At 39.1% G+C, this 235,469-nt stretch overlaps 1 protein-coding gene across 4 annotated transcripts; it reads left to right on the forward strand.

Moving 5' to 3' along the window:
- Positions 1–3,485: 3,485 nt before the first annotated feature.
- Positions 3,486–213,792, forward strand: arhgap42 (Rho GTPase activating protein 42). 4 transcript variants are annotated; one of them, XM_062977124.1, is made up of 24 exons: positions 3,486–3,705; positions 65,660–65,755; positions 95,160–95,221; positions 119,036–119,107; positions 137,075–137,176; positions 144,935–145,045; positions 153,824–153,928; positions 157,314–157,443; positions 159,890–159,990; positions 160,522–160,631; positions 175,572–175,650; positions 177,513–177,552; positions 179,930–179,992; positions 181,317–181,391; positions 183,717–183,801; positions 185,189–185,247; positions 188,645–188,750; positions 195,270–195,429; positions 197,267–197,411; positions 199,466–199,840; positions 204,784–204,940; positions 205,031–205,093; positions 211,485–211,564; positions 213,080–213,792. In XM_062977124.1, exons 2-24 carry the CDS (start codon positions 65,668–65,670, stop codon positions 213,169–213,171), a joined length of 2,460 nt encoding a protein of 819 aa, XP_062833194.1. In that variant the 5' UTR covers positions 3,486–3,705; positions 65,660–65,667; the 3' UTR covers positions 213,172–213,792. The 4 variants fall into 4 exon arrangements, with proteins under 4 accessions (XP_062833194.1, XP_003219353.1, XP_062833193.1 ...); XM_003219305.4 differs by lacking the exon at positions 3,486–3,705 and adding an exon at positions 16,515–17,059; XM_062977123.1 differs by lacking the exon at positions 3,486–3,705 and adding an exon at positions 59,330–59,348.
- Positions 213,793–235,469: the final 21,677 nt, after the last annotated feature.

Genomic DNA, 235,469 nt, shown 5'->3' on the forward strand with positions numbered 1-235,469 from the left:
AGGGCCCTTAGAGGTCTCTCATTCATAGTGTCACCATCGCACAAAAGATGATAAATGTAGCTGTAGTAGTATCTCCCCATCCTTTCCCCAATACTGGGATTTAATTAAAATCTGATATAGTTAAAATATTACAATCCACATTAAACCTCAGACACTAATCAACATCAAAATCAAGCTAAATTATCAATGACACTTAAAAAGTATTTTAAACACATAATTAAAATGAAAACAACAACAACAAAGTACAGCATTCTTAAAAACAGTTTATTTTATAAACTCTCATTTTTGAAAACCTGTTGGAATAAAAAAGCCTTTGCCTATGATGGTCTTTTATTTATTTTTCCTGTCACTACTACCACAAGCAATAGGTCGAATGTGGAAAGGTTTCTTTTTTCTGGCAACAAACGCCCTAGCCACTTATCATTATGAGTATCATTTTAAACTTTGAAACAAAAAATATTTTGAAGCACTAGCAGTTTTTGAACCCCATGTTAGGCTAGCCTTTTTCATCATGATCCTAGGCTTTTGTGTCTCCGGAGCAACAGAGGGGGAGAGTTCACTTTGGTCACGATTGCTCTATAATGAAGTCCAGGGTCACAGTGGCAACTCCAAAAAGGGGGCCAGAAGCCACTGTCAAAGCAAAAGTGTGAATAGAAAGGGCATGGTAAAATACAAAAATCAGAAAAACCAAGCAAAAACTGGTCAAAGGCTTAGATTTCAATGATCTGAGCATTTATAAAGAGAAATTAGAGGGACTCAATGGAGCATAATTTGCCTATACATACAAGGAGAACTGGAGAAATGCCATCTATGTCAGATGAAAATGTAACTCATCTGTCTGTTGGCCTCAGCAGGGAAATCTACAAGAGCTACAAAGGACCAGTAGCATCACTAGGGTTGGTGCCATCCAAGGTATCACCCCCATAGACTTCCTTCTATACCAGTTAAGGTTACAGCATTGTAGATAAAATACCAGAAAAACTAACAAATCAGTGACTATAAAACGCCAGCAGCAGCAGCAAAAAACAAACAAACAACGGTGTGTGCTTATAGAAGTGTTTAGGCAAAAACATGATTCAAAATATCATTGTTATAATCAATAATGACAGCTGTGACCAGAGTGCATGTACATCAGAAGGTTATAAATTGCCTAGTCTTCTAGGCATATTGCGCCAGTACATATACACTTTTTCATATTAAAAAAAGTTTATGTGGTTATAATAACCGCAACAGGGATTTTTTTTTACTAAAAATTATGCTGAAATACTGCACAATAATTTTATAGGCAGTCATTTTGATGTCACTCCCTCTGATGGTGATGCGATTTGCAACCTCTGCACTGCCCTAGTGATGCCACAGGGAACACATATGACTGAAGCAGGCTTCCTTAGAAAGCCTAACCAGGAAGATGAGTTAAAGAGATTGAGAAATACACAGGGTAGAAGAGAGGAATCAGTTCAGCTTTGTGAGCAATCTTTCTGGGGTAACTGAGCTAGATGCTGCTGCAGGAAGCTTGACAGACAGCCCAGCCAACAAAAGAGGTTCTAGAGTCATTACTGAAACCAGAGGCAAGAAGCCTAAACAATAGCCACTGATAGGAGATGGCTCTGAGCAACTGAAAGCAGAATCCTTAAAGGAAGACTTATGATGGGTACTGTTTACTTTTTAAAAAGCTCCAAAACTGTGATGTAACCATGCTTCTGGAGAGATCCTGTGTAGACAGGACCTACTGTTGGAAACCTACAAAATAAACACCCTTGCTGAAAGCAACAATAGAAGTAAATCAAAGAACCTGTTGACAGACCATGGAATTCCAAGATCAAGGGTGGGTTCATAATCCTCCTTCAAAGGAGGACACCATATAACTGCTTTGACTTGTTTTAGAGAAGAAATCGGAGTATTATAATAATAATAATATGTCTAGATTAAGAAAGTAATTTTAAAAAGGTAAACGTTTCCTCTGACGTTAAGTCCAGTCATGTCTGACTCTGGGGGTTGGTGCTCATCTCCATTTCTAAGACAAAGAGCCGGCGTTGTCCATAGACACCTCCAAGGTCATGTAGCCAGCATGACGGCATGGAGCGCCATTACCTTCCCACCGGAGCAGTACCTATTGATCTACTCACATTGGCATGTTTTTGAACTGCTAGGTTGGCAGAAGCTAGAGCTAACAGTGGGCGCTCACTCCGCTCCTGGGATTTGAATCTGGGATTTTTCGGTCTGCAAGTTCAGCAGCTCAGTGCTTTAACACACTTTGCCACCGGGGCTCCAAGAAAGTAATAATGGTACTCTAATCAGCTTTTAGTCAGACCTCACGTGAAATACTGAGTCCACCTCTGGGCACCACAATACAAGAAGGAATCTGACAAGTTTGGAAATCTGGAAGCCAAGCCCTATGAGAAGAACTGGGTACGTTTAGCCTAGAAAAGAGATGAATAAGATATTAACCTTGTTTCACCAAAAATAAGACATACCCATAAAATAATCCGTAGCAGGATTTCTAAGCATTTGCACAATATAAGCCATACCCTGAAAATAAGACATAGTGATAGGCATGGCTATGCAGCATGCAAGGTCGGCTCCCCATGTCAGGTCCTGGTTGTTCTGTGCGTGCTGCAGCTGAGGCATAGAGGGAGACATAGAAAGTGAAAGTCTCCTCAGTGAAGTAAGGAGCAGGACACTCAGCTTTAGATATTGTGTGTCCTCAGGGGAAAGAAGTAAAGCTGTGGATGCCGTTTTACTCAGCACTGTGGGTCTCTCTCCCCCAGCACCAGCCAACAACAGTCTGTGGGTCTTTCTCAACCCCCGTAAACACCAGTAAAGCTACTGCTCCCAGGACTGACCAGTATCAGTCTGTGGGTCTCTCTCACCCCACACAAACACCACGGGATAGGGGAAAAGCTTCAGCAAGCAATCTGCTACTGAGCCCAGAGAGATCATTCCATAAATGCAGATTGTTGTACCATATTTAATAAAAATAGGACATCCCCTGAAAATAAGCCATAGTGTGTCTTCTTGAGGAAAATTAATATAAGACAGTGTCTTATTTTCGTGGAAACACGGTATGTTTACACATCTGAAAGGATGTCTTATGAAGGTGAAGCTGGCTTGTTTTCTGCTGCATCAGGAAGTAGGACATAGAGAAATGGATTCGAACTACAGGAAAAGAGAATCCACTTAAAACTTTGGAAGAATGTATTCACAGTAAGAGTTGTTTGACAGTGGAATAAGCAGTGACGGTTCAACCGAGAGGCAAACTAGTCATTTGCCTGTGGCGCCATCCTGTAGGGGGCGCCATCAAGGCAACTCCTGCCTCCGCTGCTGTGCCTCTGCTCTGCAGAGCCCAGTGCCTTCCTCCCCAGAAGGAAGACGTCGGGCCGTTTGCAGACGTGAAACAGCACTTCTCCAGTCTGCAAAGCACCCAGCAGCTCCCTCTGGAGAAGGAGGATGTTGGGCAGTTTGCAGACTGAGAAGCCCAGCACCTCCCCCCCCCCCCCCCCCTTGGCTGCAACTTGCCTTGCAGCAGCCAAACAGAAGGAATCAAGCTCCACGTGGAGCTGGCTTGGGTCCCTTTGATCCTTTTGCCTCCCCTGTAAAGCAAGCAGTGGGATTGGGGGGAAAGGAAGAAGGGAGAAGGGGGAAAGGAGCGAGGGAGTGTGGGGAGAAGCCAAGCCACTGTGACCCACTCACTGCCTTCCCATTTTAGTAAGTATTTTTCTATTTGTGAGTCCATTTAAGGGGCTTGTTTTGCTTGGGGCGGGGGGGCGGGGGGGGCCTTTGCTAATGGGGTTTATTGTTGTTGGAAGAGGGACCAGGCCTTGGGGCCTTGGATCCTTTTTCCTTTGGGCCCTCTCTCTGTTCTCTTTCCTCCCAACCATTCCTACTACCTGCTGCTCTTTCTCTTTTCCCTTTGCAACATAAATGAGGGGGATCCTTTTGTTTGCAATGTGTGTGTGTGTGTGTGTGTATACATACATACATATACACACATATATACATAATATTGGGATTTACTATGGGAAGAGAGATGGAGATTCCCCCATTTTTGAATGTAAACAATCCCAAAAAGACTCCAAAGGCTTTGCATTAGCTCCTGAAAGTATCTTAGATTGGAGAGGGGGAACCCCAAAGGACATCTAGTCCAACCCCATGAAGAAAACCACAAAATCCAGCCCTGGTTAAAGAGATTGAGATAGATAGATAGATAGATAGATAGATAGATAGATAGATAATAAACACACTACTGTGCATATTAATATACATATTAATGTAATAAACACAATACTGTGCATATTAATATATATATTAATGTAATAAACACTATAATGGGAGTTTATTACATATTGATATACCTATTAATGTAATAAACACAATACTCTGCATACTGACATACATATTAATGTAATAAACACTATAATGGGAGTTTATTACATATTGATATACCTGTTAATGTGATAAACACAATACTATGCATATTGACATACATATTAATGTAATAAACACAATAATGAGAGTGTATTCGTTATTTATTTATTTTATTTTATTTACTACATTTATATCCCGCCCTTCTCACCCCAAAGGGGACTCAGAGCGGTTTACGAATAATATTGTCATATTTACGTACAATGTATTATATTATCAGCATCGCACAATATTAGCAGAGCATAATGATACCGTAATAATAATACAGATTTTCAGAACATAACACAGTAATCATATTCTATATTATATTCTGATTCTGCCAACTTTGCAGTTCAAAGATGTGCAAAATGTGAGTAGATCAATAGGTACCGCTCCAGCCAACCAGGAAGCCGCCCTGAGTTCCCTTTGAGGTTGAGATAGGGCGGGGTAAAAATGCAATAAATATATATATTTTACCCTCAGAGGTTGTGAGATCTGTTGGAAACTAGGCAAGTGGCGTTTATGTATCTGTAGAATTTCAACAGAAAGGAAAAAACCATGAAAATGAACAAAATCTGAGTATTAAAAAAGCTAAAATTGGGACAGTAAAAAAAGAACAACACTCAGAAGACAAGAAACAATCAGGGCCAGTTAACCCTTCCAAACAAGGGATTCCCCCAGGCAGGAAGCAGCCAGTTCTTGAAGCTGAAAGGCTTTTCCATGCAAATCAAGGTGGCCAATTCAAATATCCACACCTGCCTCAAACAGAAAAGAGTTATTCCTCCCACCCTGAACATTCCACAGATATAGAAACCCCACTTGCCTATTTTCTAACAAACCTCACAACCTCTGAAGATGCTTGCCATAGATGTGGGTGAAACGTCAGGAGAGAATGCTTCTGGAACATGACCAGACAGCCTGGAAAACTCACAGCAACCCAATGATTCCGACCATTAAAATATTTCATAACACATATCCGTGGAATGTTCAGGGTGGGAGAAAGAACTCTTGTCTGTTTGTTGGAGGCCAGTGTGACTGTTGCCATTAATCACCTTGATTAGCATTGAAAAGCCTTGCAGCTTCAAAGCCTGGCTGTTTCCTGCTTGAGGGAATCCTTTGTTGGGAGGTGTTAATCAATCAGGAGAGAATACTTCTGGAACCTGTTGTCAAAAGCTTTCATGGCCAGAAACACTGGTTTGCTGTGGGTTTCCCAGTCTGTATTGCCATGTTTCAGAAGCAATCTCTCCTGATGTTTCGCCCACATCTATGGCAAGCATCCTCAGAGGTTGTGAGGTCTGTTCGAAACTAGGGAAGTGGGGCTTAATCATTTGTTGAAAGTCCAGGTTGGAAGAGAAAGAACTCTTGTCTGCTGGAGGCAAGTGTGAATGTTGCAATAGGCACCTTGATTAGCACTGAATAGCCTTGCAGCTTCAAAGCCTGGCTGCTTCCTATTTGAGGGAATCCTTTGTTGGGAGGTGTGAGCTGCCCCTGATTGATTCATGTCTGGAATTCCTCTGTTTTTGTGTGTGTTGTTCTTTATTTACTGTCCTGAGTTTTTAATTACTGGTAGCCAGATACTCTTCATTGTCATGGGTTCCTCCTTTCTGTTGGAATTGTTCACATGCTTGTGGATTTCAATGACTTCTCTGTTGTCTGACATGGTGGTTGTGAGAGTGGTCCAGCATTTCTATGTTCTCAAATAATATACTGTGTCCAGGTTTTACCCCTTAGCTTAAATGGCTAAGGGGGGAAAGCAAGGGGCTTTAGGCTGTTAGGAATTGTGGGAGTTGTAGTCCAAAACACCTGGGGGGCCAATGTTTGCCCATGCCTGGTAGGTAAGTGCACTTGCTGTTGCATCTTTGCTGGAAAATAATTCTGTGTACATTTAGAAAAGCATAAATACTACATATTTCAAGTAATGCATCATCATTTGATCATTTCATAGAATTCCAGCAGATTCTCAGAATGTGTAGGACGCATGGGGGTGGGAATTTATGAGTAGCTGTCACACAGCCATATAACCCAGAATATCAAGGCAGAATAACCCAAAATATCTGCTTTGAACTGGGTTATCTAAGTCCACACTGCCCTATATCCCAGTTCAATGTTTGGTGTTAAATTCGCAAATATAGTAATTCCTACATAACATTACCATGTATTGAACTGCTTTTTCTGTTAATTTGTTGTATAACATGATGTTTTGGTGCTTAATTTGTAAAATCATAACGTAATTTGATGTTTAATAGGCTTTTCCTTAATCCCTCCTTATTATCCAACATTTTTGCTTATCCAACGCTTTTGTTTTTCAGTGATTGGTTTGGGGGGGGGGGATGCCAAAATTCTGTTCGCCTGTACTTGAAAATTTCCTAGGGCCGGCTCTGGGAATAAGATGCCTCGCAATGTAGTAGAGTCACTTTCTTAGGAGGTTATTGAAGAGAGGCTGGATGGCCATATGCTAGAAATGCTTTTAATGAGTATTATTGCATTGCGAGAGATTAGATGGCCCTTGTGATCTCTTTGAGCACTGTGATTCTATATTTACTATCAAGTTAGTTTTGATGCACGGCAACACTGTGGCTGGATCAACATTGCCATATAATCCTGTTTCAGAATGCTGATAAACAGTATTGAACTGGCTTTTATGGCAGTGTAGACTCATATAATCCAGTTAAATGCAGGTAATCTGAATTCTGAAACTGGATTATATGGCAGTGTAGCTCCACTGTTACTTACATCTCTACTGAGATCATGTACATTCAGGGCTCCAACTTCCTTTATTGATTCTCATGGCAGTTCTACATAAACAATATAATCCAGTTTGGAGGTGGATTAAATCAAATTGGTTTTCAATGTGCATACAGATTGATATAAGATCACCATATTAACAAAACTACATTGTCTTGAAATGGATGTCTATAAAGTTCAGACACAGCTGATAGATTTCAATGCAGTTGTAGTAAGACAGCAACAGTGCAACTCCACCTTTTCATACCTACTGATATATCCGTGCATTAATAACTACTGGGTAGGTACTAAGCTGCATTATTTATTGAAAAGGTTTATAAGATGTATTTTAGGATAAGCCCTCTCGGGGTTGTATACAAGAAAACTGGAAGATCAATAATTAACAGCTCAAATCTAATAGCACAACATACACAATAGCCCCAGCAGAATTCTAAATCAATTACAGACCTAAATAAATAGGAGACTCCTTTGGGTCCACTTGAAAGGACCCGGGAAGAAATCTCTTGAAAGAGAACAGAGCTTGAAAAATTACCTTTTTTTACTACAACTTCCAGAATCTACTTATGAATTTTAGACATTTTGTGAATCTTTATGGCTTGGAGTACAAACTTTGCAATTAATTCAGTTACAGAAAAGCGTTGTTGTGTTACTTGAAGTCATTTCCAATTTAAGGCAACACTATCAACACAATCAGTGAGAGCGTGAAACTTGCCCAAGAAGAAAAGAGAGTCAGCGTGATATATACTTGACTCTCTGTATTTATGGATTCTGTATTCACTGATTCAACTATCCACAGCCTGAAAATAATTTTAAACCCTCGATTTTTACATAGTAAAGGTTTCCCCTGACGTTAAGTCCAGTCGTGTCTGACTCTGGGGGTTGGTGCTCATCTCCATTTCTAAGCCAAAGAGCCGGCGTTGTCCGTAGACACCTCCAAGGTTATGTGGCTGGCATGACTGCATGGAACGCCATTACCTTTCCGCCAGAGCGGTACCTATTGATCTACTCACAATGGCATGTTTTTGAACTGCTAGGTTGGCAGAAGCTGGAGCTAACAGCGGGCGCTCACTCCGCTCCCCGGATTTGAACCTGGGACCTTTCGGTCTGCAAGTTCAGCAGCTCAGCGCTTTAACACACTTCGCCACCGGAGGCTCCCAATTTTTACATAGAGAAGACCATTTTACTTTGCTGTTGTATATATAATAGGTTCTGTGGTTCCATACATTTTAGTCTTTTTACTCAGGTAAAAAAGAACAGCATTTGAAAGTTCATAAATATTCACATCCATGGGGACCTGGTGCCCATAGCCCCAATAAATGAGGAGAGCTTTTTTTTATGTGAAGAGCGACCTGAGAAACTGCAAGACTCTGGGGGTTGGTGCTCATCTCCATTTCTAAGCCAAAGAGCCGGCGTTGTCCGTAGACACCTCCAAGGTTATGTGGCTGGCATGACTGCATGGAACGCCATTACCTTTCCGCCAGAGCGGTACCTATTGATCTACTCACAATGGCATGTTTTTGAACTGCTAGGTTGGCAGAAGCTGGAGCTAACAGCGGGCGCTCACTCCGCTCCCCGGATTTGAACCTGGGACCTTTCGGTCTGCAAGTTCAGCAGCTCAGCGCTTTAACACACTTCGCCACCGGAGGCTCCCAATTTTTACATAGAGAAGACCATTTTACTTTGCTGTTGTATATATAATAGGTTCTGTGGTTCCATACATTTTAGTCTTTTTACTCAGGTAAAAAAGAACAGCATTTGAAAGTTCATAAATATTCACATCCATGGGGACCTGGTGCCCATAGCCCCAATAAATGAGGAGAGCTTTTTTTTATGTGAAGAGCGACCTGAGAAACTGCAAGTCGCTTCTGGTGTGAGAGAATTGGCCGTCTGTAAGGACGTTGCCCAAGGGATGCTCAGATGTTTGATGTTTTACCATTCTTGTGGGAGGCTTCTCTCATGTCCCTGCATGGGGAGCTGGAGCTAACAGAGGAAGCTCACCCACTCTCCCCAGATTTGAAATGCTGAATATGCTCTACTCACAACTCTCCCCACTAAAATGAGGAAAAGCACATTTCTGTTGACGTCCCGGTATTTATTTTTGGGGATGCCATCTCTACATATATATTAACATATGCACATGCTAGGCAAATCTGTATGTAGTCTTATCTGATAATCATTTTCTCTAGTGAGGCATTGGTAGTAACCTTACTATAACATCAGCCCACCCAAGTGAAGGAGACTACGCCTCAGGGCTAGATCGCAGAGTACTGTTTATTTTCCCACAGATTCGCAGTATGTTCTTCCTTACATTTTGAACCTTAAGGAAAAGTCTGACCTAAAGAATTAATCATCTATTTTCACAAGGTTGGACTGGATAGATTCTTGGTTTAGACAAGGTAATTTATAATAAAAGTGATATGCATGTATGTATCCATAGCAGTCAAAGCTCCTAGGGATATACTTATGTGCTGCAACTTAAAACACTGTTCGGAGAGTGGGGAAAAGGAATAGTCTGAATATCATTACAAAGAACAACACTAACTGAACTGAATGGGTGAAAGCCATTCTCCATTGGCCCGAAAAATACGGAAAGGGATCATCATTAAACTGTCTACAAGAGGACTCACCCGTTGCTCCCAGAACTCAACAAAAATAGTATAATCGTTTAGAAATAATAAAGCATTGCAAAAGGTGACAGAGATTCAGGAAGTTCAAGCAAAGTTCATTTTCCACATTCTTCAATAAAGCAGTGTTCTTTTTTTTTTTTTTTTAAACTAATTAACTGTAAAAGGTAATGCCATCATACTATCTGAATGGGGTCTTTATCGCAAACTAGAAGCCACCGCAGTGGTGCAATGGGTTAAACCCTTGTGCCAGCTGGACTGCTGACCTGAAGGTTGGGTTGCTGACCTGAAGGTTGCCAGTTTGAATCAGCAAGACGAAGGTGAGCACCGGTCTGTCAGCTCTAGTTTTCAGGGACATGAGAGAAGCCTTCCAGCAGGATGATAACACATCCGGGCTTCCCCTGGGCAATGTATCTGTAGACGGACAATTATCTCATACCAGAAGCGACTTACAGTATGTTCTCAATTCGCTTCTGATATGATAAAAATTTTTTTTGCAAACTAGCATTGAAGTAGGACCTCACCAAAACATCCCTACTGCATGTTTCTTTCCTTGTTATTGAATGGAAAAGTCATCAAAACCACTCAATAAGCTGCCAATTCCACCACATTACTGTAACCTACATAATGTAATACGGACATTCTGCTTCTGTGTTAGCATGCCAGCTCTGAAGTGAAATAGGATTGCCATCCTAACCTACCTTCCCACTTTCCCCCTTACTACTTCAGACTGTTTTTTTTTTACTTTAGAGCAATTCATTTTTTAAATAATCACCAAGTCATTTCTTTAAAAACAACAACAACAACAATTACAGAACAGTGGAAGCGTGGGAAGGCACGGTTATGAGTGTATAGCAGAAATACAGCTATGAGACCATGGATTGGCAAACTGGCACTATTGCATGAATGGAGAGAGGTGAGGTTATGAGGGTGTTCTTGCCACTATGTATCCATGGAATAGCAGCATCGTGCAATAAAGTCTTGAGTCTAATAAACAAAGCGAGGAATAGATACTATTATACATAGTATAATAGTATCTGTTTTTCACTGTAAAGTTTCATTGCTTTCAGCAGTTGCTGGCATCAAACAGAAAGAGCTTTTTGTCATCACGGCATCACAGAAGAAAGCAACATGTCATTATAGGTGACGTATCCTCTATGCATTCTGCTTTGAAGGTAAATGTTGATTAGAATAGCCCCTCAGGCCCCTTCTACACTGCCATATAATCCAGTTCAAAACAGATAATCTGGATTTTATATGGCAGTGTAGACGGGGCCTCAGTTAACCAGAACTCAAGCAACTGAAACTCTCAAACAACTAGCAAAAAATGAAGATATAATAGGGTTGTTGCATGTTTTCCTGGCTGTATGGCCATGTTCTAGAAGTATTCTCTCCTAACGTTTCGCCCACATCTATGGCAGGCTTGCCATAGATGTGGGCGAAACGTCAGGAGAGAATACTTCTAGAACATGGCCATACAGCCCGGAAAACATACAACAACCCTGTGATCCCGGCCATGAAAGCATTTGACAACATGAAGAAATAATACTTTAAAAATTAAAATATATGTACAGTATAATATAGTGAAACTGTGTTAAGTTTGGTTTTATTTGTCTTAATTTGTTTTTAATTACTGTATTTAAATATTAATATCAAGTCAAAACAACATGTGTGGTTAGACCTATTTTTAATAGTAACTCTCAAGCAACTAGAAAATACATTTATCCAGCATATACTAATCCCCATCAGTACCAGCTAACTGAGGACTCATCTACGCTGCCATATAATGAAGTTTCAGAATTCAGATTAACTTATTATATGGCAGTGTAGACTCATAAGCCAGTTCAATGCTGTTCAAGCTTCATTATATGGCAGTGTAGATGAAGCCTCAGAGTGTACTGTATATTTATTGCATTTGCTACTTATATTTCAAGATACCCAAATTGTTCTCTCTTTTCTCTCATTTTATTCCCATAATAACTCTGTGACCATCAAAGTTCTTTGATTATGAACAATTTACAAAGTAGATGCAAATATCCTTCCTCTGGTATTTGCCATCTCATTTTTCCCCCTGCTCATCCCCATATTTTGTTAACCAGCAACAACAAAGCATACAACGGCATTTTACTTAAAAGGAAGAAGGGAGTTCCTTAGAAGAAAATACAGTCTTCAACTGAAATCCTGTGTACTTTCAGTTGCAAAGACAAAAACATTATTGCCTCACCACAATATTGTTTCAACAACCACATCCTGATACAGCATGGCTTCAGATGAACTGCATCCAGAGTACTGAAGAAACTTGCTGATGTACTCACAGAATCTTGTAAAACTACAACTCCCATGACTCCATAGCACTGAATCATGGCAGTTAAAGTGATGTCAAATTACATTAACTCTACAATGTAACTGTAGATAAGCCCTCAATTGATGGCTGTTGTAAAGAGATTACTGGCAGAAGCTATGAATTGGAACTTGTCACAACAAATGTTACCCCAGCCGTACATTTCTGTGTCTGTATTTCTACCACCCAGATCTATATTGAGAACTTACTGTATGCAATTGTTGTATAAAGATTATTCAAACAGTCCATTTCTTTTTGGCCCTTCAAAGCCAATCTAGAAGCATTAACAATCATTGCTTAATATTTGAAAAACCTAAATCCAGAATGGGGTGTGTTTGTGTCCTCACTCTTCGAAAGAGCAAGTTATTGGTCTCCCAACATAGCTATGCTTATACAGGCCTCAGAGTTTAGAAGTCATAGTTATGTGAATTGTGTACTGTATTGTGAAGCAGAAGGGGCACACATACATACTGTGCAAACATCCCCGGCCCCTTCCACACAGCTGAATCTAATCCCACATTTTCTGCTTTGAACTGGAATATATGACAGTGTGGACTCAGATAACCCAGTTCAAAGCAGCTATTATGGGATTTTCCGCCTTGATATTCTGGCTGTGTAGAAGGGCCCCCAGAGATCTGCAAAGCAGAAAGGAAAGAACACTTTTCATCCATACAGGCAATCCCCAAGTTATGAACATTATTTAGGTTCTGTAGATTTGTTCTTAAGTTGAATTTGTTTGGAAGTTGGAACAGATGAAACTCCAGTCAAAAATATATCCTTTTTAAAAGCTTTGGATAGCACACTGCTGTGGGGTTTGTTGTACTGTCTGTGCCCGTTCAGAACATTTCCGGTCACTTTCTGTCCCTGTGGTAACTGGATTTGAAATAAAATTGGCTTGTTGTGGAAACAAGGATTGGGGATAAGGCTTCAGTGGAGACATCTTTTCCCCAGGAATGAATTTCCCTTCCAAGGGGTAGATTTCTTACTTCCTGTTGTCTCACCTGTTATGATTGAGCCTCATGGCTCTGCTTCTGGCAGACGTGGACGTAAGACTCCTCGAGAGTCAGATACTCTTGAGGAGCGAGAAAGAAAGAGGCTGCGAGATATCTTTGCAGAACCGTCTGACGAAGAGTCTTTTAAGGGGTTCACGGAGAGAATGGAGGAAGAGCTGGTTAGCTCGGAAGAGGATGAGATGGATTGGACTCGGGTAAGGGAGGAGTTGGGTGCCACTGGCAATAATGGGATGGAAGATGAATGGGGACCTTCAGGATTAGACCCATGGACAAGCTGGAGGGATGGGACGGGATCCACAGCTGGGGATGCTGTGGGGCGTAGTCAGAGGTGTTCCAGCTCTGATGAGGAAAGTGATGAGGAAACGCCCGGGTTAAGGAGGGCAGCTGATAGTGATGAGGATTTGTAACTGGCATAAAATGAGGCTTGGGAGCAATTGCAAATTGCGTTGGGCAAGGTAATCTGGACGAACGCTTGGGATCTGTGTGGGACGCTTTCCTGAAGACTGGTGTGTTTTCGTGTGCTGATACGTAAGTTGTTTTGGAATTTGGGTTCAGACGGCGGGAGGAATTGTGTGGGCTTTTGTTTGTGCAAAACCTCTGCTTAATCTCAATAGCTTTGACCTTCCGTCGTCTTCTTGACGGACGCCATCTGCTACTCTGGATTTACGGACTGAAAACTGACTACGGGCTCGCTTTCTCCTATTGGACTTGGAAAACTGCAAACGTCTGATTCTACCTCTCGACCTTCGGAACGAATTGGGACTACGCTACTGCTTCAATCCTTGGCTGTTGAGTTTGTATTGGAAATTTGCCTTGCTGTGTGAAGGAGTGACTCCTAGTTACTCAAAACATAGTGCTGGCAGCAGAGTGTTATCTGCTGCCAATTAGTTGCATTCTTTTGAACTCCTTGTTTCCCAGCTTCTGTTTGTTTTTTCCCCAGGCTGAAGCAAGCTGTTTTGATTTTACCCGGATTAAACTCCGGTTTAATCCGGTTTATCTTTTGAACGTTTTTTCTTGCCCCTTTTTGTTTTTAAAGGCTAAGTTGCCTTGCCCTTGTCTTTTACGGGCATTTTGAGTTCTGTAAATCCAATAAACTCTGTTATCTTTGATCTTGTGGCGTTCTGTCCTTGACATCACCACTATGAGTTGTTTGTAAGTCATATGTTTGTAACTTGGGTACTGCTTATATAACCCCTTACCACCACTTAATGCTATGAAATCCTAGGACTTCTAGTTTGGCACTCTTTGTCAGATAAAGTTGATAAACCTTGCAAAACTGCAGTTCCCAAGATTTCATGGACTGAGCCATGGCAGTTAAAATAGTGTCAAACTGAATTCATTCTGTTGTTGAAAGCTTTCATGGCCTGAATCACTGGGTTGCTGTGAGTTTTCTGGGCCATGCTCCAGAAACATTCTCTCCTGACATTTCACCCACATCTATGGCAGGCATCCTCAGAGGTTGTGAGGTCTGTTGGAGACTAGGCAAGTGGGGTTAATATATCTCTGGAATGTCCAGGGTGGGAGAAAGAACTCTTGTCTGTTGGAGTCAACTGCGAGTGTTGCAATTGGCCAGCTTGATTAGCATTTGATGGCTTTGCAGCTTCAAAGCCTAGCTGCTTCCCGCCTAAGGGACTCGGGATGGCCAACAAAACACAGCAAAGTGCCACATACAGACAATACATAAATCTGAAATGACAAAAACTACAGAATTACAACCACACACATACATAATTACAATGTAAGGCATTAAAATTCATAAAATGCAGTCATAGCTGCGGATAAAAAAGAATTGTTTCAATTGACATAGTCCAGTAATGAACAACACGCAGAAAACCGAGTAATTTCAGACATGAAACAATCAGGGCCAGCTAACAACTCCCAACAAAAGATTCCCTCAGGTAGGAAGCCTAGAATCGTAGAATTATAGAATTGTAGAGTTGGAAGAGACCTCATGGGCCATCCAGTCCAGCCCCCTGCAAAGAAGCAGGAAAATCTCATTCAAAGCACCCCTGACAGATAGCCATGCAGCCTCTGCTTAAAAGCTTCCAAAGAAGGAGCCTCCACCACTGTCCGGGGCAGAGAGTTCCACTGCCGAACAACCCTCACAGTGAGGAAGTTCTTCATGATGTTCGGGTGGAATCTCCTTTCCTGTAATTTGAAGCAGCCAGGCTTTGAAGCTGCAAGGCTATTCAATGCTGATCAAGCAGTCCAACTGTAACATTCACACTTGTCTCTAACAGACAGGAGTTCTTTCTCCCACCCTGGACATCATTCCACAGATATATCAACCCCACTTGCCTAGTTTCCAACAGATCTCACAACCTCTGAGGATGCCTGCCATAGTGCCTCATCACACTAGAGCATGAATCCACTTTAAATCCGGTTTCTGCCTCCTGCAGAATTATGGGGCTTGTAGTCTGGTGAGGCCCAGGACCTGTCTGGCTGAGCTGTTTCAAGCCCTCTCCTTAAAGTGGATCTAATGTGGATCCAAGGTCGAGTGTGATGAGGTCCATAGATGTGGACAAAACGTCAAGAGAGACTGCTTCTGGAACATGGCCATACAGCAACCCAGTGAATTGGGTTGTTGTATGTCTTTCGGGCTGTGTGGCCATGTTCCAGAAGTATTCTCTCCTGACGTTTCGCCCACATCTATGGCAGGCATCCTCAGAGGTTGTGAGGCATGGAGAAACTAGGCAAGAAAGGAAAAAAAATATATATCTGTGGAGAGTCCAGGGTGTGACAAGAGTCCTTTGTCAGTTGGAAGCCAGTGTTAATGTTTCAGTTAATCACCCTAATTAGGATTGGAAAGGTTTGTCTCTTGCCTGGGGGGCATCCTTTGTTCAGCGTCATTAGCCATCCTTGGGGCTCCTCTGCCCTCAGAGTGTTGCTTCCCATCTACTGTTTTGATTTTTGAGTTTTTTAAATACTGGTAGCCAGATTTTGTTCATTTTCATGGTTTCTTCCTTTCTGTTGAAGTTGTCCACATGCTTGTGGATTTCAATGGCTTCTCTGTGTAGTCTGACATGATAGTTGTTGGAGTGTCACACCCTTGTCACACCCTGGACTCTCCACAGATATATATATATATATATATATATATATATATATATATATATTCCTTGTCTAGTTTCTCCATGCCTCACAACCTCTGAGGATGCCTGCCATAGATGTGGGCGAACGTCAGGAGAGAATACTTCTGGAACATGGCCACACAGCCCGAAAGACATGCAACAACCCTGTGATCCCGGCCATGAAAGCCTTGGACAACCCAGTGAATTCATTCTACAGCACAGATGCACCTAGGAATAAGAGGAGGGGGTCTAGTTTGGGGCGAGTGGGTGGCCCCTTTTAAAGCCTGGAGGAGGCGTGGCAAGAGGGGGGGGGGAGAAACTGGCTCGGGGGCAAAACCTGGGAAGAAAGCGAGCGCCGGGAGTGCGCCTTGTTTCTTCTCTCTTCCCTTCTTTTCCTCCTCCTCCTTTTCCTCCCGCCGCGTGTCTGCCTCTTGACCCGAGCCAGGGAGGGAGGAAGGAGAGGCTGAAGTTTAGTTTTCTTTATTTTTTCCTTCGGGCCAGTGAGGAGAAACTCCAAGGGACAGCCCAGCCGGAAGAAAACTCCGCGATGCGCTCTCGGCGCCACCATGTAACCAGCTGACAACTTTCCTTGCTCGTTTGAGAGAGGCGGAAGCTGCGCCTTTACGCGCGACTCACACCGAAATCGGTTTGGGTTTTTTGGCGTCCTTCTTGGATTATCCCCTCCGAGCCCTGCTTCCTCCTGGGCCGCAATGGGGCTGCCCACGCTGGAGTTCAGCGATTCCTATCTGGATAGCCCCGACTTCAGGGAGAGGCTGAAATGTCACGAGGTGGAGCTGGAGAGGACCAACAAGTTCATTAAGGAGCTCATTAAGGACGGCAGCCTCCTCATCGGGGCGCTCCGGAGTGAGTAGGGGAGTCGGTCCGGATTGGGTTTGGGGAAGGAAGAAAAGGAAGGCAGGCTGCTCTTTTGTTTGAATGGATCCCATGGAAGGGCTCCCCTGCTGGAAGCAGACAAAGTTCTTCCTTCCCGAGCAAACATTCCTCTGCTTTGCCTTGTTCTGGGACGGGGAGCCAGGCACATGGGAAGCAGCAAAAAAAGTACTTGTATATGTGTGTAGTTGCATAGACATGGTAGTTAATTTGGTGTCCAGCTGGCAAAGCAGGGTTGCATACACACAATGGATTGAATGCACTTTCACAACACTTGATATCACTTAGACCAGGGGTCCCCAAACTTTTTAAAACAGGGGGCCAGTTCACGGTCCCTCAGACCCTTGGAGGGCCAGACTATAGTTTTAAAAAACTATGAACAAATTCATATGCACACTGCACAGCTCTTATTTTGAAGTAAAAAAACAAAACGGGAACAAATACAGCCGCAATGTTAATAATCATAATCGTCATCATAATAAAAATAATAAAGAGGGTTGGAAGAAACCCCTTGGGCCATGTTATCCAACCCCCTTCTGCCTATGTGCACCAAAAGCACAAGTAAAGCGGCAGCCCTGTTATTAGCCTCAGCGTTAATAATAATACAGTAGAGTCTCGCATATCCAACGTTCTGGGTTATCCAACGCATTTTTGTAGTCAATGTTTTCAATACATCGTGATATTTTGGTGCTAAATTTGTAAATACAGTAATTACTACATAGCATTACTGCACATTGAACTATTTTTTCTGTCAAATTTGTTGTGTAACATGATGTTTAATAGGCTTTTCCTTAATCCCTCCTTATTCGCCAACATATTCGCTTATCCAATGTTCTGCCGGCCCGTTTATGTTGGATAAGTGAGACTCTACTGTAATAACAACAACAACAACAACACATCACACAGTCCTAAATGCTTGAGAAGTGTTTTACTTGTGATTTTGTGATACGAAAACCAGCATATATATCTCGTTTGCTGTGTCATACTGTGTCTTTGTGTTAATAATAATAATAATAATAGTAATAATAATAATAATAATAATAATAATAATAATAAAGAGGGTTGGAAGAGACCCCTTGGGCCATTTAGTCCAACCTCCTTCTGCCTTTGTGCACCAAAAGCACTAGCAAAAGACCCCTTAATAATTAATTCTTAATTAAATAATAATTAAAATACCATTATAAACAAGCAAAGCTTTGGAAGGCGCACACCAGGTGAGGGAGGATAAATGGCTTCCATGGGCCGCATGTGGCCCCCAGGCCTTAGTTTGGGGACCCCTGACTTAGACTACTATTACTCCCATTAACCTCCCCCCACCCCAAAACATGCCATTGGGTTGTTGTGAGTTTTTTGGGCTGTATGGCCATGTTCCCGAACTGTTGTCAAAGGCTTTCATGGCCAGAATCACTGGGTTGTTGTGCATTTTCCGGGCTGTATAGCCATGTTCCAGAAGCATTCATTAAGGCAGGAATGAAGCTTGCAAGGCCATTAATGCTAATCAAAGTGATTTATTACAACATTCACACTGGCCTCCAACAGACAACGCACACGGGGCACTTCCCTAAACCAGCTTGCTGGGAGGGATAATAGGGCCTCCCTATTATCCGTCAGTTCCATTTATTCGATATTCGGCCTGCCCATTTATGTCGAATAACTGGAACTCTACTGTGTGTGTGTGTGTGTGTGTGTGTGTGTGTGTGTACAGTATGTGTGTGTGGAAAGTCCAGGTTGGGAGAAAGAACTCTTCTCTGTTTGAGACAAGTGTGAATGTTGCAGTTGGCCACCTTGATTAGCATTTAATGGCCTTGCTGAGTCAAAGCCTGGCTGCTTCCTGCATGAGGGGATCCTTTGTTGGGAAGTGTTAGCTGACCCTGATTGTTTCTTGTAAAGACAAAGATCCACCCAAAGGAAAAAGTGTTCTTACCATGTATCAAGGGAACTACTGACTGCATAGGGAAGCTGATGAAGAAACTATCTACAGACCCACTAAGAAAATCCAACAAATGTTACGTTCAGCAAAGGACGTTCAGCAAAGGGAACCTCTCACCTCTGCAGGAGTCTACCATATATCATGCAGCCGTGGACAAGGCTACATAGGGACCACCACATGCAGCGCTGCTCAAATACGAATCAAATTGCAATTGGCCAGCTTGATTAGCATTTAATGGCCTTGTAGATTCAAAGTCTGGCTGCTTCTTGCCTGAGGGAATCTTTAAGGGAAGACAAGCCATCTAAGACCCCAACTCGGATCTAGAAATTGTCTCTCTCCCAGCAGACAAGTGGAATGGCAAAGCAATCATGGAAACAGAACAACACAAAGATCAGACAACCTCAGGAGAGAATGGTTCTGGAACATAGCCATACAGCCCAGAAAACTCACAGCAGTGCAGGGATTCCAGCCATGAAAGCCTTCAACAACACATTAAACATCCAATTCCTTTTCCTAGGACAGGAATTTAGACACATGCTCTCGGTACGCAGCATAAAGATAATTTGTGTGTATGGGTGCATGCACACACTTTAGAATGAACTGCCGTCTGACACCACTTGAACTGCCAAGGCTCAAGTCTGTGGAATCCTAGGGTTTGCAGTTGGGATTTCAGACACATGTTTTGGCTAGACAGCATAAAGAAGATTGGTTTGTGTGTCTTTACACTGTAGAATTGATGCACTTTATTTATTTATTTCCAACATTTATATCCCGCCCTTCTCACCCGAAGGGACTCAGGGCGGTGTACACAATTGGCAACAATTTGATACCGACACATAATTAAAACATAACAATGAATAAAATTCTTTACAAACAAATAATACAGTATAAAATATAAAACATATGATTGAAATCTGTTCATCACTTTCACATCCCTTGAACTGCCCTGGCTCAGTGCTGTGGAATTCTGGGATTTGTAGCTTGGAACTTAGGCAATATGCTCCTAATAAATAGTATTTGTATTTGTGTGGCTGCATTCTACCCTGTGGAATGAATACAGAACACAGAAATGCTGGACCATTCTAACAACTACCATGTCAGACTGCACATGGTAACCCACAAGCATGTGGGCAATTTCAACAGAAAGGAGGAAACCATGAAAATGAACAAAATCTGGCTACCAGTATTTAAAAGAAAAACTCTAGAATCAGGACAGTAAATAAAGAACATCACTTAGAAAACAGAGGAATTCCAGACATGAATCAATCAGGGCCAGCTAACACCTCTGAACAAAGGATTCCTCCAGACAGGAAGCAACCAGACCTTGAACCTGATAGGCTATTCAGTGCTAATCAAGCTGACCAATTGCAGCATTCACACCTGCCTCCAACACACAAGAGTTCTTTCTCTAAAGTGAACATTCCACAGATATATAAACTCCAATTGACTAGTTTCCAACAGACCTCACAACCTCAGAGGATTCATGCCATAGATGCAGGAGAAATGTCAGGAAGAATGTTCCTGCAACATGGCCATACAGCCTGTAAAACTCACAGCAACCCACTTTCATATGCTTTTAACAATACATCACTTATACTACCAGTGCACACATTAATTTTCAGTATGGGATGAAGGAATGCTGGAGAATGAATGCAGCTTGACACCACTATAAGTGCCTCATCACACTAGAGCGTGAATCCACTTTAAATCCGGTTTCTGCCTCCTGCAGAATTCTGGGGTTTGTAGTTTGATAAGGCCCAGGACTGTCTGGCTGAGCTGTTTAAAGCCCCCTCCCTAAAGTGGATTTAAAGTGGATCCAAGCTCTGTGTGCTTTGAATGTGATTTTCCTGCTTCTCGGCAGGGGGTTGGACTGGATGGCCCGTGAGGTCTCTTCCAACTCTATGATTCTAGTGCAATGAGCTCCTAACTGCCATGGCCCAATGCTAAGGAATCCTGGGATGTGTAGTTTGGTGATGTAACCTGCATTCTTTGGAACAGAAGGTTAAGCATCTTCTGAAACTACAACTTGCATGATTCCAGAACATTGAGCCATGCTAGTTAAAGTGGTGTCAAACTTCATTCATTGTACTGGGTGGATGCACCCTTATTTGGTTTCCTCAGGTGCCAGTTTATGGAATTCTTATACTACCAACTTTGTTCTCTCAGTCTCTTAAAGTGCTAAAGATCTCTTTACATACTGATATTCCAGACTAATATGGCTATGTCTTTGAATTCTTATTGCTATTATTATTATGATTATTACCCTGCCTTTTTTTCAGGACAGAGAAACTGATAGATAAGTCCCTTTGTGGTTTATATTCCTTTCCTTCATTACATACATGGTGCTCAGTGGTATGGCATATCAAAAGACAGGGGCCTCCCCCCCCAAAATAGGAGCTTATTGTCACAAATGATAACATTATAATTGGGTACCATATTTGATTGGGCCAGAAGAAGAGTGTGATCTGTGGTTTATAGGTCATGCTTCTTGGGATACCTAGGTTTGGCTTGCAGACCTAGGTCGTTTCTCAAAGCAAGAGAATTAATGCTGAATTACAGCTATGGCAAGGCTAAAATGGGACCTTTGCCCCTCCAAGTAAGACTTCTGGCCCCCAATGAAATTGTCCTTTTCTTCCCTATTTTCTAACATTGTAGATGGTGAGGGCCTGAAAATCTAGATCTTTTTTACTTAATGTTCACCTTCCCTTGTTAATTTTGCCTGCCTTTTTTCTTTGCTAACTAAACTCAATTTCTGTATGCTCAAATGTGATGCTAGAAATTTGGGAAATAAAGGAATTTTTAATTGGGTTCAGAACCTTTCGTTGAGAAGGCAAGGTACTAATTTTGCCAGAAAATCAGCTGCAGAATACAGGCTTCCAAAACATAGAAGTGTATCCTGTTGAGTTCACGTGCGACCAGGCACTTCTAGGTGTTACATGAAGGATTTTAAGTGTCCATAATGTAAATATGTAACAAACTCATGTCGGTTTAGGCATGTGGCCAACAGCTAAATCTGTTTGCAAGAAAGACTCTACTATGTTCATAGGTTAGAGCACACATATTTGATGAGGCTATAGACATACCATATATACTCATCTATAAGTCTACCTCTTGTATAAGTCAAGTGCAGGTTTCTGAGGCCAAAGCTATGGATTTTTATATGAAACATGGATAAGTTGTGGCTTATTCTGTAGACCAGTGGTTCTCTACCTGTGGATTTCTAGCTGTTTTGGCCTTCAACTCCCAGAAATCCTAACAGCTAGTAAACTGGCTGGGATTTCTGGGAGTTGTAGGCCAAAACACTTGGGGACCCACAGGTTGAGAACCACTGGTGTAGACAGTGGAAAGCATCAATGACAACTTGGGAACAGCCACTTTGGCCACCAGTGCCATTTTCCCAACCAGGCATTCAAAAAGTTCAGAAGCAGCATCATGGGCAGAGAGCGTTGCTTCTTTTAGTACTTCTGGGAAGAATTAACCACTTCCCTTTTGTTATTATACTAGGAGAAGGAGGTGGTTTCTTTTTTGATCTTGACTCTTAAGATAGTCACATTTACTCTTGGATCACTTGACCTTGGTTATTTATATTGAGTTTTTGACTAAACTTTCTACTTATACATGAGTAAATAAGGTACTTAAGAAGAAGTTGAGTTACCCTCTATAAGCCTGTTCATTTCTGGAATCTTGTAGCTATCGTTTTATGTTATGGTCTTAACTTGCCATGTCTACCATATCACCCGGGACTTTGATTTTACAAAAACTGTCCAGACCCTCTTAGAAAACCGCAGCTTCTATGTGGAGTTTCAGGGCCAGAAAAGCAGATGGAGGAGGCAAAAGAATGGTTTGCCCCAAGGCAGCGTTCTTGCACCAACCTTATTTAATATCTTCACGAACGATCAGCCACAACCACCACTCACAAAGAGCTTTATATATGCTGATGACCTTGGCCTTACAACACAAGCGAAAGATTTTGAAACAGTTGAAAAGCAACTCACCAATGCCTTGAAAGATCTCTCCAGTTACTACAAAGAGAACCACTTGAAGCCTAACCCTGCCAAGACACAAGTGTGTGCTTTCCACCTACGTAACCGGGAAGCCAACAGGAAACTGAAAGTTACTTGGGAAGGCCAAGAGCTCGAACACTGTTTCCATCCTAAATACCTTGGTGTCACCTTAGACCGAACACTAACATATAGGAAACACTGCATGAACACCAAGCACAAAGTAGCTGCACGCAATAACATCCTGCGGAAACTGACTGGCAGCGCATGGGGAGCAGACCCGCAAGTAGTAAGAACATCAGCCCTGGCCTTGTCTTTCTCAACTGCAGAGTATGCCTGTCCTGTTTGGCACAAGTCTGCCCATGCAAAGCAGGTGGACATAGCACTGAATGAAACATGCAGAATCATCACGGGATGCCTTAAACCTACACCTGTTGATAAACTCTACAAGTTAGCTGGCATTGCCCCTCCTGACGTGCAACGGGAAGTTGCTGCTAACGGTGAGAGAAAAAAGGTTGAACATTGTGAAAGCCACCCACTGCATGGCTATCAGCCTCCTCCCACCAGACTCAAATCAAGGAAGGGCTTCATGAGAACCACCACTCCTCTTGATGTTCCTCCAGCAGCAGCAAGGGTGTCTCTCTGGGCAGCTAAACCTGGCAATTCTAACTGGATGGCCCCCCAAGAGGGTCTTTCTCCAGGGGCAAACCAAGAATGGGCAACTTGGAAGTCCCTGAACAGACTCAGAAGCGGAGTGGGCAGATGAAAAGACAACTTGGCAAGGTGGCACTACCTGGAGGAATCCTCCACCTTGTGTGACTGTGGAGCAGAACAAACAACTCAGCATATGTATGCTTGCCCACAATGCCCTGCCTCATGTACGGAGGAGGAGTTGTTTAAAGCTACAGACAATGCAGTTGCTTTGTGGGCGAAACGTCAGGAGAGAATGCTTCTGGAACATGGCCACACAGCCCGAAAGACATACAACAACCCAATGCAGTTGCTGTTGCCCGTTTTTGGTCCAAAACTATTTAGTTGCTTGTGATTTCTTTCTTTTTTTTAATTTCCATTATTTGAAATGTATTTGTTTTACAATGCTTTTGACACGAAATAAATAAAACTTGGCATGTGGAAAACACGTGGGCTGTTGAGTTTTTTTTCCTGATGATGACTATCATAGGAAGCTATTGAAGCACAGATGTTTGTGCTGTTGTGTGGTATAGTCGTTTTCAACTGGCAGGAACAGTTACTCATTGACCTACAACCTGGAGAAGCTCTAGACGATTTGTGTCTGCAAAACATGTAAACTTGCCATGGACTTACAGGCCCGCACCAAAGCAGATATAATTTAATATATTTTATTTAAAGTCAGTGTTTTCAGTGATTTGAGATTAGCATTTATGAATTTTTTGACTGGGGAAGACGGTTCTAAGTTCTCATGTTGTGGTGGTTCAGAGGTCATTTTGGCCAGAAAGCAAGGCTCAAGTTAGAGCCATTGTCTGGTTTGCCACCATTATATAGGATGCAGACAGCAAAATGGTATAATACTTACGTTTTTAGAGTTCATATTAAGATTTAACAATTGTGTTTGGCAGTGGAATACCAGTGAACTGATAGAAAGCAGACCCAGAAGACTTAGCTAGCTTACTACGTGTAAATGTGATACTGTGGCTGAAATCCTGTTTGTGCCATATATCTGTATAAATTCCCTCACACATGTGGTTAGCCTTTCTTGGCTGTTGTGCAGTAAACGTATTCAGTTCATGGTGGCAAAACCAGATATAATACCACAACTGTGGCTGTTTCAGATGAACCTAAACTTTATTGTTAATGCCACCTAGAATTGATTTCGATGGATTTACTTACTGGCCATTCCACGGTTATGTTAATAGGTCTACTCTTTGTTGTTCTTTCATTTCTGGCTTATGGCAACCCTATCATAGGGTTGTATCAGCAAGATCTGTTTAGAGGGTGTTGCCTTTACCTTTCTCCGAGGTTACCCAAAGTCACTCAGTGGGTATCAATAGCTGAGTGGGGATTTGAAACTTGAAATGGTGTCAAACTGCATTAATTCTACAGTTTTAATTCCCAATGTTGGCTCTAATGGGTACAAAGTTTTTCTGTTATCTGTCTGTCTTCGGGGACATACCAGCTTCAAGCGGATAAAAATCTAATTCTGGTGCTTTTTCTCTTTCTCTTCTTCAGAAGAGACATTTTCCTGAGAACAAATGTAAAGAAGGTAAAGGTGAATTTCCCCATTTATGGCTTCTGCCATGAGTAATTTTCATTTGGCATATGTTTTGTATCAGAAACTAGAACTGATGTGGTCTATCCAATGCAATTTTTTGAATCAGCACCCCAGGTAACCAAACCAAATCTAAAGTTGACCAAAATCTGACTCGTAACCTTTTTGGAACTAATGTTGGAAAGTGGTCCCTGGTCAAAGTGGGCTCTGATCAAGTAGGCCCTGGTCAAAGAAAGGTTGGAATCCACTGCTGTATTGCCTTCAACTTTACTGAGCACTATTGTCTTTTCTAGTAAGCCATGCCTTGTCACCTTCAATTTAGTCATCATGGCATTTTGGATAGTTTAGGCTTATTTGCTTTAGGATCCATTTCTTTGTCTTTTAGCAATCCTCAGCATGAGCCGAACTCTTCTCTACCACCATGATGTGACTCTCTTCCTATTCTCTTCGTTTCCTATCCAATTTGCACAACCATATGCAAGTGACTATTCAGTATAATTTATGGAACAAATTGGGTTTGAACCAGAGCCTCCCTGTTTCCCAGTGTTTTAAACATGTTTTGGAATTTTGGAAATCCCATGGGATAATGCTGCTCCCCCTTCCTTCCTTTCCCATAATAACTCCCATCGCCTCCAATCTCTTTTCAGTGCTGCGTTTGGTGTAGCTGACTTCTGCTCTAAATAAAGTGGAGGATTCCACTTTATTTAAACTTTAGTTCATATCTGGACATTACGCACTTGTTACTGTTAAAAATACCCTGAAATGTAAGCTCAAAAGAAGTGCATTTTTCTCACGGTTCTTTGGAATTTGTTTACTTGGACAGCTGTTTGCATAAGGGAAGTTTCACTGGGTTTCTTTTGTTTCTCATCCAGGCCCGAGAAATTCCATCAAATTAAGTGGAAACCACCTTGTAGAGACAAACTTTTTGGCCACATTCTCAGATTCTGGGCTGTGGGCAGAATCCTTTCAAGTGCGGGTTGCATGGGGCATATTATTAGTACGCTACCCAACTGTACTTTAAAGGGAATTAAAAGCAGCTTTTTGTTCTACACAAGGGGCTCTTGTGCAAAAGGCAGGAATGCAATCTTGAAATTCCTTAAAGCCAATTTGCAATCTGAGGTCCAGTTCAAACACTCCCTGGACTGATGAGAGGCATGCTCCCTTCCTTTCCCCCTCCAGCAAAGATAATGTGATGTGAATGTGAGTTTCTCCTTGCACAGTTATTTTCCTTCCAGCTTTTTTTAGAGCAAACGTGCTATTTGTTTAATGGAAACATTCTGAAACATCAAGGCTATAGGTCATGCTTCCTCAGCCCAGTACTGTTATGATAATTTGTGCAAGTCTCATCACATGGCCAATGGGACTTGTAGTCCAAAACATCTGGAGAGTTCCAGATTGGTGAAGGCTTCTACAGTGTATCAATTTTTGTTAAAATGTCTTGTTCATCTTAATCTGTACAACTGGGCAAATGGTCTCTAGATCAGAGTTTATCTGAGAATATGATCATAGAATCATAGAATCATAGAATAGTAGAGTTGGAAGAGACCACATGGGCCATCCAGTCCAACCCCCTGCTAAGAAGCAGGAAATCGCATTCAAAGCACCCCCGACAGATGGCCATCCATCCTCTGCTTAAAAGCCTCCAAAGAAGGAGCCTCCACCACGGCCCCGGGGAGAGAGTTCCACTGTCGAACAGCTCTCACAGTGAGGAAGTTCTTCCTGATGTTCAGGTGGAATCTCCTTTCCTGTAGTTTGAAGCCATTGTTCCGTGTCCTAGTCTGCAGGGCAGCAGAAAACAATCTTGCTCCCTCCTCCCTATGACTTCCCTTCACGTATTTGTACATGGCTATCATGTCTCCTCTCAGCCTTCTCTTCTGCAGGCTAAACATGCCCAGCTCTTTAAGCCGCTCCTCATAGGGCTTGTTCTCCAGACCCTTGATCATTTTAGTCGCCCTCCTCTGGACGCTTTCCAGCTTGTCAACATCTCCCTTCAACTGGGATGCCCAAAATTGGACACAGTATTCCAGGTGTGGTCTGACCAAGGCAGAATAGAGGGGGAGCATAACTTCCCTGGATCTAGACACTATTCCCCTATTGATGCAGGCCAGAATCCCATTGGCTTTTTTAGCAGACGCATCACATTGTTGGCTCATGTTTAACTTGTTGTCCACGAGGACTCCAAGGCCTTTTTCGCACACACTGCTGTCAAGCCAGGCGTCCCCCATTCTGTATCTTTGATTTCCATTTTTTCTGCCGAAGTGAAGTATCTTGCATTTGTCCCTGTTGAACTTCATTTTGTTAGTTTTGGCCCATCTCTCTAGTCTGTCAAGATCGTTTTGAATTCTGCTCCTGTCTTCTGGAGTGTTAGCTATCCCTCCCAGTTTGGTGTCGTCTGCAAACTTGATGATCGTGCCTTCTAACCCTTCGTCTAAGTCGTTAATAAAGATGTTGAACAGAACTGGGCCCAGGACAGAGCCCTGCGGCACTCCACTTGTCACTTCTTTCCATGATGAAGACGACGCATTGGTGAGCACCCTTTGGGTTCGTTCGCTTAGCCAATTACAGATCCACCTAACCGTAGTTTTGTCTAGCCCACATTTTACTAGTTTGTTTGCCAGAAGGTCGTGGGGGACTTTGTCGAAGGCCTTACTGAAATCCAGGTACGCTACATCCACAGCATTCCCTGTATCGACCCAACTCGTAACTCTATCGAAAAAAGAGATCAGATTAGTCTGGCATGACTTGTTTTTGGTAAATCCGTGTTGACTATTAGCAATGACCGCATTTGTTTCTAAGTGTTCGCAGACCCCTTCCTTAATGATCTTTTCCAGAATTTTGCCTGGTATTGGTGTGAGGCTGACCGGACGGTAATTGTTTGGGTCGTTCTTTTTTCCCTTCTTGAAGATAGGGACCACATTCGCCCTCCTCCAATCTGCTGGGACTTCTCCCGTTCTCCAAGAACTCTCGAAGATAATTGCCAGTGGTTCTGAAATAACTTCCGCTAGTTCCTTCAGTACTCTTGGATGTAGCTGATCTGGCCCTGGGGACTTGAATTCGTTTAGAGTGGCCAGGTGTTCCTGGACAACTTGTTTCCCTATTTGGGGTTGGATTTCCCCCAATCCTTCGTCCATTCCATGTTGCTGAGGTTGAAGATGGCTTTCTTTTTGTGAGAAGACCGAGGCAAAGAAGGCATTAAGTAGTTCTGCCTTTTCCCTGTCCCCTGTCGCCATCACCCCATCTTCTCCTTGCAATGGCCCTATCGCCTCCTTTTTCTTCCTTTTTCTACCAACGTAAGCAAAAAAGCCTTTTTTGTTGTTTTTTATGTCCCTGGCAAGCCTGAGCTCATTTTGCGCTTTAGCCTTGCGAACCTTTTCCCTACAGGTGTTGGCTATACGTTTGAATTCTTCTTTGGTGATTTCTCCCCTTTTCCACTTCTTGTGCATGTCACTTTTGAGCTTTAGCTCAGTTAGAAGTTCTTTGGACATCCATTCTGGCTTCTTTGCACTTGTCTTATTTTTCTTCTTTGTTGGCACTGTTTGCATTTGCGCCTTGAGTATTTCACTTTTGAAAAACTCCCATCCATCCTTAACTCCCTTGTTTTTTTATATCGGCGTCCATGGAATGCCGCTCAGTAATTCCTTCATTTTTTGGAAGTCAGCTCTCTTAAAGTCCAGAATGCGTGTTTGACTTGTCTTAGTTTCAGCATTCCTTTGTATTGCAAACTGCAGGAGCACATGGTCACTTGCCCCTTGTGATGTCTCATGGGCCTTGTAGTCCCGTTCCTAGTACTATTGTGGCAGATGAGGAGGAAAACATGGGATTTCCACCGGTTCAGCCAGAATCGGAGCCTCTGCACCTGGAGGATGTTTGCCCTCAAGAAGTCAGCCAAACAAGCCTTGGGCAGAATTCTCCCCCGTTTTCTCGTCGGGACAATTATAATAGAGATAGAGGAACTAGGGAGGCGAATCGCCGGAGCGCCAGAATCGCAGCCAAACAATTAGCTGATTAGGTCTGCTTCCCTTGGGAAATTCTAAGGAGTCATGCATCTGGACACAGTTTGGGTTTCACTTCTTGTTCTCCAGGGAAAGTGTTCCTTGGCAGGAAAACAAGATCCTATATAGGTGTTTTGCCGCAAGGGGAACCTTGCGGAGTCAATTCGTCAGCTCGAGGAGTGAGATCGTGTGTGGACTCCAGTTCCTTGTTTCCCGGATCAAGTTCAAGTCTGCCTTGTTTCGCGTTTGCCACGGACCTTGTTTTTGCTCTTGTTGCCTTGTTTCAAGTCTTGTTCTAGCCAAGTATCAAGTTTGCCTTCCAGCCTAGTTGCCAAGTTTCGATGGACTAAAGGACCTTGTCTTCTCCCGTTTCGGTTATTGGATTATAACTTTGGACGCTAATATCACATATTGGACATTATTTTCCTGGACTATATTTGACCTTTCCTGAAAGGTCTACTTCTGAACTATATTCTTCACCTGTTTTTATTGACTTTATATATTCCTTTAATAAAGATATTAGATAGAATCTGGCCTCTGCGCATGGTTATTGGTGCTCTGTAGCCTGGGTCCTGACACCCCTAAGGATCCAACCACTTCAACTGTATTGATCAGGTCTTCCACATTTGTTAAGATTAGATCAAGAGTTGCTGATCCCCTTGTTGCCTCTTCTACCTTCTGGACCATAAAATTATCTGCAAGGCAAGTGAGGAATTTGTTGGACTTTGTACTCTTGGCTGAGTTTGTTTTCCAGCAGATATCGGGATAATTGAAATCGCCCATGACTACTATATCTCTTCTTTGTGCCTGTTTGGTCAGCTGTTGACAGAAGGCTTCATCAAGTCCTTCATCCTGACTCGGAGGTCTGTAGTAGACACCCACGACAAGATCTTTTTGAGTCCCGGTTCCCTTGATTCTTATGTTGTTTTAAAGCAAATAATTAAACACAAGACATTTAAAAGTAAATAATTAAATGTCTTGGGGGAGGTATGGTTCAGAATCCAGGTGACAGCGGGACATATTTTTTGTGAAATGAGACAGTTCCTTGTATTTTTCCTGACTTCAGTAACAAGCTTCAAGCAAAAAGCCTTTTCCAAAGCTAAAACACAATCTGGGTAAACTGTTCCTAATTGCTGGCTCTCTTTTCCTTTGGCAAATATTTGATTGAATGCTTGTTATGCTATTTAGATGTAGTAATTTAAGGAAGACCTGCTATTCTGGTGCTTGAAAAATATTCGGGTATTTGAGGTCAGATGTGCGTTTACTCAAAAACTAACATTAAAATAGTTGCAATGAAACGTCACATTTTATTAATCTCTTTATATGACTGACATCAGAAAGCTGTAAAGAAATTGTTTCCAATCTTCTCAGACTCTACATTAGTCCAAGCATGCATTTAGGGTGTTGATGTTGTTTTTATCATGGATAGCCCTTGTGGCTTTTCCCAACTCTATGCATCTATAATACTATGTATTTGCATGATGGAATTATAGCTGTTGGGATCTCTCTAAGGTCAAGCTGTGGCCATGTAATTCTGGTTTAGACCCAACTGTTGAAGGGTAGTGCTGGAAAGGAAGCAGATAATGAAGCACAATGGATTTTTGAAACATAACATCAACCCTATACCAGATAATATTTGAACCGTTGGGCCAGCAGAAAAATGACTGACATGCTAGTGGATGAAATCTTAGGACAAATTTGACCAAATGCAGCAAGCATCACATATCCATGGGGGATATGTTCCTTGACTTCAGATGCATATGTGAAACCACTGGATTCTGGGACCAGAGGCATAAGGGTTTCAAGCAGGCAGGTTGAGCCGCATTCCTCAAAGGAGTCAAGGTTGGACCTTCTTTTGCCAGATGGACATTCTAGTTCAGATTCTGGAAGAGCTTGAAAGAAAGAAAGTGATAAATCAGCAAAGGAGAGAAAAAGAGTGTTTCAGGCACAACAAACAATTGTTATTGAAATGGAATAATGAGCAGGCTTCTCACAGGAAGAGATCTTGAGTTTCCCTTAAGAAGGGCTGCTTTCTCTGAGAGATTCAGAGATGGTAACTTTGCTCATTCAAGAGAGAGAAATCTCGGCTTCGTGTTCTATGTTCCTGTGAATTCCATGTTATTTCCTGCAGCTTTGTACCTTGATTCTTGTTCCAGTCTTGTCCTTGCTTCCGGGGATTTTGGTGTATCTAGTTGATGCTCCAGTAATTTTGCAGTTTGGATTTCTGCCTCAGCTAAGACCCTTGCCTTATGTTCCAGCATTGATCTTGTACCTTGGACTAATCTTGGAGTGTGATCTCTTGTGTTCTAGTTTTGCCTCCTGTGTTCCAGTTTGATTCTGTGCCTTGGATTAATCCTTGATATCTTGTTTGCACTAATCTTGATACCTTTATTGGGACTCACTTTGATATCCTGTTTGGACACTGTTCTTTGAGTGACTTTTATAGACTCGTGCTTCAAGATTTTCAAGTACTTTGTTCTTGTGGATTTAAACCCATTTTATTGACTTTGAACTTTGATATGCTGTTGCTTGCATATACTCTTCAATGAACAGCTTGCTTGCTTATGTTCTGGGGCTCCAGTGTGGTTTTGAGGTGCCTTCGCAGCCTAGGGGTGCAACAGTTCTTAGGTGTTGCCTATGTAGAGACCGTTTCTTTGCTAATCAGGCAGAGCTGGGGGCCACATCATACTCTTGTCTGTATTCTAAAAGGTAGAGTGCATTTAACCCTTCATCAGTCTGCCCTGATGTACTGGGAAATGGTGTCTACTGCTGAAGGGTCCTCTTTTGCTGGGAGGGCTGCTGGGAGCTGCACTGCCAGCCCTTCTAGCATCCCCTTGTCCTCAATCTCAGAGCTAACCACGACAGTCATTCAGTGGAGAATGGAAAATGCCAACAGCACCTCAGGGGGCCAACAGACGCTAGCCACTCCTACAATTTTTCTGCTCATGCATTCAAAAGAGCTTTTGCATTGCTTACCTTGCCTTATGGATATGTCAAGCCATGTTTTTATGGTCAGTTCTTGGCTTAAAATTCCTAGACATATACATGAATATATACAGTATAGTACTTCATGTATCTAAGTGCAAAACATAGTGATTATAAACTATGGGTTCAGCATTTGCAATATCTAGTAATGTGCTCCCAGGTGGAGTTCCCCCTAACAATAGTCTGCTATTCCCCTCAGTTGGGTGACTTGTCCTGGGAGGCTGATCACAAGTCTTATTTTCTACAGTCCTGGGAGCAAAGTTCTGGCAAACACTCCATTATGGGAAATTTAACATAATCTGGAATTTCCAAGAGCCTGTCACTGTTGTTCTAGGCTGGGGGTGGAGATGGAGCAGGCAGATATTAATGGAATTAGTAGTGAAATACTTGGCATTTGGCAGCATCCACAAGTTGGTTTCTATTTCCAAACTGATTTATACTGTTCCTATGTTGGATGTAAATCCCAAAGAGCCACTTACGTTTCATCAATTTTCATTTAAAAATTTAAACTACTAATATTTTTAAATGAATCTTTTCAGGGTGTACTTTAAAAATATTTTTTAACAAATGGAATTAAATGCACCTTTTCCCTGGGCATGTTTGTCGACGAATAGCAGCTTTCTTCTCTTTTGTTCAATATTTGACTTTCCTTGGAAGAAATAAGATAAATAGCTTCAGTTCATAAGAAACTGATTGTTGTTCTCATTAGAGTAGGACAAAATAACTTTTACTGAGTCTGTATAGATTCTCTTGTGGTTTTATGGGGTGGGAACTGTTTTGTCAACCTGGCCGTTTCCTGTTCCAATTAATTCAAAATGATTTTCTGCTTTATGTGTTCTGCTCAGCCTGAAGGTTTATTTTCATCAACTGTACCAAGGACAAAATTTTTATTTTTCTTCTGATTTGAAGGGTTTTTGCATTTTCTTTCTCTTTGTGGAAGAACAGCATGCTGAGAGGTTAGTAGAATAAACACTTTCAGGACTTAAATATTCAGACTTATGAAACAGAATGGTCCTTTGTTTTTCACAGCAACCTGGGGACCATTCGTTATTTCTTATCCATCTGGTGGATCAGAAGCAGATGAGACTGTTTATTTGGTTTGATTGATATAAACACACATATAAAGAGATCACCTTTCTGCAGCTTGTATCAATACAGCAGATATCCATGTCTACCTTGTATCTTATGCAAATCTATTCAGAATCCAAAAACCCATGTATTTGCTGTAAGCCAACAGGGAACTTGAAGACATTGTGATCAGTAGGATGTACTCCCATGCGTGTATAAAAGATTGTGGCATAAAGTACATTTGTTAAATTTAAATACTGATGTCAATACAATAGCATATTTTATATTTTATTTTGTGCTTCCTTCTCATGCTGATGCACTCTTCAATAGCTTGAATAAGCTTTTGTTATATTATTGGAGTATGAAAAGAAACCAGAGTATATTTTATTTATTTCGTGTCAAAAGCATTGTACAACAAATACATTTCAAATAATGGAAATAAAAAAAAGAAATCACAAGCAACTAAATAGTTTTGGACCAAAAGCGGGCAACAGCAACCGCATTGTCTGTAGCTTTAAACAACTCCTCCTCCGTGCATGAGGCAGGGCATTGTGGGCAAGCATACATATGCTGAGTTGTTTGTTCAGCTCCACAGTCACACAAGGTGGAGGATTCCTCCAGGTAGTGCCACCTTGCCAAGTTGTCTTTTGATCTGCCCACTCCACTTCTGAGTCTGTTCAGGGACTTCCAAGTTGCCCATTCTTGGTTTGCCCCTGGAGGAAGACCCTCATTGTTGGGGGCCATCCAGTTAGAATTGCCAGGTTTAGCTGCCCAGAGAGACACCCTTGCTGCTGCTGGAGGAACATCAAGAGGAGTGGTGGTTCTCATGAAGCCCTTCCTTGATTTAAGTCTGGTGGGAGGAGGGTGATAGCCATGCAGTGGGTGGCTTTCAAATGTTCGACCTTTTTTCTCTCACCGTTAGCAGCAACTTCCCATCGCACGTCAGGAGGGGCAGTGCTAGCTAACTTGTAGAGTTTATCAACAGGTGTACGTTTAAGGCATCCCGTGATGATTCTGCATGTTTCATTCAGTGCTATGTCTACCTGCTTTGCATGGGCAGACTTGTGCCAAACAGGACAGGCATACTCTGCAGTTGAGAAAGACAAGGCCAGGGCTGATGTTCTTATTACTTGTGGGTCTGCTCCCCATGCGCTGCCAGTCAGTTTCCACAGGATGTTATTGCGTGCAGCTACTTTGTGCTTGGTGTTCATGCAGTGTTTCCTATATGTTAGTGTTCAGTCTAAGGTGACACCAAGGTATTTAAGATGGAAACAGTGTTCGAGCTCTTGGCCTTCCCAAGTAACTTTCAGTTTCCTGTTGGCTTCATGGTTACGTAGGTGGAAAGCACACACTTGTGTCTTGGCAGGGTTAGGCTTCAGGTGGTTCTCTTTGTAGTAGCTGGAGAGATCTTTCAAGGCATTAGTGAGTTGCTTTTCAACTGTTTCAAAATCTTTTGCTTGTGTTGTAAGGCCAAGGTCATCAGCATATATAAAGCTCTTTGTGAGTGGTGGTTGTGGCTGATCGTTCGTGAAGATATTAAATAAGGTTGGTGCAAGAACGCTGCCTTGGGGCAAACCATTCTTTTGCCTCCTCCATCTGCTTTTCTGGCCCTGAAACTCCACATAGAAGCTGCGGTTTTCTAAGAGGGTCTGGACAGTTTTTGTAAAGTCAAAGTCCTGGGTGATATGGTAGACTTTATGCAGCATTTTTCTATGTTGCACCGTGTCATAGGCTGCCGTAAGGTTCACAAAGACTGTTCCCGTAATGCAGCCTTTCTCATAGCCTTCCTCGATATGTTCAGTCAGATGAAGAATTTGACCTGTACAGTTTTTCCCTGGTCTGAAACCTGCTTGTTGTGCAATAAGCTTTGGACCAGAGTATATGTTATGCTATCATAATTTAGTGCTTTCAAAAACCCAATTCTGCATGTGATCTATAGTTGTCATTGCCACCCATTCCATGGCTTCCAAATTACCCCAGTACCCCTGATACTTGCAGATTAAAAAGTAGAACCTGTGTCACAAATGCTTTCAACACTTATGCTAGAAAATAGCATGGTAGATACCTAAGGGTCTTTGCCTGTATTCACAGTTGGGTGTCTAACTGAATTGATTTTATGGTTGTAACTCAATATATGGCCCTGAACAACTTTCCTGGATCAGAAAAAAGGCCTACCTAGTCCACCATTCTTTACACATAGTGGTCAATTGGTTGGGTATGGGAAACCTACCAGGAAGAACATGAATGCTTGCCAAGATGGACATAGCTGCTTCCTCTGACTTGTGCACTTTGGCAATGGATATATAGATGCATGCTGCCTCTCATACTCAAAATGACATACAGCCATACTAACCAGTCATGACCATAACCCAATTTATCTAATCAATTTTTAAAGCCCCTAGTTAGCAGTCATCATCACATCTTGGGGCAGTGAATTCCATAATTTTAACTATGGGATGTGTGAAAGTACTTTTATTGGTCTTGACTCTTCCATGATCTACTTTAAGTGAATGACCCTGAAGCCTAATACAGTAGAGTCTCACTTATCCAAGCTAAACGGGCCGGCAGAAGCTTGGATAAGCGAATATCTTGTCTTGGATAATAAGGAGGGAATAAGGAAAAGCCTATTAAACATCAAAGTAGGTTATGATTTTACAAATTAAGCACCAAAACATCATGTTAGACAACAAATTTGACAGAAAAAGTAGTTCAATACGCAGTAATGTTATGTTGTAATTAATGTATTTACGAATTTAGCACCAAAATATCACGATATATTGAAAACATTGACTACAAAAATGGCTTGGATTATCCAGAGGTTTGGATGAGCGAGGCTTGGATGAGACTCTACTGTACTATTAAAATCACAAGAAAATGTATCCATATACTCTATGTTTTAACAATGTATCTCTTTCTTCACTTTGTTTTCTCAGTGAAATAATTCCAAGTATTTAACTTTTATGGGAGATCATCCAGTCCCTTGAAAATTTTCTTTGCTGCTTATTGGGGCTCTTTTTTATGTGAGTGAGCAGAACATTATACAACACTTCAGGTGTCATCACACCATGGATTTGTATAAGGGCATTATGCTATTGGAATCTTTAATATTTTTGTTTGTCCAGTGTGTATTTTGTTTTGAAACAACAACAAACACGCACTCAGAAATTTAATTAAATTTAAGCAGTAATTAGAAAAGGAAATGTAGGTGGTCCTCAGGGGCTCAGTACTGACTACTAATCTTCAAGAAGCAGTATGATATAGCATTTAGAGTTTTGGGCTAAGATTCAAGGAGGCCAGGGTTCAGATTTCCACTCAGCCATGGAAACCCATTAAGAAAGTGGTTCTCAAGCTGTGGGTCCCCAGATGTTTTGGCCTTCAGCTATCAGAAACCCTAACAGCTGGTAAACTGGCTGGGATTTCTGGGAGTTGTAGGCCAAAACACCTGGGGACCCACAGCTTGAGAACCACTGGCTTAGAAGAAGGCAGTGGCAATCCTTCTCGAAGAAATCCTTCCAAGAAAGAAATAGAATATCTCATAGTCAAAGTTGACTCAAAGGAGGAACATACCAATGGAAATGTTATTTTCAGTAGACTTGAGACTGTAACCTAAGAGGAACCCCATTAAACTCAATAGAACCTCTAAGCAGACATGTACAGGAAGCCCTGATTTGAGTTTACTGTTTCAGTTTAAATTTAATGTGCTTCAAGGGCTCAGAGGTTATTAAACATCTAGTATTTATTTCATTTTTAAAAAAATCATTGAGTCTGGATCTTAAATGCACTATTGCTTTTTAATTTACTATGGAACTTTCACCACTGGAAAAATATCTGAAATATTTCAGCAATTGTTATTTTTTCCTAGGAAGTCTGTCCTTTCATGTTGCAATTTACTGTTTTCCCTGATGTCTGCTTGCTTTTTACTCTGCAGCAAAATAGATGGGTTGAAATAAAAGCTGAAAATGTTCCATTTGCTCATGAAGGTACTCTCCTGCTTGTCGTTTCCTGTTTACATGGCTTGGACTGTTTGTGGTAGTTAATGTGAGGGTTTCCCCGTCGGCCTTGTTATCTTAAAGTTTCGTAAACCTCTGATTTTAAGATGAGATTAAATGTTTCATCTCTATTTCTGTTTGTGTGACTCTTCTGAAATAATGCTGCAACTTTATAACCAGAGTGCTAAATACGTATTTAAGGGGAAAAAATCATTGTAAACTCCAGCAGTGGACAAGTTCAGTTTGCTTTAACTTCATTGCTGTGAGATAGAACATTAACAAAATTTTGTTAGGAATCTTTTATCATATCAACTTACATGGCAAAATGGGTCAAACCTTTGTGCTGGCAGGACTGCTGACTGAAAAATCGGTGGTTCGAAGACAGGGAGTGGGATGAGCTCCCATATGTCAGCTCTAGCTCCCTATGCGGGGACATGAGAGAAGCCTGCCACAGGGTGGCAAAATATCAAACATTCGGGCATCTCCTGGGCAACGTCCTTGCAAATGGCCAATTCTCTCACACCAGAAGTGACTTGCAGTTTCTCAAGTCGCTCCTAACACGAATGAAAACCCCAAAACCTATATAGCCATTTCATATATGTATATATAAGTCTACTAGCTGTGCCTGGCCACGCGTTGCTGTGGCGAAGTATGGTGGTATGGGAAATAAAGTATTGAGAAATTGGTGGTAGTTAAGGTCAAGGGTAAAGGTTTTCCCCAGACATTAAGTCCAGTCGTGTCTTACTCTGGAGGTTGGTGCTCATCTCCATTTCTAAGCCGAAGAGCCGGCGTTGTCCGTAGACTCCTCCAAGGTCATGTGGGATGACTACATGGAGCGGCGTTACCTTCCCGCCGGAGCAGTACCTATTGATGCACTCACATTTGCATGTTTTCGAACTTCTGGGTTGGCAGAAGCTGGAGCTAACAGTGGGGGCTCTCTCCGCTCCCCCAATTCAAACCTGTGGCCTTTCAGTCCAGAAATTCAGCAGCTCAGCGCTTTAACACGCTGCGCCATCAGGGGATATTATTTCCTAAATGTTGTGAATATACAATATTTCTGATTGGTTTTTTTTTGTTTGTTGGAGGCAAGTATGAATGCTGCAATTAGGAAAAATGATTAGGATGTAATGGCCTTGCAGCTTTAAAGCCTGGCTGTTTCCTCCCTGAGTGAATTTTTTGTTGGGAGGTGTTAGCTGGCCCTGATTGTTTCCTGTCTGGAATTCCCTTGTTTTCAGAGTGGTGTTGTTTGCGATATTTTATGTGCTTCTACTGTCTGTGGCCCTAAGAAAACAGAGGATTTTCCAGACTTTGATGATGGGAATACTTTGTTGGGAGGTGTTAGCTGGCCCTGATTGTTTCCTATCTGGAATACCCTTGTTTTCAGAGTGATGTTGTTTGCGATATTTTATGTGCTTCTACTGGCTGTGGCCCTGAGAAAACAGGATTTGCCAGACTTTGATGAATACGTTGTTGGGAGGTGTTAGCTGGCCCTGATTGTTTCCTGTGTGGAATTCCCCTGTTTATTTACTGTCCTGGTTTTAGAGATTATATTGTTCTGCATTATTCTATCCCAGTAATTATTTCATATTAAAGAAGAATCTCACTTATCCAACATTCGCTTATACAATGTTCTGGATTATCCAACGCAGTCTGCCTTTTCATAATCAATGTTTTTGTAGTCAGTGTTTTAAATTCATTGTGATATTTTAGTGGTAAATTTGTAAATACAGTACAGTAGAGTCTCACTTATCCAACATAAACGGGCCGGCAGAACGTTGGATAAGCGAATATGTTGGATAATGAGGAATTAAGGATAACCCTATTAAACATCAAATTAAGTTATGATTTTACAAATTAAGCACGAAAACATCATGTTAGACAACAAATTTGTCAGAAAAAGTAGTTCAGTACACAGTAATGCTATATAGTAATTACTGTATTTATGAATTTAGCACCAAAATATCACGATATATTGAAAGCATTGACTACAAAAATGCGTTGGATAATCCAGAACGTTGGATAAGCGAGTGTTGGATAAGTGAGACTCTACTGTAAATACTACATAGCATTACTGCGCATGGAACTACTTTTTCTGTCAAATTTGTTGTATAATATGATGTTTTGGTGCTTAATTTGTATAACGATTACCTAATTTGATGTTTAATTGGCTTTTCCTGAATCCCTTCTTATTATCCAACATATTCACTTATCCTGCCGGCCTGTTTACGTTGGATAAGTGAGACTCTACTGTATATTTCTAATCTTATATTATCTGCTCAGAACTGGATTATCTGAGGCCCCTTCTTCACAGCTGTATAAAATGCACACTGAAGTGGATTATATGGTAGTGCGGAGTCAAGATAATCCAGTGCAAAGCAGATAATATAAGATTATAAATGGGTTATATAGCTGTGTGGAAGGGCCTTGAGTCTACACTGCCATATAATCCAGTGCAAATTAGATAATCTGTGGAAGAAGTCTAAGTGAGGCCTAAATCTGCCTGTCCCCTAACTGAAACCTGGCTGTCCCTTGGTTGCTAGGCAACCAAGTGGGCAGAGATTAGCCCTCTAAACTGGCAGCAATTGGATAAAAAAATTTATTGCTCTCCCTCAAATTAGGGCTTTATTTTTCTTTTCTTTTTGTTGTATCAACCTTGAGGCGTGGATGATGGGTTGTGTTGTCAAATTTTGAGGTTGGGGGGCCTGTACTTTTGTTGTTTTGTGAATTGCCGTGATGCCATCACTCTTTTATATATATAGATATCTCAGAGAGTAAGATGGCATGCTTTGTACCTATGATTCTTATATCACTTAGTATAGCAGACTCAAAAGCTGGAAATGTTACTTCAAAAGCTTCCTTGCTAGCATGTTCAATGACTGTTTTGGTTGTGCTTTTTAGGAGATATGATGAGAAAAATAACTTTTTGAGTTCTGAGAAGGCATCCTTGAACAGCCTCAGTAGAAGAGTGTAATAAAGAGAAAGCAAGAGATTTAGTGCCACCGAACTAGTAATGTGCATCTTTAAGCCACTGCTGCAAATCTGATCCAATCTGCTCTTCCATGGTTGTATATGAGTGAAAAAGGAAGCCATTACATGAGCATTGTCCATAGAAGTTGTGATGCTTTTTTGCAGCAGTGATATTATATGGCTTCATGTTTTCCTACAGGGCTTATTCCCTTACAATTGGCTTCTATTTATTTATTTTTATTTATTTTACTTCTGCCTTCTTCCCATTCTGTGGTCTGAGACTGGTGTTCTGGAAAAGGAAATCTCCCCATATTGGCAACTAAAGACCTGAATGCCATAGTCACCCATTGAGATGTACAGTTTGGTCCCTCAGTTTCTAACCCGGAGCAAGTGACTCCCAGGGAATTAATGGTTTTGGGCATGGGTCTCTCTGGCAGTCCTTGAGAGAGATTGTTTCATGCTGTCTAGTTCATTTCTCAGCATGATGAAGACCCTCAATTCTAGATGAGTGGTCCATGTTTGCTACAGACATCAGTCTCTATGGCAATGTTTGCAGAACATCTTTTTAGCTGTCTTACTATGGGATATTTTTTAAAGAGAAGGGCAGAATTTCTTTTCAACACTCTGGACCTGGATAATGTCATTGCCTATCTAGGTATCTGGCAGGATTACTTTATCAGTATAGAGCTGGGGATAACTAAGATTGAGTTTACTTCCTCAAGAAATAACAACTATTGTTCTTCATGATAAAAGCACTGTACTGTAGAAGCTACTTTTATAGCTTGTGATAATCTTGTCCGCTATTCTTGTTTGTGTTTTTAATTGAAAAATGCTAGATACTCTGTCCTATATTATAGTGAAAAGTTTGAAATACATTGAAAATTAATAAGCTATGACCATTTCTCTGGAAATCTATTCATGTTGGGATTGTGTTGATCTCTTAAACATTTTTTGGTTATATAAACAAAGCTATTTTTATAAAAAAGAAACACATATTGAGATTCTGAGAAACTTGGTTGATATTCAGCATTGCACAGTGTCTTTGTCCTAGTAACCCTATTTGTGGGTCTGAGGATATCAAGAAAAGGGGTTTGATCCAAATAATTAATGCCAACATATTGAGGAGAAGGCTTTTACATAGATTTAATAAGCAGAAATGCCAACCGATCAAGAAAAGGGGTTTCAAGTGGGTGCTGTATTGATTACATTTTTATTGTTTTTAACTTTGTTTCCTTTTTAATTATATTCTTTACATTCTTTTGATATTGTTAAAATACTTGTTTTAATGTGACTTCTTGTATATATTTAATTGTATTGCTATCATTTAGTTTGTAACCCATCTTGACTCCCCACTTTGAGAAACAGTCTAACCATAAACAGAATTAATAATAGTCAAGATAAGACTAAAATATACAGTCTAAAGCACACATGGGAAAACTTTTCAGCCTTTGTGCTGCATTGTGAGGTGGCAGGCTGGACCCATGGGCAGGAGGGGCCAGGCCCAGGGACAGGTCATCCTCAGGCCATACTCCTACCACAAGGAGGTGGCTGCTCACCCCATCCTTATGCCCGGAGGAGGATGTGAGGAAGGCCAAGGCAGTTGATGGCACTCTGGAGGGCTCCCAGCCGCCATGTGCCTTCCTCCCCTGTCCTTTTGGCATAAGGACATGTCAAGGCATAAGGACAGGGAAAATTAGGAAGGCTGGACATAAGCGCCCAGAGGGCCTTAGTTTGCCCATGCCTGGTCTAAAGGTTGTGTTTTGGTTTGCTATTTCAACATGCATATGTAGACGTATAGCTTTTAGTTAGGTAAAGGTTTCCCCTGATGTTAAGTCCAGTCGTGACCGACTCTGTGGGTTGGTGCTCATCTCCATTTCTAAGCCGAAGAGCCGGCATTGTCCATAGACATCTCCAGGTCATGTGGCTGGCATGACTGCATGGAGTGCCGTTACCTTCCTGCTGGAGCGGTACCTATTGATCTACTCACATTTGCATGTTTTCAAACTGCTAGGTTGGCAGGAGCTGGGGCTAACAGCGGGCGCTCATTCTGCTCCTGGGATTTGAACCTGGGACCTTTTGGTCCGCAAGTTCAGCAGATCAGCGCTTTAACACACTGCGCCACCACAGTATCATAGTTACTGATAGGTTAATGTGATCAGGGTATTGCAAACATTGTGGATATTAAATAGTTCACTTTGGCTGGCAAAACAGCAAGAGTCCAGCAGAGCCATCAGGTGAAATATCCCCAGCTTAGAAAGTTGGTTTTCTCGTAATGGGAGAGACGAATAACACATTACAGAAGAACATGGGAGTTAGCTAGCTCATTGATTTCTTGAAAGTTTCTTGGATAAATCTCTTTGTGGCTGCAATTGAAGAGCTGTCTAGGAAGGCTGAGGTTTGCCTTTGTCCCATGGATGGTATCATGTCCAAAGAATGGACTGTGACCAAATCCGCAAGCTTGAAGCTCTGCTGAAAGCCACAGGCTTGATTGGTTGTAACAATACTAAAAATCTGTTGCTCCTTGGCAGTTAATGAGTTACAGATGGTAGATAAAGTTAGGCATTGTGATGTAAGCAGACGCTTAATTCTACACCAGGCAGGAGCAGTTTTCATGAAACCATTGTGGCTTTTGCGTAGTTTCCCTCCCCCTACTCAACTTAAATGACTTCATGGATTTCAGAAGTTTTTCTTACTTTGCTGACATGTTAGATAGGTTTATAGACTCCAGTTTAAAGCCAGATAGGATTTGCTGAAGGACATGATTTTTTAGGTCTGCCTGTTCACATAGCTATCACATTGTGTGTTATTTCTCACATGGAGCCCTGTATGTGTAGGTATTTAGTTTTGTGAATATGCTGCACAAAATCATAAAGAAGAGGGGCAGAAATGAAGGAAATCTAACACTATAAGCTGTACTCTGGGTTGCTGCTGTTGTGTGCCTTCAAGTTGTTTCCAACATTTTTGACTTTTGGTGGATGTCTATTACAAAGGAGTGGGATATACTTGTACATCCTGGTCTTCCAGAACTCTAATCCACCATTCAAACCACCATGCCATTTTACCATTGCTGGCTACAGAGACTATCTGAAGCCAGTCTAAATTGGTGATTTCACACACAATGTGACCTTGAATGTGAGAAAAAGTGCTTGAAAACTTACTTAATGATATGATTTCAGACACAAAGTTGGTAAATTGAAATTGCAGTATTATAATAGTGTCTGTTGGAGCCCCCGGTGTTGTAGTGGGTTAAACTACTGAATTTGCTGACTGAAAGGTCAGCAGTTCCGGGGAGTGGGGTTAGCTCCTGCTGTTAGCCCCAACTTCTGCCAAGTTAACAGTTTGAAAACATGCAAATGTGAGTAGATCAATAGGTACTGCTCTGGCAGGAAGGTAACAGTGCTCCATGCAGTTATGCCAGCCCATGATCTTGCAGGTGTCTATGGACAACGCTGGCTCTTTGGCTTAGAAATGGAGATGAGCACCAATCCCCAGAGTCGGACATGACTAGACTTAATGTCAGGGTAAAATCTTAATAGTGCCTGTTACCAATAGTTATCACACAATGTTGTTTTTAGCCTGCTACTTCTTTGCGTTTCTTCTGTTAAGGTAATGCTTCTTTTCATTGACAGATAAAAGCCATTTCACTGTCTTCGCATTCCTTTCTGCTTCTAGTCTGATATTCTCCCATTCATGCCAGATGAGTGGGCAGGGCACAGTATAGAAAAGTGGAGCTATGGGGTCAATGCAGAAGACAGATTTCACTGTTTGCCATAGAAGCCCCATTCTACTAAAATGTTTCCATTTCCTACACTAACAAAATCGTAGTGAGACAGCAGGCTGGTATTGTAAAGTCCATAGCCAGGAAAGCCAGGATTGGTTGCAGCTTCTTTTTTGAAAATATATGTTTATGTGTAAGGATATTACTGAAGAAGATATTGCTCATTCAATAGTATAGTATTTTCAAAGAAGATTTAAGCCTTAACTTCAGTCAATAAATGCCAGGCCAGCATTTCAACTGTGATTGATGTGGGAGGAAGTGGTCACTTCTGTAATGCAAACGCTTGTGAATGAGTGTGCTGTTCCTCTGTTTCCTCCTGATCTTCCATGTTGGGGATTTATTTGATATTCCCATGTCTTCTGATCATGTTGGAAGGGATAATCAGTCCTGGCCTTAAACACAGTTCAAGAGTGAGCTGGAACAGTGCTACATATGCGGCCCTGGAATGGCTATATTCCAGGACACAGCAATGAGGTTCATAACTGGTGCATTACTAGATGACAAATAGGTAGTCTTTCATTTCTTACTAATTGGGGGTATCTTTTGATCTTTAGTAATACAAGAGCAACTCTGAACCATGTTCTTTGGAGACATATGGCTGGCTTAATTCCAGGTGATGTCTGCATTAAGGATTTAAACGTACGCAACGATTGATTCTTTTGAACACTTTCCCCCAAGCATGGCATGTTAATGGGGGTAAGTCACTGTTATGATTGAGATTTTGATCTGCCGTACAATTGAGTTTAGGATTTGTGGGGTCGCATGTGTTTTCTGTGTGTATGAGAAATTGTTGAGCACATCCGTTTCCTTTCATATGTGTGCGTAAAAGAAACCAACTGGGATTTTAATCCAGAAAATCATGTGACAGATTCAGACTTTTGTGATCAAAGACATCTGACCAGTGGCTGTGTGTCACTGACTTCTTAGCACTCCAAAAAATTCATCAGAGAATGTGTTTCATTTCTTTTAAAGTAAAAGGGTGCTTTCTTTCTTATTTATTTATTTAAGAGGCCAAATATGCAGATGCCTCTTAATTCTGCATAACCCCCCCTCTCTCCTTTTCTCCCATTTCAAAACATAGATTTCTATCCACCCAAGTGCAGAAATCCTGCCAGGAAAAAGGGTGAGGGAAGCTTCTCTTTCCCATGACCCTCGCTCTGGATGATGTTGTTTTTCCAAGGGCTCATTACTTGAAATGCCTAGATAACGTATTTAGTTCCATATGTCCTCCTAACCATGCCCCCCTCCATGGTAAAATCAGCTTGGTCTAAGTCAGATGGCTTTGTTTTTTCTTATACTGGGAGTTGTTGCCTAACTAAGTACTTGCAAGATGAATATTTTTCAAAAGAACTCATCACTAATCTATGGTGTTGATTTGTTTGTCTTCATGTCCTGCCTTGAATCCCACTTTTGGTAAAAAGGGGAGGGGGTGTAAGCATGATGATAACAGCAGCAACAACAACAATATCAGTTCCCCTCCCCCATGATTATCTGCTGATGTTTGGGTGTTTGGTTTCAGGACACCTCTCCCCCCAAAGATACCAACAAATAGACATTCAAGTATCATTATATTACAAAATGGCAAAATCAAGGGATCTAGGAGCCCTAGTTGACCACAGGCAGAACATGAGTCAACAGTGTGATGCAACAGCTAAACAAGTTGATGTGATTCTAGACTGCATCAATCAGAGTATAGTGTCTAAACCAGTGGTTCTCAACCTGTGAGTCTCCAGGTGTTTTAGCCTACAACTCCCAGAAATACCAGACAATTTACCAGCTGTTAGGATTTCTGGGAATTGAAGGCTAAAACATCTGGGGACTCACAGATTGATAACCACTGGTCTAGACCAAGGGAAGACATAGTCCCACTTTATTCTGCTTTGGTCAAACCACATCTGGAATATTTTGTCCAGTTCTGGGCATCACAATTCAAGAAGGTTATGGACAAGCTAGAACAGGTCCACTAAAGGGCGACCAAAACTATCAAAGGTTTGGAAACCAAGCCATATGAGGAACAGCTTAGGGAGCTGGATATTTTTAGCATGAGAAAAGAAGGCTGAAAGATTCGACCTGAACATTTGGAAGAACTTGCTGATGGTAAGAGCTGGTCAACACTGAAACTTGATGCCTTGGATCATGGCAAAGTCTCCTACTCAGAAGGTTTTTAAACATAGGCTGGATGGACATTTGTTGGGAGTACTTTCATTGCATGTTCCTGCATGCTAGGTGATTGGACTGGATGGCCCTTGTTGGCTCTTCTAACTCCATGATTCTAGGTTTGCTTTTTGGAATTTTTGAGAGGCTGAATCTGTGCAAACATATGAATATCGAAGTCCAACTGTAAAAAATGTATTACTTTGAGCATTTGAATTGCAAAAATGAGCATGAATTTATCACATATTCCCTGAATCAGGCAGTTCACAGATAAATGAGGAGGTGGAAAAGTGCGTTCTGTTGTTTAGTAGGCATAAGAGAGCAACAGTAAAGAACCACGTAGGTTTTAAGGCAAACTCTGTCTGATTGTTTCTCAAGCCGCATTCTCCTTTCCCCTACATTTGAAACCACTTTTGTAACTGCAGGGAACTTCAAGAGAAGTTTAAGGTATGGAATTAATGGTGATGGTATATGGTGTTGAGTTGTCTGCAGTTAATACAGTTAAGAAGGGTTTTTAAAAATCCCACTGGGTGTGTGCAAATTCCTGGGTGTGCCAGAGTTGCTTTTTTGTATCCTGGCCTATAAATTGTAGCTGTACAACAACTTATTAACCTCAGAAACCACCCATGAATTTCCAGTTACACCTGCAATTTGTTCTTTTGCAGACCATACTTGACACAGGCTAAAGCAACCCCAAGGCCTGTAATATACTGTATTTGTCAAGTATGAAAAGCTTGTTTTTTAAAAAGAGAGAGGCAAAATGCTGAATTTTGCATCTTTGATCTCAGGATCAAGTTGGTTGTTTGGATTTTATTTTTGTCTCTTTGGAAAGGACTTGTTCCCCCCATGTATACATAATAGATAAATACATAGGGATTGAGATGTTTTTATTTGTATATTTACTTATCTTATTAAAGGCTTGATTTAATGTTTTCAGGTGTCATGCTGAGTCTTCAAATTATAATAAGATTTTTAAAAAACGTTTTAAAATTTTGAACTATATGTTATTAATGATACTTTGGAGAGCAGGGGAGTGGGAGGCAAAAAGGTTTTAGTTAAGTAATAAATATATTTTATTAGCATATTCCAGTTTTGTAGCTACAGTAGTCTCACTTATCCAACACTCGCTTATCCAACGTTCTGGATTATCCAACGCACTTTTGTAGTCAATGTTTTCAATACATCGTGATATTTTGGTGCTAAATTCGTAAATACAGTAATTACTACATGGCATTGCTGTGTATTGAACTACTTTTTCTTTCAAATTTGTTGTACAACATGATGTTTTGGTGCTTAATTTGTAAAATCATAACGTAATTTGATGTTTAATAGGCTTTTCCTTAATCTCTCCTTATTATCCAACATATTCAGTTATCCAATGTTCTGCCGGCCCGTTTACGTTGGATAAGCGAGACTCTGCTGTATTGGTTTTGTGCTGTGCCGGACAGAGTCACACTCACTCTAAAGACACAGGTTCGCAGTCTGGGAGTGATCCTGGACTCATCATTGACCCTGGAAACCCAGGTGTTGGCAGTGGCCATGAGTGCCTTCGCACAATTAAAACTTGTGCGCCAGCTGTGACCATACCTTGAGACGTCAGATCTAGCTATGGTAGTCCACACCTTGCTTATTTCCTATTTGGACTACTGCAATGCTCTCTACATGTGGCTGCCTGTGAAGCTAGTTAAGAAGCTACAACTGGTACAGAGATCAGCAGCCAGATAGCTAACTGAAGCATCATACAGGGAGCGGACAACTCCATTGCTATGGCAGCTCCACTTGTTGCCGTTTTGCTTCCAGGCTAAATACAAAGTGCAGGTTATTACCTATAAAGCCTTAAACCAGGGGTCCTCAAACTTTTAAAGCAGAGGGCCGGTCCACAATCCTTCAGACTGTTGAGGGGCCGAATTATCATTTGAAAAAAAACGAACAAATTCCTATGCACACTGCACATGTCTTATTTATAATGCAAAACAACAACAATGAAAGAACAATACAATATTTTAAAATGAAGACAATTTTAACCAACATAAACCTATCAGGATTTCAATGGGAAGTGTGGGCCTGCTTCTGACCAATGAGATAGTCAAGTTAATTAGGATTGTTGTTGTTGTGTTCCTTCAAGTCATTTCAGACTTTGGGTGAGCCTAAGTCTAAAATTATTTATTTATTCATTTACTACATTTATTTATTACATTTATATCCCACCCTTCTCACCCTGAAGGGGACTCAGAGCAACTGTACATACATACAATATATTATATTATTAGCATAGTACAATATTAGCATTATATATTACTATACTGAACTATACCACTATACTGTAATATTATATGTAATATATAACATATAATTAATATTATTATATGATATTATTATTAGTATTATATTGTATAACGTGATAATATTATCAATATAATATGTCTATAAAAAGGTAAAGGTTTCCCCTGAAGTTAAGTCCAGTCATGACCGACTCTGGGGGTTGGTGCTCATCTCCATTTCTAAGCCGAAGAGCCTGTGTTGTCCATAGACACCTCCAAGTTCATGTGGCCGGCATGACTGCATGGAGCGCTGTTACCTTCCCGCCAGAGCAGTACCTATTGATCTACTCACATTTGCATGTTTTCGAACTGCTAGGTTGGCAGGAGCTGGGGCTAACAGTTGGAGCTCACTCTGCTCCCAGGATTTGAACCTGGGACCTTTTGGTCCGCAAGTTCAGCAGCTCAGTGCCTTAACACACTGTGCCACCAGTGTGTTAAATATATTATTAATATGTTATATTATTAAAACTGATATAAAAATATAATATTATAAAACTGAGGGCGGGGGCCAGGTAAATGACCTTGAAGGGCCGCATCCGGCCCCCGGGCCTTAGTTTGGGGACCCCTGCCTTAAACGGTTCAGGCCCTGAATATTTGAAAAACCACATCTCCGTATACTGACTACAATGAACACTACGCAAAGGAGGCCCTGCTCTCGGTCCCACTCCCATCTCAAGCGGGGTTGGTGGGAACAAGAGAGGGTAGGCTTCTCTGTGATTGCTCCCCGCCTCTGGAACTACCTCCCCAAAGAATTACCTCCTCCTCTTCTCCTTTAAAAAGCTCCTGAAAACATACCTGTGCACCTTAGCCTATGGAGAGGAGGATGACTGATCACATCTCGATGTACACCTCAGCCAGAGTGTTGAATACCTACTTCATCTACTAGCTTATACCATCTTAGCTTTAATAATCACCAGTCAAACATTTTAAAGGGCTTTTAAGAACTTAAGTTATTTTAAGTGACCGTATTATGCCAAGTCCATGTATGCTGTTACATTAATTTTTATTGAATTTGTTTTTGTTATGTTTATATGTTGTTCTTGGTTTATGGCACTGAATGTTTGCCACATTTTTTTTTTACTGTAAACCACCCTGAATCTCCTTGGGGAGATAGGGCAGGTTAAAAATAAAGTTGTTTTTTTATTATTATTATTATTATTATTATTATTATTATTATTATTTTGGGATGAAAGATATTTGTTATGACTTTTGTTCTGATAAAAAAGTGATCAGTGGACCACTATGCCACATTGGTTCTCATGTAAATTGAACATCCATTTGTAAACACAGATGCTTAGAAATCATTTTAGAAGCTTGATATTAATTTTCTAGGGATGGCCAAATTTGTTAGTTTACTAGTTTTACTTTCACATATGTTTTTATGAATTCTGTTAAACTCTGATAAAATAGCCAAATTGAAAGGAAATGATTTTTTCATCCAAATGTATCACTCCTAGTTAAGGCACCTTTCCTTAACTGAGAAAGCTGGCTATAGTCCTGATTATTCTTGGAATGTGTACAGAAATTGCAATTGCTTTGTATCAACATGCAGACTTTGCTGTTCCATTGGCAAATAGGGTATAATGTCGATGATGCCAGGTAATTTATAAAGTATATACTTTAGTGTTCCTTGTTTATATAGATCTAAAATGCTTCTTCTTTTTTAAAGCCTCTGAATTTATAAAAACAAAGCAAGCCTGATGTTGATTATTATACTACGGTATATGGATGTAGGGGCCCCTGGTGGCACAGTGTGTTAAAACGCTGAGCTGCTGAACTTGCGACCAAAAGGTCCCAGGTTCACATCCCGGGAGCGGAATGAGTGCCTGCTGTTAGCCCCAGCTCCTGCCAGCCTAGCAGTTCAAAAACATGCAAATGTGAGTAGATCAGTAGGTACTGCTCCGGCGGTAAGGTAACGGCGCTCCATGCAGTCATGCCGGCCACATGACGTTGGAGTTGTCTACGGACAACGCTGGCTCTTCGGCTTAGAAATGGAGATGAGCACCAACCCCCAGAGTCAGACATGACTGGACTTAACGTCAGGGGAATACCTTTACCTTTACCTTTACCTATATGGATGTACCATAATGGTATGCAAAACTAAAATGTATTGAACTATGCTATGCATTTGGGCTTGTGGTGCATGATATAAATGTACAGCTGGCTCTCCACGCTTGTGGGTTTGACTTTTGCAGATGTGATTTGTAGAATTAATTACTATATTATCTCTAAGAATGCTTAGATCCTCGTCCGTGACCTGTGGTCACTTTGGAACTAGAGACTCCTAGAGAGACACACATCTCAATGCTTTTGAAGGTCTTCTAGTGGGATTCTGTCGTCAACATCAGGTGACAGCTGACTATAAGACTTGTGCTGGAGAATTTAGGTTTCTTAGAGAGATGTAAAAAAAAATAGTGTCTTCTTGACTTGTGTTTTGCCCACTGTATGGGGGCTCTGTGCCCCTAACTCCAGAGAATATGAAACGTTGACTATACTTTCATGGTGACCATATGTGATCTTTCTATAGCAGGTGAAGGAAGGTCTTTGATATTCAGCAGTTTTTTGAAATGGTTATTGCATTTTATTTTATTGATTTATTATTTTCACTTACGTTTTTAAATTAGTTTTTCATAGTTTTAACCAGGTTTTAAAAATATTTAATATTTTTAACTTTGGTAAAATATATAATTTTAATTTTAGTTTGTGGAAGCCATCTTTGATTCCATGTCCAGTAAAGCCCATTCCAGTTGGGACAAGCTTATTTGAAAGACTGCCACCATATGATCTTATCTTCAACCTATTGAGATCTTCAACAGATGCGCCACTGTTCTATAGATTCATGTATAAACCTTGAAATTTCAACCCCAAAAAAACTTGGGTCACCTTTCCCACAGGTCATTATGATTGGTGCACCTGAACTCTTATAAAAATTTGAACCATCGCCTTCTTGAGTTGAGTGGTGAAAGGCAAGACCTTAGTTTGTCTCAGGAGAACCTAAAAGAACCACCAACCCTCTCTGCTCCCTCTGCCTAGGCGCCTTTTTTGACCTTTTTTGAATACCTCAGTTGGAAAATTATGGCAGCAGCCAGGAACGTCTGTTCTCCCCATCTGAGTAGAATTACCCTTGACTCATTCACATGTCATTTCAAAATCCACAATTTTGGTCTGGAAATCTGCCCTCAACTTGAAATTGACTTGTACATAAGTACATAAAGTCAATGGAGCAAATTTACTTAGCATCTTTGAGTGACTACTTCTATATTCTGGAGATCTGCTCACTGTCGTCCTGGGGTAATAACATAAAACAAACCATGCCGGAACATCCCAATTCTATTTCATAATTTTTTCACATAGTGGTTTCCAGTTGCCGGTGGAAAGCTCACAAATCCAACTGAAGTGAAATAGTCTACTTGTGAACCTCAGCAAGTAGCATTTAAAGGCATGCTACCTGTTACTGAAGGAGACACATATTTGTCATGACTAGCAATGATAGCTTCAGTGCAATCCAAAGGAGATAGGAAGTGAACAGAAAGGAGCAAGACATGGAAACTCTGTAATGGACTGGTGATGTTTAGTATATTCTTTTTAAAGAAGGTTACCTGTAGGCCATGAGTGATTAACGTTTCCACTGAATGTTAATCTGCTACATGTTTTCTGCTTTTAAAAATGCCAATTTCTTAATTGTTTAACCTGACATAGTTTAATAATAATAACAATAACAACAACAACAACACTATATTTCTAGACCATGCTCTCTCCCCAGAGGGACTCATTTTACATTCTTATTTATTGAAGCTGTGTTTCTGTGGTTATAATAGTTAAACTTAGGTAATAGAATTTAGAGTTTTCTTGAACTCTGCTGAATAGTACATTTTAATTGTTGAGGGTTTTTTTTTATTCCAAGTGCTGGCTTTAGCCTATAAAAAGCCCTAAATGGTTCCGACCCAGCTTACCTGTCTGAATGTATCTCCCTCTATGAACCATCTTGGAGTTTAAGATCATCTGGGGAGGCCCTGCTCTCGGTCCTGCCCCCCTCGCAAACGTGACTGGTCGGGATGAGAGACAGGGTCTTCTCAGTGGTGGCTCTTTGGCTATGGAACTCTCTCCCCAATGAAATTAGATCAGCCTCCTCCCTCCTGGCCTTTAGAGAAAAAGTAAAAACCTGGTTATGGGACCAAGCCTTTGGGGCAGTAAGCAATACAATTAATGATCAAGGATGTGCGATAGATAGGACACTCGGAACGGCCTGGACCATGATTGCTGGATCATGTGATTTTAATGTTATATTGATATGTTTTTAATTCTACGTATTAATGTGAAATTGTGTTGTTGTTTTATGATTTAATCCATTCTTGGATGTTACTATTATTGTGTTAGGTCTTTGTATGTAAGGCATTTAATTTTGCCGTAATTATGTTGGAAACCACTTTGAGCCCCCGTTGGGGGAGAAAAGCAGCATACAAATGAAGTAAATAAATAAATGAACCTTTGGTCATCCCAGAGCTTCAGGAAACTTTGGGATTCTTGACTGTTCTACCTCACATCAGCTGCATATCTCTATGTTTGTGGATCACTATTCTAATTCTTTTCAGTGTTGTAGACAAGGTGTAGTGGTTTCAGTATTAGGCTACCGTTCTTCAGATCAAGGTGAAATTCTTTGTTTGACCATAGAAACCCATGGGCGACCATTGGTGAGTCACACAACTCGACCCCAGAAAACCCCATACCTCAGAGTCACCATAAGTCAGAAAAGACTTGAAAACACACCACAACGACGACAAATGGAACTCTGCATGCTACTTTAAGATAGAATAAAAATTTCTGAAGCCAGTGTAGCCTAATACAGTTGTTTAATTTTTTAACATTGAAGAAAAATATGAATCACTGCAATCAAAAGCCAGCTATTGAGCATACTGAGTCTCCATTGTGCCCAGACACACTGCACATGAACCAGTTTTATGTAGAATGATGTAATGAAAATTATTAATTATATTTAGATTTCACAAACAGTGTGTTACAGGGCATGAAAGAGGAAGAGAGAATAGTGTATGCATGGGCATCTTTTTTCCTTTCTTCCTTCTGAGAAAATTTGAATTAACGGAAGATGACGATTTGACGAGTTAAGTCACTTCTCTTCTCACCCACGTGCAGTCTAGTTCTTTATTGTGAGCAGTCTTGGCATGGACTGCTAATGTGACAAGAAAAGTCAATGTGCACAAATGCCACATTGTGCCTCAGTATTGTTGCATGGCAGAAAGACTATGTATTCAGCAAAATTGTAAGAGAGCATTCATTGAAGATGATAACAAATGCTCTGTCAGCATAGGCTAGCTGGCCTTTTGCCTTTATATTCCCCTGGCTCTTATCTCAGCAGGGCACATTGAGGTCTACATCAGTGTAGGCTTTTCCCTTTGCTATGAGCAAAAGCCATACAGTATTCTTTAGGGGCCTCCACATATGTAACCTGTTCTTTGCTACTAAAAGGCTTATTCTTTATTCACTCAGAACATATAGTTAATACAAGATATGTTTAAAAACTGGGGTTGGATAGTGGGGGGACAGGTTGGAGAAACTGCATACTATGTAGTTACTTTTCAACTTTGAAAAAGCAATTGCTTGTGTTCAAAACAAGGTCATGCTTAAGTTCTGCACAGAGAAAGCTGGATGCAATGTGAAGAAAGTCATGCTCCATAAAATAATATAGCTTTTTCTAAATCACTTCAGAAGCAAGGACTTTCAAATAAGAATCGAAGAATGGATTTGACACAGCCCATTGAATTCACCATTCTATTTGTTACAGTAGCCAGCAATATGTCCTGTCTGGGAAATTTCCAGGGCTGTAAAGGTGATATCGATTCACTGGTTGTTCCTACCTTTACTGCTTGTTCCCACCTTACCATTATTAGAAAGATATTGCTTTTGAACATAGAGACACATATAGCTATTATAGTTGATAACTGTTAATCCTCTTTTTCAAAAGTTCAGATAGAGTTGGCTCAACATTGTGGGTTTATTTTGTGATGTCTGCAACATTATAGATTGTGTTCTTTTTTTTAAAAAAATGGGAGCCTTTCACACTTTCTATATGGATGATTATGATGCTATGATTCCACTTGAACTGCCATATAGAAGTCTAGGACTTTGGTAAGACACGAACTTTCTAGCAGAGAATTCTCAATATCCCTCCCTTAAATTGCAAATTCCAAGATTCCATGGTGGTTAAAGTGGAACCATAGTGCTATAATTGTTCTTTTATTGTTTATTTTGTTTAGTTGCTTCTGATTCTTCATGACCTCATGGACCAGCCCAGGCCAGAGCTTCCTGTTGGCTGTCGCCACCTTCAACTCCTTCAAGGTCAAACTAGTCCCTTAAAGGATAACATCCATGCATCTTGCCCTTGGTCAAATCCTTTTCCTTTTTCCTTCATTTTCCCCAGCATCATTATCTTCAAGCTTCATATTTATGTAGTGTGACTGATCTCTGGATGGTGTTTTACTTTGTTGTATGGTCTCTGTTTGGCAATTGAATGTTTTGCCTTGTTGGAAACCACCCTGAGTCCTCTAAGGGAGATAGGGCGGTATATAAATAATGATGATGATGATTATTATTATTATTATGTAAAACGGGATTTCTCATTAACCATTTGTAAGTTTTGTTTAATTATGTTTTGCATTTGTACAACATAGTTCCATTAAATCCTGACCTGAGGTGGTATTTGCAGGAAAGTATTGATATTAACAAAGGAGGAGGGAATTGGAAGTTTGAAAGAAAAGGACCACCTTATAATCAGTTACAATGCATGGTTAATGAGGAAAAACTGTTGTTTTCAGTGGTAGAGGGCTTCTTTATTTAAAGAATATATGTGTTTATTGCCAGAGCAGGGACTGCTGGAAGCATACCATACGATTGCACTGGAGGACCTAGAGAGGCCCACAAACATTTCTGGAAAAGAATATTTTTTGAAACGTGGATAAGTGAAATCATGCATATCAAATCTGTGCACAAGGAAGTTGTACTGTATTGAGGTGCATTTTTTGAGAGAGAAAGAACATGTGAGAATGTGCAAGGTAACATGTCCTTGTTAGATAATGAAAAAAGATGGTATCAAAGTTTTTACTCCTAACAAAAATGATAGGATGAAAGAAATAAAATAATGCCCTTTCATGGCATTAACAACATTATTGAGAGGTTTTTGTGTTGGTGACAGGGTGGCGGGAACCAAACACAAGCCTCCAAGAAAGCTGAATATGGGGAAAAGCCTCTGCCTCCCCCCCTCTCTCTGTGTATGTGTATACACACACACACACACACACCTCTATGTTCAATTGTCTGTCTTGTCTGTCTATAAAAATGGCTCTGAATGTTGCTGTATATGTATGTTCTGTGATCCGCCCTGAGTCCCCTTCGGGGTGAGAAGGGCGGAATATAAATATTGTAAATAAATAAATGTCTCAGATATTTGAAGAAGGTCAGACACTCAAACCTGGGTTGACTTGAATACACTTTTCTCAATATTGACAAAAAAATCCTGCAAAATAGAGAAGTGGTATGACCAAGCACAAGTGCTCTAGGTTGCCCTTTTCCTTGGCATTTAGTTTTCTATGGGGATGATCTTGCCTTCTTGGTTCGGTAGAAAATCCAGTTGTGTGAGATCAGATGCAGATTCTCACTGTACTGGTAGAATATGCCTGACGGAGTTCCGGTTCTTCTAGGAAAATATACAGTAATACATTTGGCCCCATCTTTTTCTTCTGCTTTGCTCCCTTTAACTTAGTGCATTTTTCTCAATGCGGTCTTACCAGCACTTTTGAATTGGGAGCTAAAATGAAAAATATAAGCTACTCTTTAAATTTCTTACCCCCTGTTTTCCACCATTGCAGTCAACAGAAAGAAACACATTTTGGATGAAAAAACTCGACCAGATGGATACCAGTACTGTGGATGCTTTTCCAATTTGCCAGCACTCAAAATGTCCTCACCATTTCCATTCACCATCTAATTTGTTGGCTTCTGCCAACATTTTCTGTCTTATTGACGATGTAAAATTGGCTAAGAAATATTGATTTATAAGATATGTTTGATTAGTATGCTTAATGCTGTGTAATTCTTCCAGGCATCGCTAAGCGTAATCACTTTACCAGTTGGCGTATTTACAATGTTGTCTGTGGAAAAAAAGATGTCCCGCTGTGGCATGTTCTATTTAGAATGAAATTGAGTGTATCAGGCACAGCAGCTGTTGGCATGCAGTAGTTCTCAGTGGGGTGCTCTTGTTCCTTCAGCTATTTTTGATTATTGATGGAGTTTTCTGGTATGCAGTTCTTTGAAAGCATAAAATTGAAGTTTTATTACCTATTTGTTTTGCAGCTAAAGCTGTGTTACTTTGCATTACTGAGAAGAGGCAGAGGTGCCAGGACTAAAAATGCAGTAACCCCACACCCATTGGCAGCTTACTCTTCTTTCATAAATAATGTGATTTTTAAAATGTCTTTATTCCCTGTGAGAGGACAACTAAATGATCAGTGTCACGTTTCTACCATGCTGAGGCTGCAAATAGAAGGAAAGGTTTCTTTTGCCCTCAGCCCATTTTCTTGCCAATTAATCCCCTCCTAAAGCTGCTCATACCCACTAAGAAAAAGTTACAATCAAGTTTTCCTGAACAGTAGTCGCTCTGTATTTGTGGGGGTTAGGAGTGCAGAGTCTCTATGAAAGTGGGCAAACCTCTAATATAAATCAAAATAATACACACACCAGATAGACCATTTCGCTCACTACTTCAGTGCAATTCTGTGATCAACCTTTGCTGGAAATCGACCATAGAATCAAACTGAAGGACCCATCAGTGCCTAGAGAACACTTCTTCGGGTATCTCTAGATTCCCACAAGTGATTTTATGGTTAATACCTGCTGGAGATTGACCCTAGACTCAAACAGGACGAACCTTGAGATAACATTTTTCTAGACATACATAGGTTCTCCAGCGTAATTTCTATAGCCAGCTTTTGGCAGACATTCACCATAGAATCTCACTGGAGACTGATCTCTAGAAAATGCTGAGAGAACGTATTTTTTTCAGTCATATTTAGCCGCAGAGGCAGTGGCAAATTCAGCAATCTCAAATAAAGCTTTGAGTGCTTAACCTGCAGACATGGGGGGACAACTGTATTGTCAAAGTCAAAATACTGCTTCTATTGTCTTTACATTATTGGGGTTTAACTCCCACCATCCTTCTTATTAGAATGCTTTTTATTTGTTTGGAATAGGTCTCTTCGAGTTTCCTTAAGCTCCTTGAGAAAAGTGATTTAGAAAAATAGAACTATTAGAAAGTGGCATATAAAAATAGGGTTGATCTTTTGAACTAGGAGAAAGCACACTGAGCATCCGTGGTAGTGGCTTGAGGCACACTGTTATTCTTGGAACCTTCTTGGCTTAGTATTTAAATATGATTAAGGCTGGCTAGGTTCCTGGAGAGAGCTCAAGGGGAAGACAGAAGAGATAGTGAGAGTGCTTCATGTGCAATATTCTGAATTTTTTTCAAATAAAGTGTATGATTCTCTTAGACTTCTGGTTTGTGAAATAAGAGGTGAGTTAACCAGAACTCTTTGCAACTCCGACTCCCTATGACTTTATGGATCATCATTTTTTTCATTTCATTAGGGACTTCTCAGCTCCCACTCCACTTGTTTGCAGACTGTCTTAAACAAGATATTCCACATTGTAGAGATACAAATTATTTTTTTCTTGAGCCACAAAAATTAAGCGTTTGTAGCATAGATATTCTCCTCTTTGCTATGGCATACAAAAATAAGCTCTGGTGTGACCACTATCTCAAGATATTACATCAGCAGTTGAATTGAGTTCACTTTTATGCAGCTCCAGTGCCACATATTCTTGGTTTAGCATTCTTGGCACTGTTTTGCAGATTGTTGTACTGTACCATTGCTTCTGCTCCTGCTCTACACATGACCAAAATTTGTTCTCTTGGCATTTGTAGGTCCTCTAGTGTGGTTCTATAGTTGACCATAAAATCATTCTGGAGAACCTCCAGATGCCAAAGAAGTGTTATTTCTGGGGGGAAAGGAGCATTTGTGTGTTTTTATTTATATTTATAGATTATCCACTTTCACATGGACTTTGTGCCTCTAACCTTCACTACTGTACCAGTTTATGGAAGACCCTACAGCTTCCCAGAGAGCATTTCTAAGCAAACTTCTTGTGAAGACAAAAGTGCTATCAAAATAAGTCAGGAATAAAATTGCACTAGAGTGCTAATAAATTTGGAGAGATTAATTCTGCAAGGAGTTGTATATTTAAACATTTTCTGTCTTATAATATCTACCATTGGTTTTCAGATTGTTTCTTCAGTTAGAGGTTTCTTTAATTCGAGGAATAAATAGTGACTCCCAGGATCCTTGCTTGTCCCCTCCTACTGTTCTCTTCATCTTAATTTGCAGCCACAACTTAAATTTTACCATATTTCTTCTTTCAATACTTGAGCCTAGTTCAATTGTGATGAATGAATTCTGAATCAATATATTTGAAGGGAAATCTGTTAACTCTATACACCCTGATATTCCTTCTATTATTCTCTATGTGGAGAAGGAAATAGTCTGGAGAACCTCTGAGACTATGAATGTGTCTATTTGTCAAAGCCTTGACCCCCAAATACCAGCAAAGCATACATTAACAGTGCAAGGTCTAGTCAATAGCCCCACAGTGATTCAAATAATAACAGGAATACACTAGAGAGAATACAAATTTCTGTTTCAGGGTCGTGAGCTGATTACCATGTCCAGAGTACTACATTGAATCAAAGTCCAAAGCTGATGGCCAAGGTAAGTCCAGTTTCAGAAAGCAGGAGAGATCACAAGTCCAGGGTTGTAGCTTCTAGAACTAAAGGTAACAGTCTTCAGTTCCTTAAATCCTAGGTTCACAGGTGTTGCCTCTTGCTGGCTCTCTTCTCAGCTAACCTCCATTATCTGTGCTGCTGAGACCTTTCTTTTTCTAAGTCCATGAAAGCTGGAACAGGTAACTCTTCCTCAACCTACTCAGATGAAATCTCTTGCATTTGGTCAGCAAGCTCCTTCCATTGATTTTTTTTCAGAGTTTGGCTGAGGGAGCTGCTATGCTGCTATTGCTGGGCTTCAGTTCTACTGTTGAGCATTCCCTCATCCACACTTTCCAAGCTATCCATACCACTGAGAGTCTCCACAAACAACAGAGGCTCTCTGCTTAGAATAATAGAATAATAGAGTGGAAAGAGACCACCTGGGCCATCTATCCAACCCCATACCATGCAGGAAAAATACAATCAAAGCACTCCCAACAGATCGCCATCCAGCCTCTGTTTAAAAGCCTCCAAAGAAGGAGCTTCCACCCCATTCTAAGGCAGAAAGTTCTACTTTTGAGCAGTTCTCACGGTCATTATGTTCTTCCTAATGTTCAAGTTGAATCTTTCTTCCTGTAATTTGAACCCATTGCTCCAAGTCCTAGTCTCCAGGGTAGCAGAAAACAAGACTACTCCCTCTTCCTTATGACAGCCTTTCAAGTATTTAAACATTGTAATCATGTCTCCTTTCGACTTTCACTTCTGCAGACTAAATATACCCAGCTATTTAAGACGCTCCTCATAGGGCATGGCCTCCAGATCTTTGATCATTTTGGTCACCCTCTTCTGGACACGTTCCAGCTTGTCAATATCTCTTAAATTGTGTTGCCCAGAATTGGATGCAGTATTCCAGGCGAGGTCTAACCAAAGCAGAATAGAGAGGCACCATTACTTCCCTCAATCTAGACACTATTCTTCTTTTGATGCAGGCCAAAATCCCATTGGCTTTTTTAGCTGCTGCACCACACTGTTGGCTCATGTTCAATTTTCTTACAACTGCTCCCCTTCCCACAGTTGGATACATCTCTGCTGGTATATCAATACAATATTTTTCATGAATAGGACTTTTGTACATTTGGAGCCCAGTTTCCTCATCCAATGCCCTTTATGAATTGCATAATACAAAATTCATATTCTACACTGTTCTACATCTATAGCACAGATGCAGGAGTTTTGGAAACCACTGCTTCAGGATAAAAAATAATTATTTCTAAGTAATGTGTATTTTATAATGTCTACATTTTACTCAGTATTTTGATGGAGATATGCATTTGGGTATTTTATAGCTGTGATACAATTTCCGTTTATAAATCCTTCAGAAGCCATATGTTTCTAACTTGACATATCAAGCTGTCTATGGACTGCGGCTTTTTAATGAGAGGCATATTCTATGCAGCAGCATGACTACCACTAGTTGTAACAATTGAGCTTTTATGAGGAGAGGCACTTTATAGATTGTATCCAGAATGAGCCCAGCACATTGGACTTTTTAGAAACCTTGACATGTACAGCAACGTGAAGGGAAAATCAGAGTATAAACCTGAAATGGGATTTTCAGAAGGAATAAGTGAATGCCCTTCTTTTGTGTGTTTATTGATGGCTGTAGCTTTCTATTAGTTGGTTTTCTGTTAAAGTCTTGCCCTCCCCCACCCAAAACAATCTGGAAGCAACCAAAAAGGAATATTTATTTGAGCCTAGACTTCCCACAAAATGAGCAACATTTTTGATTAGTTTTCAAAAATTGAGAATTTTATACAGTTTTCAAACAAAGAACAGGAATGACAATGGCAGTCTAGATTTGGTCATTGTGGAGGTGTTGAGGGGGAAAAAATACACCTTCTGTATTTGGCACAACATAGTTGTTTGAAAGCACCTAACATGCTTCCTGATAGGCTTTCCTGATAAGCTCAGCTATATTCATGGAATTTTTTTGGGAATACCTCCTATGCTTACTCTTTCTCTCAAACTGCCAGCGGGTAAGGGGATGGGGGAACATGTAGATAAGGAATGTGTATGTATGTTTGCTCACTTGCTTGAGTGAGGAAGAGGAATGGAATAGGAATATGAAAGGAGGGTAGGTGCACATATGCACTCCCTTGTCTCTTGATCTCCCTTGTCTCTTGATGGTTGGGAGAAAGAGATGGGATAGTAGAGCGTGAGAAGGGAGATTACACATGTGTGTTCCCTCAGACACAGGTGGTGGAAAGGGACATGGGATTGAGGGTAGGGAAGGTGGAGTGCATTCATGGCCTGGTATACCCACTAAAGGCAACAGGTGGGAAGAGGATGGGATGGGGGAGCGCAAGGAAGGAGGGATGGGTGGTGGTATCCAGGGCAGACAGAGGGAGCAGGCTGATGGGGAGGAATAGGAGAAAGCCAAGGTTGGAGCAAGGGATGATGTTAGTGACAAAAATAGGGCAAAGGTTGTGGAAAGGTGCTGCAGCTGCTGCCACATAATCATGTTCCACAGCTGATGATGGTTGGTGATGTCAGGCCTAGCAGTTGGTGATGGAAGGGGTTAATGTCGTTATAAAGGGCAGAGTAATCTGTAAGTAAGAATTTGCAGGTGAAAGCAATTAAGGGTGGAGACATGCAAGAGATAGGTTGCAGCTGGGTTTAACTGGTTATAAGGAGCTAGCCTGGAGATGTATCTTTGGAAGAAAAAGTATTTGTCCTATTTGGGTGTGGATACTGCTGGTTTCCCCCCCAGGTTTGTGGTTTTTCAGTATCCTGATCTGTCTCCCGAACTCTTGAAATCTTGGAACCTTGAATCTCTGGACTGGCTATTGACTGTGGTATAGACTCTTGATCCTTGGACTTTAATCATTGAACTCTTGATGTTTGACTACTGGACTGGACATTTGACTATGGTGTTCGTCTGAACCTGCTTTGGCATCTGCTATTAGTCTTTGTTTTATATTTTGTGGCTGAATACTATCTTTATGTTTTGTGTTTGGACTATGAAAACAGTCAATAAGTGATGTTTTAATTAAACTGTTTGACACAGGCTGGGCATTTGTTTTGGTTCAACTCTGCCTGCGTACTGGCAGAGCCCTGGCTTTGTGACAACAGTTACTTTGACAGTGGCAGTACACCGTCCATCCTTCCCACAGACTTCCATATCATCTGCCTTCTCTTCTCCCATTATCCCTGTCCCACCTATCCAAGTGAGTGAGTACACCAGGGGATAGGTATGTGTGTGTGTGTGTGTGTCTCAGCCCAACCATGCCATCAGTACAGTTGTGTACACTCTCATGTGTGAGAGAGAGATGCATTTTGGTTTGAGTTTTCAATATTTGCAGAGCCCTGCATTCCCGATTCCCATCAATGGTAGTGGGCTGACTATGTATTTTAATGCCTTTCCCCAAAATGGTTATGGAATAATAACCAGAGACGCATTTATAAGAACCTTGATGAATAATGAATTAAAGTTGATCTGAGTACAATTTGAATCAGTTGTCATGGCAGCAAGATCAAATTTGATAGGCAATGTCAGAATCAAAGAATAAGTCACAACTGGGTAAACCAGGAGGAAGAATTCAGGGATAATCAAGAGGATGTAGGAATGTTTCAAAGCTCCTTGTCATTCGTGGAAGTTCAACTAGACTAGGACACTGTATTTTTTTCTTCCCTGCCAGTGGCAGTCTGTGTTGGCAGAGACGCTAGCTCTTCAAGTACTACCTGTTAGAATACTTTCTTTAAATTTAAGACAGTGACTAATCTGTCTTTCAGGAAAAGTTTTCAACTATTTCATTGATTTTTCTTAATGAAAAAACCTTCATAGGGGAATATCAGGTCACTCTGGAATCCATTTAGAAAGAAGAATAATTTTAATGTTTCTTTGTCAAAACATGCCTTTTTCTGCTGTGCAGCGCAGAAGTGAAACTGCGAAATAGGAACATCCATTGAGTAGGTGTACCTAGGACTAGAAAGCATTCTCCAAGTCGGCACATTTAATCAATACCTTTTGTAATAGAAAACATATATTAAGTAAAATACAGAGACTGTGCATGGATTCAGTATATCAAGAAGACTACTAGCCAAGCTTCTGTTTTTAATAATCATAATTCAGTTTGCAGTGTGTTCTTTGGGTATCGGAAAGAAAGGGCTATAGCAAGCACAATTCATAGAGGTGAAGCAGTTGGACAAATTCCCATTTGGGAAACATTTTCCTCGAGAGAAGAGTTTTAGGTTGCAGAAGGAAATGTAAAATCATATAACTAAAAAGGTTGAACGTTGAATGATGTGTTTCATTTTACTTCCTGTTGCACTATTTTTCTTGTTTTTATGTCCATAAGTCTCCAGTTGAAACAAAGAGGCTGGAAATGAGATTGTAACATCCCAGCTAAATATACTCTGTCCTAAAAGTCACAAACACTGTTCAAACCCTGTTCACTGCAAGAGAAATTAATAAAGATAAAGTTATTGCTATCATTTCTAATGTAAAGAACTGTTTACAGGTCATATATTGGTTGTTTTTTAAAATGGTCACAACTTTATTGGAACAAAAATGTAATATGAACTTTATATTTATGCCAATTACCAAATAAACAGTGAGCTGTATTAGGAAACAGTGTTTTGTTTGATCCAATTAAGGGTTTTATAAATAGGAATGATTCACTGAAAAGTTCTGTTTGGCTTTTGTGATGGGACACCAGGCCTTACAATTAGATGTAAAAAGAAATGAGCAAAGGAAATGAGTAACAGTACTTTCCAAAACAACTGCATCATTAAAAAGCACATACACAGTTATAGTTAATGGTGGTACAACAAGTCAGTTCTGTATTGTGGACCATTTGTGCTCAAATAACAGACAGAAGACTCGTGAGTCAGTTTACCTTCCAGATTGTCAGTATCAAGTAAAAATTGCTTCTCGTCAACCAGTGAAAATCTCTGTTCCTTCTTTTTAAATGATGAGCCATGGGAGATTAACATATGTAAATATGGCATATAGGCTTGTAAAAATATTTTCCAGGCAAGCAATTGTTGTGTATATTTTTCAGAAAGGCTGTCTAGGTATTGGCAGAGCTATACTTTGTGGAAATGAGAAAGTTTCAGCTTGTGTTGTGATAAGACTGACTGAGCCAATTGTGAGCCAAGTTATAATCAGAATTACCTTACTTTTTATCTCTAGTTGACAAGCATAAGCACTAGTCATTCACAGTTAAGCCTGAGCACACACAACTGAAATGGTTACATGCTGCTTTCTTGTTTATTTTGCTTCCACTTTTGAATTCCGTTTGACACGTCTCTTCATTTCTCTTTCCATCCTCACCAACATGTACACTTCACTAACTCTTGAAATACCTTGTGTGTTAAAGATTAATAAGAAGTATTACTGATCAACTGCAAGTGCAGCAATAGATGGATAGCTATGAAATCAATCATTGAATAGTGAGTGCATGTGTATTTATGTGTGTTCAAGTTGCCTTTTGGCTTTCAATGACCTCACATAGAGCAATCTTAATCAGAAATAGTTTAAGAGCATCCGAGTGCAATGAGACTTTGGTATCTGTTAAGCTTTGGTACTGAGACTCCCCATAAATACCCAAATCCATGGATGTTCATGCTCCATTATGTATGATGAAGTAACAAAATTATGTCCCTTGTATGAAATGGCAAAATCATGGTTTGTGTGTTGGATTTTTTGGGAAATTTTCAAGTAATGAATGTAGACGTGGATGCAGAATACATAAATAAGAAGGGCCAATTGTATATGAAAACATTTTCTTTGCAACTGAATCTTTTCTGTGCCTCCGCTCTGTGTATCAAGAAGCATGGTGTGTAAACACTGAAGGTGGGGCACGTTTTGTAACTTCTCTAATTTGAATGGCCACATGTCTAATAACCACATTATTCTCTGACCGCATCTATTTATTTCTGTAAATTTCTTAATCTTGTATTACAAATCTAATGAAATAAAGCAGTATTTCCACTCATTCTTTCAAATGAATGAATGAATCCAGTCTGTAAAAACTGGACTGGCTGAAGTGTTCAAAGAAAGAAACATAGAAATCCAGACTGTCTCTGTTGAATCATATGAAAAATGTGCATATTAGAAAGAGATAAAGCATTCCTATCCTAACTACCTGAAAATAATGTTTGAGGGGAGATGAAATTTTTGATAGTTTGTGTGATCATTCTTTTTAATTTTATTTATTCCAGAAAATAAAATAAATATATAAGTTGACTATTCTAATGAAAGTCTGTTGTTTATATATAAGCCACAAGGTAATTATATATATATTTCTTTTACAGATTTATCAATGGCAGTACAAAAATTTTCTCAGTCACTTCAAGATTTTCAGTTTGAATGCATTGGAGATGCTGAAACAGATGATGAAATTAGCATCGGTGAGTGTTCTGTCATACTTCATCTTGCAGTATTAAATTTTTAGCTTTATGTGGAAGAGACTTTGAGTTACAGTGGCAATCTTTTATTTAGCTGATAAATGGCACACAAGCACCTATGATATCTGTATTAATGTCTGCGCTGTGATCTGGCAGATGTTTTCTTCATATTTGTAGATGTGAGATCTTGCAGTGTTAACCATTTTATCCCAATCCCAGATGGGAGAGTAAGGCAAACAAAGAGGATGTATAACTTTTATTTAGCTGGACTGTTCCCTCTCTTCTAGAGAACTTCATGTTTCTCTGTGGCAAAGATCTTTAAGACCTTTTGTACATTTATATGTTTGTGACTTTTAAAGTGAATTTGTAAAGATTTGTATCCTGAAAGGTGTGGTACAAATACAGTATCAGTAATAAATAACAGACACAAAACCACGTCAGGAACTGTGAGCTACAAGTAAGGTGAGGGCAGACTACTACAGTGCTTCCAAATAGTGATAATCAATAAGTCCTTTGTTACTCAGAGTGCCAGACTGGTATAGTTTGGCCATTGGACTATGACTTGAAGACCAGAGTTTGAATCCCTTCTCATTCATGGAAACTCACTGAGTGACCTAGGGCAAGAGAAAGGGAATAGAAAACTACTTCTGAAAAATTTTGTCAAGAAAACACTGTGATAGGTTTGTCATAAGTTGGATATGATTTGAAGGCACTCAACAACCAAAACTTTATCAATAGTTGGCTCCTAAGCAATTGAACTCCCTCCCAAGCAAATATGACATACAGTTAATGAAACAAAGTTACAGATTAACTAACGCCATTTCAAAGCATTTACATCATGCATATAATAATAATAATAATAATAATAATAATAATAATAATAATAATAATAATATAAAAATTTATTTGAATTCCTCCCTATCTCCCCAAAGGGACTCAGGGCGGATTCCAACATACAATGGCAAACATTCAATGCAGTCATTTAGTCAAAAAGTTCCAGATGTGGGGGGCAACCACGGAGAAGACCCTCTCGTTCCCACCAGCCGTACTTGAAATGGGGGTGGGACCGACAGCAGGGCCTCCTCCGCTGACACGTGTGGAAATATGTTTTAAAATAAGCATCTTGTGGAGTGTTTTCAAATGATTATGTGATTGTTTTTGTTTAAGTAATGCTGTAACCCGCCTCAAGCTGGCAAGAAATAAAATTATTATTATTATTGACAAAAAGACAGAGTATGTCACAGTAAACGAGATATATATGCTGGATTTCGTATTACATAATCACAAGTCAAACACTTCCCAAGCGTTTAGGACTGTGTGATACATTTTCAGTTGATGTGTGCAGATCCCAGTAAGGTGACCTCTTGCAGCTGACAGATGGTAATTTTGTCAGTGTTTATTGTTTTCAAATGCCGGCTGAGATCTTTTGGCATGGCACCCACTGCACCAATGACCACTGGGATTACCAGTACTGATACAGTAGAGTCTCACTTATCCAAGCTAAACGGGCCGGCAGAAGCTTGGATAAGCGAATATCTTTGATAATAAAGAAGGATTAAGGAAAAGCCTATTAAACATCAAATTAGGTTATGATTTTACAAATGAAGCACCAAAACATCATGTTATACAACAAATTTGACAGAAAAGGTAGTTCAATACGCAGTAATGTTATGTTGTAATTACTGTATTTACGCATTTAGCACCAAAATATCATGATATATTGAAAACATTGACTACAAAAATGGCTTGGATAATCCAGAAGCTTGGATAAGTGAGAATCTATTGTATTATTGCTATTATTATTATAATCTCTTAGGGAAGTAAATTTTCCACCCTGTTTAAAACAATCAGTAGTTAGACTACTGCTGAAAAAGCCCTCCCTGGACCCCCCTGAGAACACAACCTCTGAGGATGCTTACCATATGTATGGGTGAAATGTCAGGAGAGACTGCTTCTGGAACATGGCCCTACAGCCCGGAAAACATATAGCAACCCAAAATCATACTCTCTTTGCAACTCTCCCTTAAAATTGTAGATATATTTCTGGCCAATTTAGAGCTTGTCATCTGGTTGATCTCCTGTACTAGAGCTGAATTGGCTCACCTATGCCAGAGAATAAACTTGTTAAATAGGAAATTTCAAGGTGGGCAGGCAAACTGGACACAGTCCACATTTTTACTTATTGCGTGTGAGGCAAACAGTGTTTCCACTTTGGGCTGGCTCAAGACGTCAACAGTTTCTTTGGGACCAGATTGTGGAGACAGATACAGTTGTGTATCATTTGCATACAGATTGTTTTAAAAACTGCTTTTATCTCTCCCATTGCTATGTTTATATGAGCATCTGATATGACTCATTGTAATGATGCTACAGTGTGCAAGTATTCTTTGACGGTTCTTGTAAATGTTTTGGAAATTTGAGTTTGCTAGTGTTAGCCTTATGAATGGAGATTCTTTATGCCTGAGATTTAAGAGTAGTATATGATCATCCAAGGCCCTTTCTACACTGTCCTTATATCCCAGGATCTGATCCCAGGTTATTTCTTTGAACTTGATTATATGAGTCTCCACTGCCAGATAATCTGGGATAAGCAGATAATCTGTGATCAGATCCTGGGATATAAGGAGAGTGTAGAAGAAGCCTAAGACTTGTTAACCATTACACTGGAAGAATTATTTCTCCAGAGCCCATGCAATATTTTTTGAGGAGGTGACCGTAAGAGTGGCATTTAAGGAAAACAACTTAGTCTGAGATCTATGCTGGTAAATTCCTAAGGACTATAGCTAACATTCACATGCATTTTAAAATGTCAGTCTTGTGTCAAACCTTTTCTGCACTTCTACTTTTTCTGGCTCCTTAAGGATCTAGTCTTCAACAGCATTGGACATGTTGTGAAGAACTGTGTTCAGACAGAGGAAAATGCAACTTTTAACTCCACCTTATATACATGAAAGGACATAGTTTACTGCAGTGGTTCTCAACCTTTTCTTCACCATGGGCCCCTATTTAAATAATTTTTGTAGACCCTCAAGACTTTAGGATTAAAGGCACTAGACCAGTGGTTCTCAACCTGTGGGTCCTCAGATGTTTTGGCCTTTAATTCCCAGAAATCCTAACAGCTGGTAAACTGGCTGGATTTTCTGGGGGGTTGTAGGCCAAAACACCTGGCGACCCACAGATTGAGAACCACTGCACTAGACTATTTCAAATTATTTCAATTTTCTCATGAAGGTCCTTCGAATTTAGAGCTAAGGGAATACAAATTAATCTGTTTATGCACACACTCCTATTATACATTTCCCATCCATCTACTCTCATAACTGATTTCTTCCTCTGGTTGTTTTTTATTGAGGCAATAGGTTTAAAAGTCAATATTTTTATTTAAAAATGTACATATTATTTATTTATTTGCTTCATTCATATCCCGCCTTTCTCACCGCGTAGGGGACTCAAGGCGGCTTACAGCTCCGGCAAAATGTAATGCCGTTTAAAATATAACAATAAATATATCCCATCTATTATGCATGTGTTCATACAAACAGGTATATTGAAAATTTGGATATTATTTTAAATAATGCCTATTTTACTTCATATTATATCAGGCTTCTCTCCTGATGATATTTATTCAAGCATCTACATTTTCATTTTTATGTTTTAGTAGTATTTTTGGTCCATTATGCACTTTTACTAATAGAAAATACCACTGTGATCAGTTTATGAATAATTCCCTCTCTGAATTATGTGGAAGTTTATTCATGTTACCAGCAGCAGCACTTTTGAATTGCATTTTGGCTGTTTTGTTTCCAAAAATGTTCAGTGATTCTAGAAGTAGGATGTTTCATTGGGCTACTTCTTACTAATACAATTGCAGCTATGGTATTTGAATATGGCTTCTGTTCTACTAGAGGGTGCATAATACACTTAAATATAATCCAGGAATTTGGTTGGAATGCTCCTAGGTCTGAGTCTAAGAAATGTATCTGGTTATATTTGTATTACGTATTGCTTCAGGCACCCAAGGATGGAGACGGTTAGCTTTAGTTTGTATGCCATCTGTCTTCTTGTTAAATGTGAATTGCAGCTCTGGACTGATTTACAGCACCATGCCATGTTTCTCCCATTACTGGTGACTATTAAGATCCCTTAGTCTTTTTGTATAGCTGCTGCTCTCCTCCACCCCCACCCCCAAAATTACTTGGGCAAGGTATGTCAAAACTGCAAAATACATTCTTTGAAATATGCAAGATGGCTTGCTCCCCAAATGTGAGATTACCAGCATTTTTATGATGCAAATATTGGCTCGTTTATCCATGAGTCTGAGCAAAGCTTTTCAAAGTGATGTGGCATCAGATGTACCATCATTTGGTTACTCCAAACTTTTTAATCCTCTTCCCACACTGTCATCACATTTTCCTTTGTGTTATGTCTTAATCAGATTGTTTTCTTTTCTGTGTACAGTGATGATTATTATTATAATATTGATGACATGTACCCTCAAAAAATTGAGAGTTCTTAATCTGCTTCTGTGAAAGCCAACGTGGTGTAGTAGTTTGGGTGTAAGACTACATCTACACTGTAGACATTATTACCACTTTAATTACCATGGCTCCATCATACACAAATCCTCGGATTTGTAATTTGGTGAGGCACCAGAATTGTTTGGTAGAGAAGGCTAAAGACACTGCAAAACTCCAAATTGAATAATTCCTTAAAGTGGATCTGCTTCACTTAAAATGATTTCAAACTGATATAACTCTGCAGTATAGCTGCAAACTAGGACTTTGGAGGCCAGGGTTTGAATTCCTGCTCAGCCATGGAAACTTACTGGGTGACTGTGGGCAAGTCCCAACTGTGGGCAAGTCCTCAACTGTGAACCGCCCTGAGTCCCCATCGGGATTGCAAAGGGCGGTATATAAATACCGCACATAAACTAAATAAACTTCAGAGGAAAGAAAACTGTAAATGACTTAAAGGCACACAAAAAGAAATGACAATTTGTGGCTAGGCCATAAAAATGAGCTCACAGTAGGGGTAAGAATGTTTTTAAAGGAATAGAGGATTGCACCAGTGGAAAAATGAATAGAAATGTACAGTAGATAAATCACATGAAATATAATTTTTTCCTATTAAAAACCAGTGGTGGCATGGTATGTTGAACCGTCTTAGACAGACATGGACTTGAAGATGCAATGCATCATTCATCCTTTTGCTAATGACTGCAGGTCCTCCATCTTCTGAAATGACACTTGCAATCTTTCAGCCAGAGATGATGGATGACAAGAATCTTGGCTGTTGACAATGTATTATTATGAAGTGAGCTTTCATCTCTGAAACAGGATAGATTCTGAGGAGATGGGGACATTTAGATATATATGTCAAATGCCTGTTTTTGTTTTTTGTTGTTTTTTTAAAAAAATCCATTATACCCAAAATGAGAATGGGTATGCATATGCTTATATGCTCCATGCAGTCATGCTGGCCATATGACTTAGGAGATGTCTATGGACAATGCCAGCTCTTTGGCTTAGAAATGGAGATGAGTACCACCCCGCAGAGTCAGACATGACTAAACTTAATGTCAGGGGAAACCTTTACCTTACATATTAATCATTAGTTATGCAGATCTTATTTTCACATTACTTTTGTTGTGTGAATCAGTGTCTGTGAGACGTTTGCTGACACATATTAGATATACAGTAGTTGGACCTCCTTATTCACAAAATTTGCATTTGTGGATTCTGCTATCCACAGCTTGAAAATATTTTTTAAAAAATCTAAGAAGCAAGCCTTAATTTTATTATTACAAGGGACATCATTTTACAGTGCCTTTGTATATACAGTAACAGCATTTGAGCATCCATGGATTTGGTACCCACAAGAAGTTCTAGATTCAAACTATAGTACTGTATATACCAAGGGCCCATTGTACTAGAATTTTAAAAGGAGCCACAGTGGCACAATGGGTTGAATCCTTGTGCTGGCTGAACTGCTGACCTGAAGGTTGGGTTGCTGACCTGAAGGTTGCCAGTTCGAATCTGTGAGACGGGTGAGCTCCTGTCTGACAGCTCTAGCTTGCGGGGACATGAGAGAAGCCTCTCAGCAGGATAGTAACACATCCAGGCATCCCCTGGGCAACATCTCGGTAGATGGGCAATTCTCTCACACCAGAAGCAACTTGTAATATGTTCTCAAGTCACTTCTGACACAATATAAAAAAAAACTAGAATTTTTGAAATATGTGGGAAGAGCTCAATCTAAACAGATGCTTGTCATGACATCTCTGTATTATCACTAGCACCAAAGACAATACTTCTCTGCATGCCACGTGCTAGAAAACATAAGTAAAAAAATGATATTGCTCTCAGGTTCTATTTGTCATAGGTGCTAAATGAACTACAGTGTGAACAAAATGCTGCAATATCTCTATAATGTCTCTTCTTATGTTCTAATACTCTTTCCACGTAATTCAGGGAAAATATAATATGAAATATATTGAATTACAGTGGACTTCATGCAATGAAATTAAATTAATGGAAGCTGGTAGGCTTCTGAGATAGCAAGAACTTTGATTATATACCTCATTATATACAGAAGGAAAAGGTGTAAATTATGAAGCAATACACATCAATTTCTTAATCTTAAACAACTGTTGTTAGAATTTTAATTGGATCCACTAAGGTGCTAGGAACTCCATTATTCACTATTTTTTGTAAATGTTTTCTACTGAATGAGTTTTTATTGTGTGGACTTGACTTTCTTTCAGCTAGTCTAATTTATGAACTGAAATTAGGAGAGAATGAAAAAGTGGCTGCATTCGGCCATCCTAATAAGATTTCAGGGACATCTGCATTCTGAGAATGAATGGTATGCTCATGCACACTGCCTGATTGTTCCTGCTACTATCTCCACTTTTTGATTTGTGATTTGTTTGTTGTAATGCTTGGCCACAGCAGGGAACCTCCCCACTACAAAAGAGAATTAATCCAAGATTTGTTTTATGGTTAGCTCTGCGAATTGCTGGGAGGCGGGAAAGCAAAAAGCCCTGAGAGCTGGCTTCCTTTCAGGTCCACATGTCACCATAAAAAAATAAACTCAAGATCTGTGATTTATTTAACTGCTTTCAGGGAAAGCAGAAACAATTAGCCAGCATGCACTGACATGCTAGTTTGTCCAATGTCCACAATAATCCACTGGAATTTCCTGCTTATTATGACATCTCATTGCAGCCAGTATATTCAGTGTTACATTATTCCTTGGAGAAATCTGATCACTCTCCTGAGTTTTCTGTAAAGATTTTTTATTGGGACTTTCCTTGGGTCCCACTCTGGGATAAATAAATAGATAAGTAAATATGTTAATATTAACGTGTTCAAGCTTTTTACTATTGTTTTTTTTTGCAATGCAATTGGGCAATGTGGTCATGTCTGTTGCTATGAAAATTAGCTTGTTGGCCGCTATTTATCTGATCTTCCTAGTCATGTTACTCATTATACTTTGGAATATCTTCTAAAATCTGTTTCTTCTCTTTTGCTGAGCCATTATAAAGCACTAATTCATTCCACAGCTAAATCACTACCCATCATCTTGAAGGGCAGACCTTATTTTAAATTTACCTTCCTTACTAGAGAATATGTAGAATAGGAACTTCCCTATAGGAGCACCCCAGCAGTTCCTTTCATTTGAGGCATATATTTAATTTCCATATGTTATTCATTTTAATGAGCGTTACATACTTATAGATGTTATGAGTGAGAACCAAAGTGGTATAGTGGTATGGGTTTTAGGCTAGTACTCTGGAAGACCAGGGTTTGTATCCCTTCTCAACCATGGAAGACCCCTGAGTAAAACTGGGCAAATACCACTTTCTCAGCCTCAATGGCAAACCTCCTCTGGATATTCTTTCCCAAGAAAATCCTAAGAGGGTTGACATGTGTCGCAATCAATTGGAATGCACATAACAAAAAGAGTCTACAATATTTTGTTTATGAAGTTTATTCTCATCCTGTGACTACTGTATATACTCATGTATAAGTCTAGAACTTTTAGTAAAAAGATTAAACCAAAATTATATCCATGGGTCACTATAACCACTCTACCTAATTATTATTTTAAAAAAGGGAACAAAAAAGGAGCAGGGTGGTGAGAGTATTAGAATCATGGAATCATAGGATAGTAGAGTTGGAAGATACCTCATGTGCCATTCAGTCCAACCCCCTGCCAAGAAGCAGGAAATTGCATTCAAAGCACCCCCGATAGATGGCCATCCAGCCTCTGCTTAAAAGCCTTCAAAGAAGGAGCCTCCTACTATTGTTCCTCTCTCCTGTCTCTGATGTGGTGCGCACCTCTGGCCTTTTTGAATGTCTGGGCAGGAAAAAATTAATAAGATTGCTAAGTCCTTTGGATGCACTGTTCAGGCTAGGGTAACTTTATTAGGTGAGATTCATTTATGCCAGTGAAAAGCGGAGAGATAGTTTAACTTCTTCAAACATAATATATGAATTGATATCCACACCACTGAAAACCTTACTTCCAAATATTATCTGTAACATTTTCTCTAATTTTTAGCCCTTAGAACTCTGTTCATTGGGTTCTCCTGCCATTTTTAAAAATATATAAAAATAGATATATTGTAGCCATTTGGCTGACCCTTCAGCTCCGAAAGAGGAAGATTTTATTTATTTATTTATTTATTTATTTTATTATTGGACTTGTATACCGCTACTCCCAGTTTGGCTCAGAGCAGTTTACAGAAATAGATTAAACCCGCTCGTCCTCTTCGTTCATCCGGTAGGGCACTTCTTTCGCTCCCGCCACCATCCCAGGCTCGGTTGGCGGGGACGAGGGAGCAGGCCTTTTCTATTGTTGCTCCCTGGATCTGGAATTCCCTTCCGGAGGAGATCCGGCAAGCACCCACCCTGGCTTCCTTCAAAAAGCTGCTTAAAACCTGGCTCTTCCGCTGCGCCTTTGGATAACCAAGCCCATAGCTATAGTAGTTGCACAGGCCACCTCTTTGACTTGAAACACTGCACTTTATTCCTCTGCCCCAAAGGATCTTAGAATATCACATTGCCTTTTAGTTCTAGTGGTCCCTCCAGGCCATCCTCTCCTCCATCCCAGTGGTCTTTTTTCCCCCTCTTTCTTTGCAGATTCATGTTATTTGAGTGATTATATTCCTTCTGCTTATGTGATTGTTTTAGTCAATTGTTATGTTTTGTTTTTGTTTTTAATTCTTATAGCGTTTTATAGTGTTTTCAGTGTTTTATTGTACAATGTTTTATGCTGATTTTATATTGGAAACCGCCCTGAGTCCCTTTCGGGAGAGAGGGCGGTATACAAATAAACTTTTACTTAATTACTACTTACTAAAACAATACATTTAGCTTTAAAATAACAAATAACAATAACAATAAAAACAACAATAAAAACAACAATAAAAACAACAATAAAAACAGATATAGCCCCGAGTTTTTCACCCATTGAAAGCTTGTCGGAAGAGCAAGGTTTTGCAGGCTTTCCGAAAGGCAAGTAGGTCTCGGATAGTCCGAGTTTCAACTGGCAAGGCATTCCATAAATGAGGGGCTACAATCGAGAAGGCTCTCTGCCTAGTGGAAGACAAATGATAAGTCCGTATGTTAGGGACTTCAAGCAAATTTTGGTCTTCGGACCGAAGTAATCTCTGGGGTTGGTAGGATAAGCGGGTTGGTAAGATCAGCTGGGTGATCTCTTCTGAAGCTGCGGAGATTCGCTGGATTCGCTGAGCCTGGTGTGTGCCTGTGTGCGGGGCCTCGGGAGCTGCTCCTGGTTCTTTGGGAGGCTTGAGGAAGGTTATGGGAATGGAGGCAGTTTCCAAATCATCTGTCCTTCTGTCCTTGGGAAGCTATAATTTCCATGGATCAGACTATGTCTTCTTTTGATAAAGGGTGGGGTTGTGGGGGTCTTTGAGAACAGGTTTAGACTGTGAGTTGATTTTGTTGCTTCTCAAATAAAGTCTGTGTTAATCTTGAAAAAATGGTGGTTGGCACCGTTGCATTGATAAGTTTTCTTGCATCCATGAAATCATTCCAGAATCTGGAGCAGTACAACAGAAGGAGTTCAATAGCTTACTTTATAAACAGGCAATCACCTATTGGGTACAGAGTTAAGAGAACATGGCTTGCACAAGGGAACTGAATTCTTCCTCTGTGATGTAATGGAGAGAACTGACTTTATGGATCACAGAGCATTAATGGCATTGTGGTCGTGAAGTCAGATCATTTTGATCTACCATTGTCAGAGTAAATGTGAATTGTTGGCTCATGATTAACTATGGTAGATGCTCGGTAACCTCAGGGCTTTGTCTTTATCTTAGCATTTAAAGTGCAATGTATTTTGTTGAGTCCTAAGTTAATAGGTAAGGAATTACTTTTGTAATTCCTGAAAGGACATGCACTGTTAGGTTTCCCACTTCTCATGTGCACATGGAAAATGTGTGTCTTTACATTTACCATTAATGCTTTGGAAATATTGTTTTCAATAAAGTACAGGAAACTTACCAAAAATCATGTGAATTAAAATAGAGTTTCACAGCAATGACTGGCTCAGATAACATCTATTTTATGGTGGGCTGGAGTTTTGGGGGAATAGGATGATTTATTTTTAAAATTGGTCCATATAAACAGCAAACTTGGCCTGGGAGATGAGAAAGGTCAGTTTCCTTTAAAAGTCAGATTGGAGTCACAAACTTCAATCTGAGAGTTAGGACAAGCACCAAACCGTGGAGTAGGGTTCTTGAATGTGTTTGTTGTTTATTTCTTCCGACTCTTTGTGACCTCATGGTCCAGCCCACGCCAGAACTCCCTGTTTGTATACAATTAGCACTTTGTATTCATGGATTCTTCATCTATGTATTAAATCATCCTTGACCTGAAAATATATATGCTTTAAAATCCATTTTATATAAGAGATACTATGCCCTTGTATGTAACAGACTTGAGCATCCATGGATTTTGGTATCCTCAGGAGAGCCTGTAACCAAATCCAGCCAATACCAAGTGCCTACTGAATTCTTACTTTTGGTGGATGGTCATGCTAACACTGGCTATTGTGACTCATGCTCTGGTAACTTCCAGGTTGGATTACTTCAACATTTCCTATATAAAGCTTTCTTTTTAAAAAATTAATTTGACACTTCATTTGCTGTTAGAATCCTGGCATGAAAATGTAGCTGGAGTTATTTTACCTATTTAGCACACAGTTCAAGGTCTTTAAAGGCTCAGATAACTAAGGGTGCTTCCAGAGAGTGCCAAAATCTGGGTTTAAAATGGGGGGTAAAAAAATCCCAGGACCTGACTGCAAGCCCACACCCAGACCTGTTAGCCCCAGAATTGAAATACAGAAGTTATTTTAAAAATATTTCAGCTTTCTAAACTTCAAAAATATTTTATGTAGGTGTTTCACATACTATAATTTTTTTTTTTTAAAAAAACAGTAACCCAGGAGCTTATTTAATGAAGCACAAATGTAGTTTTAAACTCCTTATTTTCCATTTACTGCTTTCTGTTTCTTCACCCACGCAGTACCACCCACATAAAATTATTCAGCTGCAGTAATTGAAATGTCAGGTGTTTTCTCCACATGTAAAAATGTTTATATGCCATAAAGACTGACAGACAACAAAAACTATTTCTTCATTCTAAGTAATGTTGCTTTTCCTGTAACATTAAATTCTGTGTTACTTTGTCAAGTCAATTATATTTGAAAGAGGAAAATGTAGTAAATAAGTCAGAGATTTTGGATTTTGTTGCATGTCTCAAGACCATCTTCTCTCTCTGAAGCATGCTGGGTATCTTGTCTATGCCCAGTCTGTCATAAATTGGAATTGTTTTGAAGAAATAACTGAGTAAAGCCATGAACTCTCTTGAGAAGAGCATGGAAGGGAAGTATGGAAACCCCATCAGTCATGCCTGTTCATATTGGAGACCTTTTAAAAGAATCATTTGTTCTCTGTCTAAAACTTTCCTGGGCAGAACTACACAGGGTTGTATTCAAGACAAATGGGATGGGCATAGGAAGAAGGGAAGACAGCTAGGGTTAATAGTCAAAATGCTTGAACTAGCATTTGGTGCTTGACTTTTGGAGGAAAAGCAACCCACACGCAATACCAAATTTATCGGAGCCTCCGGTGGCGTAGTGGACTAACCTTGTGACTTGAAGGTTGGGTTGCTGACCTGAAGGCTGCCAGGTTTGAATCCAACCCGGGGAGACCATGGATGAGCTCCCTCTATCAGCTCCAGCTCCATGCAGGGACATGAGAGAAGCCTCCCACAAGGATGATAAAAACATCAAAACATCCAGGCATCCCCTGGGTAATATCTGTGCAGGTGGCCCATTCTCTCACACCAAAAGCGACTTGCAGTTTCTTAAGTCGCTCCTGACACAAAAAACCCCCAAATTTATCAAATCATGTTCACCAGTAGTCACTAAAGAGGTGTTCACTAAAGTTTGGGAATTGATCCTCCCTTTGGCGTCCAAATAATTGAAGAGCAATGCTTCATTCCAATAGAGTTCGAAGTTCTAAAAATGGCAGCCCTTTTGGAATCTGTTAATACTACTGTTTCACCAAATGCTAGTAAAAGGATACAGTTATTTATAGCTTGAAATCTACAGAGTTAGCCAACATTAGAACACTGCTAAGATCCAACTATATTTCTCAAATTCTGCTTCAAAATATGAGCTTAGCAAAGTTGGGGTAACCCTTAGAACAGGGGTGGCTTCCCTGGGCCACATTGGAAGAAGAATTGTCTTGGGCCACACATAAAATACACTAACACTAATGATAGCTAAAGAAAAAGGTCCCTGGATAATTTTCTTGATACTATATCAACCACCACAGATGAGCAAAAGAAGTCCTTGCACATAATAATCCTAATTATATATCACCTCAATTGGAGGGTCTTTTAAAATAATCAAACAGGTCTTCTGGCCAAACTGTTTGCAATTATAATGTGAATTACGGATAACACTCCAATATTTGCAGATGGTAACATACCCTGATTATTCCATTGCATTCATCTCTCTTAGTTTGCACTCAACAGCCTTGCAATGATGTTGAAAAAAAAATCACACGTAATCTTATAATGTTTTAAGTTTAAGTTTACAATTTGTATTGGTCCAGATTCATAGCTGTCCTGGGCCACTCCAGGTTAGACAAGCCTGCCTTGGAGCATATACCCCATTGCCACTAGACTCTTAATTCCCCAAACATTTCTTTCTTTTGAAAAATCTTTCTTTTTCTGAATCTTGAACAGGGACTCAGACAATATGTAATTTCAGCACAAGAAAATGTGCTTAACTATGTGAGGGAAGAAATCTAGTTAATGGTTTAGTTTTACAGTTTAAAGATTGATGCAATGGCTCATTTAGAGTACCAATCATTACAGATTTCTTGGCACAGATACATGTATAGTAGATGAGTGTAATCCATCTTCTGAGAGGATGGGCAGTTTCTTGGCTTTCATTCTTGGAGTGAAAAGTTCACATTCTGGGCTACGTGTACATTGGTTCAAATGTGAAAGATTTATCAAGTATTCATGAGATTAAAAGAAAGGTTTTAACAACAATAATGTCAGCAATTCAACATGATGATGATGATACATTTTATTTATTACCCTCCTCTCCTAATTTATTTATTTATTTATTTATAGTATTTATATTCTGCCCTTCTCACCCCGAAGGGGACTCAGGGCGGATCACATTATACACACATAGGGCAAACATTCAGTGCCCATAAACACATCAAACAGAGACCGAGACAGACAGACACAGAGGCAATTTAACCTTCTTCTGAGGGGATATTCGATTCTGGCCACAGGGGGGAGCAGCTGCTTCATCATCCACTCTGACGGCACTTCCTCATTCCAGGTCGTAAATTAGTTAAACTTGCCTCCCCACTTTTTTTAATAAGTGGTACCTTATTCCTACTTGGTAGATGCAACTATCTTTCGGGTTGCTAAGTCAGCAACAAGCAGGGGCTATTTTTTATTTTTTTTTAATTGACGGGTGCTCACCCCGCCATGGGCTGGCCTCGAACTCATGACCTCATGGTCAGAGTGATTTATTGCAGCTGCTCAACAGCCTGCGCCACAGCCCGACCCTGGCTCAAGGCAGGGTGCAAAAAAATTAAAAAACAAATGAACATTAAAAATTCAATGAATTACTAAATTACATAGTTAAACACACACACATACATGTGTGTGAAATTATACCAAACACTGATACAGAATTGACATATAGTGGTAATAGAATGTAAATCAAAACTCATGATTGAAAGTAGACTGGGTGGACCTGCTAGAAAAGATGGATCTTCAATTGCATTTTAAATTAAAGTACCTCATTTAGTTTTCGGAGCTCTTCTGGTAGGTCATTCCACAATGGTGGGGTGGCCAATGAAAAGGTCCTCTCTAGGTGATAGTCACCAGTTGGGTTCTGTCTGGTTGGAGTAGACATCCTCCAGAAGACCTAAGCATGTGGGGTGGATTGTATGGGAGAAGGTGATACTGTAAGTAATCTGGACCCAAACCATGTAGGACTTTAAAGGTGAAAACCAATACTTTGTCCAGAAACCAATTGGCAGCCAGTGGAGTGACTTTAAATGGGTGTAATATGCTCATTCCTAGATGGTCCTGTAACCAACCTAGATACAGTAGAACGTTGGATAAGCGAATATGTTGGCTAATAAGGAGAGATTAAGAAAAAGCCTATTAAACATCAAATTAGGTTATGATTTTACAAATTAAGCACCAAAACATCATGTTATACAACAAATTCGACAGAAAATGTAGTTCATTACACATTAATGCTATGTAGTAATTACTGTATTTACGAATATAGCAACAAAATATCACGATATATTGAAAACATTGACTACAAAAATGTGTTGGATAATCCAGAACGTTGGATAAGTGAGTGTTGGATAAGTGAGACTCTACTGTACCATATTTTGAACAAACTAGAGTTTCTGAACTTGGTACAGCGGTAACCCAATGTACAGTGCATTGCAGAATTCCAACCTTGAGATTATCAGCAACTGAATTACCATCTTTAGTAGTGCAGATATTGATTGACTGGAATAAAAACATTACAGGAAAAATTATTTTAGTGGAATACAGGTATTATGGCATTCTAGATAGCTGATGGCCCAGTGAATTATCTTGCAGTGTTAACTCAGTAGCAAAAGTGATGGTAAGGGGGTGTTAAACTGAATTCGGTGACTGAATGAGAAACCTCTGCCACTTGTTTTCAGGGTGGTCTGAGTTTTCCTAATGGCATAAAATAGGTGCAGGAGATGCTTTAACTGAATTTCTGTGGGGTCGCAGTACTATGGATAGAAGCAAAACCTATTGAAATGAAGGACTTTCCTAGAGATGACATACTTTGTCAGTCATAGGTAACTGAAACTGTGGAGATCCGTTCCATGATATGGGGCTGTATTATATGTCAGTAGTATCAAGATATTAAGGAATGACCCTTTTTCATTTCAATATATGAGAATATACAACAATGTGTTTATTTGTTGGACTTATGTACTTCCTTTCTCTCAGAATTAGATCCAAGGTAGCTTCCAGAAATTTTTAAAATTCTAAATTAACATAATAGTTTACAAAAAATAAAAAAGAGTGTAATATATTTTAAAAGGTACAATTGCAACAGTTAAAAACACTTTGAAACATAATTACAACTAACAGAAATAAAATAAAATACTGTGTACACTTTATGACAGCCAGTATGGTGTAGAATTTTTAAAATATATATATTTATTTGTCACACAGTTTTGAAATATGCTTAAATAAATATTATAAGAATAATATAAGAAAATAATTAACTGATGATGAAGATAAAGCCAATTTACTGCTGTGGGTCCAAGCATTTTTACAGTTGTGTTGCCTGGGAGAATATTTTTCCTAAGTACTAAAACAAATCATTTTACATGAATGTAATGGTAAAAGCACCAGTTGGCAATAGTTATTTTGGAAGCCACAGCCAATTAATGTCAGTTGTTAGAATGAACACTCTCAAAATGAATTTCATCAATGGAACTGTTGTTGACTTGTTTAACATCTGCATATTTTGCTACACAAGCTAGCTAATGTCAGCAATGGAGTTGAAATGTTTCCACATTTCCTTTGTACAGCAAAGATCAATTAATGCATCTAAAACTCTTCAGTAGAAGATTATTTCCTAACAGATGAGTTATACCACAATCACAGTATTTTCCACGCCCCCGGTGGTGCAGTGAGTTAAACCCTTGTGCCGGCAGGACTGCAGACTTGAAGGTTGGATTGCTGACCTGAAGGTTGCCAGTTCAAATCCAGGGAGAGTGCAGATGAGCTCCCTCTGTTAGCTCCAGCTCCCCATTCAGGGACATGAGAAAAGCTTCCCACAAGGATGGTAAAATAGAAATGTTGTAATAAATAAATAAAATAAAACATCAGGGCATTCTCTGTGCAATTCTCTCACACCAGAAGCAACTTGCAGTTTCTCAAGTTGCTCCTGACACACACAAAAATATTTTCTAGACAACATTCCATTGAAAACAGTTAATGGAGCTTGCAAACCAAGACAGCTGGAAAATAACAGGTTGAAGAAGGTGGTTCTGTGTGTTGCTTCTAAAATAGGTGTTCAGAACAGAGCTCAATTTTCTCTTGCATTTCAACAATCAGCATTTGGAGGATAGTTATTCACATTTTCTTGAAAGCTAATGACCTTTTTGCAGATTTCCTGGTTAACTTTGATCCCATTCGTATTACACAGAGAAAACAAAAGGCAAGCCTTAATGTGTTTATTAATGGTTACATTTTATTCTTTGAACAGTTTTTTTAAATCATTGTGTTTTATGAAAAAATTCCATCAGCTGAAGTCATCACAGCCACAGTCATCAGAAGAATGGGAGATTATGGATGATGGAAGCCACCAAATTAGTCTATAATACTGGTGTGGATCATACAGCCCTCCAGACAGTGTTTACCTGCAACTCCCATCAGCCCTAGCTATGACTGATGACTACTAGGAGGTGCAGATCAACAGAGTCCAAAAGTCTGTTTTTCACCCAACCTTGGTTTGTAGAACTAGCTGCAGCACAGAAGAATGATATATTAAGTCTTTCTGTTGCTACCCTTGAGTACAACTGTTATTTCCAGTGATATGAAGACCTTTGCCCCCAGTAAAGTGACAGCTTTTGTAACTGGGAAATCAAATAGAGGTTGAGTGAGCACTGAGCATAACTTTCTGAGTTCTTATATTCAGCCAAAAAAGGAGAGGCTAGAATCAAAACAGCCTGGTTTGAAAATGAAGACTTCCTTTGAAATGAATAGTGTTTTTCTCTGGCTAGCAAATCTAATTTATTGCAAAGTAAACACTGGCAAAATGGTAATGTGTTTACATGCCCGGCAATAACACTACTGCACTGGACAGACAGGAAATACTTTAGCTTGGATTGAAATGTATCGGGATGTCTTTAAAAATTATCTAATTTCTAGAAGCCTGATTTACATTTGGAGTTAATGAGAGGTGAATGGACAATGTGCCTAAACTGTGGCATTCAGGCATGTATCTGGGGGGTGGGGGGAGGCTTGAGGGGCTTCAGCCCCCCCCCCCAAAATTCTCAGGGTGGTCCGCGAGAAGGCCTTACATTTATTATTTAAACTGTTATGTTTATTCATATCATGATCTGATAACCATGCTCAATATTTCCCGTATGCATGGGGGTATTGGGATAACGATACAAAAGGTTTGCTAGGGTAGACCCTCTCCCACTCAGACTCAGCCCCCCCCCCCCCCGGAAACAAAATCCCAGCCCCTCCCGAATCAAAATCCTGGCTACGGGCCTGGAATATCGGAAAGAGATCTCATTCACTGACAACACTTACACCTACATCACATAAGGCTTCTGTAAACATGGGAAATGTGCATTTTGAGGTATTATTTGAAGTAAAATGTGTGCAGTATGCAGAATGGATATATGAAAGTTAGCCTGATTCAATTTCCCCACCTCCCTAGCCTTGGCTGGTAATGTAGATTCTTTTAAGTTATACAGTTGGCCCTCCATATCCATAATTTTGATATCCATTGATTCAATGATCCAGAAGTCCCCAATCAGTTTGGCCCATAGGGCTAGTCATAGAGATTATATTTGTCTTCTCTTTCATACTGGCCTGGAACATACCTTACACTATGAACATTGTGGAACTACATTATCCCATATGTAGAGAAAGCCAGATGGTGTAATGGTTTGAATGTTGAACTAGGACTCTGGGAGACCAAGGTTCAAATCTCCACTGTGCCATGAAAGCCCACTGGGAGAAAACCCACATGGGCAATTTACACGCAGGTCGGAACAAGACTGCTTCAGCTGGTCCAATGGACGGCAGCCAGGCTGCTCACCGGAGCGGCGTACAAGGAGCATGCCACCCCCCATTATGTCAGCTCCACTGGCTGCCAGTCTGCTACCGATCACAATTCAAAGTGCTGGCTTTGGCCTACAAAGCCCTAAACGGTTCCAGCCAAGTCTACCTGTGCAACAAATTTTCGGGAAATCGTGCAATTGATTATGGAACGGCCTTAGACCTTGCCTTTGGATAATGTGTCTCAACATTGAATTGTATCTTAACTGTTTTTTATGTATGTTCAATTTTAATTTAATCTTATTTCATGTTTTATGCTTTAGGAACTATGTAGTGCCGTTGTAAGCCGCCTTGAGTCCCCCAGGGGTAGAGAAAGGCGGGATATAAATATGGTAAATAATAAACAAATCTAACTAAGGAAATACTATAATAATTTGCATTAGGGTTGCAATAACTTGAAAGCATACAACAGAGTATCCTGATGATAAGAAAACATCAACCGTAAACTTCCGTAAAGTTGTGGCATCCTATGTAGATTTTGGAGGAGTGTTGTAGGAGCATGTAAATAATGTCTGTGAACTGCTCCAAATGGCCATCTTTCCAACCTCTTGTTATTTTGCTGGTGCTGACAGACTTACATTGCTTCTTTTCTGTTGCTGTTTCTGTGTAATGGTTTCATTTTTCACTTTCCCCAAAGGAAGAGTCATCCACGTATCTTAGTATCAGCTGTTATTGATATCACCGGCCAGGACACATTTTGTGCCTAAATATTTCTGAATGTATTTGCCCTAAGGTAAAGGTAAAGGTTTCCCCTGACGTTAAGTCCAGTCATGTCTGGCTCTGGGGGTTGGTGCTCATCTCCACTTCTAAGCCGAAGAGCCGGCGTTGTCCGTAGACACCTCCAAGGTCATGTGGCTGGCATGACTTCATGGAGCACCGTTACCTTTCTGCCGGAGTGGTACCTATTGATCTACTCACATTGGCATGTTTTCGAACTGCTAGGTTGGCAGAAGCTTGGAGCTAATAGCGAGCGCTCACTCCGCTCCCAGGATTTGAACCTGGGACCTTTCGGTCTGCAAGTTCAGCAGCTCAGTGCTTTAACACACTTCGCCACCGGGGCTGATTCCAAAAACGGCACCACTTTTCCCCTATCAGCTTTAGTTAGTGAGATAAAGAACATATGCTATCTACCGGTCACTATTTCTTCTCCCATAGAAAACCATGATAACCATATCTAAGAAACTAGAACTGATTCAGTTTGTCCAATGAAATTTAATGAATCACCCCCCCCCCCCGAAATATAATAGGAACAGACCTAAAAACCAAGACACCAACACAAGTTTTGGTTGGGCTGTGTAATTGGATCACTAACATTCCCAGGTTTGCTTGGCAATCAAAATTATAGAGACTTCAAATGTTCTGTTTCAGAAGACTGTTAATGCAGTGGACAACCAAGATGATATGGATTTAAAATGAAGTCTGTTTTAAAAAGTAATATGACTAATTTTTTTTAAAAAAAACAATTTAAAAAGAAATTGTGACTTACTAAAAAATAAACATGCCAAAGCCTATAATAACATTCTCTCAAACATGAAAACATTCATTTAGAAGCCTTCATTCACCATGAAGAACCGTGAGAAAAAATATCTGCCAGGGAGGTCAAACATTCTATATAAGGCACAATGGGTCATTGTTATATGCTATAATTTGCAGGTCATCTGGCACAGTCCTATATGAGTGAGCAAAATAAGGAATGTGTCCAGATGCCGAGTGTCTGAGATTTTCTCCTGAAAGCCAAGATGGGGCCCAAATCTTCACCTCAGAGTCGAGGTTGGCTTACAAAACACAAATTGTCTTTGTATTCCAATTTATCTAACATCATTGACGTAATATTTTACTCATAGATCAGTAATAGACAAATCCTATTGGAACTAGAAAAATAAGAAAAGATGGTTTGAGAAATGGGCTTACAGAAAAGACTGGGTATAAATTGCAAAGAAGCTGCTATTCTTTGTCCCAGTAGCATGGTGTTATATTATGTGATTGTGGACTAATGGTGATTCCACATTATTCTTATAAGCTTCGTAATTTGACAGAAGGACTATCTAACCCAGTGGCTCCCAAACATTGGTCCTTCACGTCTTTTACTTTTCACACAATTCCTGACGGTTGACCAAGTCATCAAGGTCTTTTGAGAGTTGAAGTTCAAAACATCAGGAGGACCAATGTTTGAGAATCACTGGTAGCCATTACAAGCATTAAGGTCCAACTTTTGGAATGGAGATGCCATCTAGGATCATCCATAGTAATTCTTGAGCCAAATAGATTTGGAGGTTAAAAGTAACTTGTTAAAACATACTAAAGTTCTGAAAATTATGTAAAGTGCTATTCAAGTATCTATGTAATTGGGAATGTTCACTTGAAGTTTTGGTTTATTTCAAACCAGTTTTTGAAAGCGCCAACAGTTTCTGAAGTAGTTTTAGATCTTAAAATCCATAGTCCCATTGGGAGGGATGGAGCTTGTTCTCTGAAATCCAGCCAACATCTTTGGCAGAACTGCTTCCTTAATGCAACCACTCATAGATCATTTCTGGATCCTGCTGTCATTACATCATCCCTGGAGCCTACCCTGGGTGATCTCATGCTGCTATCTAGTTAGAGCCAATTTACCCAACTATGTTTTTTTGCTAACTAGTATTTGATGCTAATTACAAGACAACATGGATCTTGAGGTGTGCTTTAGACAGCAAACCCGTTTCTTAAGCCATGATTTATTAAACCATGGAAATGGGAATCCAACTGTGTACATATACCACTGCTTCAGTCCTTGCTTTATAGCTCTGACACTTCTATATTAAATCAATTTCCTAGTTAATAGTGAAGAAGAAACAAAGCTAGTTTCAAATCCATTAAATTCATGAGCTTAAGGGGGATCCAACTGAGAAAAAGTGCACATTGATTCTTTCCAATCTGATAAATTGACACAAGTACTTTTAATGTGAAGTGGTACCGTACTCTACATATAAGGAGACTAATGAGGAAAAGGTATTGGGATAAGCTTCCAAAACTTAAAGTTAGAATGGACCTCAATTCCTGTAAATATAAATACTTTGAATTAGGTGGTGTGTTTGGCCTGGTTGGTAATAGATTACAAAGAAGTGAGGGAACAAACCCTGAGATCACTTATTAATAAATAATATAAACATATTTGGGAATACAGTTTAAGATGTCATAAGCATCAGTACACTCATTCCATTTTTTCTACTGAAAAAGAAACTTAAGATTCTTTTCTGGTCAGATAAAGATGACAAATTTACTGTCTTTTCTGGATTTGGAAAAACAGCTGCAAACCTGTTATAATTGTTAAGGTTAGTAATCACCAAATATATAGCAAGAAAAATATATATGGAAAAATATGTGGTAAAAGGTGAGAGTTTACTTTTTGGTGGGAGAAGCTAAAAGAAGCATCAAACCCCCCCCCCCCCCCCAAATTCTCTCCACCAAGGCACTTCTTTTAGCCTCTTTGAAAGCCTGGGTAGGGAAATGGTGGCAGCAGCTCTTTGCCCCTTCCCCTTAAAGGGGTACTGAAAGAGTAGGCTCTGTTCAGAGGTGGGGATGTTTCTATATAAATAAAACTCATAAGCCACCATAGGCTTTGTTGGCTAGTTTCGATGGGAATTGCAGTCCAACAATGTCTCAAACACCACACTTTTGTCTGCATAGAATTTAAAACAGTCACCTTGTAATAACTTATTAGTTGCCCCATAGTCTATAGCAGTGGTTCTCAATCTTGAGTTCCCAGAAGTTTTTGGCCTTCAACTCCCAGAAATCCTAACAATTGGTAAAATGACTGGGATTTCTGGGAGTTGTAGGCCAAAAACATCTGGGAACCCATAGCTTATCATTGGGTTTCAGTAACTGCTAGAATACACAGGTTCATTGGCACTTCTAGAAAATTTTTGAGCATAGAATTTGTTTCAGTGGAAGAATTCTTAGGCTAAGGGTGAATATCATGGAAAATCTAAATGGCATTGCAAGTTTCAACTGATTGTAAAGTTTATAGTGAGTAGTGAAGCACTTCTCATACTACAGAAAATATAGGTCATCCTCATGGTGGGCTGAGCAGAATTTGCAGGAAAATCCTGTGGAATGTAGCAGATTTGTCCTTAAGAACCCTAGAGTGGCACCCAAATGTTATCTATTCAAGTCCCAAATAAATGTTTATTAACCTATCTTATTGGTCTTTAATGGATATGTCCTCAAGCCATGGTGACCATGAACATAAACTTCAGAGGACAGGAGAGATTGAAAGAATGAGCAGCAATTCAGTATGGTACTCTCCTAGTGAGCCACGACACATGGATTTTGTTTGGAGATGGTGGAGCAATACCACTTTACCCCCCAACGAAAGGAGGGGCAACCACAAGTAAAAGTACAACATGTGTGACAAGTAACAGATCATAAAATGGTTAAAACTGACTCATTTCTGTAGGGAGATGAACTGGAAATAGTTTGTCTTGCTGACTTATACAAGGAACTTAACTGTTTTACAAAACACTTGCTTGAGTAGAATGCAAATTCAAACAATATGCTCCTTACCGTCTTTAGCACAAATGAATATGATGTCTTTGCCTGTCAATTTGAAAGAGATAAAGTTAGTCTTGCATGAATTGTAAATTTAAGATAATTACATATCTACAATAATTTCATATTCACTTGTACTGACAATAAAAACCAGAATTTTGGAGATGTCTGTTGTGGTTTGTCTGTAGAAGATGATTTTACTAGAATATATTTATTTGATACTTACCAGTTGCACATCACTTAAAATCTCTCGGTGGTAGAAATGTAATCTCTACATATATCACTGCAGAAGGAGAGATGATAAGATGCAAATTTGAAATGGTTCCATACTTTTGCATACTTGGTAGTGGTTTCTATTCAGTAAAACTGAGGGTCTCTATTATTACTGGGACTACTGTAGCACCATGTGACACCAACGTGCTGCAAGCTTTCCCCTTTCTGCAGAGTAACTCTTGGCTTATTGATGGGTCACATCAAAATCCATAATTTTGGCTTCAAAACCTGCCCGCAATTTATTCATGAGGTCTACTTGTACGTTAATATATATATGGAATACATCTGATTCAGTGTTTGCAGAGTATGGTAGAACATGAGATTAACATGTTTGTTCAAAAGACCCCTTTCTCTGAGCAACTTTCCCAATGGCAAACTGGGAGAGAGAATTTTATTCCATTTATATATGACACTTTTGTTCTTCAGTAGAACCCCAGGCAGTTCACCCAAAACTGGTGAAGACGGATGCTGAAGGTACAAGAGGCAAGAAGGGCAACTTTGCTGAAATAACCTTACCTCTGTTTATTTAGTGTGTGTTGTCAAACCATGGCACAGCCCCCTAAAAAGGATTTATAGTTCAGTAAGAAATTACAAATTAATGTATGATTTTTCCTTTTTATTGAAAACATTTTCTGGAGGTCCGGAGTTGCAAACTTCCAAAGATTTAGAAGATTGGGAACAGACCTAACAGTAGCTGTACACCTTAAACCAGAGGTCCCCAAACTAAGGCCCGGGGGCCGGATGCGGCCCTCCGAGGTCATTTATCCAGCCCCCGCCCTCAGTTTTATAATATAATACATTGTATATACATATAATATTGATAATAATATTATAATGTAATACAATATAGCACTAATAATAATACCATATAATAATATTAATTATATATTATATATTACATATAATATTACTAATAATATTACAGTATAGTGGTATAGTTCAATATAGTAATATATAATGCTAATATTGTACTATGCTAATATAATATAATATATTGTATGCACATATAATTTGTAAGCCACTCTGAGTCCCCTTTGGGGTGAGAAGGGTGTGATACAAATGTACTAAATAAATGCAGTATATAAATAAATAATAAATAAATACATTTTAGACTTAGGCTCGCCCAAAGTCTGAAATGACTTGAAGGCACACAACAACAACAACAACAACCCTAATTAACTTGACTATCTCACTGGCCAGAAGCAGGAGCACACTTCCCATTGAAATCCTGCTAAATGTATGTTGGGTTAAAATTGTTTTTATTTTTAAATATTGTATTGTTCTTTCATTGTTGTTGTTGTTGTTGTTGCTTTTGCACTACAAATAAGACATGTGCAGTGTGTATCGGAATTTGTTTGGTTTTTTTTTTTTCAAATGATAATCTGGCCCCTCAACAGTCTGAAGGATTGTGGACCGGCCCTCGGATTAAAAAGTTTGAGGACCCCTGCCTTAAACTCTATCATGTCTAACCTTTTAAAAAGTGTATCAATTTATGATTTCTGTGTAGCTTGTATCTTTCTTACTATGTACTGTATCAATTGATTACATATAGTGTAGAAACTGTTTCTTATATGTATCAAAATATAACTGAAGGCAGCCACCTCCCTGTGACTTTGGGATTGGGCTCATTCACTAAACCTAACTATTTCCCAAGTCAGATAACTATCAGAAACAATGTGTGTATATAAAGATAAATTATCTTCTTTACCAGCCAGAGAAGCTCAGGATGTTTGTCCATGTAACTTGAGGCTGAGAGTCTGCCACTCCCATGGGAGAGGGGGCTTAGTATATGTGCATTCATTAAGTTTCTATACTGACAACCAAGTTGTTGATTGCATAAGATTAGCACCTTTGTCTTTTGAGCTTTAGTCCTTTGATGGAACTGGATGTTTGAGTTAATCCAAAACTCACCAGCATATCTGTACAGTTGTTTCCTCATGGGCTGCACCTTCCCAGTGGGTGTCAGTGCAGTGGATTGACTCCTTGCATAGACCCGTCCCTGGCTGCCATTCTCCCCGCCATGGAAATCCCTGCCTGTAGGCTGTGATGTCAAGGAAATCCCCAGCCAGTCCAGGGCAAATCCTAGCTGGCCTCTTTCTCAGCCAATCAGGAGAGGGAGTGGGAAGTCTGTATAACTATCAGAAGATTTCTCTGTATGTTTATGCTTGTGCCTTTTGAAACAAATTGCTTGTACTTGCATCCTTTTGACCAAAATGTAATAAACCTCTGTGGCTTATCTTCAACCCGGTGAGTTTGTTTCTCTGTCCTGGTCTATGTGGTTTAGCTTACATTCGCCGATTATAGACTTTCTAAGAGCGGTCCTAACTGAAATCACTATATGTCCACACACAAATAAGCATTCATGTATTGGAAGGTTATTTTGTGTGTCTGGGAAATGTATCTATGAATCTCTATTTGCCTGACTTCTGTATGAGAGTTGAGAAGTCAGCACTTGTTCATTTTCTTTCTTAATATTTACAAATAATTACTAATATAACGTGAAAATTTATGAAACAGTTTAAACTTTTTTGGAAGGTAAAACTTGTTTGCATTAATATTGCCATAGTACTCTACTTGAATGTAAGAACCTTATTCCATCTTTTTCTAAGTCTGTCTTCTACTTTGGGTATAAAATGAACTGTTTTATCAGTGGTCTTGCAACAGAATGTGAGAACATCTGCTCCGATCTTTCACATTTTATTCATTTTGGAGGGGAGCCATTCTGCCCAATTATTTAGTGTAGAAGGTTCTCAATATTGCCCCCATTTCAATTTTTCAATTTAGTTATATATTTTTAAATCACTCTTCCGTTTCTGCTTCCCTTCCATATTTTGATTTAATATAATAGTTCTGGCCAGACTCTCTAATGATTTAAACACCATGGCAATATATTAATTCCACATTTATTTGAAAATATTGTTATTCCCAAAGAGAGGCTTCTCAGAAATATGTTGGGTTTGTGTAGTAATCTCTGTTTTAGTAAAGTTGGCAACTTGCTCACTTGATCCTTTGGCTTACTGTAGTGAATTGATTTCAGATGAAAGGATTTAAATAAGATGGTTCAGGTCAATGGCATTGCTGCAGTTTCCTCTTTTATGTTATTTTCCCCTCTTTAAAACAATGAGAGGTAGGGAGAAATTGTGATCCAGGTACAAAGGAGTACAGGGTTCTATTGTCTTTTAATAGAAAAATCTCAGTAATGTTGTGATTTACTCGTCCTGGCAAAACCAGATGCACTTAGCAAAATGTACTGTTCTCTATAGTCCTAAAATATGGAAGCTCTTGTTTGTATATAGTCCCTTTGTAATAAATAACAATGCATACATGAGGTGAAACAAGCCAAAAAGCCAAAAATGTATATAGAATGTATGTAGAATGCCTGAAAAGTTGGGGAAATGCTGACTGAAATCACTGATTTTCAGTTACTCCACAGACTAGCATATAATTGATTTGAACTCGGTTTCCTATTTTGTGATTCATGTATTTCAATTATATGAATCAAGACCCAATAAATGCAGTAATGCAGGAATTTTGGTTCAGGTGACTTTCTGATTTCTGAATAGTTTAGTCACTTGTGGAGCAAGGGATGATGTGGGAGTGAAACAGTTCCAGGTAACAGCATGTAGCTTGTTCACAGTAAGTTAGAATTCTCTGAAATTTTATGTTCTCTGTTTTGTGGAAATGCTTTTGCTGGGAGAAATGTAGTCATCCAAATTGCACAATTGCCTTTTCTTCTAGAAACTGTTCTTGTTTAGAAGAACAGGTAATTGTACCTTATTATATAGAATTAATATAAATGAAATGTTTTAGTCATAGTACAACATGATGAGCATTACTGTCCCTGAATACTCAGTCTTGTCATTCCTCATGTAAATTCAACAGGAAGAATTTTCGGTGGCCTTCTCGTTACACAAGAAACAGCAAACAAATTGTATTATTTTGTCATTAAGTTTGAGAAGGCTACAAACAATCATATCTCCTAAACAAAGAGTTGTGTGGCCGTCCACATGATGATGTTGAACTATGATTCCCACTAGTCCTTGCCAACATAACAGTTGTGAGAAATGATGGACTACAATCATATGGAGCATCAGTGCTCTAGCAATCTTTGCATCCCCCTACCATTATATGTACACGTTCCTACTGCATGGAGAGCAGATTTCAGAATGTAAGTATTCTGATCCCTTTTGTATCCATTCAGCAATGAACAGGGATGCTTTTTGCTGTATCTGCGCAAAAATATGTATATGTAAAGCATGAATTCTCCCTTCAACAGTATGTTGAAAAGGTCCATTGCGTTGCTAGGGCAGCTTAAGTGTGTATTTCTAATAATGGAAAGAAAAACATATTTAGAAGAGCTGCAGAAATAAGGAAAGGTAACTCGATGGGTGACCCCCCCCCCCCCCCACCCAAATGAATTATTCTCAGCTTTTGTGAGTTAATTCTTAAGGCAAAAAATCACTTTTTGTGTTTTTCATATTTAGAAAATGAAAAAATGTGTTTTTCATATTTAGAAAATTTTTTAAATATAGCTGATCATTTTTGAGCAAATTACAGCCAGTTCTCCCCATTTTCAGGTTTTAGTTTTGTAGATTAGATTCTTCACAGATTTGATTAAAAACATTCATTTTAAGAGTTTCTAGGTTCTCCAGGTTCACCGTGTAACACAAAATAGTTAGAACCACTAAAAAGAGAGTTTCTACATCTCCAATCTGTTTCTCAAATGAACCAGAAATGGGCTCAAATAACACTCCCTACTGTGTTGTCGAAAGTTTTCATGGCTGGAATCACAGGGTTGTTGTGTGTTTGGCTGTATGGCAATGTTCCAGAAGCATTCACTCCTGACATTTCACCTACATCTATGGAAGACATTCTCAGATGTTGTGAAGTTCAAACACTCACTACTGTTTGAATATAAATGACATTTGAATAGATAATGTACCAGGTCCTTTATTACTTAGGCCAAAGGTCCTCAAACCTTTAATCAGAGGGCCAGTTCACAGTCCTTCAGACTATAGTTTGGGGGGAAATGAATGAATTCCGACGCACACTGCAGGTATCTTATTTGCAATGCAAAAAATGTGAAAGAACAGTAGAATATTTAAAATCAGGAACAATTTTAACCAACATAAAGTTACCAGTATTTCAATGGGAAGTATGGACCTGCTTTTGGCTGATGAGATAGTCTGACAGGCTGGAAAATTCACAGCAACCCAGTGATTCCGGCCATTAAAGCCTTCGACAACACAATAACTGTTGTTGTTGTTGTTGTTGTTGTGTGACTTAGGGCAACCCTAAGACTTAAGTTTATAGTGAGGGCTGGGTAAATGACCTTGGAAGGCTGCATTCAGCCAGCAGGCCTTAGTTTGGGGACCCCTGACATAGGCACTACGTATGCACGCCCTGAAAACTTCTGTGAAGGATCATTGTTTCCATCATCTCAAACCAAAGACAAATAGAAGTAACATGTTGATTCCTTCTCATCTCAAGAAACAGATATTTTTCTCTCATGGATTCTGAATTAGCTTTTGGTAGCCATTTCAAAGTCCTAGAGTAAAATAGTAATATTGGATTGGACTCTGATGCAGCAAGGATTCAGCCCTGGCGGATCCCTTTACCAGCGAGAATTTCATTACTTAATGAAATTAAGTAATGACTCTTCATTGAGTGTGTGTCTATATATATTGAACGTGTGCATATATATATCCAGTTGTGACTCTTCATTGAGTGTGTATATTTTATTTCGTGTCAAAAGCATTGGTACAGCAAATACATTTCAAATAATGGAAATAAAATAGAAAAGAAAAGAAATCACAAGCAACAGCAACCGCATTGTCTGTAGCTTTAAACAACTCCTCCTCCGTACATGAGGCAGGGCATTGTGGGCAAGCATACATATGCTGAGTTGTTTGTTCAGCTCCACAGTCACACAAGGTGGAGGATTCCTCCAGGTAGTGCCACCTTGCCAAGTTGTCTTTAGATCTGCCCACTCCACTTCTGAGTCTGTTCAGGGACTTCCAAGTTGCCCATTCCTGGTTTGCCCCTGGAGGAAGACCCTCTTGGGGGGCCATCCAGTTAGAATTGCCAGGTTTAGCTGCCCAGTGTGTATATATAAAGGCAATAAAGAATGAGTATAAAATAATTCTGTTTTCTTTTTTGTATTTATTTTGTAGCCCAGTCATTGAAGGAGTTCGCTCGATTACTGATTGCAGTAGAGGAAGAGAGAAGACGCCTGGTAAGTCTGTGTGACAATGTGCTTGTACAGTTTCACATTTCACTTAATAAGTCAGTCTGCTTTCTCCTGGAAAGCTTCTATTTCATGTTTATGAAAATCACAGGACTCAAGAAACTAGTTTTGACTGCCTCCTGATGAATGACAAACAGATTGTTTTGTGGTTGGAATTCCATGTATCTTGTTGAGCTCACTTTCATACTTAGCAAATTCAGGTAACTGACATAATCCTCATTTTTTCTTTTTAATCCCCCTTAAATTAAGAATCCCACCCCTTCTCCAGCTCACTGTATTTTAATGCTGAATGCAGAGAAGAATATGTAGAGGATGAAGACAACTGTTCCCTATCCATCCTCGAGCAATTTATTTGCTCCCTTGAATAGAATTACATTCACTTAGCAGCATGCAGTTAGTTAGCACTTGCAGCATATAAAATTAGTGCTATTAGTTTGTAATGGGATGGACAACTTCAGCAAGCCCAGAGGCTAGTTTTATGCCCACAGAACCTTCTGAGAACTACATGGAGTGCCCCAAATCCCAAAGAACCACAAAACAAAACTGAAAGTAATCAAAAGCCCACCATTTTTCTCTTTGTGTTTTTTTATGTTAAGGTGTGCTGATAAGACATTGCAGACTATTTAAAAAGAGAGTTTATCAGAAAAGCCAGAATTGAATGATGCCAGGGACCTTGGCAGGGCAGCACTGTGATTTATTGTCAACATTTGTGTTGGAAATAGCAACCTCCCAAGCCTCACACTATTTGATTTATTAATGTATATATTTGCTAACCTGTATTCTATGTGCATGTTGATTTCCCAGTTTGTATCTCTTTGGTGTTGGAAGAGCTATAGACATGTGATTGTACTGAGCATGTTTAGATTCAGGACTCCATTTTGTATTCAGTCTTGCATCACACCTCAGTGGAGGTGGATGTATGTATGTGTTTGGTCTTCAATGAAAGCAGGTTGCTGTTTGGATTTCAATAGAGATGGATACTTTAGGACTTCAATTGATACAGTATGATTATGGACTTCAGTGAGTACAACTATACTAGAGAGGGCCTTTTCAGTGGGTGGCCCTGTGCCTCTGGAACTCCCTCCCTAATGAGGTACGATCAGCCCTCTCCTTACTGGCCTTTCGTTCACAAATTAAAACCTTTCTGTGGAGCCAGGCTTTCCCAGACGAATGAAAACAGGCATTGCCAATCTTGATAAATAATTTGATAATACCTGACAAATAACTTTAGTGGCCGGAGGTTATGGATATTTTTAAATGGTGCTTGCTGCAAGTTTTAAAAATTGTTTTATTTGATATGTTAATTGGGTTTTTATATTAGGATAATGTTTTAATCTGATTTTGTACTGCGGTCGGATGTATTTGTATGAATTTTATATGTTGTACGCTGCTTTGAATCCCACCCACGGGAAAAAAGCAGGACAGAAATAAATAAATAAATAATACTATGGATTATTGATTAAGAATAATGCCCTGTGTACTCAACACAGAGAGAAGCTATATCCTATTTATAACAACTTCAATAAAATGTGCCTGTAAGATGAATTAATACAAGACTTTTATGAGTAAACAAGATATGTAATTTTTCAAAGAAGACTTGTTTTTTTTATCTATTAGTGCATATTTTAACTAAGATGTTTAAAGGGAGTGTATATCTTTTGGGCAACTGCAATTACAACTGCAAAGAAACATCTTTAAAACTCTGCTAACCAAATATATTTTTGTAGTGGCATGTCTTTATCCTTGGCAGTTTAAAGACATAGTTCTTCAGTTTCATAGCTGAGTTACCTGTGTGCCATTACATGAATGCTTGTTAATATCACTTATTCAAAGAGTTGACTTCTAACAAGGTCATCCTTTTCTTGACTAGTAGTTTTCAAAAGGTGGTCTCCACATATTCATGGAGATTCACATTTGCCAAAAAGTTATGTTCCCAAGAGACTGGCTGCAGTTATTTTCCAACAGGTTATGGAATTTGCAATAATTTGCCTGTTGTGGCACAGGGCAGTGCACTTTTTCTGTAGGAATAACAAAATATCAGGGCAATAAATCAAGTAATGTATAAATTATATTAGAACCATAGACTCTCAGACACAAGGGCCATCTAGTCTATGCCTCTGCCATACAAGAACACATAACTAAAAACTCCCAAGAGATGAACCCAACCTCTATTTAAAGACTTGCAAAAATGGAGGGATCACCAGCTTTACAAAGTAGTCCATGCCATTATCAAACAGCTCCAACAGTACAGAGATTCTTCATAATGTTTAAGTAGAAAGCCCTCTTTTATAATTTGAATCCATTGATTCGTATTCTAGTTTCTGCAACAGCATATAACAAGCTGGTTATATCTTCTACAAGGCAACCTTCTAAATATTGAAAGGTAATTTTCATGTCATCTCTCATTTTTCTCTTTTCCAAGCCGAACATACCCAACTCCCTAAGACGTTCCTCATAAGACTTGTATTCCATTGTAGCACTTGTTAAAGTTGATGCAATTACTTCATCATCATTCTTGAAGTATGTAAATGTATTGGGAAAGATAGGGCTGTTTTACCCTGTTTCCCCTAAAATAAGACATCCTCAGAAAATAAGACCTAGTAGAGTAGAACACCAGAGCATGCAGGTTTGGTAAATGTATGTACCATAGATTGTTGTACATAGAAATAGAAATAATGGTAGTAACAAGAAATTCTTGATAGGATTCACAGTTTGTCTGGTTATGCTGGTTTGTGATGACAACTACTGTACACTATATAATAAATGTTCATTTTTTGTTCAACAATAAATGTGAATTCTTCTCCATGGAAAAATAAGACATCTCCTGAAAATAAGAGCATCTTTGGGAGCAAAAATTAATATAAGACACTGTCTTATTTTCAGGGAAACACGGTAGTAAAAAATGTTTTATCGTTGAAAGATCAATTGGTGATCTACAACAGACTCAAAACTAACTTTTTAATCAAACACTACTTTTTATCATCCTGGAAAAGGTCATGTTCCCTACATACTCCCCATACTCCCTTCCAATCTCTGTACATTAAATGTAAGTATATGCCCTTATTTGAACAGTTGAGAGCCTTCAAACCCTCTTGTTAGTTGATCTTCTGGATAATCATTTTACACATTTCCCACCACCGTCATATCAATCTCTTGTGGTTGGGAACCATGCATTTTCATCACATTTTCCCAACAGAGCTGAGAACGGCATAGATATTTTTTCCCGCTCCATCTCACAACTCCCCTGTGAGCAACTGCTCTAGGATCATCCAGTAGGTTTTATGGCTAAGCCCAGATTTAACTGGAATCTTCCTTGTCTGATACCTATATCCTGTCTTTTCCAACTTCCTACACTTAAGATGCGCTGGACTACAGCTTCAATTAGCTCCAGCCACCATGGCCATGCCACTTGTAGATAATGAGCCTTGTAGCTCCACATCGAGCAGTATTTTTCAACTTGGGGTTCCCAGATGTTTTGGCCCTCAGCTCCCAGAAATCCTAACAGCTGGTAAACTGGCTGGGATTTCTGGGAGTTGTAGGCCAAAAACATCTGAGGACACCGGGTTGAGAACTGGCATAGAGGCTTCCAGAAGCTTACAAACCACTGTGACATATCAGTGGCATAGACTCTTTTTGTGATGTTTGGCTAAGCTTCAGCGGCTGTTTTGCTTTATGTGTGTTGTAATTAATAGTGTGTTAAAACTTCCTTTATTCAAGCAGTCCATATGTACTTTTTAAGCTTAATAATACCAAATTTTGACTAACATTGCTTTCCAGCCTTTGCTGTGTTTCTCTTGGTAAAAAAGATCACAAGTTTAAGTTTAAGAGAAAAGCTTTTAGCAAAGGCAATGATTTTTAAAGCCTAAGATGAAAGTTGGAGTCAGTAAATATACTTATATAGTGAAGGATCAGACTCCTTGAATTCTTGGCATGCTTCTACCTCATAGTTTTCCTTCTAGGGTAAAAAGCTTTCAAACCTTTAAATTTTACATAGCACAGCTATTAATCTATAATGGTGTTTTCAGTGATTTTTGAATAGACCTATTTTCCAACTTGGGCTTGATTTTCCTAAATGAGCATTGTTCTACTGTACAGCTGACAAGACACTAAGCCAAAAATTCAAATATTGCTTTCCTCTACTACCTCTTTGTATACAGATTAATGTTCTATCATTTTAAGAAGTAAAATTGAAAGACGAATTCAAAGTATAGGTCAAACAACACTTTGATTATTGAAATCATTACTACAGCTTTCATTAAAGAAATTTATGCTGGAATAACAATGCTTTGAAGTTGGATGGCCATAGCAGCAGGCAAAAGATCAATTAGTAATCTTTCTGGTCATGAGCTGAAAATACCGTATCTAAAATTCTCAGTGTCTCCATCATGATGGCTTTATTATACCTTCAGTTTCACATATTATATTGTTAAATAGCAGAAATAACAGAGCTCAGTAAACAATGCAGACCATGGGGATTGTCAAAATGGAATTAATCAGAGTCACTAAAACATATCAGGATACAACTGAATATTTAATTCTTATTTCACACCAGCAATACCTGTTTCTGGAGAGTGCAAGCAAAGGGGTGCTTATGTATTCCTGCCTTCCTTGTAGGCTTCCTTGTTGGTTGAGAATAGATTTATAGCCTAGATAGGACTTTAGTGTGATGCAGTAAGTCTTTTCCTAACTTCCTAATAATCAAATCTTCCTCATCCTGGTTACTCCTTACATTTTGGAGCTTCCCCTGTAACAACCAGGAACTATTGTATCAATAATCTAATTGGAAATATAACTATTGTTCTTGATCCATGTAGTATAACCCCCCCATGGACTTGATATTCACAGTTTCACTAACCTACACTCCAAAAAAAACCTATCACAGAACTGTTTATGGATATTTCTAGGTCCTCTCATGCTATTCTTGAGTATTCTTCCAGTACCTCAAAGTAAAATCAAATTATAGCCTTCACTATTATCCAAAGTTTGAGGTATCCTCAGGGATGGGTAGGGTGTGTTGCCTTGGAATGTATCTTCCATAAATATGGGGATTGTACTGTAATGCAAACAGGCAATTAGGTTATCAGCTGAAACTATATAGGACATTCAGTCATAACCATAAGCACTGCACATCTTTGAGTTTTTTTTACTTGTGGACTGCAAGTATTTTATTTATGTATTAGGCCAGAAATGCTGGGAAATGTAGTCAGTTTGTGAAATGGTCCATGTCTTACATTTTTTTTATCAGTTCCATGAAACTGCGTTTGAAGACCAGTCTGTTCCTGCAGACCTATCCAGTCAATTTGAACTTGTGAATTTTAACCTGCATTTTATCTGTGTATTTTGTTATATGAATTTTAATAGTGTTCTGTTTTTATCATGTTATACCCTATCTCAAGTCATAAGGAGAGGTGGGTAATAAATAAATGATTGTTAGTAATGCTACTGTTATTTAAAATATATAGGTTGAATATAAATTTACAATGAAATTAGATTTGGGTGTGCTATTTAAATATTTGAAAACGATCCCTCAGTTTTAAACAACTTGCCAGTGCCTCTTCCATATGTCAGCCTGCTACCTGCCTACATTTTTTGTATTTTTGGACATTAGTGAAAACTGTCCTTGGAAACTCACTGCTCTTTAAAAGTCACATGAGGACCTACATTTGTTATTCCTATGGCAGAAATGCATCTTTTTGGATTCCAAGCTCTTTTTGACAGCAGGAAATGGACAATCTCATCAGTTCTCCAGTCCAGGTTTTGAATATTACTGTTCCAGCTCCATCTCATTGAAAGCACTAAATCGGCCATGGGAAGAAAAAAAATCCCTCTAGATGTGAGCTTCCTACTAAACTAGGGCAGGTAGCACCAGATGCTATTATTCTTGGAACAGCTGGCTATTCTGCATGTCCTGGCTCTTCTTGATAGCAGTGCTGAATATGCATCAGTGACAAACTTTGAAATACATGATTTCCCTCTCTTCCTATATTCTGAGATAGCAGATTCTAAGGAGCAGTATCTTGTGTGACCTTTGAGCATGTTGGGATTTTTTTTTAGGACACGAACATGATGCATTCTTACAGTATGTTTTAACGTATTATACAGTTGTCCGTCTAATCCACAGTTTATCTGTCCACAGATTCAACCATCCATAGTTTGAAAATATATATTTTTTAATTCCCAAAGCAACTTTTGAATTTTGCCATTTTATGTAAGGGAAATCATTTACTACATCACTGTATATAATGGAATTTGAGCGTCCATTGATTTTGGTATCAATAGGAGATATTGAAACTGAAATCTTGCAAATACCAAGGGTCCACTGTAGAATCATAGACTCATAGAGTTGGAAGAGACCTTATGGGCCATCCAATTCAACCCCCTGCCAAGAAGCAGAAAAATCACATTCAAAGCACCCCCAATAGATGACCATCCAGCCTCTGCTTAAAAGCATCCAAAGAAGGAGCCTCCACCATAGTCTGGGGCAGAGAGTTCCACTGCTGAACAGCTCTCACAGTGAGAAAATTCTTCCTAATGTTCAGGTGGAATCTCCTTTCATGTAGTTTGAAGCCATTGTTCCGTGTCCTAGTCTCCAGGGCAGCAGAAAACAAGCTTGCTCCCTCCTCCCTATGACTTCCCCTCACATATTTATACATGGCCACCATGTCTCCTCTCAGTCTTCTCGTCTGCAGGTTAAACATGCCCAGCTCTTTCAGCCACTCCTCATAGGGCTTTTTCTCCAGACCCTTGATCATATTAGTCGCCCTCCTGTGGACACCTTCCACCTTGTCAACATCTTCCTTAAATGTGTGTGTGTGTTTTTCCTAACACAAATATCTGCTCAGAAGCATATTTCAAACTGCTTATTCCATGCACAGAACCTTGATTTTTGCATGCAGCATTATAATCAGTATCATCTAAATTCTTTTTTGAGAGAGCAAAATAATAGATATTCTGTAGTCACATTGGATTCCTATTTTAGTTTAAACTTTAGACAGAATTACTTTTTTCCAAAAAATGATCTGATAGATGAAGACACCCATGTAATATTCTGTCATAGTCATCTACAGTCAGGAATAAGTCATGTTGCATGGTCTTAGTACTTCTTTTTAATAGCTAATGAAAAATGGCTTTAAGTACAGAGTTGCTTTTCAAGAGTGTTTGTCTACAGTGACATGTGGAATAAGGGAGAATCACGTATTTTCTTCCATAAGGAACATAAAGGGGCACGTGAAACCTTGTTGTTCTTCCTTTCAAAAGATTAATAGAGCTATAACAGCCACACTTCACTGTCTTTCACATCCTTTAGGCTTTCATTTTGATTTCTTTAGAAAATCTGAGAGCAAGGCTTTTTTGGTATACAATTATTCATGTTGACTATTTTGGATGCTGCTATATTCCTTGTTTTGTTTGATCATCTTTCATTTCATTGCTTTAATAGTCTGAATTTACTGTTGTAGGTTTTAATATCTTCTAGAAAGCCATTTCTTTTCAAGCAATTAAAAACAGTTCCTTCTTTTTCCTGGAGCCCCCCGTGGTGCAGCAGATTAAACCGCTGAGCTGCTAAACTTGCGGACTGAAAGGTCAGCAATTCGAATCTGGGAAGCGGAGTGAGCTCCCGCTGTTAGCCCCAGTTTCTGCCAGTCTAGCAGTTTAAAAACATGCAAATGCGAGTAGATCGATAGGTACTGCTCTGGTGGGAAGGTAACGGCGCTCCATGCAGTCATGCCAGTGGCCACATGACCTTGGAAGTGTCTACAGACAACACCGGCTCTTTGGCTTAGAAATGGAGATGAGCACCAACCACCAGAGTAGGACACAACTAGATAATGTCAGGGGAAAACCTTTACTTTTACCTCTTCTTTCTCCTAGTAGCTTCCATTTAATTGAATGCATTGGAGCAGTGTTAGAGAAGGACAAAAAAAGCCCTTATCTATTACCCACCAAATGTTGAAGTGTCATTCCCATCACCTCTGATCACTTTCCATATTGCTAAACATATATAACAATAACTGGCTGTCCTATTTCTGCCAACAGATTTTAATTAGCTTAGCCATGATCTCATCATCCTTTCCGAGCCAGCATTCCCTGAATTCTTTTTCTTTCCTTTCTCTTTCTCCTCCTTTTCTTTTATTTCTTTCTTTGCCTTTCAACACCAGGGAAAAATGGTCTATTGGAAGTCTATAGAACTTGCCATACAAGACTGTCATTGGGTATGACATGGATTGAAAGTAATGATATCAGGACTAGCAAGTGGTATTAGCATGGTAAGTATATCCAAGGGCAGTTCTATGATACCACCTATTTTTGTATTGGATTATTAGTGTGTTTAGACTGGTTCTCCCAAGTTCTTTAATTCATTTGTCACATAGTCCTCATCCAGCTGCATATGCTGGGAAGTACACTTTATGCAGTAAGAGTGGGTAGCTGTGCCCTCAAGTGAAACTGTGACTGCAGAAACAAGTTATTCTAATTGTAATTTTAAAAGCAAACAGTGTTGATATAATGTATCAATTTGAAACATCAAGCATTCAGACATCAGTCAAAACTCCATGCAAATAGAGATGCCTAGGACAGATACATGTATGTGCACATATACATGTACTTTGTGTGTGTGCTATTACTACTACTACTACTACTATTTATTTTTATGTCATCAGTGCTTTACAAGTCTCTTCACAAACATTAATGGCCTCTACAACTTACATATTCAATAAAAATTTAAAAACCTACATTGAATATGTTATTTTTGTTCCATAAACCTATTTAGGGCATTCTAAAAATTAATGGATTTAGAAAATTGCCTCACAGAAGCTTGTTATTATATTGAGTCTCTGTTTGGCATGTTTTGGTCTTGGATGAGATGGTGGACAGGAGAGAAAAATTGTATCCATGAGACCCCGTATTGCTTACTCCTGATACATAATCCTAGAATTCCTAGAGCTGGAAGAGACCCCCAAGGGCCATCCAGTCCAACCCTCTGCCATACAAGGAGGCACAATCAAAGCATTCCCAATAGGCAGTTTATGTGGAAAAGCCTCCAGACTCTCAGGCAGCCTATGCCACTCTCCGACAGCTTTTACTCTCAGGAAGTTCTTCCTAGTCTTCCAAATCGCTTCCCCTGCCATTTGAAACCATTGCTCCCTTGTGCCCTGGTCTCTAGAGCAGCAGAAAGTCAGTTTCCCATCTTTTCTTCACTTTCTGCCTCTGAAAGAGAAGAGGAAAGAGCAAGGAGGGGACTTGGGGAGGACTCCCTTCCTCCTGTCCCGCCCATCTCGCTCTGGTCCACCATGCGGCCCTAAAGTTAGAAAGTTTGCCCATGCTTGCACTAAACCCTATAATATATACACAAGCTAAACTTCAACATCTTACCCTTGTTTTTGACTTCACGGCTTGGGGCATACTATAATTCTCCTCTTAGAACTTTCTCAAATCACCATTTCCTTTCTAATGGAGTTGGGATATTGGTTTTTCACTTATTACTACCATATATACTTGAGTATAAGCTGACCCGAATATAAGCCGAGGCACCTAATTGACTCGAGTATAAGAGGAGGGTGGGAAATGCAGCAGCTACTGGTAATTTTTTTTAAAAAAAATAGATACCAATATAATACCATTGAGGCATCAGTAGGTTAAATGTTTTTGAATATTTACATAAAACTGTCATTTAACATAAGACTGTCCAACTCTGATTATCTATATACTTGAGTATAAGCCTAAAAAGGGCTGGAAAACTTGGCTTATACTAAAGTATATACAGTATCTGCCTTTGAAGCCTATTATCAAGCAGAAAGGAAGACAGAAATGCCATGCACAAGGATATTTGTTTCCAAAACAAAATCAAACTAGTACCTTCTGGTTATTTATGGCCACCCCCATCCCGCAATATGAATTCCAGTGTATTGAAGTTCAGCATAAAAGTGATTGATATGTTTTAGGTTATAATGTGCACAGTGGCGAGACTTATCATCACAAGGAATTGGAAGATAGCAACCATTTCATGCTGGAAGCATGGTATGGGGAAATATGGAACATAACCTTAAATGATAAACTATCATTGGAAATGTGGATGTTTAGGGGGGGAATTAAAAGATCAGAATTGGACTCATATTGGTCGGCTTTCATTAAATATATTTTAGAGAGTGATAAGGGAAAATCATACAACCCTGTTGGTCAGGAATTTTGGATGTGGCATTTGTTTAGTGGTTGACTAAATGTATGGCAGAGGAAACAATACTTGTTCAGGCCTAGGTTATGTGTTTGTGAAATGTTTATTATTTTGAATTCTTTTCCCACTTAATTATTTTAATTATTTAATTAAAATGAATTAAAAATAATAATTAAAAAATAATGTGCATGTCTTGCATTGCTTGACCTCAATGGGAAGTCAGTCCCTACCCCAAATGAAAGCAACTAGATCATTGCATCAACAATGATACAAGTATTTTTATATTAACTAGGGCATGTCCCCCAGTGGCAAAAAATAATGAGCATTTTATTTTATTTACTGTAGTTTATTTGATCCTTGCTGATTTTTTTCTTATTAAAAAAGTACCAACGAGCCTACAAGCCAAGTGGTTGACATTTGGAGGACACAATTTACAGTGGTTCAAGTAACTGCCGCAGAATGACTTCTTTGGAGGTCTAAATTTTAGTGGATTATACAAGACATGGCTTTGAGGTTAAAATGACTTGTCCTGGTGCATGAGAGATAAATAAAATAAATATTGATCTGACAAGCATCCAGCAGGATAATACTCGAACAAGAGAAGATGGAAGGAATTAAGCCCTTTTGGCAGGGGATTGGACTGGATGGCCCTTGTGATCCCTCCCAACTGTATTATTCTCTTATTTGTATATCATAATCAGGTGTGTTCCCCTGGCATGGCACATATATATCCATGCTTTTGGCACTCGTGGCATAAACTGACAACCCATGAATGTTATATGAAGCAAGGTAGTTTCTGTATTTTACTTGTGTTGTTCCTTCTAGCATGCAGTCAAGGTGACAGAAAAAATATAAAAACAATTAAAACCACTTTAATATGTAAAGCCAAAAGTAATGAGGCAAATACAGCTAGAACAATGTGAGCCTAAAAGCAACAAGACTAAACCTGCCTGTAATTAAAAGCAAACAAACCCTTGATGTGCTGATGGAAGAAGACCAGAAAAGGAAGCAAATAAAACTTTCAGAGAAATGCATTCAATTTTCTGTTTGCCACTGTTGGAAAAGACCCCTCTTTAATCTTTTATATCTAAGAGCCTTGTGGATTTGCTCCACAATAACCATTAAGATGGAACAAGCTATCTTTAATAGTATCATCTCTATTCAGTTCCACTATAACAAACTCAACCCACCTATGGAAGCATGTTTCCTTGAACAGAATTAATGCATCCATTATTTATTTCATATGGGATAACACACAATGTTATTAACACTCAATTCTATTTACAGCAACAGAGTGATTCCTGGTGGCCTCCAGATTTTGATAGTCTTTCTCTCAATGCAGTGAGATTTCTGACCCAGGCCTTTGAGAAAATGCTTTCATAGAATCATAGAGTTGAAAGAGATCTCACAGGCCATCCTGTCCAACCCCCTGCCAAGAAGCAGGAAAATCACATTCAAAGCACCCCCGACAGATCTCTGCTTAAAAGCCTCCAAAGAAGGAGTCTCCACCACTTTCTGTAATGAGGGAAAAGCATGTGTAGTACGTATTTTCTCACCAGTGCTGCATACATGTATGAGATGGAGGAAGATCATATCTCAGTCACAAAGTTCTCTCTTAGTATGCAGAAGGGCAAAAATTCCATCACTGTCCATTTTCAAAGGAGGTGATGAAACATCTATTTGAGACTCAGAAAACCTGCCACTAATCAATGTTAGCAAAACGAAGTTAGGTCAAGAAATGTATGACATCAGGCAGCTTCCGAAATGAACAAGAATATAGGACTTCAGTTTTAGAATTTCAGTCATTTTATAAATTTTAAGTGCTAAGTTGAAATAATACAGGTTTAATTGAAGTAGTACTTGACCTCTTGAAAATTGACCTGTTAAGGTTAAATATGCTGTTCATTAATTTATTAACATGGTGAGTCTGATGGAATAAGAGAGGCTTAATAAAGCAGCAGACTCCTTGATTTAACCTGTATTTTTGTGAAGTTGTCCTCTGAACCAGTATAATCACTGTTTCTGTATTTCAGCTTTCACACAAGGTACCAGGGTAGTGTGGTGGTTGGTCTAAGAAGTTCAAATTCCTACTCAACCTTTCTCAGCCTCCAAGGAAGTCAGCGGCAACTCCCCTTCTCCCCAACCAAATCCTATTTTTAAAACCCTCTATAATAGGGTTACCTTAGGGTTGCCTCCGGTGGCTCAGTGTGTTCAAGCACTGAGCTGCTGAACTTGCAGACCGAAAGGTCCCAGGTTCAAACCCGGGGAGCGGAGTGAGTGCCCGTTGTTACTTGTGATACTTTGAATTTTGAAGGATGTGTCTAATCCCTGTTGTGTACATATCAGAAAATCTGTTGCTCTATACAGAGCAAACTGAGCTCTTCGGATGCCTGAGCATCCCAATGTTCATTTGAACAGGATGATGTTTGTATGAGTGCTGCCTTTGAGGCATGTAAATGCTTGACATGCACACTGCTGCAGTCTCACTCTTAAGCTATTATAAAACAAACAATGCGGGGAGTATGGGAAGGTCACATCAGCTGTAGAGTGGGTGGTGGGTGTTCTCCAAGCTTTGGCAGATCTTTCCATTTGAGGGACAGGGTGTAATACAGTCTAAATATGCTTGGAATGCTTTGATAATAATGGAAAGAGAGTCATTTTCTTGCCTGGCTGATGGGGTTATTAGTTCCAGACCAGAGTTTAGAAATGTTGTATATTTGGACTGGATTTCCCAGAATCCCCTAGTCATTGTCTTAGAACTTACCATAATGGCAAGAGTATTCTGAATGTGGTAGGATTAAATAGCTTTTCAAAGTACAGTATAATCAAATCTGAGCTTTATGACGTAAAAGTCTCTTGCCAGGGCCTCTAGATTACCTATCTTTGCTTTTGAGAAGACTGACTTAGTAGGATCACTAATAGGGTTACATCAGGTGGATTTTATTCTCTGTATTCACAGCATTTTGATCAGAAGACCCTGGACACCAAGACAGATGTGGTCAGTGGGATTTGCCCAAGGTCTCCCAGTAGGTTTCCATGGTTGAACTCGGACTCAAACCATTGCTCTTTGGAGATGTGAACTCCATATATCATGTTGACCCTGTACACCAAGATACTGTTCCCAGTATTCTCAACATCCGTATCAAGATCTAATTCATTCCTCATCTGGAGGAAGTAATGCAAATTAAATTAATAAAAGTCCTCAGGTTTTGAGGCTCTTTTATATTTTTATTTTTCTCCCTTGTATTACTATCCCACTGTCACTCAAGAAGCTTTTGTTTGTAGATCTTTGGTATCTGTGCCAACACCTGGGTAGGTTGAAATCTTTACTTCTTTGTTTCTGACCACTGCGGTGTTATGATTAATCCTTCGCACTACAAAGAAAGCTCAATGGAAAGAGCCACACGGAAATCTTTTTGATCTTTTAGTCCAAACTGTGTGCAAAGATGTGTTTTAACTTCACTGCACAGAACTCCTTTGCAACCTCCCTGCCAGAAAAGATATTACAAATGGTATTGATTGCAGAGCATGATATACAGTAAGATTATTTTTTATTGCTTTTCACTTTGTTCGGTAAGCAGCACGGCACACATTAGAGTGAAACCGAACACCGCTCACTAAGGCCTCAAAGCAGAGCACACCTTCTTACAGCATTTGAAATCATGTCTTTTTTTAAAAAAGGTGCACCGCACTACTTCGTGCTCTCTGTCTAGAAACACTTCCTCTGTGGGAGTGGGAGAGATAATATTGCTAGGCTGGGTTCAGCCAAAGTGCAAGCTGATAGTGGCAGGGGATTCTAAATGGTAGAGCCACTGGCTCTTTCCAATTTATCAAACTAATCCTGTTTCTGAGTTTCATGTCTTTTCCACCAAAGCTCTTTGCTGAAATGAGTACAGTACAACCCCTGTATCTACAGGAGATACATTCCTGGACTATGTTTGGATAGGATACACAAAACTGTAGATAATAGCAAACCTTACTGAGAAAGGACTTTCAGTCTAAGAATACTATAGAGTCATTCTGGAGGACATAGAAAATGTCTAGAGAGGACACATTTTGTCAGACAGAGGGGAATTTACATTTTCCTCACAAAAACATGATTTTTCATCAAGAAAATCCTCTGTGTGTATTTCTATACAGAATAACTTCTATTTACAGTAAGAGGGATAATAAGTAAAAATTGCATAGGGATATTTCTGTTCACTCACACTGAGGAGAAAACAGAATTTATTCATGGGTGAAATAGCTTCATATTGGCATCTATAGAGAATATAAACAATAGTGAGTGAAAAGTAATAAATGATGTGTCAAAATGACAGAAAAAGCAAACATAGTTTGTGACAATTCGCTTAAATCTATATGCTTAAGCATACACATACAACTTTAGGTAACTATTCATAGCAGTAGTAACTAAGAGGGTGATTAAGATGAGGAAGATATCACACATGCACTTGGAGCATTTTTCTTTTGGGACTCAACTTTTTCATATTTGAATACTTGGGATTTGGGAAAATTCTGGGTAGGGCAATCAACAGGGCTTGCAATGCAGTTGATCCTCTGTAGCCACAGAATCTGCATCCATGGAATCAACCACCCAAGGCTTGAAAATATTGTGCTTTTTTTAAAAAAAAAAATCCAAACAGCAAACTTTTACTATGCCAGTGTATATAATGGGACTTGGGCATACATGGGGTCCTGGAATCAAACCACAGAAGAAGCCAAGAAACCATTGTACTCTCATCCATATAGATCCAAGCCATGGTTATATACATCAAGAGGAATTTGAAATGTTTACAAACATAGTTTCTTAGGGGGTTTTTGGGGGGAGGGGTGAACTGCTTCTACATTGATTTTGTATCCGGTTTTAGTATAACTTACCAAGTGATCGCAGTTCTGTTATCTCTTGATGCAGAAATGGTTAGTTGGTTCACGATCGCATATTCACGGATGGTTGAATCTGAATATGGAGGGCCAATTGTACTTGGCAGTCCCTTTTAGCAATAAGGCTGTGATCATTGTGGAGTGTATGCTTTCTGATATAGGACACTTGAGTCTAAAATTCAAAAGATCCATATTGTATGTATGCAACATCTATATTCCTTTAAATCTTCTGACATGTTTTCTTCTTTGCTGTGAGTAGAGCTGTGGACAATGCATAACACAGCTTGATTTAATAACCTAGGCTTGCTGGAGACTAGAAAATGTTCCCATGAGGTCCTGGTCCAGTCTGTAAATCTCTACTGGGCCATCCCTTCATATTACAGTTAACACACATTTGCTTTGCTTCTAGGATATTTTATGATCCGTGTGATGTAAACCTGTGTCTTGCCTTTCCTGAATGCAGAGTTGCACAGTAGTCTCAAGTTTAAGGCTCCCGGGCATCGTACCATTAGAAACAACTATGCTGATTTTGGCTGGGTGCCTGGACATGTCCATTCATGAAAGCTCTCTGTAAGACACAACTTTCAAGTACATTCTTCCCGTTCAAAAGTTATGCTTGCATGCATGCGTTCTGCTGTGGTTCCTTAACCCCAAACAGTATTTTTGCGGGTCAGTGGCACTCAATGTAAGGATAATGAATAAAAAAAACCCTTATTTTGCTAATATGTTTTTTCAGGCTTTAGCACATCAAATACTACCCAAGGTTTTTAGATGGTAAGCTTCTTGAAGGCAAGGAGCATTTTGTAAAAAGGAAAATTCACACTGGTTGAGAATCCTTTATTAGAAATGCTTGGGACCAGAAATGTTTTGAATTTTGGATCCCCCCCCCCCCCTCCAGATTTTGAAATACCTATATTTGGATATACAGTAGAGTCTCACTTATCCAAGCCTTGCTTATCCAAGTTTCTGGATTATCCAAGCCATTTTTGTAGTCAATGTTTTCAATATATCGTGATATTTTGGTGCTAAATTCATAAATACAGTAATTACAACATAACATTACTGTGTATTGAACTGCTTTTTCTGTCAAATTTGTTGTAAAAAATGATGTTTTGGTGCTTAATTTGTAAAATCATAACCTAATTTGATGTTTAATAGGCTTTTCCTTAATCCCTCCTTATTGTCCAAGATATTTGCTTATCCAAGCTTCTGCCGGCCCGTTTAGCTTGGATAAGTGAGACATATATAATGAAATATCATGGTGATGGGACCCATCTAAACACAAATTTCATTTATGTTTCATATACACCTTATACCTATAGCCTGAAGATACTTTTATATACAATAGTTTAGTAATTGTATGTATGAAACATAGTTGGTGTACATTGAACCATCAAAAAACAAAGGAAGTCACTATCTCATTAATCCGTGTGGACATTCTCAGGTTTTGAAATTCCATATAAGTGGTGCTCAACCTGTACTTCATTGTTAATTAAAAGGAAAGATAGGTGAAATAATTGAAATAAATCAAGTCATTCCAACATTATTTGTTTTACATGAACAATTACAGACACCAGACATGAGAGCATCAGGTACAGTTAAATCAGTGGCTGTTTTTGTTTATTAAGAACACTTTTGGGGAACAATAACTGATTAGAAGTTATTAAGACAAACCAGTAAGGAACTGGGCAGCATAAAAAAAAATTTTCTGGCACAAGATGAATAAATTTATCTTTGTGGCATATGTTTCATGGTCTGGAGTCCATTTCATCAGATGAATTGAATGTTATTCCTGGTCATCTTTTGTGTCTGTTTTCTTTTCACTCACAAGTTCTGCTACTTAGTAGAGATGAAGTCACAAAGCATTAAGTGGTGTTCTCAAATGACAGTGAAATGCAAAAAATATAGTCTGTGGTAAATCTGTGTAAAACTATATACCTGTCAAGTAGGGTTAATACTTACTCATCTAATGATGCAAGAAATAGGTAATGAATGCTTGTGCCATAATAAATCTTTCTGACCTTGGTGCCGCAAGGCTTCCTGGAATGTTTGTTGTGACAGCCTACCATAGATATCTTTCCGGAAGCTGTTGCCATGAAATACAAAGAAATTAACCTAGCAAATATTACGTATTCCAGACATTGTTCAAAGCGACAGTAATGTTTCCTTTATACTGGTGTCATACAAAAACATTTTGTGCCAGGTCAGTGTTGAATCAGAATAAATATCAAAATGTGACATTATGGTTCAAATTTTATTAGGAATTTTCATATATTTAAGTTTAGTTTATATGTGGGAAAACTCTTTTTCAAGGAGTTGACATGTCCTTCCTTCCTCCCCTTGCAGTGCCTAAAGTCTTCTTTTGACTTACTAAAAATCACCTGAAGACACTCTACATGACCTTTCTATATTTTGCAGTGAATTGGCACGCTCGGAGAAGCATCTGGATACATCCCCTTAGCCAAAAACAATATTGTGTCATCATTATTGCAGTGTGCAATGGATTAACTCCTTGTGAACTGCTGACCTGAAGGTTGGGTTGCTGACCTGAAGGTTGCCGCGAGACAGGGTGAGCTTCCGTCTGCCAGCTCTAGCTTGCGGCGACATGAGAGAAGCCTCCCAGTAACACATCCAGGCAATGTCTCTGTAGATAGCCAAAAACGACTTTCAGTATGTTCTCAAGTCATTTCTGACACGATATAAAAATAAATCAGTATTAAGACCTGCCTGGGTTCCTAGATCTGCAGTGGCCATTTTGCGTTTGGTTAAATGGATGCAAAGCATGGAAGAACCATACAGAGTGGCTTTAGTAATTCAGGGTGGAGAATATATGGCTCAGTGCACCATGGTCCTCATGCAGATGTTTAGCACATGCTAAGATGCTAAATTGAGACCACAGATATTATTGCAGATGTCATTACCATACATAGACAAAGATACCATGTGCAAAAATTCATATCCAGCATTAAATTAATTGGTAAACAACATCAGCTTCTTTATCAATGGCTACAAAATTTAATTATAGCAAGAACTAATTGTACAGTTTATCCCATTTCTTTTATTTTCAAGTGATTAAATCATATTGAGTGCTATCATAATTTTGTTTAAAATGGTTGCACATTTAATGTAGCATTAAATGCCTATCAGTCTAGCAAAATGGAAATAAAAATGCTGCCTGGGACAGAATAAATATTATCTAGTATTTCCATTCTGAAATGCAGAGAACAGCAAAGGAGAGCCTATGAAGTAAAAGTAAGAAACTGATCTGGCCTGGGCACCAAAAGATTGTGTCTTCCAAAAGAAATGACAGATTGGATTGTCTGAAAACAGCCAGGTGGCCTTTTCCCTCCAATTCTAATACTTATTCTGATGCAGCAGTTCATCCTGTCTTTCTGAATGTGACAAAGTGAAATGTGGTGAATTCTATAATTTTTATTTGTATCAGGAGTGACTTGAGAAACTGCAAGTCGCTTCTGGTGTGAGAGAGTTGGCTATCTTCAAGGACATCCGAATGTTTCGATGTTTTACCATCCTTGTGGGAGGCTTCTCTCATGTCCCTCCATAGGGAGCTAGAGCTGACAGATGGGAGCTTACTCCGCTCCTCAAATTCAAACTGCTGACCTTCTGGTCAGCAGTTCTGTCAGCACAAGAGTTTAACCCATTGTGCTACTGGAGACTCAGTGAATTCAGATGTGGTTAATTCTAGAGCCCCAGTGCTCTCGTCGTCGTCTCACTTGTTCAGTCGTTTTCAACTCTTCATGACCTCATGGACCAGTCCACGCCAGAGCTCCCTGTTGGCTGTCACCGTCCCCAGTTCCTTCAAGGTCGAGCCAGTCACTTCAAGGATACCGTCCATCCATCTCGCCCTTGGTCGTCCTCTCTTCCTTTTTCCTTCCATTTTCCCCAGCATCATTATCTTCTCCAAGCTTTCCTGTCTCCTCATGATGTGGCCAAAATACTTCATCTTTGCCTCTAATATCCTTCCCTCCAGTGAGCAGTCGGGCATTATTTCCTGGAGGATGGACTGGTTGGATCTTCTTGCGGTCCAAGGCACTCTCAGGATTTTCCTCCAGCACCAAAGTTCAAAAGCGTCTATTTTCTTTCGCTCAGCGTTCCTTATGGTCCAGCTCTTGCATCCATAGGTTACTATGGGGAATACAATTGCTTTCACTATGCGGACCTTCGTTGACAGTGTGCTCTAAACCATATTAAAAAGGACCTCCACTTTTGTAAGGCCCCCATGAAAGTGAAAAAATACAATTTAAAATAATATTTTTTGTTAACATGAGAGAACACTAGGAATCTCCTAATCCTCCGACACTAGGAATCTCCAGGTCCTCCTCTATGATCAACTTCCACTGTAAATTGACAACAGAATGGTGCTGAAGGACCCAGAGATTCCTAGAAAGAATATATGAATAAAATCTGCATATAATTGAAGTTGCAAAAATTAAACCTACACATATGGAGGGCTGACTCTATTTAACTCTGTGCTTAATTGGAGAATCTGGTAAATTATTGAGTTAATTCCAAGCAGTGACTTTTCTATATTCATGGAGAAAGAGCATAACTAATAATATTTCCCAAGCCATCATAGAATCATAGAATAGTAGAGTTGGAAGAGACCTCATGGGCCATCCAGTCCAACCCCCTGCCAAGAAGCAGGAAATCGCATTCAAAGCACCCCGGACTGATGGCCATCCAGCCTCTGCTTAAAAGCCTCCAAGGAAGGAGCCTCCACCACAGCCCGGGGGAGAGAGTTCCACTGTCACTTAAAGGATATGTGGTATCTTCTCAGGATTTGCCATCTCCAGTTGGAAAATACTACATTTATGTTAAAAGTTGTGAATAGACCATTAAACACAAATAAAATAGTATAAAGAGGACCCACTGATATCATGAGCACTATCCAAAGTCACTTTCTTGCTTCATATGTGCAAGGCGGCAGTTTGTAATTGATTTTAAAAGTCATTACTAATATGTTAACATCTCTTTCCCACTTCAGCAGCCCAGCTGGCTTTAAGCACCAGCTATCAAAATATCCTTAACAGTTCATTTGGCATATTAAGTGCTCATGAGCTTAGAAGTTGATTATAGCACAACGAAATTGTTCTCCAAATAGAAATGGTATTGGGGTTTGCAAGGGGATAGCTATATTAAACATTGTTTCTAATACTAGTCTTGCCATCATATCCTACAATTAGCATTGAAATACACAAGTGTTCCACACTAAAACTTAATTACTTTAAAATAACTACAGTTCTGGGAGCTTCAGCGTAAAAATGTTTTTTCCTTCTTCAAATATTTATAAGGTTTTTTTTAAAAAGGCTGTTTTAGTCTTACAAATGCAGAATCTTGAGACAGATGGAACGACTATTTAGATTGCCCATCCAGAGAGATTGCTAGTCATAAATGAAGAGGAGTGAAACACAATAGTTGGCAAGAGATCATATTGTGGTGGGAAATTCCTTAATTTAGGAGGGGAAAAAATCATCTTTAGAATATATTTTATCCAGGCTCCTTTTTACAAATTAATATTCTTCCCTGAGCGAACCCAAATTCATTATTAATAAGTTAGTTGCATAAATTATTTATGTAAATGAATACTTGCATAATTCTGCTACTTCTTAGTTATGGGAATGGCGCTAAAGGACCCATTTTTCTCAAGGAATCTCTCTTATTTGTTGAGATGTTCTTTTGAAGTTCAGCTCACCATCCCTCTTCGCTTGAGGTTATTCAGCTGGTGACCCGGGATGGGGTCTTCTTGGTCTTGGTTCCTTAGCCATGGAAATATATTGTTATGGTGGTTATTATATGTATTATATGTATTTATATTATGCTTTTCCTCTCTCTCTCAGGGCATCTCAGTTATAGCAATCCATAGTCTACTTTTCTGTCTATGCATCTTCCAAACCTCCTTACTTATTTAACAGGAAATATTCCACCTGTGCTGCAATTTTAATTTTAATATCTATCTGCATACTATACATCCTAGTTTTCCACTCTCATATTACACTAGAACCCCAAAGTGGATGATAAAGAGAAATGATAAAATAGAAGATAACGTTATGAATAATTAACAGGGGACTTTAGAAGATGGTGGTTTCTTCTATTAGAAAAACTACAAACCTGCTATATTTTACAGTTGCAAAAGGAGGAAGAGGTAAAAGAAAGATATAGCTTTCAGGCTACTTAATTTTGGAATACTACAGGCAGTCCCCGAGTTACAAACATCTGACTTACAAACTACTCATAGTTAAAAACAAGGGTGAGACAATAGGAAGTGACAAATCTACCCCTAGGAAGATAAATTCACTCATGGAGAAATTCACTCATGGGGAAAAGGTGTCTCCACTGAACCTTTATCACCAATCCTTGTTTTCACAACAAGCCTTTTTTTCATAGTCCAATGATCAAGGGACAGAAAAAGAGATGAACTCTTCTGAACAGGGGCACAGACAGCCAAAAAAAAAAAAAAAAAAAAACACTCCAGGGTTGTTAACTCTTCCCTATGCTAGCCGAAGCTCATATATGGATGAAGTTACACTTTAAAAATATAGTTGTTCCAACTTACAAATAAATTCAGCTTAAGAACAAACTTACAGAACCTATCTTGTTCATAACTTGGGAACTGCCTTTGTTACTGATAGCCTTGTCCTCCAATTCTTGATACCATGCTTTCCCAAAAATAAGACCTAGTAGAGGTTTTGGTGAATTGCCAAATATAAGACATTCCCCAAAAATAAGACCTAGGAGGAGGAAGCCGCCGCTGACGAGGAAGACCCTCCTTCTCTTTCGCCTTCCTCGGCGGCGGCTTCCTCCTCCGCCAAGGAAGGCACGTGTGACGCGAAGGAGAAGGAGGGAAAGGTGTGTATCTTTCCCTCCTTCTCCTTCGTGCCACACATGCCTTCCTTGGCGGAGGAGGAGGGAGCAAAATAAGACATCTCCTGAAAATAAGACCTAGCGTGTCTTTGAGAGCAAAAATTAATATAAGACACTGTCTTACGTTCGGGTAAACATATCTGATCTGGCTATGATGGTGGATCCTTGTGGATGGGGGCATTAATTTTTGCATAAAATATGGTATATGGCTGGAGTGGAGAAAGTATGACTGCCAATATTTTGTAATAGCTGATCCCCCCCCACCACAAAAAAAAAAGCTGGACCAAAAAGCACTGTATCTGGCGATAAAAAGAATTTGATTAGTCTATTTTTGGAACCTTCCAAGAGAAGATTACAGGGGAATGTTGTACTGTTAAACATTACCCCCCCCCCCCTTCCAATTTTTGGCATTGGGGCAGCCGATATTGGCATTGGGGCAGCCCTCAGATATTTGATGGGACAACATTTTTACCCCTAGTTCTACCAAAGCTGTCCACTGTGACATTTAGACAATCAAAAACAGCACATAACTGAGTTAAAATATTTGCAAAAATACAGACTTAGGTTTTACACACACTCACAGTACTTGCAAGCATGCACTCCTCCTCCAATCTTAATGATGCATTCTACCAGTTTCTTTAATGAAAATAAATTGTATCACATTGTGTGGAACAGTGGAAATCTCCTGTATTACCAACTAATGTGTATTTGTATTTATTTTTGTGTCTGTATGCATCTACATGTAATCTTAAAGAGCAATGTATTGTCTGTTGCAGCCTAAGTCAAAATTTTCAAGTTTGGGTTGCAGTTGATTTACCACATAATCTATTGTATTATTTGAGTTAATGTCAGGGCTGTTAGTTGTATCTGTATACTATATTTCAATGAGTGACCAACCTATATTAAGCCCACATGTAATTTATTAAACAGTGATTTTAGTCATTAAAATTGACAGAAGTCATTCTTTAATCAGTTTTTGATCGATAATTGATAATAAATTGATAATATTGCTGATCTAAAATGCATGCAGTTAGAATATCAAAGATAAGTTGGAGCCAATGTTGAAGGAAGGCTTTCTGCTGCCTCTTCCTGTAATATATAATTTCATTGTGTTCAGCAGGATTCTGTAACCCTCCAGAGACAATTTTGGTATCGTAACTGGCTGCAAGTGGGCTAAAATAAAATGATTGGATAACTCAAACACTTGTTTTTACATACTGGCCCAGCCTACTAATACATATACAGGCAGACCACAAGTTATGAACAAGTTAGGTTCTGTAGGTTTGTTCTTCAGTCAAATTTGTTTGTAAGTCAGAACAGGTACATTTGAAATGTAACTCCAGCCAAATGTGTGTGTGTGTGTCTGTGTGTGGGTCTGTGTGTGTGTATTAGGGTTGTGCAAAACTTCATTTGCAATTCATTTTTCATTTATAATTCGTTAGATTTGTACATATGAAACAATATTTAGAAACACAATGGGCAGCCACACAAAAAAATTAAGATTCAAAACAAGAAGGGGATTATAATGATATAATGTATTCTTCATTACTTTTCATTATGTAATTGTACAAGGGGGGGTTCAACCCCCTTTATATTGCCAGGCAAGAAAAGCACAGTCAAACCACCCCCAACAGATGCCCACCCAGCCTTTGAAATACTAATAACAACAACAAGAATATAAAACCTACTAGGTAAACTTTGGAGTTACTGCCTCGCAACTTTGCCCACCTCATAGTTTTTCTTTGCCCTTTTTGATGATGTATGTTTGTTTTTGTTGAAACTTAACAAAAACATGTTTTTAAAATACACACAAATACAACAACAACAGATTTGTGTATCCTATAATTAAATGTGATTTTTTTTCATTTCAGATCCAGAATGCTAATGATGTTTTAATAGCACCTCTGGAGAAATTTCGTAAAGAACAGATAGGTGCAGCAAAAGTAAGTTATGTGCTAAAAATATTTACAGATCCAACGAATAGATTGTATTTTGTGTGCATGACATTTAATATCTAGTTCTGTAAATAGTTGCATTTGGACGTTGCACTGTACTATGACACTAGGAGAGGGAGCCACCCACTATCATTGTACTTATCGAGTCCCAGTGTAACTACACAGAAAGGATTGGAAATCAATATAAAGCATTTCTGTTTTGTCTTAACTGCCATTTCCTATATTGGCTGAACTCTAAACTGTGGTTAAGCTTAATAGTTACTAGTTGAAATGACAAAATTGCACAAAAAGTGATTTAAAGTTTGGCATCTTTCACTAAACCAGATCTATCATGGCAACAGTTTGTCCAGGTTCAGGTGTAACAATAAAGTGTGCGTAATAAAATACAATAACAAATACTGGAATCTGACGTGGGTAATCACTGTTGCCTTTGGCAATAGATCTTTTTATTCAAGCAGACTATTAGTTACAGATAGACTTGGAAAGTGTGGTTGCATTGTGTGGGAGCTGTAGTTTTTAATCTATCTGTATTGCTTTTTATTTTGATAGTGTTTAAATATTATACAGGAGCCTCCGGTGGCTCAGTGTGTTAAAGCGCTGAGCTGCTGAACTTGCAGACCGAAAGGTCCCAGGTTCAAATCCTGGGAGCGGAGTGAGCACCCGCTGTTAGCTCCAGCTTCTGCCAACCTAGCAGTTCGAAAACATGCAAATGTGAGTAGATCAATAGGTACCTCTTTGGCGGGAAGGTAACGGCGTTCCATGTAGTCATGCCGGCCACATGACCTTGGAGGTGTCTACAGACAACACCGGCTCTTCAGCTTAGAAATGGAGATGAGCACCAACCCTCAGAGTTGGACACGACTAGACTTAACATCAGGGGAAACCTTTACCTTTACCTAAATATTATACATGGTTTGTGTGTGCATGCATGTGTTAAAAACTGGTTAAATGATCTGAAGTTGGAAAAGAGATGTTTATCATTATTATGGCTGGCTTGTAAGTTTTCCAGAGGTCTATTTTAGGTCAAAGGGCTGATGTAACTCCTGTTCCGAACACAGTCTATAGTGATTTATAAGTTCCAGAATGAAATAGTATGATAGGCTAGAAGGGTTGTATCAGTTAGGGAACTGCAAATTGGTCTGCTCATGCACATTTGAAACAAAAAAATCCTTATAGTACGTAGAAAAATAGCCATTAGAGAAACACATTCAATAAAATATTCTTAACATGATATGGATCTTTAAAAGGGTGCCGCCAGTCATTTGAAGTATCTAGAATTTTGCTTAGAGTTATGCTACCTCTTTCAGTATTTGTAGAATTGTTCTTAAAACTATAGAAATCGGATACATATGTAGAACAAATAAATAACTTCTCATTTGATAGGTTATAGTGAGCGAAAATGCCTTCAAGTAACTCTGTAAATAAGCTCTGGAGCTTGTAAGAGCTGGCTCCTCCAAGTAACTGTTGTGTCATAATAAATAGGTATGTGTTCTTGAGGGCAATTTACAAGAGCTCATTTATAGGACTCCAGTGGGTCTACATACCCTAAAGGCAGTGTATCCCCTCTGAACTGGAAGACCAAACAGGGTCAACCCTGGTTAGTATTTGAATGGAAGACCACCAACAAATTCTAGGTGCTGTAGGCTGTTTGTCAGAAGAAGGAACTGGTGAAACCACCTCTGAGTGTTCCTTGTGACTTGAAGACATTTATAATACAGTGTGGTAGGGAGAAAATATATAGATAGTGACCAAATTGGTTAAGTTGTAGAATTCTTAAGTGGCTGATGTCATATAATTTGGGGATGTGAAACATAGGTAAGGAATACATTTATTAAGATGGTGTGGCTAATAAACACTGAAAGACCAATGCAGAATGAAGCCAGTATACCTCTGAATATGAGACGCTGGGGATAAATTACATATCTGCTCATATTGTGTACTGCCTGTCAGCTTCTCAGAAATGTCTGGATGAATAGTTTGGGCAAGATAGATTGTAGACTAGTCCAGCAAATGTAAACTTCAGTTCTTAAGAATGTGTTATGTTAGACCAGTGGTGCTTTTGTTGCAACCGAGGTCCAGTAACTTAGGTGATTGACAACATTTTACCATTTACAAGAAAAATTGTAACTGTTACAAGGAAAACAGAATTGTGAGGCTGAGACATTGGGAAGAGCTATATGCTCCAAAGAAATTCCTTTAGTGAACTTGTGGTTAACCTGAAGGAAAAGGCAATATCAGCCTTTTTAACCGCTGGCTAGTACTTCAGTGGAAGACCATCGACTAATGAGAGGTGCTGTAGGCTATATTTCAGAGGAAAGAAGTGGGCAAACCACCATTTGCTTGAGAAACTTCTTTGAAATTCATGGTGTCATCATAAGTCAACAGGTGACTTGAACACACATAGCTGCATAAATTAAAAATTTGAAGTTTGGAGTAAAAGGACTCTAAAACACACACAACCTTTTTTCTTTTACCATCTAGTAAACTGAATTCCATTTAATTAAATTACACCATACATTCCTTTATAAGTCAACATCATGTGTCAGTCAAAGGTGGGTTTTGGAGTCAAAATTATGGATTTTGATATGACCCATGAATAAGTCAAGTATTCTTTTGTAAGGAAGTGAAAACACTAGCATCACCTCAGGGGGCCAGATGCTTCTGGCTGCCGCTACCATTTTCCCACCCAGTCATTCAAAAAGCCCAGAGCCAGTGTCATGATGGAGAGAGTAGAGAGAGCATCTCCCTCCCCAGCTATATTAGATCATCCTCCTCCCTCCTGGTTTTCAGAAAAAAAGTCATAACCTGGCTGTGGAACCAGGCATTTGGGGAGTACCATAACCACAGTGCAATATACTTCTATGGAATCGATATAAATAAAGCAGCTTGGATGATGATTGCGGTATTTGTGCTATGTTTTTAATATGTTTTATTTTGATTTTAAAGTTTAATTGTGCTGTATATTTGTATGCTTTTATGTTTCAGTGTGGCATTGAATAATTGCCAAAACTGGAAGCCGCTCTGAGTCCCCTCTGGGGTGAGATAGAGCAGGGTAGAAATACTGTAAATAAATAATGTCTAGTACTCCATCTCTCATTTTTCATATTAGGTGAAAAGGCTAGTTATACCTGCACAGTCATGGCACATTATATCCTATTATTAATCCTTCAGCCAAATCATGAACATCTGCCACATCTCTGGGGGATCCTAATGGGCAACGTTCAGTCTGTATAGCTGAAATTTTCATGACTGATCTGGATTTGTAGTAGTTTGAAAAGTTCATTCCAGTAGAATGAAACACAGACATTAGAAGCAGGGGAACAGTAGCTGGTTCTCCCATTGAAAACAATGCATAGCATAAGGTTAGCAATACGTTATATAAAAATATCACCCTGAAATTTGCAACATTTTAAAGATCCCGGTGGCAAAGTGTGTTAAAGCACTGAGCTGCTGAACTTGCAGACCGAAAGGTCCCAGGTTCAAACCCTGGGAGCGGCGGGAGCGGCCGCTGTTAGCTCTAGCTTCTGCCAACCTAGCAGTTTGAAAACATGCCCGTGTGAGTAGATCAATAGGTACTGCTCTGGCGGGAAGGTAACAGCACTCCATGCAGTCATGCCGGCCACATGACCTTGGAGGTGTCTACGGACAACGCCGGGTCTTCAGCTTAGAAATGGAGATGAGCACCAACCCCCAGAGTCAGACATGACTGGACTTAACGTCAGGGGAAACCTTTACCTTAAAGATCTTGTAACTGAAGGGATTGAGTGGGTGTAATATAGAATGTCTGAAAATATTATCAGGGCACTTCTGCATAAATTCAAGAAAGTTCTCTTCTGTGTCTGGGTGTGTGTGTATGTCAGTAAGTCTTCATGTTCTTATAGTATTATTGTTTTTAAATGTAACTGAGTTTCTTCCTCCCCCCCCCCCCACCCTTAGAGTATCCAAACTGAGCTATACATTGGACTGCTTAGCAGTTTATTATATGTGAGTCAGACAGTGTGGGGAGAGGGGGGAGAGTGACCTCTATCATTTATAGCACAAATCATAGGAAAAATGGAGTGAGCTAAGTGGGAAAAGATTTCGAGCACGAAGTCACTTTCCTTATTTGGTCAATGTGGTTTACTGGTCCCCAGCTGGTAATGTTGTTGAGTTCATGGATTACTGTGTTGTCTGCTTTTAGGTTAAACCTTTTTGTGGTATGTTCTTATCCGTCCTGCATAGTATTTAAGAAATCCTGGTTCACGCACTCATTGGCCTGTGTCAGATGAAAGAAGATGAAGAAGCAAACGAAGATGTTTTAAAGATAATAAAGAAAGACTTTCTCCCTCCTCCCGCTTCTCTTCCGCACTGCATTCCATCTGCCTTGCTATTGCTTTTGGCACAGCAAGAGACAGATCTGTTTGTTTCTCTATTGATTTGGCTCAGTGCCTATAATAAGAATAACAATACTTTGCATTTATATAGCACTTCAGAGAGATCAAAGCATTCAGTATACATTATCTTGTTGTAGTCTTTCCAACAACCAATCCTATAAGACGAGTCATTACCACAGTCTGGTAAATAACTTTGCAAAAGTTGTCACTTGTTCTGTGTGTTCAAATCATTTCCAATTTATAGCCACCCTTTCATAGGGTTTTCTGTGAATAAAAGTATATGGCTTGCCCAAGAATACCAGTGGATTTTCATGACTAAGTGGCTAATGGAACTCCAGTCTCCAGGATCATAGTGCAATGCTCAAAAATGACTGCAGTACAAGCCTGCAAGCTTTTTACTAACTTACGGAAGCTAGTAGCCTGTTTAGCTTTTTCCTCCACTCCCATATGAAAACACAAATATATTGGTGTCTTAATTGCCTAACTTAAAAAATAAAGCTGCCAATATGTCATAAGGAAGGTGATGGATGAATTAAAAAGTAGAGTTCAAGGAGCTTTGTTGACCATGTACTCCAGTGGTTCTCAACCTGTGGTCCCCAGATGTTTTTGGCCTTTAGCTCCCAGAAATCCTAACAGCTGGTAAACTGGCTGAGATTTCTAGGAGTTGTAGGCCAAAAACATCTGGGGACCCCAGGTTGAGAACCAGTGATGTACTCCAATCCTCCTTGCTGCAGGAATTCTTAGGTAGGGCTAGATGATCTCCATGCTTGCCATGGAAGAATGAGCTTTTTTTTTTCTCCTGTGGCTAATAGAGATCTACCCCTCTTCTGCCAGACACCCAGGGAATATAATTATTTGTAGTTTGGGTACATTTTTGAACTCAACCTTGCAACTAAAGGTCCAATTTCTAAAGTGACCAGGAGTGGTTAAAGTTAGCATGCCAACTACTCCTGTTCCTGGTAAATTTCCTTTGACCAGAAGCTGGCCACTTCGAGTGCCTCTACTGTCACTGTAAGAACATCCTCCATTGTGCATGTGGCAGGGTACAAACTGCATTGTAGTAAATGGTCTGTGGTTTATTCTTCTCCACACTCACCTCGTGGACTCCACTTTGTAGCCCCATTTCTTAAGATTGGCTCTGCATCTTGTCTCAGAGCACAGTCTGTTTAGCGGCTTCCAAGTTGCCCAGTCTTTTGTGTGCCCAGGAGGGAGTTTCTCATTAGTTATCAGCCACTGTTTGAGCTTCCAAGTGTTAACGTGACACTTTCGGACTCTCACTTGCTGAGGTGTTCCTTTCGAGTATCTCTGCAGACAATATCAATTGAGTATAATCTAGCTTTGGGCAATGTCTGCTTCTAACCTACGGCTTCTACTTTCCTATTTGTTTACTGTAAGAAACCACCAATAGATTTTACTCTATATCAGTGGTTCCCAATGTGTGGGTCCCCAGGTGTTTTGGCCTACAACTCCCAGAAATCTCAGACAGTTTACCAGCTGTTAGGATTTCTGGGAGTTAAAAGCCAAAACATCTGGGGACCCACAGGTCGAGAACCACTGCCCTTTATGCTGCATTTAAGCTTGTCTGTTTGAGGTTTCACAAGGGATATGAAGACTTTCCTTGCAAGGATTGGAATCATGAAGTGATGTATCTAGGTCTTGGGATAAATGGACCTTAATTTGTACAGTTGTTCCTTCTTGCCAAAATGTAGGTACTGTGAAGAGACTACAGGACTTGGACATAAAGCTCATACTAAACTCTAACAAGTTCTTTTGCAGAATAAGAGCTGAATTGCCCCAATTAACCTTGAATTTCATCCCCCCCTCTCTCTTTTTTCTATTTGTAAACAGGAAAACACTTGTAAACAGTTTTTAACCATGAGCATGAGATTGTTTTCCCATAATTGGCCCCGGCAATCCAACTGTGAAGGGCTCGGCTGAGATGTTATTTGATAGTTGCCTGGGAAAATTTGTTTTAGCAGATGCTGTATTTAATTAATGTTTGCCTCTCTCTCCACTGTTAGTCCCTTTGAATGTTAGCAAAGAGGGGTATAAATCTGTAAATAAACTTTTAGATGAGTAATTTTTTCCACTGCCTCTTACATCAGCCATTTTTAACTGAAACATCAATTAAGAGATCAAGAAAAAATAATCAAGTGATTGGGGTCGTTTGCTAGGCTAAAATATTTGTGACTTTTTAATTTAGGAAAATGATGGCAAATGATGGCATGATAATAGTTTATAAGGAACTGTGCATGATGAATAGAAAGACATTTTGCTGCCCATAACAGCTGAAAAAGCAGATACACCTTCTGAAATGAAGGTGGATTTCAGACTAAAAAGAAAGTATTTCACAGAGACCATAATTAACACTTAAAAATCTCTATCACTAGAAATTGAGATTGCTATAAATAGCCATTCAAAGATATCACATACTGAATCAGTCCACTGGTTAATTGGTTGAGTGTTGCAGACAGACAGGCAGAGACTCCAGGGTTTCAATTAAGTTTCTTAACCCTATGAAGAAGACGGAGAAAAGAGAGGAGATGCTGGTGGTAGTCGTGATCATATTTGTTTATATCCACCCTTTTCCCAACCTGGGACTCAGATGTTGTTGTATGCCTTCAGTTAATTTCTGACTTATGTTGTCCCTAAAGAGAACCTCTTTCTGGTTTTCTTGGCAAGATTTATTGAGAAAAGATTTGCCATTGCTATCCTCTGAGACTGAGAGATTTTACCCAAGGTCATTACATAGGTTTTCATGGGTGAGTGAAAATTCAAATCCTGGTCTTCCAGAGTCCTGACTAGAGATACCAGAATTTTTATATATATATTTATTTGGAGAACCAATCACAATAGATTTATCAGTGGCTCTTCTTAGTACAATATGGTGGGGAGAGGCTGCCTTCAAAACAGCTTTGTAAATTTCCCCATGTATGTCTGTGATTGCATGCTAATAGAAATGAAACACTATATTGGGAGAAATGTTTAACTTACCCCACAAAGTAAATCTTTATGATAAATAGACCAAAGAACACACACAGTGATGTTTCATTAAAATAGTCAAAAGAGATCAGTAGGGAAGGTAACCAGACTCTACTGGTTTAGTCGCTCTTATTCAAATAACACACCACTTCAAATAATATATAAAATTATAATGTTTCATCTTTGAGTTTTCTGAAAGAAGTATTGTATTTCTTAAAGCTACCCATCACGTGGATCACAATGTGGAAATATTACTGTGCGATTAATTATATCTGGTTCCCTTCCCTATGGGGGAAAAACCTGTCAAAACTATCTGAGAAATATGAACCGCAAAACAGTGGATTTTTTATGAAATATTTTTTAATCTGACAGTATGTTATCTCTGGCAGGAAATGTTACGCAGGTGCTACACCAAAAAATATATCTTTATTCTGCAATCAGGCTTTCTCTCAATATTACATATTTTATGCCTCAGTTTTGTGGTGCTAATTGAATTGTATCTTTTCACTTTGTAAGTTTACACTTCAGTCTTTACAGCATAAAAACACATCCTTAATCATGTGCTGCTTTGCATCTCTTTTAAGATTTCCAGTGAACATAACAAATGAGGTCTTCCTCTGTATTCCACCCCTATTGATATAGCTAGCTACCAAACTTAGGGGTTATTCTAGGCTGACAGATGTATGGTCTTCATGAATTTTAGTCTGTTGAAAACTGACAGAGCGTTACAATACATAAATGTGGCGATTCTGATACTTTGGTCCTCTCATCTACCAATTTGGCATTGCGGCAGAAATGAAGGAAGAACAGCATCTGTTCTTAAAACATTTTGCAAGTTCTTGCTGCTAATAAACTTCAGTCATTATCCCTGTAAACCCATCTTGCACTTCATATATGATAGCATAATCCAACACTTATTGTGCCATCCAGTTTCACTCCAAAAATATAGCATTCCGTTTATTCCCCCCACTTTAACCTGCCCTGGGACACATTTCAACAGCTTGTGCATAGCATTCACGTCATTCATACGAGTTTGAAAGAATTGAGTGGGGTTGATGATTGGGTGCCTTAGAGCTCTTTCTTTCATAGGGTCATTATAAGTTGAAAATAACACCCTTCTCTGTCTTGATGGTGGCAGTTAATGAAGGTGGCTACAACTGTTCACTCCTGCCAACCTAGCAGTTCGAAAACATGCAAATGTGAGTAAATAAATAGGTACTACTCCGGCGGGAAGGTAATGGTGCTCCATGCAGTCATGCTGGCCACATGACCTTGGAGGTGTCTACGGACAACGCTGGCTCTTCGGCTTAGAAATGGAGATGAGCACCAACCCCCAGAGTCGGTCATGACTGGACTTAACGTCAGGGGAAAACCTTTACCTTTTACCTACAACTGTTAAAGGTCTTCCAGGTTTTGAAGGTATGTGGATGCCCTTGGAGGACATAGTCACAGTGGCTATGATCCTACATTGTGTTTCAGAGATGTAAATCTCCAACTTCTAGTGAAGAATATCCACATTTTGTAGCTGTGTATCAGACAACTGCCCTGTTTATTGTCATATTGTGTGAAAGAGAATACAGAAGATAGGAATGCACTATCCAAGAATGCACAACTATATAGATGGAGTCCTGTTGATTAGTCTCCAACTAGAGAAGACTCATAGAATCAATTGTTCATTTCCTGTAGGTAAATTCAATTGATTTGATGGCTCAGGTATACAAAATCAATAGGATTTTAAATGAATGATAAAGGAGATCTCCTGCATTGTGTGTTAGATCTGGTAAAGTCTTCTCTAACAAAAACAAACAAAGAAACTCTACTCTCACATTTTTGCAATAATCTCCTACACTGAGCTGACTGCTTCTTGAAATAAGGATATCAGTATATGTGAAGGTCAGTCACATGTGAGGAGTATAGTTCCTTCCCATTCTGAAGGAACAACTCATGATATCAGAGGGAGTCACATTATTGGTTTCTCTTATGTGAGTTGAATTTTTGATCTCATTGTTTGAGCAGTGTAAGTTGGCAAATATGTCAAACACTTCATCATAGCAAAATAAATTTAGAAGAGGATAAGAGATTACTTACTTTCATCCTGACATTCTACCATTTAGATAGCAAAACAAGTACAAAGAATAATTTCCCTTATGCCTAGAGAACCAATACCACATCTAAAGAACTGTTTGCTTTTATTTTTTACATCCTTATTTCACAATATTTATGAAAAATGAATGTAAATGTTTCCTGGAGTAATGCTAGGTTGTAGTGACACTGACAATCTTAGAACACTGGCCCAGTTTTCATCTACACCTGGTTTATAAGAAGCATTTGTTTCCAGACAATCCAGGTTCATAAACCAACAATATACTGTGGTTTGTGTGGAGATGGACATGCAAAATGCACATGTATGATCAAACCATGGAAAATAAGCAGTTTTGTGTATCTACTCCAGCTTGCAAGGGATATGCAACACACCACTCAGCATGTTGGCTCATTAAAACTCCCTTGCTTGGAAGTGACTTTTCCATATAAGATGCACATCGGTGTTTTTTTATTTAAAAAATAGAGAATTATTGGTGTATTCAGAAATCACTTTGGACTTCTTAAAGTAATTAAATTCCTTGTTGTTGGAATTCATCGCTTTGCTTCTTTTCTACTTTTTTAGTATGTATGTACTTTTTTTAAGGGTCTGGGGGGCACTCAACTGAAATCAAAAATGTTTTCATTGGCAGTTTTAGATGATATTCTGGACTTGCTGATTTGCAGGTTCGAAAGGCGAGCACTTTTGTTTTTACGATGTCCATGGGAATATTTGTCCAAGTAAGTTCTTTTTACAAGTCAGAAAAGGCTGGCTTTCTGGCATCTATTAAGGGATTCCCAGCAGTTCCATCATGGCTTAAATAAAAATGAAGATGTAAATTCAATTGAAGTTGCTGAGTTATGGCCTGAGCATCTGTCAGTCTTGTTCTGGATATTTTCTTCCTCTGACACCAATAGAAAGAAAAATGGTGGTGTGTGCTAAGTAGTAAAGAGGGGGGGGAAAATAAAATCCCATTTGTTTTGTTGCTTTCCAGTAAATGTGGTTCTCGGACACAGGTGCCCTGGTAACAGGAAGTCACGGTTGTTAATTTCTCTTTCACTGGTTTCAGAACAGTAAATGTTAAAGGTAGGAGGACCAACTGCACATATTGTAACAGACAATCTTTTGTTATCCTCTTGTGAGGAAAGTGAAAAAAAATCACTCTCATAACAATGCTTGCGTGTTTTGTATGTGGGCAGAGTTTTTCCAGGGATTGTGTGAAATCCTGCAGAATATAAATGACTAATTTATCTTAGTCATAACAAATTAAATGCTTAACGGTTTGGTGCAGGAGCTCATTTTGCATTGTGACTCACATGGTTGGTTTCACTTAAATGCTGAGTGAAAGGAGCATTTGGGAAGAATCCCCTCTCCACCTTATGAGGTTTTAGCTATAAAACATACAGAGGGCCTCCAGGTGAATCTTGTTGCTTGTTAACAATAGCATATTCTTGCATGCAAATAATGTCTGTAACCTCAGGGCTGTGGACCTACATCCAGTGATAAAGGAGTAAGAGCCATCAAACTTTAAAGAAGCATACAATTGCACTGAAAACAGTTCTACTGGAATGTGTACTGTATGACCAAGAGCATGAAGTCACGCATGAGCGCTGTATCAGTGTGTAAGGGTAGGGTATATTCCAAGATCGCTGTCCCCCATGGATACCTGACACCATGGATAATAGTGAATCCTACATTTTGATGACTGTACCTATCACTCAAATACACCCACCTGCCTATCCTTCCTTTCTAGTGCACAGTTAGCCCTTCACATTTGCAAGTTGGAGAATTTTAGAGTTGGAAGGAATTTCAAGCTTGATCTATCCAGTCCAACTCCCTGCTATGCAGGAATACACAATCAAAGCACTCCTGACAGGTGGTCATTCAGCCTCTGCTTGAAAACCTCCAGGGAACAAGATGCCACCATAATCCAAAGCAGCATATTCCAGTCAAACAACTCTTACCATCAGGAATTTTCTTCCTTGTGTTTAGGTGGAATATCTTTTTTCTACAATTGCTCCATGTGCTAGTCTCTAGAGCAGAAGAACACAAGCTTTCCCCCATATCAATATGACATCCTTTTGCATATTTAAACATGACTATCATGTTCCTCCCAGCCTTTTCTTCTCCAGGCTAAACATATCCAGTTCCCTAAACTGCTCCTCATGGTGCTTGGCTTCCAGTCCAAAACAGATAATGCTTGGTTGGGAGGCAGTAGGAAAACCACACTCAGTCAGTGAAGCTACAGCCCTGTGCCTGTAGGACCTGAGAATTGATGACAGGGTGTCTTGGAGATCATTCATTCATAGGGTTGTCTTTGGTGCATCACTGCTATAGAATTAATGCAATTTGACATGCTCAATTATATGAAATTCTGGGAATTGTAGTTTGGTGAGGCACTAGCACTCTTTAGCAGAGAAGGTAAAGAGAGACCCTGTAAAACTGCAACTCCCATTAGTCTATAGCTTTGAGCCATGCAAATTAAAGTGATGTCAAATTGCATTAATTTTACAAAGTAGATTAACCCTATACGTTGAATCTGACTTGTCAGCAATAAACAAGAACAGCATGTTTCAATCAGTTAAAAATGCTAAATATACTAAATTAAGCACTTGGAAACATGGCGCTAATTTTTCTGCAACATTTCTGCTGATATTATTTGAGTGACGTGGGATTAGAATTATCCAATATTTTCCTGATGCACTAATAATAATAGTAAGCTATGTACTGTAAGATTCCCTTATGCATGGTTTCACTTATCTACATTACAAACACACACAAAACACACACACACACAGACACAGACATAGATGTCAGTCAACTCAAGATGTCAAGATTTTGGAATATTTAGAAATTTGCTTGAATATTGGGGAGAAATGCCATTCTTCATGAGGAAACATATTGCTATGATGGTTCAAATGTCTGTTAACCTGGTTGGTTAGCTTTTCCGTGGTCATTTTGACCTACAGGGGCATTTTCATATTTCCATTGATGCAAGGGAATTTCAAGAAAGAAGAAAATAGGAAAATTCTTATGTGTAGAATTCTTATTGGACATTAGTGAAGAGTTGAAATAAGATTAACTAGGGCAGATTAAGCTGAGAAGGCATCCTATGTAACAGGAATGGGGGAGACATTTATTTGCTTTGACATGAACTTCCCAGTTTCTCATTCTCCAAATGAATATCAATTATTCTTCAATTTTTCATTTCTTACCAATTTTGTGATCTAGTTCTCCAATGTTAAAATATGCTGTGAATAAAAATTGCACACATTGTGGAAATACCTATTTCTCCCAAAGGATTCCTTAGGGAAACACATACATTAAATAAAATGTCTATAAATGCATATGAATTTTCATGTATTGAAACATTCATAAACTGATGTAGAAGTGGTATAAAGTGCATGTGAACAACGGAAAGCTTAAAAACTGTTGGCTGAAACAGACAGACAGACATTACTAGTTATATAGGATCAAGCTAATTTTAAGTTTTTTGTTCAACCCATTTTTCTTCTTTTTACAAATCCCTCCAATCTCCTCTTGCATAGTAAATTTACAAAGGTGTGATGAATAATAAGGCTCTCTTAGTAGCTAAGGCATAACCCTTTCCGTAGTAATGAATGTACTTTTATTTAAGAATGTAATTAAACCTTGGAAGTGCTACTCATTGTGTATCCTAATCCATAATATGTTTTTGCAAAAATTCCAAGAAATAGCAAAGATTTTAGGTTGGTACATCAAAACCTATTCAATGGTCCCTGATAGATGTTTAACTGTGTCTCTTTCAAAGTTATGTAATGTGTTTCTCTTAGATCACTTAATGTACTTTTCTTCCAAAAGATCAGTTACAAAGGCAAGCGGCAGAAATATTGTAAGGTGTTTTGCAAGTATTCATTGGAATCCTATTTTAAAACTTTATTGTGACAGTAGCTGCGGCTGTAAATAAAATTCAATAAGCAGTAAGTTTTTAACTGAAGAATAGTACTTTTAAAAGTGAATATGGGTATGTGACTACTTTATTCATCATGTTATTGCAGGTGTTCACTGATGGTTGTCTCTTATTTTATTCCACATATTCATCCCACTTGTTTCTTCTTCTGTGACTAATTTAAATTTCTGAAATTGTATAGTTTGTCAAAATTATGGCTGTAAGGAGTATGGATTATTTGATTTCACTTGATGAGAAAGAGAAGAGAACTTCCTGAAAGGAGGCACAATTGAAAAGTAGAGTTACCCAGCCTTTGAAACAACATGCTCCATCTTGCAAAAGGTGTGAGTGAAATAAAGAAGACGATAAGCACTTAATCCAGTGCTTTCTGTCCATTAAAACCAGGTGTTCTGTACCTGTTTCTAGCAGGGCACAATCTTGTTTGTCCAATACCCAAATGAAAGGGGTGGGATATCATGTAACTTTCTCTTTGTCATTTCCAGAAAGCGTCTTTGAGAACGTGGTTAGAACTTCATGCCAGGAAAGGGTCAGATCAAGCCAAACCCACATGTCTGGGTTGAAGGCTGTGATGGTCATCTGACTCAGAAGCTCAAGGGCTGACCTAAGCACTTTCAAAAAATATAATCTTTGCTTTTGTTGTTAGTGTTAGCATCTGCTGAAAGACTCATTTCCTTAGGAAGCAAAGGAGGATAATCTATGTTAAACCTGATGCAACCACGTTCTCCATATGTTTTCTTGATATGCATTGGCTGAGTGGATTTGTTTCCTTGCTTTATGCAAACATCTTAGAAAATCAGAGTTGTAGGTTTACAAGCCCAAGAACTGAAGCCTTATTTTGTATTTAATTGTTTCCATACACTTAGGTATTTTTATTAAAGAAAGCATTTCATAGAATCATAGACTTGAAAGAGCCCTCGTGGGCCATCCAATCCATACCCCTGCCAAAAAACCAGGAAAATCGCATTCAAAGCATCTCTGACAGATAGCCATCCAGCCTCTGATTAAAAGCCTCCAAAGAAGGAGCCTCCACCACACTCCAGGGCAGAGAGTTCCACTGTTCTCACAGTAAGGAAGTTCTTCCTAATGTTCAGGTGGAATCTCCTTTCCTGTAGTTTGTAGTTTCCTGTGGCCTCCTTTCCCATTTCTGTCCCCCAACAGTACAAATGACTCCTATTTATCTTTTCAGAAAGCAATTGAGTAACTAATATGACAATGCAAAATGTAACAACTGAAGCAGATTTAACAAGACTTCAGAAGCTCTTTCATAACATGAACATGAGTATTGGAGGTTGAGTAATAAGGAAAGTTTATTGACAGAACCTGGTGTAGCTCAGTATTATTGCTTCAGAACTAGCTTTGAAGCCATGGACAACTTACAAGCTTATCAGAGGTTCAGGTATGTTTTCACAGAAGACATAAACTACTTCCCATGGGTAATGATCTGGCATTGACTAAAGTAACTAAGGAAATACTGAATGTACGCATACATGCAGTCCTGAAATATACTTCAAAATGAGGAACATCTTCAGGTCTAGTATTCCGAAAATGCTTCCTTGCCAATTACTACATTTATATAGTACATCATCATGACAAATGGTTTGAAATTGGGCACCACCCTATACTGTCCTTCATCTTCACTGGAGAGCATTATGACTGAAGGGATATACACATTTCAGCAATGTTTCTTCTAGAGGAGGAGTTATTAACCTTTTTTGTTCCATGGACTTCTTTGCCAGTCAGGTGAAAATCATGGACCCTTCTCAGAATGCAATGACAAATAGTTTTATAACACTCAACATCAGCAGGTCTTTAAACTAAATTTTAGGATTATTCAAAATTTTGTTTTTCAACTTTCCCACAATTTCAAGACCTCATAACCTAACATGGTACAACATCCATTCAAATGGTCATTTTTGGCAAACGTTTAGAAATAAGTGAAGAAAATACTAAACTTCAGTTAGAGGTCAAAGAAAATAAAATTTTTCTTCAATTGATTTCTTCAATTCAAGCTCATAGAACTCTAGAAATCTTGAAGGTCCATGGACCCCTAAGCTTAAAACCCTTGCTCTAGAGCAGTGGTTCTCAACCTGTGGGTCCCCAGATGTTTTGGCATTCAGCTCCCAGAAATCCTAACAGCTGGTAAACTGGTTGGGATTTCTGGGAGTTGTAGAGGTGAAAATAGTTACCTGTAATTCATACATTTTTGATAATAGGAAAGTCATCCTTAAGAAACAACTTGAAAAGTAAAAGTGAAGTCACATTTCTTAGCCCAACCAAAAAAGAATTCTTGTTGTCTTGGTTGTTAGACCTGTTCCTGTGGTTATTTGTGGGACTGCTTCAGGAAATTACTTCAGATAGACTCAATCTAGTTTCATGGATATGGTTATCATGATTTTCTGTGGGCAAGCAGATGAAAAGTGTTATATGATATATGTTCTGTATCTCAAAAACTAGAGTTCATAGGAGAAAATTAGTGCCATTAGAATCAACAGGTCAAATATACCCAGAAACAGGTCTAACATTTGAGGCACCAAAATGTTATTGGTGTAACAAGTAAAAGCTTTAGTTACTTTCAAAATCTGCCTTTACAAGGCGTCTTTTAAGAATATTTCAACCCTCCCCCTCAATTTTATGCTGTTTTAATAAAGTTCTCTCTCCAGAAAAGTCCTTTTCTATTACTATAAACACTAAAGGCACTTCCAGACATACATTATCTGCTCCAAAGCGGGTTAAAGTCTGCACACCACGGCAGAGGGGGAGGGATACCAGCTTTCCTATGGGTTGTCCCCATGGTAGCACAATAACTACTGCATTGCCATGGGGCCACCCCAAACCTTCCCCCCACCACAAAAACCTTAAAATAAAACAGGGTGCCATTAGGCTTCTCTTTAGGCCTGATGGAACATACCAATGATGTGCGAGGAGACTGGGACAGGCATTACACCTGCCTCTCCCTGTCTCCTTGCGCATCATTGATATGTTCCATCAGACCTGAAGAGAGGCCCAATGGTGCCATCTAAGATTTCTTTTTATTTTAAGGGTTTTGTGGGGGGGGGGAGGGGGGTTGAGTGCCATCTTGCATATTTGGGCTCCAGGAGCCCAAAAGGTGTGAGATGGGTGTGCGGACAGGCCCCCAGGTAGTCCCAGGACTACCCGGCAATCTGCTTTGTCTTGAATTAATGCTCTTTTACTGGAAGCATCATTTGAACACGTCCAGTAAAAATGCCACAGGGCCCAGGATATGGTCCCTGTCTGGATGGGCCCTAAGACATTTTGCAACAAGAGACATAAGGAGTTGCACAGCTCCCCACATTCATGGGTTACCCTTTGATGGATTTGATTTACAAGTTCGTAGTTGTGGCTGAACGGTAGTTTCCCCTAAAATAAGTCATCCCCAGAAAATAAGACCTAGTAGAGGTTTTGCTGAATTGCTAAATATAAGGCCTCCCCCAAAAGTAAGACCAAGCAAAGTTTTTGTTTGGAAGCATGCCCGCCAAACAGAACACAGAGCATGCAGGATCGGTAAATGTACGTACCATAAAGTGTTGTACATGGAAATATTGGTAGTAACAAGAAATTCTTGATAGGATTCACAGTTTGTCTGGTTATGCTGGTTTATGATGACAACTACTGTACAGTATATAATAAATGTTCATTTTTTGGTTCAACAATAAATGTGAATTCTTCATGGAAAAATAAGACATTCCCTGAAAATAAGACCTAGAACGTCTTTGGGAGCAAAATTTAATATAAGACACTGTCTTATTTTCAGGAAAACACGGTAGTTTGAACTTCTCGTCCTACTCCTTCTACTGCCCATTCACCAGTCTATCACTGTCATGTCAAAATTGCTTTCTTCCCCTCCTTCATGCTACCCCTTCATGGTAGCATGAAGCCTCTTCCAGATCCCTTCCTTTGTTGCTTCATAGTGGGAAGGTGGGAAAAGGAGAGAGATGAAATAAGGGCTTTAAAATCTGGATGAAGCTTCATGGTTGGGTGAGGAAGAAAATGAGAAGCTGGTACTGTTGGCAGGGTAGTGAGGACGAGACAGAGAGGCAGCAGATATAGTCAGAGAAGGAAGTGGATTAGAAGGAAATGGATTTAAAATCTCAAATGATGACCCAGGGCTATTGGTGGAAAAGGATCCTGTAGCATGCATGTTTGTGAAGGAGTGATTACAATAGTTGCATTTTTTCCACTTTTGTGTGGATCAGGTGCTCCTTATATCCATGAATTGTGTGGGGCTGATTGTACTGTGCCAGCACTGCAATGAATAAAAACAGAAAACTGCTTCTCAAACTCTGAATTGTTCAATGGGAACAAATTGGTCGGTCTATCTATCTATCTATCTATCTATCTATCTCCATGGTCTGGTTTCCTTGTACAAATATGAAAGTCTGCTAAATGGAGTTGTCTTGATTAACTTTTAGTTCTCAAATAAACACACAATTCCTGTGTACTTTTAGTCATATAGCCAGAAGTTGGAAAGTCTTTTCTTTCATCGACTCAGCATCTGTTGGTACTATGTCTGTTTCCAGTTTTTTAAATTTTGGGAATGTATTATTTTTCAGGAAGGAAAGAAGAAGTTTGACAAAGAAAGTGAAAAGTATTATTCTACCCTGGAAAAGCACTTAAATTTATCAGCAAAGAAGAAGGAGTCACACCTGCAAGATGTAAGTTTTTTATTATTGGGGACTGGTTTTCGTGTTTAAAAGAGAAAGGGGAATGTACTCAAGAACAAAAATAGCTTCCAGTTTATATGGAATATAAATATAAGCTTCTGTTCAGGGTCATAAAGTGGATATGTTGAAGATAAATATTCCATCTTAAAATAAACTTAGTATTAAGGGAGTGCTTGTGTGAATTTTATTTTTATTACCATTATAAAATGGCAGGTTTTAGCTGTACATTTTGTTTTTTAATTCCTTTTGTTCTGAATTTGTGCTTCATCCTGAATTTTGATTTGAATTTTTATTCAGTTACTATAACATAGTTTATTGAAGAGCAGTTTAAATTTGTAAATCAACAAGCTAATATTGTATTGTAAGGTTGATACACACAAGGCTTATGACTAGTGAATTTAATATTAGTAACATCTTGTTTTTAAATTTTATAAATCAGGATAAAAATCACTATTTTAATTACTGCCTGTAGTTCTAAAACTTAAATCTTGGGTTGTGGGAAACATTTTGTGATAATTTTGATTTCTAATTTTGCTTCTCTTCCTAAAATGAATGTTTTTTCAATGAGAATACATAGCTCTGTAAAATTAAAAGGAGCACATTGTTCAGCACATTGTTAATATAGATAGCAATCACGTAGGCAGTTCTGCATACACATTTTGATGCTACATAGTTTCCAAATTTTTTTATTGTGTTTAACAAATAAAGCTTCAGTTTTTTAACTGAAGGATGCAAAAAATTGTTGCAGGGAAAGCAGAAGAATAATTTTCCCGATAGTTTTCTCACTTTTTATCTCCTCTCAAATTCAGGCCTTCACATCCTTATCTAGTCCCAATGTTTATACTGTCTCGCTGTCCATCTCAGTATTGCTAATTCTGACATAAAATGGTCTCTAAGCATTTGGACAGGGTTTTCTTCTCCATCACCTGTACCTTGATCCTTTAAAAATTATATATATTGTAGTTTTTAAAGGAGAGGAGGCTCAAGGATCGTGTCACCCAGTTCCAGAACAACAATATCTTCCACAATTATGCCGCAAAGGGGTGGTTCCAGATCCTTTGCTGTCTTAGTAACCCTCCTCCATTTGGCAGTATACTTTCTATAAAACTTCATGGCTGCTAGGAATTGAACCTGGACCATTCGCATCATTCTTAGACAGAAATTGGGAGGAGGCTCATTTGTAAAGGTATCCAGTTTTTTAAAAAAGTGATTGACAAATTAATCTTTGTTTACTTGAAATTATAATTGACTTCTTAAAGGCTAGTTAATCAGCTTAGAATTACTTGTTATGCACTAAACTGATAACTCTGTGAGGAAATCAATTTCGAGTTAAATGCATTCCCTGCTAATACCACCACTCCACATAACTTTCCAAATTCCACTTCTGTGAATGTCAGGGAAAACAGACACTTGCAATAAAAGAAGAAGCTGCTGCAATTCATTGCCTAAGACAACTGTGACATTCATAAGCTCACTGTAGATCCACAGGCAGCATGAAGGCACAAACACACACAATACACTGGGTTGCTGTGTGTTTTCCATGCTGTATGGCCATGTTCCATAAGCATTCTCTCCTTATTTTCACCCACATGGCAGATATCCTCAGAGGTTGTGAAGTCATAATAAATTTTGTAATTGTACTTCATCAGAGATTTGACTAACAAAGACCAGTGTTGGCTTTATCTTTGAGTTTGAATATGCACTTTTTCACATCAGAAGATGATGTTTCTCCAAACATTTTAAGGCCCTCAAAGGGCAGGAGCCACTCTTTCTGGAGGCTTTAAAAATTAATTGTTTAGAATTCTTCTCCTTGTTCCTAATAGAAAGCACACCTGGTAGCTTTCCTATATTCCACTCTTCATGTTGATTAAAACTTTTAAAAAGTTATTTCCCAGGGGGCATGGTAAAATTACCCCCACAAGGATAATTTTAACCAAAAATTTAAAATATTTCATTATATAGATAGGGGGGAGAGATTGTGGGAACTTGGTGGGAGCAGGCACAGTTCAACAGGGCGCAGTGAGGGCTTGTTGCAGCCCCTTCTCCAGAATGTTTTTAAGATTTATTTCTTTAACCATAGCACCCTGGCAATCATTTCATTGTAAAACAAATAATCAGAACTGTACATACAGAGCTAGAAATAGTGACAGGAATCATGTTGTTGTTTTAAGCTTATAAAGATATGGAAATAAGAGTTGTTCGTCCAGCAATCTTAACTGTCTTTTCCTGCAATGTATGCACATTCTTGCAAAAAGATGGTTTAAAATGCAAACATGGTTAAACTGCATAAATAATTTCTTTTAGATGACATGATCTGTCATGCCTCCTGCCAATTTAACAATTGATGAACCCAAACATCATCATTCAATTTAATGCCAATGGAACTGGAAAGACATAGGAATATTGTCTACAGCCACATCATATTCCTTTCCCCAAATATAGAACATAGTATTTCAAAAAAGAAAGAAAAAAGTTTAAGCTAGCACTGGAGTCAAGCAAGTTTGTTTGGAAAAGATGTTGACTCTCTTTAAACAGTTGGACCAGCCTAAAATGTAAAAGTGAAAGAGGAGTATGCCATGTATGACTTCTTAAGCAGTGCAGGCAGCCACAAGAACCTCCGCTCATCTGATTTGCTCTCTCTTTTTTTAAAAAAAAGTTGGAAGAATTAAGTTAGGAGCTTGCATGGAAAGTACCTTCATCCCCCGTGAATAGCATGTGAGGGGAAATGTATACCCATTCCTCCTTCTAGGGAGCAGCTCCATCCCTTTGTCGTTTATATCCCATCTTTTCCCCCAGAAGAGGAACTTAAAGCAGACTCGAAGTTTCACTCTCTACCACACTCAAACTTGATGACATCTAATGAAGAACAAAAAGAGTTCTTACTCATTGCTGCCTCTGCTGTATGAAGTTTTTTATACCCTGTAAATGTCAAGAGGCACTCTTAGATTATACCAAAGCATTATCATGTTGCTTCATCTTCTATGTATGACAGATAGCAGAATGGCTTTTTCCAACTTTCTTCTTTTTTTTTTTTTAAGCTTAAGTAAGATATTGCTCCTTATCACTCTCCATTATTGTTTCAGCTGCTCTGGTTACTTTTATCTGGACAAATTTCTCTGATGCTGTTCTTTAGGCAGTGTTGAGGAACTATTGTCTTTAGTTTGCTTCTAGAAGTAGTTGACCATATTCAAAGAAAGCGGATCTTCTAGAATTAGTTGAACCTAGGAGCCCCCAGTGGTGTAATGGGGTAAAGTCTTGTAACCTGAAGGTTGGGTTGCTAACCTGAAGGCTGCCAGGTTCTAATCCCTCCTGGGGAGAGCACGGATGAGCTCCCTCTATCAGCTCCAGCTCCATGCGGGGACATGAGAGAAGCCTCCCACAAGGATGGTAAAAACATCTGGGCGTCCCCTGGGCAACGTCCTTGCAGGCAACCAATTCTCTCACACCAGAAGCGACTCAGGTTGCTTCTGACACACAAAAAAAAGTTGAACCTGTCCAAAGAAAGTTGTATACTCTAACCAAACTAAAACTCCATTGATTTCTATAGCATTTGTACCACAAAATTATTATTTGTAATGGGCCTAGTATTCAGAAATATTTTTAAATTCCTCCTTTTTATATTTGGCTTTTTGTCTCTCTTCCTTATCGATCTTACATACCAAGTATCTTGAGGCATGGGGTCCATGACAGATCATACATTTATTTTTAGTTGGACATTTTATGGGCCTTGCCTGTAATAATCCACCAAATGTAAGGTCCAAGTTAGCCTTTCTTAAAGCAATTGAATCGTATTGGCATTTTCTGATTCATCTCTTAAAATGAGATGTATTTTCTTTACGTTCTTGGGCTGTTTAAGCTTCTTTATGTTTCTGGGTGTTTTCCATGTTGACAAGATGTTTCATGCAGAGTTGTAATCCATGTTCATTTCAGCACACTTTTTGATATGAATGGCTCAGCCCTTTCAAGAACAATAATTTAAACCATATTTCATTTATCCTCTACATGGAATAAAATGCTAAATGTGTTTTGCAATATCTTTGAACTGAGGAACCAAGCAATTACTTCCATATTTCTGTTCTCCCCCCACCCCCAAGCAAAATAATAAAATGTTTTCAAACTGGAGGGAACTTTTCAGAACTACCTTCTGTGACTAACATCAACATTGATAATATGCATTTCCTTTGCCTGGAAATATGACTCTCAGTGGATCTTAATGTTCATTTCTTGTTGGAAGCTAGAATTACAATCCCAGAGGTTTTTCTCTGGAATTGATTTTAAACCTAAGCTAGAGCAGAATTTAAATTCCTCCTGCTAATATCCTTTGCCCCCATCCTGCCTGACTTGCTTCTGTGCCACTGAGGGAATGGAAGCCTTCATTCTTTCTTTGGCACAGTATTGCAGCTGGAAATCAGGTAATAGGAGCATTAAAAATGAAGTTGTAGAACTAGCAATGAACTCCAAACAATGTGTTGTCGAAGGCTTTCATGGCCGGGATCACAGGATTGTTGTATGTTTTCCGGGCTGTGTGGCCATGTTCTAGAAGTATTCTCTCCTGACGTTTTGCCCTCTCAGCCCAGTAGTAGCAAATTTCTACATGGGACACTTTGAAAAACAAGCCCTAGAAATAGCACCAAAAAAGCCAACTATATGGTTCAGATATGTTGATGACGCCTTCCCCATTTGGAGCCATGGGGAAGAGGAACTCAGCAAGTTCCTGGACCACCTCAACAGCATCCACCCAAACATCCAATTCACCATGGAAAAAGAAAAGGAAGCAAAACTGCCATTTCTAGATGTTCTAATCATCCGCAAACCCAATCAACAATTGGGCCACACAGTTTACAGAAAACCTACACACACAGATAGATACCTTCACAAAAACTTCAACCATCTCCGAAGTCAAAAAAAAGAAGAAGCACAAAGCCCTGACAGACCGTGCACAAAGAATCTGCGAACCTCACCTCCTCCAAGATGAACTAAATCACCTAAACTGGGCTCTACAGGCCAATGGATACTCCACCATGGACATCAGAAGAGCTGTAGGGCCAAGAACAAGCCATGGTGTAAAGACAAAGATCCACCCAGAGGAAAAGTGTTCTTAGCATACATCAAGGGAACCACTGACCGTATAGGCAAACTGATGAAGAAACACAACCTACAAACTATCTACAGACCCACTAAGAAAATCCAACAGATGCTACATTCACTGAAGACAAGAAGGATCTTTTCACCCCTGCAGGAATCTACCGGATACCATGCAGCTGTGGACAAGTCTACATAGGAACCAACAAACGCAGCACCCAAACACGAGTCAAAGAACATGAAAGGCACTGCAAACTAACTCAACCAAAGAAATCAGCCATAGCAGAGCACTTGATGAACCAACATGGACACAGTATATTATTTGAGAACACAGAAATGCTCGACCACTCCAACAACTATCATGTCAGACTACACCGAGAGCCATTGAAATCCACAAGCATGTGGACAATTTCAGCAGAAAGTAGGAAACCATGAAAGTAAACAAAATATGGCTACCAGTATTAAAAAACTCCAAAACCAGAAAAGTAAATAAGGAACAACACTCTGAAAACAGAAGAATTCCAGACATGAATCAATCGGGGGCAGCTAACGACTCTGAACAAAGGATTCCCCTAGGCCAGGATGTGAAGCTGGGAAGGACATTTAATGCTAATCAAGGTGATTAATTACAACATTCACATTGGTCTCCAACAGACAAGAGTTCTTTCTCCCACCCAGGACCTTCCACAGATATATAAACCTTCCTTGCTTAGTTTCTCCATATACTTCACAACCTCTGAGGATGCCTGCCAGATTTGGGAGAAACATCAGGAGAAAATACTTCTGGAACATGGTCAGATAGCCTGGAAAACGTACAACAACAAACTCCAAACACTTGGCTTACAATTGTAGCACCATACTAGCCATCACTTCTGCTATCAGAGCAGAAAGGATGTGAAGCTGGGAAGGACATTTAATGCTAATCAAGGTGATTAATTACAACATTCACATTGGTCTCCAACAGGCAAGAGTTCTTTCTCCCACCCAGGACCTTCCACAGATATATAAACCTTCCTTGCTTAGTTTCTCCATATACTTCACAACCTCTGAGGATGCTTGCCAGATTTGGGAGAAACATCAGGAGAAAATACTTCTGGAACATGGTCAGATAGCCTGGAAAACGTACAACAACAAACTCCAAACACTTGGCTTACAATTGTAGCACCATACTAGCCATCACTTCTGCTATCAAAGCAGAAAGCCAGATAAGGAAAGAGTGCTGTTTGGTAAATCTGAACCCAGACCAGAGCAGAAATGTCTCCAGGGGTAGACCCTACCAAACCACTTCAGCTGAAGGATAGCATCCACATGGTCCAACCTGGTCAAGACCATATCTTTCCTGCTGAACCATCACCTCATGTTTCATGTTGCAGAGCTCCATCTAAGCTCCTGATCATCTCAGACCCCTGTTCTGACATCAGCAGAGACACCCACATGACTAGGAAGAAGAAGGAGACTAATCTCCTCTCCTAGTTGCTCATGTGATGCCTCTGGTAACGTCAGTAAGGGACATCCATAATGACTAGGAGCTCACAGTCCTTACAGGTGACTTGGAGGAGGAACTGGTGGCACAGGCCCAGTCTGCGCCCTCTTCCCCCAATCCCAATACAGCTGTCCACACTGCCTTGAAACTGGAATACTCTACAGTTTCAAGCAAATTCCAGAACACCTCCTTGACTTTGCTAGACATGGAGCAAATTCAGTTTAACCTGTGATAGTAACCAGAACTACAGACAGCCAAGTTGTGTCTGGGTTTTCATGTCTGTGTAGATTACAAAACTCAACAGAGGGAATTGTGGGAAAGGTTAGACATGAGTGCACAACATTTGGAGCACGTCCCCATTACCTGTGGTAGCAAACAAAGAGTTGTTCTTTCAGGGGAAGAGGTCATAGTGCTTCTGAAGACTCCATGATAGAATTATGGTGTTGAAAGTGACCTCGTGGGCCATCCAGTCCAACTCCCTGCCAAGATGTAGGAAAATCGCATTCAAAGCACCCCTCACAAATGGCCATCCAGCCTCTGTTTAAAACCTCTAAAGAAGGAGCCTCCTCCACACTCCAGGGCAGAGAGTTCCATTGCTGAACAGCTCTCACAGTTAGGAAGTTCTTCCTAATGTTCAGGTGGAATCTTCTTTCCTGAAGTTTGAAGCCATTGATCTCTGTGTCCTAGTCTCCAGGGCAGCAGAAAACAAGCTTCCCTCCCCCCCCCTCCCTATGACTTCCCCTCACATATTTATACATGGCCATCAGCCTTCTCTTCTTTCTCAGCCTTCTCAGCCTTCTCTTCTGTATGCTAAAATGCCCAGTTCTTTAAGTCACTCTTCATCGGGCTTGTTCTCCAGACCCTTGAACCATGCTGCTCTTTTGGTCTTGGTCAATTACTTTTTTTTTGTTAATAAGAGAAGAGAGAACTTTGAGGAGACATATTTGACTTCCTGTCCTCACACTTTCAGGCAACTTTATCATGCCCTTCTGTCTAGATAGTTATGGCATAGTTGAGTGATAGGTGAATGTAATGAATGAAAGCAGGATTCAATGGTCTCTGTTGAAAAATGCATATATTATGGATAGCTTTCCTGATGTGATGAGTATCACTAATGTAATAAAAACAGAAGTAAGTAGCTGACGTGCGATCTTTTGTAACTTTTAATTTTGCTTTCTTTTCAGGCAGATACCCAGATTGACAGAGAACATCAAAATTTCTATGAAGCATCATTAGAATATGTATTTAAAATTCAAGAAGTACAAGAGAGAAAGAAGTTTGAGTTTGTTGAGCCAGTAAGTTGATAACTGTGTGGTATAAGTAAATATATAACAAAAATGTAAACACTTAACTCCTAGTGCAGGCTGAGATACATCACAATTTTTCAACAGCTCCTTTACATTTATGCATAGATGCCTTTCCTTAAATCATTTCTTTTCTTTTAAATCTTTTTTCAGCTAATGAAATTCCACACGGTGATTCTGGAGAGACCTCTCCATTTTGCAGAAGATTCAGTAGTGTGTTCTATCTAGCATTCTGTTTATTATGTGTGCACAATAGGTCTAAAAATCTAATCCTTTGCTTCAGTGAAGCTAAGAGCTAAAAGAAAAAGCAGATATAACCGATGGGCTACAGTTCAGCTATTAAACTGGTTTGTAATATAGACTATACTGAGATGCCATATTCCTGACCCTGAAAACAGTGGTATGGAGAACTGCAGTCATGCTTTCCCCTTTCCTTTTCCTTTCGTAGTCTTGATTTCATGGCGTATTTCCTGGTTTGATCAAATTATTACCTGTTGATATGTTCAAGCCATAAAATTATAATTTACCTGATTGTTCCATATCAGGATTTTAAATTTTGTTTTTAAAATTGCTTTTCTCTTTCCATATACAAAGGATTTCCAATTCCATGTCATAAGCAAGAGTCTGGAAAAAATACTTCTTTTGGATTAGAGCTCCAGATTCACCATGTCCTATGCTAACTAGGAGATCTGATGAATTATAATCTGAAAGCTACCAAACAAAACACTTTCCAGGCTCTTGAGACATGTGCCTGTACAGGGAGAGTGACATCAATAATTATGAGTTGGCAGTTGAGATTTCACGCCAAGATATATTTGGCATTAAACTATTGATGCAACTGTACTTTATATTCCTATCTGATCACGAACAACGATTTGTCAGTTCAGCTTCTTTAACTGTAGCTTGGAGTGATGTTTCAACTGACGCAAAAAGCCTTGCAAACAATTTGTCTGCTTTTACCAATATATCTCAGTAAGGAACCCCTGGTGAACTTCCGAGGAACCCTGTGGTTTCCTGGAACACAGTTTTTGAAAACCACTGACTTATATCTGCAAATGTTGCATTTAAAGTGGAATATATTGGTTAATTAAAGAAGGGAATTTAATATCGTAAGCTATTGAAAGCCGGGCCTGGACTCTTAATCTTGGTTTCTTAAATGCTCACATAGATGGTTTCTCATCCAGAGTGGAATGAAACTGCAGATGATTTGCCATCTATCTACATGACATTTTAATGACTTGTGCTTAGCAATATTGTCTGTGCAACACATGATGTGTATTTTTCATACTGTGAAAAAAACCAGCTGCAAAAAACCCCTAACCCAAGGCATTCGTTTTCAAATTCTAATAAATCTATTTAGACCTTTCATTAAAGAAGTTAAAAAGAGAGAATTGAAGTTACTTTAAAAAAAAACCTGCTGAGGCAGGACTGAACAACCTCTGCTTTAGTTGAAAATCTTACACATTCTCACCTCAGAATAAGTCCAGTTAACTTCATCTTATAAGATGGAATAAGTCCATATTTCTTCTAATTTATTGTAAGGCTGCATTTCTGTTCATGCGTATTTCAAAATGGTGCAAGCTTGCCTTCGCTCTTTGAATTACTGTTAATTGCTGTTAATTCAAGAGCGAGAGATACACGAGGCCTTTGACTTCTGTAACTCTGAAAACCCGTGAAAAAGTTGTGCATTGCAAAAGTAGAGCCTCCATCTAAATATGTTTGGAATGGTGGCCCTCATTTCTGAAGCGAGGCGCTCGGGCTGTAAGCTATCCACTCCTGCCCCATTCTAATTTGGTTGCTTTTCTTTGACAAAATTGTCGTATCATCTGAACCTTTACCAACATAAATCTATTTCATGAAATATATGTTCAAAAAGAAAGTTGGTTACATTTGTAGATGGTAATGCTGACCATTGAGTCCTTGTGGGCAGTAGAGGAATTGTAATGCATATACTGTATATTTTAATGAGTAACTTGGGAAATATTAGTTGAAGTATTGATCTCCAAAAACTGGGTTGACTTATCCATGGATAATGTATGCTCTGTGCCTTAAAACATAGCATAAAAGGAACCATTCAATTATCTGAGTAGATTGATGAAAGGCAAAATCATAGTCCATTTTGGGGTATCTCAAAACAAGCATTGACAATGACAGTGCTTCTAGATTTTTTGAATGCCTGAGTGGGGAAATGGAAAAGATGGCCACTCTTTAGCACTTTTCCTGGAAGGAGTGCCAAGAAAGTAGAGGGAGTTGCTGCTTTTTAAAGTTACCTTGGGATGACCTAAGTTCTTGTCTTTTGCCACTGTACTTAGAGAAAGGAATAGTTCTTTCTTTTTAATAAGAGTTAATACAAACCTCCCACACATACACACACACACATATGAACCATCTCCGAGTAGAGTAGTGAAGGGCCTTTTTGAATGTCTGAGTAGGAAACCATGGCCACGGGTACCTCGCCCCTTGAGTTGGTGGTGACACTTTGCCCCTCCACAGAATTACTCATGTCCTATACCTGGGTCATATAAAAAGTGACAGTTTTGACCCCCAAACCTGCAAAACCTTATCCTTGGGGTTGACCTCTACACAGGTATATCATATTTCCTGTGTTCAATGACCATGTTGGCTGAGGCATCCTGTAAGCTAAAATCCAAAAAAAGAGTTTTAGAACTACAAGCTCTATTCTATGATTCACATTAGCACTGATAATAGCTGTCAAAAATATCTCTATCCGTCATCTCTGTGAAAATCATTGATTTTATTTTTAGTAAGAGGCAAACAAATATAGTACAACTGAAAAAAGAACAAAACTAGCAGCTCAGGTTTGTGTTTGAACCATTAAACATTATATGGGATATATCATAAAAGTAATCAAATTCCTGTCTAACTGCTGTTGTCACAAAATCAATATTTTGTGGGAGTATCTGGCAACCCCTGCTCCTTACTAACCCTGGAGGAGGAAGGTCCAGCACTGCAACAAAGCTGAAATGACCATCATTCATTTAGAGGGAGGCTTTAAGGTGATAGCTTCCATTTTGTGTAAGGTTCAGTAGATCAAAGCAAATAAGCAGCAGTGTCTGAGGGGGCTGCACTGATAGAGAAATATTTGCAGATGCTCTGGCAGAACTGGATGTTTAGTGTGGAAACATAGCTTTGTGCTGTATGCATGGTTAAAGCTGCATAATACTAAGCCAGGCATCTTTAACCATGCATATAGCAGAGAGCTGACAGTTATGCCTCCATCATGAACACTCCTGCTTTTCAGGATTATCTTGCAAATAGCTCTGTATCAGTACATCTCCCAAAGTGCAGCTAATATATTTGAGTATTAGGCTAACCATAGTCTGAATCCCCACTTTTCCATAGAAACCCATTGGTTGAGCTTGAGCAAACTGTATTCTCTCAGACTCAGTGGATGGCACTGGCAAACCTCATCTGAAGTCAATTGTGCCAAGAAAATTTTGTGATAGGTTTGACTTAGAGTTGCCATAAGTCAAAAGTTATGTGAAGGAGTCCTGGAACCAAATCACAGCAGATGCCAAAGGCCTATTGTACTGCTATTTGAAACTTCTGTAGAGCAGGGTTTGTGGATCCCAGGATCCCGTGAGAAATTGCTAGGGGTTATGATTGGAAAAAAGCAGTGTATGATAGAGATACATCTCTCATACACTGTAGACATAATCATTTGTATGCAGTGGTTCCCTGAGAACTGAAAATTATGAGTTCCTCCAGTGTAAAAGGATTGAGAAAGGCTACATTAGGATATTGAACCAAGGTTCTTTCTGCACATCATGGAAACCTCCAGTTGAACTGTGGTTATAGAAAAGGCATGCTTATACTTTGGCTGGTAGGTCTTTTATTATCAAATACAAGGACAACAGCTTACCAGACAATTCACACATAACTATAAATTGTTCCTTTTTAAAACCACCCAAATATGTGAACCTATGTTATTAAAAACCATTGCATCTTAATTGATACTAATATGTTGGTTATGCTCTGCTGCTTCATTCACACTTACAGTTCACCATTTTATACTATAACTATCCAATGATATTGAAGCAACAGTATATGGAAGGGCATGTAGTCCGATTATTTTCCCTTAGATTTGATCTGTAACTAGACTTCAAATAGTATATTTATCATCATGTGAATCCCCAAATCATTCAGTTCAGTAAATCAAAGCCCGTGCTGATTTAATAAAGCCCTGACCATGGGGGTGTTAGCAGCTGGACCACAGGGATTCTAGCATTCGAAAAAACTGCATCAAAAGTCTGCAAGAATCTTTTATTTATTTTTATCCAATGTTGGTGACCCTGAGATTGTTTGGTCATCTTATTCTCACAGGAAGAAGATTGCACTTCCATTTTGGATAGGGTAGGAATTTGACCTCTGGCCTTTAGTTCATCAGCCAAGAAGTTACTGTCTTCCTGGTTCAGTTTTTAAAGGAAAATGAAATTAGAGATTGCACAAAGCATACTTGGATCTACAGTCATAAATTGGATTTTATAATATAAGAAGAAATGGATAAGTGGCTTTAACGGAAATGAAGTAGAGCTACTTTTTGCTATGGTTATAACTGACCTGGGATTTTAGTCAGTGTTTTCTGTAGGGTGCTCATACTTTAAAGAACTGCATAATAATAAAATTTTAGAGATGCAGCTTATCCTGGCACTGGGAAATAGTTATGGATAGATAATCATCAAGTGAATATTTGGTTATCTGTGAAAAGCACAGAAGATTTTCCACAAAGGATAGCAGCCCTAAATTTGCTATTAACTCATAGTGCTTCATTTAGAATGAACATAATCATAAACTATGGTTTCTTGTTATAGTGTTTCCCTACACAAAAAGCTCTCACAGTTATGAGGTAAATCAGTGTCACATTTACTTTCTTGCAGTTTCACATTATATCTAAACATCAAACCAGATATGAAGGACTTTCAGTCTACAGGCTATACATGTTCCAGGTCATGTCATCTAACCAATAGACTCCAACACCCCAGGGCAGTACCAAAGCAGTTTCCTAAAGACTGTTGCTCAGTTGCTTTGTTTCCTCTTCTTCTTGTGGAAAAAGCAAGGGATGAGTGAAGCCAGTTGTGCACCCAGTTACTAGGCAAATTTATCCCTCTCTTTTAGATAAAAATACTTTATTTATTGGGATGGAAGAGAAAAAAACTGAGCTGCTTTTACAGAGAAAACTGAATCCAAAACTCTACATTTGGCTAACATTTTGAAAAGCCAACAGAGCTTACTGCTAGCTTTACTCTTCTCCTAACCCCCTGTGTGGGAAACAAGAGAGTTGTCTGCAATTTTAAGAATAATAAGGGTTTTAAGGATAATTTATATGTGATTATTTTTATGTTTATTTATATGTATGTAACTTGTGTTTTATTCAATGTTTGGATTCATTGTTTACATGGTGGGTGGGTGGAATGACTGGGTAGATGGGATGATTGTTTTTCTGTATTACGTAGTTGTCTTTTTTTGTTCTTTGTACATCACTTTGAGTCCCATACATGGGAATAAAGCGGGAGAAAAGTAAAATCTTTATAATTGTTATTATTATGATGATTATCATCATCATCATCATCATCTCAACCATGTCTTATTAAAGCAAACCAATGTCATAAGCTAAGGCTTGAAGCTAGCTTTTTTCCATAAAGTGTGGTTATGACTATTTGCAGTTTGCCTGGATTCAGAGAGAATGCTCAGCTGCAATCAATCAAAAGCCAAAGCAACATCTTTTCACCTGCTCTTAAGTTTTGAAGGAAACCAATTTTTTAATCACTAAATCCAGAGCGGATGAGTAAAACATAGGTTTAAAACAGTTACATTTAAAACATATCAAATGAGAAAAGCCTCTCTCAAGGCTGCACTTGACATTTTATTCAGATGTGCGTAACATTACCTTAACTGCAATTTTAATATCAGAAACTACTGCTGGGAACCAATTGTGATTGTCTCTGCTTTCCAAATTATCATTAACATTCACTTTTCTCCATATCCTTGGGAATTAAATCAGGACGGGGGACAGGATTCACCAATCCCATGTCTGCTACTTGCATAGGCCCAATTTCCCCTTTTGAAATAGCTGTGCCTTTTTTTTAAAAAAAAAAAAAAAAGGAAAAGATACCTGTATGCATTGTCTAATATAGTCCTGAACTCTATTACTAAGAATTGCTTGGCTTCACTTGGCCCATTTCTTGAGACATATTTAAGATTGAGCAATTCTGATGGAACTTGTTGACATGTCTGTGTTTTATTTTTGGTTGGGGTGAACTTTGCTGGACTTCAGCAATCCCAAACCTACCATCCCAGGAGACTTTTACAAAGAGAGAGAAATCCATTGTCAATGGAGGCAGGGGCATCAGAGAGTTGTAGGTCACACAAAAGGCCCAAGGGATATTTTCTGCCTGTTCTGATAAAGAACAAAGGTGAGGGACTTTGTATGTCCAGGTGGTTTGGACTACAGTTGCCATAATCCCTTATAATTGACAATGCAAACTGGCACTTCTGGATGCTAAAGTTTAAAAATATAAGGAACAATGTTTTCTTAACCATGATCTAGAACTTCATATCATGCTCAGACTCCCTTGATCTTTACTTGTTACTTCTAGCAGATTCACTGGGAAAACTCAAAGTAATGTCACTTACCCACATCACAAGCTGGTTCAAATGTTATGGTTGGATCAAAGCATACACTCTACATACACAGTGTAACTTATATTTTTGAGACTCCGTTACTAAATACCATACTGAATGAAGGAATAAATTTTGGTATTGAAGGACTGAGTAATACACAATGAGTTTGACATTGCTGCCATCTAGTGCTAGATACTGTTTTTGTTCAGTTCAGAATAGGATTAATTGTTCTGGATAAGTATTCCAAAAATATAAACACTCTTCCACTTTCTGAAGCCTGGCTGCAAAAATAGGACATTTTAGTAGTATGTTAATAGCGAACTGGGTTATATTAAGTATAATTAAAGAAGACTAAAATTTGCGTTGTATGACATTGCACAGAGCTTGTAACTAAAATTAGCCATATCAATAAGGTGAGATAGAAATCCTATATTTCTGGCCTTTCCACTCCACTCCTGAAGTTTTACTATATGTATGAGCTAATATTATCAGATTTGATTAAAGGTTGCCCTTCCAGACATACAGACAGATAGACAAAGAAAGATAAATATATGTAAAACAACACATAGGTAAGTATTTCTCTTGGGACATAAAGGCTGACTTTGGAAATTCTTTTTTTAACCCAAATTTAGAGTCTAGAGTTCAAGAACTATGCATGGCTGTTTATAGTAAATTCATTTGTAAAGTCTGAGTGGATTACCTGCTTTGAGGGCTAAAGATCCGGTTAATCTTCTTCAAATAGAGGTTCCAGCATTTAGCAACTTATTCTCTCTTTACCAAATCAACACTTTCAACAGTTTGGTTCTTGTTTTCACAGTGTTGTGATTGATCCGAGCTGGGAAGGCAGCTTTTCCCTTGGAGACTCCTACCTCACCTTTTCCCTCATGTTTCTAGTTCAATTTTTCAACCACCTTTCATGATTTATTGCCATCACAGCTCCTGCCTTGGTTTTTTCATGGGTCCTTGGTATTCCTACTGTCTCGTGCTATGATGCACTAGAGTAGGCCTGAACAACCTCCAGCTCTCCAACTGTATAGGCTTCCAACTCCCAGAATTCCTGGTCATTGGACAAATTGGCTTGAACTTCTAGGAGTTGGAGACCAAAATAGATAGAAGACCACAGGTTGTACAGGCCTGCCCTAGAAGCCCCAGCCAACGATTGGAAGAGACATCAACAACAGTCAGACTTTAAGGGGCTTCACCAATACTACCATTTACTGTCCAACAGAATTACATCAGGCCACCATATATGTTCTCCTTTTTGACATTACAAGCTAAGCATACATTATACAAAATTCTGAAATTCGATAGTGACATTTTCTCATGGTTCAATCTACACAAACTTTATTTCATGCACAAAATTAATAAAATATATTGTGTACAGAATTATCTTAAGGCCATGGGTGTCAGACTCATTTTCATCAAGATGCACATCAGTTTTATGTATCTATGGATATAGAGGGGCAACTATAATTTGTTTGCATAGTGGTTGATGATCTTTAGTTTTTACTAAATTTGGGTCTCCTGATGTTATTGAATGACAATGCAGCCCAACAACACTTGTTATTCTCAGGTTGAGGAAAACTTTTAAAAGACATTTTAACATCAAACATCATATCCACAAGCCTAGTGTCTCAATTCAAACCCCGCTATCCTGACTAAATGGAACAAACTATAATATCCTTACAGATTTTGCTGTATCCTAACTCCCATCAGCTCTAGTCAAGATGACTAATGATGGAATACAGAAGTTGTAGTTCAGCATCTGGAAGGCCACATAAATTGACACAGGGTGGCCAGTTTGGCCTGTGGTCCTTTAGGTTGACACATGTGCCTTAGGCTATGTGTATAAGGTTATGTGCATATGAAACATAAATGAATTTTATGTTTAGATTTTAGTCCCTTCTCCAAGATGTCTCATGAAAATATTCCAACATTTGGGGGGAAAATCTAAACTCTAAAACTCTTCTGGTTCCAAGCATTGTGTAAAAAGAATACTCAACCTGTATGTTTTCTTACCCCTTTTGCTATTTTCATATATCTCAATTGTGTTCTACTTATGCTCTCTAATATGTGTGATGAGAATGTTTAATGCTTGGTTTTCAGTTGTATTTTTTCTCTTTTCAGCTTTTGGCATTTCTTCAGGGCTTATTTACGTTTTATCATGAAGGATATGAATTGGCCCAGGAGTTTGCACCATACAAGCAGCAGCTGCAATTCAATTTACAGAATGTAAGACTGAACTGCATTTATTCTGACTTTTTTTAGATAATTGAACTTCAGCTGTAACAAAGGCAGTGCTGTCCATGCTTTGTTGTGATGCTAAAATCTTTAGAATGCAAATCAAGGAACTTCATGCATAAATGTAAGAAACTTCACATATTACTTAAGTCATGTCTAGTTTCATCCCTTTGCCTTGGGAAATCCAGTTATTGATTTAACGTCTCCAAGATTTAAATTAGTAAAATGTGTTCTGCCCCCAGTTTGGAAAAATAATCCCATTCAGAATGTCTAGTAATTTAAATGGACTTGAGCAAAACACTCTGGATGTAGAATTTTATGAATGCCTTCACACTTGTGATCTGCCTGTAGGCAAGATTGCATGGACTCCACTCTGAAAATAAAATTTTATGCTTCAGCAATCTACTTTCTGAGCCAAGCAAAACCAGATTTTACATCTTTATTTGTCATGCAGATTGAGCAAATGTGTACACATCCCTATTATGCAGTATTTACCGTTTTACTTACTTTTGTGTGACACAAAAGGGAGAAATGATAAATTGTGCCATCACTGAGGTCCCACTCCAAATATTAGAGAGAGGGAAAAATTATTTAGTTGCTTTTGGGGTTTCCTTAAACAATAGACATTGGCCAGACACTGGTATTAGTGTGGAACTAATTTGGTGGAAGAGTTCTCTGTCCAGGGACTGCATGGTTAGGCAAGAAATTCAAGACTGAATGACACAAAAAAACCCAGAAATGGCCAGAAGCCCACTTCTGGTTTGGAAAATGGGGAGAGTGAACACTGAAATTTTCAAGGAGGTGGATTTTAATACCCAAACCATGTTATGGTTCTCACTTCTCTTCCATAGTTTACATCTTGGCTTATATGTTAAAATTAAAAAGTGAAAATTACTGAAAAACTAGTGTAGAATACCTGCTACAATTTCAGGGATTAGACATGATTTTGCGTTACCAGCAGTGGGTTCCACCACTAGAATGTTTTTAAGATGTTTTTAAATTGTTGATTTTAGCCTGTTCTTGTAAGCCGCCCCGAGCCCTAGGGGAGTGGCGGCATATAAGTTTGAATAATAAATAAATAAATAAATATATAAAGCCATGGAGAAAGCTCTGTGCTTTATGTGATGACACAAGAAATGAGCCTGAAAATATGACTCTCCCCTCAAAGATATCAGAAGAACAATGCTAATTTGAAATAAATATTTGGAAATTTCACAAATAAAAATTTGACATTTCGGCATCACCTTGGATCTTCATCTTATCAGCCAAATGTAAAGAAGACAGAAAAAAGAAGCCACCCAAGAATGAACTAGCGATTATAACTAAAATGTTGGTTCTAAAAGCACCAGAGGTCACTGTTGCTTCACCATACAAACACATTCTTGATTTATATTTTGTAGCTTGGTGCTCGAGCAGTTCAGGATAATTTTTATTGCTCAGAAACAGTAGCAATAAAAGAATATATTTTACCTGAGCCACATCTCTGGCTCTCTTGGCCATTACCATACATTCATCAATCTATATCACAACTCCAGCTTGTACTATACATCCGTTGGCCTTATTAAAACTGTCAACATTGCAATTTCAGATCTAATGTTTGGCTCTAGCATTTGTTACAATTTCCAGGAAGTATAATCTTCCATGCCTTTGACAAATTCTCCAAGTGTTTCTTCAAATATAGCTGACATACTTCAAACATTAGGTCAGTGGTTCTCAACCTGTGGGTCCCCAGATGTTTTGGCCTTCAACTCCCAGAAATCCTAACAGCTGGTAAATTGGCTGGGGTTTCTAGGAGTTGTAGGCCAAAACACCTAGGGACCCACAGGTTGAGAACCACTGCATTAGTTGCTCTTGATATCTTTACCTCTTGCAATATTTTGTCTCTTGTAATTTCACCAAATCTATCAGTATTCACTGAGACCTGCAATGAAATATTAATGCATAAGAATGCCAATTGTATTAATCTTTTATAGTCTCACAATTCTGAAAAGCTTCCACACTATGCTTCTTGACAATTACAAGATAGAAGAGTTATATGTGAAAGTGTATACTGTGAGTCAGTGCTGTATAAACACATTCCCACTGCTTTCTGTGATTATGATAACATAATGAGTCTGTGTCACATGTAATTTCATAGTTTTAAAAGAAAACTTCCCCGTTCAGTACTGTTTGAACGCATTATAACTTCTTCTTCTTTTTTTTTTTTTGAGCTATTCTGTGCCTATGGGTATATGGCTACGTGTGCTGGAACAGTGGGACTGAAAAATATTAGCAGCTATTAGGTAAACTAAGGGCACATCCACACTGTAGAATTATTGTAGTTTGACACCACTTTAATTGTTATGGCTAAATGCTATCATATTGTGGGGGTTGTAGTTTTACAAGGTCTTTCGCCTTTTCTGCAAAATAATTCTAGTGCCTTGTCACACGAATACCTCCCAGGATCTCATAACATTGAGACATAACAGTTAAAGTTGTATCAATCTGCATTAATCCTACCATGTAGATTCATCCTAAGTAATGGCAAAGTTAACTTCAAGCTCTGAACATACAACTCATTTCCTTTGTCACAAAAGATGGATCCAAGAGCTCCCCCTCCTTTAGTCTCTAGACACTTCACTTCAGAATGAATAATGGATGTCATGTTAGTTGAATAAATTGAAGTTCTGATAACTCTTCATTGCCTCTTCAAGTCTGAGTCTCCTTTGATTTTTCGACTTTGAAGATGCATAAAACTTGGAGAACAGTGTTGAGAGAAAAACAGAAATCTTACAGAACCTAACTTCTGTTGAAAATCTGGACTTTTTGGCTTCTTGTTTCATTTCTGTCTAAAAGTAATATACACACAAAAAGGCCACTTGACATGGATGTGATAATGCCTTAAGGACATACTTGTTTTCTAGCAAAATATGATTCTCATTTAACGTACTCGAGAAGTAAGTAAGGTATTAGCCACTTTTTGGGTTTTCTCATAGCCACTAATGATTTTTGCAGCTTTGTGGACGTGTTGTTTTTTATCAATTATGTTTTATTATCAATTAGATCTGCTTCACATGGAAAACTGAAAAGAATTAATATATTGTAGTCTTAGATTCTATAGATATCAAACAAATTGATACCATCATATGCTGTGTTTATGGTTGGTTTTCAAACATGTGGTTTGTCTGTAGATTTTGCAACAGGGAGCAAGTAGTTGGGAATGGACAGTTCAAGCCAAAAAGGATTTTTTCTTAAGGGTCTTATTATACATATATGGCAGCAATGGGGAAATTTTGAAAGTGTTCCATGCCAAAGACATTGGAGTCAGTCACTTCAAACAGCACAGATAGAATCCTAATTCATCATTTCTTTTCTTTGTCTGCACCTTGCTACATAGACACGGAATAATTTTGAAAGCACGAGGCAGGAAGTGGAGCGACTCATGCAGAGAATGAAATCAGCCAGTCAAGATTATAGACCTCCAAGCCAGTGGACGATGGAAGGCTACCTCTACGTTCAAGAGAAACGTGAGTAGCATGTTGCTCTGCATTGAGCTACCTACTCAAGAATGTGGTACAGCATTATGCATTCTGTAATTTCATGCCCTAGTCCTCAATTTTTGTATAAAGTTGGATTGGTAGAAACAATATAGCATTTTCATAAGTCCAAGATATAGGCTCACAGTCTGAAATGAAAGACCTCTTCCATGTGTGGAGAATGAGGGATATCAGGATTCAGAATCATTTTGAAGAAAAGAGAGTTTAGAGCTTCTTCAGACCAGACACTGCAAATCTGTGTCTTCAGGGGAGTGTAACTCCATCCAGCACAAGCTAGATCCTTATTTCTGATCTGCCTTTTGACTGACCAAGAGCACCTCTATGTTGTCTGGATTAAGGTTCAATTTCTTTGCCCTCATCCGGTCCAGCTTTGGGGCTTCACTTGGCTGTTGGTTGAATGAAGCTCCATATCTGGAATTCTTTTCACAGCATAATAGTCACACACACCCCTCTTTTTTCAGCCAAAAAAGGGATAAAAGTACAACTGCAACACAGTGAAATATGGTATCCCTCTCTTGGCATTTCCTAGGCCCTCAAGGCAGTTCTGTAGAGTCATGCTGGATGACCTAGCTGTGCTAGGAATGTGTCCTCGCTAGGCATTTCCTATATCCTTCTGTATGTATCTATTAATTTCATTTATTTCTTTTTATCCTATCTTTTCCCCAAGACAGTTATGTGGTATGTTTCCTCCAGAAGTTGTTCATTCAGTATGGTTTTTGCACATCCACACAAGCTCCTGGAATATATTGTGCATGGATATAGGCATTTTAAATCTTGAAACCCACATTTGCTTTTGATTTATTTTAATGCTGGTGTAATAACTTTAATACATACATTAGTTCCAAGCTGTTCACCCTTTTGCTCATAAGTTTACATTTAAAAATTAGGAGTGCAATAATACAGTTTCAATGATGCTGTGTTTTCCTACTTGCTCTTGTTAAGAAGCCTATGTGTCAAAGAAGAGTTACTCTATCCCTCCTTCTCCCTGTGTTTTTCTGAGATATATTTCCCTGCTGAAAAAAAGGGAGGTTGCTCTGAGTCACTTTTGTAGTCTTTAATTGACTGATAATAATAAAATACTATTTAAAAAACTCATGTAAAGTGGAAATTACCTTGGGTATTATTAACAGGAGAACAAGGACAGAGTGAAATTCTAGGCACATTTGGTGCTTCATTAAATAGTGAAAGGCCAACTTGACATACTCTTGTCAAAGGGGAAAGGATTTGGTCATTTGTTTTGGCTAAAAGAGAAAATGACAAAGAGACAATTGCAGTCTTGGAAAGGAAGGCACCTTTTTCAATGATGTAGTAGGTTAGGCTGCTGATTGTCAGGAATATAGTCGGAAAAATGTATTATCATTTTGTCATTGCAAAGCGGAATAATGGGGACACTTATTATTCCAAATGCAGAGAACTGGGTCCACTTGCCACATCTTCTGTTACTGAGAATTGTCTGCATAAAATACATTTGTACTCAGTCTCTCCAATTACTTTGAATGTAGATACTGTCACATCACTTACCTACTTCAGTTTTCATGGCAAATGATGATAAGAAATAGGGGATGAAATATTCACTCTTTAATATTTTATTCCCAATGTTTGCGTGAATGTTCCCCTCTATAGGTGCTGGAATACAGTTGGCCCTCCACATTTGCAAGTTTACCTTTACAGGCTTGATCATTTGTAGATTTGCTTAATGCGTTTTCTCTAGGAATCTCTAGGTCCTCTTATGTAACTCTACAGTCAACGTCCAACTATGCTAACTATAGAACTATGTTCTGAGGACCTAGAATTTTGTAGAGACAATACTTCTTTAGGCCAGTGGTTTCCAATCCCTGGTCCTCCAGATGTTCTGGAGAGTTTTTCTCTCAGGATAAAAGAAGTATTTTTATTTAAGGTTTTCCCACTTTTGTGAGGGTCTTGCTCTCCTAACCCCAGCCCTACGCAATAGTTCTAACAATACAGATGGGCGTAGTGATGTGCACCAACTTAAATGATTGTTATGGGACTTGAAAGGATTATATAAATGCTTTTGAGCATACAACCAACTGGCTGTTAAACATAATAAATAATAAACATAATAAATACTGTTATCACATAGTATTATTAATTATTATTATAATAATAATATTATTAATACTATGTGATAACATTTAAAAAGGGCTGATTAGAAATAAAATTCCTGGAATTTGAAATATGTTCTGTAAAAATATAATTTTTATAATCTATATAGTATCAACTCACATGAAGCAGTGAAATATATAATATGGAGCATAAATAAGTGTTACCATGTGTGGGCATTTTCTACAATAAAACCAATAACCTCCATATTTATCTTGATTATTTTTGTTCAGGTAGCTTTTGTTCTAATAGACAAATTTACTGTTTATTTTTCTTTCTTTCTTTTACGATTTAGGACCTCTGGGATTTACTTGGATTAAACATTACTGTACTTACGACAAGGGATCAAAAGCTTTTACAATGAGCCTTTCTGAACCAAAGTCTGGAGGAAAAGTGGTAAGTATTACACCAAATAGAGTTGGGAGGGGTACATCACTGGCTTTTCATCCAGTGATGAAAAATGGGTGACATGCTGGAAAGGAGTTAGGTATGTTCAGACCTACTAAGGTTGTGTGATCCATTCTTGTCAGTAAAAGGAAAACCAAAACCTCATGCTTGGTATTTTTTTTGGTGCTTTTTTGTTTTAAAATGGTGTCACCCAACCATGAGGAAGACCAAATGCCAGAAATACCATTCTTATTGTTTGGTTTCTAAAAATGGCAAATGGCAAGCACTATCTTAAAAGCAGCATTGCTCCTTTTCTTTCACATATGCATTTCCTACAACAGTGTCTGCAAGAACATAAATATGTATCATCTAAAGGAGGAGAAGAAGATATGCTTAGTATTTTATAAATCTTGGACTATTATGTAACTAGAATTGATATGATCAATGAAAGGAAATGTATTTAAATTGGTGGCACTCCAATAGTACAATTAATGTTGTGGTGACTGATCATGTCACTTTCTCTGCTTATGCTTCTTTTAGAATGGTCTTGTTCCAAGTTCACCAGAAATATTCAAGTTGAAGTCCTGCATCCGGAGAAAGACAGATTCAATTGACAAGCGCTTCTGTTTCGATATTGAAGTTGTTGAAAGGTTTGAAACTTTTGAAATCAAAGGCTGGAGGGTACTGGGCATTGTATTTCTTAAATGTTGCACATTCTTGTGACATCATGTAACCTTGTAAATAGGATTGGGTGTGGTGTAGATCATGATTTCCCAGGGCTAGTTTTGAGGCCACTACCACCATCAAGTTTTGAGCCTTGATTTAGAACTTTGGAGACCAGGATTAAAATATTTGCTCAACTACTGAGTGACCTCTCAGCTATCAGAGTAAGGCAAAGGCAACCTCCCCCCCCCCCACCCCCCCCCCAAATTTTGTTAAGAAATCTCTACAAGTCAGAAACCATGTGAAAGACTTCCGGTAGTGGCGCTAATGGCGGACGCAGCAGAACGCTGAGGCTCCTCAGCATTCTGACCTCTCCGAGAGCTCAGGTAGAGCCCCAGGCTCCCACTCACCAGTGGCAAGAAACCGGTGAGTTGCAAAACCATTGGACTTTCCCAGATAACAAGGGAAAACTGCACCAGTTCCTAGCATGGGAAAAGTCCTTGGCGGGCAGAGCGAGGCTGAGGTTTCCTAGCCGAGGCTAGGCTAGAACGCTGCCACTATTTTAAAACTTAAGAAGAGAGAGGGGAGAAATGTATCTATAGAAGCAAAGCGAGCCTACACTGCAAAAGATAGACTGCGGCACTAAGAAGCAAGAGAGAAGTCTAAGAGAAGGAAAGAAAGAGCACTCTCGGTCCTTGGAGAAAGGAAGAGGAACGCATGGCGCAAGAAGAACAATAACATAAAACAAATATTAAAACACTCTAAAGACTCTAAAATACTCTAAGACAGGGAAGACCACTCTACCCAGGGAGATCAGAAAGACACCTCCAGTCTCCGGCGGTTGAGAGCGAGAGGCGACAGGACGAGGCGTGGTGGAGATCAGGAGAGGAGACGCGCGGGGGGCAGCAACGCACGCGACGCAGGCGACGTGCGGCGCGACGACGCAGCGACGCACGGCGTGGAGACGCGCGAGACACGGCGCGCTCAACAGCGGGGCGCAGCGGCACGAGACAATATACAAACACAACCGAGTTGGACCCATCACAGTCCTCAGGTGTGTCCAAAAGGAGAACGGGACGAGGACTGTCTAAACAGGCTTTTGCAAAGCAACCAAGGGCCAGCCCTGCCAAGGGTCGGAAGAATAGGATCTGAGCTGTTCTGAAGAAGAAGAATGAAAGAGGACTAACCTGCTGGTCTCATCAAGGTTGGCTTTACAACGCTTAACAGACCCTACTTATATATTTACACTTATACTTATACTTCTGGACATATGGTTGGTTCTTTTTTTTTCTTTTTTCTGTCTGTTTGTTTTTTTCTTTCTTTCTTTTTCTAATCTGTCTCCGTTCTGGTTGCTATAGTCTGGGGTTGGCAACCATTTACAGATGTGTCAGTGTCAGAATTGATTTACAGGAAGCGTCAGTGTTAGAACTGATTTATAGGATGTAATTGGCTATCTACTATTCCCATAGCTTCCAGTAAGCTCGACTCGACTAGACAGCACAGTCCCAGGGTGTATTTAGACAGCACCTACAGCACCAGCTCTAGATCACTTGCAACAGGAATAGGGTCCAAGCAAAGGGGGACAGAAATTAAATAAACAAATAAAGAATAAGGGCGACCCGCAGACCAGACTAGACCAAAGCAATAAGCAATAAGATAGAGATGAATTCATCCAAAGCTAAGATGGATAAAGATAAGGAGAAACGAGGAACAGCTAGGAAAGACTCGTTATCAGACGATTACAGTATCAAAGATGTTATGTTAGAGATTCTGAAACTACAAACAGAGGTGATTAAGATTCAGGAAAAGCAAGACAAACAGTACACCCAGATTAGGGATGAGATGAAGGGAATGAAAGAGGAAATAAAAGAGGAAATCCAAACACTAGTTAAAGAGGAAATAAGACTGATAAAAGAGGTGTCACGACCCAGGCTACAGAGCACCAATAACCATACGCAGAGGCCAGATTCTATCTAATATCTTTATTAAGGAAATATATAAAGTTAGTAAAAGCAAATGTAAAAGTTAGTCCAGAAGCAGACCTTTCAGGAAAGGTCAAAATTAGTCCAAAGAAATAATGTCCAATATGAAATATTAAGGTCCAAAGTTGTAATCCAATAACCGAAACACTCACTTTGCCAGGCAAAGTGAGGGGAGATGACAAGGTCCTTTAGTCCATGAACTTGAGCAAGGCTAGGAAATAACTTGATACTTGAAACAAGGCTTGAAACGTGGAACAAGGTAACGAAGAACAAGAACAAGGTCCGTGGAATAACTTGGTAAAATCCGTGAAACAAGGCAAGGGTTAGTCCTGGGAAACAAGGCAAGATCCGTAGGTAAACAAAGGCTGGGAAACAGGAGCGGAGGCTGGAAACAAGGCAAGGCTTGAGCAGGAACGAGGCTTGAATCGGAGCGCGCTGTCCAGACACAACTCGCTCCGGAGGCTGACGAATTGACTCCGCGAAGTTACTACGCGGGTAAAACACCTATATAGAGTCTAACTTTCCCGCCGAAGCAGTTCTCTGGGAACCAGAAACGAAAGCTAAACTCTGAGACCAGATGTCTGACTCCTTAAAGATTCTCACGAAAAGCAGACTTAATTGGGTACATTCTTAGCTGCTATCCTCGCACTCCTGCGCGAAGCTGCTTCCAAACCCCTCTGTTGTTTACAAAACTCATGGCGAGAGAACACGGGAGATGTAGGCTCAGGGTTTGTTTGACATACTTCTGGGACACAACTTTCTTGCAGGTGCAAGGTTCCCAGATCTGCCTGGGAAAGATCTGGCTGAGAAGATTCCAGTTCTGACTGGGAAGGTAAAAAACCCAAGTTTTCTTCTTCATCAGGCATTACAATGTCATGAGCAGGACTACAAGGCCCATGAGTCATCACACTATCCCCCTCCTCAAGGCCCCTCCCAAACTGGGACTCTCTCCCCGAGGCGCGAGGTCGTGGCTTGGCGGGATAGGTCTGATGAAAGCGACGGGTTAGATCAGGAGCATGGACTGTGGAGGCGTCTTCCCAAGAGCGTTCCTCAGGGCCAAAACCCACCCAGTCAATGAGATATTGCAGGCGGCGGCGGTGAAAGCGAGAATCTAAAATGTCCTGAACCTCGAACTCGTCCTCCCCATCCACCAAAATAGGGACGGGGGCCGGCCGGTCTACATCTGGCCGCACACCATCCGCCGGAAGGAGCAGGGAGCGGTGAAACACTGGGTGAATGCGCATTGAACGTGGAAGTTGGAGTTTGAAAGTCACGGGGTTTAATTGCGCCACCACTGGATAGGGGCCAATGAAACGGGCATCTAACTTCCGGCAAGGGCGGTGGGAGGGCAAAAAGCGAGTGGACAGAAAAACCCGATCTCCTACCTTGATTTCGGGGCCCGGCTGGCGATGTTTGTCCGCGTGACGTTTATAGTCCTCCTTGGCTTGTTCCAGTTGCTGGAGCAAAAGTTGTTGCACCGCTGTGAGTTCCTGCAGCCAATCTTCTGCTGCGGGAACTTCTGAAGTTTCAATGACAGGGGGAAAGAAACGTGGATGGAAGCCGTAGTTTGCAAAGAACGGCGTTTCTTTTGTAGAAGCCTGGACTCCATTGTTGTAGGCAAATTCCGACAGTGGTAACAGAGAAGCCCAATTGTCCTGTTGGTAGTTTACATAACAGCGAAGGTACTGTTCCAAAGTGGCATTGGTGCGCTCCGTTTGCCCATCCGTTTGGGGATGATGAGCTGAAGATAAACGAGAGTCTATGCCCAATAGTTTTTGTAGTGCCTTCCAGAAACGAGAGGTGAATTGGGATCCACGGTCTGTGACCAAACTCTTGGGCAATCCATGTAGTCTGAAAACATGTTGGAGGAATAAATCTGCAGTCTCTTGGGCCGTGGGAAGACCTTCACAGGGAATGAAATGGGCTAACTTGGTGAAAAGGTCCACCACCACTAGGATCGTGGTGAATCCACAGGAAGGTGGTAAGTCAGTGATAAAATCCGCAGAAATTATTTCCCATGGGCGAGATGGGTTAGGAAGGGGGTGTAGAAGCCCTGAGGGCTTCTCCCTTCTTATCTTGGAGCGCTGGCATACTGGGCAGGTGTTAACATATTTTTCCACATCCTTGCGGATCTTGGGCCACCAGAAATCTCTTAGGATCAAATGCATGGTTTTAAATAGTCCGAAATGCCCTGCTGGTTTGCAGTCATGACACAGACGAAGTGCTTTTTCCCTGCCCGGTCCGGGTGGGATATAAACATGATTTCTATAGCAAAGCAGTCCATCTTTAAGCGAAAAGGGAAAATGCAGACCTTGACGAAGTTGGTCCTGCGCCCAGGCATCTGCTTGCTGACTAGCCCTGATTTCTTGAGCACAGATGGGCCCTGGAGTGGAGGGAGTTGAATCAATGGGAGTGGATTTGGTGTTCCCCACTGTGAGCGTGGCAAAGTTCTCGGGTTGTAGTAGTTGGGATTCAAAGGTCTCCTTGCGTCCTGCAGCGTATTCCGGTTTACGTGACAGGGCGTCTGCTTGCTTGGTTTGGGCTGGGGTCACATAATGAATCTGGAAGTTGAAACGTTCAAAGAATAAAGCCCAACGTTGCTGCCTCTGATTTAGCTTGCGGGCAGTTCTTAGATGTTCTAGATTCCGATGATCAGTGTGGACTTCAATGGGAAATTTGGCCCCTTCTAGCCAATGTCTCCAAGTTTCAAAAGCTGCCTTTATGGCTAATAGTTCTTTTTCCCAAATGGTATAGTTCCTCTCTGGTGCGGTTAGTTGACGAGAATAATAGGCACAAGGATGAAGGTGATCTCCCACCGGTTGTAGGAGCACAGCCCCAATTGCCACATCAGAGGCGTCCGCTTGCACCACAAAAAGGGTTTCAGGATCTGGATGCTGAAGGATTGGCTGGGATGTGAATAATTTCTTTAGTTGCTGGAACCCTTTCTCTGCTTGATCAGTCCAGCGGAAGGGCTGTTTTCCACGGATGCAGCTAGTGATTGGGTCAGACCAGCGGGCAAAATCTGGAATGAACTTGCGGTAGTAGTTCGCGAACCCCAAGAATCGCTGCACCTCCTTCTTGTTAGTTGGCGCCCGCCATTCCAATACTGCGGAAACCTTGGCTGGATCCATGGAGAGCCCTAGAGGCGAGATACGGTATCCAAGGAAATCTACCTCTTGTAGATCAAAAGCGCATTTTTCCAGCTTGGCATAAAGTCCATGATCCCGCAATCGTTGTAACACCATTTTGACGTGGTTCTCATGTTCTGATTGTGATCTAGAAAACACCAAAAAATCGTCCAGGTAGATTATCAAGAACCTATCTAGATAGTCCTGGAAAATGTCATTGACAAAATGCTGGAACGTTGCGGGAGCTCCGCATAATCCATAATTCATAACTCGGGACTCGAATAATCCGAATTTAGTCTGGAAGGCGGTCTTCCACTCGTCCCCTTCTCTGATGCGAACTAAGTTGTAAGCTCCCCGAAGATCCAGCTTGGTGTAAACCTTGGCTCCTCGAAGTCGGTCTAGTAGATCCGAGATTAAGGGCAGGGGGTAGCTGTTCCGCTTGGTGATATTATTCAATGCTCTGTAGTCCACCACCAAGCGTAATTCCCCTGACTTCTTCTTCACAAACATCACTGGGGAGGCGGCTGGGGATTGAGAGGGTCTGATGAATCCCTTGCGAAGGTTTGTCTCTATGAATTCCCTGAGAGCTTCTTGCTCTGGTTCAGTCAGGGAGTAGAGATGCCCTCGCGGGATCGGGGCCCCCTCCACCAAGTCAATGGCACAGTCATAAGGTCTATGTGGGGGTAACCTTTCGGCTTCTTTTTCATTGAATACATCCCAATACTCGGAGTACTTCTTTGGCAAGGTGATAATGGGCTCGGTGTCTGTGGCATGGCAGACCTTGGCTACGAGGCAATGATTTTGGCAGTACTTTGAAGCAAACTGCAGTTCTCTGTTGGACCAGGAGATGCTTGGGTCATGAAGTGTCAGCCATGGAATCCCCAAAATCACAGGGAAATGGGGAACCTCAGTAACAAAGAAGGAAATCTCTTCCATATGTTCCCTTATCCACATCCTGGTGGGTTCCGACCACTGGCTTACGGGGCCCGTCTTGAGAGGGCGACCATCAATGGCTTGCACCACACGGGCATTCTTGAAGTCATGATATTGTAATCCCAGAGAGTCGGCATACTCTCTATCAATGAAATTGTTGGTAGCTCCTGAGTCTATCATGGCGTGGATCATGACGGGTCCCCTTTTTGCTGACCATAAGGTGACCACTAGAAGGAACAGGACCCCGGTTGGCGGCTCTTGAACGGGTTTCTTGACCGGGTTGGCGAGCCTCTCTACGCCCGGTCGTTGGCTTCCCCCGCCGGCTGTGTGCCAGCCGCCTCAGACGCCTTCGTCTCCGTGGAGGACGCCGCCGCAAGACGGGCGGCGGGCTTCCCTTTGGCTGGGCACTCTCTGGCGAAGTGGCCCCCATTCCCGCAATACCAGCAGAGATTTAGGCGTTGGCGGCGGGCCTTCTCGGCGGCATCTAATCTGGGACGCACATTGCCCAACTGCATCGGCACCTCCTCGCTCCCTCTGGGGTATGGGGATGGTGGTGGGGGTCTCCACACTGGACGCGGCTGAACGCTGGCGGGAGCGGAGGGTTTTGCCCCAGCTCTACCGCTCTGGCCTCGGACCCACTGTTTTCTGTTGGCAATCATGACTTCAGCCCGTAAACATTGATCGATGAGTGCTTCCAGCGTTTGGGGAGGATCCACCTTGGAGATTTCCTCCAGCATTTCAATGTTGAGACCCTCCCGAAATTGTCCTCTGAGGGCAACATCGTTCCAGCCGGTGTTGTGGGCCAGCACTCGGAACTCGGCTATGTACTGAGACATGGGTCTGTCTCCTTGGAAGAGGCGGCGGAGTTTGTGCCCGGCGGCCTCCAAATTGTCCTCGATTCCCCAGGTCGCCTTAAGGTGGTCCAAGAAATGTTGCGCTGACCTTAGATGTGGGGAGGCTTGGTCGAACAGAGCCGTCGCCCAGTTAGCCGCTGGCCCGTCTAGGAGACTGTAAATCCACGCCACCTTGATGTCTTCCTGGGGAAACTCGGCATCACGGGCCTCTAGATAAGCTTGGCATTGGCGACGGAAAACATGAACCTTAGAAGCTTCTCCAGTAAACTTGGTTGGCAACGCCATGGCCGGAAGACGGATTCCGCGTTCCTTCAAACCCTTTATTTCCCCATCCTGTGCATTGAGCTTATCACGGATTCGGTCCACCTCATCCTTGTCGATGGTGTAGGTAATCGGCTGGCCGCTCGGCCCAGGTACGGTTCCGGTAGACATTCTGGCCGAGGTTAATTGGTGCTTAGGGTGGCGGAGTCAAGCTGTCACGACCCAGGCTACAGAGCACCAATAACCATACGCAGAGGCCAGATTCTATCTAATATCTTTATTAAGGAAATATATAAAGTTAGTAAAAGCAAATGTAAAAGTTAGTCCAGAAGCAGACCTTTCAGGAAAGGTCAAAATTAGTCCAAAGAAATAATGTCCAATATGAAATATTAAGGTCCAAAGTTGTAATCCAATAACCGAAACACTCACTTTGCCAGGCAAAGTGAGGGGAGATGACAAGGTCCTTTAGTCCATGAACTTGAGCAAGGCTAGGAAATAACTTGATACTTGAAACAAGGCTTGAAACGTGGAACAAGGTAACGAAGAACAAGAACAAGGTCCGTGGAATAACTTGGTAAAATCCGTGAAACAAGGCAAGGGTTAGTCCTGGGAAACAAGGCAAGATCCGTAGGTAAACAAAGGCTGGGAAACAGGAGCGGAGGCTGGAAACAAGGCAAGGCTTGAGCAGGAACGAGGCTTGAATCGGAGCGCGCTGTCCAGACACAACTCGCTCCGGAGGCTGACGAATTGACTCCGCGAAGTTACTACGCGGGTAAAACACCTATATAGAGTCTAACTTTCCCGCCGAAGCAGTTCTCTGGGAACCAGAAACGAAAGCTAAACTCTGAGACCAGATGTCTGACTCCTTAAAGATTCTCACGAAAAGCAGACTTAATTGGGTACATTCTTAGCTGCTATCCTCGCACTCCTGCGCGAAGCTGCTTCCAAACCCCTCTGTTGTTTACAAAACTCATGGCGAGAGAACACGGGAGATGTAGGCTCAGGGTTTGTTTGACATACTTCTGGGACACAACTTTCTTGCAGGTGCAAGGTTCCCAGATCTGCCTGGGAAAGATCTGGCTGAGAAGATTCCAGTTCTGACTGGGAAGGTAAAAAACCCAAGTTTTCTTCTTCATCAGGCATTACAATGTCATGAGCAGGACTACAAGGCCCATGAGTCATCACAAGAGGACATAGAACTTATTAAACTGGACAATAAGGAAAGATCTAAAGAAAAGAAAATAATTAAAACTGACCAAGATAAAACAAGAAAAGATCTAGGCGAATTAGAGAAAACAATAAACGCAATCAAAATTCAACAAGAAATACTTGAGACAAAAGAAAAGGAATTCCAGTTAAGATTTCGTAACTTACAAGAGGCCGAAGATGAAAATTTAAAAGACCAAGTTGTGGGAATCATAACAAATATTACCCAGAGAACCAGAGAAATGGTGGAAGGGAATTTAGACAGAATTTATAGAATCCATTCTAACCATTCAAGAAAATTTAACACGCCAAGGGATATTGTGATCCACTTCAGTAAGAAAAGCCTCAGAGACCAGGTCCTCAGAGGTAACGCAAAAGCTCCATCATACTTTAAGGGAAACAAAATTGCCATTCTTAAAGAACTCCCTATGTCTGTTCTAGAAAAGAGGCATAAATACTTCTTCCTGACAGACGAGCTGGAGAGAAGAAATATAAGATTCAAATGGGAAAGAAGGGAGGGAGTGATGATTACTTGGGAGGGAAATAAACATTGGATAACAAGTGAACCCAAAGCACACGCCTTCTATGAGAAATACCTAAACTCAGGATCACATGAGAACAGCAAGAGGGAACAGCAAGGGAAAGAGAAAGAAGGAGAGGAATTAAAAGAGGACAGGACACAAGGAGAAGATGGAGAATGGTCCAGACTAAAAAAAAGACTCAGAGAAAGATCGCCCGAAGACTTACTGGATCTGATGGATCTGGGAAAATGGAATAAGGTCAGGGGGGAGGAGGCAAATAAGAAGGATGGCGCGGAGGCTTAAACTGTATTCTAACAATATAAATGGTTTTAACTCGCCAAGTAAAAGAAATAAAGTATGGCAACAAATTAAAAAAGGCAAATACGATGTAGCATGTCTCCAAGAAACTCACATAACACACAAGCATGTGTCACACCTAGAACATGATAGACTGGGAAAGACGTATTATTCATCGGGGCCCGAGAAGAAAAAAGGGGTGGTGACCTATGTAAGCGAGAAGCTGCCATCAAAAATAGCCTTCAAAGATCACGAGGGCAGAATACTAGGCGTCTCGGTGGAAGTGCATAACAGGATACTCCTGATATGTAACATATATGCGCCGAATGGGTGCAAATTAAAATTTGTAGAAAGACTCTATCAAAAAATAATCGAACAGGAATACGAGGACCTCATAATAATGGGGGATTTCAATGGGGTGCTCAACGCAGCCCTAGATAAATCCAACTCAGAAAAGAAATCTAAAAGCATTAAGGGTGGTGTATTACCTAGATATTTCCTTAAACTGAAAGAAGACCTAAACTTGCTGGACATCTGGAGACACTTACACGGGAGTGCAAGGGATTATACATTCCTGTCTAACAGACATCTGACCTGGACCCGAATCGATATGATATGGGGAAACAAATCAATAGTAAACAGAATAACTAAATGTAATATACTACCAAGACTAAACTCGGACCATGCTCCCTTGGAGATTACATTAGATAAGGAGGATCCAAGAAGTGGAGAATACAGATGGAGACTAAACGAATCATTGTTAAAGGACGAAGGGGATCAGGACAGATATAGGAAATTGCTGACAGAATATTTCAAACTTAATAAGGAGGAAGACACAGCAATAGAATTTATTTGGGACGCCAGCAAAGCTTATATGAGAGGCCAGATAATACAACAAAGTGCTAGGAAGAAAAGGTCATGGAGATTAGAACACCAGAAGATAGAAGGGGAGATAGCAAGATTGGAGAAAACACTCAAAGGAAATCCCAAGGACAAGAAAACTCAGCTTAACCTCGAAATTTACAAAAAACAACTAGAGACGCTACAGGTTGAGGAAATGGGAAAGAAGCTAAGATACGCAAGACAGCATCATTTTGAGAACGCGAATAAGGTTGGGAGGTGGCTGGCTAGGAAAATAAACAAAAAGAAACAAGCACTATACATCAATAAAATACAGGAAGACGGGAAAACATACTACAGTCACAAAGAAATAGGCCAACAATTCACCGCTTTCTACGAGAAACTATATAAAAAGGACATAATTGCCGAAGAAAAAGTAACGCAACATATAGGGAGGCAGGACATTCCCAAAATTACGGATATGCAAAGAGAAATACTAAATAGGAAGATTAAGGAAGAAGAAATAAGCAGAGCAATTAAGAAACTCCCTTCAAATAAAGCACCAGGACCTGACGGGTTCTCAATGTCATACTACAAAATATTCCAGGAGATACTCATCACACTTCTACAGAAAGTCATGAATAGCATTCTGGAAGGAGGGAAAGTTCCGCAAACATGGACTAACGCTAATATTGTAGTAATACCAAAAGACAAGGCTGACAATACACAGGTTAGGAACTATAGGCCTATATCGCTTTTAAATGCGGACTACAAAATCTTTGCCAGTATCCTAGCAGAAAGGTTAAAAGAGGTATTAAAGGCAAGAATAGAAGAGGATCAATCTGGTTTCCTCCCCGGTAGGCAAATGAGAGAGAATATTAGGAACATCCTAAATGCCATAGAATACTATGAAAAGAACAGACAGAAGGAGATAGCCCTCCTTTTTCTAGATGCCGAAAAGGCATTCGATAATGTCAATTGGTTTTGTATGGCTGAAATCTTAAGGGAAATGGACGTAGGATTTTATTTTTCGAACGCTATTAAAGCCATATACTCTCAGCAAACGGCGAGGGTTATCACAAATGGCCAGATATCCAACACAATAAATATAAACAAAGGGACAAGGCAGGGATGCCCCTTATCCCCGCCCTTATTCATTCTGACAATAGAGGTCCTTCTGAACGCGATAAGGAATAACAAAGAATTAAAAGGCCTCCAAACAAAGAAATATAGTTACAAAACGCGGGCATACGCAGACGACTTGGTATGTCTAATCGAAGACCCAATTGACAAATTCGAAAAATAGTGGAAGGTAATTCAGAACTTCGGAGAAGTAGCAGGACTGAAAATAAACAGAGGGAAAACTAAAATATTAACAAAGAACATGTCACACACAAAAAAAGACAAACTGCAAAGGGTCACAGGCATAGAAGTTGTCAAGAAAATCAAATACCTAGGGATAGAACTAACCGAAAGCAACGCTCAACTATATAAAAACAACTATGAGAGGAAGTGGAGGGAGATAAAAGAAAAAATGAAGAAATGGAGATTCCTCCAGCTTTCACTTCTTGGGAAGATAGCAATAGTGAAGATGAAGATACTACCTGATGTAAACTTTCTATTCCAAAATTTACCAATTCTAAAAACAAAAAAGACTATAGCAGAATGGCATAGGGACATACAGAAATTCATATGGGAGGGTAAAAAAGCCAGAATAGGTTTCAAACAGTTAAAGGATCATGTGAAGAGAGGGGGGATGGGCTTACCTGACCTTCAACTATATTATGACGCAGCTGCCTTGACCTGGGTTAAAGACTGGACCACCCTAACTAAAAGGAAAACACTAGCATTAGAAGGTCAGGATCTAAGGAAAGGGTGGCACAGCTATCTGTGCAGAGAGAAATCCAGCAAAGAAAGAAATTTTAGAAACAATTTTTTAAGAGCAGCACTCATAGGAACCTGGGACAAATACAAAAGAAGATTCTATAAAAAGATACCAATGTGGTGCTCCCCTCTCGAAGCAGAACATATGAGAGAAATGCCAAGGGAGACATGGTTGACATATAGGCAAATATTAAAAGTAGAAAATCAGGAGGTTTGTCTTAAGTCATATGAAGAGATTAAGGGAATGGACCCCACAATGACTTGGCTAAACTATTGGCAAATAAAGGGAATCTTCCAAGAGGATAAGAGATTAGGTTTCGAACTAAAGGAAACATGCTGGGACAGACTACAAAAAATAGAAATTAAAACAACAAAAATATTATACCAACAATTATTAGCTTGGGACACAGAAGACGTGCAGGTAAAAACGGTAATGACTAAATGGGCTAGAGAGATCGGACGTACGATCATGTTTTCAGAGTGGGAGGAGATATGGAGGAAGAACCAAAAACTTATATATGCAACTGAACTGAGGGAGAATTGGTTCAAGGTTTTTTACAGATGGTACCTCACCCCGGAGAGGCTCGCGAAGTTCAGTAAAGGTAAAGGAGATGGGAAATGTTGGAAATGTCAGAAACATAACGGAGACTTTATGCATATGTGGTGGGGATGCAGAAAAATAAAAAAGTATTGGCAGGAAATAAAAAGAGAAATGGAGAAAATACTGCAAATCAAATTATATACAAAACCAGAATATTTCTTACTGGGTATGGTGGATTTTCAAACGGACTCCAATATGGAAAAACTTTTTGTATATATGGTAACAGCAGCCAGGATATGTATTGCCAAAGTATGGAAAACGCAAGAAATACCCTCAACAGAACAATGGATGCTGAAGTTAATTGACATCAAAAACATGGATTTATTGACACAAAAAGTATCACAGAACATTTCGCCAAAACACCGGACCGACTGGAGCAAACTTAGACAATACTTAGCAAGAAGTAACATAGAACTTCTGTGACTTCTGTTTTCAGGAATTCCTAGACTTCTGGGATAAACGGTAGCTTGCTGCAATATATTCAACATTCATAGGACGATGCATCAAGCAATGTAGAGGAGCTGGAAGTGGACAGGGTATTGGGTTTGTTTTTGTTTCCGTTTCTTTGTTTTTGTTTCTGTTTTTTCCACTTCTGTAATCATCTGTTTTTTTTTTTTACAATCTTGTGTACATGTTAAACTCATAAATAAAATATTTTAAAAAAAAGAAACCATGTGAAAGGACACAATAACAACAACAACACCTTAGAGGGCAAACTTTTTGCCTTGGCGTTGCATTGTGGGCCAGGCTGGAAGGGCTGGGCCAGAAGGGAGGGGGCTGGGCACACGCTGGATGGGGGGGGCAGGAGAAGGTGGGGCCAGGAGGGTCAGGGCAGGGCCCAGGTCATCCTCAAGTTGTTTTCCCAGAATAGGGATGGGGTTGTTTGCCCCATCCTTATGCTGGGAGGAAGGCGGGACACACGGCGGCTGCCCCAAACCTCCTCCTCCAATCCTCAGGCTATCCTCTTGGCATTATGCCAGGAGGAGGGTGAGACAGGAGACAGCTTAGAGTGCTCTGGAGAGTTCTCAGTTGCTGCGTGCCTTCCTTGAGCTGTCCTTATGCCAGAAGGAGAGCAAGACACACAGTGGCTAAGAGCACTTCAAAGGGCTCTCAGCTGCTATGTGCCATCCTCCCTCATATTTTTGGCCTGGTATGTCCTTTGGCCAAAGGACAGGGAGAATAAGGAGGGCCTGAGGTAAGTACCCAGGGAGTCACCTTCAGCCCTTGTGCCTTCATTTGCCCATGCCTGTCTTAGAGTCACCCCCGTGCCCTCCTGACTCTCCAATACGGTGTTCCCTCACTTCTTCATGGTTCACTTTCTGCGGATTCGTTGTTTCTCAGTTTTTCAATAAACTCTAAAAGACTATTATAAATCATAAAAAATACAATTTACAGCCTAAGGAAGGGAGGAAGGAGAAGCCGAAAAGAGAGAAAAGGAGCCCAAGCGACAACGGGAGGAGAAGGAGGCAATTTATCAACACACGATTGGTTGATAAAGACTTAAAATAGTGTATAACTACTAAAATAATGTATAAATATTAAAATAAATATAGTGTCCCTACTTTGCGGATTTTCACTTATTGCGGATGGTTATGGAACCTAACCCCCGCGATAAGTGAGGGAACACTGTACTTGTACAATGCAGTATTTCATCTGTAGACTACAGTGGCTCATGATTTTGGAGACTAAATATGGGGGGAAATGGAGCTGGACATCCATATACTTCCCTTTAAATGATTCATTCATTTATTCATATAGCCATATACCACACTTGCAACTTCTGGTCTACTCTTTTGTCCATGCACTGGGTTTTTCTCTCTAACTCAGCATGTTGCCCTCCCCCCTTTCTAAGTGCTTTTTTGGTCAGCTATTTTCAGTTTTAACAGTCCCTGGTCCCTAACTTGTTGATTAAGGGGGAGAGACCTCTATAAACAACCTATTATTCTCTCATGTTATGGTAAAAATTCCTTCATGATTGTTGAGAAATACATTTTCCATCAGTGATATAAAATGTTTTGTCTGTCTGAAGAGAAAGCTGAAATGAATGGGGATATTTTCATGACTATACTTGTCTTAACCAAAGTCATCATCTCTATATTTATTTTGAATTTGGTTTTCTTGAGAAGAACTTCTTGACACTGCAGCATATGTCTCCATTAAAATTCAAGTGTTTTTTATATATTTTTCTCTGCTGTTGTATTTAATTCACTCTACTTTTGGTCTCAGAGAAAACCACTTGGGAGTCTCTCATAATAAGAGAGCAAACAACCGGTATAGGAAAAAAAATATTCAGTTTAATTCTAGTACATAACAGTTTTTTATCTTCTCCATTTTGCAATGTCATCTTAAGATGAGTGTTCAAAAATTTTAAAAGTTAATAAACAGCATTCTCTTCTGTGTTTGTTTTCATTTTAAAATAGACATGGGATCATTACACTACAGGCTTTTTCCGAATCCAACAGAAAACTCTGGCTGGAAGCTATGGATGGAAAAGAACCAGTAAGGAAATTATGTCATGCAGTGTTGTTGTTGATTTCCATTTTCAGAACAAAGTATGATTCCACTTTTGAAACTACAATTGGCCCTCCACGTTTACAAGTTTTACTTTTGCCGATTTGGTTATTTACAGATTCGAGTAATATAATCTCTCTTGGAGTCAGTAGGTCCTCCACTATGACTCTGTGGTCACCTCTGTTGACCACAGGATCACACTGGACGATTTTGAGATTTCCAGACAGATGCTCTCAGTTTAAAAAAAAAAAGTGTTTTTTATTTGCAGTTTTTCATTTCCATAAGGTCCTTTGCCTCTAACCCCAGTGAATATGGACCACTGACTGTGGTTCCATTTAATGTGATTCTTTAAAAAAAATACAAATATACATTGTTATATCTGTGTGTAGCAATAAATATTCGATTTCCTCTTTGTTTGTGTATGGAAAGAGTTAAGGCTGAATAAAATGTAGGACTTGCAATGCATTCCAGATGTTGCTGGACTGCATCACCCCAAAGACCTAGCAAGCATGGTTGTTGCTGGAGAATGACTAATTGTAGTTTGGCAAAATCTCCTTCCATGGGCTAAATTATCCCTTAGTCTCATCTACAGTGGATCTGTTGAAATGAAGAAACTGAATAGTTAGAACAGGTTTAATATGCCTACTCTAGGTAGGGCTAACACTGAATTTAACCTAGAGAGCCAGAGATACATATAAAGGAATGGAAAGAGGAAGGCTATTTTGGGGCATAATCCAATGGCTTGTGGCAAACTCCCAGGTGCTGGGATTTTTCTTTAGGCCTGTTCAAGTCAAAAGAACATAATTGGATATAGCATAAAGTGTTTCTGTAAGGAGGATAATCTGCAGCACCCCACCATCCTCAAGTTAGAAAAGTACGTTTAAGCCTGCAGCTCCTTGTACTTTTCAGTCACCCTTGTGATGTACAAAAGAAATTATACATCTCATATTTATTCACAGTTCTTATACCTCACCCTTCCTCCAATGTTTTGCAAACATTCTTAAGAGAAATACCACTAAAATAAAAGTAAAACAATGTTGTTACAGTTGTAATGAAGTAGTAATTACAGTTATAACAAAAATACTATTATTGAAGAAACACGGATAGAAGGTAACAAGGAATCAGACCAATCAGCAAACAGGGTAGTTCTTGACCTAGGGTTTGAAATGTTCACACAATGGGGTGTATCATGCCTCTCCTAAAAGAGATAATGATAAATGGTATCTGCCACTGGATATCTCACTATCACTTTTTTAGCTTGGAAACAACAAAAATGGTATCTCCAGCAAGATCCTATCTCTATTTTGTATGAGAGCATGTTGATTAAATGTGTACTCAGTTGGGCTTACTTGTTTCTTAGAAAAATAACATGGAAAAGGGAAGAATGTTGTAAACTTAGCTAAAATGGCCAAAAAGTAGGAATCCTTTATCTGAAAGGTACTCGTATTGGAGGCCATTCAGTTTACTTGGAGAACATCACAGATGTATCAGATTAGATTGAAAGAGAAAATAAATGATTCTGTTTTCCTCATGATATTGTGACACTGGGTCAGAAGAAGAATATGTATGTGAAGAAGTGCTTCGTTAAACAAAAAAGCCACCTATAAGCTAGGAGGATTTTTACTTCAATAAATAAATAAATAAATAAATTTGGGTTGGTTTTTTAAAAAATATGACACAAATACCAGTGGGAAGGGTTCTTCATCCACAACCCACACTTGTGTTGTCTCCATAGTCTTGTATTGTTATATTATATTGTGCAACCCAAACATCTTGAAAGTTTGGAAAAATAACAGTGATAAACAAATATGAGCATGATGCAATTAACTTCTTTTCCCTTTCCTTTTTAGATTTATACTTTGCCAGCTATTATTAGCAAGAAAGAAGAAAGTAAGTTTACTTTTAATTATTTGATGATTTAAGTCTGAATTTTTGCCCAGTGTTCTTTATATAGAATCATGATTCTATATAGTCCCTTTCTTTGGATTACAGCTTTCAGAATTGCTCATCCACTATGGCAGAACTTCTCCAAGTTCTGGATATCTTACTGTAGAACTTTGTATCCCCATCCCTCCCTTTTACTGGCATTCATTTGCAGCTTTCAAAATTTGTTATAAATTATATTTTTATGCTGTATTCATATGTACATTTTTCTATATTCTGCTGAAAATGATGTAAATCTAACCTGTGGTTCCCAAAATTTAGTTCTCCAGGTGTTTGGTACTACAACTCCCTAAGGTCCCAGCAAGCATGGTCAATAGAAATATAGGAACAGAAATCTAAATGATTTGGAAAACCAAAGTTTGAGAAACATTGATCAAAACCTTTGAATAACAGTATCTGTAGAAGTGCCAGGCTCAAAATGTATGCTCATTGTTTTTCATAATGCAGAAAATATTTTAAGGGAAATTATGTTCACATTGTTCATGGCAGTGTGTCAGATATTTGTTAGTAGCAAACATGGTTTTATTGTTCATGTATTCTTGCTTCTCAGTATAAAATTATAGATCAGTTTGCAAGGTTAAAGTGCTAAAAGGTCCTCCCTCGTGACCAATTATTGCAATCATGTCAAGAACACTGTGTTTATATTTTGGTTTTCTTAAATATCCAGTTAGAAAAATTGTTGGCCGAGATAGCTTTAAACAATTCATAAAAAGTGCCTTATTGAAATAACTACACTAATTAAAAACAATAACGAAGGTTGTTTTCCTATCTGCCTATATACTTTTCGTGGTGATTGGTAACCTATTCTGTTTATGCCCTACTCTGAATGCACAAGCATGTCAAGTACAGTTTAGCCTGACATGTCACCTTTTCTAAATGGCTCATCATAATGTTATTATCCACCTACAACTGAAAATGTGGGCAATGATAATCTTACTGCATTATGTCATTGTTCTTCGTTTCATCATCAGTATGTTTGTATAATCTTCCAGACTTCCGAGATCAGTTTTAAAATATCCTGGCAGGGGGCATAAAGGAAAAGAAATGATGTGCACTGAAATCTATGGGATCTTAAGCACATTACACAGTGCCTTGCTCTCCAATATCTTAGAAATTCTTCTGCTGCAGGCCTTTAAAGGGGGACACTTCCAATTGTTGAAGTAGTCGAATAATAGTAAATATGGATTCACAAATTTATGATGTTGTATGACTGACTTATGACATAATAAATACTGAACAGGATGCTTCCCATTGCTTTTTCTTTCATGCCAGAAGGCCTTATTTCTTCTCATAAATTTACTTTATTTAATTTATATAGATTTCAATGCAAATGTTGTCAATATTGAGATAACTCGGGTTGCAATTTGGCATTCTGATTTGCTCGTTGAATTTTGACTAATATTGTGTCAGGACCCAGGCTACAGAACACCAATAACCATGCGCAGAGGCCGGATTCTATCTAATATCTTTATTAAAGGAATATATAAAGTCAATAAAAACAAGTGAAGAATATAGTTCAGAAGTAGACCTTTCAGGAAAGGTCAATTATAGTCCAGGAAAATAATGTCCAATATGTGATATTAGAGTCCAAAGTTATAATCCATTAACCGAAACACACACTTTGCCAAGCAATAGTGTGGGGAGATGACAAGGTCTTTTAGTCCATTGAAGCTTGACAACAAGGCTGGAAAACAAACTAGATTCTTGGCTAAACAAGACTTGATACGAGGCAACAAGAAGCAAGAACAAGGTCCGTGGTCAAACGTGAAACAAGGCAGGCTTGGAACTTGGTCAAGGAACTGGGGTTACGAAGTCCACACACGATCTCACTCCTCAAGCTGACGAGTTGACTCCGCAAGGTTTCCCTTGCGGCAAAACACCTAAATAGGGTCTCGTTTCCCGCCAGAAGAACACTTTCCCTGGAGAACGAGAAGTGAAACCCAACTCCGTCCAGATGCATGACTCCTTAGAATTTCCCAAGGGAAGCAGACCTAATCAGCTAATTGTTTGGCTGCGATTCTGAGGCTCCGGCGATTCGCCTCCCTAGCTCCTCTATCTCTATTATAATTGTCCTTTCGAGAAAACGGGGGAGAATTCTGCCCAAGGCTTGTTTGGCTGACTTCTTGAGGGCAAACATCCTCCAGGTGCAGGGGCTCCAATTCTGGCTGAACCGATGGAAATCCCATGTTTTCCTCTTCGTCTGCCACAATAGTACTAGGAACGGGACTACAAGGCCCATGAGACATCACATATTGCAACTTCTGCATATTATTTTTAATTATTTTGGCGGGATATAAATAAATTATTATTATTATTATTATAGTGTTCCTAAATGAAGCTGGCTTCAATTTCGTAAGAAAATGCATTCATGCTGTGGAAACGAGAGGTATGTATTGAAATGAAAGCTTGATGCTTTAGAAAAATACATTTTGTGGTGATATTAGGACATGGTGTGTCAGGCCCCAGTACCCGTGCCTTAAGACATTTCAGCAGACACATACTGGTAGACATTGGTATAACATGGCCCAAAATTTCAAAATGTGGTAGAGTAGGCACATACCCATGGAATGTGGAGCATGTTTGAGCTGTTTAAACCAGTGGTGCCCCTCCTGTGGTCCTTAAGAAACATAGACAGTGAGTGGGGTCAACATCTAGAGATACATGTGCAACCCATGTGCTAACATGGGTTGCATTGTTACTACCTATTTATCATATTTATTTTAACTTTGTCTGGAAGTAAAATCCCATTGCATTCAATATTGGACTTTTCTAATTTCCTAAATCCTGTTGAAATCAAGTGTGTAACCCAGTAAGATATAAGAGCATAGGAGAAATCAGTAATTACTAGTACTTCTGAAATACTTCTGAAATTTATATATTGTAATTTATATTGTATTTTAATCATTTTAATTGTCTTATGCATTGTTTTGATACTGATTTTGTTGGGCATCAAATTGCTGCCAATACTGTACTCCATTTTAAAAGACTGGTTTTAAATCCTGTGAACAACAGAAATCTAGCTAGAATACTGGTTTTGAGAACTCCATTTACTTCAGGAGAATGGTCTATTCAGTACTCCAAAGGGGGGACATTAGCACAATACAGGGACAAGATTTGAGGAGCAGTACTATAATTATACAGTAACTCACTACAACTGGATTGATTTGATCAAGAAATCCATAGTGCTGAGTCTGAAAGACTTGAGCAGGGCAGTTGATGTCTAGGTCTCTTGGAGGGCTATCATTCATAGGGTCACCATACTTATTTGATGACCAATAACAACAAAACACAATAAAAGAGGACAAAGCAACAATACTGAAGCGAAAAACCATTGATTTCTAAAAATTTGGCTTGACATTAAGGATTTCTACTCTGTTCAGGAGAAGATGCTCCCTATAAATGTGCCTATGTTGGCAGCTATGTATTCCAGTCCTGCTTGTGGCTTAATCCCATTCTACCCAACCCTTGTGTTTAGTAGCTTACTTCCAGAATGTGTATCAAAATTCAGCTCTCACAACCTTTTGTGTAAGCAGCAGAAAGAAGAGAGAGAAGTCAGAGAAGCAGATGTTGAACAATGAATGAGAAGTTGCTACAGAGGGGGAAATTGATATAGATATTTCAAATAAGGCCAATAAATGCATGAGCTGAGAAATATAAAGTGACATGCAGCGCAAAGCCTTGTTATTGTCTGTTCTTTTTTATCTTTGAAGGTATTACAATCTTGGGGTTGTACAGAATAGGTGGTGTGAATTCCAAAGTTCAGAAGCTGATGAATACCATATTTTGTAAGTGTACCTATGGGTCTTGTTTTTTGTAATTAATGCACTGAGAATTAACTGTATTCAAGTCCTCACATTTTAAAACAATAAAAGTAACCATTTAATGCATTATATACTAAATTAAGCAAAACCTCAGCCCCCAACTTTCTGTGCATCAAGTGAAATGTCAATGCAGAACTTCATTTTAGAGTCCATATGCTGCCCAGCAGTATTGCTGCCTTAAATGCAAACCATAAAATTCAAAATAACACATTCAGAATAGGTGCAATTATGCCATAAAAATCCACAAGAAGGAATTTATCCTTTTGTCCCCTCCTAAATACATAATAGGAAATCCTACTACCTTAGGGCCTAATCCTTGTCTTGGGCATTTGCAGCTCTTCTCAAGTTTTTGCTTTCTTTCTGAACTGGACTAGTAAGAGCATCCCCTTCTTAATAATAATAATAATAAAACTTTATTTATACCCCGCCACCATCTCCCCAGCGGGGACTCGGGGCGGCTTACATGGGGCCATGCCCAGAGCAAAACAATATAACAAGTATGAATACAACATAATATAGAGCAATAAACGATACAGTAAATAATAATATACAATATACACTACAACGCAAATCACAAAAAACAGTAAAAACAGGGCCGACCGCATGAATACAGAGATTAAAACTCGGGTGAGAAAGATAAGGGAATGGAGACCACGGGGAGCAGGGACATACGAAGGTGGAACCGTCTAGAGGAAAGATGTTGGAGAGGAACAAGAAGAAGAATAAAAACAGTTACTCTCCAAAAGCACAGCGGAAGAGCCATGTTTTTAAATCTTTTTTAAAAGCTAACAGAGTGGGAGCTTGCCTGATCTCAATGGGCAGTGAGTTCCATAGTCGAGGGGCCACAACAGAAAAGGCCCTCTCCCTAGTACCCACAAGGCGGGCTTGGGAAATAGGAATTGGCGTAAGGAGGGCCTCCCCAGATGATCGGAGAGATCGGGCAGGTTTATAGTGGGAGATACGGTCACGAAGGTAGGTGGGTCCCAAACCGTTTAGGGCTTTATAAGTGATGGTCTGCACCTTGAATTGGGACCGGAAGATGAACGGTAGCCAGTGGAGCTCTTTAAATAAGGGAGTAGATCTCTTATTTAAAGAGCTCCACTGGCTACTGTTGATATTCTGTTCCCAATTCAAGGTGCAGACCATCACTTATAAATTCTTGAGAATTTCTCCAAAACGGGGCTTAATCCAATTATTCATTGGGGTTACAAAACAGCTCTAGCTAGCATAAACTTGGTTGAGGAATGCTGGGAGCTTGGCAGCTTGGCAGCTTCAGGAAGGTTTTCCAACTTCCAAACATGCGTTAGAGGGGAACTTAGTAAAAACCTCAGTTGCATACAGAGGAAAAATAGAAAAGAGGTTTTCTGTTCTGCCCATTCACACAAGAGAAAACTATACAAAGTAGATAAAAGGAGATCAGTAACTATTCTAGCCACCGAATGAGAAATCCCTTCAGGCATAATCAAACTCTTTATTTCCATCTCAAATGCACTCACAAATACAGTGTTGAGGATTTAATTAGCTACTTACATGATTTAGGCATGGTGTAATCTAAAATACTGTATGAGCCATTGGAAAGCAGGCATTTTCACACATAATTGACTTTTTACTGATAAGCTCCAATTAACCTATAATCAGAAGATTTTATTTCCCTTTTAATTAGCATTTTAACACCTACTAAAGGTTCCAAGAAAAAGCACAGCAGGCATCCGTTTCAATTTTTAAATTTTTTTAGACCTTTCATGTGCTGTAATAGTATGATATATATGTAAGAGAAGACCTTTGATCAAAAAGTGGCAAGCAGGGATACAATCTAAGGGACAAAATCAGCCACAGCGGGAGGGGCTTCCACCCTTATCTTCTAATAGAGACTGTGGCTGGTACTGTCCATAAACATTTTATGAGTGATTTCCTTTGGCATCATAAGGAGGTTGGAATAGTCCCAGAGTGTCAAAACTCTTCTTAGGTGAGAACTTTTCCAGCCCTGCTAACCTCAAGTTGCTCTATCAAGAAATGTGAGGATTGCACTGAGGACCTTCAAGATATTTTAAAAAGTACTCTAATATTATAGCCAATTATATGTACTGTGCATATGCAGTCCTAAAAACTGAATGCCTCTGATAAACCACACATAATGCACAGGCTTCCATTAAAAATATCAGGAGAGTTATATTGGGCAGCATCACTTTGTAGCACATCCCATTCGTCTAATTTAGTACTTTATATGTAAAGCAATTGAGTCATGCCATAATGCAGTCTCTTTCAATCTCTTCCTCTCTCTTTTAATAGCTCCTAAATCTCCTCCTGACATGGACATTGATTTAGAAATTTGGGACAATAAAACTATTACAAGTGGACTAAAGAACTACCTCAGGTGAGTAAGGTGTGTGGATTGCAACTTTCAGATGCCCTGTCTGCTTATCCACATTTATACTTACATTTTTCAAGTCCCGTTGTAATGAATATAGCATTGTAAAAGAGGAAATAATCAGTAACCATTGATATAGGCAGCTGTTTGCCATTGTTATCAAGCACCTTAAAGCCCTCCATCTTTAAGGGACACGTTTAATTTGTAAGTCGATATCCAGTATTCCCAGCATTGAAGAGTAAATCTCTTTAATTGACTACTTTCTTTTTATAAGAACTGTGCAGCATGGTTTTCTAATTTGTTATTATCAAGCTGGGTAAACACAACTATGACTCCTCGCATACCCTTTATCATTCCTGTTATACAAATTGATGCTTTCCTGGGGGTTTGGAAAACCAAAGAAACATCTTCATTTAAAAACATGCTTAGAATTGCCAGTTAATTACTAAAATGAATTAAAAAATATTGGCAGTATGTTATACTTTACCACACCCTTTTATTTAGAAGGTTTAAGGGTCATTTTGATGTCCTTCCACGGGTCTCACACCTGCTATTATCCAAAACAAAAAGAGATATTGTTGTCTCTTCTGATCTTTTTTGATTTTTGATGTTTTGGAAAATTCTGCTCCAAGCCATTTTCCCATCAAAAATAGTGCTTGTTAGGCCAATTTTTAAATTCCTAGGATAAAGGAGGTTGATATGGGCCTGGGAGGTCAAAAACTGCACATGACACAAATGCATATATCGGCTTCATATAGCTTACAGGACGCACAATATCTACCCCTACTTTACAGGAAGCAGTTTGGATACCGTATATACGTGAGTATAAGCCGAGTTTTTCAGCCCTTTTTAGGGCTGAAAAAGTCCCCCTCAGCTTATACTCAAGTGTGGGTCCTGGCCGGCTTATATTCACATTGGCTTATACTCAAATACATTAATATCCTGATCCAGAACACTAGATATATTAGTTTACTATAGTGTAAAGTTGAAAAGTTTTTTAACATTCAGGCAAACATAGTTTAGTTTGAAGCCATAGTGCATGAAACACTTCCCTCCAATTTACCAGAAGTATATGAACCACAAGACTTCATTTAATCAAGAAGTGAGAAATAAGCATCCTTTTCCTTTTGTGATTTTAATGGAATGATTGTTTCTGTGGCAGAAGGTGGTTTTTGAAACTGATAGGCAAAATTGCTTTGTTCTTGTGCTATATATTTAAATTCAGTAGGGCATGGTAGGAAACCTTAATTTGTTCTCTCTCCTTCATTGGTGCTGTTTTTGTGTTACATCCCTATCCATTTAGGATGAGACATCAGTGAGAGAATAAGTTAGGTATTTTTAACAAAATTGTTCTAAGCAAGATAACCATTGTCTTCCATAACATTTTACCCAGGTGTCTTGCAGAGCCGTTGATGACTTTCAAGTTGCACAAGGATTTCATTGTTGCAGTTAGTAAGTAAAAATGCTGTGGAAAAGAGTCAAACTTGTATTCAGTATATACAAACAATACCCAACTTATGAACAAGATAGGTTCTGTAGGTTTGCTCTTAAGTTGAATTTGTTTATACAGTATATTGTATATATAAGCTTTGTATAGCATAGGGAAGGGTTAACACTCCTGTGGTGTTTGTTTTGTGGGCTGTGCCCCTGTTCAGATTATTTCACCTCACTTTTTGTCCCTGTGATAATTGGATTTTGAAAAATTTATCTTGTTATGGAAACAAGGATTGATGATAAAGCTTCAATAAAGACCCGCTTTCCCCATGATAAAACTTTCAGGAGTGAATTTCCCTGCCTAGGGAAATAGAGGTATATTTCTCTCACTTCCTATTGTCTCACAACTATTCTTAACTATAATAGTAGTTCTTATAAGTCGGATGTCTGATATATATCCTGGTCTAACTTGTATTCACTGGCTAAAGAGGTGCTAAAAGATGTCCCAACACCTTCAGGCATAGTCTTTCCCATGGACTGTATGTGGAGCTGTATCTGCAAAATACTTCGGAATTACAACTTCAGGAAGATTTCCCAAATAAGCCTATGTGTGTTTTGAGGTCTTTTGGGGGAGGCGTTTCACTCTGTTAAACCACCCTTACATATTGTGGGAACGGGCCAGGCCTTCTTAGAGTACATTATACTGTAGAAGTAATACAGTTTGACACCACTTTAACTGCCATGGCTCAATGCAATGGAATCCTGAGATTTGTATTTTGATGAGGCACTGGCACTCTCTGGCAAAGAAGACAAAGAACATGTAAAACTGCAACTCCAATGATTACATGTAACTGGTGCCAAATTCTAGAAGGTCTTTTCTTGAGAAGCTATATTGACTTACTCCATTCCATTCCAGCATTGTATTTCAGTTAGGTTGCTGTGAGTTTTCCAGGCTGTATGGGCAAAACATCAGGACAGAATGCTTCTGAAATATGGCCATACAGCCCGGAAAACTCACAGCAACCCAGTGATTCTGGCCATGAAAGCCTTCGACAACACATTGGATTTCAGTTGTTTCCATCTTAACATCACTTCATGTTTTTGTCTACTCTGTGTGTGTGTGTGTGTGTGTTCACTTCTCCCATTAATGTATAAATTAAACATGCATTAGTGGAGAACAGCAAAGAATATTGTGCCATTTTAAAATCTAATAAGGATAGACTTTGGTGGAAAGCAGCTCATTTAAGATGTCATAATACTGTTGTTGCTGCTGCGTCTTTGGAGATTTCTACAATAGGGGATAGTCAGTCATTCCATTATCCCCTTTCTATCACTAGAATAATGACTTTATCATTTTCACTAAATGTATTATTATTTTACCATGAAAAGTGTGACTGTGTCTCAGAGACAGAGGGAGAGAAATATTTTGTATAACTACAGCTTGTATGATTCCATACAATTGTGTCATGGCAGTTAAAGGGGTGACAAGCTACACTAATTCTAGACAGTAGATACACCCTCACTGGTGTCTCCCTATACGGTAACCCTATGTGAAAGAAGATATTTATTTAGCATAGGTCCTAGATTCCTACTTATATCCTGTTTGAATCTGAGTCCAATACAGTTCAAAGATAAAGGCCCTTTGGAGTTCTTTCTTATGATAGCTCAATTTCTGCAAATTATTATTTCTGAACACTGGCACAAATGAAATTTGATGGTAGAGTCAGGGTTTCACAGATGGGATGAGTTATTGGAATTCATTTCAACTTCTGGTGATTTTGACTATTGTACCTAGCTGTTTCTAGGCACAACCTAATTTCATTAGTCCCTGTGAAATTTCTTATATATAAATTTCTTATATATATATATATATATATATATATATATATATATATATATATATATATATATAATGCTCTAGTTGTGCATGAAAATTGTGGTGTAAGGCATGGATTTCACTTTTGGTTGTCAGTATTAACCACTGGCACCCCCAATGTTTAGAACTATTGCTACAGCAATAAATATGGAGTAAAAAAAAACCATTGTGCTTTGGAGCAAAAGTAGAGGCAATGGTCAAAGATCCCCCTGTTTAAAGTTAGTGCCGTGTAGGACTGAAATGTCAGCCCACTGTATTTCCCAAGTGAAACATGGAGCTGGAATAAGCCCTGAAACTAGGTGGATTAAAAAAAAAAACCTTTGCCAGAGGATCTGTAAGGCCTGGTACTATTTTTAGTCCAAGGTGTGCACAGCTCTGAGCAAGAGAAAGTTTATTCCAAGTATCAGTATGTTATAGAACTTCAGAGTTACACAGAGAACGACAAAGTGTGCATAAACAATATCTAATGCATACATGGCAACCATATCTGAGGGCTATGTGACCAGCACATAATGTATCCAGAGATTGGTTGTTGTTTAAGAGGATGTTCTCACAGTCTGGCACTGTATACAACCACAGCTTCTGGATGTTGCCTCTGGGTATATAATATTGCAGTTATGTTATAGCATAACACAAATGACAGAACTCAGTAAACAGTAGAGGCCATGGGGAGCAATTAGCTTTTCTCAAAATGGAATTGATCATGCTCACTAAAACAAATCAACATACAGGTGAATCTTATAATTCTTCTTTTATGCCAACATGTATATACAATACTCATCCCAAAATTGGCACTCTCTAGATATTTTGTGCGACAATTTCCATCATTGTCAATGGTCAATGGTTAGAGACAATGCAAGTTATAAACCTAAACATATGGTGAGCACCACTAGATAGGAAAGAGTGGGCAAATCTGGTTCTAATTCTGAATATTAACATATGGGGGGCATAGAAAAGACCTGTAGTTACATTTACATTTCTTTTGTTATTTTCTTCTATTTATAACATAGCAGCGCTTTATTTGCTTGTGAGATTGTTCTGTTGATTTCTGTTTTAAGGTACTTTTATCTTATCTGTTTCTTTTTAAAGATAAAGTCAGGAACTGCTGTGGTTTTTGTTTTGAATATGTTTTTGTGGTTTTTAACTGAATAGTTTTTAATACTTATTTGTATATTTTAAAATTGTATTGAAAGGCTTTTAATGTAAGCTGCTTTGAATCTGTGAGAGAAAAGGTGGGATGATGATAATAATAATAATAATAATAATAATAATAATAATAATAATAATAATAATAATAATAATAATAATAATAATAAATCATCTTGATTTTCTGCAGTTAAAACAGACAGGGTTCAAATACTTGAAATAACACATGGTATTGCATATTCATTTTCAGAAGCCTAATTTACTAAAATACTTTCTCTGTGAATGTGAAAACACCAGTTCCATGCATTTCTGGTACTGCAACTGTGTGTGTGTTGCTGTTATTTTTCTGCTCACAATTGTTCTTTGTTGTTATTGCTGCTGTTGTTTTAATAGAGTCTGATGATCAAAATTATAGAGTGGAAGCAGTCCATGCACTTGTACACAGACTGCCAGAGAAGAACCGAGAGATGCTGGACATCCTAATCAAGCACTTGGTCAAGTAAGAATTATTTTCTGTTTTGTTGGTTGTGGTAATGAATGCCAGAGGAAGGAAGATGGGATGCTGGGTAGCTTCTTCCTTACTTCTCCTAATTGCTTTGTATCAAAGAGATGAGAAAATGATGTGCCTCTCTACAGGGCTGCAAGCAAAGAATTGATGACTGGAAATGTGTTTTGTCACTGTACCTTTAGAGGTACTAAATGGTGTTGATTAAATCATTCCATTAATTAGAAGAGCCTTCTATTTCTGCCAGGGAATGATTCCACAGTAGGGGAAGCACAGGCGTTTGTTTGTCTAGTTGCTATTCCCCTGTTACTTTTTGTTCTGCAGTATAGCCTTTCCTATATGGTATTTTTTAAAAGCCCTGCCTAGAATATCATTCATGTCTTCAGGCCATAGTATTCACTTACTAAAACTTAGAGGTTTTATTCTATTAAAATACAGATTGTCTAGGTTATTTAAAATTCATGTAAATGTGTGGGTCAGCATGGTATAGTGCAGTGATGGCCAACCTATGACATGCGTGTCAGCACTGACACGCCTAGCCATTTTTACTGACACACTGCCACATGCAGATTGATTGGATGACTAATGTCTTTTGTGGCCAAATTTGGTGTGAGTTGGTCCAGTAGTTTTGTTGTTTACTCCATGGGAATTATGCACATTGTATATATATATATATATATGCAATGTGCATAATTCCCATGGAGTAAACAACAAAACTACTGGACCAACTCACACCAAATTTGGCCACAAAAGACATTAGTCATCCAATCAATCTGCATGTGGCAGTGTGTCAGTAAAAATGGCTAGGCGTGTCAGTGCTGACACGCATGTCATAGGTTGGCCATCACTGCACTATACCATGCTGACCCACACATTTACATGAATTTTAAATAACCTAGACAATCTGTATTTTAATAGAATAAAACCTCTAAGTTTTAGTAAGTGAATACTATGGCCTGAAGACATGAATGATATTCTAGGCAGGGCTTTTAAAAAATACCATATATATATATATATACACACACACACACACACACACACACACACACACATACACACACACACATACACATACACACACACACACACACACACACACTATTATATTATTATTATATTATTCATTATTCATGACTACATTGAAACTACAATAGAGGGAAATCAGCGTGGAAATTGCAAGAGGTACCATAGATTGTTGTACATGGAAATAATGGTAGTAAATAGTTTTTGATTTATTAAATACAGTTATATATTACAATTATATATTTTTGTTATTTAAACTATATATATTGTGAAATTATGGGTTTTTTCTTGAAGTGACACACCACCCAAGTCATGCTAGGTTTTTTGGTGAATTTTGACACACCAAGCGCAAAAGGTTGCCCATCATTGGTATAGTGGCTTAATGGTGGGGCTATGAAACTGGGAAACCAGTGTTGGATTCTTTGTTTAACTGTGGAAACCCACTGGGTGACCTTAGACAAGTCATATTCTCAGGCATAGAGAAAAGCAACGCCGGACACCCTCAAAGCAATTTTTCCCAAAGATCCTTACAGGTTTTCCTTCAGGTTGCTATTAGTTGGAAGGCACACAACAAGACTATCTGTGTGCGTGTTGTTTAGCTGACCTTGCCATAGCCCCAAGACTGTGAAGCATGGATTGGACACCTGAAAGTTTGAGTGTCCATCTTGGGGCTTTCTAGCCTGAAATTGTTTTGATGCCATCACTCTGCTTCCATCTTATATTAATTTTTGCTCTCAAAGATGTGCTAGGTCTTATTTTCAGGGGTTGTCTTATTTTTCCATGAAGAAGAATTCACATTTATTGTTGAACAAAAAAATGAACATTTATTATATACTGTACAGTAGTTGTCATCACAAACCAGCATAACCAGACAAACGGTGAATGCTATCAAGAATTTCTTGTTACTACCATTATTTCCATGTACAACACTCTATGGTATGTACATTTACCAATCCCACATACTCTGGTGTTCTGTTTAGTGGGCATGCTTCCAAACAAAAACTTTGCTAGGTCTTACTTTCAGGGGAGGCCTTATATTTAGCAATTCATCAAAACTTCTAGGTCTTATTTTTTGGGGATGTCTTATTTTCAAGGAAACAGGGTATTGATCTACTCACATTTGCAAAAACATACCAACATACATATTTATTCTGAGGATTTGACTTTGAAAGCTCTACTTGCTGTATCATCTTACTACAGTAAGGGAGGAGGGAATCACTCTGTAACTCATATCATTGTAATAAACGGAGACAGCAATCTGCAAATCGGCCATGTCCAAAATCTCACAATAACAATGAAAATAAGAAAGAGTGTTTCAGGAGACAGCAATTTTATTACTTATGGAATAAAGAATAGTGCCACATTTCCCTGCCTGATTATCTGAGCATATACCTGTTCATTATCCCAAGAGAAAAGTAGCATAGACTCAAATGAAAATTGGCTTTTTGTAAAGTTCCAAATTATAAGTATTCTAAAAAGCCATTTTCTACAACTTCTGAAAGAACGGGAGACTATGTCGTTCTGCTTCAAAATTTGCGCCTAATCATTCCATGTCATGATAATATGAAACTCCATTTTCTATTGTGGTGCTTAGAGATTCAATTTGTCACTAAGACTACCTAAGCAATTATCATTGTTGGGAATGATAAATGACATAGAAACTTTGGTATTCTTATTTCTGTATGGACCTTACCACTTCAAAATTCTTTTATCAATACCAAACTTAAAATTGTAACATTGCCTTTAAGTTATATAGAAAGCTATATGTGTGTGTGCCCCACTTTGGCAGGGATTAAGGACACAGGACCCCCATAAAAATGGAAAAATGCATATTTAAAAATATCATTTTTTAAACCCAAGAGAACATTTCTATAGGAATCTATGTCTCTGTTGTCAACATCTGCTGAAATAGACCATAAAGTTCCTCTTAAGGACCTAACAATTAATCAAATCTGCAAAATTTAAATTCCCAAATGTTGAGAGCCCACTGGAGTTCTATAATGGCATGACATTGATGGCTGCATAATTCTGGGAATTGTGGTCCAACATATCCAGAGAACTCTGTGAGGTGCAAGGCTAATTTAGGATGTGAAGAACTAACATATTGGATGGCACATTGAAATAAACTCTAAGAGAGTAACATTTTTTGAGAATTTGGGGTATCATGATCCTTTCTTTAACCTTCAGTCATAGATTCGGCTACTATGCTTTGAACCCGTTCAAGTCTCCACATGTTTTTAAAGGGCGGCACAAATGCAGGCTACTCCATTAATCAACACTGGATATAACTAAAGCATGCATGAGTGTGACCAAATTACCTCTTTCCATGGAAATGGGCAGCTGACACACTTAATCAAATTTGATACCAAGTACTTCTATCCTACAGAAGTCCTTCAAATATTGCTTGACTACTACTCCCATCAGCCCTAGCCATTGTAACCAGTGGTACAATTTATTTTATTTATTTATTTACAGTATTTATATTCTGCCCTTCTCACCCTGAAGGGGACTCAGGCAGATCACAATGTACACATACATGCCAAACATTCAATGCCATTAGACGTACAGACAGAGATGGAGACACAGGGGCAATTTAACATTTTTTTCCAGCTTCCAGGCTTCATCAGAGTATGCTCGATTCCGGCCACATGGGGAGCTACAATTTAACATTTGGAGAATCACATTGTTTATTCTAGTGAGCTCTGAGCCTGCCCACCACTTTTAGAAAAAAAATAAGAAAGTTGTTCTGAATATGTTGAAAGAGTCAAAGGACTTTATTGCATGACACTGCTGTTCCAATAGCAGTCATGAGCACTTTCATTATTGCATCTCTTTTCATTTGAGCAAGTGCCCCAATTCATCAATCTGTAACCCCACATGTGTACTTCCAGCAATAGTAATTTTTAAAGGTAAATCTTACTGTAAAATATTAAACAAATAGTTTGGGAATAGCAAAGGGGAGAAGAGGAGAATCTCACTCTTTAACAACACTTTAGTCCTGATATGCTGGCACAGAAGTGGAATGGCCTAAAGATGATGGGAACATGAAAACCTTTGACAACATGATGGGAACATTGTTGGATTGACAGCTGCTGATGGGCTTTGCCTGTTAATTGCCAGCAACAGGTAAATCATGGCAGGAGGAAGACCAGCAGTACCAGTTTGTCTGCGTCATATAACAAAATCTGTCCAGTTGTCTCCATTTTCCCTGTCAAGTTGGCTCCATTTTTGCAATGCTTTCCTCCCTATTTTTTTCTGTATCTCAATGCGGCACACATTCATTAAGTCAAAAGCCATGACAAAGATTTCTGCCACTTGAGACGTGTGAGTGGAAGGGAAGAAGATCAAGAGCCCCTCTTTGCAAAACCAAGAAAGTGCGTGTGTGTTTCCTCCAGATGACTTCCTCTAGTTGAGGATCTGAGTCATACCTGTATTGCTGCAGCCCCCATTTTCTTGTTAAGGCTATTTTAACCTGTTTCTGTTGCAATCGAAAATTGTGAGAGATTGTCAATTGAAGTAATTATTTGCGGCTGGCATCTCTTGCCACTTGATATTTTAAAATCTACTTGCTATTTATGAGAATAGATGAGCAGCATTTTTAGAGGCCTCCCTATAAATGAAGCACCAAATTCTTCCAACTGAAATTAAAATACCATGATTTATGGAAAGGTAGATTGGCCATGCCCTTTGAATGGCTTTATCCTTCCACCAAAATGTCAGTTTGACTTCATAATAAAATGCGAAGTATAACCTTATACTTACCTCTTTCTGACTGTGGCCCAGCTCTAATATCTATCTATTGGGCAGAACTTTTAAACTGATGTCCTGTCAAAATGGACTGAACCACCCATGCACATTTTTGCAAGAAAATTCCATGTGAAACATACAAAGCAGAATATGGTCTCCTTTCATCATTGTATGAGTTGGCCACACTATGCAGGAATCACAGTTTTTAAGGAAGTAGATTAAGACTGTAATTGGGTTTAATAAATTAATTTAAATCTACATATACATTCTATGGCATGTAGACCTTAGTTCATTCAGCAGATAGATGGATAGATAGATAGATAGATAGATAGATAGATAGATAGATAGATAGATAGATAGATAGGACTCATTCATATTGATTTCAGTTTTCATTCGGTGTCACCCTAGATTGAACACTAACATTTAGGAAATGCTGTATGGACACCAAGCATAAAGTACCTGCACACAATAACATCCTGTGAAAACTTACTGGCAGTGCATGGGGTGCAGACCCAAAATTGATAAGAACATCAGCCCCGGCCTTGTTTTACTCAACTGCTAAGTATGTCTGCCCTGTTTAGCACAAGTCTGTCCATGAAAACAGGTGAATATAGCACTGAATGAAATATGCAAAATAATCACAGGATGTCTCAGACCTACATCCGTTGATAAACTCTGTGAGCTATCTGGAATTTCCCCCCTAATGTGCGACGGGAAATTGCTGCTAACTGAGAGAAAGATAAGGTTGAACACTGAAAGCCATCCTCGGCATGGTTATCAGCCTCCTCCCAGTAGACTCAAATCAAGGAAAAGCTTCATGAGAACCACTACTCCTCTTAATGTTCCCCCAGCAACAGCAAGAATATCCCTCTGGGCAACTAAATCGGGAAACCCCAAATGGATGGCCACCCACAAGGGTCTGCCCCCAGGGGCAAACCAAGAATGGGCAACTTAGAAACCCCTGAACAGACACAGAAGTGGAGTGGGCAGATCAAAAGACAACCTGGCAAAATGGTACTACCTAAAAGAATCCTCCACTTTGTGCGACTGAAGCAGAACAATCAACTCTGCATCTGTATGCTTGTCCACAATGCCCTGCCTCATGCACAGAGGAAGAATTATTTGAGTTACAGGCAATGCAGTCGCTATTGCCCGTTTTTGGTCAAAAGATATTTAGCCACTTGTGCTCCCTCTATTTTATTGGTTTATACTTATTTATGCAATGCTTTTGACACATAATAAATAAATAAAGTTATGCATTGCCATCTTTAATTGCTCATGGCACTTCTAAGGAGGAAAAAAGTCCAGATCAATTTTAAGTTGTTTTTTTTTCCTGCTAAATTTGGAAGAATCCTTTTAGGAAAACACAGTTACTGTGTCATTTGTGCAATAGAATGTTCCTGGAGTTTATTCTTAATTGAAACTTATTTTACTCCATAAGTGAAGTTATCTGGGTTTCTTTTAAAAATAAAATGACATAGTAAGTTTTGATTATAAAACATGTTAAACCTTGGAGTTTCACTTAAAGTGAAATTTTTTGAAATAGCAAGAACTGTTTCCAGAAATCTTCCAGTAAATGTTGTTTGCCACAAGAGAACATTGTTTCCATCATCCTGGTGTATGTTATAAAATCAACATTACAAGTGGTTTCTTGAAATGTGAGTGGAAAGATAGAGACTTTATATAAAGTTAGTGGACAGTGTATAACTTGTTTAACTTTCTTTTCTTTTCACCATTTTGCAGAGTATCGTTACATAGTCAACAAAATCTCATGACCATATCCAACCTTGGAGTTATTTTTGGTCCCACGCTGATGAGAGCCCAAGAGGAAACAGTAGCTGCTATGATGAACATCAAGTTTCAAAATATTGTGGTTGAGATTCTCATTGAACATTACGAAAAGGTAGAACAGTGGAATCTTGTTAGCCATCCCAAAAGATAAAAACCCTATTGTAAAAAATAGCATTCCAACAGCTGGTACTTGACCTAGACCTCAGAGTCTCTGTTCCACAGCCTTGGTCCCATTCATGCCTGAGAAGGACAAGGCCATTGGCCTCCTCCTTAATTTTCTTGTTATTTTTATGTTAGGACATAACAATAATCTCATGAATACAGCAAAGAAAGAAAATAAGGAGTTTATACTAGCTCTCCAGATTCATTAAGCTATAGCTCCCATTAGTCCTATCATTTCAGTTCTAGATTGGAGCAGGATGATTAATAAAGATGCATGATCAGAGTATGATCGTATTAAAGGTTTGGTTTGGTTTTGTTTTTGTTTTTTAAAAACTTTGTTAACTTTCACTTTGTACTTTCATTATTGAGATCTATGCCAGGCATCAGAATGATGACACTATTAGCTCCCAGAAAATGGCAGTCATGCACCTGACTTCCCATTCCTTCTTTCTTGAGTCCAATAGTGTATGTCAGAATCAGGATGATTCTGCATTTCTCCTTTCACACTACATATTACATAGAAGCTGAGCAGATTCTGGCCTGGTTAGATGGAGACTTGCATGAGGGACAGCCAAGGAATACCATATGCTGTATTTCAGAGAAAGTAATGGCAAACCACCTTTCAGAATTCATTGCTTAAAAAGTACAATGAAATCCATGGACTCACCATAAGGCAACAGTCACATTGGTGTGTGTATCTTAGAGATGGGACTCAATTGTAAATGTGGAATTCATTCATGTTTCATATACATCCTGTACATATAGCCTGTACATGATGCATTATGCATTATTTTAAAGAATGTTTGCATGAAACAAAGTTTGTGTAGCTTGAAACATCAGAAAGCAAAAGTGGGCAGTTTTGGATACTGGAACATTTTGGGTTTTGGAATTCTGGATAAGGGGTGCGTAATCTGTGTCTATGTGTAATCTGTACGTAAGCATTATGGAAGGACAGGTAAATTCAGAATATCATGACCCTGGTAAATATTGACAGGGACTACTATTTAGTTGTTAGATGTATTAAACAGAAGAAATAGACCAAACCCCTGGAAATCTGTGGTACAGTAGAGTCTCACTTATCCAAAACTTGCTTATCCAACGTTCTGGGTTATCCAACACATTTTTGTAGTCAATGTTTTCAATACATTGTGATATTTTGGTGCTAAATTTGTAAATACAGTAATTACTACATAGCATTACTGCGTATTGAACTACTTTTTCTGCCAAATTTGTTGTATAACATGATGTTTTGGTGCTTAATTTGTAAAATCATAACCTAATTTGATGTTTAATAGGCTTTTCCTTAATATCTCATTATCCAACATATTCGCTTATCCAACATTCTGCTGGCCCTTTTATGTTGGATAAGTGAGACTCTACTGTACCACATTGGGATGACTATACACATCATAATCCACAACTCCTGTTTTAAATAGTTTGAAATTCACAACCCTCAAACAAAACTAATGTCTTCCTGCAGTCTAAAAATGGAATTAAGATTTTCGTATCTATAAAAGGAATGCCTAGAGAATGTCTAATACACATTTTAAAACTACTGGAAGTGACGTAATTAAAACAATATGACAAAACTCTGACTTATAAATTATACTAAAGAGGAAATGGGTTTTTCAGTGTCCACCATATCTGCAATTTTTACACAAAAAATCATAGTGGTAGGGCCTAGATCTGATGTGATATCTTAACCTAAAAGTGTGGGCATTCCTAAAGATTCTCAAGGAGAGTTATATAATATGTTTATGTTAAGAGTCCTTGCTTTTAACTGACAGATATTCCACACAGCCCCGGACCCCAACATTCCTCTTCCGCAGCCTCAGTCCCGATCGGGCTCAAGAAGAACAAGAGCAATCTGCCTCTCCACAGGCTCTCGCAAACCCAAAGGACGATACACACCATGCCTGGCAGACCCAGATAGTAAGTGCTGCTTAGTCCTCTAACGTCTTCCAACTCTCATGAATGGCAGTAGTTAGCTTGCTTTGAGTATTAAGGGGTGCTTCTGGGCTGAGAGCTTTTAGTGCTTTTTTAAACTATAGAAGAATGTGAGTCTTGACTTTCCCTGGTGTTGGTACTTTGTGCTCTGCAAAGTGGATTTTGTGTCATCTCTTGAAATTTTCCATTTCCTGGTTCCTCCAACAAAATCATCTAGATATGGGTGGATTTTTTTCCTTATCAATTGTCTAGCAGTCTAATCTAACAAATACAGCTCTCAACCTGTCTGTCTCTCTTCTTCCCATCCCATATCCAATAAAACACTCCAAGGATATGTGGTTTAATTGAAATCACTGCAGACATCTAAGATGTTGACAGGACAGTTTATCCAGTCCCAATATGGGAACTGCAGATGTTAGTTTCAAGATACTAGTCTTGTTCAACTCTGCCATCACATTCTGATGGCTTCATTTTCTGCCATTTATTTCACGAACACTGATTCTATCTTGTCTGTCTACATCTGGGCATCAAGCTTTTTGGGGGGAGCAGGCCTGATATCTGCAACCTGCATTAATAATGCTAGTTAATAGATATATCCTTATGCTGTTCATGCTCATTAGAGAGACAGAGATTCCTTGAGACATTTCTGTGATCTTGAAAATTTTGCTATGTGGACTCAAGATTGTAGCTTAGGAAGTCATTAGAGTCGAGCTTATATCTGAGGAGACATGCTTAGAACTAATTTTATATTGGAATTTTTTTATAATGGGTAAGAATTGATTACAGCCACATCTGGTTTACTTTGAGTCCAGTCCTGAGATCATTCTGAAATTGAATTCAGCTCCTGAATCCATTCATGCATTACAGCATTTCCCCTTAAATTAACGCTTTTTTAAAATAGTGATTTATTATCTTGACTGTCATCCCTTTTTGTGATTTTTACTGTATTTCCTCCTAATTAAAATTGGTACAGGTTGAGAAACCTTTGTCTTGTTGGAGGCATTCATGACCGGAATCACTGTGTTGTTGTGAGTTTTCTGTGCTGTATGTTCCAGAAACATTCTCTTCTATGAAATTGTCCATAAGCATGTGGACAATTTCAACAGAAAGGAGGAAACCATGCAAATGAACGAAATCTGGCTATCAGTATTAAAAAAAAAACAATGGTTTAATCCATTGCACCATCAGGGGCTCTGGCAAGGCCTTTAAATGCTAATCAAGGTGATCAGTTACAACATTCACACTGGCCTCTTTCTCCCACCCTGGACCTTCCACAGATATATAAACCTCCCTTGCTTAATCTCCCAATATACCTCGCAACCTCTGAGAATGCCTACCATAGATATGGGTGAAACATCAGAAGAGAATACTTCTGGAACATGGCCATACAACCCAGAAAACTCACAACAACACTGAGAATCCCTTGTTGGGAATTCTTAAAAATCTATAAAAATTGAGTAAGTTGGATCTAAAACATAATTTTTTTATTTAATTATTTAGTTATGTCATTTCTATCCCACTTTTCTCACCCGAAGGGACTCAAGGCAGCTTACAGATTTGGCAAAAATTCAGTGCTGATAAAAACAACAGTGCAGTAAAAACATAAACAGTTTAAAAATTACTTCATCCTTAGACTTAGATTTTATCTCCAAGATATCGCATTATGTATGTATATGCAAATACAAGCATACTAATAGCCTAAAAACTCCAAAATTGAAAACACTTCTGAACCCAAAGCATTTTGGATAATAATAATAATAATAATACTTTATTTATACCCCGCCACCATCTCCCCAACGGGGACTCGGGGCGGCTTACATGGGGCCATGTTGGATAAAGAACATTCAACTTGTACTATCCACTTAAAGCAGTGGCAAGCAACCTTAGCCCTACAGTTTTATGTTTACCATTGTACATTTTTTTCTGAAGTTTTCTTTAATGGGAAAGTTGTATTGCAATTAAAACGGGGACGTTCAATTCTCTCCTGAGAAATGCTGTCTTTTCCCCTGATCTTGACCTTCACGTTTTCTACCATCTAGGTGATTCATACAGTAGCAGTCCAGACAGTACTCCTATGGGCAGCATTGAATCACTCTCTTCTCACTCATCAGAACAGAACAGCACTACAAAACCAACATCTTCTCAGCCCAAGGAAAAAACAGGGGCTGTCCCTTGGATTGCGTCATCCCCATCTAATGGACAGAAAAATTCAGGCCTTTGGACCATAAGTCCTGATTCTTCCTCAAAGGAGGATGCAGCAAAAACAGATGTGGAATCTGACTGTCAAAGTATTACATCCATCACTGGTTCAGAGAATGTGACTCCTCCAGTGGACCCAAGCACAAAAGGACTGTATAGTCTCTCTGGAATCAAAAGATCCACACCGTCATCCATCAGATCAATTTCTTCTGAAGGTATGTGGAACATTGTCTATTACATAATGTTTAACTTTCATTAAACCAGCCCAAAAACACCTCAAGGGATCTTGATCTGTGGAATTTTCTGGCCACATTGAATTCCAAGGTATGTGAAAATGTCAAAAATCTCTTACGTCCATGGAAAAGCTTCAGACACAGTTTTTTTACAATAGTCAAATACCCTTCTCCAAGGAGTTATGAGATAAAATATATATATCTTGAGTAGGAATTTTCTGTGGAATTTTCTGGCCACATTGAATTCCAAGGTATGTGAAAATGTCAAATATCTCTTACGTCCATGGAAAAGCTTCAGACACAGGTTTTTTCCAATAGTCAAATACCCTACTCCAAGGAGCTATGAGTTAAAAAATATATCTTGAGTAGGTTCAGACATCATTGTTTTCAAAATAAATGTAAATAACAAAAACAATCAATTCCTTAAACTCTTTTTGTCCAAGTCATTTTGGTCCTTTAAAGAATGCAGGCATTATAAGGCACTGAAATTGAGAACTGTTGTTCACAACTTTCCAGATAACATCATAAAATGCTTACCTTGTAGAAGTAATTCTATATGAATTCTGCAACACAAGCTGGCTGTAAGGCTAAAATGGTCCTGTCTGTTTGCATGAGTGTTAGTCATGTATCAAGAAAATAAGGAAGAAAATGAATGAGTAATAGATGTTGAAATACCCCCCTTTCCCCCCTCTTCTTATTGCCTCCTCTCAACAGAATTATTTTCAGTAATCATCATAAAATGAAACAATACCCATATTTACTCAAGTATAATGCACCACTGATTGTAATATACACCTCCATTTTGAAGATGCACATTTTTTTTAAAAATAAAAAGTTTTCCATTACATTTAATGTGCCCAACAGTGCAAACAGAGCTTGCCCGGGAGGCAAGCAGCATGAATAAGGCCATTTGTGAATCCATGCCTCTCTGTTAGGCTGAGGCTGGTGAACTTGCCAGCCTTGCACAATTCCCAGCTAGTCTCATTCACAAAGCCTTCAAAACCAAAGATGAGGCCAGTTGGGAACCGCATGGGACTGAGCCTAAGGGGTGTGGGTGAGAGATCTTAAGAGCCACCCATGAGGTAGGAAGTAGGATCCATGTCTAAGTGGCAGGAAGAACTGAGTCACCTCCTCCAGAACCACAGAGCCTCGAGATTGCCACCACCACCAGGAACAACTTCTTCATGCATGCCCCCCTGACTCCCTGTCTGACCTCCAGAATTCCAGATCTTTCCACACTGATAGCTTTATGTGTGTGATTCTAGTGTACAATTGAATCCAATGCGCACCTCTCGTTTAGCAATGTAATTTAGCCCCCAAAAAGTGAGCATTAGACTCAAGTAAATAAGGTAATAACAATGGTCACAAAATGTGTCCTTATTTTTTGAATGAAAGCTTAGAATTCAGGCTAGCTAATGGCCCTAACAAAAGCTAGGTAGAATGCTTAGAATTGGGTTTAATCTATTTAGTCTGGTCATATTGGAGATCTACAAAACAACTTGAGGGGATTATGGCAGAATCTGTTGCACTGTATAAATATTAAGTTATTCTGTGACTATATCTTTTATAACACTGATTACACAATGCTAGTAATATGCACAGTTTGATTAGCTATTGTTTCAATATCATGGGCAAAATACATATAAACATAAATTGTTCAATCATGAAAAACATCCATAATAAACATAAAAAATTAACGTTCACAAACTGAGTTCTCTACAATTCGTCGTTATTTCTTCTTTGGAAAGAGATTAAATTTAAGTTCAAACCTTGTTTCTTCTGTAGAGTGTTATGTAATTAAAGTTCAATCCCTTGTAGATTCAAGTAGTTGTAAAAATTCTTGTTGAGTACACAATGATAGCACTTGTAGGAATTCTTCTGATGTATGTGGTGATAGGAACTACAATGGTTACCGGTATTGTAAACCTTGTTTCAGGAAAATTTCCCTTCCTCAGGTTGCTACTTCATCAATTAAAGTTGGTATCTTCGAAGGAATGTACAAATTTCTCCTGAGGAGTAAATGGCTCTGCTTAAGGACTTTCAATAGTAATGAGTCTGCATGTCTTTCAAATGTGAGCCTCTGTTGAATCTCAGCAGGAGTTTCCTTGCTCATAGCACCCACTAAAAGTCCAAACCTGATAGTAAAACAGTTAATTGATAAAAACACATATATAAAAAAGGAAAAACACTGTGTGAAAGTAAAAGGGTAAAATCCAAGAGTTGATACAGGAGACAAGTATCACATGCAGTAAGCCAAGTCAAACTGGTAAGAGGAAAACAATTCAAAGGCAATTTAAATCCAGCAAACAAGACTTAAAACATGAACATGATTCCCAAAGTAAATCGAGAAAACAAGGAGCAAAACATGAACATGAATCCCAAAATATTCCATGAACCAAGCAGCTAAACTTGAGCATGAATCCAAAGGTATATTCATAAAACCAGCATCAAAGCATGACATGAATCTTGGGTCTTGAACTAAAGTCTGAACTGGGAATGAGACAATTCTTCACTTGGATAGTGATGTTTGCTTGATCTAAAACTCCAACAGAGCTCTCTCTGGTTTAAGGACTGCAAAACATGAACACATTTATTTGACTTTGAGAAGTCTGCTTCTGCCTCTCTTTCTCACTGATTCTTTCTGATTTCCTGCACCTGAATCTTTGCCCCCTCAGAAGCAGTCTGATATCTATGTCTGTTTTATATTGTTACTGTTTTTATCTGGGTTCGACCCTTGTAAGCTGCCTTGAGTCCCTCCGAGGAGATGGAGGCGGGGTATAAAAATATTATTATTATTATTATTTATTTATTTATTTACTTTATTTCTATCCCGCTCTTCTCACCCCGCAGGGGACTCAGAGCGGCGTACAACATATATTTAGACAAAAATGCAATACCACATTATACAAAGCAAAAAAAATAACAAAAAATCAATAGAAACAATCAACATATAAATATAATTTAAAACCATTAACATTAAGATATTAAAACATAAAAATATAAAAACAGCATCTGGGTACACCTTCCCCCTCCGCCTCCGCCTCCCCCCCCCCCGCCTCCCCCGCCTCCCCCTTCATGGTCTTAATGTCTTCTTTGACTCTCTTGGATGCACTGGGCCCTTGCCAGCATCCTCCTTTTATGCCCCAGCCTCAGGAGGCAGCAGGTGTTTCTGCTGGGCCTTTCTTCAGCCAGGCAGTCAGGGCCAGAGTCTACAAGGGGCCAGTCACCAGGAGCTGAGGTCAAAGGTAGCCTGCAGCAAACAAACACTGCCCTTTCCTCCAAGCTCCTCGTTGTTGATGTTCCATGGCTGTCTAAGATCGTGCTGGGTCTTCTATTCTCATCATCTTCCTTGATATGATGGGTTTCTTCTGCTTCAGAGGGCAGGACTCTCTTCTCCCCCCTCCCATTTCCAAGGTGGTTGTTTATTATTATTATTATTATTATTATTATTATTATTATTATTATTATTTATTATTATCATCATCATCATCATCATCATAAACCAGTTTCTCCTTTGGATGAGCTAATGTTATCTTGAGTTGCTAAATTTCTTGTGGATGAAAGGTCCCCTCCCTGCCTGTTAGATTCCAAAACAGCTCTACTTTCACACTCCGACTCAGCGACAGCATCTTACTCTAAAACCCCCTCCTCCTCAGCTGCTTCTGTTTCCAGCACTCTCTCATGCCCTGAAACCCCATCTTCATCTGGCTGAACCACCACAAAACCAGTGATTACAATATTTGTGATAGTTATAAATATTTATGGAATTTATATGGCACTAATACGTTTTGAAAAATTATACTGTTTTAAAAATGTATAATGCTTTTTAAGAGGTTGGTTTAGATCAGTGGTTCTCAACCTGTGGGCCCCCAGAAATCCTAACAGCTGGTAAACTGGCTGGGATTTCTGGGAGTTGTAGGACAAAACACCTGGGGACTCACAGGTTGAGAACCACTGAGAGAAATGAGAGAAATGGCAAACCAGCAGAAGTTGAATAAAATATGGAAATAGCAGCAGTTCAATGTAACTGAAATGTTAGGTGTCAGTAATAATGTCTTGGTCAATGAGTCATGTCTGGGTATTATATAGCACGTCTCAGAAACCTTTGCCTATATATTGTCTAGAGAAAAACCTTTTCCCTTACTGGTATTTACAGTAACAGTTTTGTTAGTGTGCATCACTGTTTCCATATTTTCTGATTAGTATCACTCAGTAAGCTTCCTGATTCAGCACTTGCTTTGTATTATCGTACTTAGTAATAGCTGTTGCTATTAACTTCAAAGGGTTGATTGAAAGAGAAACTGCAATGATGCATGTTTTGCTTAAATAGTCCAGACTTGAGGTAAGCAGCAGATACAAATCCTGGGTCTAATGCTTCTGCTGTAATGCAATATTGTCAAAGGGAAAGGTATTTTCCAGACAGAAACAATAAGAAGCTTATTTCCCTTTTGCACCCTCCCCAACTCATATCCTAACTGGTTCTTTCCATTTGGACGAAACATAATTGTTTTATATACTCATGTATAACTCTAGATTTTTTTAGTTGAAAAAGTGACTAAAAAAAAACCTGGAATGACTTATTCACATATCAGTTTAGGTACTGTATCTTGACTATCAAAAAAGGAAATGGCTGTTGAGTCAAGTGGCAAAGGGCAAGAGTTTGGTCTGTTCCTGGGGAACCTAAATGAAGCTCTTACCCTCTCTACTCCCTCTGCAATGCTTCCACTTCTGAGCTTTTTGAATGTCTGGATGGGGAAATGGCAGTAGTGGCAACTGGGAGTAGCTGGACCCTTGCGGTGACAGTGGCTCTTACCATTTTCTGTAAAATTACTCCTGATTTTTAAATGGGCCATATCAAAATACATAACTTTAGTCCTCAAAAGTGTTAATTTATATGATTCAACCTTTTTTTCATTATTATTTAGGTAACAAAAGCTGCACTGGTTCTGTACAAAGTTTAGCATCCTTGGATGCTAAAGAAATATCAAAGACCCCAGAAAACCCAGACCTGCCTCCCAAAATGTGCAGAAGACTGCGGTTAGATACTACATCAAGTAATGGCTATCAGAGACCAGGGTCTGTGTAAGTAGCCCAGTTGTTTGTTGCTGTTTTCTTAATATTCTTGCATTCAAAATAATGTTTCTAAACCTGCAGTGCATTCATATGTTCCAGGGTAGCAGCAAGAGCCCAGCTGTTTGAAAGTGGTTGCTCACTTAAGCAGACTTCCTCAGGAAGGTAAGATATACAGTACTTCACAATACTATGCATAACTGTTTGACTTATTCCACCTTATGACAGCCCTATGGCAAACTTGTCATGAGGTTTTCTTGGCAAATTTGTTGAGAAAGGATTTACCTTTGCCTTCCTCTAAGGCTGTGAGGGTGTGACTTGCTAATGGTCACCCAGTGGGTTTCTGTTGCTGTGTGTACGTTGGAACTGTTTTCCAGACCTATAGTCCAATGCTCAAACCACTGTTTTACTGGCTCTCTTGCAATATTATACCCTCTCTGTTCCATATTTTGAATATTAAATACTATGTTTCTGTTGTACAATCATGAGGGATAGTAGCTGCTTTTGAAAGTTATATTTTAAATTCTGTCTAGCTATGGCCATGAATTTGTAACTATGGTAGTTAAAATAGGGAAAGTTGCAATAAATAGGAAGAATTCAAAATGCAAAGTTGAGGCCAAACTCCTCCATGTTCAGGTAATCTCTCTAGGAAGTTCTTTCTGCAAACCTTCCCTCATTTCCTCAAGTTTTGGGGCAGAGACAGAGATAGAACAGTTATTTGGATTGGAGAGGGAATCTTTCCATAATTAGAATGACACTTTTGAGCAAGTCAGAAAACATGGACCTTGTAGTGTTATTTAGATGTGGCTCGGACCATCACTTCATTAATTTCACCCTCATAACTATTGTGTAAGCAATTGGATCTTGTAGTACCTTTGAAACTGAGAGCAGGAAGTTGGCAGCATAGGCTTTTGAAGACTAAGCCCATTTCCTCAGATGTATGGAATGAGGTGCCTACCCTCTTTCCCCAAAAATAAGACATCCTCTGAAAATAAGACCTACTAGAGGTTTTGCTGAATTGCTAAATATAAGACCTTCCTAGAAACTAAGAACTAGCAAAGTTTTTGTTTGGAAGCATACCCTCCAAACAGAACACCAGAGCATGCAGGATCGGTAAATGTACATACTATAGATAGTTGTACATGGAAATAATGGTATTAACAAGAAATTCCTGATAGGAGTCACAGTTTGTCTGGTTATGCTGGTTTGTGATAACAACTACAGTACGGTATATAATAAATGTTCATTTTTTTTGTTCAACAATAAATGTGAATTCTTCTTCATGGAAAAATAAGACATCCCCTGAAAATAAAATCTAGTGCATCTTTGGGAGCAAAAATTATATACAACACCGTCTTATTTTCAGGGAAACACAGTAGGAACAGAACTTCCTAGACAGACTGTCTGGGTGAATAGCCATAGAAATGCAAAACTTGTGGGTATGGTGGTGAGGTGACAAATTCAGTTTTAAGGATGGCTGAGGGACAAAGACAGGAAAGAAGATGTTGCTTATCATTGAATGCATGTCTTTCCAGTTCTAGTCTGCTACTCTAAACCCAAAATGTGTAAACCACAACCCTTGGATCATGTGCAGTCTTCAGCCCTGGTTTAGTGTGACCCCATGACTTACCTCTCATGATTTTTTTTTCTGGGTGTATTTAGACAAAAGCACTGTTCCAACAATGTCAGCAGTCTCGATCAGAATCACTCTAGGAAAAGAGGGGTGAAAGCCTCTCACAATGCTGGAAAGTCTGCTTCTGAGATTGCTGCTTCCTTCTCACAAATAGAAAGCAGAGATACAACAATTCTGGAAAAGATTGTTGGAATAAGAACTTTTCTCAGCAAGAAAGGAAAGCTCTTCTCCCAACATCTCATCTCACTAAAGACTGAAATGTGAGAAGGCTGCTGCTGCTGCTCAATCACATAGTTGTTTCTGATTCTTCGTGACCTCATGGACCAGTCCACACCAGAGCTCCCTGTCGGCCGTCGCCACCCCCAGCTTCTTCAAGGTCAAGCCAGTCACTTCAAGGATACCGTCCATCCATCTTGCCCTTGGTCGGCCTCTCTTCCTTTTTCCTTCCATTTTCCCCAGCATCACGATCTTTTCCAAGCTTTCCTGTCTTCTCATGATGTGGCCAAAATACTTCATCTTTGCTTCTAGTATCCTTCCCTCCAGTGAGCAGCCAGGCATTATTTCCTGGATGATGGACTGGTTGGATCTTCTTGTGATCCAAGGCACTCTCAGGATTTTCCTCCAGCACCAAAGTTCAAAAGCATCTATCTTTCTTCGCTCAGCCTTCCTTATGGTCCAGCTCACGCAACCATAGGTTACTATGGGGAATACCATTGCTTTGACTATGCGGACCTTCGTGGCTAGTGTGATGTCTCTGCTCTTCACTATTTTATCAAGGTTGGCCATTGCTCTCCTCCCAAGAAGTAAATGTTTTCTGATTTCCTGGCTGCAGTCTGCATCTGCAGTGATCTTCGCACCTAGAAATATAAAGTCTGTCACTGCCTCCACGTTTTCTCCTTCTACTTGCCAGTTATCAATAGGTGTAGTTACCATGATCTTAGTTTTCTTGATGTTTAACTGCAACCCAGCTTTTGCACTTCCTTCTTTCACCTTGGTGATAAGGCTCCTCAGCTCTTCCTCACTTTCAGCCATCAGAGTGGTATCATCTGCATACCTAAGGTTGTTAATGTTTCTTCCAGCAATTTTAACTCCAGGTGTAGATTCCTCAAGCCCCACACATCGCATGATGTGTTCTGCGTGCAAGTTGAATAGGGAGGGTGAAAGTATACAGCCCTGCTGTACTCCTTTCCCAATCTTGAACCAGTCTGTTGTTCTGTGATCTGTTCTTACTGTGGCTACATATTGTGAGAAGGCTATGTTCTATATATTATTAAATTTATGAGTTTGGGAGATCTGGCAGATTGGTTGTGATGAGATCTGGGTGACACTGTACCCTCTGGCCCTTTTGGACCAAAACAGTAATTTTTGCTTACTCTAATTGCTGCATCGCAGTGGAAATAAAATACATCTGTACATTTTGCAGCGCACACCTCCCTTTTCCCTCCCACTTTCCTTTCCAGTTTACTATTCCATTTTGTCAGAGCGCTGGATGGTAGTAATGAGTAGATTGAGTAAGAAGTTGGCAGAACAGAAGGAAGGAAGACAGACCTCCTTTTGCAGCTGAGAAAAGATTCAGGCAAGCTGGCCACTGTTTATGAACCAGCTCTGGTGCTTTGTCCCAGTGGTAATAATAACTGCATACACGTCATCTGGAATTTTTTGTAGTTCTTTTTAGACATATCAAGGGTGAGGCTGTGCTTTCATCAGCCCTAAGATTGTTGTTTTAAATAGTTGTAGCATTCACTACATTTTTGTCAATGTGTACAGCTCCCTCTCATTTAAAAAGTGTTTATGTGAGAGGATGAACTGTGGAGAGCTAATAATATCCCCAAGTACTTCCTACAGTTTCATCCCCTTTTTGTTCTCCCCATTTTGTAGGAAGAGATTTCTGGTATGTTGTTTATCTCTGATGCGATACATTTAGTAGTGAAGAGACAGCATATTGAACCTTGAGCTGGAAAAACTGAATTGAATTCTTCAGGAATCATGAAGGTTGCAGGGTAGCCGTGACCTAATCCAAAAATTACTTCCCTTCACAGGATGGATTCCGCCTTTTAACCTTAGATTGATTTGCAGTTAAAAGAGCTCTGCTGAAATGGAAGTAAATTGATATAGTTAGGGAAATGTTGGTGGATAATGAAGCTGCAGTCTTTATGGTTGCCTGCTTGTCTACATTGATCATGAACAGAGATTGGAAAAATTACTTTTAGGACATAAGTTCCAGAATTCTCCAGTCAATAACTTTTCCATGCTCTGGTCTTAGGAATCAAACAGAATAAAACTAATGAGATCTTCATTGTTTCTTGGAAGAATGATGAGAATCCTGTTATAAACAATAGTTAAAATGATTGATTATAAAGAATATTTTCCTAGTATTTCAACTTGTTGAATTCTAATCCTCTTGTAAAGTTGCAGACAGAGATATTAGATTTTTACATTCAAATGTGAAGGCCAGTGGGTTTTATTTTCCAGATTCAGAAACAGATTTTGCTTCTTAGAATTATACGTGCAATTTATATAACCATCTTCATCTGCTAGAAGACCTGAGTGAGTTTCTCACTTGAAAGGAAATGAGGTTTTTCTTAAAGAACATGTTTCTGGTAATGTTATTTTGACACCCTCTTTTACTGGCTGCATTGAATGAACAGAAGTAATATAACCAGAAAAGACATATCTTCTTCAAAAGCACACACTATAAGATCTTGCTGTTGGAAGGGTGGAGTTCTCTATTATCTTAATTCTAAGGCTAAATGATTGGCATCAGAGGAAAAAGTTGCTTAGTTCACAGTTTTAGGACATGGTTTTAAAAATCAAGAAACTAAGAGTACCTTGTAAAATTTCCACTCTTTAAGGTTCTGGAGTTCTGGTTTTGTTATTTGTCCACTCATTCCCATAATTATAGAGGCTAAGCATCCCTTATTCACATCCTGAAATCTGAAAATCTCCAGAATTGTCTATGTGCATGGTTGAGACAGTGACATATTTGCTTTCTGATTGATCAATGCACACAAACTTAGTTTCATGCACAAAGTATTGAAAATGTGACATGAAATTACCTTCAAGTTGTGTGTCTGACATAAAACTTTGTTTAGACTTGGGACCTATCTCAAAGACATCTTATTATGTATTTATATGCATATTCCAAAATCAATTATGTATGTATTTGCATATTCTAAAATCCAAAAATGCTCTAATCTGAAATCCAAAATACTTCTGGTCCCAAACATTTTGGATAAGGGATACCAAGCTTTCTTCCCATCCATTTTATATTCTATACTATGTTTTGTATTTCCCTTTGATGAAACAGCCAGGAATCCACAAATTGTCCAGCTACTGTAATTTGATTGCATCAAAGAGTTATCCCAAACCATGATTTGTGGGTTCAGATCTGAGGGCAATTACAACTTTTCTCAAGACAAGGTTTGCAAACCAGCATCAGTCTATGGTTTCAGAGCACAGTCTTGCAACTGCTCCAGACAGTTTGTTGAGCAGTTCTTGGTTCAAATGTTTATAAGTTAACTTTCAAACTCAGAGTTTAGTGGTACATGCCAATGCAGACTTTGCAGCTTGCTAAAAAAAAAAAAAAAGGAATGAGCGATTAATAATCTGGTAATATATTTGAGTGTTGCTCACTCGACTTGACTCGACTGGAGTCCGGATGGAGGGCAGTTAGTTTCTTCTGCTATACCACTAAGAATTTTAAAAATGATATGTATATATAGAGGAAAAACTAATCATTTTTCAGGAACAAAAGAGCATAATTCACAGGTCTATATTGCTTTATCCTTGCAATAGCTGGCTGAGTTTAAATGGAGCTCAGAGAGATTGTAGATTTCCCAAGGCACCTTAGTGAATGTTATGGCTGACTGGGTATATAATGTGATGTATTTTAACTGCATTGCAGTTACTGCGATAGAGAACTATATTTGTGAAGATTTTTAAGGCAGTAAACAAAAACAAAATACCAGAGGTTGGATCAACAACCATTCATGAATTATTAGGACAACAACAAGGTGTCAACATGCAAAAAGGAAAAATGCTGTATTGATATGTTTGTTTGAGTGTTTTTTGTTTATTTTTAGTTTATATTTTTCTTTTATGCTCACTTCCTTGAGAAATTTAACAGTTTTCAGGAGGGGGAGTGTTGCAAGCTACATATATTTTCGCAAATAAATACATTCAGTTTGTGAAGAAGGAAATTTCTCAATTTATGATTAAGAGCTCAGAAATAACCCCCATCCTCATATATGAATCCACAGCACATATTGTGCCGTAACACTAGGAAATCACTCTGAATGTAATAATCTGGAAACTGAATTCAATTCTGATTAGGAGCAAATGCATGAATGAAGGTAAGCATCAGGACTAATCAGCAACTATACAAAGTGCATCTGTGTAAATGCATATACACAGTAGAGGTATCGTTTTACAAGGTCTTTGGCTTTCTTTGCTAAATAGTGCTGGTGTCTACAATCCCCAAGAACCCATAGCATTGAGCCAGGGCAGTTTAAGTCAGTGGTTCTCAACCTGTGGGTCCCCAGATGTTTTGGCCTTCAACTCCCAGAAATCCTAACATTTGGTAAACTGGCTGGAATTTCTGGGAGTTGTAGGCCAAAACACCTGGGCACTCACAAGTTAAGAACCACTGGTTTAAGTGGTGTGAAACTGGATTAATTCTACAGTGTTGATGCATCCCTATTTAAGGCTGATAAGACCTAAGGGTAAGAGAAACCAGTGTGTGAAAGGCAAGAACTGGGAGGTTAAATTAGGGGCAGAGTTTATGTTGTGTTCTTAACTTTCAGAAACACATCCCAAAAACCATTTTTAGTACCATTAGATTTACTGGAATGTCCTTCCTGTCATAGATCATCCTTTTCTTTTGGTCTGTATGAATGCAAGCTCTGGGTTTTTGTTTTTTTTCAGGCAAGCCAAGGCCATGTATTCCTGTAAAGCTGAACACAGTCATGAACTCTCCTTCCCACAGGGAGCAATATTTTCCAATGGTAAGATGTAGTATTTTTCATTTTTGTTTTTGTACCCAAAAACAGGAGTCTTGTGACGTCTTGCAGTCTGATTACATCCTGTATCTCCTTGTTGAGTTTGCTGCAACATCCTTAACACAGTTAACTCTCTGATGGTGATTCTCATTGTATTGGTGCACACATATGTTTCAAGTATTCCCCCATGAGCCTGTCCAAACTTCTCTATCCCGCAGTCATCCTAGGCACGTTTGGTGGAAATAAGGAAGAGGGCCTTTTCTGCTCCGAAACCTTAGAATTCCCTCCATAGGGAATTGTTGTTTTCTAGCAGCCAAAACTTTACTTTCCAGCAAATCTTTGAGAAATGTGTTTTAACAAGAAAAGAGCTGTGTTGTTATTAATTTTTGTTTTAAAGTCAGATGTTAAATTATTTTACTTCTTAAACCTTGGGTCCCGACCCCAAATGGGGTCCCCTTACCTCAACTTATTTATTTATTTTATTATTTTATTTACATCACTTTTACCCCGCCTTTCTCCCCGAGGGGACTCAAAGATGCTTACAATAAATAGGCAAAAATTCAGTGCCTAAAAACAATGTAAAAACAACAATTCATATAAAACAATCTTCAAAACAACAATTTATACAAAACAGATACCATTGCAAAATAAAATCACATTATATAAAATTTTAAGCATGTCCAAGATTAAAATCCATTCATCCAGGGTCCCAAAAATTTTGGCACCAGTAAAAGTTTTCTGAACTAATGGCAGTTTTAGGCATTTACATGAATCTGTTCTGCAATGTTACAGAATACTCTGCAGAATATGCTTCATAAAAAGGAAAGTCTGACTGTTTCACAAGCCTTACGAATGCTGATTTGTTACCAGTAAATGTTTGGTTTTTATACTTATTTTATATACCTATATGCCTGGGATCCCATCAAAGTTTCTCAGGCCAGGTCTTGAGTGGAAAAGTTTAAGATATCCTGTCCTAAGTGATTCTTCCCCCAGATGTTACCTAGAGCTACCCTGGAGGGCCTAGAGCAGGCATGGGCACATTTCAGCCCTCCAGGTGTTTTGGTATTCAACTTCCACAATTCCTTTTAGGAAATCCAAAACACCTGGAGGGACGAAGTTTGTCCATGCCAGACCTACAGAATTTGTAGAGGGATCTTCTGTAAGCATTTTCCAAGTCCTCCAGGGTTACACTTTGGCTATTCCTTGCAGAAATCATTCATTTCACTAGGATTCACTTTTACTCACATTTTCCTGTTTCCACAATTAGTTTAGGAACATAGCCCCTATGAATATGGAAGTTGTGTTATATGTTTTTACTGTATATTTTGCACCTTGAGCCCCAGTCTGGGAGAAGGGTGGAATATAAATAAGGTGATGGATTAATGCAAATGTACATATGCATAGTGCAGGCAGGCACTCACCCATTTTTTTGTTATTTTTCCTACTGTTGTTAAATTATTTTTTAATAAAGCATGCATCTAAAACAAAGTTCAAAGTAATACCCATTCCATTTCTTCGCAGTGTATCCATCAGTGGAGCCAGGATGGCTAAAAGCAACGTATGAAGGCAAAACAGGACTCGTCCCGGAGAATTACGTTGTCTTTCTCCAGTAGTAGTTAGCAGTCAGCAGTATCTTCATGGTATCCATGGTGACAAGCAATAAGCACTATGATTTTTTTAATCTGACACAGATACAAGGATCTGCCAGGTAGCCCTGCATGTGGTAGATTTCCTTCGACTTCTGTGACTACAGATTATGTAGCCTCTTACGAGAATCTAATGAGAACTGTCAACAGGGGTTGTGTTTTTTTAAAATAATCTTTCTGGACTTTGAAACTGAAAATGGTACCTTTTGTGTTTTCCACCACTAGTAACATTTTCTAAAAAGAAATCATATCAGTGGAAAATGAGAAACTGAAGATAAAGGAAAGGCGAATTGGCTCTTGTTTTTTCTCAGCTGGAAGTTTTTTCTCAGTTGGTCCCACCCATTTCAAGAAAGTTTTGATTTAAATGCCTACTCAAATGTTTCATATATGATCACAGATTTCACTATTTGCAAATGCAATGTGTGACACAGGGCTGTCGCTCCCATTAATTTGCACACCATTTAATTAATGTGAGTGGTTTTTGTTTTAAAATGGATTTTAATGTGGTATATGTGTGTTTTGTTTTGTTTTCCTTCACTACTTTGTGCTTTATCCATATAATTATTAATAAATTATATTTATACCGTCTTTTGCTTTGAAATATTGTAATCCTAAACCAGATGCCAAACATGTAAGTTAATGGCTTTGTATTTATATATATATATATATATATATATATATATATATATATATATATATATATATTTACCTTTGGCCTTCACAGTGAACGCTAATGGAATAATTTAATGCAAATAAAATAATAGGACCTGGAATTTTCAGTGATTAAAAAAAAAGTGACAAGGGACAGCAAGTGAAAATTAATAATCTTGAGCTTTAAATAAGATGTATTATTTCTCTGCCGGGAGTTTGACACATGAAGAAACTGATTTTTCTCTGACAAATTGGTCCAGTAGTTTATGAGAAAGTTATGTTTTTAAATTACCACGTCTTCCCCTTCCATAAAGCATGTATTATTCCATTCAATATGTAAGCTACATGTTTATTCTGCTGAATGGAGGGCTGGCCTTTGAGATCTAGCCTGTCAGTGCCACAAACACATGTCTTGTTTCATAAACGGTGAGTTCTGGAAGTTGTGTTTATAACTGATATGATTACTGTGTCTCTGAAATTTTGGGTCATTTCATTATTGAAACATTTAACAATGAATGCAAGGTGGTGCTGTTACTGTAGTACTTTTTTGCCTTATCCGATCTTTTCTAGGAGATACCAGTTCACCTACAGTACCTGTGAAGTTTTCAAATAAGTATGTACATAATCTCTTCCAATGGTACTGATTCATACATCTACCCTGTTTCCCCTAAAATAAGACATACCCATAAAATAAGTCGTAGCAGGATTTCTAAGCATTTGTGCAAAATAAGGCAGACCTCAAAAATAAGACCTAGTGAAAGGCGTGGCTATGCAGCGTTAGCTCCGCCAGTCAGGTCCCGGTCATTCTGTGCATGCTGCAAGCTGAGGCATAGAGGGAGACATAGAAAGTGGAAATAAAAGTCCCCTCAGTGAAGTGAGGAGCAAGACGCTCTGCTTTAAGTATTGTGTGTCCTCAGGGGGAAGAAGTAAAGCTGTGGCTGCCCTTTTACTCAGCACTGTGGGTCTCTCCCCGCCTCCCAGCACCAACCAGCAACAGTCTATGGGTCTCTCTCACCCCACACAAATACCAGGGGATAGGGGAAAGGTTTCAGCAAGTAGTCTTCTACTAAACTCAGAGAGGTCATCCCATAAATGAGATGTTGTACCATACTTGATAAAAAAAATAAGACATCCCCTGAAAATAAGCCATAGTGTGTCTTCTTGAGGAAAAATAAATATAAGAGTGTCTTATTTTCGAGGAAACGCGGTACTACCAGCAATTAAATATAGAGAAATCATATGATGTGATTGCATACATGGACAACCCCCCAAGAACAAAGTGACTTGGATATATCTGCCATGGTACTATCTCTTGTATAATATAGATTTCTTTGCATCTATTTCTGCAGCTATCCTGCCTCACATGGCAGGAATATCAGAGGAACACAGTCTGAGATGAGGGCTTGTTAACGCTTGTAAGTTTATTGAATGAAGTAACCTACCCATTTAAGAGCAAAGCAAAACTGTTTCCCTGTTTCAACTTATACTTCATGAATGATGATGCAGTAGCACCTGGCAAGGCTGTTTTCAGATTATAATTCCCAAGGCAAAAGTGTTTGCTGCTGGGAATACAAGTAGTTACCTGTGTGGTGTGGCATCGATCTATGAATCCGTAACAGCTATGTTTCTCACACAAAGGAGGACTAGGGTGTTGTAATTAAACAGCCTGAACCATGTGAGGAAACCCTTCAACAAATCAGCTTCATGCAGTTTTGAAATTCTTGAAGTGTGTTTTTTCTGCAGTGGCCTTGTGGCAGTCATAAAAATGCAAGGAGTATGTCCATAGATTAATGACTGGGCATGATGCTCTTGGTATTCTCTCACATGTTGTGTTTGTAGAAGGGAAATGAGCAACATGTAGCCATCCAAAGTGAATGGTAGATCACACATAACCTGAGCTTGGGAAACATTATTTTTGGACTTTCGGCACATAGCTTGTAGCTATGCTGGCTGGGAGATTTGTGGAGCTGTAGCTCAAACAAGTCAATTTCCCAAACTCTAGCCATGATTTAATAAAAATGCATATACTTTGCAGTTTTAACGTCACACATTGGGTACGAGTAGTCTTTTTCTGAGACCCTGAGAGTTTCTGCCGGTATAGACAATATTGTGTATTTCAAGTAGGCATTATACTTTAAGTTGGATCAAACTGGTAATTGAGTTCAGTCGATCTCCATAATAGCAAAAGCAGAGGAATTTTTTGAACATTTTACAGGTGCCCTGCCAAATTTATTTCCTACCATATAGGATCAGTCACACATATTTGCCATTTGCTCCCTCCTTTGATCAAAAATGCATTGATCTCAAGTTCTTCTTGTTGATGTTTTCTTGATATCCTAAAAATCTCTTTGAAATGATATTTATGGATTTAATAAATGAAGAGCAGCTCTTATGGTTAGTTATGGACGGTTTTATTCCAGAATTGAATGCTGATGGTACTGAGCCAACAGATATTAACACAGTTCTCATGTCTTAATATGAGGTATTTTACCAACAAAATACTCATTCAAAACAAAGGATGTTAACAAACCACTTTTGGTTGGTAAGCTTGAAGTTTTATGTTAAGAATAAAAGTGCTGGGAAACAAATCTCTCTTAATCTCTGACATCTGTTGAAAGTATTCTTTGGCAAGGATTCACTCCCTTGAAGCTGTTTTGTTAAGGTGACCTCACTTTGAAAAGGCATTTTTGTGGGAATAATATTTCCATTCTGTGTGTAGATTAATTATTGGATTTGAACCTCATTGATCTGTCATCACCTATGCTACTTGTAGCAGAGAATTTAGTAAACCTTGCACAAGTCCTTTCAATTTCCCTCTAATCAAAGATTGGGTTACATTTGTAGTAGCAGTTCCTGGTAAATGTGAGAGCTTTTTAAAAATAAATGTCTCTGTATTGAATATTTTTGTCACAGTATAAATGAAAGAAAATAGTCAGATATGTTTTTGCAGGTACAACATAGTATATATTGTGCGTCACAAGTCTATCCATAAAGATACCATATTTTGACTCTTGTCTTACAACCTTTGAAAGAAAAGGGGTGTCTCAAATATGTTCTTCATAGATAACATACAGTAGAATTTAAAACCAGTGATAATTATTGCTCTTATGAAGCAGAATTGGTAGGATTTGGAAGTACTGCTAAACCCATGCTGGGTGTTGCTCTTACACATGTTAAGCATTAACCACTCTTCCAAGCCATCTGAAACCTTTTCTATTACTGTATAAAAAAAAACTTTATTCTGAATGTTGTGTTTCAATTTTATTAAGTTTGTATAGGACATAACAAAAATCACAGAAAAGTAAAGAGAAAGATAGTAGAACAGGAGTCCCCAAACTAAGGCCTGTGGACCGGATGCGGTCCTCCAAGGTCATTTACCTGGCCCCGCCTGAACTTTAGACTTAGGGTTGACCTAAGTCTGAAATGACTTGAAGGCACACAACAACAACAATCCTAATTTTGGACTATTTCATCATAGTCCACCCCCCACCCCCCAACAGTTTGTGGGACTATGAACCAGCCCTCCACTTAAAAAGTTTGAGGACCCCTGTAGTAGAAGATAATGTGTGACTATCACATTGTCATATATACTGAGCACTGTTTCAACTGCTAAACAGAAAATAACATGTGCATCTGTGTTCTTATCATTTCTTACACATGTAGAATCCAACCTTTGTTTTAGACAGGAGCACGTTCTGTGGTAGCAGAGAAATGCTTTTGTAGGTAACCATCCTCTATTGGAACAAATAGGAAATTGTCACTGGCAGAGACATTTTCTCAACTATCTTAAATTACTGCCAGGTCAAGACAATGTTGTTCTGACCCAGCAAATCAGCACAACTGAAGATTCAGCATTTTCAATCTGTATTCCACAAACATCAAAATCACAAACTGTTCCTGTTCTTGGGAAATTACTTTATGTTACTTCCTTCTCCAAGCAGTCACTTTTCTTTGCCAGGTTGCCACTAAATATGACCGTTACTATCACTTGACTTTGCTTCTCTTAACAAGAAATGTTCAGCTTATTCTACTTTCTTTTGGACTAAAATTTAATGTTTTCTATTAAGAGAAGATGAGTGGTTATTGTAAACATGTTCACATGCATACATCCTGTGTGCACATGTTTGTAGCTGACAAAAGACTTCATCACATTAGGAAGTAATCCATTTCTATCCGTGTACATCCTGTAGTTTTTTTCTCACTGAATGCAGATGGGATACATACTGACCCCATCACACCCAAATACTACAATACTACCTTCAGAAAATGTTGTGCTTTGTCCCATCACACCACAGGAGGTTGGCTCTACCCAGTCTGTTCAGGAGGCCCCCTACATCACTCTGTTACCTTCTTTTTTAAAAAAATGTTCTAAATCTGAGCAGTTATGTAATATTGTGAAATTTGAAAAGGTACTCTCATCTGCACAGTAAATGCATTTGCCTGATCACTACCTTTTGGCCCTGCTTACCTGTCCGAATGTACCTCTCTCTATGATCCACCTCAGAGATTAAGATCGTCTGAGGAGGCCCTGCTCTCAGTGCTGCCACCTTCGCAGGTGCGGCTGGTGGGGATGAGAGACAGGACCTTCTCAGTGGTGGCCCTTCGGCTGTGGAACTCCCTCCCTAGTGGGATTAGAGCAGCCTCCTTCCTTCAGAAAGAAAGTAAAAACATGGCTATGGGACCAAGCTTTTGGATAGCAAGCCCTAGTGCAATAAGAGAATAAGGAACAGTGAAATGTCTAATGCAATAACCTAGGATTATGATTTTGGATGGTGTGATTTTAATTATTGTTTTAAATTGATTTGTTTTCATGTTTTTGGTTTTCATCTAATGGTGTATTTTATTGTATGTATGTCTATTGAAGTGGTTCTCAACCAGGGGTCCCCAGATGTTTTTGGCCTACAACTCCCAGAAATCCTGGCCAATTTACCAGCTGTTGGGATTTCTGGGAGTTGAAGGCCAAAATATCTGGGGACCCCAGGTTGAGAACTACTGGTCTATGGCATCGAATTTCTGCCTATTTGTAAAGCCACACTGAGTCCTCTTCGGGGTGAGAAGGGCAGGATATAAATATAATAAACAAAGTAAATAAAATAAAATAGTTCTATAATACGGAGTTCTAAGGAATCTAATATTATTGCATTTCTAAACAATAGATTGTTGATTCGTTAGATATGACTGCTTTGCTGCACCTACTGATGCTGCTGCTACAGTTACTACTTGAGTTTATTGAGGCTGAACTTAAGGTGATGCAGGGAAAACACTTCTTCTCCTTCTAAAGAGACATAATAATTAAAAGTAAAATTCTGTTCCTTCAATACAGATACAACAAAGGAAGAAATTATACAGATTTTGGTTAAATAAATAAATAATGAGGTAAAGATCTTTCTCCTTTGACATCCAAAATGGAAATGGCGACTTCTTCCATTATGAAAATTCTAGGGTCACAAGATTCAGCCCACCAGACACGCCACCTGATGATAATTTGTATTGCTGAGGAGATGCATACTGATTTCTCGATCCCATGTAAAAACTGCACTTTAGCAATAGAAAACTCTAGTCGTTTTTCAAATACTACAAGTAGAATATCATGTAGAAATCCTCCATTTCTGCAACATTTCACAAATGTTGACAAATTACTGATAGGATGGGGCAAACGTCATGTGATGGGACTCGTTGGAAATTATCCTCAGTTAGCCTCAGAAACAGAGTATTTCCTAATGTGATGAGGTCCTTAGAAAAAGCACAGTCCAAGTGTAGCTTGAATTGTTTTTAAACTCTCAGTTAAATTTTCAAAATGATGGCACAAACTAACATTGGTTTTTCCAACCAAAGTGTTGGGCACCCTTCTCCAGCCATTTCCCCCCTGTAACTTTTACTGCCAAATACTGAAAACTGAGATACAATATTGTCCTGTGAGTGGCAGCATCTCGTTTCTATAACTCTCAATAGCTGGTGCTTTTTGTTTCATTTTGCATTGTGTGGTTGTCCTGGATGGGAGGCAAAATATTTTGCTCCAGATTAGGTTCCACCCTCCAGATTCAATTAAGAGTTAGCCGGCTGCATCTGTGGATTTCATTTAAATTATTTTTTTTCTGGTACTAAAGTTTTATATATTGTTTGGATATTATTTTGTAACTAATACTAGGAATCTGTATTCAGTAACACCACACAGCAAAATGTATTTAAGAAAATAAGACAAATTATAGTTTTTCTGCTATGTTTTTTGTATGATTCTCTTTTGTTAATTACATAATTTTGTACATACATGTATGTAAATAATAACCAGGATGAAATATTTGGTGAATTTTGGTACTGCCATTTAACTGTCCATTGATATTATATTAAAGAATGTAAAATATTTTTGAAAATTAAACTTACCTATTTCCTTTGGTGTATACATTCACTTGCTTTATTCATCCATGTGTAAGAAATTTAATTTCCATATTTTCTTCTAACTTTATTGCCTGTTTTCGTAACTGAGCTATGAAGCCTATTTCATATCTGAGATACGAAGGAAGATTCTGTAACAAGTGGTATTGAGGTTCTCCCTCTTAAGACATTACCAAAGCAACATTCCAGTGAGTATGGCTTCAATACATGGAGAAAGATGCTTCTGATGGGAAGAGGGGTTGCTAAAGATACCCTGCTTTTCATGTCTTCAAGTCTGAGGATACTATAGGAATCCCTCCAGTTTCCCATGTCTGTAATCTAACTAGAGTGGCAATGAAACATGTATGAGGGAGAACACCTGAGGATAGCAAATTAGCCTAGAAGATGCAAGCAAGCTTATAGGTTATTGGAAGAATATGGCTAGTGAAGTGGGAATGGAAAGTGCTTCAGTATTTACTATCTTAGAGAGCCTTCTAAACCCATCAAATTGCAGTAATGATAATAAGTATCTTATAGATGGGGGTGTTACGTTATTACTGGTCTGCAACTCCCAATTGGCCAATACAGCCATTCAGGAGAGGTACTGGATGAGAGAGTTGCAAAACATCTGGAGGGACATCCCCCATTTATAATTGTGTTGAGTGGATTTCATTCGTTCCTCTACTACTTTTTCAGGGCAACGATTTAGAATTCCAGTAAATCTTATATGATAGGATACAGATAACTATCGATGGATCAGATCACACTATAAAAATAAGTTATTGTAAGGCTATGTCTGGAAAAGTTCCCAGACTACAAGCCTGGGGCAAAGTGTCAGTGCCAGGCATGGGTGGAACCATTTGGTTTCTCTCCAGGACGATTTTAGCTAAGAGAAGATTATCCATGTAGATTCTGTCAAATTTCTGTGTCTCGCAGAATTAATTTTGGGTTCTGGAACTGCTGTTTGAATCTTGAAATGGAACCTGAACGTTAAAAAAAAACTTGCAGTTTCTGCAAACAAAACTCATGAACTAGTCTGTTGAGACAAATGGCATTGTATGCAGAAAGGATTAACATGGTTGCTGCCTCAGGCACCAGTAGTTCCCTTGTGGATTCTATAGTAAACTATGAAATAGACCATCAGATTAATCACCTTGTTTCAGTCTATGCAGTTATCCTAGAGGTGAGGTACAAAAAAGGATCTTACGCCCATCTTCAGCAAGCTGTATCTCAACAGCTCTTAGCTCTTAGGCCTAAGAAAACATTTGCCATCCAAATATTTTGGTATACACAGTAAAATTTCTGTTATTTGTGGAATATACATTGTCATCCTTACTGGAGTTATTTGAACCCACCATTAAGCCACTTCTGGTCCCAGCATACCATGAGTTGCATTGGAAGAACTAGAGTATTCTCTCTAGGAATTTGCTAGGCCCTCTAATGCGGCTGTATGGTCCTTTGTATCATAGAAAATATACCTAGCCATTTCCTAGGGGGCCATTTTCATACCAGTGAATCAGTAAATGAAGTTGTGAATGTAAGTTCTGTAACTCCCATTGTCCTTCCCTATTGACCAAGTGGAGTGGAAACTAAAATATTGAGGAAGCTAAACTTCCTCACCACTGTCCTTTGGCTTTGTTGACAAAACCAAAACCTAAATCCGATTTTTCTTCTCAGCTAAAGTAGACCTTCTGAACCAAGTATTCAATAACAAGTAGGTGGATAGTACAGATAAATCCCATAGATCCAATGTGTCTATTTTAGTGTAGACTACCAACAGATCTGAAGCCCAACATCATTAGCAGCAAGCACAGACTGCATATTGTAGAACTTTTGGAAGAGTTTTGCCTAGAATATCTAACCTACGATGATGAATCAAGGAGTGTACAACAGTGAGGTTACACACATTTTATTATGAGCAGCACTCATAACTGGCACAAGCTATGTTCAATGGTCTGTCATTTGGAAGATGGAGGAAATAGTCTCCCAAAATCCAGATTTATCAATACACATTTGAGTCCACACTACAGCTCTCTGGAAGAGAATTTTTTCCAAGAAAAAAACACTTCTGAGCTAGTGCACCATAATGTGAAAGTCATTCCAAACTAAGTGGGTAATTAATTTGACAAGGCAAAATGCCATTTTTTATGTTCTTATCACTGGCAATTTATTGAGGATGTAATCCCTTGCTTATAGATTATTGGCAACATTAAAAATGTCAAATTTAATTCTAATCTTCCTAATTCTCAAGGTGTGTTGGACTGCAATCCCCGTCATCCCCAGCCAACATGACTAAGAGCAATATTGATCATAATTTCCAACATCCCTATGCTATGCTGTCTGAAGATCATGACAACTTTTGCACAAAACATCTGAGGAATACTGAATTTAAGAGTGGTGGTCTTACCAATTTTTCTACAACTGTTGGCGTTTCTTGTCAAGTGTGGATACAAAGGACCTGTAATAGCTTCAAGGTGGGAGGAACAGGCTCCAGTCCTTTTTTAAAAAAAATATTTCAAATTTTCAAAAAACAATAGAATAAAAGTGGGGGAACAATACTTTGTATAGTAAAGTAGGAAGAGAAAGAGAAAGAGGGGAAGACGGGGGGGGGGGGAGAAAAAATGAAGAAGGAAAAAAAAGGAGGGGGGAGGGTAATGTTTAACTTCCATTCATCTTCTTCGCGAATATTTTCTCTTCTTTAAATCTATTTCTTCTATATTCCAAAAGGAATTCTTATGTTTTGTCTCCTTCTCTTCTTCATTTTTTCTCTTTTAATACTCTTTCTTACCTATCACAATTAGTTTAGACCTTGCATATAGTCTTCATAGTATTTCCAATCCGTTAGTCTTATTTGTTTACCTGTGACTTTCTTTAATAAAAAGGTTAATTTGTCCATATCTTTTATTTCTGAAACTTTCCCAACCATTGTTCCTTTGATGGGGTTTCTTTTTGTCTTCATATTTTGGCATAAACCATTCTAGCCGCTGTTGTAAGGTATGTGAATAAGATGTCCTGATTTTTGTTTAAGTTCATGTCTGAGTTTGTCATGCCTAATAGGTAAAACTCTGGTTTCTTTTCAAATTTTGTTTTTAGGATCTTCTAGGATGTTTCATGAATCATATTCCAATATTTTGTTGCTTGTTTGCAGTCCTTTAGTTCCCACATAATTTCCTTTTTGAGAACCAGATGGATGGCTATTGAATTAATTAAACCTCTTCTTTGGACTGCTTACCATAGAAAGTAGTTGTAGGTGATTTGCACTTCTTTGCACTTTTCTGGAATATATGGGTCCACCTTCTCTTTTCCTACACCTTTTGATTGTTCAGCATGCTATTACCACAGCCTATATAATTGCTTTGATAATAGATTAGATTTCTCAACATTCACCCATGTAGTTTCTCCTGATGCTATGTAATGTATTATATTCCCAATGTTCAATGCGGGGTTTGTTCATGTGCAATTGCTTATGAGCTACTCGAAGCCGTCTTATAGCAAGTCTACTGTTAAGGTATCTAACCCAGCCTTTTCTGAATGTCATTTTCTTGGTATGACAATCAGTGTCTTTCTCATTACGTAATAAATCAGTGGTTCTCATCCTGGGGTCCCCAGATGTTTTTGGCCTACAACTCCCAGAAATCCCAGCCAGTTTACCAGCTAAGATTTCTGGGAGTTGAAGGCCAAAAACATCTGCGGACCCCTGGATGAGAACTACTGCACTAAATGATTCTTTTAGCTTGGCTTTCTCCAGTCTGAGCCTGTATATTCTAGATGTTTTGAATATACCATAACCCCATTGACAATTACTGTTGTGAGTGATGGGATTTGTAGATTAAAACATCCAGAGGGGACATAGTTGGGAAAGAGTGTTCTGATTCGAACTGTTAGGTTTGGAACTAGATGTCTACATGTCCCTTTGTGTCTAAATGTGCAGGCAAGATAAGCCACCTAGGCTTTATGAATTAATATAGTAGTGCTCATAAAGCCAAGGTAGTTTTGCTATGGAGGAACTGTTCTTGCTTTCTCCGTTTCAGAGTGTACTGGTTTTATGGGACCAAACTGCAAAAATGGCAGCTGGATTGTCTTCCAATTGAAATATGGCTTTAAATTCTTCAGCGGTAGTGTCAAGACTCCTGGCTTTCCATTGTCCTTACAGTAACATAATTCAGATACATAATTAACCGAGCTGGAGACCCTTTGCCAAAGATCACGGTGTACTTTATAAAATATAAACAGCAAAGGGCTTCATGGGAGTTTTCAGTGACCTTCACAGTCTGTACTGAAAGGAGTCTTTTTATTCTTGCTATCTCTCTGTTTAAAAAAAAATCTGCCAACCTAGAAGACATTAATTAATGAAGATTTACTGGGTTGTGATATGCTTCCCATGCCATTACTGGCAATGTATTTGTGGCTTCCTTATAAGGAGGAAAGAAATACACATGTATTCTTGCTATTCTTACGCCTTAACATTTCTTGCTGTAACTTGGAGTTTCCCCACATTAAATATATAACAGAAGACACCATATTTTATTTTGGAATATTTTTCATGAAGGACATTCCAAATAAGTATATATTTGGTATGCTGGTGCATTTTTGTTGTTTTTCTTGGCCTTTATCAGTAGTATAACAATTCTTCTTAAAATGATCAATGCTAGTTGTCACTTCAAAGGATAGGAAATAAGAAAAAAACACAGGAAATATGAGAATAGATAGATTGACATAACAGGGTTTTTTTCTTTGCTAGCAGCTTTACAAAGTAGCTTGGGTCATTTTAAGCCACTCTATTGGTGAAAGGGTATGATTTGGTTGCATACATTTCCCTTATAATGAGACAGGGGAATGTTAATGATAACAGCATTGGGAGATGGCCGTTGTCTGAACTGAAATGTTCAGTCCAAATAAAATCCTACTGTCTTGGGACACAATTATTATATGATTTTGACAAGGACATTTGCAAGCTGGAGCCATGTTTAAATATGTGAAATCATTATAAGCTATCACTCATGGCTGAGTATGATTGCCTTCTAAGTGTAGGGTCTTTCTGGTGGGACTGTAGGCGACTGTAAAGGCCTATTCTTGATCTGCATGTTGTTTCGTAGTGAGGACATCAATTTCCAGATGGAAATTGGTTGGTTTGACATGTCTTCCTTTTGATACATTTCTCCCTTTCACCCTCCATTCGTACCCCTTCAAATTCCACAGCACTATAGGTCATAGCTGACCTCCAGTTAGAACACTCAAGGGCCAGGGCTTCCCAGTTTTCAGTGTCTATGCCACAGTTTTTAAGGTTAGCTTTAAGCCCATCTTTAAATCTCTTTTCTTGCCCTTCAACATTTCATGTTCTGTTCTTGAGTTGGGAGTAACTCCTTTGGGAGATGGTCATTGGGCTTCTGGACAATATGGCATTCAGACCAGCAAAGTTGATGGTGGAGGATCATCACTTCATTGCTGGTGGTCTTTGCTTCTTCATTTGTCTGCCTGTCCTCCCAAGAGATTTCCTGCAAATATTTGAAGTAATGTTGATTGAGAAGGGCACAAGCCTGTTTTCTACTGCTCCAGAGACTAGAGACCAGGGCAGGAAGCAATGGACTCAAACTTCAGGAAAAGAGATTCGACATGGACATTAGAAATTTCCAGATTATAACTGTTTGATAGTGGAATATGCTGCTTCAGGGTGTGATGAAGTCTCCTTCTCTAGAGGTATTTAGACAGGGACTAGCCATCTGTCAGGAGTATTTTCATTGTCTATTCCGTGCATGGCAGGGGGTAGGCCTGGTTTTCCCCATTGGCTTCTTCCAACTATTTATGATTCTACTCTATTTCATCTCTGCAATGTTTAAGAGTGCACTTTAACCAAATATACATTTTCCACTTGGCAAATCAAGGCCACTCTCATAGGATGAAGGAAATAGTAAGACTGGGTTCCAATATAGGTCTCTGTTCTGGCAAGTGAAGCAATTCTTCAAAGGAGGAAGACCAAGGAGGCACTGTAGATTGAGCATCTGAAGCCAGATGTTAACATTTAATTAAAACAATGTTCTTCATAAATGGAATGCAAAAGGAAATGTGCTCCAAACTGAGCTCCAAGTTTTCCTCCTTTCCTTTATTAAGCCTGGTGCAACACTCATAGAATCATAGAGTTGGAAGAGACCTCATGGGCCATCCAGTCCAACCCTCTGCCATGAAGCAGTAAAATCACACTCAAAGCACCCCTGACAGATAGCCATCCAGCCTCTGCTTAAAAGCCTCCAAAGAAGAAGCCTCCACCACACTCCGAGGCAGAGAGTTCCCCTGCTGAACAGCTCTCACAGTGATGTTCAGATGGCATCTCCTTTCCTGTAGTTTAAAGCCGTTGTTCCACATCCTATTCTCCAGGGCAGCAGAAAACAAGCTTTCTCCCTTCTCCCATGACTTCTCACATATACATGGCTTTCAGGTCCATTCTCAGCCTTCTCTTCTGCAGGCTAAATACGCCCAGTTCTTTAAGCTGCTCCTCATAGGCTTGTTCTCCAGACCCTTGATCATTTTAGTCACCCTCCTCTGGACACATTCCAGCTTGTCAACATTTCCCATAAATTGTGTTGCCCAGAATTGGACTCAATATTCCAGATATGGTCTGACCAAGGCAGAATATAGTGGTAGCATGACTTCTCTGGACTCATCTGTTTGACTAAAGTGGGTGTCTTGCATGAAAACATTTCATGATTGGATTCATTACATTATATTAGGTTTTTATGCACATTTGCTTATTGTGGTTTTAAGTTGTTCTCCAAAATCCTTAAATACCTAAATTTATCTCTGAATGCTAAAAAGAAAAAAAGAAAAAAAATGTGAATGGGGCAAAACCCAGGGATTGACATCATTGGGCATCCATGTGCCGTTAATATTTCTGGCTACCTGTATTTTTGTCCTCCTTTTCTAAGTTAAAAGCAGCAAGGAACAAAAGTGACAAGAACAATAATTACTGCTTGCCTTGTTCTCTGCTTGATTCAAAAAGAGTTGCAAACAGACAATCACAGCAGGTTCCAGGTTGGCAGATGTCTCTAATGAAGTATTCATCTTCCTAAATTGGTGAACGTCCGCCACTATCAAGGAAAAAGAACATTTGTACCAAGTGACAGGGCCTGCCATTTTTGTTTCCGCAATGCCACAGAATTATGCCATTATCCTTGCTTAAAAGACTAGGTGACTCAACAAGCATGGCTCCCTGGTGTAGCTCTAACACTTCTAGTAAGTGTGCCCAAGTACTGACAGCTTAGACAGAGTATGAAAATGCCATGTTTTAGTATCCGCTTGGCAAATGCAACTATACATTAAGCTACTATGCCTGGAAATTATATAGCAGGATGTTCAACAAGAGCAATATGCTACTTCGAGTGTTATGTGGTTTGTGGCCATATTCTAGCAGCCTTTTTCTCCTGATGTTTTGCCTGCATCTGTGGCTGACATCTTCAGAGGATCTGAAGAATACGTCAGTTATTGCATAGTTTATTATGAAGGCTACTCTTTATGATGAAGGCATAACGGGATCAACAACCTTTGTCTCTATGACATAGGCTACCACAAAGTTTCCATCTATATTTCTGGAAACTTATTCTCTGGCAGGTTTACACAAATCAAATGTCATTGGTTGTGAGACTCCCTTCAGAAGAAATTCTGGTTAAACTTCTAAAGGCCAGACAAAACTACACCGTTTTTAAAACAATGGGTAAAACACTATTAAAAGACATATGACAAGATACACAAAGTTAAAATGCAAGTTAAAATCCAGATTAAAATTCACAAGTTAAAATTGTCTGGGTAGGCCTGTCAAAAGAGCTGGGTCTTCAATTGTGTCTTGAATTCCGACAGTTAATCTAGCTGTCGGGCCTCTTATTGCCAGTGTCAACAGCTACAAATGAAAAGTCAGATTTAACTCTTAAATGTTTGGAAACATACATAAGAAGCACAATGGGGCAAGAAAGACTGACTGGACTTGCACTCTTGAATGTCCACTAAAGTTTATCGATGGAGCCTGATTTCTGTCGAAGTGAGTTGACCCAGTTTTCAAGTGTTTCCAACAGGCGTTGTATTCTATGGGTCTGCCTAGCACAGTGTTTCTCAACCTGGGGGTCGGGACCCATGGGGGGGTCACGAGGGGGGTTTCAGAGGGGTTGCCAAAGACCGTCAGAAAACACATATTTCTTATGGTCTTAGGAATCCAAATCCTTCCACTATTTTCTGTTGGTCATGGGGATTCTGTGTGGGAAGTTTGACCCAATTCTATTGTTGGTGGGGTTAAGGGGCTTTTTGATTGTAGATAAACTATGAATCCCAGCAACTACAACTCCCAAATGTCAAGGTCTATTTTCCCCGAACTCCACCAGTATTCAGATTTGGGCATATTGAGTATTTGTACCAAGTTTGGTCCAGATTCATCATTGTTTGGAGTCCATGGTGCTCACTGGATGTAGATGAACTACAACTCCAAAACTCAGGGTCAATGCCCACCAAACCCTTCCAGTATTTTATGTTGGTCATGGGAGTTCTGTGTGCCACGTTTTATTCAATTCCTTCGTTGGTGGGGTTCAAGAGGCTTTTGATTGCAGGTGAACTGTAAATCCCAACAACTACAACTCCCAAATGACAAAATCAATCCCTCAACACCACCAGTATTCAAATTTTGGGTGTATTGGGTATTTGTACCAAATTTGGTCCAGTGAATGAAAACACATCCTGCATATCAGATATTTGCATTACGATTCATAACAAGAGCAAAATTATAGTTATGAAGTCACAACAAAAATAATTTTCTGGTTGGGGGGGGTCACCACAACATGAGGAACTGTATTAAGGGGTCGCAGCATTAGGAAGGCTGACAACCACTGGCCTAGCACATCAACGCTACACAATTCAGTTCTTAAAATGTAAAGCTAATGTTCCACTTGGGTGGCAGTCTGCCAGGGAGAAAGACTCTTTTTCCAAGAATGTTTTGTTGCCTTCTTTGAGCTAGTCAAATTGAGATAGAGCTATTATGTGAAGGTGGAATAATTTCTAGCTGAATGCATCTCCCAACTGTCTTGAAGACAGGGAAACTGAAAATCCTTTATTAAAAATTGGATCCTATCAATAGCTGAAATGGCTTCTCATCAAAAGTCTAGGAGATATATCAGATAATGAGCTTTTTGAAAGAGAGACTTATCTGGATTATGCCAAGCCTACTCACAAAACACACATGTGACAACAGTGCTTTCCCTTAACATTACTCATTTGTTGGGAATAAGTAATTTGTTTCAATTACTGGTGTGTAATTGGACATCACTTTTCTGCTAACCACCATGGGCTGTGCAATTCAATGAAAGAAGGGGCTGATTTGTCCCTTTGAAACTCAGAAGCATCAGTTGATTCCAGAATCTGCAGCTGTTTTGCTGTATTTGCTTTACTGCCAGAGCAAAGCAGATATGCAAAAGCATCACAGCTTGAAAACAGAAGCCTCATTTTTACATCTTCATGTATGGCTTTATCTGATGAGTGCCCTCCCCATTCTGACAACCTCAGTTGTGATGGCTTTCCTATGGCCTTTCCCCATGGAATCTATGGGAGCGACAGAACTTGTGTTATGAATCAGTGATCTAAAGAATCAGTGTACTATCAAAGGGGTTTGCTCAGGAATGGTATATTTTAAATTGATATTGCATATACTGTGGCAGCAGCTGAATTTCTTCTCAAAGTTTAGAAACATTATACTTTTTCTATTGCAGTCTCCATAAATTTCCAGCCACTATGAACAGTAGCCATATAATCCAGATTATCAAAGTAGATAATCCACTTTATCTGCTTTGAGCTGGATGACATGAGTTTGCACTGCCATATAATCTAGTTCAAAGCAGATAATCTATATCTTATATGGCAGTGTAGAAGGGTCCTGAGTTGTAGTCTATTTTTTCTCAGGCCCCTTCTACACTGTCATATAAAATTCAGATTATCTGCCTTAAACTGGATTATATGGCAGTGTAGATTCATATAATCCAGCTCAAAGCAAATAAAGTGGATTATCTATTTTGATAATCTGGATTACATGGCAATGTAGAAGGGGCCTGAGTTGTAGTGGAACAGAGAGAGAAGCAAGCCCTTAATGACAATGAGTCACAGTTTGGAAAAGTTACTTTTCAACTACAATCCCCAGACTTCCTAGCAATTGTTTTAAACCCTACAGGTACGAAAGTCCCTACAGGTATTAAATTGCTTGGTTCTAGGCTGCATCAATGAGTATAGAGTCTAACTAATAAAACTTTATTCTGTTTTGGCCATACCTTACCTGGAATACAAGGTGCAGGTATGGGGATCCCCAATTTAATTATATTGACAAGCTAGAACTTGTCTAGAGAAGAGCAACCAAAGTAGTAAAAGATCTGGAGGTCTAGACCTATGGACGTTTTTTAGGGAACTAGGTATATTTTGCATGGAGAAGAGAAGATTAAGAGGTGCCATGATAGCCATGTTTAAATATTTTAAAGAATGTCACATTGAGGAAGAAGCAAACTTGTATTCTACTATTACAGAGACTTAGACATGGAACAACAGATTAAAACTACAGGAAGAGAGATTCCATCTAAACATTAGAGAAAACTTCCTAATGGCAAGAGCTGTTTGGCAGTGGAATATGCTGTCTCCTTTTCTGAAAGTTTGAAACAGAAGATGGATAGCCATTTCTCAGGAATACTTTGGCTGGATGGCTGTGGTGCTCTCTTTCATCCCTATGATTCTATGCTATCCATTACTTTGTAAGACCTGAACAGAGATATTACAATGGTGTCTTGATGCCTCTCACTCCTCCTGTTAACATAAACCAAAGACAAATGGACCAAATGGACTTTCTGTCTGTATCCCAAATAGGAATGAAGTGGATATGGCAGAAGGTGCAGACAAGAGCAGGAGTCTGGATGGGAAATGGTGGTAACAATGAAACATACATACAGAGAAACTTGGCATTGGAAGGGACCACAATGATCCCACTTCCTAACATTCAGGAATACACAGCTAAAGCACACGGCTGATACTACTTCTCAAAAATGGGGAGTTTACTACTCCGCAAGAAAGTATATTCCACTGCTCTTCCCAATATTAGACGGAATCACTTATGTTTGTGCTTTTTTCTTGAGCAGGAGAAAACAAACTGGCTCCGTCTTCCATATGGCATCCTTTCACATACGTAAAAATGGCTAACATGGTCACCTGTCCATCTTCTCTTTTCCAAGCTACAGATGCCCATCTTTCTCATTTTCCATAAAGCTATTTTCCAACTATTTGATCATCTTCTCTGGAAAAAAGGGAGATGTCAAGGAGATGCCACATTCAGTCAGAGATCACATGATTTGCATGCGAAAAGTCCCAGGTTCAACTGCATGGATGTCCAACTATGGCTAGGAAAAGTTCTTGCTTGAAGCCATTGAAATAAATGTTCTGTCAGTCAACAAAATAGGGAGGTAGTCATCCTGCACATTTCCCAATTTGATCCATAAAGGGTCTGGCAGTGGCCCAATCTCTCCCCAAAGACCACATGCTTCCCAGCTGGAAAAGCAAGCAGGAATTCTCATATTGCACAGGAGATTTCTCATGCAGACAGGCATAGAAATAGAATGTGGACAATACAGCATCAGATGCTGTGAGAAAGTAAATCCTTGATTCTGAGACTATGTAGTCTACTGAAGATCCAGGTCTTAAAGCAACTTTCCCTTTTCCTAGGTGAAGATTTCCAACATAACAGCTAATATGATAAAATGGCTAATACTGAAACCTCTGCCAGGAAGGGATTCAAGATGCAGAGTATATAACCTTTCTTGCACACCTAAATGAACTAGTATACGATCCTCTTATTTTGCATTCTGTGCAACTTTTCTGAGTTACTCCTTCGAAGACGGCCCATGGCAAGATAACACATACAAAACAAATTCAGAAAATGGCAATAAAAATTTAACAGGATATATTAGAAAATAGTATTAAAAGTGTCTTCTCTGCAATTCCTAATCTATTGTTGTTCCCCAATACCTGAATGGCAGAAACTGTAGAATTGCTTGTTGTCATCTACTTCTGAGCCCACAGAATATTTTATAATGAATTAGCCCAGTATAATTAAATAATGCAGAAATAAAAGCCCTTCTATCCTGATAATTTTAACCTTTGTTTATATCTCAATCTCTTCTTCGCCTATGCTCTCTCTCTCTCTCTCTCTCTCTTTCTATATATATATTCTTCTATATACTGCAATTAAGTAACTATAACAATAATAACAACATTTTAATTAATTTTTTCCAGAATAGACACAATTTAGCGTAGGTAATATACATAGTAAAACAGATACTATAACTTGCAGTCTTAAATCTGTTCTACTTATGTCCCTTTTTTCATATGTATATATTAACCTTTCTTTTTCTCCTTTCTTTTTTCCTTTTCCTTTTTCTTCTTTATTACTATTATATTATTATTGTATTATAAAAGAAATCTTAATAAAAAGTATTTTAAAAAAAGAAATAAAAGCCCTTATACTATTATATAATTCTTTGAAATACACCAGCCTTTTTTCTCCCCGATTCCTTCCTAGTGCTGGTGCAATTTTTAAATCAACTCACCTGAAAAATCAAATGAAAGAGGATGAAAAACCTCATAGGTAACTAAATCAGCCTATTCAGGGCAGAACGTGAAGGATAGTCAGGTCACATAATTCATGTTATTACATTTTGATGAAACAGTGTTTTCACATCAATTGGTTCACAATCTTTAACTCAGGTAGCATTTTAAGTTTCTGTCATTGCCAAATGACAGATCAACTTTCTTGTGTCACTATAAAATGATTCAGTTTGGCATATGCAAATTTGAACATGGCATATTTATTTCTGAAACAAATATGGTGTGAATAAAGTATGAGAAATGAGTATTTCAGGAGACTCATAGCCATGTGGAGCGGCATTATGATGTAGTGACTTGAGCTTTTGGACTAACCCTGTGTCTATAAGGGGCAGAGAGAATGTATTCATCTCAACCCCCCTACATCCATGCAACATATGGCCAGTTCCACAGCTGAAGTGCTACTTCCAGCCATTAATCTGGCACAAGAACTGGAGGTTACTCTGGTGTTTCCAGGGGTGACCCTCGGGTGTTTCTGACATGTGAACAGCTGGATTGGCTTGGATCTGGGGTGAGCCAGTGTCCATCTATTAAAAAGACCCTCCATTGTCTTGCTTTACAGGAGTTTTTCCCAGGCAGAGCTTGACTGATGGTGCTGCTCTTGGTATTACATGGATGGGCACCCCCACTGTCACCAAAAATGACGTTGGCAGAAAGGCTCTGCCAGGAAGAGGCTTCTGGCTGATGAGACAGCAGAGATGATGGTCCCCAGGAGGACAGAGCACTGGTGATCATTCACAGTGGGTCTGGTTGGAGATGTGAAATGGAGATGGGCATAGGGTACTTCTGTACCAGTGCATATGGACCTCTCGTGGTATATGCAGAGCAACTCCAAAGTACTTTGAATAGTATAGACATAGCCTAGGCCTCTGGGAGATTATGATTTGGATTTTAATTCATTCATGGAAGCCCATTTGGTGCCTTGGATAAAGAGAATGTCAAGCCTCAGCTGAATAAAGAATGCCTGGAAAAACCATATGAAATTATAGCTATAAGTCAACTTTGACTTGAAGTCATATAACAATCACAACAATCTCATGAAACTGTTGTGAGGTTGTTTACCACCTACTGGAATTGTTCTTTGCTAATTTCATCTTAAAGACACTCCAGCAAATGATGAACTTTTTCTGGAAAAAGGTTGAATTCAGCAGAACAAAAAAGAAGAATAAAGCTTTCATTAGTCTGGTACCCCCTGCTCATTGCGGGATGGGGGGAGTAGAAATCCTTCATAGTCAGTTGTCAGGTAATGTAGAGGACTGGAGGGAGGAGGAGGGAGAAAGATGAATTAGCATCACCACAGCAATTTTGGATAAGCAGGAGCAGCAGGTGGATCTGTTACAGTGAAAATGGTGAATCTCTGCTTGATTTTTAAAAAAATGTTTCTTGCATAGCTACCAGATCATATTTTGGTTCTACAGGAGCCATACAGCTAATAGATCATATAAACATAAACACTATGGTTCCAAATAAAATCTAACAGGCCCCTTGAAGGGTGAATACTTGGTTCACATCTTCATGGGATGAAAGGGATTAAGGAAGGTTGTATACACACATCAATGAAACAAATGTGAAGATCATCGAAATACTGACATAAACCCAGTCCAGCCCCCTGCCTAAAAGGGGAATTTTCCTGCTTTGGTTTTCCCCCATAATACCCACTAATCTATGATTCTATGATTCTAATGTTAATTTTATTTTCTCTTGCATTATTTTTAAAGCCATGAAGTCCTCACATCCCAAATAGGAAGACATCTGTGAAATATGGATATTGTTGAAATTGAACAGAAATAAAAATGGCACTATTTTCCAGATAGATGGATAGAGATAGATAGATAGATATCTGTGTTAAAGATTTTTAAAAAAAAGCAAACAGAAACACCTAATCAAGATTAAAGTCACTGAATCCAAGACACAAGGATTAAAATCCAGACTACAGTATAAGCATTTAAACGTTCTGGATGGATAATTCTTATCAATCTCATATTCTTTCCAAATTGGGGATTTTTTTTTAAAAAAAGTTGCAAGTTCTTTTGTCCCTCATATGGAAAAACTGATCAGAAAAAGAAATTTTCACACATCTCTATTCAGCATAATGAGAGTTGTAGTTGAGAACATCTTGAGAACTATAGAGTCTCCAGGCTGGAGTAGGCTAACCTAGGCGAAACAAACACAGATTTGGTTCCAATGAAAGATTGCGATGTATGTTTATTTAGGAAAATAATTTTGCAAATGCAGAGGACTAGTTTTGGTATAATATTCAGGCCTGTTTCAAAGAAAATCAGCGAGTTCTCCCATCTCTCCCTTTATTGTGGATCCAAATTCTATCTGTTTTTGGACCCATCAACAGCATTTTCGCACATAGATTTGTGAAAGGGTTACAAACATTTTTCTTTTTTTGCAAATTTTAAGAAAGCCCCCCCCCTTTCTACTATTGAAAATGTTAGAGAGGAGGAGAGGAAAATTAATTTAAAAACAAACCCTGTGCTTGATACTAGGTCGTCCTGACATAAAGCAGCAAAGGCTAATAAATTTAGTAAGGCTGACAGATCAGGCTGAGCCTGACAATGTTCTGAGCTGTACAA

This window comes from Anolis carolinensis, chromosome 3 (assembly GCF_035594765.1).
Source record: "Anolis carolinensis isolate JA03-04 chromosome 3, rAnoCar3.1.pri, whole genome shotgun sequence".
NCBI lineage: Eukaryota > Metazoa > Chordata > Lepidosauria > Squamata > Dactyloidae > Anolis > Anolis carolinensis.

Excerpts from the sequence above, each read along its gene's own strand:
- arhgap42 (XM_003219305.4), top strand. The coding sequence starts at position 16,906 with ATGGGGCTGCCCACGCTGGAGTTCAGCGATTCCTATCTGGATAGCCCC. Across the intron at positions 65,756-95,159 it reads AGATGATGAAATTAGCATCG|CCCAGTCATTGAAGGAGTTC; the intron begins GTGAGTGTTCTG and ends TTTATTTTGTAG. Across the intron at positions 199,841-204,783 it reads CAGATCAATTTCTTCTGAAG|GTAACAAAAGCTGCACTGGT; the intron begins GTATGTGGAACA and ends ATTATTATTTAG.